This window comes from Anopheles coluzzii, chromosome 3 (genome assembly GCF_943734685.1).
Source record: "Anopheles coluzzii chromosome 3, AcolN3, whole genome shotgun sequence".
In the NCBI taxonomy this organism is placed as follows: Eukaryota; Metazoa; Arthropoda; class Insecta; order Diptera; family Culicidae; genus Anopheles; species Anopheles coluzzii.
The window spans coordinates 18331640-18619997 of record NC_064671.1 but is presented as its reverse complement, the minus strand read 5'-3'; the positions used below and the strand labels follow the sequence as shown (position 1 = coordinate 18619997).

At 43.6% G+C, this 288358-nt stretch overlaps 5 protein-coding genes across 32 annotated transcripts; 3 read left to right on the top strand and 2 right to left on the bottom strand.

Moving 5' to 3' along the window:
- Window positions 1-5084: 5084 nt before the first annotated feature.
- LOC120957385 (uncharacterized) lies at window positions 5085-79945 on the top strand. 2 transcript variants are annotated; one of them, XM_040379576.2, is made up of 6 exons: window positions 5085-5268; window positions 9274-10534; window positions 57096-57258; window positions 70554-70987; window positions 71367-71477; window positions 76762-79945. In XM_040379576.2, exons 4-6 carry the CDS (start codon window positions 70919-70921, stop codon window positions 77890-77892), a joined length of 1311 nt encoding a protein of 436 aa, XP_040235510.2. In that variant the 5' UTR covers window positions 5085-5268; window positions 9274-10534; window positions 57096-57258; window positions 70554-70918; the 3' UTR covers window positions 77893-79945. The 2 variants fall into 2 exon arrangements, with proteins under 2 accessions (XP_040235510.2, XP_040235509.2); XM_040379575.2 differs by having other exon boundaries at window positions 57093-57258.
- Window positions 79946-90772: 10827 nt separating this feature from the next.
- Window positions 90773-98844, top strand: LOC125907579 (uncharacterized). Its single transcript, XM_049610775.1, has 3 exons — window positions 90773-90881; window positions 98037-98630; window positions 98776-98844. The coding sequence occupies exons 1-3, from the start codon at window positions 90816-90818 to the stop codon at window positions 98842-98844; spliced, it is 729 nt and encodes a 242-aa protein (XP_049466732.1). The 5' UTR covers window positions 90773-90815.
- Window positions 98845-104393: 5549 nt separating this feature from the next.
- LOC120958427 (filaggrin) lies at window positions 104394-207151 on the bottom strand. Of its 15 annotated transcripts, none has more exons than XM_040381226.2 (10): window positions 206294-207151; window positions 179753-180059; window positions 179482-179668; window positions 171607-174628; window positions 168197-169876; window positions 117562-118160; window positions 117252-117491; window positions 116964-117160; window positions 113372-113497; window positions 104394-110258 (listed from the first exon to the last, which is right to left on the bottom strand). In XM_040381226.2, exons 2-10 carry the CDS (start codon window positions 180018-180020, stop codon window positions 108937-108939), a joined length of 7641 nt encoding a protein of 2546 aa, XP_040237160.2. In that variant the 5' UTR covers window positions 180021-180059; window positions 206294-207151; the 3' UTR covers window positions 104394-108936. The 15 variants fall into 15 exon arrangements, with proteins under 15 accessions (XP_040237160.2, XP_040237161.2, XP_040237162.2 ...); XM_040381227.2 differs by having other exon boundaries at window positions 104394-110249; XM_040381228.2 differs by having other exon boundaries at window positions 104394-110225.
- Window positions 207152-212957: 5806 nt separating this feature from the next.
- LOC120957005 (FK506-binding protein 2) lies at window positions 212958-234517 on the bottom strand. Of its 2 annotated transcripts, none has more exons than XM_040378904.2 (4): window positions 234391-234517; window positions 231522-231699; window positions 214191-214279; window positions 212958-214112 (listed from the first exon to the last, which is right to left on the bottom strand). In XM_040378904.2, exons 2-4 carry the CDS (start codon window positions 231695-231697, stop codon window positions 213742-213744), a joined length of 636 nt encoding a protein of 211 aa, XP_040234838.1. In that variant the 5' UTR covers window positions 231698-231699; window positions 234391-234517; the 3' UTR covers window positions 212958-213741. The 2 variants fall into 2 exon arrangements, with proteins under 2 accessions (XP_040234838.1, XP_040234841.1); XM_040378907.2 differs by lacking the exon at window positions 234391-234517 and adding an exon at window positions 233535-233667.
- A 3419-nt stretch (window positions 234518-237936) lies between these two features.
- On the top strand, window positions 237937-284442 carry LOC120957847 (protein NDRG3). Of its 12 annotated transcripts, XM_049610341.1 has the most exons (12): window positions 245429-245563; window positions 245732-246066; window positions 259226-259436; window positions 264047-264130; window positions 271054-271247; window positions 271321-271441; window positions 271514-271655; window positions 271745-271924; window positions 272010-272130; window positions 272330-272445; window positions 273774-273858; window positions 279411-284442. In XM_049610341.1, the coding sequence occupies exons 3-12, from the start codon at window positions 259231-259233 to the stop codon at window positions 279821-279823; spliced, it is 1662 nt and encodes a 553-aa protein (XP_049466298.1). In that variant the 5' UTR covers window positions 245429-245563; window positions 245732-246066; window positions 259226-259230; the 3' UTR covers window positions 279824-284442. The 12 variants fall into 12 exon arrangements, with proteins under 12 accessions (XP_040236191.1, XP_049466298.1, XP_049466297.1 ...); XM_049610340.1 differs by having other exon boundaries at window positions 245429-246066; XM_040380250.2 differs by having other exon boundaries at window positions 245429-246066; window positions 264035-264130; window positions 279561-284442.
- The last annotated feature ends 3916 nt before the right edge of the window (window positions 284443-288358 follow it).

The window sequence follows — 288358 nt, the reverse complement described above, 5'->3', positions numbered from 1 at the left end:
GTTCCGGTGCGTAGCATTGTGGTTTGGAACGATGTCGTCATCGGCTGCGCCCGAGGAGGCAAACAAGTGGCTGCCGCTGACAGCGGAAACCAACCCATCAGCGCTCGGAAAACGGAAACGCAGCAAATCCAAGGCAAACCACAACCGAATCAACCCCGGCCGGACCAGCTGCAAGGCTTCACAGAGCGCTGCGGACTTTGCATAGGGAAGCAACAGTCTGGTGTTGCGGCTGCTGTTAGCCTCCAGGGGTTCATCCCTTTTTTGGGTCTGCCACGGACGTCGTTGTTGGCTGGGCATACGGTTCATGCTCGGCTCGTTGATGGAAAAGGCGAACCAGTTTGCTCGTGCGGCTGGGTGATACCTTTGCGGGGAGCGTTAGCCAGCAATCCCTTCGCTTCTAGCGCGCGAGAGCGCACCAAACAGTCGGTAGAGGGCATCCGCAAATGAGAGCTTTTTGGTCGCGTGTGGTTTGCGCTCGGGAGCAGACGACGAACCCTCGCTTCGGCTGCGGCGAGCTCCGACCACTCATCTTGAGGGCTTGAGTGTAGCTTGAATTGCCCGCACTCGCACTCCGGAACGCCTCGGCTGAACAGTGAATCAATCATGCTGCGAGTTGATGGGTTGCTGCGAGAAAACCGAGCCCCAAAAACGGTACCAGCCCCAAAAGACTTTATTAGCTTCATTTTCTCGTGCTCGACCTGGACCGTCCGAAAGCTGGTGGTGCGTAAGAATAGCTAATGGAAAAGTACCAGCAGCACCGACGACCTTAGTAAGCCTGCTAATCCCATCCACACAAACACACACAGCAAAGTGCCCGGGACGTCATTGATTTATGGAGCAATCGGACGAGCTATTTTGAAGGAATGGAAATATTGCAATTTAATTGGCAACGATTCGTTAACCCGTCGAAATGGGCTTTCGTTGTTTTTACGCTGCGAAATGGGAAGGATCGTTTGGTTGCTGCTGATTTATCTGCTCGCTGAAAATCTTGTTTTGCCAACTACCAATTCTCCGCGTGCAGAAGAGCTAAAAAGCACGATAGCCCAGTCCAACCGAGCAGGGTCAGTAATGTTTGCCCCGGAGCGATTCTATTACTGGTGAAATGTTCTGCTCGTTTGGGGGCAAAGCTTCATCACTTCATCAGAACCGTTAAATTCCAAACATACCCGTGCGAATTTAATCGAGCGGCCGAGTTTGACCGCCGCACCGTCGAAAGGCACGTTCGGTCAGGCGTCGGTTTTCGTTGTGAGTGCCACAGCACGCCACTCCGCAGCCTCTGAGTGCCCGGCCCGCCGCAGCAAAGGTGGTGAGGGATTTATCAGGGTTAAGGCTAGCGAGCGAACGAGCAAAACACAAAACACAAGAAGATCACTATCGCCAGCTGATTACAAATGAGCCCAGTCACTCTCCGTTTCCACCACACCAGTTCTGCAGCTTGCATCGCCCTTTACCCGAGCCAATAGCACACCTTCTCCCACCCCGTCGAAGGCAGCAGCACGATTTATGCTTTCGCCTGTGCGGAAAGTGTGCTGTGATGGCTTTTGTTTCTCCTGCCAACGAGAAAGAGGCGAAAAATTAAAAACATATCGAATCGCACGCTAAAAAAGCAACCTGAAAAACCTGCAAACCTCCTTCCGCTCCCCCCACCACCACATTGGAAGACTCAGCGGGAAGTCAGCTGGTCAGACGCAGCACGCTAGATATAGATAGTTGATTAACCTTCACCTTCGTTTTACCCGTACCCGTGGACGGTGTGGCCAGATTGGTGGACCAGCGATGAAATCGATAAATTAGGAGAAATTTTAACCCGATTGAGGTGTTGCTTTGGGGGGGGGGGGGGGGGGGGGGGGGGGCTGGGTTTTTGTTGGCCCCAAAAATCCATCCACACCGGCCGCTGATGTGCAGAAAGTGGAGGAAATTGTGAGATAATTCACTTTTAGTGCATGTTGGGGGAGCATCCATCTGCTTTGATCGATTGGTGAGAGGATTAATATAAAAATGGTTGCCTCTCTTTGAACGCTTCGGTAAAGAATGTTGCTTCGTTTTTTTGTTTTATTTTTGATCTGGCAGATAATTTGCCGCAACAAATGGTCAGCTTGGGCAGAAGGTCAGCACGAGCGTGTTCGGCTCATAAAATTGACCCAGCTCTGTAGGTCCATCATTTCCCGTAGCAAGAGCTTCGTCAAGCATCGCAAGATACGATTGAACGCGTTGAACGCTTGCAGGGCAAGATCGATACGAGATTAATCGAATGGGTTGAAGAGGTTCAAAGGAAGAGATAACAATCGACACAGCAGAAGAGAACGGCAATGGAATGTTGCAACAGAACGCGCTGTGCGCTATTGTTTAATAGTGAGAGCTAGCGCAATATTCCGCCAAACACTCTATCGTTCTCTTATAGCGTTCGCGAATGGGGGAAAAAAAGCGCCAGCCAATGAACTTGGCCTTATGAACTTCGGCTCCGGCAACCAATTGTAGCGGACGCTAAACAAGAACGAACTTTGCATTGTCCGTGCGATGGTTGCTGACGTACCAAACTAGTCGAATGACGAAGATAGGTGCGCCCTGCCCGCGATGCTCCAAAAGCGTCCAGCAAACGAGCAAAAGATTTAGCTTAATTGCATTTGCTCGAAACTTTGCGGCGCTCCTCTGGGGCTCCGAAGCTTTACCATTTCCCAGACCCCAGGCGTCCAAGTTTTGCCGAACGCGTTCCGATCAAAGTCGATCGAGCGCACCGCACCATAACGATCCGCCAGTTGCAAACAGTTATGAAACGAATTACAATAACTGTACGCGCTCGCCTTGAGCCGGGCCCGCTGGCACGAAGCCGTGGCCACGACACGCCGACAATGGACGTGTCCAAGCTTCAATGGTTCGATTGCAAACATAATCAATGAGCAGGGTAATGATTGGTTTAATTTTTCGCCCTGGCCAGCCCGCGACCGCTCGGGTGACGAGCGCCGGGTGACGAGCAGGGCTGTGCCACAACAACATCAACAAGCAGCATCAAACAATACTGTGCCGTTGTATCGGAACCGACCTTTAACCAATGTTTGGGTGGTGCATTTTCTCCACCTCTTCGCTATCGATCGGAAAGTACGAACAAACAAAAAAATGAGACCTTCAGCATCGCCTGAAAAGAAGACAACACATTAGCCAGTGTAATCATAAAATCGCGCCATTCAATTATTCGCTCCGCGTGTAGCGTACGGAGGTGTGTGCGACCCAACCAGGCTCCCGTCGTGCGTACGAGTGCGCGTCATCGAGAGCTGAAAATGCCCGGGTAGGCTCGTTCGGCATATCGACGGTGCGGTCAAGGTTCACACGGTTCGCTGCTGCTGCTGTTGGCGCTGGTGATGGGTGAGGCAGGTGTGGTGCACAGCATAAATGGTGCAGCTACTTCCGAAAGCAACAGATAGGGGCACCCGCGGGCACTCAAAAGAATTCCCGCCGCTTTGCACCCCGCCCAGGAAAAGCTCCGCCGCACTGCAGTAAAAGCTTCGGGCAGCGACACTCGCCACGAGTGTTTGCCATGCTGAGTGCGCGAAGAAAGTTCGCACGAGTGAGTGCAGCGTATTGGTGAGTGCATGTGGGAGAAAGAGAGACTGGATGAAGCGCAACAGGGTTGCATTCGTTTGTTTTGGTTTGAGATAGAAGTTGGCAGTTGGCCAAGTTTTGGTTGACTGGGGTGTTAAGTTTACATTCATAAGCAACATTAGCATTACTATACACAAGCATATTTGATCTTCTGAACCTTTCGACATGTTTGAGAGCTACTATGTCTTATTTTATTCAATTCATGTATAGTACTTGGCTCATCCCGTGGCACAGTCGTCAACTCGAACGACTCAATGACCGTCTCCCCGTAGCAAGGATTGACTATCCGGCTACGTGGTAATGATTTAAGTCTCGAAAGCCTGTATAGGCCGGCATGTCCGCGTAGGACGTTACGCCAAATAGAAGAAGAAGTACTTGAGATGATCTTAATTTGGCTTTGCATCATAAATTGTTTGTTTTTATTACTTTTCCAAACTAACTGGGATGTTTTCTGCAAAAAAAAAGATTTCTTTATTTCCTTTATTTTTAAAATGGTCTTGAATTGCATTAATCATCATTTAAACATAGTAATTTTTTCATTTAATTTACAAGCTAACATACATTTAACGCTTTGCCCTTAAGACTGTTGAGCTCCTGGTTAACTCCTAACTCCTGATTAACTCCTGGTTAGTGAAAGTTGGTTTATTTTTTTTTTTTGTGAAGTCATCTTATTCTAAAGATTCAAATAGTCTTTGAATTTTTTGTTAATTACTACCTTTAAGATACCAGACAGAAATGATATTTTAAATAAAAAGTGTCTAATTTGTGCTCCTTTTGACATTTAAAAGAAAGGGTGAGGTAGAATCAGGATTGCTTTTTCATTCGTTATACCTCATTATTGGCATTATTTTACAATGATTTAGCAAAGATTTTATTACATTCATCTTTTGAAGAAATATGAGCTACTCCCACAGAGAACGAAAATAATTAATATTCACCTGATCTGCATTTTTTGCATCAGTAGGTTGACACGAATGATTTATTTTAAAACATTGAAAATAAAATTACCTATTTACCATCTTGGCACCAACCAATCCACTCTTTGCAACAAATCAAATATTTATAGGGAAAAGATCGTTACAGTCATTGTGAGAAAGAAGACTTCATTATCATTATAATAAATTCTTCTACACTTCATATTTATTTGGGTTTGTGTAATTTTTTAAGTAATAGTTCTGCTGGTATGGCTTTCCTTCGTCACATTTCTTACAGTTTTGATTTATATCCTTTACAGGTGTTTTTTAACTTAACATCAAACCTAATTTAAAGGACCATCACGTTGTTATTTGTATCTTATTTTGAGTTTAGTTATGCTTCTGATGAACAAATCCATTTAAGGAAGTTCCTTACAAAACCGTTGCAACAGTTGGAACTCGCACGGTAGCTCACCCGTGCGCTCAGCTTCCCCTGCGCACTCATCCCAGCGCACGAAGCTTTCCGAGCGGCACCCAGCGAGTGCCCGATCTGCCCCGGGCTTGCAACGGCATGAGCTGCCTCCGGAACCGCGCGCGCACACACAGACAGCTCCGACGCTCATTTCATTTCGATGCGTTCAACGGTTCGCACGTGTACAGGCGCCGCTCCGTTTCCGTGGCGTTAGTTTAGTGGCGTGGTATTTCGACAGTGACGGCGTAGCGCGTTAGCACACAAACAAAAGCAAAATAAAGCAAGGTGAATTTCATGATTTGTGGTATTTTATCAACGTAAAAAGGGTTAATGTGCGCGCGTGTATGTGTGTGTGTAGGGAAAGGTGCGAATGGTTTGGAAAGCAGCTATTGTCGAAGGAACTGATAGGGAATGTGTAAATGTGTGTTGAAAGTGCAATGATTGATATGAAATTGAAGTACACAAGCGTGTGGATAAAACGGTTTACAAGTGAAGAGTGTGTGTTGGTTATTTGTGTTTTTTTGTGTGTGAACAGGAATGGAAGATCGATACATGATCGCTTGACAGTGCTTTAAAATCGGCAGGAAATGTAAATTCGAGCGATTGTGCAAACCGTATCGCAGCAAAAGCGAACCATGAAAATGCCGAAAAAAAAGAGTGATCCGACAACACATTACATAGCAGCAGCAGCAGCAGGTGAAGAACAAAGCCATTGCCAGTCAGTGACACTGCCACCATCACCAGTCGGCCAGATGGGTCACTGGACAATCGAACAACGATCGGGAGCATGAGCTGTGTGTAGTGAAACGACACACGCAAACCACGTTCTCGCCGTATAAAGTGGTATTGCGGCGCGTTCTAGACCCCACTTGAAGTAGTAGAAGCACACACGCACGCACGTACGGGGGCCAAGGGTGCGTGCCGGGATCCGGTGTTCCCGGTTTCGGCTGGCTGTGCCCATTTTTGGGGGGACACAATCCGCGTTTCCGTTCCCCGCCACGGCAAACAATCGTCCAACGGTCGATCGACGTATCGTTTCGTAAAAGGAATTGGTTTTGTTGCGGCAAACGACGATATTGGCGACCACGACTCACACACACACACGACGGCACGGGTTGGTCGGGATGCCTTCACCAAAAACCAAAGCGAATGCCAATCAGACGACGATCTTGGACGACCAGATCGCGCGTGTGTGTGTGTTGAGTCTTGGCTTCTTACATTACACTGGCCGCAGACAGAGTGGTTGGCCTTCTAGGCGATCGATTGCAGCTTTGCGATGCATACAACCCCCACGGGACACGGGATGGGGAGTGGGTTGTTGTAATGCACCTGCACGCGAAAGCTTTGCTGCATTCCGTGTTTGCTCACGATCCACTGCAATCCACTTGTGATTTTGTTTTGTGTTTTTTATTCCTGTTTCTGTGGGTCAAAACAAAGTAAAGGGTGCTTGTTTTTCTAGTGTTTTTCGTTTTGGTTTGCAAGAAAATGGGGCAATTTGAATGATCTCCACTGGTGTCTTAAGCCGGCTCGAGTTAATCTGACAACTTTGGTTCACTTCGGGGGGGTAAGAAGAGGAAGAAAAAAAGAAACAACTCGGTGCTGTGCGATGTCCGGCTTTTGTCGTGTTTATTATTTGTAAACTCGTTGAAAGGCCACCTCAACATGCTGTTGTGACTGAACATTGGTCTTGATCCGTGGACAAGATTGTTTCACTCACCCTGTACACACACACACACACACACACACACACACACGCGAGAGTGATTTTGTGGTATCAGCCCATTTTACCTGTTTCTTGGAAAACCGTCTGTCGTCGTCTGGTTGTGGCAAATCGGCAACACAGAACCCACCGTCCCATTGATGTGGGAGAATAAAAAAGAAAGCGAAAATGCAAGCGCCCAAACACCGACGTAACTGAGCAGGTTTGGCAAAATAATTGAAGGAGCGCAAAACGTGAGCCGTGGTGGGCGAGTTTCGTGTTACCGAGGTCCAATCTTTTTTTTTTGTTTGTTGTTGCTCCAAGAATGTTACGATCTTTTCGAAAGTTTGGTTACAAAGTTGCAATGAAGAAGGTGGCAGCGTCGGCAACAAATGAGGCGGCAACCCCGGTTTGGTGGTTTTGGGGTCTATTTTGTTGGGAAGGAGGCAGTAAACTTGGGTGGTGGAGGTGGTGGTTGCATATTATTCGGGGGACTTTGCGAAATTGAAACAGGCGTAAACCGGGTATTTTTGCTGTAACAGCAGCCTATTGGGACAGAGGGTTGTTTTTTTTTTCTATGGCATAGAAGCTTTTACTTCGAACACATCTAACTGATATGTTTCATGTTTGATGGCAGTAGTTGAATGAATATGGTTGATATGGTCACGTTTCAGTTGTTCTTGGAGGTACAATGGCCTTCTGGTTTGATTTACAGTCATGTAAATAAGGCTTACACGGTGTCTTACTTCTTCAACACCTGTAAGCGTAGCAGTACATACGATGTGAAAGGATGAATTTGTAGAACTCTAATCGAGATGTGTTTTTGGAAGATGTACAAAAAAATAATAATATTAATAATCGGAAGACATTTTATAAAAAATGAAAAAAAAATGAATTAGGCATCAACGAAATTTAATCAAAAAAGTCAAATAGAATGCTAAATTCTTTAAATGATATTGATCAAGAATTTTTGTTATAATAGATTCTACTTATTGAGTTTGTTTCCTTTACTTCTCGCTATTGAATGGTGAATGACCCCAAATTATTCCCTGACAATGTTTTTTAATGATTATCTGATCGAATTTTATAGTTTTTTTTTCTTAACTCTATCTAATTTTACACTTTAACAAGGATTTTTTTTAATTTAAATTGATTGATTATTGCATTGCATAAAAACATTATTTTTTATTACTTTTATTTTGCATACGGGTTTTGTTTTCAATACTAATTCATTTCAATACAGGGTTTTCCAGGAGTTCTCATACGACGACATTTGTACGACATTTTATCGACTCTTTCTTTGTGAAATGGAATGGTGAATGGAACTTAATCTAATAGGAATTATATAATGAGATTAGTATAGCAACCTTTTTGGAAATCCAATCCAATAGGAAATTCCAAGGCGCCTGTTCAAAAAGATAGCCATTGAATCCAAAATCGATCATATGAATTTCACTTCACATACGAAAGAGACGAGGAAATGTCCCATAACCATGAGAGAACCCCTGGAAAACCCTGTAAAACATATTTCGTGTTGTGCTACTGTTTGACTGTGCTACTTTACTTTACTGTGCTACTGTATTAACTTATTTCATTTTTTTTTTTCAAAAACTCCTTCTATTTTATCACGTATTGTTTTGTGAATTATTTTTTTTTTAATATTTCAAACTTTATCTTGGTTGAAGTATAATTCAAGTTGAGTTATTCTTATTGGTTTTCTGATTACACTTCTGCTATTCCTTTACTATCTTTTTAATTGTATTTTAATCCGTCTTCTTTCGTAAAACTATTATTGTTAGGCAAAAACAGGGTTGAAAACACCTTTGTTCGGATTGTTTCGCATGTTATACAAAATTTACAAAAATATATATTTGCATTTGCGTTTTGCACTAATTGCAATGTATATTTGGCCCAATTTATACAGCTTTTTTACTTTGTAAAGCTCCATTTTAAATTGAAACTAACGAAGTGGTTCAATGTTTCATTTTATGTGCCGTTAGATCTTATAAAAAAAAACAAAAATCTATCGTTCTACTCCAAAACTAAAGGGTGTCTGAAACATGCCAAGAAAACTGCTAGTTCCTCTTCTCCCACACACCTTGGGTGTTTTCATTCTTTGTGTACAAACTAACCGCACTAACGGCCCCTCGCTCATAGCAACCGGTCCGTCACCAACAGCAACAACAATCAGGGCAAAAGCAACGTATGAGGAAGTATGAGGGAGGAGGACTCTTACTATATATGATTGCTGCCACCGGAACAGCAGCTCCTCGTGTCCCGTAGTAAATAAAACATGAACAAAACGGACCCGTCAGAGCGCGGACACACACATACACCGTCGCTGCGTTCTAAGCGGCGATGCGTTTCCAGCGCAAAAGTGACGTCTTGCGTAGAGAAATAGAAGTGTGTGCAGCCGTTTTTTTTATTATCATGTGTTCGGTGTAGACAAAAAAAAACGTGCCAATTAATGTACAAAAGTGTTGGTGTGTAAAAAATACGCCGTTAACAGTGAGTGTGATGTTTAAAATTCTATAATAATTTTCCATTTCTAATTCCTACTTCCTCCCCTCTCTCTCTCTTTCACCTTGCAGCGACTTTCGCTCCGTGCGTGCGCGTATTGTTATTATTTGCGTGGCAACCGCAGCAACGGGGGCACCAGCAAAAGAACGCAAAGAAACCACCGCTTGCAAGTCGTTCTAGCGTTACAATAAATGGCTTGCTTGCTCTCTGGGTGTGATTGAACTTGCCATAGTGCGGAAAAAAAGAAGCAACCGCGGGCGATTATAGTTTTCCAGCGATGTAGCTGCAGTGGAAAACATGTGTGAAGCATTGTGAGGAAGCATATTAAATGCGGGTGTGTGTTATCATAGAAGTGAAGAAAAAGTGTTACAAAAAAAACAACAACAACTTGCACCTACTGTTTTCCGGCCAAAGGTGGTGGTGGTGTGTGCGTGTGTGTTTTGTTTTGCGATGTGAATGTGTTTGCATTAATTGCAGTGTGGCAGTGCGTCCGGACATCTTTGTGTCCAGCAGTAAGAGTCAAGCAATGGGTGTGAGTGTGTGTTATTAATTTATATCTTTATATCTTTATTTCCACTTTATTTGGAGAAAGCGCAAAAAGAACGCAACCGCGCGCGTCGCACGCTGTTCTGCTGTCATTTGCTGCGATACGCAACAACGCCAGAACGCGCGCAAGTGTGCGGTGGTCGAGGGCTTTCGAAGTAACCTTCCCCGCCCTTTCAAGACCCCCTTTTTAAAGCCCCCCTTTGTAACTAGCAGCGGCAGCAGCAGCGGCAGTGTGTTCCAATTCCCAGACTCACCTGCAGCATTCGCTGCACCTTGTCCGAAAGGCCGCCCAGATGCTTTCACCTGTGTGCTCTTGCCCGTGTGCGTGTGCTGTGTCGTTTCAGGCTAGTGGTGGTGAAGTGAAACCTCATTTTCAGTTATAAATAAAGCAAAAATTAAATAACTCCACCAAGCGAGAGAGAGAAAGAGGGCAAAGGGTTCCGTCATACAAACAGAGAACCCCGTTATCCTGTTACCCCTTTGCACGTGTTTGTGTGTGTGTGTGTGTTACATCGTCTGTGTTTGTGCTTCTGTTTGGCGGGTATCCTAGTGAGAACACCTTTCGCGCTGTTTCGGTCCTGTTGTGGCAAAAGGGGAGGAAGGTTCGGTTGTTTGTGTTGCCAACAGGGTGGCGCGTTTGAGTGTGTTTGCCGCTGCGTCTGCCGCGTGACCTCGCGTCGTTCAGCTGCTGCTACCGGAATCCTTGCAAAGGCCAGGACACGTGCCCCCATATTTGCGATTGGCTTCCCGGACCTGTGCGCGCCATCGATACATCCTACACCCGAGGTAAGTCTCCGGTAACTCTAACACTCGAATCTGGAAAGGGATGGTTTAGTTACAACATTTGCTCACAGTTGTTTATGTTATGCTCTGTGAAAGAAGTTTTGTCGCTTCTTGAGACTTTGGATTTGCAGCTGCCCACGGGGGGGTTCGTTGTTTGTGGCTCGAAAGCTCATTTCATAATTAATCAAAGTGGCGTGCAGTGTGTGCGCATTTTCCCTGCTGCTAGTCAGCATCTCTGATTAGTAGTGTCTTGCCTGTTTTTTTGTTACTACTTGATCATCTTACACAGCCAGACGCTGTAATTTAAGCCAGCCCGGTAATGTGGCGCGCTACGCACGTGCATTACGCAAGAGGCGCAAAAACTAATGTCGGCACGCACAAGCTGCTAACACTAATCATCAACTAAATCTGCAAAGAAAAAAAAAGTGGGACACTACACACACACACTCACACACACTGTGGGATGTGCCCTGCGGGATGTGTTGCTGCGAAGAAGAATGCTAATCGTAAGCATTTTTTTTTGTGTGGTTAAAGCTCATGCACGCTGTTATGCCATCATTAAGCGTGCGCACTGACTAGGGGGATAGCTTTCGAACGTGTGATCAAACTGTTTGTTTTTTTCTTAGCTGGAAGTCATCTTTTGGGGCCAAATCCATTGGGGTTTTATGAGACTCTGCTGCGTCTGTATCGTTATTGATCGTACCGATCGTACCGCAAAGCGAACTGATTATTTGTGCTGTCTATTGTAACAATCGAATTTAATGATGTGTGTAGTTGTAAATTGTCTGTTAATCGCAGTAGCAGTAAACTATAAATATATATAAAAAGCGCGCTCCAAACATTGCGAAATTGAGTGTGAACTGTTGCGATGTGGGTCAGTGGTGTGTGCGTTTCTTTTCAGTACAGCTGCGTGCGATTGGGTGAGAAGATTGTTGCTGTAAAATTGATAGCAAAAGTTGAAGATGTGTCGCGGGATAACAGGGCAAAATGTGATCATGATCAAGAAGATTTTGTTTTATTCAGCGTGAAATATAGCTCTTGCGAGCAATTAGTTGTTTACAGGGATTGCGTTGAAGCAGTAAGCATCATATGTGGTATCTGTGTGACCTGAAGTATAGTTCATGTCTTGTTGTTAAACCTAATAAGTTGTTTCAACTGATTGAACTTTCAATGAATGGGGCTAAAATTTCAGCCTGTCAGCTGTTTGCATTGTATAGCAGTTTTCGAGCAGCTATCTAATTGAGTATAATATACAGGTGGGCTTATCCCAAGGTGTATGAATTTAGAAGGCTGATTTTTATCGCTTCTGTTTCTGAATGAAGATTTTAAGAGTGTTTTGAGTATTCGTCAAGCCTCCAGAAAGCTCGTTGGAGCAAAAGTTTTCACTCGTTCTGTCAAAAATTGATGTTCAAAATTAGTTATGAAAAAATGCTATGAGACCACCTGGACTACATACACTTTGATTCCAGATTCCACCACCTGATCTTCTTAATGCACCTTGGGATAAATGTAAACAAAACCGTGTTTTCGAGCAGGTACTCGAATCTAATTCTAGCTATTAGGCTAAAATTTTCTAGACTGAAAACCGCAGACTAGTTTTTTGTGTGGTTTTGTATGGATTGTTTACATTATTTCAGCCTCCAACTGTCAAACTCCATACAAAAAACTAACTAGAATCGTGAAGGCCCCCAATAACAATTGATTGAATTTTTTGCTGTAGCCTAAGTATAAAAAAACTGAAAATTTTTTTTAAAAAGGTCAATTGTAATAGATTTGTTAAAGTATTTTGAAATTTGTCCCAAAAATTGAAGATTTTTTTTTATAAAATTTATAGATTGAAAATACATTTTCAATCTATACATTTATAAAATGTTCTTTCAATAGATGGAACTAGTGATGAAAATTACTTTAAAAAGAAAATACCATGAAAAAACCTAACATGGGAAATAGAAAATGTCGAGAAAATTATCACAAAAAAAAAATTGAAAATGCATGGGACTCAAAAAAATTTGATTCAAATGTTACTTATTAAGAATATGTATTAAGCTATAAGAGTAAATGAATAGTTGATTGTTGAAATAAACAAAAATAAATAAAATAAAAATAAAAATTAAAGAAAATCATGTTCTTTCTATTACAATTCATAGCTCAAATTAGGAACTTGTACGGTTTAATAAGCTTGCGTAAATTTTACACGATCAAATTATCACGTATTTTATTTAAAATAAATAAAATAAAGGCATTGCAATTGAAATAATGATTTAAAATATTACGTCCAAATATTACTATAAATAATCAAGATTCCGTAAAAAGTAAAAAAATACTCCAAGAGCTAGTGTACAACGATTGTTCGTCATTGAAAGACCACGCTGCAATAAATGTATAAAAATGACAGCTACGGAAAAGACGCAAAAAACAACGTTCTACTTAACATAACGATGATGGTGGAACATAAAACTGCGTTTTATTCACCTATTTCCTTGTACCAAACGTCCCACAACGCACACACACACACATCCTCGTGCGAATATCCCTTTCGAAATGGATAAAATATGTAAATCGCTTTGAGAGCAGGCACGAAGGAAGAAGGACGTCAGGTGGCGTAGAGGCAGCTGGCTTCCAGCAGCAGCAGCAAAAGCATTACGATGATGCACCCGGTGAAAAATATGACCTTAATATAATTTTCAATTTTCACTTACCGTTTTTTTTTTATACGATCACGTTATGCATCTCTTCGCCGGTTAAGTGGATTTCGCGACTTGCCATTTCGACATAAACTGGGAGCCCCGGGGAGAGGGTTGATCGACGCTATTTTCGACGACGAGACACGAAGCAATGTGTGAGAAAACTATCAAACAGTAATGATTCGATTACCAACGACAGACAGGCAGAGAGGAGGAGGAGGAGAGAGAGAGAGTGGAGGAAAAAAGCAGTCGGTTGTGGCTGTGTCCTCCCCATTTGATATGCACCTTCTCGTTTACTAGTTTGCATGTGAAACCTCTCACTCTGAGTGGCGGGGAAGTTGTTGGTGGGTTTGATGCGTAACGGTGGTGGCACGAATTGAGGAGGCCTCCCCTCTATTTCGTTCCCATTCTCATGTGACACTTGCGAGGTTTTTATGAGTCACCCTTGGTTGCTGGCACCCCACGTGCGTCGTCCCCGAATGGGTCTAGTTGCGGGCCAAGTGAACTGGTCGGTTTTACGGTTAATAAAATTCCAACTTGAGGCTCTTTTTCCCGCCCAGTTTTGTTTTTGTATAGAGCCGACTTCTTGCGCTATTGTACGTTCGCCGATGCATTCTGGGCGGATTTTGGGCATGTTTTTATGTGAATTTCTCCCTGTCCAAGTTTGTACATCGCACATACCTGCAGGCTTTTACCAACTGTAATGTACTACGCGAAGATGTTCCACAGAAGCATGCAACACAACACGTGCGTTCCTTTGACGGGACCGACTTTTGACAAGCTTGTAAGCGCGCGGGGTGGGTAGTCTTTGCCGTTACCTGCAGAGCCTTCATCAAACAATGTGTATCTAATGGGCCCAACCAATAGCCGGTGTCTGTGTGTGAGGGCTTCAAGTCCCTATCAAAAACAGTGCTCGCCGGTCGCAACTGTGTGTGAGTTTGGTGCAGTTTTCGGTACTCCAAAAGTAGGCCAACTTGCTCTGTTGGTTGGTTTTTAATCGAAACCGCTCGGTTTGGAGTCCATCTCTCCGCATCTCGTCTCGGACTTTCGTCTTGAAGACGATGCCCTTCCTTCCCTACCTGCAGATCATTTAGCGGGCAGGCTGCCGTTGATGCGGCCGCAGATGTGCCGTAATGTTGTTTTTCTCTCCAATATTTCCTTCAAGCACGTTCTGTACACGATCAGAGATCGTTGGACCTTCTTTTTTTTTTGGGGAAATGTTTTGGAGGTTTGAGTCTGCTGTTTGAGTATTTATTCTTCGCTATTGAAGAAGCAACAGCTTCTCTATTACAGGTTTGCTAGCAGGAGAAGCATGTTTTTCTTCCTCTTCTGTGTGTAACGGGTGTGCCAGGTTGAACTGTTTCCTCACCAAAAAAAGCCCTAAGTACCGTGGGGAGAAGCCTGTTACTGTTTAGTGGCGTACGGCTGAAGAACTTCTTCGCGAAGTTGGTTGCGGTCTGCGTTGCTCTGGTTGGTAAAAATCTTTCCGCTCGCGTTTCGTTTGGAATCGATTTGGAGTGGAGTTCGGTAGAGAGAAAAAAAACAGAATCAACAACAACAGAAAAACACACTGTGCGTGAGCTGCGATAACGAGCTTTTCCTGAGTTCCTGAGGCTGGGGAGCTTCCTCAATTGAACTCGCGCTGCTGTGTGCTGTGGCTTTGGAATGCTCTTGAAACATTATTATGCCAAATGAAGGAGTGATTCTATCGAGTAAAAGCAAGCAGTTTCCTTTATTCCGTGAAGCTGTTGAGGTGAGAAGCTTGAGAGGGTTTTTTTTAGAAGCTGCCTTGAAGTACCCGCTGTCTATATTCCCAAGCATACGAAGCACCGCGAACCGAGTCACAGGAACCTGTTGATTTACGAACCAAATCCCACCCGAACGCCCAGCGCATTCTTTCCCGCAGTTGGACGGAAATTGGTAGTTTTTGTTGATTCTAGCCTCCTCCCCAAAAGTATCATTAACCGCTCATCATTGACCGAGCGAAGGGGTGTGATGGGAAGTCACACGGTGGTGGTCTACCGGCTCGGAATTGGGATCGGAAGAGCAAAGGGGATTAGTTCTCTTCCACCGTTACCACCCAATTTCACCTTGTGTTTCTCGTTTGCGCGGTGATCTATTGCCTGGCGGTGCCAGAGTCTTTTTGATGCCGTGCTGAACTGATTGATCTGGGGGAATCTTACCGAAACGAGCACGACCACCAAAATGAGGCTTTGTCGGGGGGATTATTTTCGACAAAAGCCGACTTTACCGTGCCAAAAACATAAGTCAACCATTGCGGTTAAGGTTTTTAGGTGTCTTTCTGAGGGAATACGATTCCAGGCGAGCTTCATTACCTCGTTTGCGGCTTTATGATGATCACGGTCACAGACCCACATACACAGACCGCGACAAAGAACCGATGGCGCAGCCAAGAGCTGCTAATTAATTTCTGATGCGGTACGCTGATGCTTGAGTTTCAATGGTGTGGTGTGGTCGTCATGTCAGGGTCATCAACTGCTGGGAGGGTGAGATTTGTGATGGAGTCGAAGTGTCCAATCCAGTTCCAATTGTCGCCGGCCGCTTCTCACGGCAGCTTGTTTAATGGCGGTGGCCGGGAAAGCTCTAATCCATCTTATTCTGAGTGTGTTTGTTCTCTGTAGATTCAGCTCTTTTTTTATGACGACCTACTGGACGGTTTGAGTTGGAGTTGGAAGAACATTGCACGCCGTTGGCGGAATTTCTTCATCCGGCTTCGATCGGATCGGCAGCAAGGGATCGTTGAGAGAGGGGATGTGCCTATTATGATGGCAACCATAAAAGAATAGCATTACCCCGAAATAGAGAGAAATACCATACGGAGCTGCTTCCAGGAAATGGGGATAAATCCAGAGGGTCCGAAACTAATGAGCAAACTAAAAATGAGAACACTCCATCTTGGTGAAGATCATGAAGAATACGCCATTTCCCTTAATGGAAAATGCCCCTCCCCCCTTCTTCAGAACTGAGCAATGCTTTATGATTTTTTTGGGTTCTTTTTTTTTCGTCTGCCAACTTCAACGCTTTTCTCATCCAGGAAATTGGCTCAATTGCCTAAAGGGCTTTCACGAAAAGTACCTCAAAACGTCGGAAATGACCTCCAAAGTAGGAAAGGTACTGTATTTGAATTGAATTTGAAAGAGAACGATTGATGTGGCGAAGAAGCTGAGGTTCTTGGATGGAATGATACGATTTCTTTACTGATGTTTCACCCTCACGCGATGGCACTTGTCCTAACGGAACCGGCTGTGCCTTTAAAACAGCCTCCCCCCTTAGGTAGCTCTTCATCAATTGCGCGAACGGGAATGACGACGATATATGATGAGAAGGGCATGGTACGAGGTGTACTTACCGTGGATGATTGAAGTTGGAAAGTGGAGATTAGTGGAGAATCTCACCTGGAGGAGAAGCACTGCAGGGTCGGCACGGAAGAGATTGAGTTCGGAAGTTAATGATTGCATCGTATTTTCGGTCGTCATCTCCAACTGCCACACTCGGCGAAAGAGCAAAGGATGCAGACGATGATGGTGTATCCCAATACCTTCGCGGTTTGTCTGGGTTGAAAGCTTGCGTTGCGGGAATTCGTTCCCTTTGATGTCGCTTTGGTGCTATGGAGATGAGTAAAAGGTTGGAGAAGTCTGGTGAAGAATCAGAAGCGCACCGACCACACCAATCACACTCCCAGGGGGAGAGAGGGGCAAGTGTGTGCGAGACACACCGGCTCGTTTGTGGTTTCGGCTGCCTTTCTCGATCGAACTTTTGGCAGCGAGTCAACGCTGGCGACATCGCCCCAACCACAACATCCCCGTTACGCGATGTGTTCGATGAACCGTTCGAAATGAGAAGACTTTTCCCAGCGAACCCAAGACGAAGAACGATGCTACTCTATGGAAGGGCGTGTAGAAGATGGGTAGGTAGCTTCTGATCAGTGCTAATGATGTTTGCAACACCCTTAACGTATGCGTGAGTGTGTGTGTTTCACGTCCGGAAGACGAGCTATTCGTCGAGCTTCTTGTGCAACACATGCGATTGGTTTAGCGATTGGATCAGGTTTCCCCACTTTCTCTGCTCGGTTCTGCTCCAATCGAATGCTGATGGATGGTTTAATTAAACTATTTTGGGGATGTGTGTACTACGTTCGCCGCAACATTTGGGTTCTCGCCTGGTTGGGTGAGTCTCGGAGCAGGATGATCGTTATCAGATTAGTTTGTGTGTTGATTTTCGCACAACAGCTGTGGGTGCGAGTGGGTGTGCATGTGTTTTTTTTTTTCGGGGTTCAACATGCTTCTGGGTGTCTTTGTTGGGTGCGAAAAGGTTATTATATGATCGTTCGATTAAGCGTTCGAGTGTGCTTCGCCACAAGCGGAGCGATGATGTACAAGAGCGTGCTCGATGAAAGTGTTGATGTTGAAGGCACACACATGGGGGAAGATTTGTGATATTTATCAAATTGTTTGCCTTTCATTTGAAGTGTTTCGATCAATTGGGTTGAACTTGTTGAGTTATGAAAATGTGGTTCTTTCGTTGCTTTTTAATAGCTCTCTTCACAGTAGGTCAAATAGCAATTCCATCCCACATTGGTTATGCGAGTAGTTCTACTGAACTATGAGCTTCAAGAGTTGTTTTTAGATGCAGAATAATATGCAAATGGATATAAAATAAACACTATTAACATACTTCTTTCACTTTATGGTAAAGTCCACTAAACGATTTAAACTATTTTGAAGTAAAGAGACAAATAAGGAATAATCAATTCAATAAGAATAGTCCTTTTGGATGCAATTGGATGTAATTTGGATGTATTGTGACTTATCATTTATTTATAATCATGCTTATATCATTTATAATCTGTGGAAATACAACTTAATTTTACTTTTGTGTCGACTTTTACATACTTACAGGGTTTCCTACGGTTTATTGGTTGGTTCCTATCAATTTTTGGTGGGTTACCATATTTTTTGGTGCGTTCCCACAATTTTTGGGTCCAAAATTTTTTGTTCCAATTTATTGATATCCAATCGGAAAATACCAATACATTATGGGAACAATCATGGGAAACCTTGTAATATTGGCACAGTGTTATGTGTGAAATCTTGGTAATGATCAATAAGTTTATTCAGTTCCTGAATTAATTTTTAAATCAATTTAAAGTCTTTGGTGACTGTATCCTTTATCTTCTACTTCTATATCAGTTAAAATTTTACATATTCGCTTCAAGGAAGCCTTAAATTGAGACTTTGTGGTCTTATTTATCAAAATAATGAAAACTATTCCTTAATAAATCTTGACAATTTATTCTGTAAGATCCAAATAATCCAATGAAAAGTTCTGAGTAAATAAATTCCCCCAATATGATTAATGCCTCGCTCTAACTCAAATCATGCCATCAGACGAAAGTGGCTTATAAATTGCAGCTTAGACGAGCGCTTATTGAATTTATGACAAAGCACACACACGCACCAATACCAATCACTCCATAAAGAAAGATTCCTCCAAGAAGTTCCGATTGCTTTGGCCCAAAGCACGAAAAAATCAATGACGGCTTAACGTGATATATCGTACAGTCTTCTACTTTACGGCCGTGTTTGTGTGTTTGCGGACGATAAAATGTAACTGCCCACACACACACACTTTCCTGCGTTCCGTTATCATTCCTTGCAAGAGCGCAAAATATTATTGTTTTTTTCTCACTCTTCTATTGCCTCCCCCAAAATGGCATTGTTCTTCCCTATGACGTCTGTGTGTTCTAGTGGTCCGCAAATGAAATGCCCACCGAAGCGTGCAGAGACAGAGAGAGAGCTCGCCTGGGGGGTGTTCTGGATCACACCGTGAACTATAATTCTTCCGACAGCCACCGACAGCTAGGCATCGCACGGATGTAGTCGATTATTTGCTTCCTTAATGCCACTTGATCAGAGACCAATCGCGTGTGTCCGACTGGTTTGGTGGCGGCACCAGGACGACGCTGCGCGATGATGATGCTACCGCCGGGCAATTGTCGAGGAGTAGGAAATCCGATAAAAGCCCATTATCGTGGGCTGCATGTGTGTGTGTGTGTGGTTCCGGCGGTTAACACTGGTGTCCGTGCTCGACTGGTGGTTGCCATTGGTGGTGTTGTTACGGGCAGAAGGACATCATCATGTGTTATTAGCCTCGGGACTAATAAAGCTCCCCCCCACGTTCCAGGAGAGCGGGCTTTCGTTTGCTTAGGATACGGTTTATGAAGCAGATGTGTGTCGCCGCTGCTCCGTCTTCATCTTTCGAGCCGAGCCGAAGAAACGGCACAACTATGGTGTGCGCTTGTGGTGTGTCCCGATGCCGCAATACGGAATTCCGGCCCACGGAGCGACAGGTACTACGTTTCCGGATCGATTCTACGCCCTTGCGGCGGCGGCAAGAGATAAGATCTCCGAAAATGGAAGGACAAATAGATCCTCTCGCTTCTCCATATGTCTCAAATGCCGACCTACATTCCCCGGGAGAAGTGTGGCCCAAAAAGGCCACTCCGTATCCTTGCCGTGTGCTACACATTGTTTATTTAACACTTCAAAACCAGAATGCCGTTGCATATTTTATACGGCCTCATTGTTGTTGTGGTCCTGGGACACGCTCATAGTTTGTGATCCCTTTTTTCCCGCCCTCCTCCGGATCTCCTATGTTCCTATGGCCCAATGGACACATTGTTAGGCGACGAACCCCTTTTCCCGTGGAAAAGGAATGGAGCGGTTAGCTTTTTGGCCAAAAGCCCTCTAAAGCCCGTTTCGTTGAGGCCGTTGTTTGTGTTTGTCTTATCGTTTTCATAAATGAATATGAGATAAGTTTGCCAGGCCTTTCGTGATGCGTCGTCGTATTGCGTTACGCCGGATCGTTCAACAGTCCAACTACAGCACAGTTTGACTTGGTGTACTTGCACAGGGGAAGCGATATGGCGGCAACATGCTTCCTACCGAGGAACGTCATGTGGGAAAGGAAACAAGGGAGAAAAGGTTCCAACAAAAAATGCCAAGGACACACGGGCAATTGTGTGCCCTTCTGACCCACCAAGAAATCATCGCCCAGCGTGTAGTTAGTGTCGGTGTGCGGTGTCCATCCATGTCAGCGCAAGTTGTTGTGTTGCCTATTGCTTCGATCGAGGCAGGAATTGCCCTTTTTTATCACCACCTTCCCGTGGTTCCCGTGGTGCGCAAGCCACGTTTGCAAAAGTATATGAAGAAAATGAGGGGGCAATAAATCTTTCACAACATCCCCACGTTAGGGTACTGCTACGGTCAACGGGAACAAAACCTCGGGCCTGCGTTGCGATGATGATACGACGGATGATGGTTGAGGTTGTCGTGGCGGTCGTTGCTGCTGCTCGCTTTCCAGCGGTCCCTGGGTGCGTTCGTTTTTTGTGTGCCCTGAAATGATGGTGAACCTTTCCTGTGTCTGCTGCGGGCCAGGGAGATGGCTGGGATGTGGATGGGTAATTGTTTTCTGTTGTTATCATTCATTCGATTTATGTACGCGAACACACAGTCAGTCAGTGCACGCCACACGCGCTGAACTCGCGAGTACAGCGGAAGAGAGGTTGCCTTCCACAGGATATGCAGTGGAGGATCTTTTCCCTGCCGTTGCAATGAAGGCGCGATCCGTGAGCCATGGTGAAAATGCGATCCGATTTGTCACTTTAGCAGCAAAGTGTGTGAAGCTTTAATGCGCGTCGTGGATCCACTCCAGTACTACTTTGGCCGGTAGTGACGCAGGAGACGGTGTGTGATGGGGGAGTTGATTGACCGTGTTCTATGGTTATGGGATTTTCATGTGCGCGAAAACGTTTAGCTCGTTAATGAGGTTTTTGTTGCTGTTGTTGGTGCTTTTTTATGTTGCGGTTTAAAAGCAGCTAAACGAAACATGTTACACTTTATATCGGAGGTGGGTGGTGGTAATGGGAAACGAGGCGATGAGGTGTTCTGAAACAATTTGAAATTGAATTGCGTGCAACACCTGTGAATGAAAAAGCTTCGGAATGCTTCTTTCAGAAATGTTTCCTAAGTAAGTTCAAATAGCGTTGTATTTGAGCTTAGTTTCTGGGAAAATGGGAGATATTTGTTTTAAGTAAACTTTTTCAAGCTTTTTATATTCTACACAGGCTTTACTTAGACTTTTTTTTTTTTAAATTCCAGGGTTACTTGATTATTTATTATTTTTTAAACTTATTTTTGAGCTTTTAAAATTTTAGAGCAGAACTCAACATTATTGGACCCTTTCCATTTTGGGTTCCTAGGCTGAAATTTCAGCCTGTCAGCTGTTAGCATTGTAAAGCAGTTTTCGAGCAGCTATCTGAGTGACCATAATATACAGGTTGTATGAATTTTGAAGGCTGGTTTTTATCGCTTCTGCTTCTGAATGAAGATTTTAAGAAGGCGATCACTTTTGTCAAAATGAGCTCTGTTCGCGGCTGCTTAGATGGAAACAACTTTTCCAAGTACAAATGACGGAGGAAGTGTTAGACAAGATTTTATGAAAATAATTGGACAAAAACCCCAGAAAAGTCATTTGATGGGTTTCCAAATCAATACAAATGATGTGAGAATTGGAGAAAATATTCTTCGTTGGAAGTTGGAAAGAAAACCAGGGAAAAAGGGGTTGTAGTAGTTTCGTCTCTGTGTCAATATAATAAGCGAATCATTAAAGAGATGGTGCTAGTGTTTAACGTATTTTAATTTGAAATAAGGAGACAACTTTTAAGCTCATTTTGTTTGAAGTGTCAATTCGGTTTGTCGATGGTTCAAATTTGGTTATAAAAAACATGCTCTGAGACCACCTGGACTACATACACTTTGATTCTAGATTGTATCACCTGATCTGTTTAATACACCTTGGGATAAATGTAAACATCACCTTTTTTGCCATTTATCGAGCAGGTACTCGATTATAATTCTAGCTTTGAGGCTAGAATAATCTATACTGAAAACAGCAGGCTAGTTTTATGTGTGGTTTTGTATGGAGTGTTTACATGATTTCAGCCTCCAACTGTCAAACTCCATACAAAAAGCTGACTAAGGGGCCCTTTCCGATTGAAATTCGTAGGCTGAAATTTCAGCCTGTCAGCTGTTTGCATTGTATAGCAGTTTTCGAGCAGCTATCCAATTGAATATAATATACAGGTGGGCATATCCCAAGGTGTATGAATTTAGAAGGCTGATTTTTATCGCTTCTGCTTCTGAATGCAGATTTTAAGAGTGTTTTGAATATTCGTGAAGCCTCCAGAAAGCTCGTTGGAGCAAAAATTTTCACCCGTTCTGCCAAAAAGTGATGTTCAAAATTGGTTATGAAAAAATGCTATGAGACCACCTGGACTATATACACTTTGATTCCAGATTCCATCACCTGATCTGATGCACCTTGGGATAAATTAAAATACCACCTTGTTTTGCTATTTTTTCGAGTAGGTACTAGAGTTGGGCAAAACGCACAATAAAGTGGAACTGCGTCCGGACGATTCCAACAAATTTCGAACCCAGTTCCGCAGGGCAGGTTCAATCCGACAAGCCGGAACCGCCCGGAATCGTCCGGAATCGTCGGAATCGTCGGAATCGTGCGAAGGCATTGGAACCGTTCGGAATTGTCTGGAATTAACCGGAATCGCCTGGAATCGCTCGGAATCGCTCGGAATCGTCTGGAATCAACCGGAATCGCCTGGAATCGCTCGGAATCGTCCGTAATCACCCGGAATCGCCCGGAATCGCCCGGAATTGCTTGGAATCGACCGGAATCGCCCGGACGCGTTCGGAATCGTCGTAATAAACCGGAATCGTCTGGAATTGTCGGAATAGTAGGAATTCCATTTTATTTCATGTCATATATTCAGTGCATAAATGAAAAATGACCTAATACAAATAGATACAAACAATAACACAAGAAGCTAGCGTGCATGTCAAACGATATTGAGGAGCTCAGTGCGCGACATTCCTGGCTTAAATGTACGACAGGCAACATTGACATATGCGCGGCGGCCGGAACGTGAACTTGAATCGTCTGGAATCGTCAGAACAGTCGGAATCGACCGGAATCGGCTCTACTGTTCACTACTATCGATTGACTACTATTCCGCATGATTCCGGACGATTCCGGTCGTATCCGGTCGATTTCGGATGATTCCGGGCGATTCCGGTCGATTCCGGGGGATTCCAGTCGATTCCGGGCGATTCCAGCCGATTCCGGTCGTTCCGACTGTTCCGACGATTCCGGACGATTATGACGATTCTGGGCGATTCCAGACGATTCGAACGACTCCGCACGATTCCAGACGATTTCAGAAGATTCCGGACGATTCCGGACGATTCCGGACGATCCCGGGCGATTCCGACGATTCCGACGATTCCGGACGATTCCGGCAGATTCTGGAAGATTCCGGACGATTCCAAACGATTCCGGTGGAACTAGCGATTCCTTCTCTCTGGAATCGGAATCGGAATCGTACTTGTCGGAACCGGAGTGGAACCGTGGGTGCGATCCGCAGAACCCATCTCTCCTAGGTACTCGAATCTAATTCTAACTTTGAGGCTAGAAAAATCTAAAATGAAAATTGCAGGCTAGTTTTTTGTGTGGTTTTGTATGGAGTGTTTACATTATTTCAGCCTCCAACTGTCAAACTCCATACAAAAATCTAACTAGAATCGTGAAGGGAAAACAAACCCTATGTTAGAAAAAAGATCCTTTTTCATTTTTTTATGAAATTCATACACTTGTTTTTATAGGTTCTCATAGCTCTTAAACCTTTTATAGCTTTTAACTAAAGAAATGAACTTAATAAACTAAAAATAAATTAAAACAAAGCAATACACAAAGTACGTAAAAAGCTTACACTTCTCTGACGAAAAATGCTTTGAAATTGTTTCAGAAACATTCTTTTATTTTTTATTATTTTTCATTTACTTAGTCATGAGAATACAACGGCAGGCATTGGTTTGCGGATGTACTATAGAAAACAATAAATTAATTATTGGAATTATCTAGAATTTGTCTACTGCATGTTAATCTTGGAACCACATTTTTCTCGTAATTGTTTGTCCTTTTATCCTGGCATCAAGCCCAAAAAAGGCAAGACTGATGGATGATATTTCTCATAAATATATCAAATAACATCCTTGGAAAAGGGTTTGTTTGTCCACAAAATTCAAATAAAGAACGACTAATCGTCTGATCTTGCTCTGATGCGTATTGTGCAGCTCGCGGAAGTAAAGAATGCTCCTGAACGTTCCTTCTCCTTTGGAGGAAGATTAATGTTACAAAAATAACTCCTTTTGTGCCCCAGCCCGAGCACTGCATCCGTCTTCTAGACAAGACAAAGCAAAGTTGTTTGCTGCCTCCTGTGTCCTTTTCGCAGCATTTTTCATAGACGTGATGAAATGGTTCTAATTTGCTTGAAGAAAGAACACCCGCTGTGCGGCCTGTTGTGGTGCGTGGTGTGCGAATCGATTACAATTCCGTTCTGCACCAAACGCACAGTCCATTGAGAATCCTTCCATGGGTAGGATAATTTAAACACCCACCAGCAAACCATTCGGCAAACAATAGCGGACTAAAAAATATGTTGCCACGGCAAACAAGCGCGGTTAAGGCTGTTAAAAAAAAAATAAACAAACAAAGCAGTAAGTAACAAGATTGGTTGGCCAATTTTTCTCACGGATCGTGCTGCTAGATAGTTTTAAGAGACGTTTTGTAGCGCAATAAAAAAAAGAACACTCCCCAACAGAGCAGCCGCCCAACAAAAACGTTTGTCAGCTCGCGCCGCTTTGTTCGGTTCAAGGTTGGATGTTGATTGAGCTATTTTGGGTTGTGGTGTAATAACTGAAGTTATTATGTCTGCACCCGTTCGGACAGGGCCCCACGTTGGGTTCCGTCCCTTCCGTCTTGTTTCGCTCCCTGCCAGGATGTCTGGTCGATTCCGTCAACGTGATCACAGGCCAATCTTGTCTTGGCTCCAACCGCAAGACCACCGACCGCGCGAGAGCCCTGCGGAGGCTGGGAACGCCCAGAACAACCACCGTTCGAGCTTTATTCGCGGTGTCGCGCGCGAAGCTTATCTAATCATCAGCACCACTGCATTATTGGCCATGCCTCTGTCTGTGTGAGAGTGTTTTAGGGTAGACTTCTTGCTGCGCTGTATCAATGTGTATCGGCCCACCAGAATCTTTCGAAAAAAAAGCCGGAACTCCAGGGCAACTTACAGTTTGCCTTCACGACTTTTGAAAGCTTCTGAGAGGCGAAGCTTTTTCGTGTCAAACAATCGCCCACGCATCCTGGCGCGACGCAGACCACGACCACCCAGCTAGTCGTCCCAGTAAGGGATACCATAAATTGACGCATTTTGGAACCTTTGGAGCAGAGAGCGAGCAAACTGCTGTGACCTGTGCCCGTGTGTTGGCGCTTCGTAAAAATGTGCAACTTCGCGCGGGGGACGTTCCTGGGAAGATAATGGAGAAGATTGTGTTAGATGTCTGCGAACAAATTCGTCGCACAAACCTTCTCGGCCACCGTGAAAGTCAACCCTAACATTTCCTTAGAACAACCGGGCCTTAGGCAGGGTGTTGTGCAAACCATAGGCTGGAAATAAATAAATGTGTGTTGTCCTTTTATTTATTGCTCTCCAGCAGCGACCCCGGGGGAGGGGTTGATCTTTGATCGCGCGAACGGGACAGACCCAACAAAAGAATGATAAATATATTGAAACACAGCAAAGCTACTACACCCTCTTGCGGAGATGATGGTGGTCGTTCTGGAACACAGTGGTGGAGAGTTGCCATAAATCACCCGAATCCGGTACAGCCCGGGCAAGAAAAGGAACTCGATGGGGGGAGTACTCGGACGATTAGAACGCGCGCGCGCCTTACTTGCCTTCTAGTGGTTCCGTTCGACTGTTGTTGTGTCCGGTTTTAGGAGTCTTCGTGCTTCCTTCCTGCTACCCGCATCGCACTGTCCAAACAGGTCGTTTCTAGGGTGGAAGAAGGGCAAAGATTTTCCCTTTGCTTTTGGCTGGGGCTTGAAAACACAAAGCCCAACAAAAGCACACAAGCTTTCGGTCGTCGGGGAAAAAAACGGTACCTTGCTGCTCGCCATGGAGACAGCAAGAGCACACAAAACAGCAGAGAAAAAACAGCCCCAGCTAAACGACTCAAAATGATAACGGCCCTACTAGACGTGGGGGGGAGTTCGCCGCTCGACCGTGGAAATTGAGGGAAGTCCCGCATTTTCACCACCTCCGCTGTGTTGTGTCTTGTGCAAAGGTAGTGTGTAGTACACGGTACAAAACGGTACAGCCAGCCAACCGACTTGCCAAACGGAAAATGCGAGCGCGCGTGACCCCCGTCCGTGTCGCTTACAACCAGCGTTTTGTACATTTTATGCAAATTTCCTTCCATACCTTCTTTTATGGAGAGCCGTTGTGGGGTCGCGTTTATGCTTATTTTTTGTCTTGTGGCCTGGTGACTTGGCTGATAGAAAAGTGGGATATTAAGCGGAGGATTAGAACGGGCAATCGAGAGGAGAGCTAGCTTCGCCCGAGTCAACCAAACAGTCTCTGGTTGTTTTTCCGTTGATATTATGTTGCTCGTAAACTGGCCAAGACAACGCAGCATCGTCTCCCCGTGCCCTTGCGAATCTCTTTACGTCTAGTTCATAAAGCTTCAGTTTATTGGGGAGGCACAACGGACCTGGGGGACCATGGCGACGGTGAGTGCCTCTGCCAACAAAACGCATCGAAAAATGGGCAATACCTGTGTGGCGCGATGTGTTATTGCTGTCTCTAACTGGGGAAGGGTGTACACTCATTCCGTTATGTAAAAGCAATGGCAGACCATAAGAGCAGCGGCGGGATAGAACTCCTTCAAGTACCAAGACCAAGGTAAAAGGGCCAAGGTGCCCCATGAACGTACTATGGGGGAGATACGTAATGTGTATTGATTTAGAACAGGTTGTAGCAGCAGCGGCTGCGTTGGCATGTTTGTTTGCCGGGTGGATCGCATTTGCAAATGGTAATGGAGCATAAATTGAATGGCAGCGGCGGCGCTATTGCTTGCCATGAGGTAATGTTCTTTTGTATTCATATTCCCTCGATTGCTCTTGATATTCCATCGTGTTTGAGTAGACGCAAGTGTAGGCAAGAAAGACTGAGAGATAGAGAGAGAGGGAGTGAAAAGTCAGCAGAAAATAGCTTCTCGTTATTGTGCCTTTTGCTTGCTAAGGTGAATTTTATGCGCAGGAAATGAACTTCTTCCGCACGACAGCGACAGTGACGACTAGGAACGACACACGAGGTATGTGTGTGTGATTCGATTTATTGAATTGTCACATTGAAATGACAGAGCATGACGGCCGAGATCGTTCGTTCCGGTTGAGTTCTTCTACGAACGATACAAGCACCGAAGCGCACGGGTTGTTAGATTTATTAGTGTCAATTGTTATGCAATGGGAGCGAAATGGGACAGTAATTGTAAACCTTTCCCGAAAATACAATTCCACATTCCGCTCCAGAGCCGCCCCACAGCCAGTGACCCGCTTTCCGCAATCACGCAAGGTCGTCCGCTAGGGGCGTTCTTCGGGCAAGGCGTTTTGCTTTTATCTCACGGTGTCCATTTCATGCTTCCCACGGGCAGCATTTATTGGCTGGAAGAAGTGGTTGTGAACCTGCGTAAGATAATAATATCTTCCCGAGTGGATCGAATGTCACCTGCTCTGGCTGGTGGGGTGAGGGGTCGGATGACCCAAAGTGGTTGCTCATGGCGCAGCTTTGCAGCGTCGATGTCTGTTTATTTCCCTTGGTGGAGTTTGCGTCACCCGTGATGGACTGCTTCCGCAGACTGTCCTGGGTGCTAGAGACGACTTGAGGAAGTGACAGCCTTTCCAAGGGCTTCCCGTGAGCGCCCAGAGGGGAGAGAGAGGGTAATGGTGCTGCGGAACTGCCCCTAGAGGCGGTGGGGCGGCGTTGGGATTAACATTTCAAACGCGCGACGACCGGTAATGGAGAACAAAATAAAGCCGTATTTTATTGCAGCACGCAGCCGTGGTGTGCTTTCCACACGACGCCAGTGCCTGGAGATATATGTGGGTCACGACGAGCTATGTCTTCATAAATTTTCCTCGCCTGGTCCAGCCGAAAGGGCCACTTTCTACACAGTTGAACATCTCCGACTAACCGACTGACCGAGTGAGTGCGACTCAAAGCAGAGACGGGAAGAGGGCGGTTTAGGTGCACGAAGACTCTCGCTCCAAGGTTCTTCCCAACTGCGGCATCAATGTCTGAAGCGGGGGAAACTTTGGCTGTGAAGACTTTAAAGCTCCCAGGGACACGATGTTCTTCGGCTTTCGTCAATAGTTTTTAGTTGCTGACAACGGGTTGCGGGAAACATCTTAATAAGTGGTGAGGAAGAACGAAGATTTTGGAGCGCATTAAAAGCCTCCCCGGAGTTGGAGAACTGAGAAGGCATCAAGAAGAAGGCGTTAACGACATGTAGTCTCCTGCTCTTGTAAGAAGCGCAACGACGAATTGATACTCTTGCCTAACTCCGAGCGAGCACTTCTTGGGTGTTGGTTACTTAACGTGTTTTTTTTTTTGTAGAAGAGCTTTCGGGCAAGACACCAGACACGGAGAACACACTCAATGTCGTGCACTGGTTGAGGTCGGGGGAAGCTGTGATTGTGTGGCAGCCTACTGAGTTGCCCACACGCTGCCCCAGCTCTCAGCCACACCCAGTGCCCCATGGACAGCGTAAAGGGCGGTGAATGGCAACTGTTATGCCTGCCTTCCCTGCTGCCTGCCTGTGTGCTGTGTGTTGTTTTGCCGAAAAGACGTAAACCCGACGAAACCTCAAAGTAATGCGCTCCCTAGGCTACCTAGGAGTCTATAGGGGCACCCGGTGCCTAAAGGTCCATTCGTTTGTGCTACTGTTTCGTCGCTCTGGCTAGACGATGATGCCAATCAGCAGTGTGTACGCGCGCGCGCCCGCGCCCTCCGTTTGAAGGCAGTTTTGTGTGTGAGTGTGTGTATCTATAGCATCTCAAGCTTCGACGGGACGGAATGCTCCGTTTCGAGTGGAGATGTTGGACAACACACACACTCCAGATGTTGAAGTGGCGATAGTACCGGGCAATGTTGGGGGGTTGTGTTTTGCTGTTGTTGCTTCTCGTGTTCTGACTATTTTTGAACAGTGCTGCGCGGACCAGTGCTACGCGAGCGGAGCCGCCTTGAGAGCTGCTGTGATTGTGCCTGTCACTTGAAGCTAATAGACAGATGTCGCCCGATGGGATGATTGGGGGAAGGCGACGGTGTGTGGTTGTTGGATGCGCTCCATAAAATGTCAACGCAGGCAATTTAATTGAACGTCGCGCGGCCATAAACCTTGAACGGTTCGGATGGATGGTGGCAAAAGAGATGTTGGTGCGAAGATGTTGGAGTTTTACTGCGTTAAAAATTGATAAAACCGTTTTGGATTACCGTTTGACACTAAAAATTGGGGAAAAGTTGAACAATATCTTAAGAATTTCGGGATATTCAGCAGTTTACGTTTTATGGCTGCTTTGTTGATTGAATATTGATTGGTTCAAAGAGCAGTGTTTAATAAACAGCAACAGTTACAAAGCCTAACAGATAAAGATTCCAATGTCCTATATCTCTTTAAGATGCGAGTGCTGCATTTGTGATCTTTCACCCAAGAAATTAAGACATCAAAAATGAACGTTATGCTCTGTTGATTGTTTCTCAAGTTTTTAATATGGAAGTGTAAAAAATGGGACTAACGGAACGTTTTCCTGCCGGCCAACCCAAAGTATCTGCATAATTAGTCCGACTTAAAGCCATCAGTTGATTAGTCTCAAAACCAGCCAACAAAACATAAAGGTCTGGCAGGGCTTGGGCCCACGAATGGGGTGGCAGAGGATCCGAGAATTCACACTCGCACAGCGGAAGCACAGAACAGCATAATCATCATCAAAGACTTCATTTTGATTTAATTACAAAATTGTCCTATATTTTGCCTTGCATTAATCAGGCGAACATGATGCGCGTGGCGATGGGGGAAAGCAGAAGGGGTAAGAGACGGCCGACAGACCAGCCCAGCCAGCATCTGGTGGCGGTGGTGGTCTCCAGTTTGGTGACTGCAAATGTGTGCCTACGGTGTGCGGAACCGGTTTGACATTTAAATATAGGCCGCCGCGTAGTCGGTCGCGTGCACACACACGAAACTCCTCCGTGGGGGCCATCCTTCTTCTTGCAGCAGCAGCAGCAGCAGTCTCGCCAAGAACGAGTTTTCTTTTTGGCTGCGAATTGCTGCACAAACCCTCTTGGTGGATGATGGTGGTGGCCTTTTTTTGTCGTGCACAGGCGCCCACTACTACTGCGCCTCCCGACTGTGTACCCTCCGTGCTTGTTACGGAGTTACGGAGACAAAAATCCCCCTAAAAGGCCAGCAGCACTGGAAGCAGCATACGCCTTATGTGTGTGTGTATGTGTAGGCTTGGGAGGGTGACGTACCCACAGAGGGAGAGGAAAGAGAAGGTATCTCCTGGTCGTCGTACAAAACCGTGTACATTGCGCATTACGCAACAAAGAAAGAGAACAGCGAGTGCGGTAGCCTTTCCCCCCGCAATGGGGCGACTGAGTCGTCGTCTACAAACCTTGTGAGTTCTTTACGGCTGTTACTCTGGGGCAATAAGTTTGATATGAGGGAAGAGAAGGGATAGGGCTAGAAATCGGTTAGGGTCGAAATCGGTAAATGGGCATTGGAAACGAAGGGATATTGGCGACGTCTGGAGACGATATATGGGAGATGGACGCCGCCGCCTCGTGCACACAAAGAAAGACAGCGGGCAAACCAGCACAAACAACAACTCCTCCAGGGACGGTCAGAGAGGGAAGGGAAAGCCATCGGGACATAAGCCGTTGTTTTGCCAATCGAAGATGGTGGAAAGGTTCTCGTGTTACTTAGCCTGGGTCCACTTACAGCGGGTCAAAGCGAGGACCTAACCAAGTCAGTCAGTCAGTCAGTCAGTCTGTCAGTTAGTTAGTCAGTAACACCGGCGCGTGTGTGTGTGTCAGCTTAACAAGTACCGAGACATGTTCGACCGGGTTGTGCATCTCATGAGATTAGCCCAGTACTCATTCGTGCACCGAGCAGAAACTGGATTTCTGTTACGGACTCACATGCAGTCGTCGGAAGATACGTTCGGGGAGTTGGAATTACTGACCATCTGATGTTGAAGGGGGTCCCACAAGAGGAAGACCAATAACTGCGAGGAGAGCTGGCGACACTCTGTTTACCTAGTTTAACCGTGTGTCGTCTGTCCCGTGATCCCGTCTTCATAAAGCAGAGATGATCAGCAACACCTCGTGTGTCAACATTTGTAAAATCTCCTCCCTCTGGCTTCTTGCCTGCCACAACTGTGCCGGGCCTGCAAGGGACGTTGCAGCCAGAAGGCATCCGGTGTGTCGGGTATGTAAACGCAATGCAAAATTCTCACCCATACCCGGCGGGCCGGGTCTGGCGAGTCGGGAGCATCTCCTCTGGGGCAGGCAGGAAGATTTATTATGAAATCGTAAGTCTGTTGTAAACAGGGTCAGCAGAAGGCGAGGTGCTAGCCACAGCCTGCAGGCATCCGAGTGCTTGCTACTACTGCTCTACGATGATGCAGCCGCACGATTGGCCATCTTCCTGTTGGTTGTTGCTGCTGACGGCCCCTTCTTGTAGCCGCTGGGAGCCACTCGAACTGGGTCTCTGGGTGTATCTGGGTCGGGCAGGAAATGGGCAAAACCTCCGATCCTCATCACCCTAAGCTCTCTTTCTCTCCCTTTACTTTGTTGCACGCGCTGAGTTTCGTCCACGATCATCGTGATCGCATGATCATGCTTCTACGATGGCTAGGTGTGTGTGTGTGTGCCTCCGAGCTTGTTATTGTTGTACGGTTTTGCATCTACCAGATCATGATGCCTAGGGTAATGGGTAATGCTGCTGTTGGTTTCTCTCTCTCTCCAGCTCGCTCTTGGGTGAGTAGACCTCTTGGGTGACTGGAGGAGGGCGCTTTTTTATATTAAAATATTTGCCCGATCGATTGACTGATCGATTACACACTGCCTTTCGACGAGATGGTGGTGAGTTTGTGGATCGTGCACGAGAAAGTTCCCTTCGGAAGAGGGATTGGGACGTGCGGGAGCCGCTCTAGCGATTATCTTATTTCTGCGATCTGGCGGAGGGTTTAAGAGTAGTAGGTTTGTTGGTTGAGAGTGATGGTTGGTGGGAGCAATAACACAAAAAAACCACACAGTCTAGCTCAAACATCTCGGGTGAACTACTTTCGAACGACAATGGGAATTGATTAGGGTCTTTGTAAAGCAGCCAGCTAGAGCAGTTCGCAATGGTAAGCTTGGTGAAAGAATAAATAGAATGTGCCTATTCGAGACCTTCTCTGCGCGAGCTGCGTATATGTTTGCGACCACAACGAAGTGAATATCATTCGCTCTTTGATTGAGAAACCCCTTTTCGGCATGGTTCATTTGCGATTGCGTTGCGGTAAAAAGTCACATTTACACTGTATTATCCGTATCATAGCCGCGCTCGAAATCACGATTATCCTACTCACTTCTTTTCCAATTAAAATCGAACCACATTAAAGCACGCAATCGGTGCACCGAGCCCCGGAGGAGAGATGCCGTTTGTTTATCGTAACTGGGCGGACAATTACACTCCATTTGGTCCTGCTCCGGCTGAGCTCTGCCAACGGGATGGTGTGTGATAATGATGAACGCTGCCGGGGCTGCGCGCTTGTCTATATGGCTGGCAGCACACACGATTTTACTTTTGCGGCACGGTGTGTCACGTAATGCCGGCCCGCGGTGTGCTGCTGGCTCTTGGATGATCAATTATGTAGCTCTCTGTAGCCGGGCAGCAGCAGCAGCAGCGGCAGCCATATTGGGCGAGCACACTTCCACGTCCATTGAACGGTCGATTATGTTGCGGGCCCATTGTCAAATAATTACGTTATCGTGCATCGCACATCCTCTGATCGACAGAGGCGCCCCAAACACACAATCGATTGAATGCGCTTTACTTATATGTTGTTGTTGTTTTTTATTGTTTCGTTTTAGGTAAGAGATTTCCTGCCCATTTTATGGAGAGGGGCATCCTAAAGATGCGAGAGAAGCCTCGTTACAAAGTGAGATCACAAGATGGACAGCTAATTTGAGATGCTCTGGCGGGGACAACAACATCCACAACCATGTGCGAGCACCATCTACAAACGGTGTGGTCGGTATGTGCAAGTAAACCGAACTACAAACCCTATCGTATTACCCAAGGCTTCATGCGAATCTACCACCCAGAGAGGGCGTACAACTTCTTTGTTCAAGTACTGTAGCAGTTTGTGTTTCCACAGTTTACCTCCGAGGAGAGGCGTTCCTGGTCAACACTGTAAATCGATGAGGTGATGTTTATGCAACGAAATATGATCCTCTGTAATGAATTGACTCAATACCGCTTCAGTTTCATCGCCCCACGCGGCTAATAGTAGTGCGCTCAGGGGAAAGGAACATCGCCATCGTGTGGTCCGATGGTGTTCTGTGTCGGTACTTTATTGATTTCAGTTCCCACCTGGTACTCGTGGGTGGTACGGGTTGGTGTTATTTTATTGAAAACCTCCCTCATCCTATGCCCTTTCGCTGAACACTGAGACATCCATTTAGCCACGGGATTACAATCATATATGCACAAAACAACAGTAACGGATTGAAAGATGGTGGTGCGGATCGGTCAAAGCGAGAATAAATCGTACATTTGGAACTAAATAGTTCATCTTGATAAAGTTGTACAGACTGGCAGAGAGCAACGATGTAGAGGAGCAAAGAGTGTACGGTTTGAAAAATTAAACCACACGAATACGGTGCTTTTGTACATCGCCGAGGTTTTGATGTTGCTTTTTCTTTGCAATTCCCTTTCGAAATGGATAAAGGTGATGGGGAAAAGGTGTGAAGTGAGTAATTGGTTCGGATGAGCTTTTCAAGCTCCACAATCCAATTCCATCATTGACCATATGTGTTGTAGCATCGTTCGGTATTAAACGGACGAATGAATCGTTCCTGCATACGGAAGAAACACCGTGATGGGAGAGCGGTAACAGACCTCGTCTCGCTCCCGATATCTGATCCAGCAGGGATAGCTTGTTTGGAGTTCACCCTTCATATAGGAGGATGAGGAAGCTTGACTGACAGCGGCCGGCATCAAGCGTCATCGCCAGTAGGATGAACCAGCCTAGTTGTTGCAGGACCTAATATAATTTAATACTTTTGCAACACAGAATGAAACATGAAACAAACGACATGGGGCTAGTTGGGTTAGAGGTAGAAAACGAAACAAAATCTAAACATCAGAAGAAACACCATGCAGCAACGCGACCACTCTGTGTCATCGTCCATCCATAGAGATCTCAAATGTCAATCGTTGAGGGTATCGAGCGGGGACAAAAACACACCATCTCTCGTCCCACCGACAGGTCCGGGTATTTAAAGACCTACCATTTTAAACACGCTGTTCCACACGAACGGTTGGTAACTCTGATAGATTGACAGTTGGCTGATGATGATGATGATGATGGAAGAGGCAGGGACCCGAGAATCCGGAAGGAGCAAAGTTTGCCATCGATTTGCATCTCGTGTCTCGTGGTGTGTCGCGTCGAACCGTCAATCACGGGCGCGCTGTGCAGTGTTGTTGCTGCACAGGCAGACAGGTGGACCACACTTGGAGGAGGAAGCTTTCCAGCGGAAGGAGGCTGGGTTTGGGTGAGATACGGATGAATGCTTCGGGCTGAGGTAAGAAGCGTCGATGAACCGTGTGCCGAACGAAGCCATATAGCTAGCCCGAAAAGGCAAGAAACTTGAGTCGGCGGGAAAATCGACGAACTGTGGAGTCACGGGTAACGACCATCCCTCGTGTATCCGGATGATTGCTTCCGAACAAATGTCTAAAAAGGGCTTCCTCCAGGTGGTCGCGTCAGAGTCCTGCATCGGTGACTGTTTTGGAAAAAAAAGTTGAAAGATTTGAACTTATTCCGAGATACTCCCCAACGTCGTTTTCTAAATCAGAGTTCAGGATTTAGACGGAAATCAATTCTATGATGTATCACAAGTAGACTATCTTGGTGGATGTGACTACCGAAATCCCAAGAAGAAATCAAGAGCGCTAGATAAACACGGTGGTTTACACATTCATTTAACCACGGTTTAATTAAGTTTTATTGCATTGCCTATCTGTCAGCTTGGAATTTCGATGCCACTGGGCTGTCTGGGCGGGATTTACTGTCTCTCAACCAACGGCAACAAACGAACGGACCCGTTGCAGTTCCCGCACACCTACGTGTGTGTGTGTACATCGTTATGATGTGTCTCTGTGGTGAAGCTACCGGCGGGGCGTCCCAAAACGGTACCGCGTGAAGGTGGCAAATTAAAATATCTTCCAACGGGACGTGTGATCGCATTGCCACAGCATTAACGGGCCCCGTGCGCGATCTGATTCCCGCGCGATTTCACCACGCGTCGTCTAGCTCGCACACATACACACAGCACACCGGGAATTAGCTGTGCTGGCTTCTTGCCTGGCTCGATAATAGCATTACGCCATCGTACACTCCGGGCCGGCGGTATTGAACCGGTTGAACCGGGATTGACCGAGCACCCGATAACAACTCCTCCGTTGCGGTGTGTCAATCATCTCGGTGTGACTCGGGGTTGATGTGATTAAAGCGAGCTTTCATCTCTGCCAGCGGTCTAACGGTGGTCTTTGATGGGTTAAACACCAAAGCACCAGACGAAGAGGAAGCACAAGGTTTGATATGACAATCATCCCGCGGACCTCCACCGAAAAGTGTGTAATCTACCGTGACGGATTGGGGGATGGCGTCTAATTAGGAGGAAGGTTTTTTTTTGTTGTTGTTGCTTGGGCTCCGAACGTGGAGGGCTTTGTGGTGAAACCCAACTTGCTGACATGCGGATGATGCGGAAGGTAAAGGTAGGAATTAGAAAGAAGGTATTTTTTGTTCTTTTTTATGCCCCTCGAAATGAGCTTAACGTTGGGGAGAACGGTTGTGTAGGCGCACTGGCAACTTCTGCCAACAACCCCGGACGTGATCTAACTAAGGTAAATAAAGCTCCCAGAATAAGGTCAGGTCAGCAAGATTGCCACCGCCGCCCCCTGCGGTGGGGTTATCTGGCAAGGTTTTCCGATTCGGTTTTGTGGGACAGCCGAAGGGTCGAAACTATGCCCGCGGAACCACGGAGCAAAACGTGCGCCAATCGGATGGATCTACCTCTCCCTCTTTGCACCTCTTCCCGTCCGACTCTCCCTTCGTCAACAATTAATCCATTATTTAACGGTAATTGGGTTTTAGTGCAAAAGTCATACGAAACCCCGTCGAATGGGGTGAGGTGGAGCAGCGAATAGTGGAAAAAGAAAGTTGGCCATCGAGATCTAACCTCGGTGCCTTTTGTTTAGAGGCGTTCCATCGTGTTTGCAAGGCAGACCACCACCACCACCACCAGAGCGGAGCGGCTTATCTTTTAGGGACGTGAAGAATTGTCTTTTGCAGCGCCCCCGTTGCCTGCCCCCGTTGCCTGGTACTGGTTTTGATGGAAAGCAATGGCAACGGCGCTGGCATCCAAGCAGAGTTCTTGAGGTCTTGGGCAAGGACCGTAAAGATATCAGGTCAAGTTATAAGCCCGTTTTGACAGCTAGGTGGAAGAAGAATTGACGAAGAAAACTGACAGTTAGTTTTCCGCTTTTGGCGAACGCTTCAAGTTCTCGAAGGAAAATTTCCATTTTAAATCACGGACTGTGTTCTAATAAACTAAAATATTCACCCAAATTGATCTCTACCAAATATTGACCATGCAAAACGTAAATAATCCATCAATACATATACAAGCGGAAAACCATCTGTCAAAATCGGAGCCCAGGGGGGGGATCGCCAAAAGCGCTATAACTACACCTCATTATACATTCCACCTTGGGTCTTGGGGCTTTTATTGCTCGGGCGTATCTTGTTTTTGTGCGCGCCGTTTTGGGGGAGCTGAACCCTTTGGATGTGTCCTCAATTCGCACGGCTCTGTAGGTGAACAGAGTGGTTTGGAGAAAGGCCCGAAAGGTGGAGAGAGGCGATGCAGGGCGAACCCGTTCGCCGATCGATCGCTCGCGCAGATAAGCCGGCTGACTTATATTAATGGTCTCAAAGACGTGCAAAATCGGGATCGCTGGGAATGGAAATTTGTTTAGTACCGAACCGGGCAGCAGAGTTGATTTATGTCCCAGTCGTCGCCGTACCTGTGTGTTGTGCTTTTGGTGGCTTGCGCCTGGGGAGTAGGGGGGGAGGGGGGTGATCCTCTTGCCCGAAGGGGGAAAAAGTTTATGACGGCCCGTGTGTTGGTTTGACCCGCTTTGGCGGCAACTTGGTGCTTTGATTCTGCCCATCGGACCGGTCTATCGAAATTGTCTGTGTGTGTGTGTGTGAGGGCTCGGGGTGGTGAGATGTTATGATTAGCAACGTCATCTTGTCCGCGTTCATCTCTTTCGCTCGATCTCGACTTTCGGTGGAAGATTCTGCAATCGTTTGCGAGCGAGTTCTTATGGCGATGCGTTCGGAACGGTGTTTGAAGGTTGGGATTTTGACATAAATTTTACTGTCGCCTTCACGTTGGGGATGACAAAAGGAGCTTTTTATCGTCGGATTGCTGGCGCTGCTCGTCGATTAAACCGTAGCAGGCGTGAGACGAAACGAATAGGTAAAGATTATCGATAAAAAGCCCTTCAGCGATCGACGTTATTTGATTAGAGGCAAATTTTCGCTCAAACCAGCAGCGTATATTTATGTGTGAACACGATGGTTTTGGTGGTGAATTTTGTATGCTCTGTGTTGTGTGGTAATTAGCTTACACGGGGTTGGCCGTGAGCGGTGTTTTAACTTTATTACCGAACGTTCAGAGACCACCAACGCTCGTGGAGCAATGCAGAAGAGCGCAAAAAAGGGTAACAAACGCTCACGTGGGTATGACGCGGGTCGCGTTGCTGGTTAAGCACGTCATGCCCATCCCGCTGCTGGTATAAGGATTCCGGTGGCTTTACTGTGCGCCGTTGAGCAGAACATTTTCAACGCGAATCCAATAAGTTCTAGCCTTCCCGTGCGCCCGCCCGCCCTTGTGTATCGCCCCTTTCTGCCGGAGCGTGGGAAACTCTGGCGGCCGTCGTCGTCGATCGTCGGTCGCTGGAGAGCATAAGTTTCGTTTTCCAATTTCCGCTCGTGCAGCGTGGAAAACATACCCGGCCAGGCTACTGCCATCGGTAATGCTGCCGAAGAAGCAAACGTGCGCTGTTCGACACGTTTATCAATTTTGTAGCGTTCTCCGTGGTGCTTGCGCGAAGCTCTAACATCGTTCAGCATTATTGCCGCCACCGCCGAAGACGTTAAAGGATTTAATTAAATTTTTAGCGTTCCAGTGTGCCGCGGCTCACTGCCGAGGAAAGGTGTGCTCCGTCTGGTGTACGATAGCAGCAACAAGGCCAGCACTAACCTGATGGGACCATCCACCCGGTGGGTGCGATTAAGCTGTTAAGAATTTTTCCATTCCACGGAATCGTTTTGCGCGCGCGGGTTTCAGTGTCGTCAGTAAAAAAAAGTACTCTCATTGGAGGTGCATTGGCCCTTTTTTTTGTAGCTGCTGCTCCCGGTTTGTTGCACTGCCACCAAGCGTCCTTACCTAGGTGTTCCCACGGGGCAGACGTTGGTGTAGTTTGATCCATTACTGCCGTCTGCACTGGTTGATTTCCGGCCCGGGGTAGCTAGCAGCTTTTTGTGTTCCGGTTTGCGCGTTAGCGCGGGCAGCCAAGTTCGCCGGAAATGAAAGATAATGCTTGGCACTTTGCAAAATTGTTTCAGTCGAGTTAAGGTGGCGTTTACGGTTTGCCGAAGCGTGTGATGCTTTTTGGTGTGACGGCCAGGAATGTGGTTCATTGTGTTCGTGGAAATGTGTCTTAACTTTTGCTTTGGATTTTAGTTCTAATGATAAATCTGTGCGAAAGATGTGATGAGGTCGGTCGGTAGGTTTTCTTCCACTTTTTTTTATTTCTCCAAGTTCCCTAGTTCCCAAGTTCCAAGTATTTTCTAGAACATCGTTTTGGAATCTTTGAAACAACTTGATGAAATTAGACCTACCATCAGGATATCATAGTGAGACCAAAATTCAAACATATTTCAATTTATAGAGACAATGCTCCTGATGTTCTTAATTTATGTTTAAGTCGTAAAATCACCAAAAAATGTGTAATTTTAGGTAGACTACCGAAAGAAATTTTACGAAATTGCTGGACAATGCATTGAGCCTGATGATATTTTACAAAATGGCAAGAAAACTAGCTAAAACTAGCATCATAACATCATAATTGTGTACCACAAATGACACAAAAAATGGTTATAATTCTTCCCCCCTAATTTTTCATTTTTGTTCATTTTAACTTCAGCACAGCGCGGTTGCATCATGTGTTTTATAATTTGGCTCAAACCTACGTGGATTCAGACATAATAATAGTTAAAGTTATTTTTACATTTTAGGTTATAACACGTTTATTTAAAGATGTTTAATGATAATGAAAGTAACTGTGAGCAGAGTAGAGCCGAACACGGTTCGTTTGGGAGTTGAACTACATTGTGCCTTTGCAGGATCAGGCGAGTGCACCATTACACCATCTGAGCGCTCAGTAGATGTGTTTGTTTGTTTGCTTATATAAACTAATTGATGAGCGATGCCATACAAGTGCTCTGAATTCAGTATTCTTCAACACTTTTGTCGTTTGTGATTTTTACAGTTTTCTCATAGCTTCTATGTTATTGCGTATTTCTAAGCATATTTCTTTACTCTGATTATAAAAAGCCGTATTTGGCGAATTCATAAAATCTCCCTTGCTAGTTAATCGTATCTTTCGAAAGGATTGTGTAGAATTGAGGTACTCTAAAGGTATTTTCATGTTTATAAAATGATTCTATTACTCCATAAAATGCAACCTGCAGAGCTAAGCAAACTATTCAGCAGAAAGATTGCTGAACAGCGAAAGATTATTATTAGGAGATCCTTCAAACCTAGCAATCAATTCAATTGTAGGGTTACCTTTAGATGAAAATATTCATTACTATCATTTCTTGCATGATTTACATGCAATGTTAATGCGATAGAATACTGTTGTCTTACAAATCATCACCCTTGGTTGTGGCTTCAACAAGATTGTCTATCTTAAAGCAGATGCTATGCTACAATCAGATACTAAATCAGTAACACTATCAGTGCAACCAAACGACAGCAGCAGGCAGCAACTGGCTTTCTGGTCGACGCATACTAATTTGTCCTGGGTAACAAAATAATGGCGTCAAGATTGTGGCTCCCTCTCCATACCATCTGTCTTCCGCACTCCCGCACAGGAAACAATCTCCGCGTGACTGGAAAAGCATAAAATGAAACTTCAAACCAAGCGCATCTTAACCTTGGTGGCTGCGCTGCTGCAAAAACTGTCCACTTTGAACGCGTTGGAACAGGGTCATTCCCGTCAACAGAGTGTGCCGCCGGGGGGCTGTAGCGAAAGTTGGTCCCGTCCAAATATTCCAACAAGCCCCCGGGAGGGGCGAATGCCTTCTGGTCTTTCTAGCAGCCGTCGACCGCAAAGATTGTTCGCCCGGCCCGGCCGTGCCCCGGGATGTGCAAGAACGTGTACGGCGGCGTGGGGGTCACCGTCACGTAGCGCAAGGGATCGCGCGAAACCAACCTTCCCATGCCGATCGGATTGAAGCAAAAGGGAAAAGGGTAGCCAGTTTGCGATGGCCCATGTCTCTCCAGCTGTCAAGGGAGAGGTGTCGTTCGGTGTTGGACAGGAGCGGAAAACTAGAGCACTTCGCGCGAGTGGCCCGCCGGTCTGTTTGGTGAATAATTTATACCACAAACTCTTCTTCTTCCTTCCTTCTTCTTCTGCAGCAAAAAAGGCCTCAACTACGTGAAATGAAAGGTACTTGTGTGTGTTTGTGGAAGCTCCTTTCTCTTTGGGTGTACCTTTTTGATGATGCAGAGCTTTTAGGATGGAATTAAGGGGGGGGGGGGGGGTAAGAGTGGGAAGGTTTTCATTACCAGATTTGTATTCAACCTTCTTTCATCGGTCAGAAGGTTGGAGGATGGTGCTGCCTGGGATGAGCCCTTTCCGTTTGCTGGCTCAATCTCTCAAGAGCCTCTTTCCGGGCCGGGTTGAAGTCCAAAATGGATTGGAGCACTCATTACACGATGCGGCTCGCTCTCGGAGGGAAGCAACTGCTTGGGATCAATGCCTGGTGGGATCAATGACAACGGTGGGCTGTGTTTGTCGATGATGGTCCAATATCCCTGCCCTCTGTCCTGCCCTGGTGACATCTCAGTGGGAGTTTTGCAAGCCCGCAACCTTTCTCGAAATCCAAACCTCCGTGTTACTGAGCTTTATTTCACTTTACGTACATCACCACCACCGCTGCAACGACCCGTACGCCACCTACGGGGACTCTCCTTTTCCGGATGGTTTGTCCTGTGCAGCACCGTTCGGTTTATCTTATGTCACACCGATGTCACACCCCCTCCAAGAGTGAGCGAGTGTGGCGCTCGGGGTGTTGTTTATGTCGCTGTCCGACCACATGCCGGCGTTCCCTCGGTCGGTCGATGTGAGCAAATGGATGACAGTTCTCTCTTTGCACTCCTACTTGACCTGTTGCAATTAAGGCATGTTAGTGTCATGGAAGGTTTTCTTCCACTCCTCTGGCCCATGGACCATGCTGTGCTCTGTTGCCTTGGCTTCTGTACTATCTGTTCGATTGTCACCCTTAGTTAGGGAAATAATTACAAAAAAAGAGTAGCGTAAGAGACGGGGGAAAACAGAACGAAAAGGTGCCCAGCACACAACCTTCGGGGCTAACCTTTCCGGGCGAGACGCCGTCGCATGTCCAGATAACGCACACGAGGTGAAACGCTGAACACAATGGTGCGCCTGTCTCCTACGCACAACGGTTGGTTGGCTGGCTGGCGTCTGTAAAGTTTTGCCCCGCTTGTCGCCGCCGGACACGCTATTCCAGTCCAGATTACATTCTGACCCAACAGCTTGACAGCTTGCACTGATTGTGCAGTAGGCGGACCAGGAGAGGATGTATAGATGTACCTCGGGACGGAGGGCGCACCGATATCGGTGCGTGCGTAGGATGGTGGGACAAGCTGAAGCTACAAACCAGACGCTGGAAGCGAAAACATTTGAAAAGAATGTCGAATTTTATTGCACCTTCACGATGGGTTGATAGGACACAAATAAAATTAAGAGAAAAACGCTGCACCCAGGGATAACGCTTTCCGATACTCTCGAACAACTCGTTGTCTGAGTAAGGCAGTGATTAGAGGTAGCGTGGAAATGGTGCTGAAAGTTTGGGCTCGGTAGCTATGTATTATTTTTTTATTTAAAAAACCTGGATTAAAAAACCTGGAAAAGTTTTCATCATTACTTCTTATGACAGTACGAAAAGGGATGGGAAAGAACAATACGACATTGATTCATTTTTCAAAAGAATCGTTCAGTTGTTGGTTGACAGTGAACAATATTTGAAACAGTATCGTGTTTTTTAAATGCATTTTGTTTATCAACAAAAATGGTAATAATCACTCACACTAAATGATATGTTCAACAGGCCTTTTCATGATAAAATTTTGATGACAACTGAAGTGGAATGACGAAAAGTTATGCAAAATGTAACATTCACTTTCAGAAAATACTACAAATATTTGAGGAAGAGAATTATGCTTTCAAATGAAGGCTAACGCCCATTATTTAAATGGGTGATGTGTTGAATAAAACAAAAAAATAACTTAGTATGATTTATCATTTTAGTTATTTTAAATTATCATTTATAACATTTTTTTATTGTGAATTTCATTTTTAGGATATGTTTTTGTGCGTTTGCCTGAAATTAAGTATCAAGAATTAACATTTAATAGCGATGAGTTTGATGAATATTTGATTGGATAACTTATTCTTCATAAAATGAATTGTCTCTATATCCGTAATTTCGGTTTTAAGCTACCTCTATTCGCACCTTAACTCTCTGTGCAGCTGGCTAAATGTGTTGACAGCATCGAACTGCGGTGGAATGTGTGATGCGATGAGTGTAGTATTATTTGTAGCAAAAGGAGAAAAAAACCCCTTCTATTGGTAATAAAAGCAGTCCGAAATTTGGGTCAAATTTAAATAATAAATTGTACGTGTGTTGCTTTCGTATCATGCCCAAACCAAAACAAAAACAAAAAAAGCACACACACATGCTCACACAGAGCCGTCAATAATTTATTTCCGATTCCAATTCGATCGCAAATATTGAGCGAAATAAACGAAATAAAAAAGTTTGCTTTTGCCGGTTCGCTTCCTTCCCTTCGGGTTTCTTCTTCCCCCGTTGGTCATGAATATTTGAGTACGAAATCAACTCAACTCGGCAATGATGTGTGTGTGTGTGTGTGTGTGTGTGTGTGTGTGTGTGTGTGTGTGTGTGTGTGTGTGTGTGTGTGTGTGTGTGTGTGTGTGTGTGTGTGTGTGTGTGTGTGTGTGTGTGTGTGTGTGTGTGTGTGTGTGTGTGTGTGTGTGTGTGTGTGTGTGTGTGTGTGTGTGTGTGTGTGTGTGTGTGTGTTTGGCTACTACCTCTTGTCGATTGAACTGTTATGTTCGGTGGCGGTTGTTCTCAGCGGTAATAAATATTGACAATTGCCACCACCGCCCCATAGATAACATTTATCTTCGTTGAAGCGTTTGAACCGCCTGCTGCTGCTGCTGCTGCCATTCGGCAAATCCCTTCTAACGATCCGCGCCGTAAAGGATTCGACAGGAAAGGGTAGACATCTTAATTCTCTTCAGGGAGAGCGAATCCTACGAAATGCATACTTGTGCTGGTGAGATCGAGTTACGGTAAAGCAGCACCATCGAATTGGTGGGTGAGGAAATGTTTCAAAGTCTTCCTTTGATACTTAAATAAATAAAAAAATAATTTTTTTCTCCATCGGCCGGGCTCTTTCCGTCTGACAGTGTTCAGGGAGATTGGAAGGCCCCGGGGATGATGATATGGGGATTGCGATAGAAATGATTTTCCTCAAAACGTTGTAGAAAAAGGAGAAACGGAAGAAATTGCCAGTTTGAAGGGCTTCAATTTGAGGGGCTTCAATTTTGTTGCTTCTTACGCTGGGGAAGTATTTTAAGGCACCAGGAATCCTTAAAAGCTCCAAAACGTAGACGCATTTCCGGCGAGAGCTGGTCCTAGCCACAGTTTTCGTCGTGATGATTGTGATGAGTAGCGACGAAGGATGAGTACATTACAATACACCCTCTATTTGTAGTGCTTGTTGTTATAGCTTTCTTCTTTTGCTAGATAAAGCACAATGGCACTCATTCTACACCCTTTTTTGGACCTATAGCTCACCACTCATTGACTCATTGTGTCGTAACGCAGGGAGGTAGCGCCCACGTATATGCAAAAGGGGCACTGCTTACTTGAAGGGCAAATGGGGCAGGGAAAACCCCTATAAATAACCGACCCAGACGCAGGCAATGATCGATTTATGGCCGACCTTGGGTCAGAATGGGAAGGTGTACGGAGCAAACAGCAAACCTGTGCAGTGGCCAGTATCCGGGCACTGATTTCGGTTCGCTGAGTTCTCTGTTTTTTTTTTACCACCGTTTTGTGTGTTTTAGCTTCTCCCCAATTCGTAGTGCCAATCACCGTTTGTGCTCTCAACTTCCTGAGGTCAATTGAGGTGAAAATAAAACGAGCTCGAAGGAGTAGGACGTTTATCGACAAGCTGCTGGACCTCCTTATTGCGTTTGGTTTCTCTATTAGCCTATGTAAGCGTGTGGCAAGAAAGCGGCGAGAAAGTCAATTAACATATTTACCTTGAAGAAGCCACAGCTAGGGAGTGGTGAGGTTAGAGGTTCTATTGATTATGATTTAATCAAATTTCCATCAAACTGCTTCAACCTCTGTTACCAGTGAACCAAAAAAGTATTTCCTTTGCAAAAAAAAAAGAATAGACTCTTTCTTCCCAACGAATTCGATTAAACAAAATTGTAACCAAGCACCTTATTTTCCCCTCCGAATTTCTGGCGTGACCTGTAGGATTATGTTGTTCAGTTTTACTTTTCGTTTGCTGTTCAAGCTACTAACGATTGGTCGTAATTGCTCGGCCAAATGCTTGTTTATTGCTTTTCTGTGCATTTTTTTCAGAAGGCAGCTGCTTTCCCAAGGATAAGCCTTCTGTATTCGATTTTAATAGCTTCGTTTAGTACCGGGATTTGGGGTAAAACTTTTTCGCCTGCTTCGTTGTCGATAAAATGGTTCTAAAACAAGGCTTAAAGTGTTATTAACGTTATGTGGCAAGAAATTTAGGACACAGTTTTTGACAAGGATTCATGTTGGTTTAGTAATATTATGTAGCAATAAGCATTTCCTTTTCTTGTTGGATTTTTTGTGCCTTTTTTGCCAACTGTATCGCGGTCAGATTGGGCAAAATTGACCAACGAAACCTGTGAAATTCACTTAGCCTTCATTTCCTGCACCTGATAAAGGTTTTCCGGTTCGGTTTTTTTATGCTCTGTAGGGTTTACCTTGTGTTTCAAATTTAACAGCCCTCTGTCGTTGTGTCGTGCACAGTCCTTTTTCACCTCCATTTAATAGAAGCACCTGGCGATTAATAATACGCACCAAGAACGAACCCCCTTGTAGGAAGCGTTAATTGTTAACCGCAACGGACAGTTGTCTGCCATCCTTTCGATGCTTTACTTCCCTTTTGCAGCTCCCCCTGACTGGCTGCAGCACTTCCTGCTGTGGCAAAGAATAGCGCTACTGTTTCAAAACCGTTGCCCCACTTTCCATACAGCTGGAGAAAGGGGGCAGGCTGCAAGGACATTATCCCTCCGATACCCTTTTTTATGTCAGTGGCACAACAACAACAAAAAAACGGCAGGAAATTAAAGGCTTCTCACTGAAAATGTCATCGGTATTGTTCTTCTACGGTGGGAGCTCGTCGTTTGCCGTTGCGCTCAATGAATGGCTTTTTGTTTCAACGTTTGGTTTCAGGATTTGGGTCACCTGTCGGGTCCCTGTCGTTGTCCGGTGCAAAGGATGTGCAGCGGGGAGGGAAGAGGTTGTAAGATACACACATTGTGTGTTTGTTTTGCTTTACAGAACGTTACCTCCGCATTGTTGCGTCCCTTTTATGGTTTCGAGCGGCGTAACCGAGGCCCGTTCTGTCCGATTTTTGCTTTATTAATGTTTCATTTTTGCGGTATAATGTGTAATTAGAGAATACGTAAGGTGTAAGGTGTGACAGGGGTGTAGGAAATGTAGGAGGAATGATTCATGGTGGGATCATTCTACGGCATTGGGTGGCATTTGTAAGGCAACAGTTAAATGTGGTCCATGCAGTGGACGAGGGAAAGTGAAAGTCGAATTATTAGTTTTATTTTTATTTTTTATTTCAATCAATTAAATCGCCACCTGATGACGGTATTGTACATCATAAGAAAGGTTATGTATTATTTCAATTTGTTTAACAAAATTATATTTAAATCTACATTGCTATCAACTATGTATTTGATATACATTTTATGAAAAAATATGTTGCAGTTTTTATTGTTTTTGTAGCAAGTTTATTGCGGAATAGAATTTTGTTTCAATTAGTATTTTTTGGTTTATTTTTTATGTTTATGTTATATGATTTACTCGATTGATCGATGACGAACTAGACCTTGAAAAGTTATGTGCATCTTTCAAAGGCAACAATATTAATATCTTTTTTTAGGGTTGTTAAACCCTTTGTTTATGTATTAATATAAAATGGAATAAATTAAATCAAACTTGAACGGCACATTAGTAGAAACATACTGTTATGCTTCACAAGCACTTATCATTCTATTTTGTATGCAAATAACTGCAAAAGCATTCCTTTAAGAGATCTCACAGGTATTTATTATATTTAATTATGCACTGGAATGATTATAACGTGCAGTAGACATTTAGTAACGAAGGCGTTACTGTTACCTCTTATCACTGACACATTGTTGCATACCGAATGTTGGGAAAATCGAGCATCGATTTCACACCGGGGTGTGCCCACACACACGCTGTCAATGGTGGAAATGAATGTAGATGTGGAAATATAATTCCTTTTTTTTGGCCTCCGACAACCTACTCGTTCCTTTCTGCGTATTGTTTTTCCTCTTGAGGATAGTTTTAAATACCCCTAACAAAGTCCCACCTAACACAATCCCACTGTTCATGGTAAAAACAATGTAATAAGAATCACGATAGGAAATGTCAATGCGTCGTTCACTTATTTGCTATGGGATTGTTACTTTATTGTCACTTTGGCAACAAACAAAAAAAAAACAGAAGACTGTTGCGTTGGATGGGAAAGCCGACGAGTTGAGAAAGTAATGCCATTTTTTTGGGAAGAGTTTAATTAAATTTGCATAACAAATGCAGGTGCCTGAATCATAACGAGCGGGTGGTACGGAACGAGCCTGGTTGTAAGTTTTTCTCGTTGATGTGCATTATTTTCATAATAATCGCCAGCCCAGAGCGAAAAACAGATGAACATGTCAATTAGTGACACGAGCGCGGGCGACCCACCAGCCTAGGACAGAAACCGAAACGAACCAATCTCGGCAAGCAGCCAATGCTAGAGCATCATATGCTGCTGTACCACAGTGGGGTGTGTGTGTGTGTGTGATAATTAGCTCGCACTGGATCGCACATACCGTTCCTTCCTCCCGGTGAGAGGGCGCACGGCGGGCCAATGTTTGATGTTAATTTTATTAAAAGCTCACAACACAATTAAGTAAAAAATTTCCTTTTCCATTTCCATTATGGTTCCCTTTGCTTTTTGTTGCTGTTGTTGTTTGCTTTGTGTAGACACGTGTGCGACCGGCAAACTGATTCGGTTCGACCATTGTCTGTGTACGCATTTCAACCGTACGTTTCCCCGTCCAAACCCGTGTTGTTGCAATATTTGAATGCGCGGTTGTCCGTGCGAGCGCGTGCGATACAAGACGCTTCCCCGGGAAAAAAAATGAAAAGCCAAAGCTCCCCCCCGTCTCGTGGTAATTGGTGAAAAGGTATGCTTGATTTTCACCTGCCGTTGTGTGCATGAGTTGGCCCGGGCACTGTTTTGCTGAGCCGCCGTCCTACAGCTGACGATGGTCGCCACACGAAGATAAACATTCCCTGACGAATAATGTAACGACGACGACCCCCCCCCCCCGGTTGGTTGTGGTGGTGGAAAGAAAACAGGAAAAAATATGGAAAATGAAAGGAAAAGCTGACCGGCCTACAGCACATTTCTGGACGGTTTTTTAAAAGCATTTTTCCCCGTTGTTTTTTTATGTTTGTTTTTAGCGAAGGATTGTTCTTGCCCACCCGAACCGAATGGTAAATAAATAAACAGGCTGCTGGGGTTTTGGGTTGTGTGCGGGTCTCTGGTTATCGTTGATATTTGTGGTATCGAGTTTTCCACGCTCTCCTCCGACACTGCGATACGATTTTGGGTGGGGAAAAAAAAGCAACTTCGTGGCGGTTGCTGGCGGGGGGGGGGGGGGGGCACAGCTTCACCAATGGATGGGCTGCAAGATGTGATTTATGCACGCGGGGGAGCCCGGATCTTTATTTGCTTTGCTGTTTTACTTTTCCGTAGCTCTCTCTGCCACACGACGGGTGTGTGTTCGGTTTTGCGGCGATTTGCATTTTATGATTGTGACGAGACACGGCAACAAGTGTTGTAAAAACAAAGCGAGGAATGCTTTTTAGGGGGGAAAAAACAAAGCTGTTTTTCCCAAAATTTATTTCCATGAAACAAACAAAAAATATATGAATTTAATTTCCTTGTCAACAAACGGGTGTCCAGCATTAATTTCATCGAAACCGGTTCACATCTTCTCCATTACAACACTTCTCGCCCCGGCCTGTGAAAGCATCAGCTGTCGTAGCGTAAACAGGCGCAATATTTTCCTTCCATTAACAGTTTGTTGTGCGTGGTCGTTGGGCATACCCCCCCCCCCTCCTTCCCTCCTATTGGCAAGAACATCCGCCGGGGCAGAATAAACACCCAATGACCGGAACTTACTTCGAGGCGCGCGTGAAAGCTCAATCAAAACTTCATCCTTCCCCCTTGGTGGCGTTCTTTCGTCGTATGCCTGTAGTAAGTGTGTGTGTGTGTGTGTGTCTAATTAGCTGAAATTAATTGCGTTATAAACTGTATTTACCTTTACTGCTTGGGAAATGTGCGTAACCGGGAGGGAGGAATGTGTCATGAACTCTTCAGCAGAAGCAGAACGCCTCGGAGGTCTAGCAGTACCGGGGAATTTTTAGGTGAATCTCCTTCTACCCGGCACTGGTCTTAAACACACACTCGCGCACATCTCCCGTGCTCTGTTTCTGGGTGGTGTGGAGTGCATTTTCATTAAAAGTTTGCATGTAACTGAGAGTGGGAAAAAGTAACAAAAAATAAGAAAAGAAAGAGTGAAGGAAAAGTTCTTCTCAGCAGTCGTACACGACGGTACGACAAACGACAGGCCATGATGGGTTGAATTGTTTCCCGGTGGAATACGGCACCATCGCACAATTCTTTCTCGAGCACGATGATGCATGATGAAGGAGCTGATGACGGCGATGATTATGATGATGATGGCGATGAGCATGATAATGATAATGGGTATATCTTGCCGCCGCTTGCTGGTAGAAACTTTTATTGTGTGGCTGTGGTGTAGTGGGGTTTGGGGTTTCCTCATCTTCTGCAGGAACTCCGTTCTTGGCCAACAGTTGCTGGATCAATCATGCTGTGTGTGTGTGTGTGTGTGCGGTTGCGTTCTCGGGAGGCTGTAGTAATAAAGTTCCACGTTTTATACGCTTTTCCGATTGCTTTATTGGACTCCGAGGGTGGGCGAAGGTGGTGAACCAGTTATAACTCCAGCGTCCGCAGACCAGTAATGATGAAATTTCATCATGTGCTTTATTTCTCCAAGGGAAAATCGTCGTAACTGGACATTAGATTGAGGTTAGGTTTTTTTTAGATAATGCTATTTATGAGTAAATTTGCTTGATTTGATTCACGTTTTTGGAAAGATTTGGTTTCAAATTGTATTTCGTATATCAGATTAAGCCGAAACGTTAAAAATCTTATTTGATTTTTTAGTATGATTTGCTGTAGGTCAAATTGTTCCTTTATTGTTCTTCTCTGCTTTTCTCGAACGACTTCAATTAAGTAATCGGCAACTTATATTAAAGTACTTGATTACCATTGTTCTAATTTCCAAATAGGTCATCCAAAAAAGGTTCGTAATCACTGCTGTAATAGGAATGACGAACAACGATTTAATGGTTACAGTTTGTTGTACATTTATTGATGAAACTCTTCACCAAATCTTTTTATACATCTTTAACAGGTTGTTATGAACCTCCTGGATTAAAAAATAGGTTTATATGATAATATTTAATAATAAAATTTGTTTGAAAACAGACTTAGCCCAAGTGACATTTGTTCTAAATTTGTAACCATGATCTAAATTTAATCGAATGGTGCTCTAATTACCAAACATTAAAAAATTTTGTGTGATAAACCGTGTTCAACATTTTGTTTGTGCGTGTGTATGACCTTCCTGTATTGGATGATGATGGCGTCTAATCCGATTTAGATTCATTTTCTTAAATATTTGACGAAAAAAGAAGGCACATATCGTGCAGCGTTATTTTGTGATAATTCGTTTTTTTTTTTTGGTACAAAAAGACTAAACGACCAGTTACAAAGATTGCCTAATCCCCCAATCGACCAATCAAAAAACGTTATTTCCCAAAGGATAGAGCAGTAAGTATCGAAAAAGTCACATCACAGTCGATTGTAAAGGGCTTGTTCTAAAAATCCCTTAAGCTGGTGCAGTTTAAGGGAAGTTTAAGGCGTCAGTTTAAGGGAAATAGCACGAAAAACCCGATTTTAGAACTCGAAAATGTCAATTGGGATATTACTTTAGGTATTTTCTTTATTATATCTTCTCGATTAGTTTTCTTAAGCTACTTTTGTTAACACCTGCTGTACACTGTACAAAATTTGTAGAATATTATTTAAAAAAATGTTTTAAACAGTTTCGATATTTATTTCCTTTTCAATTGTTAGTTTTCCTCAACCACCATTGTTATGAATCCAGACCTTATATTTATAATTATTTTTATAAGGTTTCAAAACATATCAGTTATAAATGATTGATTCAAATTTTGAATTATTTTGAAGCCCAACTTTATTCGTCGGAACATTTCAAAGCAATGTATTAAAGAAATTGAAAACAATAATCCATTTCCTACCAGATGGAATTGTTAAGAATTAGTACCTCTCAGATCGGGAAAACCCGTAACTGTATGTTACATTTAAATTGTCTACCCAGTACTTAGTAAAATTAGCAATATGACGTTCTTACCTTGTCGGCATCTTTACTTTTCGCATAAATCATGAAAGGTTTCATTTTTCCTGGTCTAAACTGCAGGTTAAAGTCCGTTCCTTACCTCTGTCCGTAAAGCCTGAAGCCACATAAACTGTGGCGCATTATTAACAACGCCGCACCACAACAGCGACGATGGCGGGCGCTAGCAAGAAGTGATCATATTTTTCGGTAAATCCCTTTAAACAGCTGGAAACCCCCTTACGTTTTTAAAGCGGTCTAATCAATCACCCAAAAGCCGTTCCCCCTCCCCCCCCCTCCTTCCCATTACACCAGTAATTAGCTGGTGCGTAAGTGGCGCAGAGCAGCTATTTTCACGCACAACAACCAACAACCCCCGTAACCACATCATCTTTTTGCCAGCCCATCTCCATCCATTATGCACCTTATTGGCGCGCATTGGAGCTTCACGTTTTATGCTTCAGCATCTTGCCATGGATGCCCACGCCGGTGAAACCATCCAAAATAGATCTCAATAATAATATTTCGAGCAGTTTTTCTCCTAGAAGCCAGTCACGCTAAAAAAACACAACAAAATACGTCTTGAAATAAAGCAAATGTATTTTTGAAGCATGAAAGTATTTCATTAAAAGTACCGGCGTTGGTGGTGCTGCTACCTATTGAAAGCTTTCTTTCACCGGCGCGCAGTCCACCCCACGCACACGCAAAACACATTAGGAGCATAATTTATAATACGATCGCCTCCTAAAATTGCCAATCAGCGTAGAGAAGAAGCACAGTAGCATAAGCTGTCTAGATGCTGTGGCGTGCAGCATAATAACTTTCCATTTTATTTGCCCGCGGGTGGGTTTTTTTTAAAAGGTTCAGATCGACACCAGTTGGGTCTAGTTCGGGCAACCAGTTCATTAGGGGGTCGCGAAAGACGTTTACACCCGTAGAAGAGCTTGATGTGGATGCCATGAGTGGTTTGCTTAAAAAAAAAGCGATCGAACTGGCTCTCATTCTCTCGCTTTGCGGCTCTACCCACGGGAATATGCGAATTGTTCGTTGGAAGATGCTCCTCGGACGATGTCCTCTGCCCGCACCGAAGAAGAAGGTCAGCTGGTGTTTTAATTGGGTGAATAAAATTTAATTTCAGCCATATTTACTTGAGCGCACCATTGCGAATCACCATGGGGTGTGTGGTGTGCGTGCAACCTGAATAAGGTCTTAATTGTCCCGAGACGCGCGTGGCCCCTTCTCGGTGGTCCAACTACAATCCACTTAGATTGGATTAAAAAGGATGAGATTATCGAGACGAATTTTAATGGTTACGGGCGTCACCATCGAGTTGCTGTATAACTTCGCTGTCACGACACCGTCACGAGACACCATCAGAAGCTTGCACAGCGGGAGCATGAAGACTAAAGGCGTCTTGATAAGAGTGCAAAAAAGGCTTCTTCCCCCGTGTGTGGTGGTTATTAAAAAAAAAAAGTTAGAGCAAGGAAAAGCTTTCCCAGCCCACCACCCTGCGTCTGTACTGTGCCTGAAGGGAATGATTCGCCAAATGAAAATAGGGAACGGAATTTATTACGTCGCTCGATGTCATACGGAGAGTGAAATTCCGTGTAAAATGTTGGTAAAATGTGCAGTAGCTGCAGCGAGCGCAGTGCATGTAATTGCTTTCGCCTCGTTCGCCCGCGGTTGTTGGCTGCAGCTAATGAGCTCACTGACACACACATTACGCTCATTCTAAATTAGGTCGATTGAATCGATTTGAATGGGGTTCAGCACCGCTCCTTCGTTGGCGTACCTACTACTATACCTCTACTACTGCCAACGGTTGTCAAGTGGGGGAAATGCTTCTTAATGATCGTTCACCGGTTCGCGCACTCGCGCTGGTACCGCACATAACGTCAGCACAATTTTCCCTCTTTTGTGCACTTTAATTACTGCTGCGCCATACAACAAGGCTCGCCAAGCTTGGTGGTGGTGGTGGTGGTGGCCTCCTTCTTTCCCTCGCAGTAACAACATTGTACAGACACGGAGCGGTGGGGAGTGGTAGCTGAAAATCGGTAAGACAAGAGGGGAGGGTGAAAAAAGTCACTTAAGTCAGTAGAGACTGACGAAAAATTTGCATGTGCGAAGCGAGCGAAAAATCAATCAATTAAAACCCGCTGCCAATACTACCGTCAACTAGCGAAGAGGCGGGCGGTTACAGTTACATCGACGGTGGAGCTCTTCTGGAGTATGCTAAGGGGGTGAGCTCCACTTTACCTTCAATGGTTGGGCCCGTTCGAAAATGCCTACAAAGACAATGGTAGGCACTCTGTCTATCAACCCACAAAAAAAAAACAAGACTTGCACACATCAGCTGCATTGGCGTGGGGAGGAGAGTGGCGCTCGATTTGCAAAGTTTCGCGTTTGCACATTCCTTTCCGCGTGGTGCGCGCTTGCATGCTGAGGGTGGGAAAGGTGCACTCGGGCGGCTCTTTGAGGCGCTCGTATTTGGTTTTGTGCGGTGAAAATGATACACCACCGGCCATTTCCCATCCCCGCTGGTGCATGCTCAGCGAAAAAGGAAGTGAACGAAGCCCTGCTTTTCCGTCAAGGACGTTTCGTGCTTTCGAGGGCGGCGAGCGTCTTTGGTTGAATGTCAACGTGCCAGCACACATACACACTCGGTCCCATTGCATCAAAGTGTGAATGAGGTGCCAAAATGCACTCTAGGAAGATAGGGAAAAGCGATTTTGTTCCGTTTCCCCGCTTATGTGATATGCACTCTGGTGACGTAGAGTGCGCTATGGCTCTGTGACGGAAGTTATAAAAAAAAAAAACTTTTGAAAACCCTCACAATTTTTAACACGATGCCTTTTTCGGTTTGCACATTGCTGCAGGTTTTGTTCACCAGGGAAATCTAACACAAAATTCTCCCTTCGGGTAGTTGTGTTAGTTTGAGGATTGACACACGGCAATGGTATGGCAGCACTGGGAGTCATTTAAGGATAGAAGGGTGATGTGGACATCTTTGAAAATAGAGTCCGTACACATTTGAAATTAATTTTTAAGATTAAAATATATTTTTATTAGCTACTGGACCCTATTATGAATGTTTTGTGCAATGCTGGAAACATTCCAGGAGTTAATGAAGTGATGCCTTAAAATGATGATTGAAGACTAATTAATGTCTTCCACAATTTTGCAGAGAGTATGATAAACATATCATGTTTTAATAATACTACAAGTTTGTTTGAAATTGTTTTGATATTTTTAACAGTGTATCTTCCATTGAATAAAACGCTTTAAATTTAAGTCAAGCAATATTGTTTTAAACAAAAAGAGATTATTGAATTTATCAATTGAAACCGTTGTTAAAAAAGATGAAAAAATGCAAATGAAAATATTAAATATAATCAAACATTTCATCTTTGCGGAATGGAAGGGTAAATGTCATTTCTTTCATTTCATAATCAACTCTTTTCACTTGCTTTTCCGGATTGATCAAAGTGGTTATATATACTGCACGTGGTATACTATCACGACTCTCAAATAATGATGAATTAAATTAGGAACTTGAACAGCAATTTATTTATGATAAATTTATAAGTATTTTATGGACCTTGGATTTTCCAAAAAAAAAAAAATCACTTTACGACGTATTTATGCAGTGAATTGCATAGAAGTACCGAATTATTATTGTTTTTTCACTGTTTACTATTTTATTCTGTTCTACTATTTTAATTTAAAAGTCAAAACAGATTTTTTTTTTCATTCTGGAAGTAAAATGAAAAAAAAAAACGGAAATGAACAGACCATTTTTAAGACTTACCATCTGTAATGTGGTTGACAGTGCCGCAATACGTTACTGTCAATGTCATAAAAAAAATTAACTGAAACAAAATCCATACCAGCGTCACGTACTCAATTGCGATAATCAGAGTAGATACTCAAAACGATTGGTGTGACCAACACATACTTCATGACAATTTAGCGACCATCGCTTGGTCATGACTTTTTTTTATTGTGATCAGTTCTGCAAAATGTCACTGACATAGACATGACAAATTCCGGCTGAAACAAAATCATGTCAGCGTCACGAGCTCAACTGTGATGATCAGTAATTGACCTTAAACAGTTCTTGCGACCATCACATGCTTTGTGACATTTTGTGCGACCAACTATTGGTCAGTCACTTTGTCGCGACAAGAGTTGGGTGCTCATCAAAATGTCACCAAGCATGTGATTGATCCACCAACTGTTTGAGTCTCGTGTCTGATCATCTTAGTGCAAGTGAGCTGATTTGAGCTTCGTTTCAGTCAAGAGTCTATCATGTCACTCTATCATGTCCATATTGCCCCATGGTCCCATAAATTTGCCTTCTTTTGTGGCTTTCTCAATCGTACCAGAAAGAAAATGCACTATTCACCGCAGAACGAATATCCGCAGTCCGTGTAAGAGCTTTCCCTGCATGCCAAGCTTTCTTTTTATCTCGCTCCACTTGCAAGAAAAGTCATCCTCGCAGCAAGGAAGCAGCATACTATATTTGGCTTTATAAAAAGAAAGGATTCCCTGTCACGCCAGTCCCACTGCTGGTGCTCCATGGAAGTAGAAAACGGCAAACAATAAATCACACACCATTAAGAGTGTCTTCCTGACCGGGAGGGGCGCTCGGTCTCTTAGCATCTTTGGCGCAATGTACCTTCAAGTTAAACTCTGCTCCAGCATCGCCGAAGCAACGGCCACGGCATATACAATACAATCGTCCTTCGTTTTCAGATTGTTGCTTTATTGTGGTAAGAGTTTTCCTTTCTACTACGGTCAGATTATTTTAATCCAACACTGGGGAGGTGTAAAAAAAAGAAGTAGGGACATTTTCTTCAGCAAACTTTACCAGAGCTTGATTAAAGGAAAGCCTGGATGCGCGAAACTTCCCAAAGAGCTCGACAGTAACCTTCGGCAAAGAACACGATTAAGGATACTTTTTAGCCTGTCTGTGTGAGTGTGATTGCCATGATCGCTCAGAGTGTTTCAATTTTAATTTCAACATTACCCAAAAGTGTGTTAAATATTTATAACCGTTTTTTGCTCTCACCACCCATCCAAACGAGCTGCTTCCTCCATGCTTTCTTTGTTGCGCTCGGCGGTTGCGTGTGACTTACTCACTTTCCCGTGCGAAAGCCAAGCCAAAGCGCACGAACCGAAAGTGTTCCTCTTTTGTTCTATGCTAAATGCTGTGTAATTTATTCATTTCGGTACCGAGACAGAGCAAGCCCTCCTGCCCTCCCCGTCATTATGATTTTATTTTTTCTGTAACATTTTTTCTCGTTTTCTTTGCTCGTTCCATTCCAGCAGTCGCAAGCAGCTCAAGCAACGGAAGGCGGAAGGAAGCAGACTGATTAAAGTCCTCAGCCAACGGTTTTCTTACCAGCCTCATCTCTGACCGGTTGGCGGGGGGGAAGAAAGTAGTCGGCACACAGGATCCGCCGGCGGGGAAGAAGCCGCGCACCATTATCCAGTAAGTAAAATGTGTCATTTCGTCGGCGTGTGTATGATGCGGTAAGATGGTCCCGCACCCCAGTGGCGGTCACTAGGCGTGTGTGGGGGGCTCGTTTTAAGGGTCTTTAGTCTCGTGGCGGCCATTTTTGCGAGCCGTGTGGTGAGACGTGGCTGTGTCATTGTTACGAGCTTGGAGAGCGACCGAGGCCTGGTGGATGAGGACCGGCTGTACACAGGCGGACACAGGCTGATGACAAGCGGTTGTCAGTGCTTGGTTTCCGGTCCGTTGGTTTCGCTCCATTCCATCCTCCGGCAAGGAAGGGAGAACCACTCCGTGGGCCTTTGTGCGTGTGTACCCGTGGTGATGCGCTTTACTGGACGGCATTCTTTGCGTCCGTCATTCCGTGCAGGTCATGTTCCAGTAGGCTGCGTTCGGATCCGATTAGCGTGTGTCGCTTGGTTTCACGATCGTCTCCAGGTCCAGGTGCGAGTGTTCGTGGTTTGCCGGGTCTTTCCGCGTCTCATGCTTTAGAAGAAAGTGGACAAATAGCCCCGGCCGTGTGGCGGTGTCTTATGGTAGAGGATTTCGTTTCTTTTTCCACCATTCCAAGCCGCCGCGACCAAACACCACAGTTTCACCCCTCTGGTGCTGGATAATTGGTAATGTTTGCATTTTCCGTTAGAACACACTCCGCTGGGGGAGACTCTCGTGCTCGTCTTAAAAGCCTGCATACCAGCGGCAATGTGTCCCCAGGTCGTCTCCTCTGTAACGGCTCTACGGTCGTCTTGCTCGGCCAGCCGTGTGCCTTCGAGCGTCCCGGTCCTGTAGTCCGTGTATGACCGAAAAATTAAAAAAATGTGCGTCGTCCACCACTACCCAAAAAGACACAAGAATGTCTAGGCAGAGCCTTAGGTCAATGTGCGCACCACTAACTGCACACACTGCGGCATTTGGTGCGTTTTCCCGACACTGCCCAGCCCGTGGAGGTTCCGTGAGTTTCGGTGGATGCTGAAAAGTTGATCAAACAACATTAATGCTGCGCGTTAAACATAATGGCGCACACACGGCACAGCGACAGCAACGTCCAGACGACACGCACACCGGAAGATTCACGGTGCCAGCGAGTGGGACCGGTGGAAGACGACGGCCGCTGCTTCCTCGTAAGAAAAACGATGGGCCCGCCCGAGGTCGTATCGAGAATTGTGCGCAGGCAGGCAGAGCGATATGTTTGCCACACGACCCGCCAGGTATGTATGCTGCGTTCATTGGAATGCAAATGTTTGCTCTTGCTGCCGCTGCAGATGGCGGAGGACGGTGCCTGGCCAGGGGTTTGCTGGGAAAGTTAGGAACATTTATCGAAATTCCATCAGACGGTGTGGTAGTAGCGTCTTATTTGGAGGGTTTTTTTTTTCTTTCGTGGAAGGTTGCTTTCGGGCGAAAATTGATTTTTCGAATATCCCATTTTCAGTGAGCAGGAAGGTTTTACATTTCAAGGGAATTGCTATTTCGGGACGGTGTGTTTACGTTACGATGGAAATTTTGCGGGAAATAGCAACGATAGCGATAGCGGGAAATAGCAATGTGTCTGATCTCCAATGAAACGGTGAGCTGTTGACAAATTCACAGTTTGTTCGCATTGAATGCAACGTTAAACTTGGTTTCTGCGTAAATGTCAGCTAAAGAAGTGGTTAGAGGCAGTATTATGACGAAAATATGTGTTTTTTCAGTTAAAACAACCTGATTTAAGCAATCGCTCACTAATTAAAGTTTGTTTTAAATTTTGTCTTCCCTTTTTTATGTGAAAATGTAGATGTAAAATGTATTTTGGTCATCGATAAATGCAATTACCTAACGTATGGAACATACACATTTCTTCCTTTCTTCCTCATTGTGAATTTGAATGAATATAATTGAGCTTTACATAATAAAACCCCATATCTTTACATATTAGTGCTCTTTTCGAAACTCTAGGGTTTTATTGCACACTGGTCGTTTTATTTGTAAACCGATTAACAACATATTACATTACAATTATATTGAAATTAAACGATTCAACATTATCAATGCCAGAGCGCTTTATCCTAAAATGGTCCTTCGAACCGGATTGTCGGGTCACTCTTAATGCCTCAACGTGATATTAATAAACATAAATATAAAAACCTGTCATTGGGGGCCTTTCCGTTTTAAGTAGGTAGGCTGAAATTTCTGCCTGTCAGCTGTTTGCATTGTATAGCAGCAGATCCCACGGTGTATGAATTTAGAAGGCTTATTTTTATCGCTTCTGTTTCTGAAGGAAGATTTTGCTTTGCTTTGAGTGCTTTGAGTATTCGTCAAGCCTCCAGAAAGCTCGTTGGAGCCAGTGGCGTATTTAACGGTAAGCAAAGTAAGCAATTGCGGGGGGCCCCGTCAATGAGGGGTCCCGGAATCTTTAGTCCATTATCCATAACAGTTGATAGAATATGGCACTGTATTAGCAAGGAGGGCCCCGTGGGTGCTGGACGTTGGGGCCCCGCGCTAGAGACAACCAAGCACCCCCCGGCAGCAACAAAATTTAAGTTGAAATGTTACATTTTTCAAGACGGATGCCAAGTAACCCCCGGTAATTATGTACAGAGGGCCTCAACAATTCTTACTGCTTGGGGCCTCCGACACTGTAAACCCGCTACTGGTTGGAGCAAAAGTTTTCACACGTTCTGTCAAAAAGTGATATTCAAATTTGGTTATAGCAAACATGCTATGAGACCACCTGGACTACATACACTTTGATTCTAGATTCCACCACGTGATCTCTTTAATGCACCTTGGGGTAAATGTAAACAACACCGTGTTTTCGAGCAGGTACTCTAATTTTAACTTTGAGGCTATAATAATCTAGACTGAAAATTGCAGGCTAGTTTTATGTGTGGTTTTGTATGGAGCGTTTACATGATTTCAGCCTCCAACTGTCAAACTCCATACAAAAAACTGACTAGAATCGTGAAGGGCCCCAATGGTTGTTTCACACTATCTCTCTTCGAATCTTAAAGGTTTCATTACAATCAGTGCTCTTTACTTGTAAACTAAATCGTATCAAACGATTGATCATTCCCAATGCCACAGCGCTCAAGCGGAAAATAGTCCTTCGAACCGGATTGTCAGGTCAGATGACTCTTCATTTACCTTCAACAATTATAATCCTTCAATAGCGCAAACAACTATCACTGTCTTTTAACGTCTCGTTCTAGCCTATCATTTCATAATGATTCTCACTGCAAACAAACACTGATTACAAAACTGTCCATTTTATTCTATGTGTGAAAAATCCCTTTCGTCCTCTTATGTGCTCGTAATAGCATAAAATTCATCATGCACACACACGCGCACGCATCTTCCCACTGTCCCATGCTACAGACTTGGTGCGCCACTACACGTAGGAAGCGACCTTCCTTGGATTCTATTTATGGTTTGTTGGGTGTCCTTTTTCTACTTTTACCTACGGCCCGTGTAGGTGTACCCGAGCCGTGGAGAGATTGTCTGGTGGAATGTCTTCGTCATCGCTCCAAGAGGAAGCAATCTGCTGCACGTTGTGAATGCGATCTGCCATTTGTTGCGCGGGCGAAAGGTGCTGATTAATCTTGCCTCCTCCCCCTTTATCGCACAGTCCTCGCATTGTGGTGGTTTCACCTTTCATCTGGATGGGAAAACTTTTTCACCGGCCTACAACTCTCCTTCGGTGACCCTTTTTTGTTTGGGTGGAGGAGCTTGTTAAAGCAAGCAACACAATATCTGAAATCGTGCGTGGGAAAACGTGATTTTTGGTTGTGACAGTTGTTATGACGCTGTGCCGAAATAAAATGCTATTAAAGAATTCATACAGATGACATCATTTCTACTGTTGAGATTGTGTTGAAATAGGAAAATATGGTTTATAAAAATAAAGAAATTGACAAAAAAAAAAAAAACCTGAAATGAACTCAAAAGCACGAGATGTGGTTATGACACATGCTACTCTTGCTGAAGCTTTATGTTTGTTTCTGAAATTTCCTTCCACCTAGTAGGGATGGTAATAAGAATGACTTATATAAAAGCTCATCCTTGTTTCATTGTGTAAAACATAATAGCCTTCAACCACGGTCGCCACCATTGTCTGTTAGGGGGAATGAAGCCTGCTGGAGATTGTTTCATTTGCATTCGTTGTTCGGAAGCGCACTCTCCAAAAGCTCTTCTATGTACGGCAAGCGGAGCATAACGCATCCATCGTGCAATTGGGAAGATCCCTCGAGATACTTGCGTACACGGGGCGCGTTCGCCAACACAAAAGCCTTCTGAATAGAGTAATGAAACAGAAACCACGCAGCCCATTGCAAAGCGTAGGAGAGAAAATATTGGAAAAAAACTAGCTCTGTTATACGGCAAAGATTGAATCGTTAAAGATAGAGACATGTTTCAACGTGTAATATACACGATCGGAGCTTTTTTTTTAATTTGTTGAAGGATAATCTACATCATAATCAGTATCCTCTTTATGGCTCAGAGTTGCTAATTGAGAGCGAGGTATAGTATTACAAATGAAGATTGTTTTCTCTATTACAGCCATGTCTCTATGATTAAAGGTTGAATTGCAACGTTTGAAGGAAACTTTGGACTTTAAGTGATATTATTGTATGTGTTCGTTTGGGAAATGCTTCTTAGGTCTAAATTCGTCCTTGGATAATGTACGAGGAGTAGTTCATTTACATTATTTTTTACTTTTTTGCTGGGTATTCGTATGGTTGACAAAATAATTAGGTACAAATATTAAAAATACAAGATTTAACATTCGCAACTGCACATTGGCAACATTTGAATGTGTCGGCATATAAACATTTCAAATTCAAATTTGGATGCTTGCGGTTCTTAGCATTATTTATATAATTTCAGCTGCCGATTGCCACACTCATAAACAAAACTATTATTAAAACTCAAACTTTTCGGAAAAAACAAAAATAAGAAGAATTTGTTGGAGTTGTAACATCCCCCATAAAAGGTTAGCTAAGCTAAACCCATTAGTCAATATAGGAGCTTATTTAGTAATTGATAGATCCAGAAACATGTATTTCAACACTAAAAGTACCAAACATACGCACAGAAATCAAGCAAAGGTCTGCGTAAAGGATATGTTGGGATCATCAAATTCCCAACATAAACAATGCTTTAATTTGGATAAGCTTTTAATCCTTTTGATTCGCTGAGATGGAGTACATTGACTCTCTTGAAAGCAAAAGGTAACCATAAAACATTTTATAGGATGTTCAAACAACCCTCCCAACATCCCGCTGTATAGCTTTGAGATTTTGAGCTCCAAAGTTAAATCCCAGGACAGAAACAGCTTGCATCTGTCCGTATTGACCGGGTCGGCGGGGCGATTCCGCATCGATCGTTACTACCTACCAACTGCAAAACAAAACGAGTAACACACGCACATTGGCTATTGGCCGCATAAAACACACCACGGACACAACAACGCCCGATTAATACAGCCCCGGATATATCTTATCTACGGTGAAAACCATAAATCACCGCCCTTGCTGCTGCTGTGCCGTACGATAAGCAAAACCTGGGAGCTCTTTAGTGTCCGCCGAGGTGTGCGTTGAGATTTGTGTGCCTACACCAACGAACCAGGGCACAGCAAGGGCAGTTTTGCGGGCGTTTTAATACTGTCCTGAGCGCAGGATACAGTCCGAGTGCGGTACGGATCTGGAAACGTCATTCCACAAACCATACAAACAACGCCAACAGATTGTTGCGTGCTCCAGAAGACCCCCTGGACACACCGGACCAAACCGCCTCATCCTCGTGGTTTATTGTCGTGTTGAGGGACGGAGCGTTAGGGGAAATAAATTCGACATTAGTAGTTCGCGCCGCAAATAATATCACGTAACAGCGGCGGGAAGGAAATGGTGAGCAATTATTCTTACCCTCCGGTTAGATTAAGGTTGAAGGTTCGGAGCTTTCTGGCCATGCGCCAGCGAGAAGCTGGCCCTATAATAAAGTGTGGGAGGCACGTGCTTCGAATCATTAACCGATACGGGAATGAAAAATGGGATTTCGGAGCTCGGTGCTTCTGAGTGATCGAAGGCGCCTGTTGCCAAACCTGTTGCGAGAGGACATTCTGCTGGCGATCGTACTCCGGTCGTAATTGATATTTCGTGCCAAATGTCCGCAACGGTGTGTTTTTTTAATCTCTTCAGGGTCTGCCTTCGCATCCATTCTGGACGTTGGTTGAATTTTATCATGCTTTTAATGCCCGCCAGGATCGGCCCGGAAAGAACATCTGTAAACAACGGTCCGGTACACGCTCGTTGCATTTATGATGTGTGGTAGGGGGTAGGTCTCTGGGCATGGTCTCTGGCAATTCTGAGATAACGATTTGGAGTGTTTTACCCCGCTGTTCTCCAGCCGTTGGGTGTAATTGTAACAATTACGTTACGCTTTCCACCACCACCGTGGAGCACACATTGTCATGGGAGACATATCTCTGCCGGGAGGTATATACCGGTAGCAGTACCCGGTGACCATCATCACCCGTGTGTGTTGGCATCATCGTGTGTTATGGCATCGCATCGGGAGCTGTCGCGAGTGGTACAAACTGTTGCAATTCCTCCGAGCACCATATGAAATGTCGTGTCAAATTAGATGATGAAACAGGGCGGCGTCCACGTGTTCGACGAGGCAGCGTCCAGAGAAAGGGTGATGGGAACCTATAGGGAGCTACTCCACACCTGTCGCTTTCGGTGCAAAACCCCTCCGCATTAGCGCATAGCGCGGGAATGCCATTTTCCAATGGTCGGGGGCACTCATTCGCAGGGGGACGGCCCAATATCAGCGCGAGACGGCAAAATCTCATCGCCATCATAAGCAAAAAGCGGGAGGACAGGCGTCACCTGCCGCACGGGAGATAGCAATCCTCCAAAACGAGCATGACAGAAGAGGATGACAGCGAAAGCAAAAATCGCAAACAAATAGCATCGGCTAACCACAGTACGGCTCACGAGTGCGCGACTGACGAGAGTGAAAGAGGCGCAATAATAATGACCCACACACGCTAATGCAATGTATGATTGTAGCTAATTGAGCTCGCGCTCGCATTGCGCAACCCCCGCAGGTGGCGTGGGGTGGGTTGGTCAGTGAAAGCGAGCTTTACCGGCCGCGTTGCTGTCATGTGCAATGCACCCCAGGGGCGGGAGAGGTTTTATTTTGATGCTGCGACCCCCCCGAGTCCGTTTCCTTCGGGGTGTTTTTTTCTGTTGTAGCTTCACTTCTTACATCGTTAAAGTAAGGCGGCAAAAGTAAAGGGGTTTCAGCTTACCCCTCTAGATAGCCCAGTGTGGTGTAGTTATGCGCTCGTACGAGGGAAGCATTATCGATGGCTTTGTGTGCAAATTCCTGGGCTCAAATGTGAGTGCAAAAGGATGAGCCGTTGGGAAATGCGTGCGGTGGATTATATGGGAGCCCATTTCCGTTTTGGTTAATTTTAGGGTTTTTCTGGGGAAATATTTTAAATCGAAAAGAGGCTTTCTTTTGCTGCCGGTGGCATCCGCCGTCCTAAATGATGTGCGTAGTGGTTATATTTATTTCGAAATTACTATGCATTTGCGGGAAAAAATAGTACACATTAAGGCGAGTAGAGTTTGCTGGTGGCTCGAAAATTGTTTCATTAGGTAACATAGCTTTTGTTTGTTTAATTTTACACGTTTAGCTTTGTGGTTTTATGTAATACGAGAGTTTTGGTGATCAAACCAGTAAGGGTTACAAAAAAACAAATAGTTATTTCTACTAAATGTTTTGCTAATAAAGAACGACCCATTCTTATCCATGCATGCAACACTAACAGACATCTGCAAATAAATTATACAGATTTCTACTTAAATATTTCGGCTTCTTAAGACTTAAGTGAGTTATGTTTGATTGTATTTTACATGTTAGTTGATTCTCCTTCTAGCTGTAGGATAAAGTTTTGATCTCAACAAAGCTAGAAAATACTAACAGAGAAGCATTGGGACTTTCAAAACATCACTTTCATGAATGAATGAAAGCAATCATGAACAAAAACTGTTGAAATTTTCAAAACAACTTGAGCTTTCACTGCTATTTTGAGCTTATTTGCCGCTTATTAGTAACCTATAGACCTAATAAATTTGTTTAAACAAGCGAATACTCCTAAAAAAATATACAAACAACTGTTGGTTTACAAGGTGGGTGTTGAATTGAATGGAAATATTATTCCTCATTTCTTTTTTTTTATTAATTTGTCTTGTCTCTCATGTTGTTGCTGGTAGTTTTGTCAAATTATCAGTTTCGTGGGAGAACAAGAGCAGTTTTTAAATTGATGATATATTCAATTGAATTATATAATATGTTGTTGTTGTCGATCTAGTTTAGCGTGTTAAAGTATATAAGTAATATATTTAAGCATTATTTCGTGACACATCCTGTATGAGACAACGTCAATGTCATTGAGGTTTTTAACCCCAACCTCTGTTTTATGTTGAACTACCCAAAAGGAACCTTCCAATGGATTCTTCTTTGGTTAGTTGGTTTCAAATTGAAAACTAAGGTTAGAAAGAGAATTCAAATTCTTTTCATCTATTTGAACGGATTTCTATTACGGATTAAAACATGTGCAAGAACAATGAAATGGGCAGTAGAATAGAATGTGCGATAGTAGCAAGTTACACATGTTTGTCTATCGCTTCAGTAGACAATGGCTCTTCGAAAGAACGAGTTTTCTTGCAGAGAAAACTGATATGTATCTAGAGAAACGTTTGTGGGGTAGTTTGTGTCCTAGAACCAGTATTGTAGCTCAACTTCCTGCATCAGACATATCCTAACTCCTCGATCTCAATACGAGTAGTTTGTGCTAGAAACTGTTATCATAGAATTTTGTACTAGGAATTTTCAACGACCCATTTTGTCATTTGTTCTTCAAATAGTCAATGTATAAAGGATTTCAGAAGGAAATTCTCAGGAGGAAATTTCTCGTCTTTTGACGTTTGGAAGAAGGCGACTTAGCTTCGATGGATTCCCGATATGTTGTAGGCCTTCAAAAAGGTAGAATGCATTGCAATAGAATTCAGATTTCTCGCAAATATCCAATAATGCGAACATGGAGAAGTGAAACCTTACTTCCTGCCTTACGAAGTTCGTTTCAAAGCAAACGAACTTCTTTTGTTTATTTAAACTTTGTTGGAATATCTGAAGCAAATCTTAAGTTAAATTGGAATCATACTACAAATCCAGTTCAAAGTTATTTGGGATATATATGTTGATTATTTTAAATTAATTATTGAAAAAATCCTGATGAAAATCTCTTTTTGTCCATGCTGTTCATGTTCATGGAATCGATGGAAAACAATTAGGAAAATAAAGTTTGCCACAGTTCAAACGTAATCAATCTCAGGTGCAGCCTCACTTCCTTTTATTACTCGCCGCTTCACCGGATATACCTGGCAACTCACTGAAGAAAACTTCTCTTTGCTTCTTCTCCGTCCAGCTGATGTATTTGGCTGTGTGTAACAAAAAGCTAACGAATCAAAAGTACTGCGCTGCCCTTCTGGAGTTAGTGCCGTTGCCAAAGACCGGCACGGTGCACCGACTCCCCCGTAATTGGAGAAGCAAAACAGCAAAGCCCAACAATATACAGAAGTCATAAGTTTACCCGGTCTTCATACTTGGATGCACTTGAAAAACAAAAAAAAAAACTCCAACCCAAAATGTTTACGGTTTGCAAGAGAACGAAGAAAGCAGCACACAGTAATGCCCGAAACTCGTTAAGCTTTTTGCTGCAGACGGAAATGGGGTACAATTTTAATGAATAAATTCCAACCAACCAACCAACCGACCGACCGGCCCGGTATGCGTGTGTTTTCAGCGCCCCGAACTCTCAAAGCTCCGTACTTCCAGAAAGGACAAACATAAAACCACCGACCACCGTCGTCCCGGAGCACAGTCGCAAGGAAAGGGGAAATTTGAATTGTGCTGCTGCAGTTACGAATGAACCATGCGCGATGGCGTTTTGGGGCGGAATTTGAGCGGTGAAGAAAAGGGAATTGGCTTGAATGCTTTTTCAACAAACTTCGAACCGATTGAGGAGCGAATAAATAAATGGAAATGGGTTGAAGTTTTTCCGACTGTTCTTCCGAGCAACAGCAACAGGCGTGGCAGTGGAAATCGAAGGTTGTTTGTTGGGAAAAGAACTCGTTCTAAGATGTGATTTTGAGAGTTGTGAGAGTTTTATTATGTATTGTTGGCAAGACACGCAATGATTGCGGCAGCTGTTTATGGAAAAGCCGAAATCGGGCGACTCAATATTGATCATGGTGCTTTTAAATCTAAGACAACATAATTATGCAATTTAACAGTACGAAAACCACTAGTGATCTCAATTAAAATGATCCTACTAACGGCCCTGTCGAACCAACCATAGACTAACACGTTGTTAATAAGCATTGTAAATGATGTTGTCCTGAAGGTTATGCTTCATGTTTGTTTTCGCAAATCGAATTACCGTCACCGACAGCGCTCTCTCGTCAATCATAATTAATGGTAGTATCTTATGCAGCTGCTGCTGCTGCTGCTGCTGCTGCTACCGTCACCGCAGTCAACGTGTCTTGCAAGGGTCATTAAAATGCAATGACTGTGTGTGTATCAGGCGCACGTCGTTGGAGCAGGCGGCAGGTGAAATCATTATTAGCCTTACCATCGACACCCCTTTTCCCAGCTTCCCACAGAAACAGATCGTGTCGGGTTCCGTTTCGCCGTTTCAATCGATCGATACGCTGTTGCCGGCGGGAGCCGAGCGAGCTTCTTTGAAGATCGTTCAAGGGTTATGCCTTTCTTTAGCGACAAACCTGAGGCAAACACGTCTGCATAGGACAACATAATGTAGTGTAGGTTGAAAAAAAAGAAGCACACAGTAGGGAAATTCAATGGAAATTCCTTGTTGAGCAAAAAGGAACAAGAAGTTAAAGTGTGTAAGCTTTCCGCCCAGAAGAAAGCACCACTGCTAGTGTGCGCAAAGTGTCATCCCACTGAGATGATGTGCACAGCAGCACCAAGGCGAAGCGGCTGATAAATGATTCTGTGTCTTCTGTCTGTCTTTGGCGCGGTGTTTATCGATTTTCGGGTGCGCGCGTGCTCTGGCGTAAAGCGAAAAGTGAAGCCAAAATTTCCACCTAATTGACATGTTTATCTTCAGGGAAATGCGCTCCCGTTCTGGGGCAGGCCAGTGGAAACAATATAGCGCAGCGAGGTCGTCGTAAGCATAAGGACGAGCCTCCGGTGCTCCGTTTTGCTGGAAATAATAGCACGTTAGCCGGAACTGCGTCTCGTGAGTGTGAGATGATGGGGCCCCGCGGGGAAGGAAGCATACATTTGCTGGAAGCTGCCACCACCGCAGGACGTGTGAAGAGCGGATGTCTTCGATGATTGAACCAATCTTTGGTGTGAAGCAAATGGCGATGTTGTCGAGCGGATCTCACGCTCTAGAGCGGCCGTTTGCTGTTCGTTATCAGACTATACAATACATCGGTACGCGTTTGGTGCGGGCCCCAGATGGTGGTGTGTAATCTTATCCAAAGTCACGTCGCGCGGTACATTTGAAGATGAAAACATCTTTTTAGCTCTGTGATGTATTGGGGGTTCCATTGGATTTGAAAAAAAGGCAGAAAACGATTGAGTTGTTCTGTTTGATATGGTTATTCTACAACTTCCTTCTCAGCAGTCCCAAGAATCTCTGTGTTAACCTTCATTTTCCCAAATCGTACCCCTTCCAGAGACCCCAAGTGTATGCAAATATGCGTGTGTGTAAGATGTTCTATTCTGTAGTGATGGGGAAATTTCATTTTTTTTCGGTAAGAAACGCAACTGTTTTCTGTTCAGAAGGAATCTGAACGAACCTAGGCTTCTTTGATTCTACGGGAAAATAAAAATAGTAGATCTTACATAAAAGAAGTATACAAATTGACCCAATATTATTGTTTATATTTCCAAGGCACATATTAAATATTAAGTTTACAAAAACAAACTTAAGAATGTTTCAATGTCCGGATACAGTTCACAAATCAACTGCAATGAACTAATAGCATACCAGGACGGTCCGGTAGTACAGTCATCAACTTGTGCTACTTAATAACATGCTCGTCATAAGTTCAAGCCTCATATGCATCGTCCTGATCTGAGAAGAGATCTGAGTATCCCGGCTGCGTGGTATACTATCAAGTCTCGAAAGCTTGTATAAGCCGGCATGACCACGTTGGTCGTTATACCAAAAAGAAGAAATAATAATATGGAAATTGTCTATCAAATTCCTGCATAAATATGTCTTATAAAGGCATAAGACGTTCAAAGAACAACAGCTACAACCGATACTAGCCTATAAGTAATTTCTGAAGTAATTTCTAGCAAATTATAGAGATCAATTTATCATCCCAGCACTCGTATGCAATTGTTTTTTGAAGTTTAAAGCACTCTGGTTAACATCAACACGTACCAAAAACCTACTTGATATGGCTTTAGGTTTTGAACCTAAGTTCGATTGTTCCATACAAGAAAAGGAACGTACGTAGAAGGTTCTAAAGAAAATCCCATCACTACTCGGCTCAAGCTTCCTTCCAAATGGAGTACCTTTCTGGCTCGATTTGTTTATGGAAAAGCAACCCCTTTCTGGTTGTTGGAAAAGCGTCCAAAAAATATTGACCTCACGCGTATCACGAGAATTCGCTTCCCAGAGGGCACTCGGAAGAAAAGGATACGTGCCTTCTCGTCCATGTCTGCGTGAACGTTTGGCTGATGTTTTTATAAGAAGAGCAGATATTGTACGCCACTCTGCCCATGTCTGGTTGCATTATTTTTTGATAAAGCTTGTGTGATTAATTTTGAATCCAACAAAATTCCAGTACGCATCCCGAGGGTTTAGGCGATGTATGCGCGTATGATAGATTAGGCCCTAACCCGACGGTGGCATTGTTATTATTTATTGAATTCTTTTTCCCTTAACCTGGGCCTTATTTTCGGGTCGAAATTCCAAGAAGCAGGGTAGGGTTTTGGTGCATAATCTTAAATTCACTGCCATAATCCGACGATGTATGGACGCTTGTGCTGAGGGTGAGTCCTTCGAAGGAGTTGAAGCAAGATATAAAAATTAATATATCCGTGTGAAGATGAATCGTTCTCAAATCTAAACAATCAATTATAGGTTCCTCCGAACGCGCTCAATAATGCGCTGAATTTGTCACTCTTTTGCAGCACTAGCAAATTAATCAAATCATATCCCCCTTTCTCTCTTTTTTTTGCAGGTTTATGCGCACACCGGAGTGCTGGCCGCGTACGCAGGGTGCTTTCTTCTGTAATCATTTGTCACTATGCGACACCGGTTGCCGATGCCGGCACACTCGGCGATGATTGATAGTGCGGCGAAAAGTGGGAAAATCATCATGCACAGCAACGACCGCAGTGGATCAGCAACACCCAGTTCGCCGCTCGAACGAACGTAGACCACATCCACAGGTTCTGCATCGAGACGTTAAAAAAAAGAAGCTCGTTCGTGCGTTTATGCAACAGGCTTCTACTTTAGATTAGCAAAGCACGGGTTGATCTCATAGTGCTGGAAGGTTGGAATTATTAATCATCGACACCGGGAACTGCTTCGCCCGCACGCAAGATGCCGGCCACAACGGTAAAGAGTGAGGCAGCGACTGACCAGCACAACAACCACTGTGATAATGAGGAGGTAAGGTCGAAAGGATGCTAAGGTTCACAGCGAAGACCGAAGCCCGTGTTCAAAAAAGCGAAAAAAAAAGATTAAATTTCGGGTCAGCTTTAATCCGTTAAATAATTCGCCCTCCTTAAGAACCCACCTTTTTTCCTACTCCAATCAAACGCGTTAAGCTTGTCTTAAGCGCTATCAGCTCACTTTCTGGCTCCCCGTGTTTGCTTCACTTGCATTAGTCGATAATCCAATTAGCGGTGGAGAGTTCCTTATTTCATTTTCCCTGCCCTTTCATGACCCTTTTGCCTATGATTTTTCCTTTAAAAATAAGATACTTATCTAACCGGGCGCTATCGTGGTGCCGCATTCTTTTCTTTGCCGCGCGCGCTCTGCATTGCAGGAGGAACCGAAAGACATGAAAAATGCGCATCTCATTATCAACGAGCTTCGCAACCGGTGCCGAAATCAGTCCGAGCAAATCATGGCCTGGAAGAAGGCGTTCTCGCTACAGGTACGTTTGTTGCACGCCGCCAAGAAAAGGGATCGGTCATAATATACACGCAAAGCTCAATTTCCGGTACCCGGATGGAATGGAACACAGCCAAGCTCTAGGAACCCAGTCTGCGTTTGAGTATCGAACAGAGATCGAGGGTAGATGATGAGCTTTTTGCTGGGGAAGAAGACAATCTAAAATTTTATGTGTGTTCGTATATGTTTGTGTTCTAGTAAACGGGGTGAATTGGGAAGCTTCTTTATCGGTGCCTTACATCATTACGTCAGGGCTGGGTGCGCTCAATTTAACTCGGCATGGAGCCTGAATTAACCCATCAACGTCATTATCATCACCCGGGGCGCGATCGTTAACGGCACACCCAGGAGCGTGTATATCCTTGCCAGCGTGTGTGGCGCTCAACAACCACTCATACGACTGGAGTAAAGAGAGGAATGAAACAGCTCTATAGGATGGTTTACATGGATACATTCAGTAAATCACACCACCACCTGTGCTGCGGGTGTGAAAACAGCCACACTATACCTAACAAAAGGAAAAGTCAAATTGGGAAGGTGGTTTCTTTCTTTTTTTTGTGGATGTTACTCCGTTGGAAAGCCTCTGTTAAGGGATGAGCTTTTTCCCGCTTGCTTATGTGTACAAAAAAAAATAATTGGGCAAGACTTTTTACAGAGAGTCGTGCGTGTGTGAGAGGAAGATAAATTATTCCCAGTGACTTCCGTGACGCGTTTTTCATCAGCTTGATGGGACAGGAGCGCCCCAGCTAAACTGCTGTTAAAGGTGCTAATGCGATTACACGAAGGTCACGAACGTTTTTTTTTGCTGGTGAGCCGTTACTTACCAGATGGGTTGGATTGGTGGGGTAATCGTGATGTTCCTAAACAGATGCTAAACTTTGTACGTTGGGAAATGTGTCATCTATGAGTGTCTTGAAAGAAACTCATAATCATCATAATCAAAGCACATTGTACAATCATCACAATAGCGAATGTATTTCACATTTATTTTCTTCGTGTGCGTGTACAATGCAATACATCGATTTAAATAAATCAAATTTGTAAATACATAGATAATATATTTTAGGCAAATTCATAAAAAAAGAACTTACTTACTTACTTATCCGGCGCTACAACCGCTTTGCGGTCTTGGCCTGCCTCAGGAGTGTCCGAAACCGCTCACGGTCTCGCGCCTTCGTCTGCCAGTAAAAAAAAAGAACTAGAATTCATAAAATAAAAGAAGCCAAAGGCAAAATTAAAGTGCAATTTACATAAATAATTGGGCAAAAATCCAGTAGTGCGAATGAGGTAGAAGTTCTATGTTGCTTTGCATTAGAAATATAGACATTTTGTCAAGATTGTAATTTTTTTTATTCAGGAGGGACGGCTTTGCCGTATTGCTTAAAATGATGATTATAATTTGTAATCATTTAAAATAAGTTTTGTCAATAGAATGTACAGAAAATGCCTTTAAAATAGTTTAAACATCGTAAATAACAATAAAAATCTTGTAATCGATAAATTTATCTATGTGAGATTTGAATTAGATCTAAACGTTGACTTTTGATCTAAAACAGTTGCATGTTTCCATGTGCAGCGCGCGTTGCATACTTGTAGGCGCTTTACAAAGACTCATTTGGTTTGGTTTCGTTCATTGGACGTTTTATCAATTAAACTTGCGGTACTTGCGTCATTCATTGCACTTGGTCATATTTATCTTTTGTCAATATTTTAAAAAGGCATGCAAGATGTTATCTAGTTTAAAAAAAAACAAATGTTTAGAAATGATTATGGTTTGGCATTGAAAACCTAAAACAACAAAACACGTTTTCGTCTTGAAGCTTTCGTTAACTCCTTCTATTTTTATTTATTTTTGTAAATATTAAGTTCTCGGCGGCATAAATCCATTCCCTTCTAAGTAAACATTTTCCTATGCAAGAACAACAAACTTCATCCACTTAGACTAATCTGTCTCACCTGTGCGTCTAACAGCTGCGAACCAAACAGCCACCAGAGCTTTCTTTGCCAGCTCAAGCGGGAAAAGCGAACCAAATCCAATCAACTTTTTCGTCTACCCTTTTTCACTTCCACTCTCAACCCACGAACCCTACTGACGCAGCGTATTAACTCAGAAACAGGTCGGGGATTTTTGGTGCAGCTTCAGAGCGGAATGTTTCGCATTTTTATTTATTCCATAAAATGTATTTTACATTGCACACTCCACGGCCGTGTTGTCCATTTCTGTGCCTCACAGTAAAAAGAGGTTGCATAAACTAAAAAAATAAATTCCCGGGCTGAGCTGCCATAATATTACTGCTCGAGGAAGCACGTCCGGTTTCCAAGGGTAGGCTTAGCTGTTTGCTGCTACCATTTTTACCGGGAAAAGCTTATTTCTAACAGCAATCCTATTTCAACAGACTCTTTTGGGGGGGCACTATTACTGACCGTATGTTATGCTTCGACACGGGACCCGGCACAGGCCGATCCTGATGCTTTGCAAAGTTTTTAAGTATTTTGATGTGGGGCTTACAAGCCTCCGTCCACCATGTCGAACCGTTCTTTTCCCTTCGTTGCGGTTTTGAATTAGAAGTGCGTGGCAGAAATATTGTGACAGCAACGAATACCGCATGCTGGTGCTTACCGCCCGTGCCTACCGGGGCTTTAAAAGGCCCGCTGCGCGTGCGAGAGCTAAAGGAGGAAGATTAATTGTTCACACTGGATCCACACTCGCACCCAAACACGCGTTGAGATGTGGGAAAATTAAATTCCTTGCCTCGGCTAGACCTGCCAACACCGACTTACTTTTGCCCCGTTTGCGCTCTCGAGTGACAGATTGAAGCGCAACAATCGAGAAAGAGGGAAAATAAAATTACGATAACGCTTGACAACTTGTTCCCTTGGCACGAGCCCGCCTGAGACAATGCACTGCAGGGTGGTACGGGTGGCTGCTTGCTCACTTCGGTAAGCTGACGATGATAAAACTTTGTCGACAGTTCGTTGTCTCTAGCAGCGCAGGCAGCCGATGTGAAGCGAGTGAATTGTACTGTTTTCACGCGAATCACACGAAAGGTTTGGGATCAAGCATGATTAGGCGTCTTTTGTTGGAAAGCTATCCTTTTTAATGCTATACAACTAGCAATGAATTGGACGAAAGGAAATGTATGAAGAGCGTGTTATGTTCAGCACCGCTTCGTTACGTTAAAATTCAACACACCAACGCATTGCATAGATTTAGGGGCACACGCACGCACAGCGTTCAACCGAGCGACGCAAACGTCGTTAATTTGGTTTGCCACTCACGCGAACTCTGAACTTTCGCAATAAATCAATCCACCCCTGCCCAACGGGGAATCGATTTATCTAGGGAAAATGAGTACACTGCTTTAAAGTGAGGGAAATTAGTACTTATTTCCTTTTTTTTGCAAGTAGATGAAGCTACTGAAAGTCAAACGAACTAACACGGCACAGTCACCCTTAAGATCAGCCAGATGAAGCAAAGGAGCATGCTGGGCAGTGTGGGTGTGGAATTGTTGGCTCAAAAGAACCACAAATTAGATTTTGTATGGCCAACGGAAGGGAGCGGGAAAGGTTTAAGCTCCCACGTTGCACGACGCTTTGAATGGGACGCATGGTTCAAAAAGGGCACGTGCTCTCGGGAATACTGATTGGCATCCCGTGAACCCGTTGGACCATCAATCGTGCTAAGGGAGGTGAGGGAGGTTATGGTTTAGTAATCGATTTTGGAAAAGTGTTGTTTTTGATGTATTTTTGTTTTTTTGTTTTTGTTTTTTGGTACGTGATGTTAACGTCGGTACCGTTTGGGTTTCAAACAATCATGCACTAATCGGAGGTAATTTGTCTTTTTTTGTTGATTAAACATTTGTAAATATTTTAATTTCTAGATTGATGGTATAAAACAGTTTTTCTTTCTTTGATTGTTGTTTTTTTAAAGCAAGGCTAAAATAAACAGTCCGCTGGTACATTCACACAAGACTTATGACCGTTGCAAGTTCTAAATTAACTAATTCATAGTAATATTTACTGAAGTAGGTAAACAAAAAACGTGTTGCAGGTTTATCAAGCGAGAGCAATGTATGCAACTGTGAACTTTTGGGATATTTTGATGAAATTTATAATACAAAAATAAATGTATACAAACCACGTAAATAATATCTTAAATAGTGTTACCATTCGTTCACAATTGTCAGGAGATTATGCCTGCTTCAATAAGTAACTCAAATGGAAACAGCAAAAAGAAGCGAAGCATTAAAAACATTACACCCAAAATTAGCAGCAACAACCGATAGAATCCCCCGATGGGTGTGTAAACCCAACCGACGACTAGTGGAATATTCGATTTTGACGGGCAACGGGGCTTTACTGGTTAAAACTTTCCACGTCACAATAGCCAAACTTACCCACAAATAGGATTACATGCATCCTTTTCTGTCTTTTTTTTTTGCTCCCCTCCGTAAAAGAAAACCATTCCAAACTTTAACACATTCTACGAAGAAATGGGTAAAACTGGGCGTCCCGAATCCCCGCAACACAAAGGGGAAAGACTTGAAAAGGAGTAGAGAAAAGCGAAAAATGTTCTTGCACAAAAGTATAGCACGAACAAAACGATGCACCCCTTTTCGCGCAATGCCCCAAAATCGGGTTCGGGTTTCGTGCTGTATACGAAAGTGTTTTACCGTGCAAAAGTTTCCCATCAACCCCTTCGGAGCCTGTCTTGGCGCGGTTGTGGCGTGTAATCTATTTAGTTCACTACCAAATAGTACTTTTTGGTTGGAACGATCGGGGCAAGGGAACAACAGGCCAGGGCGTGAGACAAAAAGGCATCGAAAGTGTAAGAAGGTGTGTTCTCTGGCAGCCATCAAATGCGTCCTTCCCTAGAAGCACAATTCCGCCACAACGACCATCCAAAATGTGGCTCACGTTTGCGGTTGAGCTGAGACTCGTGCAGAAGACAATCATATTGGAGATGTTCTTCCTCGGAAAAAAGGGGTAAAGTGATATGCAACGATAATGTAGTGGTTTGGTCTAAGATGTGCCTTTGGTGCCAACATGCACTATGACGCATGAACAATTGAGCATCGTTAGTTGGTGAGCGAAAACTTCAATTACTTTACAATGTGGCTTTCCATTCCATCCGTTTGTACAGACGCGAGTATGTTCTTTTTCAAATAAATGTTTCATCCTGTCCCATTCCTCTTTTTTGTAAAACAATAAATTAATATAATTTTCTCGTTTTTTCCCCTTGACAACCCTCCCCCCCCCCTCAACAGCAAGAGCAGAACCACCGGCTGCAGAAGGAAAAGACGGAGCAGCTCAACTATCTCACCAGCCAGCTGCTGCTGCTCGAGTCGCGCATCATGCGCAAGCAGAAGCAGGTGTCGAACGTGATCTACCAGCGCGAGCTGACGATCTACCGGCAGCAGCGGATCATCGAAACGCTCTCCAGCCGGCTGATCGATCACGGCATCATGGACGTCGGCATGGACGCACCGATGCACGCGGGCGGCAGCGGCAACAGTAACGACTTTGACTCGCTCAACGATTCCGACTCGGCCGTCGTGCTCGAGGACGTCGATTCGGACTGCAACAGCTCGATCTACTTCGGCGGCGGCGGCGGCAGCAGCATCAGTGGCGGCGGCAGCCTCAAGTCACGCTCCTGCAAGATGACGAACGACGTCACGATCGTGCGGTCCATCTCGGACGCGATCGAGACGAACCTGAAGTACAACAATACCCGCCGGTCGAACTGCTTCCTGCGGCGGCCCGAAATCCTCGAAACCGTGTACAGCGTGGAGGAGGACCCGGAGCCACAGAATGCGGCGGCCGGTGCGAATGGGACGGCGGGAAGCGGCCCCGGCAGTGGGTCCACGACCGGGCCCACCTCACCGAAACCGGATGCGGTCAGCGAGAAGCGGGACAAGTTTAAAAATCGCACCGAAAAATGCATCTCCACCGATCAGCCGGCCGGGGAAGGGAGCGGCGCACGGCAGGAAGGCACACCGGTCATCATTACCAGCAGCAGCAGCTGCGACGTGGAGCCGTCGGACCAGTGCGAAATGACGCCGGTGGCGCAGGGCGGCGGCTGCAAGGTGCAGGGCGCGGTGACGAACTTCAATCGCGTAATGTCCAACCACCGGTCGGTGACGAAACCGAAGGACGTGAAGTACAAGCGCATCAACAAGGCCAAATCGAAGAGTCTGGAGGAGCTGCGCGGGCGGCTAAAGCACTGGGTCGAGCGGGGCACCTGCAACGTGAACCTAACGCTCGACCCCGCCGGCGGGGGGGCCACCGGCGCCGGTCATCTAACGGGGCATCTGTCCGAGCACTGTGGGGCGGTGGGCACGCTGCAGCAGAGTGTGCAGCCGCCCCAGCAACCGAACCTGGCGCAAAGCTACGCGTGACCGGAAGCAAGGGTGCCCGCGCGTGCTCGGGGCAGCATTTAGTGTGGGGTATGTGGGTCGGCGGCAACACTCGCTATCAGCAGCTTATTTATTGCGGTTTGGCTTAGTGTTTAAGTGTGCGGCAGGATGAAGCAGAGTATGGGAAGGAATTGAAATGATCGTGAAGGTGGTGGGGCCCTACCACGGTCACCTCACACACACACACACACTGACTGAGTCAGGTTACCTAAGAGGAGATAAAGAGCTGGAAAGCATTGAAGCATAGTAGATAAGCTTAACGTATAGTGGCGATGTGCAGCCAACACAGCACCGGCGGCTGTGTGAAGCGCAGGCTTACCACACACTCTACTCTCAGAAGGCCAACCGATTGGTTTGGAAGGAATTACAGTGAACAAACAGTATAGGCATAGATATAAAGGCCCAATATCTCTCCCACAGGCACAGAACTTTCGAAAACTTATCGTGTAAGTTAAGCGATATGAATGCACTAGGCGGGAAAGCACTCTTTTGACAGATAAGCAGGAGAGGAGATAGATAAGATGAAGCGTACAATTTGTACAATTAGTAACAGAATCAATTCATTGTCACACTCACACCCATGAATTGTACTACCTATAGTGTAGCCACGTAAGCACTCGGAGGTATCACCGTACGAGATCCGCGGGAGTTGAACTAGAATCGAATTCCTTCAAAGCTACAGGCACAGAGCCCATCTGAGGCATTTAAAGGGTGTCATTGGTGATCTTTACTTCCAAAGTCAAGAAGATTTATTTATATACTTGTACATAGATATATACACCCTGGAGGAGTATTTCTCCCCCACTAGAAAGGGGTCTTTGCTTTGATGAACTCTTTTGCATAAAATACCACTCCACGAACCGTGTAGTAATGCATCGTCGTATTTGGAGGGTTTCGAGAATGTTCCTTTAAAAAGTAAGACAAGAATCGGAAAATAATTCGTTTCTTTAGCGCACGACTGCGAGTGAGTGTTGCTTAAGTGCTTTCGCTGTTGCGAGCACCTATTTAACGATCTGTACTATAATGGTTTCCACTCACCGAGCTTTCAAGTAACCATGGTCACCACATACTACCCTATTGCGGATTATAACTGCATTTTCCGAATCTTTGGTATAGTTGCAACCTGTCACTGGTTTCAAATGTACCTTCTTTCTTTGGGAATGTGCGTCAAAACTTGCACTGTTTAGTATTATAATAGGTATTTCGTTCTGTCACAAAATCGGAACAAACCTCTGATCGAATTTCGTTTTCCGCCTTAAACCATGCTACATCCCCCCTCCTTCTAACGCGTAGTACGTAAGGCCATGTACATACAACCAATCGAATCGTTTACTTACCGGTAAAGATCGATTGCAATGGTTAAAATCAAAGTCCGCGATCCTCAGCAGCGAGGAAAAGATTATGAACAATTAATTGTAAGCATTTCGTGTGCGACGAGCATATTGTAAGGGCCAGATCGAAGAGGTTCTTCTTTCACGCACACGAACACACACACACATACAGGTAGATGTGAATAACAGCTCTACCGTGAGTTTAATTGTTCGAGTGAAGGAGGCACGTTCAATGCGATAGCCAAATTAAAATAAAAGTAAATTAGTAAAAACACAAACCCTTACTCAGAAATAGTGAGTAATACGTACATATGCACTGATGCATTCATGCTAACATTTAATTGCACGATAAGTGAAGGGTTTTTGTCGATGGGGAAGCACATAGAAGTCCGCTAGCTTTTGGAGAGTGGTAGCAGGTTCGATTAGGTAGGAAGAAAAAAGAGGAATGTCTCGTACGACAATTACAAAAGAAACAGAAGAAAAGAAACATCTTTTACGGTAGATACGTCTGAAAAATATGAGTTAAATTTAGGAAATCCACCGATCGAATGCAGCACTGGTGAGGTAAAGTTGTACAAACTCTAATCATGTTCGATGGATTCGCAACACCTATGTAATGTAAGCGTGGAAAATAAATCATTGCTTGAAATATAAAAGTGCGATTCATAGTTTTCAACGCTGAAATCTCTAAATCTGTAATTGTGTTTATGATGGGTGCTTTGTTGTAGGGTTAAATTTGATGACATATTTGTTTCTACTTCTAATTTTACACATTTCCACACAAATCCGAGAGGTTGAGCCTCTGTAGAAATTATGCATAAAATTGCACAAGCCGTCTTTAAACCAGGCGGTAACAGTATACTGTTCAAGGCATTTTTAATTATTTTGAAGTAATACAGTGTTGGAGGTTCGACACCTTTGCTTCGACATGAAGCGCATAATGGATCAATATTTTTTATTTATTTATTCATTTATTTATTTATTTATCTATTTATTTATTTATTTATTCGTTTGAATAATTGTCTGCCTCCATGGGTTTCAGAATATTTAGTTTCTTAAATACTAAATATTCAAGCGAGTGTGAATTAATATACAGTTACCATGTACATAAATTGAGCTTCGGGGTATTTTTATTGTTTAATATTTTTATTCCACTAAGCCTATTATATTACATATATCACACATATCACGTTATAGAAAATGTAAAAATGTAACTTGCATAAATAAAATATATTAAAAGAAATTTATAGTAAAATAAAGCTTAAGTTTTAATATGATCCCTTTTTACGGACGAATCCTCTTCAGGCGTGGGCACGGGCTTTGGTGTATATAATACATCCAAACAAGCCTTCTTCAAATTGAGACAGCCATGCTCAATATTTGTCGCAGAGTTATCTGCCATATTCTACGCGTTGCTTCTAATAAGCGCGAGCCCTCCGGATCAATATTATATATTCACTGGCAGTCTCAGTGCTGTCGAAACTTTGAAATCCGTGGAGGCGATGAAGAGCTCTGATTACTTTGTTAAAAAAAATCTAGAAACACTAAGCTCTTTGTTCAATAAAGCGTTTCGAATATCGCTTGTTTGGCTACCTGCTCATTGCGGAATCCCTGGCAATGAGAGGGCAGATCTCTTGGCCAAACAAGGCGCCTCTGAGGGCGATTCCTTTGAACGATCGATTCAGCCTCACGAATTCCTCCGCTTCCCACAGCAATTATGCATGGCTCGTTGGCAGAGCATGTGGGATGCCGATGATCTCGGGAGATTTCTTTACTCCATCTCTCCTAGGGTGACACAACGTCCATTGTTTCAAAGCCTACAGGCAGATCGTGGATTCATTCGCATGACATCAAGACTCATGTCAAACCACTTTGCGATGAATTCACATCTACAACGCATAGGGATCGTCGATACAAATGTATGTAGCTGTGGTAACGGATTCCACGACATCGACCACGTCATATGGTCATGTGTGGAGTTTGAAACAACAAGACCCGCACTACTATCGACGGTTCCAGCAATAGGGAGAAACCCTGAGGTCCCAATACGTGACATCCTTGGTCAAAGGGACTACGATTACGCGAGAATTCTGCACAAATGTGCTAAAGAGGTTGGCATCTCCTTATAATCACGTACCGAACTTATATGTATAGAGACCCAATAAATGTATAGGTATGATCATGTATGGCTTAGGGTGTATGGGCGTTCCTGTGCATGGGTGGGTGTCTGCATGGGTGTGTGTGTGTGTGTGCATGTGGATTTTCTTTATATCCACATCTACACACGCATAGGCATGTGGACACTTATTAGTGTTCTCGCGTGTACATATTTACCCGGTTATGTATGGTTGCACCTATTAGCGTATTTGTTAGTAGTAACTTTAGTGTCTAGTATACAGTCCACGTTGTATGTTTAATTATGTTTAGTGATCTTCGGGCAGTCTGAACACATAACCAACGGTTGGGGCAGAAGCTCACCACCATGACAAGCTCAGAGTGGTGATTTAGAGCAACCAACCCATCGCTGAGCACTAGACAACCCGGATGCTGGAAACCATCGCTCACCTAACACCTGTAAAATACGGTGTCGATGCCATATACACCGAATCCCTGCTCCCTTGGTTGGGAATACTGGAATACCACATAGACATTATGGAAAGAGAACGGCTGGCATACCGAGCCCGAGCCCGGAATAAGGGGCACAAAGCCGATCAAGGAAATGTGCTCCGGCCAGCCCATAGATATTAAGAAATACAATAGAACCAACAATGTTAGATTTAAGTCTAGTCTATAATGATACGGCCAACCAGGCCGTCCTTACGAGAAAAAAAATGATCCCTTAAAAAAGATTTAGAAAAGTTGGAAAAATATACTTCCATTACACAAGTTCCTCCGCTTAATCCAACATCGGGCCATGGGTCGTGTATTTGTATGAGTGATTACGCATTGGAATACTCGTGATCGACAAAATAACTTGGAGTACAATTCCCTTTAAAAACGATCAATAATCATTTGAATCTAAAAATGACCCAAGCCTGCAAGCTTAAATTTCTGCCTGTCAGTGGAACAGTATTTAATTTAATTTAATTTAATTTCATCATTTGAGTACAAACAAAGATAGATAGATTTTAAAATCTTTTTATTTTCCTTTTTCTGGTTCAAATTGTTATATTTAAGATCATTATTATGTTGGATGTCTTGTCATCCATTATACATTTTCCAGATTCGAGTCGGGATTTTACGCATTCAAAGCCTAGTGTTACCAAATCGAAAAGAGTTTACGGATTCAAATTGTATGTACGATGCTGACAATCATGTAACGCGTTCGAAAAATAGTGTTACGATGTTGAGCTGGCTTGAGAAACCCTGTAAAACGTTGTTCGATCGTCTATAAGTCAAGCAGACGGCAACGCGAGCGATAACTTGACATGGTGGTAAGTCCTCTGAATTGGTCGCATTTTAAAGCAAGTCTTGTAAACTTCCGTTGTATTGCCTCTATTGTGTTGAGCATATTGTGTAGTGCAATTCGGGAACCAAAGTACTGGGCAGTACATCACCCACCAGCACAAAAGACAAGTAAACAACGACATAAGACTTAAGACATAAGTACATTATCGGAATTGTAGAAAGATAAAACCTAGCATCTTGTATGCCTTGTTAACAGTGTTGTCAACGTGTAAATGGACATTTAAACTAGAGTACAGTGTAACACCTACATCACAAACTTCCTGATGACGATCCAACACGCTGCCTAATAACGAATAATTATACTTGATCGTTTTTCAAGTCTATGAAACGATATAATGAAAAAAATTATCTAGATCATTTTTAGACACCAAGTACCAAACACCAAGTATGAGTCTCTTCGTCCATGAGGCCCCTATTGGGTACAGAAGTTCTCGATGACTACTACTGTACACAGACCACTGTACACACTGTTGTATATGCTGGAATTACCATCCACGGGGCCCCTAAATTGACAGGGCTCCCCGCGGCCGCTCAGTCCGAGTACCGTTAAATCCGCCACTGCTCGTGTGACGTCCGTATTACAGTGAAATCTCCCTAAGGCAAATCTTCAAGGGACCGTCAGCTTAGATTAGCGGTTTTCAACCGGGGGGAGGGGGGTGCAAATGATTCGCCAGTCTCGGGGCCCCACGTTCCTAGCATCTAGGATAGTTTCGGAGGCCCTAGGAATTAGTACTCTGTCCAATTTTATACATACTACATACTATGGACTACCGATCTACGGAGCCCCTGAATCTGCGGGGCCCCAGGCGACCGCCTATTTCGTCTACCGTTAGATCCGCCGCTGTGTAGACGGATTATTGTTGTTCTTGTTGATGTTGATGTTGTTGTTGGGGTTGATATAACTCATTTTGATGCCTCTCGCTACCCCTGGCCCTAATTTTGAAGCAATCGTGCGACACACTCGCACTCCACCACCTCATCACATGCCCAAACGCTCGCACCATCGTGGTGTTGCCCAAAATCTTGCTGTGTACATGAGACACACACTCGCACTCCTCCGTTGCGAAGATTGGAGGATTTTCGTTCTGAGCATGAGGCAATTCATCTTGAAGTGACCACATCTTAGAGCGATTTCACGAAAACCCTGGTTTACATTGAAGAGCAGCTTACCATTGTTTATTTGGACTCGAAAACGGTGTATTTATGAAGTAAAAATTCTGAAATATTTAGATTCTGAAGTGTAGCCCGTGGGAATACTTTTAACTGTAATCCCTTATGCGACCCAAATCGAGTTTCTTATCACTGGTATATAACATGTCGTTGTTAATTTCAGCAAAAACATGAGATGGGATAAGGCGGCACTGATATATGCTTCACACGATAAGATTACCTACAAAATTTAAGTTCTTTAAATTTAAGTCGTAAATCTATTACAGACCATTTCAGTTCGCAGCATTCCATTTCAAAAGGTGTGTTGGCTCGTCTGGGTTCAGCCATCGGACAAGCTAGAGGACTAAAACACCATAACAGTTTGTGCAAGCGATCCAGTCCGATTCGTGAAGTGAAGTGTCTGGCGTGCATTGACGATCGTTAATAGTAAATTATTGTTGCTCGATTGCTACTAAAACAGATCAACCCGGCGCAACTCGTGGGAATGGCCTAAGACGTTTTTAAACCACGCAGATTCCCGTTTTATTTGCTAAATTTGTAAGTATTATTGTTTTTTTGTTTGTCATTTTTGCAGTTCAATCATGAGTGTTCCTATGTGTGTGTAATGTGCATACATTTAACTTACAAAGACCAAAAAAAGTCATTTTTTGCCAGGATTTTATTACGAAAAACTATTTGTCAAATCAATTTTGATTCCCATCGGCAAGTTAAGTTACTCAATTTTGGTTTGGCGAATCCCATGATTTAAAATCATCGTCGGGGTGCATGTCGGTACACCCAACAATTACCAATTGGAACGCACAACACTCGGTTTGCAAAAATGCGTTTATTTCAGTCAAAATGCATAACACAAACATCTTTATAATTTTCTTTCCAAGTTCAATTCGTGTCAAGTGATGGTACAGCTGCATAAAATTGGTATCATATGTTATGATATTTTGTACTACATTTAACGTTAAATTGGTACGAAGAGGGATGTTTGTAGCAGGTATTTTGTCATTGCCATTGTTCACTTAAGAAAGATAAGATAACACGTACCGTTTGGCATGGAATATATAAGATAAGATATACAGGGTTTTCGCGGATTTTATAGACATGTTCAGACAACTTGTTGATTCGATCGAGCATATAATTGACTCTTTCAGCGAGATATTGAATTGTTCGGAAGCAGACGTTGACATCCCGCTGGGCAAATTTGCTGCAGCGGGATATTTTGCTAAAAAATATCTGTCAAACACACATTTTTACTCAAAGGAAGTCTAGCAGCTAGTGATGTGCTCTTTGGAGCGCACCCACGACTCCGATCCGTCTCCAACTATTGTAAGTCCAATTCCGACTCCGGCAAAATGGAACCACTAGATCTGCCCGGAGTTGGAGTCGCTCGGAGTCGTCCGGATCCTTCCGGAGTCGTTCGGAGTCGTTCGGAGTTGCCCAGAGTCGTCAGGAGTCGTTCGGAGCCGTTCGGAGTCGTTCGAAGTCGTTCGGAGTCGTTCGGAGTCGATCGGAGTCGGAGTCGTTCGGAGTCGTCCGGAGTCGACTGGAATCGGAGTTGGTCGGAGTCAACAGGAGCCTTTGTGCTTGTGAACAGACATTTCCTTTCGTTGTGTTTTTGTCTTTCACTTTGCGCGTGCACTTCTTATACAGGCTTTTGTTTTGAAGGCCGACCTTGGCCAACTCCAGACGACTCCGGATGACTCCGTCTGTAGCCGATTCCAGATGAATCCAGACGACTCCGGACGACTCCGACTCCGAACGACTCCCAACGACTCCGAACGACTACGAACGACTCCGAACGACTTCGATTCTGAACGACTCCGATTCTAAACGACTCCGAACGACTCCGAACGACTCCGAACGACTCCGAACGATTTGAGAAAAATATATAGATTTCCAATCATTTTACTCGAAACATTGTAAAATATTATAAAACTGCAACGATATTTTGATTCATATTCCGGACAATTTTGAGTTTTAAGGTTTGGACACTTGATTCTGGATATTGTTGTCCTCCTGGACCGATAGAACGATGGTCCTAAATACAACGGAGTTTTGGTGCTGTTTTTTTCTTGTACTCGTATATGAATACAACCAAAGTACTGCTACGCAAATTGACGGTCTTTCCCTTACGACCATCAATGCATTTTTCACAAAAATCTTCAAACATCATTGTTTTCTTATTATTATCACTGTTTAAAAACATTTTTTATGCAATAAATCACAATGCGCTTCGGCTGTTCGGAATTAAAAACAAGATAAAAAATCTTGCTTCGTTTTCGTTTCCGGACAGCATTAAATTCGTGTTTAAATGAAATTTAGAGCACAATATGGTGAAACACTTCTGTTTTCACGTTGATAACTACTTCCAAAATAGCTTCTTATTTATTTCAATGCACGTGGTCGCGATAAATAGGAATTATCCAAGAAATAACACTGACGTGGGCTTGAAGCAAAGCTGCTAAAAATGCCTCTGGTGATTAACTGACCGAAAGAAAATATTTATTTACTGTCGCATCAGGGCCTACTAGGGGTGGAATTCATTTTTAATTTATTCTACTACATCATGGCAAACATCTAAAATGAAAAAGCAGCCTGTCCAGGAACATATTATGAAGATATTCTACAAAATCATGCGAAATGTCCGGAATTTGAAGCTGTCTGTAATTTGAATCATAACGGTAGTTTTTAGATCGTTTCCGAACCTTGCTGTAACGGTTGTATATTGTGCATTTCTTTGTGCACCCTTGTTTTAGGAATTATTTTGTTGAATTGCAGGCAACCGGACTACATATATAACCATAACGTAACATTTTAAGGCGTAATCTAATACGTACGTTGTCAAAAGCCATATGTCTTCGTGAATCGTTCTCCTTGCACCAGAAACAAGTGAAAAAAAGTTTCGCTAATATTTTTGCGTTCACACAGCACGAATCATCGCTAGATCTAGCGGCTTGTTTTTAAGTCGTACGAGATGACGACTGTACCACCGGGAAATGTTTTAAAACATAACTGTAAAAACACCTCTCTTTTTGTGAATAACTAAAAATAATACACACATTCCCATGTATATATTAATTTTCCAGTACACTACACAATTGGATTTGCTTACAATGTATCTTTCAGGGACAATATTTGAAGTTAATTTGACACGAAAGCTACGTTTTAAAATTCACACTCATACTCTTTATAACAAAACCTCAACAAGGACGATAACAAGGCCACATCAATCAAAACTGTCTTAGCACCTCAGAATGATTTAGGTGGCTCAAAAAATGTTAGAATGATATGATATATAACATATATATGATATGTTTTAAATTTCATCAACAATTTCTTTCGTTACAGCTAAACTCATCTGTGAAAGCATCAACTCAATCTCAATTTTATTTGTACAATATCGATTCAGCGTCAATTTGAGCCAGGTACCCAATGCATCATTATGGTCTATAATCCACCTGGTACTAGATATAGTTTGGGTTATTTTATTTCTATTTACACCAAAAACCAAACATGGATGCACAAGCAAAACGTCGAAAATCGTCTCCCAACTATAGCGCTGTTGCAAACAACGACTCGATGCCGACATCGAGCAACACCTCAAGACCATCGAATCATAAAGTAGCTAAAGGAGCGTCTTCTTATCATGGTATGTTTTACCATCTACAACTTGGAATGGTTATACTTCTTCGAGCTTTTATCCTACACTGTGAACGAAAGCTATCGAAATTTGAAATCACGATGGAAAACAAAGATGGTGGCAAGTTCGACGACATAGTGTTGTACTACGAAAATGCAATGATACCCAAAGGTACTGTTTACATTCAAGCTAAACATAAAGATCCAGTAGGAAAGTTGAAGTCAATCACACATCATGATTTACTTAGTGGACCTTATGCAAAGGGTCCCTATTCAATTCCTACCTACTTTGTGTCATACCTTGAACACTATCACCGCCGCAAGGATGAACAGATTTCGAGCACGTCACATACATACATTCTGTGTACCAACGCACCACTGAGTGATGATGTTACGTTCATGTTACCATTAGCACAGCCAACCACTTATGGCGCCTTTTCTTTGTTTGACAGAATCGGTGGAAAACTGTATGTAATTAACAAAGCAAACAATGATGTACAACATGAGCTAAGAAAAGCCAGTTTGGAAGTGTTAGGAAATACACTAGCATATTGTATTAAAAATGGTTTTCAAATCAATGGCGAGAATTGTTTTATTTTCCAACTGTTCAGTGATTTGATTGCATCTTGTGTAGAAAAAGTCAACCCAGGCATATACAAGTTTATTGAACAGCCTCAAATTGCTGCTGGTACAGATTTTATTGCGATAGTTCAGCATTTTCTAGAAAATAAACATGACAAATCAAACGAACAGAATAAAAGCAAAGAAGCAGTAATCATTTTGATTGCAAGCAGTTTTGAGGAAATTTTGTCAAACTCACGAAACAATAAGCCGTATGCAAAAGTTGACCCCATTATCGAAACATTTTTCGACGAGTTTCTGCTAGTATGTGGCACCAAAAATGATAAAAAGCTGCTTGAACAAGCGCTTGAGATAATGCCAGCCTGGGTGAATGATACGAAAGATAAGTTTGAAAATTTTTCCTATATGCTTCTTACGGCTCTGAGAGAAAATCCACGCGAAAAGATAAATCTGGAAAACATTAAAAAAAAGTTTAAAGAACTCAAAGTAAACGATAATTACTGTGAAATTCAAAAAATTACAAATCAATATTTTGACACCAAAAACAATTTGTATTCAACCATCACTTTAGAACCGAGCTCTGTCGAAAATCTTGAATTGTATGACTTTGTTAATGAGTCATCCTATAGAATTTATCGATATCGTAACTCAGCTAACATGAAAATGAGTTCAGTAATCGTGAAACAAACGGTAGAGCTACTTGGCTACAACTGTCTAATTGTAGACTGTTCAGACGGTCAATCGAAAGACAACTTGTGTACTGTCCTTTCTGATGTGATGAAGTTTATTTCTGACGTTGGTCTATCTTCTCGCACTATTATAACTATTCTTGGAAAATTGGAAAACGAACTTATTATCAATATTAGGAATTATTCTAGAGATAATAAAACGAAACTCATCGTTGTTGAGCAAATTGCCGAAGATGATCCGTCCGAAGATTGTTTACTTGTTAGTGATCTTACAAAGGAGTCAAGGGAACAGTTATACGAGCAATATCAACAGTTGTATATTTTTGGAACATCAATTGCTCTCAATAAGATTGTGCGAGAAGAGGATTCGATGAGTTTTTTAAGTAAAGTGTTGGACAGATATGGTCATAAGAAGGATGAAAACATAAATGAAAAGAGTTTTCAAACTATCAGCTCATGGTATATTCCACGTACTCTAGAATCATATGAAAGTGATGGTACCAGTTCAAATACTAATTATCGTTATCAATATGACACTGATAGTGACAGGGATTCTCTTTGGTCGGATTCCTCGTATAACAGTGACAGTGATAGTATCAGCGAAGAGTCTTCGAAAGATGAATTAGTATTTGACAGATCAATCAATCCTTCGAGGGAAAAAATGAAAACGTTAAAGACAATCATTAATTCAAAAAATATATATAACTGCTCTATGGTTTCCATGTTTAGTGATCAATCCAAAGTGCGCATCGTTTTGGATGACGCTGGGTGTGGTAAAACCACCTTTTTCACATGGCTTGCGTTGGAGTTATCTCGTAACGATCCTTCTTTGTGTGTGATTCGAATGACTTCTTTGAACTATGTTGTTGATTTCAATGAATTGCAAACATCTGACTTTATATCTATGGATGATACAACGCTTATCAGGATCCTATTTCGTCTTTTTCAATTAACTCTATTTACAACAACTGCAAACATTCAATCCGTTAAAAACATTAGAAAGCAGTCCGAACAAATGGAAAATCTTCTAACAGTTTCTAAAGGAAATGTGGTGCTCGATGATGGCAAAGCAAACAAATCGCCCTTGGCAATAGAACAAATGCCTCAGTTGAGATTATTTAAGCAAAAGCTCAACGCTAAACAATTTATTATCCTATTTGATGGGTTTGATGAAATTGCGCCTACTTATAAAGAATTTGTGATGGCGTATTTGGGCAAACTTGCATTGTTTGCTGGAATTAAAGAGTTGTATCTTTCCTCTAGACCATACAATTTCATGGATGATTTAAAGAAAACGTTCCAAAACTGCGCCATTTATAGGATGCAACCGTTTTTAAGGGAAGAGAAAATAAAGTTCATGTACAACTATCTCAGTTGTAACTCAACTGTTTGGAAGGAATGCAACGAGATCGACCGTTATCAGCTATTGTACGTGATGTACATACAAGGTTTTAAATGTATGAAAGAACTAATGCATATACCATTATTTCTTGACATGGTATGTTCGATGCTTCTACCAATACTTGAGGAGAGTGTCGATGTATCTCAACGAACCGTGAAACAAACGATTTTAGACCAACAGAATTTTGATAAATTTTATGTAATAACACATTTTGTAGAACAAAAGCTACGGATATTGAATACCGATAAATGTGGCACAACTGACTCAGCGTCACTTATTCCTGTAAATATACAAAATAATTCAGAAACAAACATACGGCGCAAACAAAGATTAGGGCTACTAGCCATTCTTGTCATATTTGATGAAGAGGAGAGGGAAATTATATTATCACAACAAAATAAACTTAATGCATTTTCATACATTCAGGAAATAACTCAGGAATGTGAAAAAGCTGGAATCGTCCTAGGTGTTCGAGATGGTATTCCTCAGTTTTGTCATAGAATATTTGCGGAGTACTTTGCAGCTTGTTGGCTATTCGATCACAAGAATCGATTCAAGAATGTATCCTTATTCCGGTCGATATCATACTGGACGAACAATTTTCTTTTAATAAGAGACTTTTTCGATAGAATGGTTTTACGGGAAAGTCATGGATGTGAACTACACATGGCTATACTCAATCGATCATCACAACAGGTACGTGATATACTTTCCAATAATCCTACTGCCGTCAATCAGAAAGATGCAGTTGGACGTTTACCATTACACTTGGCTGCTGTGGATAAAGGAGTAAATATCATCGACAAGTTGTTGGAAAAGATGTCTATAGATTTAATCAATGTGAAAGATGAACTGGTCGGTTGGAGTGCCTTAGATTATGCTTTTGCGTATCATCATGAGAGATTCATTAACACTCTTTTAGAGCACCAGGCGACAGTTGATGAGAATGCCTTGTTTGAACAAACCATTGCAAACAATTTGACCAGTTTATTGGATCATGCACATTTATGTGGCAAATGTTTAGAGGCACATGAACATACCAAAATGACCGCGGAAAGCTTTCACCGAAGAGTGGTAAGGTATTTGCTTGACGAAAAACGGCTTGACATATTTGCGCCCCTGGAGGATCTGCAGCATTCATCGGTTGTGAAGTCAATCATTAAACGGAAGTCGTATGGAATGTTCGAACAAATGGTGTTACAATCACGAGCGAAGATTCCAGAACACAAATTCATTGAGCTGTTTCAAGAAGCGTGTTATTATCAAGCATTCGATATTGCAACGATTTTAGTGAGTGAGTTTAAAGTTGCTCTTCCGAAAGAAGTTGCGAATGAAACAATCATTGAGATTATTAAATGTGCCATTAAAAGAACAAATATGAAAGCATTTAAAGAACTCTTTCGACATCTATGCTTGGAACAAAATATTCACACAGTGGGAGACATAGAAGACATGCACTGTGATGCTGAAGTTGATTGTGACGTTCCATCCATGAATGTGAATGAGTATCCCTCTTCCTGCTGTATTCAAAACAACGAAAGGTCACTAATGATTGATAGAGATGACCGTCTAGTTGAAGAGAATGTAATCGAAACTCTTCTTACTTGTGCAGTATCGGTAGGAAACATGAAGGTGGTGAAGTACATTGTTCGAAAAACCAACACAATCATCCGGAACGAGCTTATTCGGAACATTATGCTATTGTTACCGAAATATGGTCATGTTTTTCATAAGAAATCAATGTCTGCATTCAAATATCTTCTGAATCAATCATCCGATCTAAACAGTATCGATGATGAAGGGAGAAATCTTCTTCATTGGACCATTGAAAAAGGATGCTTTTTCATGTTGCCCTGCTTGATTGCCAAAGGATTTGATCCGTCAGTTGCAAATTCAGCAAACGGATGGAATGCATTTCATTTCGCTGCCTTCAATAGGAGGTTTACAACGAATGATTGGAAAACTATGGTATTTAAATATTTTATGGAAACATGTAAAATGAAAGTGTTTGATGTTTTGACAAGAATGTTTGATCCAGACGTGTTTGGATGCCTTGCTGTGACTGTTTTTCCTAATCAACACAGACAATATGAAAATATTCTGAACAAACGACAGGTTTGTTTGATGGCAATGTTTGTTTTGTTTGATAAACCCACGAGAGATAACCTTTTATCACTCGTTGAACTACGGGATGGTGAGCAATGCTTACAGGAGATTGCTCAGGCTTCAGAGCTCACGGGAATAATACAAGGAGTGCGAGATAGTGTTCCTCAATTTTGTCATTTAAGTTTTGTGAAGTATTTTGCAGCTTGTTGGCTGTTCGATCACAAGGATCGATTCAAGAAAGTATCCTTTTTCCGGTCGACATCATACTGGAACGACAATTTTCTTTTAATGCGAGACAATTTTCATTTAATGCGAGACAATTTTGATAGAATGATTTTACGGGAAAGTCATGGATGTGAACTACACATGGCTATACTCAATCGATCATCACAACAGGTACGTGATATACTTTCCAATAATCCTACTGCCGTCAATCAGAAAGATGCAGTTGGACGTTTACCATTACACTTGGCTGCTGTGGATAAAGGAATAGATGTCATCGACGAGTTGTTGGAAAAGATGTCTGCAGATTCAATCAATGTGAAAGATGAACTGTTCGGTTGGAGTGCCTTAGATTACGCTTTTGCCTATCATCATGAGAGCTTCATCAACACTCTTTTAGAGCATCAGGCGACAGTTGATGAGAATACTTTGTTTGAACAAACGATTGCAAACAATTTGAGCAGTTTATTGGATCATGTACATTTCTGTGGCGAAAGTTTAGAGGCACATGAACATACCAAAATGACCGCGGAAAGCTTTCACCGAAGAGTGGTAAGGTATTTGCTTGACGAAAACCGACTTGACATATTTGCGCCCCTGGATGATCTGAAGCACTCATCGGTTGTGAAGTCAATCATTAAACGGAATATGTATGGATTGTTCGAACAAATTGTATTTAAATCACGAAAGAGCATTCCAGAAAACAAATTCATTGAGTTGTTTCAGGAAGCACTTAAGTATCGAGCATTCGATATTGCAACGATTTTAGTGAGTGAGTTTAAAGGTACTCTTAGGAAAGAAGTTGCGAATGAAACAATCATTGAGATTATTCAATGTGTCATTAAAAGAACAAATATGGAAGCATTTAAAGAACTCTTTCGTCATCTATGCTTGGAACAAAATATTCACACAGTGGAAGACAAGGAAGAGATGAACCGTGATGCTGAAGTTGATTGTGACGTTCCATCCATGAACGTGAATGAGTATCCCTCTACCTGCTGTATACAAAACAACCAAAGGTCGCTAATGACTGATAGAGATGGCCGTCTCGTTGAACAGAATGTAATCGAAACTCTTCTTACTTGTGCAGTATCGGTAGGAAACATTGAGGTACTCAAATACATTGTTCGAAAAACCAACGCAATCGTCTGTAACGAGCTTATTCGGAACATTATGCGATTGTTACCGAAAAATGATCATATTTGTCATAAGAAATCGATGTTTGCATTCAAATATCTCCTGGATCAATCATCCGATCTGCACAGTATCGACGATGAAGGGGGAAATCTTCTTCATTGGACCATTGAACATGGATGCTTTTTCATGTTGCCCTGCTTGATTGCCAAAGGATTTGATCCGTCAGTGGCAAATTCAGCAAACGGATGGAATGCATTTCATTTCGCTGCCTTCAATAGGAGGTTTACAACGAATGATTGGAAAACTATGGTATTTAAATATTTTATGGAAACATGTAAAATGAAAGTGTTTGATATTTTTACAACAAAGTTTGATCCAGACGTGTTTGGATGCCTCGCTGTGACTGTTTTTCCTAATCAACACAGACAATATGAAAATATTCTGAACAAACGACAGGTCTGTTTGATGGCAATGTTTGTTTTGTTTGATAAACCCACGAGAGATGACATTTTATCGCTCGATGAACTACGGGAAGGTGAGCAATGCTTACAGGCGATTGCTCAGGCTTCAGAGCTCACGGGAATAATACATAAAAACAAGGGAAAAATTCAATTCTGTCATGGAATATTTGCGGAGTACTTTGCAGCTTGTTGGCTATTCGATCACAAGGATCAATTCAAGAAAGCATCTTTTTTCCGATCGACGTCATATTGGAAGGACGATTTTCTTCAAATGCGATACTATTTCGATAGAATGATTTTACGGGAAAGTCATGGATGTGAACTACACATGGCTATACTCAATCGATCATCACAACAGGTACGGGATATACTTTCCAACAATCTTGCTGCTATCAACGAGAAAGATGCAGTTGGACGTCTACCATTACACTTGGCTTCTGTGGATGAAGGGGTAGAGATAATCGACGGGTTGTTGGAAAAGATGCCTGCAGATTCAATCAATGTGAAAGATGAGCTGTTCGGTTGGACTGCCTTAGATTATGCTTATGCTTATCATCATGAGAGCTTCATCAACACTCTTTTAGAGCATCAGGCGACAGTTGATGAGAATACTTTGTTTGAACAAACGATTGCAAACAATTTGAGCAGTTTATTGGATCATGTACATTTCTGTGGCGAAAGTTTAGAGGCACATGAACAAACCAAAATGACCGCGGAAAGCTTTCAACGAAGAGTGGTAAGATATTTGCTTAATGAAAAACGGCTTGACATATTTGCGCCCCTGGATGATCCACAGCACTCATCGGTTGTGAAGCCAATCATTCACCAGAATTTGTATCGATTATTCGAACCAATTGTATTACAATCTCGAGAGAAGATTCCAGAAGACAAATTCACTGAGTTGTTTCAAGAAGCGTGTTATTATCAATCATTCGATATTGCAATGATCATAGTGAGTGAGTTTAAAGTTGCTCTTCCGAAAGAAGTTGCGAATAAAACAATCATTGAGATTATTCAATGTGTCATTAAAAGAACAAATATGGAAGCATTTATAGAACTCTTTCAACATCTATGCTTGAAACAAAATATTCACACAGTGGAAGACATGGAAGGCATGCACTGTGATGCTGAAGATGATTGTGACGTTCCTTCCATTGGTGAAATAGAGTATCCGTCTACCTGCTGTATACAAAACAACGAAAGGCCACTAATGACTGATAGAGATGGCCGTCTCGTTGAACAGAATGTAATCGAAACTCTTCTTACTTGTGCAGTATCGGTAGGAAACATTGAGGTACTCAAATACATTGTTCGAAAAACCAACACAATCGTCTGTAATGAGCTTATTCGGAACGTTATGCGATTGTTACCGAAATATAAGCATGTTTGTCATAAGAAATCGATGTTTGCATTCAAATATCTCCTGGATCAATCATCGGATTTGCTCGGTATCGACGATGAAGGGAGAAATCTTCTTCATTGGACCACTAAACATGGATGCTTTTTCATGTTGCCATGCTTGATTGCTAAAGGATTTGATCCGTCAGTTGCAAATTCAGCAAACGGATGGAATGCATTTCATTATGCTGCCTTCAATAAAAACTTTGCAACGGATGGTTGGAAAACTAGAGCATTGAATTATTTTCAGAAAACTTGTAAAATGAATTTGTTTGATGTTTTGACAAGAATGTTTGATCCAGACGTGTTTGGTTGCCTCGCTGTGACTGTTTCTCCGAATCAACACAGACAATATAAGAATATTCCGAACAAACGACAGGTCTGTTTGATGGCAATGTTTGTTTTGTTTGATAAACCCACGAGAGATGACATTTTATCGCTCGATGAACTACGGGATGGTGAGCAATGCTTACAGGTGATTGCTCAGGCTTCAGAGCTCACGGGAATAGTACATAAAAACAAGGGAAAAATTCAATTCTGTCATGGAATATTTGCGGAGTACTTTGCAGCTTGTTGGCTATTCGATCACAAGGATCAATTCAAGAAAGCATCTTTTTTCCGATCGACGTCATATTGGAAGGACGATTTTCTTCAAATGCGATACTATTTCGATAGAATGATTTTACGGGAAAGTCATGGATGTGAACTACACATGGCTATACTCAATCGATCATCACAACAGGTACGGGATATACTTTCCAACAATCTTGCTGCTATCAACGAGAAAGATGCAGTTGGACGTCTACCATTACACTTGGCTTCTGTGGATGAAGGGGTAGAGATAATCGACGGGTTGTTGGAAAAGATGCCTGCAGATTCAATCAATGTGAAAGATGAGCTGTTCGGTTGGACTGCCTTAGATTATGCTTATGCTTATCATCATGAGAGCTTCATCAACACTCTTTTAGAGCATCAGGCGACAGTTGATGAGAATACTTTGTTTGAACAAACGATTGCAAACAATTTGAGCAGTTTATTGGATCATGTACATTTCTGTGGCGAAAGTTTAGAGGCACATGAACAAACCAAAATGACCGCGGAAAGCTTTCAACGAAGAGTGGTAAGATATTTGCTTAATGAAAAACGGCTTGACATATTTGCGCCCCTGGATGATCCACAGCACTCATCGGTTGTGAAGCCAATCATTCACCAGAATTTGTATCGATTATTCGAACCAATTGTATTACAATCTCGAGAGAAGATTCCAGAAGACAAATTCACTGAGTTGTTTCAAGAAGCGTGTTATTATCAATCATTCGATATTGCAATGATCATAGTGAGTGAGTTTAAAGTTGCTCTTCCGAAAGAAGTTGCGAATAAAACAATCATTGAGATTATTCAATGTGTCATTAAAAGAACAAATATGGAAGCATTTATAGAACTCTTTCAACATCTATGCTTGAAACAAAATATTCACACAGTGGAAGACATGGAAGGCATGCACTGTGATGCTGAAGATGATTGTGACGTTCCTTCCATTGGTGAAATAGAGTATCCGTCTACCTGCTGTATTCAAAACAACGAAAGGTCACTAATGATTGATAGAGATGACCGTCTCGTTGAAGAGAATGTAATCGAAACTCTTCTTTCTTGTGCAGTATCGGAAGGAAACATCAAGGTACTCAAATACATTGTTCGAAAAACCAACGCAATCGTCTGTAACGAGCTTATTCGGAACATTATGCGATTGTTACCGAAAAATGATCATATTTGTCATAAGAAATCGATGTTTGCATTCAAATATCTCCTGGATCAATCATCTGATCTGCACAGTATCGACGCTGAAGGGAGAAATCTTCTTCATTGGACCATTGAAAAAGGATGCTTTTTCATGTTGCCCTGCTTGATTGCCAAAGGATTTGATCCGTCAGTTGCAAATTCAGCAAACGGATGGAATGCATTTCATTTCGCTGCCTTCAATAGGAGGTTTACAACGAATGATTGGAAAACTATGGTATTTAAATATTTTATGGAAACATGTAAAATGAAAGTGTTTGATATTTTTACAACAAAGTTTGATCCAGACGTGTTTGGATGCCTCGCTGTGACTGTTTTTCCTAATCAACACAGACAATATGAAAATATTCTGAACAAACGACAGGTCTGTTTGATGGCAATGTTTGTTTTGTTTGATAAACCCACGAGAGATAACCTTTTATCACTCGTTGAACTACGGGATGGTGAGCAATGCTTACAGGTGATTGCTCAGGCTTCAGAGCTCACGGGAATAATACAAGGAGTGCGAGATAGTGTTCCTCAATTTTGTCATTTAAGTTTTGTGAAGTATTTTGCAGCTTGTTGGCTGTTCAATCACAAGGATCGATTCAAGAAAGTATCCTTTTTCCGGTCGACATCATATTGGATTGACGATTTTCTTAAAATACGAAACTATTTCGAAATAATGGTTTTATGGGAAAGTCATGGATGTGAACTACACATGGCTATACTCAATCGATCATCACAACAGGTACGGGATATACTTTCCAACAATCTTGCTGCTATCAACGAGAAAGATGCTTTTAGACGTTTACCATTACATTTGGCTGCTGTGAATAAAAGAGTAGATGTCATCGACCAGTTGTTGGAAAAGATGTCTGAAGATTCAATCAATGTGAAAGATGAACTGTTCGGTTGGAGTGCCTTAGATTACGCTTTTGCCTATCATCATGAGAGCTTCATCAACACTCTTTTAGAGCATCAGGCGACAGTTGATGAGAATACTTTGTTTGAACAAACACTTTCGAACAATTTGAGTAGTTTATTGGATCATGCACATTTCTGTGGCGAAAGTTTAGAGGCACATGAACATACCAAAATGACCGCGGAAAGCTTTCACCGAAGAGTGGTAGAGTATTTGCTTAATGCGAAACGACTTGATATATTTGCGCCCTTGGATGATCTGAAGCACTCATCGGTTGTGAAGTCAATCATTAAACGGAATATGTATGGATTGTTCGAACAAATTGTATTTAAATCACGAAAGAGCATTCCAGAAAACAAATTCATTGAGTTGTTTCAGGAAGCACTTAAGTATCGAGCATTCGATATTGCAACGATTTTAGTGAGTGAGTTTAAAGGTACTCTTAGGAAAGAAGTTGCGAATGAAACAATCATTGAGATTATTCAATGTGTCATTAAAAGAACAAATATGGAAGCATTTATAGAAGTCTTTCAACATCTATGCTTGAAACAAAATATTCACACAGTGGAAGACATGGAAGGCATGCACTGTGATGCTGAAGTTGATTGTGACGTTCCTTTCATTGGTGAAATAGAGTATCCGTCTACCTGCTGTATTCAAAACAACGAAAGGTCACTAATGATTGATAGAGATGACCGTCTCGTTGAAGAGAATGTAATCGAAACTCTTCTTTCTTGTGCAGTATCGGAAGGAAACATCAAGGTACTCAAATACATTGTTCGAAAAACCAACGCAATCGTCTGTAACGAGCTTATTCGGAACATTATGCGATTGTTACCGAAAAATGATCATATTTGTCATAAGAAATCGATGTTTGCATTCAAATATCTCCTGGATCAATCATCTGATCTGCACAGTATCGACGCTGAAGGGAGAAATCTTCTTCATTGGACCATTGAAAAAGGATGCTTTTTCATGTTGCCCTGCTTGATTGCAAAAGGATTTGATCCGTCAGTTGCAAATTCGGTAAACGGTTGGAATGCATTTCATTACGCTGCCTTCAATAAGAAGTTTAGAATGGATGATTGGAAAACTATGGCATTTCATTATTTTCAGAATACTTGTAAAATGGAAGAGTTTGATGTTTTGACAAGAATGTTTGATCCAGACGTGTTTGGTTGCCTCGCTGTTACTTTATCTTGGAATCAACACGGACAATATAAGAATATTCTGAACAAACGACAGGTCTGTTTGATGGCAATGTTTGCTTTGTTTGATAAACCACCGAGAGATAACCTTTTAACGCCCGAGGAACTACAGGATGGTGAGCAATGCTTTGAAGACATTGTTAAGGCTTCAGAGCTCACGGGAATAATACAAGGAGTGCGTGGTAGTGATCCTCAGTTTTGCCATATAATATTTAAAGAGTACTTTGCAGCTTGTTGGCTATTCGATCACAAGGATAGATTCAAGAAAGTATCCTTTTTCCGATCGACATCATATTTGATTGACGATTTTCTTTTCACGCGAGACTATTTTGATAGAATGGTTTTACGGGAAAGTCATGAATGTGAACTACACATGGCTATACTCGATCAATCTGAACAACATGTACGTGATATATTTTCCAACAATCCTACTGCCGTCAATCAGAAAGATGCGGTTGGACGTTTACCATTACACTTGGCAGCTGCGTATAAGGAAGTAGATATCATCGACGAGTTGTTGGAAAAGATGTCTGAAGATTCAATTAATGTAAAAGATGAACTGTTCGGTTGGAGTGCCTTAGATTACACCTTTGCTACAGAAAATATTACACTTATCAAGAAATTTATTCAATGTAATGCTACAGTAGACAAGAATATTTTAAGACAACAAATAGCTTTTAACAATTTGAAAATGATGTTACATGTAACAAACCTATATGGAAAGTGCTTACTTGAATGTGCGTCCACCGAGCAAATTGGAAAAGAGCTTCTCAAAGAAGTGGTAGAAAAAATGCTGAAAGAAAGACAGTTTGACATCTTCCTTCCTCTAAATGAATTGGACTCGTTTTCCATCATAGAGTATTGTTTAAAAGAACGCATGCTTGTATTATTTAAGCATCTTGCATCACTCAAACAAATTTCGATTGAAAAAGTGAATAAATTGCGGCGCATTGCTATTGAACAAAAAGCGCACGAAATTGTTGAGTTTCTTTCAACATTCGACACAGCTACACATCAAAACTGACAAGAAAAATGTTTTTACGCTGGGTAAATGTACCAGTATTCGGCAGGTTAGTGCAGCAGTTTCACTAAAACAGCGCGTACACTTACAATGTTTATTATTTTTCTTGAAAGTGACATTATTATGGACGATGAACTATCGTATTATGTTGTGCTATTTTTTATTTGCCGTTTCAAATGCATTTTCTAGCGATATTCATAAAAATGCAAACACTGTTTTTGTTCCTATTTTCGGCAGTTTGGTCCTATTTTCGGCAGGCTGTGCTCCTATTTTCGGCAACGCGAATACGGATCGGAAAATGTTTTAATTAATGCCAATAGGTACACAAAAATGTTTAACACAGTTTTACACTTTCTTTTCCCTAAGATTAGTGTTGAAAAGTGCTTAAATTATTAATTTTATGTTGCCCAATTTGGGCATTTTGCTGGCAACTTTTACAGTCACTTTGATTAATCAAAGTCACAGTTACAATCAAAGTAGGCATTGGAGAAATGAGACTGCCTGACGGCTATAGAGTACGGCTCCGACTGGCTTACAAATTATTATTTTTCTCTCAAGTTATTGGATAATTTGCAGTGAAATTGGTGATATTTGATACAAGAAATGTGGCTTTATGTGTCGACATACGCATTGTAGTGTTCTGCTCAAGTTTTAAATGAATATTTAACGAAATCAAAACTGTGTTTTTGTTTCAAGTTTCGGCAGGAGCCCAAAGCATTGATCTGTCAAAAATCAACATTCATCGTGTACCTATTTTCGGCAGCATTTAAAGTGAATAATTGCTTGTTTTTAGTGATTTTATTAATGTTTATTATTTTTCTTGAAAGTGACATTATTATGGACGATGAACTATCGTATTATGTTGTGCTATTTTTTATTTGCCGTTTCAAATGCATTTTCTAGCGATATTCATAAAAATGCAAACACTGTTTTTGTTCCTATTTTCGGCAGTTTGGTCCTATTTTCGGCAGGCTGTGCTCCTATTTTCGGCAACGCGAATACGGATCGGAAAATGTTTTAATTAATGCCAATAGGTACACAAAAATGTTTAACACAGTTTTACACTTTCTTTTCCCTAAGATTAGTGTTGAAAAGTGCTTAAATTATTAATTTTATGTTGCCCAATTTGGGCATTTTGCTGGCAACTTTTACAGTCACTTTGATTAATCAAAGTCACAGTTACAATCAAAGTAGGCATTGGAGAAATGAGACTGCCTGACGGCTATAGAGTACGGCTCCGACTGGCTTACAAATTATTATTTTTCTCTCAAGTTATTGGATAATTTGCAGTGAAATTGGTGATATTTGATACAAGAAATGTGGCTTTATGTGTCGACATACGCATTGTAGTGTTCTGCTCAAGTTTTAAATGAATATTCAACGAAATCAAAACTGTGTTTTTGTTTCAAGTTTCGGCAGGAGCCCAAAGCATTGATCTGTCAAAAATCAACATTCATCGTGTACCTATTTTCGGCAGCATTTAAAGTGAATAATTACTCGTTTTTAGTGATTTTAATATTCCAAGCGGGCTAGTATAAATCTGCAACCATAGAATCTTTCATAAAAACCACATTTTCATTGTTAAGTGCTCTGGTTCTCTTAATAATGAAACCTGCCAAACTATTGGCTGACAGCAAATCTGCCGAAATATGTTGAACTCTGCACATTTTGTTTGATATTTTGAAAAATATGCAAGGAAATTTTGTGAAACTTCGTGTATGAATAACAAATGAGCATATCTTTATGTAAAAAATATGTATTGAGAAAATTTTCAACGTGTTTTTGCGTTATTACACGTTTTTAGTTACCCTTCCGAAAACAGGTACACTGTCGAATACTGGTACAGTTACCCCAGTTGTTTTCGATGCACATCCAATTGAAAAAGAAAGGAAATGAAATATTTAGCCTAACGTATAACGTAAAAGGAATGGATTTGACCGTAAAAACAGTAAAATATTGAGCACAAATTCAGTCAAACTGATCAATACAAAGAGGAAATATATGTTGTCCTATCTGTTTTGTTATGGATTTTTTTTATAATACTTAAACATCCCTACTCTAGATGCTATCTTAACGCGATTATGCTACATCGGAAGGATAAAGCAAGGCGTAGAAATTAATAGTTAAAACAAATTTAACAAAAACATTTCCAACTGAATCATAGTGGTAATTGTGAGATGTTTATCGAAGAGTATATCTATGATGAAAAGTCGATATCTGTTTTTAAATATCTCTTGGGTTATAATGGTAGATATAATGGTGGTATAATATAATGGTATATATGGTGTCCTTCTTGATTGCGAAAAAAATTAAAACAATTGAATGAGTTCATTGGTTTTTTTTACAAACCGTCCCGAAGCCTTCCGAATCATATTTTATTGTAATTTGAAGTTTTTTTTTCCTCTCTCAACTAGTATGTTGGCATGTTCGATTCTACATTGGTGGAATTTTCTATTCTTGTTTATGGCTTGAAATTTCTGGCCTTAAAATAAAGAATAGTTGTAGTTTACAGAGACTGCTCGCTCAACTCATGTTTTACCTTTTAAATTTTTTTGTTATGTTCATTTTTACATAATTTCATAGTAACAGATCAACATTGTTTTCTAGTTAGGCGAGTTGTGTACATTACAGATTTCATCATCTTTACTTTTACATTCGAAAAAGGTATTTAAGAATCCTACGACTAGCATTAGCATGTAATCGTTACACAGGGAGTTATAGAGACCAGACGGTAAGAGAGATCACAAATGGCATTTAAACAACATAGCATAAATACGTACTTTAAGATGAATAAGACTCAAACTCTTAAGCAACTTGATTCAAACGCAAACTATCAACGAATAGAATATTTTACGAAAATTAAACAAATCATTCATTCATTTTTGTACTTTGACGTTTGTGCTATTACCTATGAAATACAATTGAAATTTTTGAGTCTAATATTTTGGTATGCGCTAAATTAGGTGTAGGATAAGTTAAGTTAATAAATTTTATTTAAAAGATTATTACTGTTGCATTTTAATTAATGTTGTAATTTATGAAGAAAGAAATGAAGTAAGCTTGGAATGAGGGATCAAAAATCTTGTAAATAAACTCAAAACAAGATGCTCTGAATACTTTATTTTGGTATTGAACACGTACAAATTCCGTAAGTATAACGACGATGATAGTTTATCCATGCCTATAAATGCCAAAAGCCTATTTAAAATTATGTCTACACAATGTGATGAAAAGGTAATCGAATGGTGGAAGGGCAGAACCTTCTGAAGGACCGAGAGTTCCAAATCCTCACGCACCACCGACTTCAAACTGGCAGACTATTCCATAGAACATCATAATCTATCAAACATCATTCAGCAGACGTACTTTTCTGAAAAGTTGAACTTGCTATCAAAGGTCACCATGAAAGGAATCTCATAGATTGTTGGAATCTCATAGGTTCTTAGACAAGGTGACGCTCTTCTGTCTGCTTTTCAATATCGTCTTGAAAGGTGTCATGCAAAATGCGGGATTAAACAACAACATCCGTGGCACGATATTCTACCGCTTTGTCAAATAACCGACAAGACGAGCAATGAAATGGATTGACGATCAATGCAACGGCTGAACTGCCCAACAGAAATAATCCACAACATAATCTCATAAATGTGATAGCACAACACTCCACAACACAGTTTATGGTGTGTGTGATGGTGGCAAGCATCAGGAACAATTGCAGGTTCTGTTGGTGTCATTTAAGTTTTATAATTATATTCATTTCTTATTTTCTGGCTACAGATCTTCTAAAAATTAGCTGAGATGCAATTAAAGAGCACACATTTCACGCTGTGTCACAGCCTTACAGCTTTGACGACTTAGAAACAGAATATTACAATTAGATTGTTACTTACCACCAAATAATAAACTCTAGTATTTTGAAAATCTCAGAAATACCTTCACAAAGAAACACACAAATTACAGGGCTTTCAACAACAGTATTATATTTTGTCCGTTTGCTTATTCATTAAGTAATAATCATAATAGTAAAATACAATATATCCAAATACATGTACGCGCTATTCCATTGGTTGTTGTTTTTGGGCTCATTGGCTTACTTTCCCTTTTCTGCTTTCTTGTGTTTTGAACGATTATTCGCCTGGAACACTTTAGCTTAAGAGTTTTGTTATTTATTATTATTAGTTCAGCATTCTTGTTTCAATTTCGTTCCAACAAAATAAACATTTAGATAATAGTTTTTCGATCAACTGAGCTGTGTGTGAAATTATTATTTGAATTTAACCCTATCAACAAAATGAAAAAGATAAAACAAACAATAAAAAAAAACATATGCCCCCGTTCGAAATGCTTTTGAGTTGTTACATAACCCTTTCCAACATTCTCTAGTTCAATTGATTTTAACACACTGCATAATGCGCAATTACCTCTGGTAAGTGTTCTCTTTCGTTTACATCTATCATTTATTTAATATTGGCTTGTTAATGGTGATAGAGTGCACAGTTTCACGCACACATTCACACGAAATCAAACCACATTATCTTTTTACATGAAAAAAAGGTGACAAAAGTTAAGGGTCGGCCGCAGATTCAACGAGAAAGCGAAGCGAATGATGGCGGTTGCATTTTGTTTCTGTGTCAAAGAGCATTCATCTTGGCGTTGCTTAGTTTGCTTCGTTTAATACGTGTAAGCATCAGAGTGCTCTTAATCTTAGTTTGGCTTGGACTTGAATGGAACGCTGAAGCAGAAGCGAGATTTGTTGGTTCGTGTTGTTGTTCCTGCTTTATGCTCTTAAGTTTTATGTTAGTGAGATAGTCACACGAGGCTCATTCGCTTGTTTTTTTCTTGTTAAGGGTTTAAAGACACAGGGTTTCTAGTTTTAAAGGGTTTAAATAGATGAGAAAGCTACACAATGGTGCTTTTAGGTCAGGAAGGGGAATAAAGAGTATTCAGTTTTGTTCTGTGAGTTGAATGATTTGTTTCAAAAGCTTGTTTGTAATTTTTTCATCTCTTTTTTGATATTATTGTCCAGCGTGTGTGATTTGATTTGTTATTCCGTTGGTTCGATCTTCAACTTATAATATTTGTTTTGATAGCTTTAATATTTTTAAAATGCTTTCTAGAGGAAAAGATTTTGAACTCTGTTCTTAATACGACTAATGTCAAATGGAATATAGGAGTCCAAAGTTTTTTTTCTTCTTCTGGTAAGGAACAATGCGCTTCTCATGTCATTACTATTAAATTGCCTCGTCTGAATGGTTCCCTCACATCATCATAGAATCCTTTCTTTTCAGTGAAAACGTCCATTTGGGGTGATGTTGCGAAGGCGTACAAGGCGTATTTGGTGTGTCTCCTTGTCGAACCCTATTGACACTACCTTCCTCGCCGACTGACGCTGGCTGCTGCACTGTTCCCATCCATACCATTGCTGCACGTCGAAAGCACGCCGGTCACGTTGTGTTGTTGGTTGCTTGTAGTGTAGTTACCACTTTACCGACTGAGCGACTGAACCGCGAGACGCCATGCCATGACTCGGTGCGGCAGTTGTCCACCCCGTACACCACCACGCAGGTGCAATGAAATTCATTACAACATTATACACAGTAAATACTTGGCTGATTGGAGAGAGTAAGCTTTACGAAGAGGTTTCCCTCTCGAGAGGATATTGGGGACTCTGTATGAAAGAGGAACTTACTTAGGTCGCCGTGCGGGAAGTGTTGTTGGAATAGCAAGTGATCGCGTTTAGGGAAGTGTGTTTATGTTTGTTTTGAATGCGAGAGAATAATGAAGGGTTGTGCAAAACCGGGAACGGTGGGCAGAGAAAACAAAACCAAACCAAACGCATCCTTAAACGACGCTACTCTATACATGCGAGTGTTCCGATGTACGAGCTTGATCGTGCGCCTTACAATGTCGTCAGTAGCGCTTAAATCAATAGACGAGATTAATATCAAACATGAAACATCAAACTAAAGACGTCTTGCAAGAGACTTCAAACAGGAGCCGATTCTTACGCACTGGAGAGAGGTCTAAAGAGAAAAGTGTGCGCAGTGTGAGTAAATGGGAGGATTGTCTGAAATCAATGTATAAATTTAGATTCGTGTCAAATAGGATCGTTCCAGTAATTTTGTAGCATATTGTTTCAGTTTATTATACAATCATCTAGATCTTTGGTGTTTGCTTCTTTAATCCTCTTGAAACAAGGAAGTCAGTTAGAGGCTGATTATCTCGTCTTTGGATGTATTCAAGGTGTGTAGATATCTTTAGTCGTTAGATGTCTCAGAACGACTTATCTTGGATACAGTATTTCCCCGAGTTACACGAATAATGCGTTCCGGAGACGTATCTCAGATTTTCGCGTATATCAAATATATCGTTTGTCAGCCAAAATATTGTTGACAAATGGTTATTTTTTATTGCATGTAGTGCTTTCAAGCCCTAAATTACACATATAATACAAATTTGATACAAATCCTTTCAAAGATTAGGGGTGATTCCGTGGTATAGTCAGCAACTCTAACGACTCAATAACATGCCCGTCGTGGAGTAATAGGCTCAAGCCAACAATGGACCATGGCATGTCGTCGTAGGACGTTACGCTAAATAGAAATGAAGATAGAAGATTAGATTTATTTCTATGGTTTTAGCGATTTCAAACATTCAACAATAGTTAAAATTATATTGCATTTGACCATAGTTGGCGAAAATTGTATTGATTTGACTTATGAACTGTCAAAATTAAAAAATTGCGTAACTCAAATTCACGTAACTTGAATGTCGCGTAACTCGGGGAAAGACTGTATTTCAATATCTAAAGTTAACATTGAAAGAGTTTTTATGAGAAAGAACCTCGAACTTAATACAACGACTCTTGCTGTCCTTTTAATGTATTACGTTTTGCAGGGGCATTTTCAAGCTTCTGTCGTTTTAAACAAGGTTCTGAGGCGTGAACAATGACATAGCTCTTAAGTATCTTGCCTAATTGCCACGCTGTAATGTAGATATCAAGAATAAAAAAGAGTAAAGTGAGACTATGTATTTTAGAGACTTTTAAACCTTGATTTCTTCGTTGCACGTAGATTTCAGAATGTTGGAAAAAAGGACTCCAACGCCTTACGACTATGGATTCTGTGAATAAGCAGATGAGGAGAAGTTTGAGATATTAACAAACAGCAAAGGAAAGTCACTAGTATAACAAAAGCTTATCCAGCAATGCTGAAACGTTAAAACGTGCCAGAGTTTCACGCTCTTTTGGGAGGTTCTTAAACGAAACTGACAGAGATAGCTTAGCTGTCCATGTATTCCAAAAACGAGTCAACTAACATACAGAACCGCTCTCATCTATTGAAGAAGTATAAATGAATTAAAATTGAATATATTGATTACTCCATTGAAAAAAAAATCAATTTTGAATAAATTGGTTCGCTATTGCTCGCTCAAAGAATACCAAAGATGGTGGACAATGCCACTCTGGCTACTCTTTACACTCTTTGCTTCCAACTTCCATTCACCTAATCATACTAGAACACACGTAGATGAACATTTTGGAAATTGATCCCAATACTGATTTGTTTTCACTCTCCACATCTGTCCAATTTACACTATTTTTGTGTACTTTTTACTATTATTTAATCAAATTTCTATTATCCCTTAGCATTTTTTAGTAACTAGGGTAGTAAGTAATGCTCATAAAGGGCTCCAATAGAGACATAACAAACGACAAGAGACAAGTACGATTAGAAAGAAAAAAAAAACAGCAAAGCTAAAACAGACTTGGCAGATTAGATGGCTCACTTAAGCGGAAGAAGAAAATGGGAATTATTGTTTTAGATTTAGTTGGAGTTTTTGTTGGAGTTAAGTACAATTAGTGTACTAAAGTAGTTCTTTGAGGGCAATATTCATTTAAGCTACAGAAGTTCATGTCAATATCCTAATGCTCCTGCTACAGGTATAAAAGTCGTACGTGGTGTGTTATTATTTGGCGTTTAGTAAAGAGAGGAAGATTACCATGTACTAATACTATTCACTTTTGGTATTTTGTTCTACTATCTAAAGGGGCGCATTGGGGATTTATTCTAGCTGTTTGACGCAGCGAGAGCTTACTCATCTAGCATCATTTGCATACTCTACCGTTGTGTAAACAAAGCCCAACAAACATAATACGCACTAACCATAGCATATTGCAATCCTGGAAGTGTTCGTTATAAACCAAACGCCTCCTATTGCTTTCCCACGAACGAGGAGCACTGTAGAGGACTAAACTGGATATTGGACATACTCCTCTCGGACATACTAAGGATATGTATGTGTGTCTGCGTTTCTCTATGTGTACAGAAACGTATACTAGGAGATGTACTAAAAAGTGTACTAAAATTGAATATTCAACCATGCGTGCGCCCTCGGCAGCACTCTTACCTGTATGTGTTAATGGGTAACGAAATAAAAACACTTTACTCACATATTCTTCCCCACCCTGGAGAGAACATTCCCACACCCTCCTGCATTAAAGCTTGCTGGTAAGATCGTCCCCCAGATCCGCCCCGACGTCCACCGTCACGACCCGATCGTCCCCGTTTTCCGACACCGGAAACTGGACCCGCTCCGTGTCGCCGTAGTTCGGCATGACGATGCACACGAACGACCGCCCGGTAGCGGTGTCCCGGGGGTGCAGCGTCACCGGCAGGAAGCGATCGGTGCTGCCCTCCACAAAGGTGGCCAGCCGCTGGTACACCTCCGGGTAGTGTTTGCGCAGATTGACGCCCCGCTGGCGCAGGACCGTCTGCACGTTCTGCGACACCTGCTCCCGGGCCCGCTGCGTCGTCTTGGACAGGATGTTGAACGACAGCACGAGCACATCGCCGACCGTATCGGGGCGCGGGCCCGGCCGCTCCCCAGCCCCCGGTCCGCTCGCGATCTCGCTCACGACCGTGCGGCACAGCTTCAGCTTCGCGCACCGCGACACCAGCTGCCGCTCCCACTTGACCGGGGCCGTCGCGCTGCCGGGCGCCTCCGACACCACGCAGATCGCGACGTAGAGCAGCATCTTCGAGTCGGGCTTGTACTCGGTGCTGAGCTTCAGCAGCTCCGAGTACAGCTCCGGTCCCATCTCGGCCGGCAGCAGGTCCGGCCAGCGCACGTACGACACCTCGCCCAGGCACTGGAAGCCCTGCTTGATGAACGAGTCGGCCCGCTCCGGGCTGCGGAACAGTATTCTAACAACACCTCGCCCCTGCGACAAGTAGCCCCGGCGCGCGAGCACGCTCAGGTGGCGGAGCGTGTCCGCGTCGTCCTTGCACGTGGACAGCACCAGCCGGCACAGGGCGGACACCCGCGAGTGCAGGCAGGCCTTCCGGTGCCGCTCCCAGTGCGCCCGGCGGCACTCGCGCGAGCAGTACAGATGGGAACAGTTGTGGCAGCTCTTGAAGGTTTTGCGGGCCTCGGCGAGGGTGGCGGTGGCGTCGCACCGCGGGTACCGGCACTTGAGGTAGTGCCCGTGGCCGGCCGCCTCCGCCGAGTCGAGCGACACGCGCCGGGCGATCCGTGCGTCCAGTCCGGCCCCGAGCAGATCGCCCTTGGACGCTGGTTGTTGCTGCCCTTGCTGTTGGTGATGGTGGTTGTGCCGGCCGCTCTGGTTGGTACTGCCGCTCGTTGTCGTCGTGGTGGTGGCGGTGCTGCTGATCGCCATCGAGCCACCGCTATCGTTGCGCTTGCGCGTGCCCGCCGCATCACCTTCGCTTCGGCGGCGCGTCTGCATCGGTTCGATCTGCAGCGTGTGGTTACTGCTGTTGGGCGCTGTTGGCGTGAGACAGGCATTAGCTACACTTGCTGCTCCAATGGGGGTGTAGTTGTGGGGTGTAATGGGGTTGTTTTGGTCGGTGACCGTTCCCCCAAATCCGGCCCGCGTCCAACACACGTCCAACAACATTCAAACATCCATTACATAACATCAATGCAATTGATGGTAGAATAGGAGAGGAAAAGGACAGGATAAAGAGGGTTTTTGTTTGGGGTGTGAGTATCCAGCAACAAATCGCAAGCATACAGCACGCACATGAACGGCACAAGGATTGGTAGGAAGGATCAGTTGGGAAGGAACGATGGAAGGTGATTGAATAACGGAGCACATCGGTCGAATAGCGTCGGAAAAAGAGCATGAGAAAGGAGAAAGAAAGCAGAGAGCGTACGTCAAAGCGACATGTCCAGCAAAACAACTTTTTATGTAGGCAAAAAATGTACACATATTAATCGATTTGTTGGAAGGTTTGAAATGTTGATGTAAGATGACAAGTGGCAATACATTGATTTTGAAGCAAAAGTCTCAAAACTTCGATTGAATGTACACCAGTGGCAGTCTGTTCAATGCAAAATTATTCTTAAATTATAAAGCACATGTTATAAGCTTGCAATTATTTATTAAAGAAAATAAAAGACAAATAGAGAAAGAGAAGCAATTGACACAGATTGAGAGATTTATTCATACATGCACATTGCATACTTTTAGGCGCAATCGTTTTGTGTAATCGTATAAAACACTTTTATCACTTCACTGAATATTGTTGATACTCTTTTTCAAATCGCTTGGGCATTATTAAGCTCAAATATATATTACAAAAACCTCAGCAAAACATGAAAATGATGAATTGCGTTACCGCGTTCAGAAAAAGCTTAACAACTGCCCAAAGTACAGGGGGAAAAAACTACTTTCCGCCTGGCAGTATGCAATATTTTTGCATTTTGCAGTGAGCGATAAAAATGAAAAAAATGTTCGTTATTTTAAAACTCTTTTTCGTTGCATTATGCGAGATAGTCTATTAAATGCGCAATCTTTTCACCACAAACAAGCAAATTAGCAATTATTATTGTTGCTTTAATTTCCTTTTGCTTACAATATCTTGCACTTCATGCACACATATCATCTTACATCAGTGGGAGCACTCAAAAGGAAATCTTATTTAAATATTGTGCTAAACAAAAACTTTACCTGAAACTAAGCTAAGCATTCGATTCTACACGTAACTTAATAGAAAAATACAACAATTTCGAGCAAGCAACAAACACGCTACACTACACAACAATCAAACAGCTACAGTAAAAACCAAAATAAGAACAACACAATACAAGAAAATAGTTTTAAAATGGGTCCACAGTTTGAAAGACGTTTTTCGAATCAATTTCAACAAACAAACAAAATAAATAAAAATAAACCTTAAGCAACAAAAATTTCCCAGTAAAAACCAGCTCAAGCCGAGTGATTGTGTCAGCCGATTTTTTTGACGTAAGAGCTTGCTTGTAGTGTGTGTAAATGTAATGGGCAACGAAAAAGACCGAGCGAAAACACTTACAATAAAAAGGCAGCAACACATCGGAACACAAAACCAAAGAACCAAACAAAACGCAAACAAACGCACTAAGTTGGGCCGGGGGCATTGATCGAAAGGATTCAGTTCGACACAGTATATAGACAGGAGGATCGTTCACTTCAGCTTCGGTTCGACAGCCGTACGGTCACAATGAGATCTCACACAACGGTTTTGGACATAGCAAAAAAAAAAAAGGCATTTGAGCGTGTGTATGGATGTGTGTTATTACAGATTTGATGCTGCTGGTACGGCCTTGACGCGGTTGGCGGGCGTTCACACGATACGTACTGTTGATGGTTCAGAAGAGACTCTGAGATTCACAGACAGGCGCTGGCTGGCACGTTTGGTGGTTTCGTGGAACAGGACGGCACGACACTGAACGGCAGTGGCAATGGCCATCGATTCCGCCTAGTGCATGCCGCCATCTCGGTAGCCGCGTGTGCTACGGTCATCTTTTCTTCTGCCAACTGCTGCAGGGTCGGAGTCGTCCAGTTTTGGGAGTGGGGATGAAAACGAAAAGGAAAGAAAGGAGGCATACGAGAACACAACAACGCAACAAACACATGTGTGAATGAAGAAAAAGAAGAAAAAAAGAACGAAAAATTAGGTTAGAGTACGAAACGAATCATCTCTAGACGCTATAACATTCATCTGTCTATCTTGTCGACTAAAGTATCGAGTGTTTTCGGAGAAAACGGTAACCTAACGTTATACTGAACGTATATTGGACTCGAAATTAGTTTAATTAGATGTTTTCTTTTTTAGTTTAAAAGGGGCAGCTCAGTCCGAAAGATCCTTCATGCAGGTTAGAGTACGGTTCATTCCTTTACATTATGCACACAAGCAAGGCAAGCAGGACGTTATATGTTACAAAATTCGAGGTAAGAAAAGAAATAATCAAACCACAATAATCAAACGGCACAAATCGAACTCAAACGTACTTCTGATTGAATTAGCGCTTCGTGGTAGATTAGTGGCAGATGCCTGTTATTCAACATTCAACACAAACACAAAGAAACACAGAAGAAAAACAAACGGTAGAATAGCCTAAAAACCCCCAAAGAAAGAACAACAACCACAAGAACACGTTTGCTCTAGCGACAGGAAAGTAACGCATAACAAAACACAACACTCTAGCGTAATGTAACGTAACGTAACCATTGAAAGAATAACAAGAGACAGGGAGACTGAGCTGAGAGCGACACTGAGAAGCTACAGAGTGCGGTAAAAAGGCTATTAGGAAGCCTGATCCCAATCTAAGCTCAGCAGAGTAACGGAGCAGCCAACAGAAGCCAACAGGAAGAGTAAGAAATAGTACGAAAATAACAAGAAAACACTGATCGAGCGCAACATCTAGGACACACATCTAAAAGTACACACTGGCGGCTTCTTCTAGCACAACACTAAGCGCACTTAGTGACGTGTTCGAGAGAGACAGAGAGAGAAAGAGAGATAACTTGTGTGTTTCACAGTGACTGTGTGCGTGTGTTTGGTGCGTCACAACGGATCATCACCGGCTATTGGTTCCGGACTCGTTTTTGTTTGCTTTGTATTGGAGTAGAACTTACAGGTTCATACCTGAGGACCTGTGTGAATCGGCTGGCAAGCCGAGCAACGAGGCGAGCACATCCTCGAGGGTGGCCGATCCGGGCGACTGATGCTCGGCCGGTAGCGAGAACGTTGGCACCGCCGCTCCGGCTCCCCCTGCACACCCGGCGTTTTGTGTTAGTAGTTGCGTGTGTTAGTACCGGACGGGGGTGGTTTAGCATGACAATCCATTAACACGTGCAGGTGGCAACAATGCATCACCACCATAATCCCATCCCCAGAAAGAAAACGAGGAAAAAAAACACCATCATGATCATCATCACCAACCCAGAAACCAGCGATACACACACACACACATACACGCACGTGGAGCGAAAAAGAGAGAGAGAGAGAAAAAAGAGAAGAAAGAGAGAGAGAGAGAGAAAAGAAAAAAAGACACGTTGGAAAAACATTTTTCTCACAAGCTGAACAATTTACACATTCGTTTTTCTTCGCCTCGCTATCGTTGAAATCTCCAAATGCAAAAGGACTTCCTGCGTATGAATGTATGTCACCCAATACACAGTACGGACTACCTTAAAGGATTGCCGGTAATGGCCGGCTGTCTTGGGAATAAAAGTTGGTTGAAAAACTTAAACTCAACATTTTGGATGAAGCGCATCAATTTTTGCAATGATAGCAAAATAGTCATAAAATTCATTTAAAAAAAAATGAAACTAAGATAAATGGCATGATCGAGGCGCAATGTGGAAACATAATTGCCGACGAAACATTAAAAAAGGTTTGAGGCAATATCCCGAACCGATCGAATAACAGCAGCAAAAACAATTTTGCAAACATACACAAAAACTATCAAAGAAAAGGTATTAAGTAACAATCCAGGTAAAACAAGAATATAAAAAGTTATGAGAAAGTGTAACCATCTTTCTGGAACTGGAACAATCGATAAGGAAGCACCGATTAACAAAATAAATAACAGAAAGTGCTAAAACTATTTACAAACTCAGACATAAGAAGAAAAAAGTGAAACAATGATGACAAAAAGAGTGAACAAATATAGACGAAAACCAAAACAGAAAACAAAACATTCTCTATATGTATCGTGGGGATATATTGCAGCAGAAAAGTGTTGGTATTTTTTTTTATTATTTGTAAACGATAATAATACTTATACAAATTAGGCAAAAGTTAAATAATAATATAATAATAGTAATAGTAATAATTAGATTATGGATACGAGTTATACAATTAAAACTTATACACTAACAAAAAGCTTAGACAGAGGGCTCCGCAAGCGCGAGCGCGAGAGAGAGAGAGATAGATAGAGAGGCCGCAGCCAACCGCAGCTGCTCCCTTTTCTCCCTTTCTCCCTACGCTTCTTCTGTTGGTTTATATGTAAAGGAGCATATATCGTTGCTTTTACTGTCGTCGTTGTATCATCTAGTGCGCTAACGCTAACAAGAAAGTATCCATCCTCTACAGTTACACAGTGTGCCGTGTTTAATCGTGCTCGCAAGATTCGCCAAAGGTTGGGTACTATCGTAAAATCTATTCCTTTCTACTACCAACATTCCATCAATCGAATCGTTTCGTAAGGCATGTGCCGGTTTCAATATTACTGCTTGCCGGGTGGGATTGATCGGGATCGCTATTTACGCAGGTGACATGGTTTCACAAATACAGATAAATGATGAACGTGTGTGTGTTTTTTTTTGCAAAAGATTGAAAGCTCCATTTTATATTAATAAGACCGTTGCTTTGTGTAAACTAAACCGAGTCGCGGGGTAAAATAAAAGTCTAACCAAAATCAAATCAAGCTACTTTTCATTTGCTTCTCGCTTATTGCACAGTACGATCAGCTGTTTTTTTGCAATCCTATCACTTTCTTCCAAATAAACAATCTTCAAACCATTGCCAAAGCACTATCGCGAGTATCGAAACCAAATGTATTCCTTTCTATCCAACATCCACTCTGCACTCTGTCTCTGTACTCCACCTCCTTCTGTCGCTCGCTCCAGTTTTGTGTTCCCTCGTATTATCCAAAACTCGGTTCGGTGTTGCCTAAAACGCCGCAAATCAAAACACTCCTTAATTTAACGCACGTTTTATATAAGAGGAGGTGATCGGTGGCGCTTCGCGTGCCCTGCTTCCCTTGCGTTTTGGGGGTTTGCCGACGATCGTCTGCGACGGTTTTTCGTCTTACGAGCGATCATACGCACGTACAGGTTTTTGTTTTCGTTTTGTATCACACTTTTCTTTTTTTTGAAATTTTTTGGAGTTGAACGCGTTTGCACCACACGTTTGATTTTGACTAACTATTAAAACGATTGTCATGATTGATTGTTCTACTCTTGTTCTGTTTTCCGATCGCTCTTTCGCTCCATCTATCTGTTTCGCTCCTGCATATAGCACAGCAGAACCCGCACACTAGAATTTTGTGAACCATCGAAACATCGACTATTGCTTTCGCAAGCTCTAGCGTTCGTTAGCTCGTGCTGCTCGTTTATCGGATCGAGTAAGGGTGTCGTGTTGTTGCAATGTCCTAACCACTAATTACTAAAATTCGCAAGCTTTTAGTTTCCTTCGCTCTACATTCGATTTCGTTTGTTTCTTTTGTCAGCCAAACGGACAAAATGCATTTCCCGTACTTTCCACTGTCCTTGCACTGCTACTGCACTGTTCGGAAGCTTTTCAATTTTCTCTTTTTTCTGCTTCTTCTAAACAGTCATTGCAATAGCAACGCTGCAAAGCTACGACCTAATACCGTGCTACGTATTGTACTGTGCTGCTGTTCCCTTCAGAATTCCTTCTCTCTGCCATACTGTGTCCCGACAACTGGATCGTTGCAATTTGGAAACGCGAGTAAATGTTAAAATTGCTTACAAAAGAAGGGGAGAAAACTGTACACAAAAAAATTCGAACTGAATTGGAACTCGAACACTAATAAATCGATCGAAATTATACGCGCTCGTGTGTATCCGTTGGAGCCTCAGGTTGCAGAGGACTTTAAAAAACTAAAGCATCAATTTGCGGGTTTTTTTTTCTTATCGTACAGAAAAGGGGGAGCAAATTACAAAAATAAACAGAACATAGAACCAAATATGGTCCTACAGCTCCGGTTGGAAAAGAGTAAACTACAAGTACCAAACAAATCAAATAAGAAAACGCAACATTTACGTTTCTCTCCGGCTACAGAGAGTAGAAGAGAGAGAGAGAGAGCCCTTGTCTCTACAAGATGCACCTTCTTTTTTTTTTGCTACACACTTCTCCCTCAGAGAATAGGGCGCTAGGGAACGGAACGTCACAATAATAATAATTATAATTATAATTGGCAAACAACTACTGGTAGTAAAAGTACAGTGTGTTGGCCGACGATGATAATGCTCGGTAATGAAGTATGGTGACAATTACACAATGATGCACAAACGAAAAGAAATAATTGTGCCGTAAAAAGAAAATCGAACCAACAGCGAAAACCGTGTCAAAACGCAACGTAAACGCAACTCGCTCGCGGCGTGGCGCATACGGTTTTAGGGAAGAGGGAGCAATAATAAAACAAACGAAAACAAGCACAACGTGTGGGGGATTGTGTGGCTGTGTGTCTAGATCAGGGTCGACTCACCGACGCCATTCATCCGGCCAGCATTAAACCGATAATGGTCACCGGCCGTATGCGGTTGCTGCTGCTGCTGTTGATGCTGGTGCTGCTGCTGCTGCTGCTGCTGGTGGCCGGATCCAAGAACGGAACTGTTCTCGATCAGTGGCGTCTGGGGGGAATCGAGGGGCCGGGTACCAACAAACGAACTTTCTAGCCAACATCTAAAAACGCAGGCAAACGGCAGGAAGTTAGTAGTGCAGCTGGGTTTGCATTTGGAAGGGCTTTGACTCCCCCTATCCTTGTTCCCCCTACCTTTGGCTTGGACTAGTCGATCTACTGCGTGAGTGTCGATTTGTTTGGTCATTTACATAATGTACAATCGCTGACGTGACTTCTATGATGGAGGATTGAATTTCCGGCGTGACGACGGACTCGTCCTTCTGCTGCTGCTGCTGCTGCTTGCCCTTCGGCTCATTCGACTGTTGCTGCTGCTGCTGGTGGTCCTTCTGTTTGCTCGAGCCTTGCTGCTGTTGCAGCAGTGAAGATGCCAATCTAAAAGCAAAAACAAAAAAGCAAACGTTAATGCTGGGCTTGCCACTTGGTGCGCACCGGCAGCGCGTACCGTTCCGCGGGCGTGCGCGGTTGCGACAGCTTCTCCTGGCTGCGCCAACCCAGGTACGGCTGGCGGAAGGAGTTCCGGATCGTGCTGCTGCCGTTGCCGTGGTTCGCACCGGTCGCGGCGGACGCGGTCGAGTAGCCGGAGATGACGCTCGCGTTCAGGCCGCCCCGGGTGAACGAGCCGCGCGTCGACACGCTCGGGGACGTCTGGTTCGAGTTCAGGTGGGACGTGGACCATCGGGAGAAGCCGGTCTGACCGTGGTGGCTGTGTGCGGAGGGGCTCAGCATCACTGGACTACGGTCCGACCGGTGCGATCCGAGCGAGCTGAGCGAAGTGGTCTTCGAGCTCAGCCCGGTCCACCGTCCGACGTCGCTGTTGCGCTTGCGCAGTATGCCGCCGCCGCCGGTGCCGGTGCTTGCGCCGGCGGTACCGGCGGCCGTGATCGGTCCGGCCGGCGTCGCGTTGCCCGGACCATCCTTGCCCGAGTATTGCTTGTACCAGTCGGGGATGTTCAGCCGCTGCAGGGAGGCCTGCACGCGCAGCTGATGCTCGCTCAGGTTGGTGCCCGTTTCGTGTGACTTCTGTAGCTCATTTTCCGGCGGCTGTTGGGGAAGGGAGAGAAGACAAACAAAAAAAAAAGAAAGATTAGAAATGTATTTTGAGCTTGCGTGGTCGAGTCGCAAAAGCTTAACATTTGAACGGTTTGAATGACACATTCAATGGAGCTCGAAAGTGATTCTTTCCTGCTTGCATCGCTTCAGTCGCTTCGCGCGCAGTGTCGGCCCGTCTTACACAAATTCCTCCCCCGCTTGGGGCACCATGTTTCAAGCACCGACTAATAGAGCGTGAAAAATCGCTCCATGAACCTCAATTGGACGCTCAAGTGGGTGAAAGATGAGATGTTTTGGGGGCCTGCTGGTGTCTATGATCAGCCAATCAAGTGGATTTGGTCGTCATGTTTAAAGCAGAACCCACATCACACACTCTTCGCCCTTGATTGACAGCTTAAACTGGGCAAAATGGGCGTCACAAATCCAACAGGATTGATCCGAAACGAGCTCACCAGCGCAAAGACTTCAAAGCCAAGCAACGGTTGCGAAGATGATTGAACGTTAAATTAAAACAGAAACACGCGCACCGTTGCTTGGTTTGAAATCTTTTTTTTGCATTTATTGGTAAGATCTTAAGGAGTTACTGTACAATCTGTCTTTGGAATTGAAAAGCCACCAAGTTGTGTTGCTATTTTTTTTAAGACGCACATCATCTACACTACAACTCACTTTCGCCGCCGCACGGCACACTTGAGCCTGCGGGCGGGTGGACCCAGCGCCTTCGCCACCGTCCGCCGCACGGTGCTGGCACACTTGCGCAGAAACGGCAGCACCCGGTCCCGGTCCCAGTACATGCCACAGTCCACCGTGTAGAACGACCGGTCCCTCGCCCGCCCCTTTACCTCAAACACCATCCGCACGACGAACCGGAACTCGTCGGCTGTACCGGGCGCCGGGCGCGGCCGCCCATTCGACTGCCCGTCCGCCACGTCGATCACGAACTCGACCGTTATCTTCAGCATCCGGCCGGTCGCCTCGTCCACCGCAATCACCTCCAGCTCGACGCAGTTTTCGCCCGCCGCACTCGTCGCCAGCGCGTCGATCCGATACCGGCCCGTCCCGATCGCGGCACAGAACGCATCGGCACCGTCGGGCGAGCCAGCGGCCGGCCCGACCATGCGCGTCTCGAGCAGCACCTGGTCGCCCCGGCCAATGTTGGCCTGGATGAGGGCCAGCACCGTGTGGATCAGGCTCAGGTGCGACCGGTTAAAGATCGTGTCCAGCAGGTAGAGCCGGTCCCGGTCGGCCGCACCCATCCGCACGAACTGCTCCGTCTCGATCAGGTTGTGCATCTGCAGCCGGTACGTTTCGTGCCGCAGCCGGTAGTGCAGATCGAGGGCGGACGCCTGGGCCGGCCCTGCCACCATGCCGCCGGCGGGGACGGGGGGCTCGATATTATTCACTGCTGCGCGTGGATGTGCCGCGCCGTCCACTTGCGGTCGTTCTGGCGGCGTCGTGCTGCTCGCTTCCTCCTTGACGGTGGGCGCCGGCTCATCGAACGCATGCTGCCCGAGCACCGACCGGACGTGCCGCTCCTCGATCTTCTCTATCTGCTCGATCGCTTCCCGGACGTGCTCGCTAAAGTTGGGCAGCGCGCCGCCATGCTCCGACCGCTCCCGGCTGCGGTACTGCAGGAACAGCTCGTTGATGTTGCGCACGTAGCATTTGTCGCGGTCGGACGACACCGCCGCACCGGGGGCCGGCCGTTCGTTCAGATTGTGCCGATCGCTCTGCTTCACCGTCGCGTGCTGCACCTTCGGCGCCGCGTTCACTATCTTGACCGTCGTCGGGACCGTTGTCGGCTGCCGGTTCATCACCCGTCGCCCATCAGCAGCGGGCTGCGACTGGTGGCCGCAGCGCGGTCCGCCGGCACTGTCCGGGTCGGCCGGTTTCGTGCCGTGCCGCTTTCCCCCGCCGTTGACCGACTTTTCCGCCGGCCCGATGGGGTTGTGCTGCATCGTAATTGGCACTTTCTTCGCATCCGCTGACCTTACCGATTGGCTGAGGTTGTTGTTTTTGTTGTTGCACGGTGCCGACAAATGGATGCTGCGCTGGTGTTCATTTTCACCTTCGAACATCTGCAGCAGCTGCGCGTTCAGCCGGCCCACCGGTTGCTTCGGCGGCCGCCGACCCGGCTGCTGCTCCACATTCGTGTCCCACTCTCGCAGCACCGCTTTCTTCTTGCTGCGCTCCCGCCGCTTCGCTTCATCTGCTTCACCGTCCAACGCTGGGCAATCATGTTCCACCGCCGGCAGCTCCCGATCCTCTTCCGCGAGCGTGACGTCTTGGTCGAAGTACTGGAAGATGTTGAGGAAACTTTTGCGCGTCACGAGCGGCGCCGGGTCGTCGCGCCCGATGCGCCTGTTGTGCGGTGCGTCCGCCGACAGCAGCGACTCTTCCGAGCTGCTCGGGTAATAGCAGGAGCTGGACGTGGGCGTTCCGCCGTAGCTGCTGATCTGGTCCGGCTGCGCGTACCGTGCCAACGACTCGCACAGGCTGTACCGATCCCGCTCATCCTCCGAGCAGCTGGCCGCCGGCTCGACCGTGTGATCGGGCTGCTGCGCCCGTAACTGCGCGTGGTACGTTTCCTCCAGCGAGTGGACGAACAGGTCGAAATCCTGCGCGCTGAACGAGTTCGTGTCGATGAAGTAGCTTGCGTTCGCGTCGTCCGCCAGCAGCTCGTCGGCCGGCCGGTGGTAGCTGTTCGAAGCCACCCCTATCGATGCCATCGCTTCCGCTTGTCGCACCCACTGCCGCCGCACCGCACTTGCACTTTACAATCGAATATTAAGCTTTTAAATTGCCAAACTAATCACACGCACACAGCACATTTGCTTTCACTCATCATCCTCCGATGGCAGGGTCCAATTATTCCAATTATGTGGCGCTCGTTTCGGTGAAACTCTGCCGGTGCACGCTTGGGAAAGTTCGCTAATTTGAAGATAGCTTTTCAACAATTGGTTAGGTTGCGGCTGCGACCTGTACCGTTTGGCTGGTGTTAGCTTTCTGATGCGACTGTCTGCTTGTTTGGTGCGAGGAAGGCTTTAGAATCGCTTTTGCTACCCCGATGTACGAACGGGCGAATGATGTATTTTCGTCCCCAAAGAATTAGGTTTGCTAAACGGGTAAGTTTTTGCCCGGGTAAGTCCTAAACATAATGGTCAGTTTGAAAGTATTACCTAACGTTTAGGATTTTTCCAAGGGAAAAGTGGAGCCCGAACGAGATTAGGTAAAATTCGGCTACCTGTGTGCCATTTATTCTTCTTAAAGTTTTATTATCTAAGGGTAATAAATGCCGAAATGCACCTAACCAACCAAGAATTTTATGAAATCGCTTGCTCAGCAAATTCAAGGTAATATTTCTTAACAATTAAGTACCGACGGCCTATACCAGAGATATACAAATTCCGGCTTTGCAGCTTGATTTATATGAAGTCTAAACAGTACGATGTGAGCATAAATTTGTGGTACTTTTACAGATTTAAAACTCAAGAAAGTGCTATTAGTTGCAAAATCACAAATTTAAAAGGATATTGAAAGGGGTTTTGGTAAAATCTGGACATTAGAAACAGGCACCAATTACTAAAGAGGAACCTTTATTTTTAAGGGATATAAAAATATTGTACATTGAGCACTTACCAGCTTGACAGAGGTTTCATGAGTTGAAATTAACAAAATGAACTAGTAAACAATTTTTATTTGTTTAATAAATTTGAATAGTTCAAGGACCAACATCTTTAAAATAAATTATTGAGGACTGCTGGCTTCGTTGCATCCTTATAGCCTGATTCAAACTTTTTTTCAAATCTAATAGGTTTTATCATGTTTACCGTTTTTTTTAATTTTAAAATGTGTATTATTCTTTTTTTATGAATCAATTAAAATAAAAAAGTTCAATACATTGAAAAGAAGGAAAATAAAACCTGTAAAGATTGACGTGTTTGCTATCGTGTGAATTAGGCAAGAGGTCTTCAAATTAAGGTCCGCGGAAAAATGCGGCCCTCGAGACCCTAAAAAGTGGCTTGCAAACCCTTTCTACATTTTGTATGAGTGGCTTTTATTTTAAAATTTCGTGAACATTATGGCCAGACCCTTGCTGAATGTCACAAAGCATTGTCTGACTTTATAGGCTCCACACATTAATTTAATAATATTTCATAAATTAATAATATTCAATTTTAACATATTTTTGATTCAGATGGTATGAAGTGGTTTAAAAATGTATGTAAGTGGTATCACAATCGCAAAACATAGTAAATATAATTTACTAATGCTCCAAACTCTGTGAGATAAATGAAAGCTTTTTTTAATCTTTTTAGTTGCTTAAACCAGTGTCCGTAAAAGTTTCCCAATCCTTGGTCTGTAGTCCATAGATGAATGGTATGCCAATAGATGAAAAGAGCAACATTACTGTACGACTTACCGGCCGATGACGTTGTTTCTTTTGTTTGATTTATGTAAAGTTCTCTGCTCCTCCTCAAAAGATGTCTTTTATGTCATGTATGTTTTCCTATTCGTGAGAATAACAACAATGAAAAGCACAAATCTAGGACAAACTTAGTGTCGGTTACAGTCCGCTTTGCCTGCGGATCGATATCTCCTAACCTACAGCACCATCGTCGTACATCGTGACTTACTCGCCCCTATATTAGTTGTGCGTCTAGAAACAAAAACTCCGCTTCCTACTTCCTCACTGACCGAGCGCGCACCGTTTGCTTAGCGAGCAAATGGGAGAACAAAATACTAATGTCCTGGCAGAGTGTAAGTGCACCGCTCATCCCAGCCCACATTAAACTGCCCCCGGAGCTAAAACACCGTTTTCGCTAGAACATTGCTGTGTACGGTCACCGCTAGCGGGAAAGTCAGCGCAGACGTTCGTGCGCCAGCCAAACCCTTAGCAGCCAGACATTCTGTCGCAATGCTCATCCTTCATGGTTGGCGCCAAGCGGGGAAGGAAGCAGTATAAAAATGGAAAAACCAAACCATTTGCTTTGGTAGTACACGCAATGCTGCGTTCGCCTGTCGGATGATCCGTTCGAACGGCTTGCAGCGCATACTCGGCTAAAAAAGGACACTGGACCCTTGTCCTTGCCATTTGTTTCTGTTTCTCTCTCTCTTTCTCTCACACACACACACACACATGGGTATATCCCTGTATGTACTGGAAGCAAATTGTTCACCTTCACCAGTCCTCGAACTCAGAAATAAACGTGTGAAGCGTAACCGTTTTCCGGTCCTGCCCGCATGCCGCCCACGTGGCCCGTTCGGTGTCAGCGAAAATGGTGTTATTTCTTGATTATTGCAATCTCGCATGCACCGTGTCCAATTTGCGTGTGACACCGACACACACGGTTCATGAAGGGTCGCTTTATGGCTTTAAATGTCACCCCAGAAGCCTGTAAGCACCTTCTCAGGCACTTTTAATTGTGAAATGTGAAGCTGATGAGAAACAGCAAAAACACATTCCAACACACATACACGCCAGCTTACATCCAGCCAAGGGTTTTTTGGACGAAAGGATCGTGCAAAGCTGAAAAACGTCACCCTTTTGCACAATACACACACACAAACAAACAAACAAAAAGAGCTTTTATCGCATATCTCGCGGATTGTGTTGTGCGCCATTGTCGATTGCCATTGTGTTGCGCCCGTGACAATGCCTTTCCTCATTACAGGGTTTCCCACGATTTATTGGTTGGTTCCCACGATTTATTGGTGCGTTCCCACGATTTTTTGGTCATTTCCCATAATTTTTTGGTAGCAACCCACGATTTATTGGTCGGTTCCCAAATATTATTGGTCGGTTCCCAAATATTATTGGTCGTTTCCCAAATATTATTGGTCGGTTCCCAAATATAATATAATATAATACCGACCAATAATATTTGGGAAACGACCAATAATATTTGGGAACCGACCAATAATATTTGGGAACCGACCAATAAATCGTGGGTTGCTACCAAAAAATTATGGGAAATGACCAAAAAATCGTGGGAACGCACCAATAAATCGTGGGAACCAACCAATAAATCGTGGGAAACCCTGTAAGTTGTGACACATTTTTCCCACCGTTTTGTTTACACAGCCACAACCGCCTGGTGTTGTTCAAACCGCGCCAGCCAGGCTATCAGCCGGGACATTTCATTTTGTCAAGCGAGCCTTCCCGACCAACACACCGGCCAGAGAACGGAGCTTTGACACTCATTCGTTCGGATTGCGCTGCCATTTGGTTGATCTGCTGCCTGGTTGTTTGTGGTTCGTAGTGATGTTATTGTCGCTGCTTTTTCTCATTATTGCAAGCGACACAAGCCAAAACCGGGCCAACCAAGTGGCGGGCACCATATCCTTGCTGTATGTTTTTGAGCCGCCTTTACCACATCACCAAGCGTGCCTTGCCGTGTGGTTTCCACAGTTTCCCCGGGTAATGGTACATGCTTTTTCCCCCATTTTAATGTACCCCGCTACCGTTTCGTCCGTGGGGTTTTGTTTTATTCTCTCCTTTTTGTCTTCTTTGCTTCTTTCGAAGTAGAATGGGGCAAACCCACGGGAAAAGGTAGCCGGATTCCCTAGAGGGGAAAGGTATTCGCTTACGTCACTGTATCGGATCGCTGCGGGACCGTATCCTGTGGGAGTAGCCTTTCCCGGTGGCTTTCATGGGTACCATTTTGATGGCACGACGGCAACGAAATGGCACCAGTACACAGGTACGTTTGGGTTGATTTGTCACTAAGACATTTTAAAGGTAAAGTTGATAGATTGACTGTCCTAATTCTAATGCTTTGCGTTCCAGAGCAATTTTCGACGAGGTAGGTCCTTGTTTTTATGACATACTTTCACGAAAAGTTCTTCAATCTTTGGTTATTTTCAACAACCACTTTCAACCGCCGGTTCTTTTCTTCGCTCAAAGTAAAGGACTTGTCAAACTGCAACAGCTCCACACTTACCTAAAACGAGAAAAAATGGGTAAGAGAGAGAAAAAAACAAAATATTAGTTTTCTTTGATACAACAGAAAAGCATAGAATAAAAAAAAGATGCAAAACACAACATCAATGAACCTCAGCTCAGTTCGTACGGGAAGGAACATAAATTATTTACATCGCAACGACACACGGATGACGTGTGTGTGTGTGTGCCCCGCATACGGGGCGAAATACCAAGAATTCCATTTCATTACCCGAATAGCGTGCAGCCGGTTTGGGCAAAAACATTAGGAGAACCCCCAGCGGATGGAAAGAACCCGAGCCCGGCGGGTTCGCCCCGGCAAACGATGTTGTAAACACAGCCCGACGCGTCTGGTGTCAGGCTTCCGCAACGTTCGTGTTGGATCCATCAAAGGTTCGGCTTTACACGGTCACCTTCCTAGACGGACCACCCTCACAGCGGTATATACCAGGCATGAAGCAAGATCTTGCAGGGGAAAAGAAAGCAATGTGGCTTTTTAAAATGCACCAAACATTGTTAATTCATGGTAGCATTTAAGCTGGTTGTATTTCCACTCCTTCACTGCGGTGGAGTTGGAGATGATGCGGTTTTTGGAGGTGTTTGTTTGGGTGCAATAGTTACCTCCACAGCTTGTTACAATGTTAACTTCCCAACCCAGCTGGTTTGGATAGTGTCGCAAGTGTCGTCAGTAGCAAAAAACAGACGACACACCCAAACCCCAAAGCGTGACCTGGCCGGCCAGCGGTATGGAAATTGTGTAATGTTTGCACCCCATGCACATCGATGCATCATCGAGCTGTAAGGAAGGGCCCTTTGGCTTTCACTTTGCCCACAGGGAACTCAAGCGGAACCGAAACAAGAAAACACAACCAAACCTTAATGTCCAACGATGAAAAATCACCTTATGAACAAAACAAAAAAAAAAACAAAAACGATGTTTGCTTCAGGTTGTTGCAAAACCAAACAGCACACAGCGGACACATAATCGTGCTGTAGACGTCAATTTTTAGTCTCTCTAGCACCGTGAGGGGCTCCCGTCTTTTTAGGGGTGGGAAGATTTATTAATTACACGCTACATTTCCCGACGTGTGCTTCCAGCGAGACGATGAGCGGACTAGCCGAGAGATACTAAGAGAGGGAGAGAGAGAGAGAGAGAGAGAGAGAGAGAGAGAGAGAGAGATAGATGAAGAAAGAGAGAGGGAGAAATGCTCACGCAAAAATCACGTGTTAGGGAGCAATGTGAAAATGAAGAAGTGACTCCACCAGCTGCTAACTAACATCGATCTTTCGCTTTCCTTCATCTCTTCTGTGAGGAAAGTATGGGTTGGAGGAGAAATGTTTGATTACATAAACAACATGCACGATTTTTCACCCCCAATGTGCGGGACTTTTTTTTTCGAGGAAATACGACGGATCGTGTTGGGAATTGCATCTCACACAAACACAATTGAGCGATTAAATCCAACCTCAAAGCAAAAGGGCTTTTATGTCGTTCCTTATCGAAGCTTCAGAGATATGCAGCAAACGCGTCTTCTCATCTTGACGACCTACTCATTATGCTCAGGTTCTTGAGTAAATGACTTCCAACGAGTTATCTCCATCTCAAACAAGTGTTTTTTTCATTCTGCTGCATCTTAAAGGCTGCATTGCTTCATTTGCAATTACATAACGCGCAAGAAGGCTCAGTAGGGTCGGTACATCCCGGAAATGACAAATGACTCGGGTTCTGTTTGTTTACATCAGCTACGTACACACTGTCGCCACTATCATCTCCGTTGTTCAAACAGAAAGCTCAAAAGCTTTGTAGCAGCAAGAGCAACATCATCTCTCCAATCCCCTCACTCACTCTCTCTCCTATTCTCTACAACCCTTTCTGGTATCCTTTTTTTGCTCGACGCGTTTCTTCGAGGGATAGGCCCTCCTGGCCTCTTCCTGCACAAAACTCATCAATAGCGCGCCCTGAATGCGCCCGTCAAGCAGCTTGTGTGTCCAAACTAAAAATAGCACACACTACCTCTTTAAAGCTCGAACTAATCATCCTTCGCTTCTGCTGCTTCCCGGTCCTGCCACGCACGGCCGGGGTTTTTTGGGGGGTGTGTGTAACGCTGCTCCGGCGCTGCTGCTGGCGTCACGTGTGACAGCTGAGCGTGTGATCGGTTGTCGGTGTCCGTCGGTGTTAGTCGCTATCCTGTTTCGCGTTTCGTATTACACACGCACATCAAAACACTCTCACCCACACACAGACAACATAACACGAGGGTGTGTGTGTGTTTTTTTGGTTATCAGCACAACACTACCGCAGTGGCAGCTGTCAGACCAGCAGCTTCGATGACGTTTCACACGAACGGTAGGCGAAGGACATCGTCTGCGTGCATTTGTGTAAGATGGTAAGGGTTGGAATGGATACTAGGGGACGAGAGCACACACGCTTGCTTCAATAATCACTGCTACTCCCTTCCTTTGCTCTTTTTCCTTCTAATTCTTCCCCCCAAATCGATTGTACTGATGAAGGTTTGAGTTGTTTTTTTTTCCAATCGTGGTGTTAGCTGCACTAATCACGCTCGCTCACTCACAGCCTGCTATACGTTGGCACGCACACACACACAGACACACACACACACAATCACATGATGCTCCTTATTTACACGCTGTGACTTTTTGCCCTTCTTTCGTACAAGGATGCGCCTTCTCACGTGAGCGTTCACGCTTTCGAGCACTTTTCTAGCAGTATGTTAATGCACACGACGCACCCCCTTAATTACCCACAGACACAAACACAGACGCCCACATGCACAAGACAGACTGAAATGTGTAACGAAGATAGTGGAAGAAGAAGAAGAAGAAGAAGAAAAGCAGAAGAAATGGTGCACAAAAGAACAACGGAAAACGGAAACAAGAAGCTTTGGGAGCAGAAACTGTCTAATAAATTGCAAGAGAAGTTATACTACGGGGCAAAAGGGCTCGTACTATAACTCGAAAACGGCTAAACTACAATCAAACGAACGGATTTTAACAATATTTTAGTCAATACACCAACTGCTTTACATGTAAATCTTGAATCTTCATCGCAAACGACAAAAAAGTAACTGCAGAACAGAAAAGGAGAGAGAGAGAGAGTACAGTAGAAAGTAACAAAAAGAAAATTCGCGTTTGAAAAGTCCTTGAAAGATCACTTCTTGTCTTTAGCAACAACAACAACAAAAGTAGCTACACGATGAGGGACGGCAGGCAAAGGGGCCAATTCATCCACCCAGCAAAAGGTCAAACGCTTTGCAATGCTTGATTAACGCAACGTAAGCTCAATCATGATGCACAGTGCACAACAGAGGACGATAGAAAGCGGGCGGAAAACGAATAGTGTAGTATAATAGAAAGGGCGGCAGTGACAGTCAAGGCAGTAATTTTCCTCCTTTGCAGTTAACACTGAAAGCAGCACCACACTTTAATGCTATCTCTTTGGGGGCGCGGATAACGCTTCCTTCCAACCACTTGGGCTGCCTTTTGCTCTCTTGGGCACTCCGCTCCCAGTCGGGATGTCGTAAGGGCTCGTCGTCCTGTGAATATAATCCAAACAGCAACGCCACACAGAACGCACGTCAACTTTTACACATTGCACAATCTCGACAATACTTCCGCAGTGATTGGGAGGCGGTTGCTGCAACTGCTGTATCGATAACTCGCCTAATATGCAGTGTATCGCCCCATTCTATCACTGCTAGGAAACCAACGGCACACAGCACAGTAATAAACGGCAACCCTGGCAGGGTGACGGCCACGGCGAAGAAGCAGCGTCGAACAGGCGGCTATACTATTTTGTGCCCTTTGCCAGCGAGCAAAACGCAACTGGCACCCTTCACGCACGGATCGCGAGGACTCGCGTGACGTTGGAATGACCTCGGGTTGGAAAAATGTGTGCTGTGTATGTGTGTGGGGAAAAGCTCTGGCGATATGGGAGGGAGCTATTGTACGGGGGAAAAACAGCACGCGGAAAAACAAGAAAATTCATTCTCCGAGAGAATGCAATGTGCAAGAGAGAGTCTACTACACACCGGCACACCAGTGGATACAGTGACTGACATTGCTGTAGGTGTAGTTGGTAATATTAGGCTTATTAATTCACTCAGCATGGAGTCCAAGTATGGATGCAAAAAGTTGTACAAACTACCCGCAAACAATTGCTATTTTATTCTTACAACAATTCTCACAATTTTAAGTTACAAGATAAACAAAAACAACAACCATTAATTTGATATTTTAAACTAGCCTGAAGGTGCATTGAAATTAACATTTGAAATTCTACGCTTACGTAGACAATAAGTCAAAGATTAGTCCCTTAAATCAATAGTTTGAATTGTGGCCAGGACTGTCTTCGCATATTAGAAAATCCAGAAATGACTGAGAAATTTAGTCTTCTCTACTAATCTACTCGACTTATTTTATTTTAGGTTTTAAGTATTTTATTTAATTAGTTTATTTTATTTTAACAATAAAATTATGATTGTTTCATATGAAATACTTCAGGTTGTTTTGTTGTTTTTGTTTGAAGTTTTGGTAATTTCTATTTCTAGAATATTAGAAATTACTGAGCACTAAATTAGCATAAAGGACCGCAGCAACCCAGAGCATGGCAAAGAATTGAAGTGATGTTGTATCAATTGAGATTAAAATATCCCAAAAATATGCAAGATATCCAAATTTGGCATTACAAGTTTAGGATAACGTCATCAACTGCTCTGAAATGTAAATTCACTTAAAGGAATTGCTACTACTGTACATACTGAGAGTCTACTCTCGTTTTGCGAAACAGTCTCTCTCTCTCTCTCTCTCTCTCCCTCTCTCTCTCTCTCTCTCTCTCTCTCTCTCTCTCTCTCTCTCTCCCACTCTATCGCTCTTTCAATTCATTTCTGTAGGATGAGATAATAGGAAAGGATATTACCACGTGAGAGTCCATTTGACATTGGAACACTTTGCTCTGGAGGACCTAGTGTCTGAGTGAGTGTATGTGTGTGTGAGTGCAAAATAGGAGAGCATTTGGCAGCTGTCGGTAGTGTGTCAGTGTGCTCCAAATGACAATGCCGATACCGTCGATAGAGCTTTCTTGGGGCGTGCGCATGTGTATGTGCCCCACTGCCATTGTACACAAGACTGGCAGCGGGGGGTGTGTACGTACTTGACACCAACAACAAAGAAGCAGAAGGTCCTTTACGCACGATGACACGTCACAAAAGGGGGCTCGCGCGTACTAACAGCGGGCGCTCGAAAGGACATGCAAACGACGCGAAGCTTTCAAATGGGGAGCTTTTGCAGTGAAAGCTTTCCTATTGGAGGACCAGCAGTAAAGAGTAGGCGAATTTTAGTAGAATATAGAATAGTATAATGCTGAGTGTAGGGTTTCCCGAGGTTCAGAGAGATGATTTCCATAAGTTTAGAAATTAAATCAAAAATAACTTTACAGTTCAACCGATTCCTACAGCAGATGGCACAGACACGATCGACGCATGTGAGTGTCCTGTCAAAATATCCTTTCCATGACATTTTCCGATGACCTAAGGGGCATCTAAGAGACATCTACCCGAACTCACTAAACCTCACCCGAAAAAACGACACACATCTTCATGGTGACATATTTCCTCCGTTTGATGGACGGCTGAGTGCCTTTTTCCCCTTCTTCGGCAGAGGCCGAGAGTGTCCTGCTAACCTAGTTTCGCACTGCGCATGCGACGCGCTGTCATTCCACTTCAGTAAGCGGGGAGCTTTCGTGCTGCTGTTTTGTTTTGCTAACGCCAAAAGCCCACCGTACGGGAAACTTTAGGAAATTCGGAGCTTCGGAAAATCGTATTTTCCCCGCCACATTCTGACATTAACCCGAAGCGGATGGTGTGTCGTAGTTGTAGTAGGCAGTAAAATTGTACGGGCGGCAGTGTTTGCGCATTTCTAGGCATACAGGAAACCAAACGGATGCGGTCTGGTGGCGAGGACGACACTCCCGAATGCGGGACCGTGTGTCGGTGTCTTTGTGCGAGCATCCTGCTTCAAAGCCAATGTCAACGGACGGCGCTCGCGCTACTGTCAGTCGCAGGCGGATGAAGAATGGAATGGGTTGCTCCATGCGCCCATTTAAAGCGAGGGTGGAGTGAATGTTTAAGGTGGAGAAAGACGAGATTTATGCAACTTTCGCAGAACTTTCGCAGCTTTGCGCCGCGGAAGGAGCGATTACGATGGCACGGGAACCACCGGAACGGGAACACTGTAACGATGTATTTCCTTGAGGAGAAATGAAATTAAATAAGATTATTTGCTTAGCAGTGCCGTTTTAACGTTTACCCGATTTGCTGCTTTATATTGCATTCTCTAGCGAGATCAGGTTTGTTCTGTCGAAGGGGGAACCAGGAATGCATCCTTTGCTTATCCGCACTCCAGTTCCGTTGCTCTGCGGTTACTTGACCTGGTACGTGCCCCACTCGAGCAGTAATTGAAGGTAAACAGCAATGCAGGAAATGTTGTGTCAGCAAAACTTCAAACCATCGGTAGGGAAGCTTCGAAAGGCTTTCCACTTCTGAATTTTCTGAACCCTTCGAACTATCACTGTCTCTTTTCATCAGACCAGAGGACATCTGCCCACCATAAATTGCAATGGTTGAATATTAAATGAGTCTCATTAATCGTATCCCGACCGGCGGTAGAGACGCTGATCGATACTCCACTAGGGCCGCTGCCCTACTGGCCGAGCCAATCAGGTGAGATCGGCAAGAACCGGTCTCCCTTTCGGGTTCGATGCATGAATAATTTAATGACCATAAAAATGAGTACCTGGCGAGCAGAAGAGGCTGGATGATGGAGATATCTTTGCCTCGAAAGTGATTTTTTTACCTTCTAAATTGTAAGCCTACATAAAGCCCTGAAACCAAAAACAAAAGGGCTGCAAGTTTTATAACCCTAAGAGAAAGCGCCGCAATGAGCCATTGTCATTGTAGGTGATTATAAATATTTATTGTGAATCATTGATACCGTAACAGGCTGCTGGTTATAAGCGATGTCGTAACGCTATCGCTTTTCTTTCCAAATAGCCTATGGAAAATCGGTTGTAGAAAAAATCTCAAACACAAATCATACGGTTACACGATTTCAAAAGTTCATCATTTCAACAGTCTTTTTCGTTTATCTTTTTGGAGCATAAACGCATAAACAATGGAGTTTTGGAACGACCCTCCGATTACTACACAGCCACACTCTGCACCATAAAACCCCGATTGCAGTATGACCTTGCATTCAGCGAACCCGAAAGAATTACGGCGCGAAGCATAAATAATCCAAAACAGTGGCACTTTTTACGCAAAAAAGCTGAAGGGTGACACGCCCGAGGCACCGTTGTACCGTGTAAACTGCGTTTTCTGAGGAGTGAGTAACTGGTAAGACGATATTTTACGACCTGTATCACTGTCGCTAATTATGCACGGTACGGTGCGGTGTGCCACTGAGTGCACTGTGGTGTAGGGTTTTTTTTCTTCTTTCGTACGCCGGGGAACAGCAGCCCATTGTTCTCATCAGTTAAGCGTATAACGTTGCAAAAGCTTCGCTGGCGGGAAACCTTGCGAGTTTTCATTTCAAGTTGAACGAAAAAAAAGAATGAACGCTTAAACAAACTTTGAATACGGTTTGAAAGAGCAAATTGGTTAAATAAGCATGGCAAGATCAGTGAGCATGGGTAATGAGTTGTTTGTTAGAGAACAATTTAGTGTGTTTGCGATGAAACGCGTTATCAAACAGAGCATAATTATGGTTTTGTGGTGAGCTTTTAAATTGCATTGAAAGGATAAGGTTGTTTCTCCTCAAAATCCGTAACACTCGGGTCGAGTGTAGAATCGGACACGTAGAGACATGATTCACCAATAAGTACATGATTCTGTTTAAGCTTTTCAACATCTGACTATCGTTTTCCTATTCTGTGACATTTCAACTACAAGTAATTCATGCATTAGTTCATGAAACATTATAAATTATGAACCGGTGCCTAGAATAGAGCAGAGCCTAGTTCGAGAATACATCATTAATAATATTGGATTCCTGATGCATCTGAAATTTGATATTTCGTTTAAATAACGGTACAAGGTATCGAGATATATTCATTTGATTATTTTTTTTTTAATTTGGTAATTTTTATAGAGCCTATTGGAATAACGATTCATCTCTTTAATTACTTTTAAAAGGTTAAGTTCGAAAGAGACATAGATGCCCAAAAGACTCTTCGTGACATACAATAAATCGATAGTATACCTAAAATACATTAAAAAATCGGTAGCAAATCGAACCTTCAAGAACCTTCAAAGATTCGTCAAAAACTCGCTCAAAGCGATTGGGTAGATTCGTATTTGTACACAAACCGGATGCTTCGTAAAGATGTAAGGTACGATTCTTTCGCCATCATTCAGATGATGATTCGATGAACATACGACTCGTGGTTCTAATTACCCTCAGTTGAAGATTCATGTTCGATTCTCCTCCCGGCAATGAATGCTAGACTACTCACGACGAATAATATCTTTGAAGTATACACGCTCAGGTAGAAATGAAACCTAACCTACTTTAAAGAAGTGTCATGTCATCGAAATCTCAATCATACCATCTAACAATCTCTCCCTTAAAGTCGTTCGTGTCCTGTCATCGCCTGCTGCATGATTCATGACGCGCGACTCCGCATCATGCACTCGAACTCAAACGCATTTCAACACACTCACACATTTTATTAACATTCAATCCGATCGATATAAATCAACTCCCGGTGTGTCTGGTTCGTACTCGCCCCAAACAGATGCAAATTTTGCAGTACAGTACCGCTTTCATCATGAGTTAGTAAATTACACTTCACCGCTCAGTCTCTTCGGCCCCTTCAAAACCGTTTCCACCGACCCCGTGTCACGTTTTTCAGGAGTAGAGTGTGTATCTTCGGTCTGACTGCATAAAATATCAACCAATTTGAAATGTTATTATTCAATTGGAGCTGAAGCCGTACCGCTCCGACTCCGTACCAGACCGGTGGGGATGAATTTCTGCTTCACTGTGTGCCACACCGATCGTTAGATAGCGGAGGAAGGCGTGTGGGAGTTTCGCAGTTAAACGATTCCGAGCTGCCGAGAGTAGCAATTACTGCCGCCATTTTGAACTGCACCGTCACCCACCCACCGCAACCCAACTGCAAACGAGCGCGGGGACTAGAGGACATCGGCTCATCGGGCCAATCTGCGCGATGGAAATCGTGAGGGAAGCATTTGTTGGCGGCTTTAAATATAGAAATCCATCCATCTCCCATCCATTGGCCGAGCCACACGTATTTCTTCTCCCCACAAATTCGCAACACGGAAGTGCAACTGCGCGCAGGGAGTGCTGTGCAATGTTGGCCGTTGTGTGTATGTGGCCACTTAAAGCTGCAGCAACAACAACAACAACAAAAACCCCATACGCTTGGCACGTTCCCATCAATCCCGAGCAAGTCGTGGACAACAGAGCGATGGATTGTTCTGTATGGGATGGGTGTTTGCGGCCAAAGGAAATACGTGCGAATGCCACACATTCGGATCGATAAACGATGCTCTGCCGGTATCCGTTTATCCTCCCCGGTTCGTTGCGAGTCATTTTCTTTCCCGCTTGTGGAGCACGATATCTACCGTGCACCACACACAACGAACGGCAGGAGCAGGCAAGGTTCTGCAGCCGTTAAATGATGCCGCATTGAGAGTTTGATGGAAAATGGTACCGGGGGAAGGGGGACAACAAGAAAAACTTCCAACAATGCACCACACACACACACACACACCCAGCTCTGCGGTGAGAAAATTGCTGGGAAGAATTCTTGTGCCGACGGTCCTGGCTCCGGGCACCAAAATGAAGCGGGAAGCTGCGCACCGGGGCCAAAACCTCGAATATGTAGCACGCAGCGCAATACTTCTCTTAAGCTTTTTCCCACAGCACAAAGCGAAAGGTGAAAGCGGACGCCTATAAGCCTTCAGCATAGAATGGGAAGTGCTGTTCTGCGGAAAACGTTTGCTCAACTTCAAAACAACACTTTTTCGCCCGGTAGCGTGCGCCCGCGCCCGGTAATCTTAATCTACTTTACGCCTTTTCAAACGGAAAACCTACGCAAGTTGCTGAAGGCGGAATAAGGGCGGTTAAAGAAAGGGAGATAAAGCTGCCTGTGGTGGAGATGGGAGGCGTAAATAGACAGACGAAACAACCTCTGAAAGGGTAAGCAGTGGTGACTCGCAAAGAAAAAAAAAGTAGTACATCTTCTACGAGGTATATCTAACGGAAACCCCAACAGACACAGCAAAGCCTGCCTTTCTTACAGTTCAGTGAAGCTAATCTGTATGCTAATCGTGCTGTTTTTAAATTTTATTGTGTATTACTCATTGTACGAAAGTTTATACTTAGCCTTATAAAACAATATTACATTGGAAAAAGGCTTGAAAGCTTTACACGAAGGTGATTGCGGACGAGAGACGCTGATTTGTCAACCCAACGTACACAACTCCCTTAACTTCAATTCACAATCACGCGATGAGTGTGAATCTAAAGCGCGTCTTGAATCAGTCAGTAAGTGCATCAGAATCAAGATAGCTAGTGTGCGAAAACAGTCAATGGAAAAAGTACTCCCACCAAGCGTACGTAACGACGTGGGCTGTAAATTGGAGTTTGCAAAGCAAGGAGAAAACTTTGGCGGCCTCTTCATTGACGGACGGAATAATGGACAGAAGCGAGGTAATTCAATTTCTATTCCGGGATTTCATTCAATTCGAGGCAATGTAAATTAGGCACTGTTTTGCCAGGCGCAGACCGAGCGCACTGCTGTACCAGAAGCACGCCGAGGAATGCAAATTGTAAATGCACGATGAATATTTATCGCACCAGAAGAAGAGGGTTGGCTGTGGTTTTGGACTTTCGTCGCAAGCTGATTTCGTTCAGATAGGTCAAAACAATAGCATGGATTCCATATTGATTAGAAAACACAATGCAAGTGTAGCTTCGGTGGTACGATTTTGCACATTTGGCGTACAGAAAACGCAGCACACATGTACATTACATTAGAAATAGAGGCGAAAGAGACTCACGAGATCCAAACCCGCTAAAATACAACAACATCAATATGAAAAATACTTTGGAGTGGAAAAAAGAAAGCATCTTATTCTGTTAATGAAGCCTTTCACGATACTAGATACTTTTTTTACATGGAGTTTGACATTTGCCGATTGAAATGACGTCATCAGTCCATGCAAAATAACACCCCAAATATTAAAAGAACTGTAACCTGTTTTTTAAACAGAAAATGATAAACAAACCTATTCTTCAATGCATGATTGTACACAATTGTCGAAATCCATTGTGGTCCGCCAGCTGTCAATTGGGGTATGGAAAATACAACCGAGATGATAAATATAGTTCGACTGACAAGTTGAAATGGCAGCTTTCCGTCTTAAAACATAAAGAGGGCTGTTATTACATTTGTGCCTAATGGATCATAATATAGAGGTTTGTAGTTTGTATGAGCATATGAGAAAAGAGAGAGAGAGAGAGAGAGAGAGAGAGAGAGAGAGAGAGAGAGAGCGCTAAAAGTATCAGAACTTTATAATTAGAAGTAAAATTACCTAATTTATTTACGAATAACAGCCCAGAAATTGGAGATAGATTTTAGAAATAAAAGTGCAGTGATGTCTTAATACAGAGTAAAACATATTTGTGAGTTCATATACCGGAATTGTGACAAAAAAAAATTGACCTCAAATCTTTCATGGTTTCATTGTATTAGAACCGTCACGCGATGCTAAATTGCTAAATATCCTAGCAATTTCAATATTTCAAATGTTTTTGTCCAGAAACATTTTAGGTCCTGTCTGCAATATTTCTCGCAATATTTCAAAACACTGGACTCTCTTTCTGGTATTATCTTGACGGCATAATGGCATACTTCAGCGTTTCGTTTCTGCAACTAGCAACTAGCAACCACAGGCAATATATAACAATTAATTAAAAACACAAAGGCGCGTACCGCATATTTTTCCAACGCTTTTGTTTCTGTGAGAAAAAGGTACGTTTTGGTCGCTCACGGGGCAAAGGCCCGGAAATAGAACCGCACCGCTGGTGACACATTTCGCCGCATTTCACCGGTTGGGATCAAAGTCAACCTGTCAGTCGCCGTCGGAGAGGTTTCCCCCCCCCCCCCCAATGCCTTTAGTTACCCACGGTTTCCCCTATGCGCTCACATTCTCCGGTGGACACTCATTAATTTGTTGGTGTTTCACATGTCAGGTCGCTAGTTTCCGGTTAGTGGTCAGTCGGTCGGCACAATGTTTTGGCGCGACCCAAAGCCACGGTGGCGGTGGTACCGTTGGCAGCCCTGCAAAGCAAATCGGTCACCACGGCGCGACGTGACTAGCCGTGACAGCCCGTAACAAGATCGGGAAGCACAGGCAAAACACCACGAGACGGTTTCGTTATCTTCGCTCCATTGGATAGTGTTTTTGCGGCGGGGTAAGCTCTCGCGGCATACCTTCAGCTCCAAAAATGGCTCCTCACACCGGCATGCGGAAGGAAATGGGTTGGCATACCGGCACGAATAAGAGAGAGAGAGAGAGAGAGGGATGTCGATCGCTGGATTACGCAAACTTTGTTGGATTACGCGGCTGATTAAGGTGCAGTTTATCGAAGTGCACGAACTATCGATACAAGCTGCTTAGGCGTCACGTGCACAGTAGCGTGCATTCCCTTTTAGTAATACCACGGTCACAACACAACACTATCCTGGCTGCAGCTTACAACAGCAAGCGCGAAAACGGTCGCTTCAAGGCGGGAAAGTTTAACGACGTGAGAATGGTAACATGTGTTGCAACAGTATTCTTCTCGCAACCCAGCTCGCAAAGTGTTAAATTTTATTTTTAGCCAAATGTGCCCTTCCTTACTATATCCCGGGCTGTTGGCTGCTGCACAATGTAGTAGCGATGAGAAACATTTCGATTAGCGAAATACATCCTCCTACATCGGTCGATACATCGGTAGCACTGCGAGGCGTCAAGACGTCCCGTGCATCTTTACAACGCTGTGTGTGTGTGTTTAGCGATAGGAACCAGGGGCAGGGCAGAACACTGTGGCAAAAATAGACCCACAGAATTCCAGCTCATGGTTGAATGTGCAAGAAAAGCTACGTAGCCCGAAGGTTTCCCCGCCCTGGTGAGATGGATCAAGGCGAACGGTGGAAAGATGTTGCTATGCTTCGCTGCAACTTCAATAGAAGATGACACACACACACCCGCCGCACACATGGAGGAACCTTTCCAGAAGATGTACTTTTATTAACCATATAAACCTTAAAGAGTTGGGCAACAGCATCAAGCATGATTCAATTTGTTCCACCATTTACGGCACAACACAACTTCCAAACGACGGGATGTCGCTCGCTATCTCACTGAACCTGATCCCACTTTAAAGCCATTTCCCTGAGGGGAAAACGGAGCGATTTCCATGCGTTTGCTTGTTTAAAAAAGAAAAAGAGAGAAGCAGCAAACGTCACCTCCACTGTGCCCTTTAGGATGGTTTACTTTACCAAACCCGGTGCTATCAGATTCATCTCATAAATCACACGGACTAACGAGTCCAAATGCAACAGACTCTACCCGCGAGTGATGCTGCCCCAGACCACGAAAGCAGTAGGGAGAGAACATGATGGAGGAATTTTTCCGAAAAGTTCTACGAATAAATCAAAACAAAATGTGTGTAGGTGGTCGCATACATCGCCCAGTTTCTCCCTCACACGGCGGAAAGAAGACGTGCGAAAAAGGGCAGCAAACATGTACTAACTAGGTTGCTGCTGTTGTTTGTGGATATGTTTGAATTTTCCGCTTCTTTTTCCCTTTTGATGAGGTCGGATGAGGTCGAGCTGGGAAGTGGGTTGGCGGTTTGGTAGCCCGCCCACCCAAGGACACGCTGCTGTTCATTAGTGAACGAGCCCGGAGCTCACACGATGAGCTAATTCGCGCGAAAACGTGAAGCCGATCCTAATCCAGCACACTGAATGGAAATGTGAAGTAAATAGCTACAAATCGTTGCCACTAATGGAATTGCACATCACAAACCGCAGCTTTCCTTCGTATGTGTGTGTGCACAGGAAGAGCACATACGTTGATGTACATTTTGCATGAATTATTAAACTCCAAAGGAAAGGACCTGCCCAGAACCACCTGTGTGTATCGGTGAAAACGGGAAGCAACATGAGCGCGGCAAAAGATAGAACACCTCTACTTGACCTTTGCCATGATCTGTCCGGCCGTCCCGCTCGAAAGCATTATCCACCCTACTTGTTCGCCCTCGTCCGCCCTTGACACTGATTGTTTCGCAAGCTTCAATCCCTCCTCTTCCTCCGTTGCGTAACACCACCGTGGACGGCAAGGAACGAGTTCGCTCAGCACAATCAATCAATCTCGTCAGAACGACAGTACGACGATTGCCAAGTTGCCCACCTTCCCGTGCCGTTCGATTTCGCTAGCCTTGAACCTTTGGTTTTAATGTCGAGCAATGTGGCAAACATGGCAGGAACAACAGCAAGAAACAAGCAAAAAAAAAACATGCCATTCTCAACATTGTCATCGTTAGCTGAAGCTGCTGATGCTGGGCATGGAGGAGATATTGTTTGCTCGCTGCTCGCGACGGGATTAGAGAGTAACCTTTAATGGTATCGCACACTCCCGCCGTTCGTCGACTATCGGTTACGTCTTGCGAGTGACACAATTCTGTGTATGATTGTATCTTTCATTCGTTCGTTCGAGATGGCCGAGGGCGAGGCGCAAATGGCCGGAAGGATGCACTTTACGCTCTGTCATCAGCTGCCACCCACAGTGACACAATCAGATGTCTCCGCTCGCGGAAACCCAATTGCATTCGATGAATGTAATATACAGCGATGTATACGCTTGTCTGTCGCTTATTTAAACAACGGATTGTGCAGTTCAGTTCGTAAGCGGGGTTCAAGAGCTCAAAAGTTCTGGCGATTCTCCAAGTGGAGCAGAAATTAATATTTGCTAGAGTGTGTGAATACTTCTATTTTTATAAAGGATAAACGTATTTTGCTGGTAAAAAAGGGAAATTAAACTATTCAGTCCAAAACTAAACGTACTCATAGGCTTTTGCAAGACGTTAAAAATTGAAATACTGGTATTGGGTTTAGAAGTATCCAAGGAATTTCAGAAGTAATTTATAAAGCCCATATCCATAAAACAACTAAAATAGGCAATGGGACGGTTCACAATTTGTATTGTACTTTTCAAAGGGAAATTTCAGGTTCTTTTGCAGGATTTTGCGCCTCCAATAGTACAAGAGCCATACCACAATTGACTGGAACGTTAGTAGATGTTAGAAAACAGTATACATATAATGTATTCTACAGTACAAGTTATTTGAATATATAATTGATAGAATTTTTGTGAAGAACAAGCGACAATTCAATTTGATTCTGATGTACAAGCATATTCCTTCATGATACTTCAATTCCATCAACATACATCGGTACTACGGAAACTTTCACTATAATTGGTAAAATTAGCCAGGCATATATATTTAGTTGGAGCTGAATGACTCCTCGATATAAAATGAAAGGAGTGACGTTTAGCAAAAAATCACTACTACTAAAGAACGTCCTTATCAACTCATGTACAGTTGGTACGATTTGCTCTGAAGAATATCCTGGAAACTCCCACCAGGCATCGCCACTCAAGCATGTGCACATTCATGGAGCATAACCTTGCCGGCACGTGTCAACACTGCTGGTGGATTAGCATCGTCTTTTGGCCGTGAAGTGGTCAGTAGCGGGAGCAGTTCTACATCGTTAAGATCGCATGAAAAGAGTTGCTTTCTTATTTCGTCCACGCCACAACACAGCCAACAGAAACAGCTTTAGCTTAGCTGTGTGTAGCGGGCACTGTATGGGTTGTGCGGTTACCGAATAAGCACACTCCATCTCTAGGATGAACCATCCGTGCGTTTAAAGAAGGAACCAGCCACATAAAAACCTCATCACAGAGCACAAGCAGGTTGTGAATATGTTTAGAACGCTCATTTTGTCGCCTTCTATTCATTAGAGTACACACAAGTGGAGGAAGAGAAATCTTTGCCTACGCTTAAAACGCTGCTTGGAGTTGAGCCTGTCAACGTCCCGGGCTAATGAGTCGGGCTGCCAGTGCAGGATGAGCTGCGAGCTGGCAACAGGTGTGCACGGATACATGACCGGAGCCGCCGCACCGATGCACGTGTCTGGCATACGCTTGACTTGAAGCCTTTCATCGCGGTACACCACACAAACACGGTGAACAAACACACACACACACACACACAAGCCTTAATTTGCGGCTCAGCAGCGAAAGGATAATCACGAAATTGTCTGGATGCTTGAGAGTGAATACACAATGCGCAGTATAAGGATTGAGGTGTGAGTGAGTATGCCTCCCTGCGTATTGCTACCGTCGATTGAGCAACCGCAAGAACTTCAATCACTTAACGCTTCGGCCCCCTTCTTTGCAACAATCGAGCACCTTGACTTTCTGCACCGTTATGTCATACGCAAGAGGAACAAGGGAAAGACAGAAGACATCGGGGTCGGATGGGGAAGGATTGGGCTTGTTTTTTTTCTTCTACTGTAAACAGCGCATATACAAGTGCTTCGTTCCGCTCCACTAGTGCTCCATCGAACGGGCTTGAAGCGATCAAACTAATTCAATTAACTCGAATAAATTCCCACCCAACACTCGCGCGACCATTACGGCGCAGTACACCGAGTACAGGGTGGTGGGAGAACAAAAAAGTAGAGGAAAATAACGTGCGAAAAACAGACCCCGACAACAATGGGGCATTTTTATTCTCGTAACTCCTCGCTCCGTTTTCCACCATTCGGTTCGGGTGAGCTTTCTCTCCTTCCCCGGCCACAGCAAAACGTGTCGAAAGCTATATGAGTTCCCATAGAAACTAACCAAAGGACACAATGTCCGGCAAACGATGATCGTCTGTTCCTGTGATGAGTGCATCCGGTAGCTCCCAGGAAACGGCTACAAAACATTGAACATTGTTCGCTAGTTTCCTCCTGTTAGTCGTTTCAGGAGTAAAGTGTGAGCAGCGCAGAAACCGGGAGCCATGTCTCATGCGGTGCTCAAACAGCACTACCCACCGACAGCAATTAAATTTGCTTCGGAAGTATCCTTTACCCTACCCCCCACACACTGGGGCATGTGCTTTTGCTTTCGTTCTACCGCACAAAGTGTCGGACGATTCAGTGAGATGCACGTTTCTACATAATAATGATGTGCGAAATGGCGTCACTCGCCCCCATGCAGTGGGTGTGCCTCCCCCAATCCCCAGAGGTTTAATTGGTCGTAACACATTATGGGATGACGGCAGCAATCGAGTGTTATTGTCGAGTGACGTTTGCGCCATAACTGTGTGCGATCAAACCCTCCGCGTGACGTTCGAATCGTGTCGCTCCGAGCTACGATAGACTGAGGTACTTACGAGGTTTTTTTTTTAGTTCTAGTAGTGAGGTTTTTATTGCCGACAACACGTTTGGATGTTGTTACTCACCTAGAATGAAAAAGAAATACGATTAGGATACAGAAAAATGATTATATTGTTTTTACATTGTTACAAAATTCAATGATATTGGGAAGAAATTACAATCTACTAATAGAAATATTTGTAAAAAGTAAAAGATGTAGGAAGCTTCTTCAGTGAGGAATGGTTCTTATTACAAATCGAATCACTAAAGCTTTATGAATCACTGAAAAGTACTATCCATTGAACGTAAAGATGAGGCCGTATACGAGGCACCGCGACAAACACAGGTCATCTCTAACGTAACATACAGGAATGGTTTCTAAAGAGCCCAAAATAACACTCAGAACACAAACCCACAGCTACACGAGCTAAGAACCATCGGTTTTAGAGGTAGGATTATGTGAGCGAAATTATCAGTTTTAACAAGAATTAACAATTCTGGTAAAAGCTTGGAGCGTGGAGCGAAAAATAACTATGAGCGATAGAATTATAGGACCGCTTCGAATTGCCTATGCCAGAGATGTCAAACTAATGGCCCGCGAGGTCTTTTGGTTTGGACCGCGACCGTTTCAGCCGAAATTCATTTATAGATCATTTCTGCTTCTATAGTACAAGTCAGTCAATTCCAGACTCCTGAAATATGAAGGGTACTGATTGAACTTTTGTAACGTAACTATCTTCCCAAAATAAAATCAGAAGATATTCTAACGGACTGATTTTTGTATCAAATAATATCATGTAAAAACTAGGCTGTGGCCCGTGCTACTATTTTCAGTGCCATTTTGGCCCGCGGAGTCAAATGAGTTTGACATCGCTGGCCTATGGGGAAAAGTGCGATGAAGAGCCAAAAGCTAACCAAAATGTTAACAGAAGGATTTTAGTACTAAACAGATATACATATAAAATATTTTGAGATTCACGTATTCTTGATAAAATCATGAATCTCTAAGTTTGAGATTCAGATTCATGTAATCACGTTGAAGATTCCGATTATGTTTGTAAAGATTTCATGAATCTGAAGCAGAGTTGTCCATCTCTAGTTACAATAGTTTCCTAACAAAGAGCTCCTTTTAATAAAATAAAAGATGTAAATACAATAAAATAAGAGAATTCATTGCTTAGAGCAAGACAAAAGACTCACTAGGAAGTCACTAGACTTTAAATTTATTTAAAAAAGAACATTTCGTTCAACAGCTGGGCTCTCGAGCAAAGTGCAGCCGGCGGATCATAGCGGAACAATAATTCATACTGTTTTGGCTTCGTTCGAAACCTCAAAACATTGTGCAGTAAATAAGTAAGCACAAGTGCGAAGAATTTGCACCATAAACATCGACCGTTGAGTCTTACCCCTTTTTCAGCTGTTCTCCTTCCCCTCCCTCCCGGCACAATAAACAAACAAGCAAATGATGAACGCCCTTTTGATCGTCCCATCACTCCCTTTGCCACAGTTTTGCGCACATCACAAAGTGCATCATCAACGGCATGGCACTCAGACCAAGCTGCACCCAAGCGGCAGCAGCGCTCTTACTGCGCGTTACATTAATTTAATCTCGAATGCCCCCGTCGTGAACCTCAAACGGCGGGCGTGCGGGCAACCGAGTGTCCATCCACAGCAGCCACAAAGCAAACCCAAACAACCATACTGTCTATGGGTATGTGTGTACACACGTGTGCGTGAAGGGTCGATGTCGATGCAGTTGTTGCGCTCGTGCATCAGTTGTTTGCTTCGGTGCGATGCGATTATTTGCAATTAGCATGCAAGCGTGCATTTTCCCGTCCGTATCTGGAGCCGAAGATCACCACCAGTACACACCACCACCACCATCAGGTTCTAATCTTTTTTTTGTGTTTTTGCACTGTATTGCGCACAGGCTAATCAAAACATTCCAAACACACCAGCAGCCGAGCCCGTACGTCCCGTTCTCACTCTGTACTTTTCGCCCGAAACCAAAGCGTGGCAAATCTGGCTAGACGACAAAGGGAATTTTCCGGGACAGCTGAGAGGAATCATCTCGGCCGGGAAACGATCGTTACTTTTTCGCTCCCTTCCTGTGCAATACACCGTAGTACACTGCACATACTGCCGGGTGTCTGAAAGCCGGACTGAAACATCCGGAACGCATGATCTCATGCAAGTATTTTTAAAACACCACACCGCAACCGCAGCACTCAACACAACCATCGCACCATTAGCCCGGGACCATTCGTTCGCCTTCTCCGGGAGTGGAAAATGGAAACAGAACACACCAACCACACAGCATTCGCGGGTGTGCGGGGTTGAGGAGAGTAGCATTTGCGTCAAATTCCAGCCCGAACCAACTTTGGAGCGCGAGTTTTTTTAGTTTTGTTATAAATGGGTTTATTTTACAGCAAATGAAAATTCCACGCAAAAAGGTAATTAGTCGACCATTTGCACTGAAGTTTTCCTATCGCTTGGCGTGCACTTTTGTAGTGGAATGTCCGGGAAATATACTACAAAATCAAACGTACCGATCAGCTGCCCAAGAACGCACAACAAAGCAGCAGGTGCGTTACAAATTAAACGCACATTTTACAAATTGCTACCAAGAAGTACGTTTCAATATTCTGTGCAAAAGTTGCTCCAACAAGTTTTGAATGTTTTGCTCATCAATACGATTGATGCTCTCTACAAAGTATCGCGCCTTCGACACGCAATCGAGCGTGATTGGAAAATGAGCAAAAGTTTTCCTTCTGCGAGTTCCGTTTCAGCGCAGCGTTCCTAAGATATGGACCGACAAAGATGACTTTAAAATATGCAAAACATATTCCACCGTACCACTGGGCTACAAAACGACGAATGTTGATGGGGGGAAGAATCGAGCAGATCATGGAGTTTTTTTTTTGTTGCCTCCCGATAGATTGGAAACAATTTCGCGTGTTGTTGAAAATTGGATCCGATTGGGATGATGCCGGGACGTTTTTCTTTATTTCCTTGCTCAGGTTTTTTTTTTGCTCAAGCCTTGTTCCGTCTTTCCATCGATTGGATGTAATTTACAAAACAAAAAAAAAAGCACACGAACCAAATCATCAGCTTTCGCGCTATTGAATCACGGGGGCCATTCCCGTGGAAAGCACGCGGAGAGGAGCACGCCGACTACCCCGTTCCGAGGGAAGCGACCCGGGGAAGGGTTTGCAGCTCAGCCCGAAAGGAAAATTGATTGAGTTCATTGGCAACGTTGTTGTTAATGCTGCTGCCGATGTTACTACTATTGATGATGGATCGATTTTGTGTGACGGAGGCAGACAAAAAAGAAGGCCCACGCCGGTTCACGAAAATGGGGAGAGAAAGTTGAGCCCAATGAATCGAGCGAGGAAAAAAAAGAAGACCTCTTTGAGATATAATTATTTTCGATTTCTATCGTGGTTTCCCCCCCCAAAAGCCCCAAAATCACATTTGTTCATCTTTGGTTGTTTTGCTTCTATTTTTGCTGCTACTGCACACTGAAAGCAATCAATAAGTGGGGCGCAGGGATTAGTTAACAGCGAGATAATTCACTTATCGGCCATCAAAAGATTGGAAGTATACATTCAGACGGCCAAACAGAGAGGTTGGCGTACAGAAGGATGAACAGGGGAAAAGCTACCGATGCCTTCCATTTATCATCTCCAGCCGATATGCATCAGCCGGCCGCCATTGTTGGGGAGTGACGATCAAACAAACGCCACAACACAAACGGGACATCATGTCAATCGACGATTATTACGACGAGTCCATTAAAATTTACTTCCAGGTTCACAGCCCAGCAGAATCGTTGTCTCGGAGCGGACGGACAGTTGGCTAGGCCAGGAATGCCATGGAAGCGTAATTAAATTTCCCCCTTCTCTTCGGTGGCAAATAATCGACCTCGTTTAAGGATCGATTTTCCTGTTTTCCCTCCCTTCGGCTTATGTTCCTGCTGGGACGCTTATTTATAGACCCGGTAGTATGGCTCGACAGAGCCACATGTGCTGTCCATTGGAGGTGTCCAGTGAGCGTTGTAATGGGTTGGACTATCGACTGCAACTTTGCTAGAGAACCAGCTTGCTGGACAACGCGCTAGAGCTCTAGAGCGCTGGAGCTATAACAAGAGCCTATTTCCGAAGCGAATCTACCGCGGAAGTACTGTTCTTTGAACGCGTAAGGTAAGACCACGGAAAGGTCCTCAGCCGTAGGAAGTCATGCCCATATTGGACACGAAGCGCACACGGCCCTCAATTTCCATATTATTCTTATGCGTACGACACACTACGACATCGTAGATTAAGTGATCAATCGCTTCAAACTCGGAACAAATCACAAAACAATGGTTTGTAATGGTGGGAGACATGGTCGGTTCTCCAACTCCAACTCCGGCCCTGGGACGTCTAGGCTATTGGGACACAGGAAATTGTGCCGTGTGTAAACAAACGAATTCAATCAAAACACACCCCTCCTTCTCGCTGGCTTTCCCTGCCATCCTCTCCATCCTCCTCACTTTCTGCTGTTTAATGCATGAATATATATTTCGTACGAAGGAGGCGCACAAGATTAATGATGAATATCAAACGGGCACGAAAGCGCAAGTCCAGCGCTTTCCAGCTCATTGCTTGGATGCCAGCGGAAGACCAGCCAACAGCGCACTAGCTTCTCTGTGTTTGATGTGTTATTTTGTTTTGCTTTTTTTATTGCGACTCTCGACGCTTTCCTTCGGGACACACGTAAGTGTTCCACATTTGCATTGAATATAATATTCACTGCTGCCAAGTGTGTGCGCTCGAATGCACATCCGTGGTGGGTGAATAATATTTCGATTAGGTTTTGCTTCGCAACATATTTGTTTAGAATTGAAAGAGATTCAGACGATACCCCCTCTGCGTAACTACTTTCTAATGTTGAAGGCATCTTTGAAAACGACGATCATGATCATTAAGACGATCGTCATTAGGTAGCTGCAAAACTTCGATCATTAAGCAATGTAACAATGCGACAATCGGGCAGTATCATTTAACCTACGTGAGTTCGTGGGAATCAAAACGATGCCCAGGCCAACAAGCGAAATGGCCATCGAAATGCGTCGAAAATTGCGTCGGCCCCAGAAAACGCAAACCCTCCGGGCCAGTGTTAATTCGACGTTATTTGATACGTGTCAAACAGTTCACATGGCAGGGCTTCCAAGGCACCCAAGTTAAGCATTGTACTTTCGAAGCGCAGTTGGTGGGATCAACCTTCAGAAAAATGGATGGAGCGAATCGGATCTCCCTCCATTACAGGGCTGAATGTCTAGCAGTGTGTGTGTTGCCTAAGACCCGGAAGTAATTGCGCACTGCATGATCATGATGAAAAATTGCTTTTATTCAAAAGTTGTTGCCACGATGTACGCCACGATCTTCGAACAGTAATTACACCAAGAGATAGACTTTCATGGAGCATTGTGTCTTTAAAAACACAACCTCACAGTCAAAGGTTCTTCCCATCTTGTGGAATATGTAATGTAAACAAAAGCCCCCTGCTTTTTTGGATTCATTCCAATGTAACATGACCCTTGTTTCCATGAGCTTGCCGCAGGCCAATGATTCTATGCGCAAACGGGCCTATGTTGTTGTGGTGTTTAAGCGATCCGATCGACGGCAAAAGAAGGGTACACCCGCTCGCTCTGCGCACTACCCTGAGCTCCAGCTTCTTGGTGAAGGATCAAGTATAGGCGAGAAGGAAGAGAATGAGGGTGGGACAGACATTCCGTGAAAGTGATTCTCTGGTGCAAACAAACCCGCTCAGTGTCATCGTAAAAAGTGAATCTTGCTGGTCGTTTGGCTTCGCCTGAGGTTTGAAATACAAATGTTTATAGGAGCAGAAAATAAAAAAAAACGAAGCGCAACGAAACCAAACTCCGTGTCTCTCGTGTGCTCATCACGTGTATCGACAAACACCTAAACACCCATTAAAAACGCTTACGTGCATAACACTGGGTTGGATTGTAAATATATCCATCCGAACAAACCAAAAGACAAGGCACGATATGGTGACACATGAAACCGTCTGTATGTACGTGAGCACATTGGGGGTTGTTTTTTTTTTCTTTTGGAGGTGCCCAATTTTAGATCAAGATCAAGATCTGGAATGATGATATCGTTCGCGACACAATCTAAACCCCCTGCCCACCAAAGCCCATCCAGAGATTGAAATTGGGCTTCCACCATTTTTTGGGGTTTCTGCACGTTACCTCATTATTACTGAGATTTCTTATCAAATCATGTGCTCCACAGCAGGATAAACACGCAAGCCGACGTGATATCAAAACAATTGAAGCCAATTTTACAGCCTCACTGAAACTGAAGAATTCGTTTGGGGCGTGTGCTCGAGCCATAAAAATGTGAACAAACGACGAAAAAACAAGAAAAGAGTTTCGAGATTTCGCTCGTAATCAAATATCTTCCCCATCTTCCACCACAAGTCCACTAAATCCCTCGCCCGGGAAAACCACATTCAAGTTTTCCTTTGCAACACAATCGTAAATATACGGCACCCGAATGTTGCGGATTTTATTCGGTTCAACTGGTTGCGGCAGGGTGATGCTGCCGCTGCGGTAGTTAAAATAAAACTTTCAAGAACGGAAAGATTTCATCCCCACCCCATCGGGTGGAATGCAAATTTGGGGAATGTATTTTCTTTTCCAACAAAGCGCATTTTCTCGCCACGTGAACAACAAACATTAACCGGGTAAGTAACGCCGCACACTGTAAGGGGAACATTAATTTTAGCTATCTTACATTCATTCCGTAGGGGATTTCCAGCTTGATTGACTGCTGTGGAGAGGTTCGGTTGAAGTGGAATGTCTGTGGGAAGCGTTCGGGGAACCTGAAAGCCCCCTCCAGGTGGTAGCAGCTCTAACGTTGGCAGCATAGGACGCGTAAGCATTTCGCAAGATTCCCTGCCAATGCGGGAGGGTGGCGTCGGCTGTACACCTGTACGAATGTGTACACGGTATGACGATGGAAATTCAGCATGGGCAAGAAATAAATTTCACTCTAAAACCCCGGCTGGAGTGTAATTTGAGACGCCGCCGTCCTTCGGAGCATGTTTTTCTGAGCGTGATGGGAGCCAAACACGATGAAGGTCTCGCTTGTAAGAATCCAGCTTAGGCCCTGTTCTTCGTGTCCTTCACGTTAAAATTGAAGAAAAACGAAGGTGGAAAATTCTAAGTGGATTAGATTACGTTCACTCAAGGTAGTTGTTGTGGAGCGGCTGCCGTGTAATTATTTGGACCTGTATTTGAAACATTTGCACTAAGGTTAAGACATAGGATACTGAATATAATTTTAAAGAATTCGAACGTATACTTTTAGGCGCTGTGCTTATCTTGCTGCAAAGAAGACAGTAAAATGCTTAGTTTTGGTGTTGTTTTTCATGGTTTGTTCATTAAGTTTGATTAATATGATACTTCAGCGATGGATTACAAAGATCAAATCCCTGCAGATTAATAAAACTTTAAAGTATTATAAGCAGTCATGAATTTTTAACCAACACAATATATTTGAGTGCCTTCGAGGACTTATCACAAAAAGTGTTGCATATATGAATATCCTTCCGAAAACTTCTTTGGTTATTACTAACTAAATAAGCTAACTGATCATTCTGATCACCTAACAAATTGAATTCTTCCTACATCTTTGGTTAAGTGGTTATTTTTCGCTCTTTTTTCTTCATCAACAATCATTAAATTTTAATGAGTCAGAACCTAGGACATTGAGAGGTTCATTCATTAAAATTTGAAATCCAGACTCATTGATACAGTTTGAAAATTAATTCAGGTCTACGAAACTGAGTCAGAGCTACCTATCTCAAAGCAATTGTATTGATAGCATTAAAAGACAATATAAAAACACATATACATCATATCCACAATACTAAAAAGTAAAATATTGTGTCATTTTTAACCCAAACCAATTAATTATTCATTATTTGACGTAAGAATCAAGGCTCTACATTTATCTCCTTTATTGAAACTGTTCCCATAATATGTATCCATCACATACATTTCAAATTTCCAATCAAACGTTGCAATGTATCGCGCTTGTTCGATCGAAATGTGATACAGCGTTGCATCAATATTGTAAAAAATAGTAATGAGCGGTACAATGCGTAAACAATGTACCGTGCGCGATACTTTGCCCGCGATAGCGTCCACCACACAATAACGCAACAGACAGACACGCACATACACACACGCACACACGTACATGCATTAATTATGCTCAAAGCAATCATGCGACTAATTATCAAGCCCGAAACCGAAACTCGAACCCATCAGCAGCACAGAAAGCTGGCGGTCTGGCGGTGTGTAGAGCAAAGGGTTTTGTTGGAAACATTCATTATCGGAGAAAACGCCCCACTACAGTGCCGGAGCTCGCGAACATGTGTGTGCGTGTGTGTGTGTGTGCGTATGTTGGATAAAAGGGCTGTTCTGGGCTGAACTTTTACACTCTTCACGCAACAGCGACGCGCGCTTGCACAAAGAGCTTGCAAAACGCATCAGCCCCCGGAATCGGTATATACCGGAACCAGCCAACCATTAATTGTCTCCGGTGACACCTGGGTGAGACGCGCCCAATCTCCTCCTCCTCGCATGGAAACGAGGTGTATCTGTGTGTGTGTGTCGTGCTCCCTTACACCCACACAGCGCGAGAGTCAGCGTGCAGAGAGGGTGTAATATGGTTCCGGTGTTTAAATTATAGCATTTTTTTTTTGTAATGGGAAAAATGATACCCACCATGAACCGTGTAACCAGTGACGGGGAGGGAAAACTCATTCCGTACCTTTCCCCTCTTTTGCGGAGTAGCTAAAGTCAAGAGCTCGCCAGACACACTATCATGTCACGGCTGTGGCTCTATGCGGAAAGCACACTGGACGGCCGGAGCATTAGCGGAGCGTTCGGGTGTGCTTCAAAGAGTATATAGCAGGCAAGCACCACTCAGCAGTGAGCCAAAGCCCCATTGACATTGACATTAATGCTACCGAAGCATCGCTGGATAGTGTTTTCCGCTCCCTCATCAGGCTTTTGTGCTCTCGGTTCGGCTAATACAAACACACACACAGACACAGATGCAGAGAGCGCACATACTACTTGAGCTGAAAGGCTAACCTTCACCAACCTTTAAACAAGTCGACCTCGAAGTCATCTTCAGCTGGTATTGGATTGTAACCACACCCTGCTGTGTGTTAACCATTTCATTCATTTAATTGTAAACACCCGCGTACCAAGATGAGCGGTTTTACGCAATCAATCAAGACTCCGCAGCAGCGACAGCGCGTTATCTTGCCAACGGCGTGCACGTGTGCTTAACTAGCGCCGGCCAACGCAAGGGAAGCTGGGCCGTGAACAACACGCGTCGCCGTTGTCATGGCCTTTTCAACAGCCGTTGCACGGAAATATCCTTCACAAATAACCGGTTTGACTGTGCATCTCTATCAGTCACATGGTGTCCGTCGTTGAGATGACTGCATCGTACCAAGCCGGTGGGAAGCTGAGGAAGGCGCCAGCGAAACGCTACCGACCGCTAATCATATTAGCATTCAAACGCGCGAGATTGGTGCACTAATTTGGCGCACAAAACAGACACACCACTCAAAGGCCAATCTCGCTCCGGGTAGCGTCTTGAGCAAGGGGAAAGCTCTCTCGGCCTTGTAAGCGAAACTACCAAATAAAGATCCAAAGGAGCATGGTGGGCTGCCGCCTCTTGACTCGCGCTTATCGATGATGGAAGGTGGGCTGTACGCTATCGCGCCGGTCTCGCCCCGGTTGGACGCCCTCGTGACATCGATTCAATTACGTCAATTACGGTGGTAAACAACGGTGGTGAAAGGAGCGTTTTGATTCGTGTCACTCGTGTCTGATGAGCCTCGCTAGCGCAGCTCTTCATCCCTTCAGCGAGAGTGACTGCCCCCCTCAATGGATGTAGGGCGACAAGAGGAACCGCGATCGCAATGCCGGCGGGTAATGATGGCAATTATTTTTACCCTCTCACACCACCACCAGCGATGAGTGTAATCTGTAGCACGTCGCAGACACGGTTCGATCAAGCGCTGATTTATTTTTGAACTCCGATACGCGATTCACGAGCCGGTCGCGCACACGACCGGAAGCGCGTTACTGTGCGATGACGCCATCCCCTGCTTCCTACAGGCGTCCCAAGGACGGTGCGGACAGATAAAAGAGCGATCGGAGGGTTTTGTTTTTAATAGTACACACACACACACACATAGAGGCATAGTTCCCCTGCAGCGGTACCGGAATTCCAGCACCAGCTCCATATAAATAAACCGTTCGACCGGTCGGGGAGACGGTGCTGCCGAATGGTTTAGCCGTTTGCAGTGCAGGGAAAGAAACGCGCGGCAAACCCGGGGCAGAGCCGCCAGCCGCATGTTAGATGTTCCATCTGGAGGGTAAAACTGATACGACCGCTCGCGCGCGCTGGTAGGGCGGGCTCGCCGATCGTGTTTTGCTCCTTCTTCTGCTTCCCTTATGCTCAGCGCCAACTCCTCAGCCGGCTGCTCTTGCTAACTCGTCCGACTCGTGAGCAGACGCGGGCCCTAAAAATAGACGGCACATTATTGTGCGCCACACAACGCGATTCGGCACGATTCGAAAACGCATTAATTGCACGGTGACAATTGACGTGTGACTAACGCGCCAGACATGCGTAAGCGATCGTCGTCGCATCGGGATCTTCGATCGGCAGCGTGCAAATAGCAGCGCCAACGCTGGGTTGCATGTAGGCGGTGACGTGGTAAGGTGGCGTAGGTTCGTGGATAAGGAAGCGGGTTTCACCCATGGCCATGGTGGCCTCGTTTCACACGATCGCGACAACCTATTCTTATCATGGAGCAGCCAACGAGGAAGTTTGTCGCATGTTAATTTGCATGTTTTGTGAGCGCGAAATCGGAACACCGCGAAGGCGCGATCGTTCTTCGTGTTAGAAGAATCGCAACGAGGCCGTGTTTGAATCCACACACACACACACACACACATACACACGCGGGTGCGCAAGTGGCCTTCTTTGCCATCGAGTGATGCAATTGTTCATTGACTCACCGTCACCTTTGTGAGTTGCTTCGTGTACGGCAACTGTGTTTAATTTTTCCATTCATAGTGACTCACCTAAAACGAGAGGAAAAGGAAGAGAGAAAACATAACATTAGTGCTTGTGCGCGTTAGTGTTGAGGGTTTGAATTCGCATAACCTGGACAATTTCTTACTAATAAACCCTTTTTTTCGTCTTGTAATTTCTAAGCTTTCATCGATCTTGCAACGAAGCCTCATTATAAGAAAGAAAAATAGAAAGCATAACCCCTTAAATTCAGTACACTGCGTCCCAGCTGATCACCTACCTACCCTTTTAAGTGGAGCCTTATCAACGCTTGCCAAATTAAGGCGATCTTTAAATAATTTCCGCGATCCGCGAAAAAAAAACAAATCCACACACTGCCTCCTTCATGTTACTGGTTTATTTTCCCTACTTCCCATCCCTACTAAATTATTTTTGTCATTTTTTGCCGTTCCCCATCATTATCCGCGAAACGATCAAAAGCGCATTTAGAAAAGCGCGTGTGGCTTCTGCTCTGCGCAACGTTCGCGCGTGCGATCATTTGTTTCGAAATAGATTTTAAACTTTCTAATACACATCATCACCCGCATGGGGGGGGGGGGGGGACTGGGGGGCATGTAATGGGGGTCTAAGCCAGCCAGCCAGCCCGCCCGCCGCAATTAGTCTAATCACGAGCGGCAGCAAACATTTGCAGCCTCATCAGTAGCAATGGCGGCAGCGAAGGAAGGGTTGCAATTTCTATGCGGGGTCGTCGCTGCCGACGCGCCCTGGATATGATGCTTCGGGTGGGTTCGGGTCTTTCGAACTCGGACTGCATTCGACGCGCTCGTGATGTGCCACATCTTTGTCCGGGTGGGGAGAAATTATTCCAGCACCAAGATTCCATTTACAAACCCTTTCCCTTGCCTCCTCACTGCAATGGCAATGCTTTCTGGAGGGCCACAGCAAAAAACATAAAAATCCCCTCTTTGAACCAATAATGTCCAGCGGCATCGTGACGTGATGTTGCCGCCGTCGCAGCTGCGGGTTCGCTGCCTAGCCCGCCGGCCGTGGCGTGTTTAATTGACGAATTGAGCTTCCAGCGTAGCTCCAGATGATGGCGGTCGACAAGAAATACTTGGAATCTTCTTCTTTGGAGGACGTCCCGGGTCCGCTCCGAACGGTGAGTTATGTCGAGTGCGGCACAACAGTGCCTCTCATTGTGTGACCCCCAACCGTGACAAAGTGTAAGAGCTGCAAGCTCTTTCTCCGCACAGGAAACGTCGGTTAGCCGTTTGCTTCTAGCTGAATTGAATTGATTAAGGTTACTGCTGGTAGTTGGGCCGCTCGTTTTTTTTTTCAAGCCTTCACTTCAAACGCTCCAATAGAAATTGTAAAGAACTTGTTAAATTCAACCTAGCTCCAGCGTCGTGAAGCGTGCCCTAAAACCAGCTCAAGAAGCTGAACTCAAGAAAACGCAACAGCAAAGACTGTGATGTGGAAATGGGGAGAAAGAGAGCCTACTTCAGCTTCGAAAAAAAAAGAAGACATGCGCGTATACAGGAAGCTATTAAAGAAACCGGTTCCCACGAACCGATACCAGAGGGCCTTTCGCGTTCCAGATAACACAAAACCACGTTTCGAGGTCCCTCACTTTTGCGGCCCGCGAAAAGCTGCGCATTTAAGGGTTTAATTGTAAACTAGCTCGCTTTATCGCGCTCTCGTCCGGAGCTCGATTCGACCTAGTGTAATAAAAATAAGACTTTTTCAAAACCATGTCGAAACCTTATCAACACGCTAGCGGGACTTGTTCTGGAAGGCAAGAGATAGGCGATTGTGACCAAATGTCAAACCCCGTCTGCCTTGACCTATGACATCACGGCAGCACGATGGCTGAGAGCTAACCGATCAAAAGGTGGCAATAAAAACGGTTGCCCAAAAAAGAGCTGATTTGAAAAGTGGACAGCATCACAACAACAACAACAACAACAACAACAACAACAACAACAACAACAACAACAACAAAAACATCAACAACAACACCCTTTTACGGAGACGCGTAGCAGTGCTGTGCGTGAGTCATTTCGAATATATTTTCTAGGCTTATGACTTTTACTGCCACTTTTGCTTGTTTTTGCTTCCTTTACGAATATTCATATCTCCGCGTGCTCGTAAAGTTGCTTTTTGCCACACAACTGCGCAGATAGAGACACTGTCCCATCGATCACAGTACTGCGAGAGCCCGGCGAATTAATGTCCTCCCCTTTCTACTACAGCCACCATCTCCCCTTCTCGCAGCATCCCACAACCCATGGGGGCATCAACTCCACATTCCATGGGGCTCGCGCAATTGCGCCACACAACAACAACGAAATTGGAACGAAGCTCAGCTCCAGTCCAGCAACAACAACAACAAAAAGAGTGTGCATGCATCAACCAGATGCACAACCTCGATAACCTCTCCCCGCCTACCGGCCAGTCAATGGGCCGAGGGCTATATGTGGAGCGCGATTGATAATGCCCCCGCACACACACACACACAAAAACCATACGCGCCCAACATGCGCCAACTCATCTCGCGCGGCACAACACTCCCGCGCTCGGTGATGATGTCACACGCGGCAGCTCGCGAATGAATTCTACATGGAGGCCAACGCGATGCTCTGTTTGTGTGGGGGCAGTAGAACATGGGCACACCGGTTGAACAGATGATGATGATGATGCTGGTGATGATAATGCAATTTAATATTCAACACACTCACAACACTCGCCACCGCCGTTGGAAGGTTCAGAATCGAGCACAGTGCAGAACCGAATGTTGCTACATGTGGCCGTGGGGTTTTGTGTTTGTAAACAACTGGGCTCTGGTCGGGTTGGCTGCCTCCCCATCCTGTTCAAAGCCACAGACTGGCAGGCTCATCCGTCGCGTGGTTTCGTGGTTTGTGCTGGGCATCCGCAACCGCGTTTGTGGGGTTTTATTTTTCCAAAATTTTGTTCCGGAATCTCACCACACACCAACAAAAAACGGAACCACGGCAAGGTTATTGCATGTGGTTCGCCCCCATCATCATGCCTAGCTGGTCAATCACACGTCAGGTTTAACCGAACGGTGTGAATTGCATGACGGTCCAATGCTAGCCAAAGTTTCCGCGAATATAACATTGCCATATTGGATTCAGGCTGAAATGAACGTGCAGCGAAAACCGTTCCAGTACCGGAACCGGATCGATAGTCAATCTCGATGGCCGTTGTTCGATCAAACAGAAACACACACACACACACAAGCACACATACATTTCGTGCTCGGACTGTATAAACGGTGTGCTATAAATTTCGGTTGCACAACCCCAGAAGGGCCATCGAGATCTCTTGCTTTGGCTAATCTCTCCACACTTTCCATCTGGTAAGAGAAGGTAACCTTCAAGATTTTCGCAAAAAAAAGTCCAAGGGTCATCCTGCTCCTGCGGTCCACAAGAAGAAAATGCGAATGGTGTACGGCTGTTATGGTCACAAAGACACTCTGTCAGTGTGTGTGTGTTAATGGTCTTTTTTGGATAGGAAAAAATAAGATGAGAGAAAGCTGTAGGTAACGAACTCCGAGGGCAAAACTTTGGGGCAACCAAACTTTTAATTGAATCCAACACCGGTCGTGCGTGTCTCCCGGGACGGTACAGGACGGGACCTTGGTCTAGGTTTGGCAAGGGGGAAATAATCTAAAAACCAACCCCAAGGTGAGCAGAGTGAACCAGAGATAACCAGTTCAACACCTTGACACGACCAACGGTGAGCGAACAACGTTTACCAAAGGTGGGCAATAAATAAAATATTCAAGGTAGTTTCAATGTACGATCTCTGGTGGAGCTCGTGCAAACTTTAAAGCTGTACATTGAGATCAAGCATATGCTGAGTGTTGCCAGTAACCGAGTAGAATGCATGTATTTGAAAGAATATTCAATTCCAATTCTTGAATTTATTGAAATGTGAAGTTGCCTTGTTTGAGGTCAAAATTGGACATCTTTCCAAAACCTTCTCCAGCGCTACTCTTGCAGTCCTGGAGCATCCAATTATATGACAATTTAAACTTCATATCGCATTAATGTCAAGGGGCATTTAGCTCGCCAACCGCATCACAGTTTTGTGTAGGTTCCGGCCAGGTTCACAAATCAAATTAAAAACCCCGTATGTAATTTTGTCCCAAACGGATACACTGTGACATTTCCAGAAGGCCAGACGACCACGCACATTCCCCACACGGTCTTGCAGATCAAGATTCTTTGCAACAAACTGTTCCGTCCTGGTAATATGATTACAAAACTTGGGCTCACCCAACCGAGACACGGGGGTTGGTGAAAAATCTCATAACCTTCACCGGTGGGCGCTCCCGGTGACGTTACAGACTGTATGCATATCAAACATACAACACACATGTCCTGATGCTGAAGAGTTGGGTTGGAGCGCTCGGTGTGTTTCTTTCTACTGCCTACAACTTTCACCTTTGCACGCCGGCATGGTTGCCGACTGTACCGAATAATAATACAACACAGTGAGCAAATATTTGTGGTGAGATATTTACATCTTGAAATGGTTCACCTGTCGTACGGAGAGCCGAGTGAGGAGATCCCTGCTTATAATTCTCGTTTCTGCACAGAAACCACACAGTCGTAGTTAAACTGTGTCTTAACCCATTGTCTAATCTTCGGCTAGGTCCTCCGGTAAAAGGGTAGAAACAGCGCTACAATGTAGCTTATCATTATTCACAGAATCTGTTTGATCTGTTTTGAGTTCCGGTTGCCGGAACCGGCCGAAAATCTCCATTCAAAAGCGTGCGTTGATTAATTGAATGGCGCCGTATCGCGGACTTGCGCTGCAAAACCTCAGCCAAACTCCAATAGCCAACAATAAAAGGCAACTAATTCGACCTCTTTCGATGTCTTCGTATTGTCCGGACCCGGATGATGATGATGAAAGCGCCAACATTACCATCCGGTTCGCTAGATATTGGATACGACGTCGGTGACGACCACGAGGAGCAGAGCCCTGGATCGTTGTCTTCCGTTTTTGTCTCTCCCATTTCCCACGGTACACACGCACCGCTACATCCGGTTGACATGGTACCAAAGGCAACCGCATGACAAGGTTCTTGCTTGCTTTGCATTCTTTCCGTTCGGCGTCCTTCCATCGGGGCATTCGTCCAACTCGTCCCAAGCGAGCAGATGTTGGGTTCGGTCCCATAACATGGGTCGCCCCGAAAGACTCGCCGTGTGGAAGATGTTCGCCTAGAGTTAGCCGTAGAAAGGTACAGTACGGGCAGCAGCCGTCGTAGCTATCATCTCAGCAGCATCCGCGTGCCGAGAGATGGAAAATTCATCTTCAACTTTCAGCTGGTGTCTGAGAAAGCGAGACATAGAGGGTTTATTCACGTCTCGCTGTATCTCGAAGCATCACACATATGGTACCTCAACAGCAGCAGCAGCAGAAACTTTGATTTCGTTTCGGTAAATGGCCTCTACCAAAGTAAGCTCCAAGTAGACAACATCGCAAGACATCAAATCCTCACACCATCATGGTGCTGCTGCGCACCAAACCCGGAGACTTTGGGACACCAAACGAAACACCACACGTGGCACGACACGTGGAGATTTTTGGATACCACAAAAAAAACGTCACCACCAGACATGATGCCCACAACGAGAAGAAAAAAATATAAGGCCAAAACTTTACATAAGGAAAAAAGGAAATAAATACATATATTCATACAAAATTCACGCACCGCAGCCACACACACACCGCTTTGCCGAGTGCCATCGAGGGCTGGCAGGGCGTGAGAGAAACTGAGGATCTTCTGAGGAGACCCAAAAAAAAATAGCAAAACAAAACTCAGCCTCAGCAAGTCCACGGAAGTATGACACAACAAGAGCCTGCGAAAAAGAAGACGCTCGCGTTCGTTGGAGACGCTCGTTTCGCATGGGTAAGCAAATTTTTATACATTTATCTTACTCCCAAGGGGGTGCTGGCAGTGGGCTGCCGCTTACTTATCAGTACGGGCGGAGTTGGCGTTGGTGTGAAGAAACAAACGAGGAGGACGACGACGAGTCCAGGGGTGCCGTTGCTAGCGAGGCGCGATGCTTAAAATAGCCACTACAACTTAGCGCCATAATGAGAATTAATTTGTTTATGCGCCCGATTGTTTTACCGTCCTCGCAACCGTCCACTTTCCCCCGCTGTAGGAGGAGATCCGCGAGCAATGAAAAATAAGGATCTAACGAATGCAGCTTTTGCTTGTGCGTTTTTCCTTCCCTTTTGTGTCGCTGGTTGGCTGGTTTGTTCGCTTCCCCCCCCCATCTCCGCAGCAAACCAACGGAGAATGCAATTTGTTTTGCTACAGCACACAACTGTCTAGCGCGTAGGTTGGAAATACTGGCGTGTGCCCTTGGCGACCGCATTTTGCACTTGCCCTGCGAAGAGAGCACGAGAGTGGGCCGACCGACCCTGCCTTTGGAATGCAGCGCGATTGAACGCAGCTGTGCCCAGGTGGTGGTGGGCCTGCTCCACATCGCGCGCAATAATAATGGTTCACGTGATATCGGGTTGTATCAAATACGGGCAAAAAGCAAAAAAGGGGTGAAGGTGACACGTGGGAATGTCAAATTACTGTTACCTGATAAATGGAGTCCTATTTTGAACCTTGTCCCTGCACGTAAGCACTCACACCTGCAACGGGTGCGTTCGGTTTTTGAGGTCATGTGTGTAATATTTCAAAAAAAAGGAAATAAGTTGCTCTGTTACAATGTTAGCCAAGCGAATCGAATGGGTTGGCCCTCCTAACTGAAAGTTTCCCACTCCAAAAAGACAAAACATCAATTAATAAAACCGAAACTATTGCCAAACACTGCACACACACCCCCGAACGAGTGAGCTGATTCTGAAGGTTTTTCAAAATAAATAGTTGTGAATAAATGTATCCTTCAACCTCTCCCTCACAGCCCAGCACAGTCCACAGTCGGTATCTTTCTTCTGCATTTTTCACTCAACATAGCATAGAGCTTAAACATCAATTAGTACGATCATCGTTCGCCGTCCATCTCGTTCGCACCGCCTTCGACCAGCGGCCACCACAGTGTGAATGATTTATCAACTCAATTTTCAAAACCACCAACACCGAGTAGAGAGGGTAGGAGTCCGATCTCCTTTCACTCTTAATGAAAATCCAAAAATTCAAGATGGGAATTTGGTTTCGCGGCCGTCCTCCATCCAGCATCGCGTCTCGTAGACGCGTTGTGGGAACAACATCGCGATGAAGGATTATTTCCATTGCAATGATTTATATCGTAGCCACACTTTTTTTCTCTCAGTAAACACTCGGTGAAGGCAAAATGTCTAAATCATTTCGTGTTGGGGTGTTGCGATGACTTAGAGCCAACCTTGGAAAGAATGTTTGATACATTTCTTACATTCTTTTCTATCGGTGGTGAGTTGTTCTGAGACGTTTTGTGGAGGAAAATTCAAGATGATTATAATATCTTCGGTAGGGGATAATCGGAATCTTACATTTTTTGACAAAGTTCTTAGTATCTATCACATATTACATGTATAGAATGAATTCACAAAGCTGTGGAGTATAAGACAAGTGGAATTAGACGATGAAACACCAGGGATTTAATAGCTAGACGCATCAGGTCCTACTATAATGGAATGTATTTGATTCTTCATTGGCTAGTTCTTCTAAAGAATTGGTTAAACTATCAGTGACTTATTGATTACCAATAGCAGGATAATCACTCCTACGTATGGGGAGCACGGTCCGTACAGGGCTTGAACCCATGACGGGTATGTTGTTAAGCCATACAAGTTGAGCCATACACAGTATCGGTATCAAAAACTACTTGGTATCAAAAACTAAAAAATCTGCCTAAATTATAGTTCCTCCAAGAGGATGATACTGATAAACCCCTTTTAATCTAACTCAGGTTTTGACAAGGTCGGAAGTATCTTTGCAAATATCTTTGGAAGTATCTCTTATCGAAGATCTTAAGAAACAAAAAATGTACGACCAAGTAGAGATACACAAATCATGAAAAAAACGAGTCCAAATGAAATACAATGACAATTCCTAACATTTTTCATTGAAAATCCCTAGCAGTGTGTCTCACTTCTTATTAGGATGCAACTAAAACCTGCATACGGTCAGTTATACATGTAGGAACGGATGGTTGAATGGTCCTACATTACGAAGAAGGAGAACCTAATATATCTGGAAATGCCCACTTACAGTCATCAATGTTGAGTAAATCTTCTTTAAACCTCCCGGGCTAAATACAAACAGTGAATTCTTCCAAACAGAATTGGATTGTTCAATTTTGAAACTTGAGAAAATCGGGTGATATCACAAAGTAATCAGAAGTAAGACAATGACATCATTTAAATTCACAATTTCAATATATAAAACCAAACAATGTAAGAGTTTTTTTTTTAAATTACAGTAAAATCAGTTTCAATTCAAGAAATATTCAATATAGTCAATTTTTTAAAAAGACTTTCTCCAATCCATGAATTGGGACATCAACTGAAAAGGCCTTCTTGCCTTTAACCTCCTATTCCCGAAGGCACCGAAAAATTAGATTATTTGCTTACAGCTTATAAAATACGCTCCTGTTTGAGTTTGAGCGCTTGAAGGGAACAAATTTCCGTATTTCACACCGGCCGACAACATTCCGTGTTCCGACATTCACTTTCAATATTTAGAGAGAGAGAGAGAGAGAGAGAGAGGGAGAGAAAAGAGACAAAGAGTAATAGAGAGAACGCAACGGCGTCCGTTTGAATGATTATTAACTTTTTCACCTCACCATCCGAAACCCCTCACGCGCACCGTTTCGGACAGCTCCCCACATCCTGTTTCCGGTGCCCGGATACGCTCTATTACTGTCGCTGTGCTGTGCTTCCCACCGTACCACAAATCATTCTTCGGCGCTCGGGAGGGGCGAACAAAAAAAAAGTGCGCTCCTATGCTTCGTTCTCCGCGATTGGCACGCGATGTAAATTCGATTTGGCACACAGGCGGCAACGACACAACGCATGAACATGCCCCCTGTAGTAAATATTTGTATCGACCGCCTGAGGGCCACCAGGGATCAGGGATCAGGGAAGGGGAGGCACACGCCATTCTCAACCAACATCATCATACACACTGTTGCGCTCCTACTGCCACGTTAGACGCGTACACTTGCGCGAGCTGCCGAAAAGGAAGGAAGTGGCGTGTGTGTATTTTGAATGTATGCCAGAGAGCGCATAAATCCTATGACACTTTGTGGGAGGGAAGGAAACAACATCTCCTGCCTCGAACCGGGGACTTCGGTTTTACAGTTGCAAACTGCGCGGCCCTTTGGGCGTTTTCGTTGAGCATCCGCGGTGAAAAGCATCATCGTCGCACACGGTGAAACGACAAATCCAATCAACTTGAAGACTTGCTACACACACACACTAAAGAGCACCGCAATTCCTGCAGTCACGTGCGCGTGCCATTCTGCTTTAAATATTAATTTCATCGCTCCACATCCTTGCAAACTAGTTGCAATTTTCGTGTTTGGCAAACGGCCCGAAAGCACGCTGAACCTCGCAAACTGATGGCCCTTCGCCCAGCAAACCCAGCCACGCAGATAAAGCCCCGCCGGTGCGCGCGGCAAAAAAAAAGGGCGGAAATAAATTTCATACCTCGAACCGGCCCGGCGTGAAGAGCGTAATTAGATTCCGGTCGCAGCACAACCGAGGCTGGAAAATGGGGAATATTATTTCACCCGTGCGGTGAAGAAAAAGGATTGCTTACTGTGCCGTACCATGGGTGACGAATGGGTGTGTGTGTGTGTGGGTGTGCGATTCTGTCTGTCCATTCCCGGTCAGACTAGACGCTCTGGGGCCCTCTGGACACACAAAAAGGCGCTTTCTGTCGTCGCATTCGGTCCGATGCTATCGATTTTCTCATCCCGCTCCCATGCTCTCTCACGGATCAGCTTTCCGTCTGACCCCGGGGGACCTGTTCGAAGCCGGGATCCAGTTTCGGACGGCCACTGGCAACAGACGAGTGCACACACCAGACGTATGCCCAGTGCATACCCCAAAATGCAGCTGGGCTGCCACTTTTTTGCCAGTGCCGAATAGGGAAAAGCTTCTCTTCGTTCATTTCACGTCGGAAAAACCATTCGGAGGGCGGAAGCGTTCATGCGCCCTTGCAACGTGAAGCTTCCCCTGCTTTTTTCGGGGAATGCAAGGGGAGGGGATGGTTGGGAAAACTTAAACCCCTTCCACACATACACACACACAAACACACACGGAGGAATTTTAAAATCAGCTTTACGGCTTGTGAGCCATTGAGGTGCGCGTACAGTGGAGGCAGTAAAAGCAAAAACACAAAGCGCCACATGAGATAAACGCTTGCTAAAGTGTGTGTGTTCTGTGTGTATTTCTTCAGTCAGCAAAAAAGGGCCACAATCCCGTTACACACCGTCGAAGCACATTAATTCAATTAGTGACGGTCGCTGGTAGTACGGCGTGCGATACGGAAGAAAGAACGGAAGCGGACTAGCTGCTTTAAAAGTGTACTTCTTCCCCCCCCCCAACACAAAAACACACACACTATTATGCCAAAGTTGCTGCTGAACTATGTGTCTGGAAGCGGGCCCTGCTTAGCATATACGGTGGGAAAAGGAGCAGTGGAAAAACAACATACTACGTACCCCCTGTCCGCCTAAATAGGGGAAGGTTCGCGTGTGCGGAACGTAAAGTTCACGCTTCAGGTGACGACGGACGCAGTGTCGGGCTACGGAACCATATCGGGTGGTTTTTTTTTATTACAGGAAAGGGCTGAAGATAAACAGGCCACTGAACTAGCAACATCCTATCCACCTCCCCCCCCGCCGCATGTGTTATTTTGGCTGGTCGCGGTGGTCGAGACTGAAAAGATAAAAGACATTCGGACCACGGTGAACTGGAACTTCGGTGAAAACTTTCTGTCCGTCCCCCGACCTTCTGAGCGGTTCAACAACACCGAAACACGAAGACAGGACTTCATTACGGGGAACAGAAAGGTGAATCAAACAGCTGTCCCATTGGCGCATCGTTGACTTTGAAGAACGTTTAATCGAAAAGTTTTGTTTTACAGTGGTGTACTAAATTAATGAACGATAACTTGTACTGTCTGTTAAATGCCTTCCAATAGCCATGAGCTTTTGGCATCAGTTGTGTTGTCATTGCTTTGGTTGATTGAGTTAATAATGCACTCAATTTAAAATAAGTTTTGATGCATTATTTCGGTTCTTTTCAAGTACAAAAATATGCATAAAACTAAATGAATGAAGTATCAAATGTTTCCAATGTTAGATTAAAGCAAGTCTATCTCCTAATAGGCCTAAGCGGTCCCATGCTACAGTCGTCAACTCAAACGACTCAATAAAATGTCCGTCATAAGTTCAACCCTAGAATTGAATTCAAGTCGTCCCCTCGTTGCAAGGATTTGACTATCCGCTGGCATATTTGCGTAGGACGTTCGGCCAAATAGAATAAGAAGAAGAAGAAGAAGAAGAAGAAGAAGAAGAAGAACTCCTAATGGAACTCTAATTGGCCAAAATTTACTTTTCAACTGTTTATATGCAGCCCGAACAGGCTAGAACTTTAGAACACTAATTTTGCTTACAACAAGTAGTGTTCTAAAGTTAGCTTTTGTAATACACACTTGTTGTTTTAGTTAAGCCCAAGAATCACTAATTACTGTAATTATGTAATGTCAGTACTATATTGGCCAGTATAGACCATCTATGGGTCTATTGAGATGAGGAATAAAGTATGTCCGACACTCAGTGCGTTTATGCATGGTTTTCTGAGATTTTGTTATGCATTAACTAGAGTTTTTTAGCAGGAGCATAGATAATTAGTGTTCTTATTGACGTGTGAAGAAAGGTATAAGTGGTCTACAGATCTGTTCAATAAGCCTCAATAAGCCTCAAAGTCTGAAGATAGGATCGAACCAAGTGTAATAATATTACATTTTTAAAATCCAAATCAATCCTCAGAAAGATTTACTATCGAATGAAATCAAAATTTTCAATCTAGCTTCTAGAACTATAACTGATCATTATATTTTCAAAATAACACCTCGAAGTTGAGAGAATCATCACTCTAGTAGGTCACTGTATTTCACCCTTTTCTGGACTCGTGGACTGTTTCTGTCCGTATGGGTGATTTGGGGTACAAAAACAAGCACGCAGGGTAGTTTAAACCAGGGATAAAACACATTTACCACTCTCGTTAAGCAAAAGGAAGCGACTTGGCAAGTTGTTCCAGGTAAAAGCTCCCATCATACCCCTCCGTCACAACGAGCAGCATAAGCAAACAATGCCCACTGCGGATCAAAGTTGTTCTCGTGTGTTGCTAACAGGGTAGCGCGGCCGCTCGATGCGGAGAGCATATGTTCCCAATCGAAAACATCGATCGGGCTTTACCGAACGTCAACGCATCAAGCAGGGTTCCTTCTTTTCGACCACAAAACTACCCCGCCCCCACCTTGAGAAGCCTCTTAATCTTGCTTACTTTTGCCTACCGACCCAAACAAAAACCTACCCCAAAAATAACAATAAAAAGCTGTCTGGTTTCGATCCGAGTAAAGGCCCCCAGACTAATGGTAGGAGTGGAATCGTTCCACTTGGGCGCTGGCCGCAAGGGCTTCCATCCATCCTCGGACCCATGCCGGACGAGTAGCGGAGGCGCCAGATGTGCTGTTGCCCTTCTCTCAGCGACGTGAAAGCGCCCAACCAAAGCCAACCGAAACATTATCGTTTGTTTTTATTTGTGTCGATTGTAAGGTTCGGGCACCAGAATTTGAGGATTCATCAAGGAAGTGTCTGCCTTCGAACGTTATTTTTTATTAGTGCCTACCAGTAGCAAAAAAAGGGAATGTTGTGAAGGACCATGTTTTCTTTACAGTTGGTCTATAAATTGGTTCGATTATGGTACAAGCTTTGGCAGGGATCTATCTATCCCTTTGTCTATGAAGAGCAAAACTGCTGACTAAACGCTTCAACGTACAAACAGATCAGCATTACTGGGCGTACAAAATCCTTTACCACCATCATTTCGTTTATGAACCTTCAATAAACACTCTTTTTACAGGAAAAAAACGATACAACAAAAATGCGGAACCCAAACTGAAACGAACACAACCAAAACGGGACGCCAAAACAATTGGGACGTTTGTTTCTTCGTTCGTTTGTTTCGTTTTATCACTGGCCCATATACCCACGTGGGGTGGACCCGCTCTTGGAATGACTTCATTCCACTATCTGGCAGTGGTTGTCCGAAGCACAAACTCACATACTTCTGTACCTGCATCACACAATAACCAAACAACCAAACAACAACCTTATCAACCTGCAGAGCAAAGGGAAGCGCAATTTCAGATAGTGCACCGTGTGCATTGTTGACAAACACACACACACATGCACACATGCACAGGAATGCATCCTAAGCAACAACAAAAGCACCTGTAGCAAACCGAGAGAGAGAGGCGAAGAGAGAAGCCACCAAAAATTATCAACCCAAGTGGCCGTTAGTTGGACTTTTTTTCCGCTCTGCCTCGTCCTATTCCTGCTTCTACACAAAAGCACCGAGAGTGGATCATCATTACGGCATTTGGTCGTACGTCCCGAGCCCAACCCAGCAGACCCAACAAAGCATAACAATGGGCGACGAACGACACGTAACGACATCTGCGATGCGAGCGAACAAAAAAAGGGAACCCAGAATAGAAAAGGAATTTTGAGGATGCGCGAGAAAGAGTGTCCTCAGCGGCTCCGAAACCAAACTCGGGATTTCACCGCCACTATCTTGCCTCACATTTCCTGCCCTTTCTATGCTTCTTCTGTCTCCCCTGGGGGTGTACATCCGTTAACGAACTACGAAAACACAGACACACACAAAACGCGTCTTACCGTCCTACATAACTCACACAAAGCGAGGGAGTTGAAATGAACATTCCAATCTGGAGGATTTTGGAAGAAGTAAAAAATCGACCCCCATAACCAATCGTATCATCTGAGGCGAAAGTGATGATTGTGTTTGTTCCTTTTGCGTCCTCCGAGGTTCATTCATTTCTTCTACAAAAAAGGACCTTATTTTATTTTCTCTTCTGGAAACGCCCGTACGTCTTCTTGTAGCCTATGAGAATCCTAAACACTTAAGCTAATAATACTAACGCGAAATATGTACAATATCAATGCATTCGTGTGACCACTGGTGGATCACAGTCCCACGGCCCTAAGGCACACACCACACCCGATCGATGATTTATTATTAACTTCGTCAAACGACTTCGACCCCTTCAAAAAAGCGTATTCCTTCACAAACTCTGATCGTGCCGTGCGCTGACGAAGAAGCACAGAAACCGCTTTAGGCAGAGACTCACCAGAACGTTCCGTTGGTTCTCCTTGTCCAGCAGGAACTCCATGCTCTTGTGGGGACGGCCGGGCCCATCGCCACCGCCCGGCTGTCTGTGATGATGGCTGTGGTGATCCGGTGCGCCATTCGGTTGGGCCGGATCGTTGTGCACCTGCAGCTGATGGCCGTGCACCGCCGACTGGTTCTGGTGGTGGTGGTGATGCGGCTGCTGGTGCTGATGCTGCTGCAGGTGATGGTAGACGCCCCGATAGTGCTGACCACCGCCCAGCTCCATCAGCGAGCGCGTCTTGCCCGAGATGATGGTCTCGTGCGTGTCCAGGTTCGTCTCGATGAGACCGATCTTCTGCTCGCTGCCCATGGTGCTGCCGCGCTGGTGCACCAGCCCCGCACCGCCGCCCGCCCCGTAGTAGTACTCGTCCTCGTACCCGCCGTCGATGCTGACCGTGTCCGGACCGTCCCGGTAGTACGACGCGGAGGAGGCACACCCGTACGAACCGTTCGCCGTCGCGTACTGATGCGGCTGCGATGGGCTCCGGCGCTGGGCTCCGTACGGCACGGCGGACGAGTCGAGCTCGTCCTGTTCGGCTTCCCTCGGCGGTGGCGTCGGCGAGCCGCGCGGCGCATGTGCGTGCTTGGCCGGCGAGGCGCTGGACCGCTTCGCACACACACCGACAACGCGCGGCGGTTGCTTCGGTAGCGGCGGCTTGCTGCTCAACACGTGGTTGCCACCCCGGTGCTGCTCCGGACCGCTGCCCTCCCCGTGCAGGGCGGTGCTGGAGCCCGATCGGTAGTAGCTGCTGCCGCCCGGCCGCGTCACCGCTATCTCGCAATCGTCCGGCTCGTCCTCCGCCCCGGTGAAGCTGTCGTCCACCGTCACGCCGGCCGCACCTAGCTGGCGCTGCAGATAGGTGGGCGGCTCGTCCGCCCTCGGCTGGCTGTTCGGGCGGCGATCCTTCAGCGGGATGAAGATAAAGTCGGCCGACACGTTCTCCTTCCCACTGTTCGAGGCCGATCCGCCGCCCCGGCCATTCTTGGCGCTGATGTGGTTGTTGTTGTTGTTGTTGTTGTTGCTCGGTGCAGTGAAGCTGGACGATTGCTTCAGCATACCACCACCACCACCAGCACCAGCACCACCGACAGCCATCGCTTTCTTCGATTTGTTGCGGAAGGAAAACCGAAAGCCGGACGAGATGCGGGACAGGAAGGTTTTGCCCTTCTTTTCCGCCTTGCCATTTTTGAAGTTCTTTATCAGGCTGCTGTTGTTGTTGTTGTTGTTGACCATGTTAACACTGTACTGGTTGGGCATCGTGGCCGCGGACCCACCCTTGACCCCCACACCGTCACCGACACTGTTCACTAAACGCATCTCACTGGCGATCAGGCTTCGGCTCGCCATTGCACCATTGCCGTTTGCACTGTTGGGCTGGGGGCCGGCGCCATTTCTGCGCTCTTCTTCCACCGCCACTACACCACCACCGGCACCGCCACTCATCGCACTGAACCGGGCCGGCTGGCCGGCACTGGATATATCACTCGGGGTCATTGGAGCAACACCCGCACCACCAACACTACCACCGTTCAGGCGCACCGTCGGTTCTGGCCGATCGTTCACGATCAGCGTCGTTGTTGGATGCTGCACACCACTGACCTCCTCTTCCCGGATCATCGCATACAGTTCACCTTCACTCTGGAACGAAAGCAACAAACAAGGAGAATGAGGCCTACTGTTTGATGCAATTGTTTTATGCGTGTTTTTTTTTAATATTTGATTTGATCTAATATTTGCACACCACACCCCCCGCCGTTTATTTTTGGGTGATTCACGATCGAGACGGCCCTACACAACAACAAAACGCGATCCGCCTTCTCGACTTACCGAGCGTGAAATAAAGCGACGAGTGCGGATCGCAACTGTGTTGTGTTGTCGGACGCGAACGTGTCGGAGCTGTCGGACAGTTGCGCACGAGCGAGAGAGAGAGAGAGAGACGGGCGCGAACGAGAGAATTGAAAAGGGCTGACTATCGCTATCTCTTTCATGCCATCGTCATACTGTACGATCGTTTGTACCTTCTCTCAAAATGCTTCAAATGCTCTCTTGGCTCTTTGGCAAAATTGATCCTCTCTCCTGTATTTTCTCGCTACCACTCTCGTCTGTTCAAATGATCGTTTATGTCGACCAAATTGGCTGAGTATCCACTGCACTGTCGATCATGCAATAGTTGCGCTAGACGAAATTTAAATTTTGGGTGAAAAACTTCTGCCGCTTATAACAGTTTTTTTTTTTAATTTCCTAAAGGAGTTTAAGATATTTTCCGATTTTGTTTTGGCTTGTCACATGATGTATTGATCGATTTGATTCTTTTTTTAATTCATTTCATGCGTATTTCTGTTTGTTTTAAAATAAACTATTCAAACAAATTATGAAAATAATAATAAATCATAGGGCAATTTCAAAAATATGCCTTTAAAGTATTAAATTGTGCAACGAATTTCAAAAAAAAAAGGTTCAAATGATAGCAATGCACATAGCAACACATATTTCAAATCCTGCAATAATAACGTTTGCTTAAACACAGTCTTCGTAGGACATTTGATAACGAGCTTGAAATGTTTTATCTTCGTTAAGCAAGAAATTTGAGCTCAGGGGTTTCTGAACACTATTAAAAGTTGTTTCTAGAGGATTAACCAAGATAACTTTAATAATAAAGGCTAAATTCATACATTAAACTTCGACCAGTTTGATTGCCAAATATTGAATTGGAGCATATATGAGATAATATTGAATAATAAATAAATATTTGACTTACGTTTTTTCAATTACAAGTTAAAGATCAAATTAAAAAAAATCTTTACAACTTTAAAATTCTAGTTATATCAACTGTTACTGTTAAATGGACCATAGAAAATGTTAGGTAAGCTACAATAAGGTAATGTAAAGATGTAAAACTATGCAAAATCAATACCTTATTTTCCGCTGCTCTTAATGCCTCCTTAAGGAGTACAAATAAAGCTAACCCCTTAAAAACACTTCAGATTTTTTCTACATTCTGACACTGAGTTTCAAATACTTTCATTATTGGAATATTAACCTTGTAACGTGTTTGATTTTTGATTTAACAAGTAGGCAAAACTGAACAAATGTAAATTTATCGTTTTGCTCTGTAAATAAACCCCTTTGTGGTAACTCTACATCTCACACATACTTCTGTTTCAGGTAACAAAATTTTTTCCACCCATATCTAAAATCTGTATTAGCTCAGCACAACGCTAAACCCTTAAATAATCTGAGTTGTTACTAAACAAGCCCAAAAAATACACTTTTTACAGGCATTTTCCAACACTACCTGCCGTTCTGGTAAAGCCCAAAAGCCAACATGCTACTACAGGGTACTATTCTAACCCTCGCCCATCACTTACCTTATTCCTAGACTGCAGGGGTGGCGAAGGGTACAGCTGCCCATCACTTTTCGTGTGCTCCCGCTCTGGCACACCATTTCGCTGCAAACCGGCACCCGTTTCCAGCTGATAGTTCACGTGATCCATATCGTCCGCCTCGAAATCATCCTCATCGATATCGATCTCAAAGTCCTGGTTCGAGATGACGCTGCCATTATCGTCCGGCTCCAGATCGGAGCTGCCCGTGCTCTTCCAGATAATCTCCGAAACAATCGGACAGAAGCTAACACCTTTGGACAGGCCACAGCGCGAGCTGGACGCCGTCGCCAAAATGCTTCCCGTCGACCGGCAGGTCGAAACATTGCGCAGCGAGTTGTGATGATCGGGATGGCGAGTCTCTTCCCCAGCCTCCGCACCATTCACCGCCCCGTGGTAGTAGTGCAGGTTCGGTGTGCTGGCCACAAACTCACGCTTCACCGGAACTGGCACGTAGCGGGCGGGTAGCGCAACACCAACACCATCATTAGTATGCAGATCAGCCGCCGACGGGCCGAGGCTGGTGGTGGACGATTCCGTCGGATCGAACGTACAGCGCTCGAGGCTGGCGGCGTAGCAGGTGACCAAATTGGTCGGGTCCTGGTCGAACGTTCGTCGCCTCGCTGCCACGCCGGGGTTCGTCGCCACCGGCCTTGCCGCTGGGACCACGGCCGGACTGCTGCTGCTGCCGGCCTGCTGCGGTGCGTGGTGTGGGTTCGTTTTGATCTGCGTTCGACGCGGCGGAGCTTGCGGAGGTGTTTTGCCGACGCTGGGTGACGCGACGACTGGAGGTGGTCGCGACCCGCCACAGCTGCCCGTGGTGCGCTGCTCGTGCAGGAAGGCCGCGATCGGCTCGTACGCCTCGGCCTGATCGTTGATGATGGACAGATTGCGGTCAAAGTGGGCCGACATCTCCTCCAGCAGCGAGTGGAACACGCTCCGCTCGTCCCGATCCACCGGGAAGATCGCACTTTCCTCATCGTCCGCAAGATCCTGCTCCTCCTCCGCTTCCTCCTCCAACACCGCCGCATCCATTTTCTCCACCGGCTGTCGGTGCTCCATATCGGGCACGGTTAGCAGTGTCGTCGTGCGCTGCGGTACAATCGGCTGGTACGCCGTCGTGGTGCGGCTGGCCCCGCCGAGTCTTGTGCCGCTGCTCGTCCGGAACGTGTTGCGGCTCAGATAGTACTCATGCCCCCGGCGCCCGCCGTACACTGGGCCGTCCTCCTCGTCCTCGTCGCTGTAGTTGAGGGCGGTAAGGTTGGCGTAGCTCGCCCGTATGTTCTGCCTCGGCCGGGCCGGGCTACTGCCAGCGCCGGTTTGGAACGTTACCGTTTTGCCGCCCTTGGCCGGCCGCGGTTGCAGATCGTACAGATTCACGTTCTGGCTGGCGACCGAATCGACGTACCCGTAGCCGCTGGGCGCGTGCCGCCGGCCAAACTCACCGGACGCGCTGTCACCGTCACTGTACGAGCCGTGGCGCGATCGATTCGCTGCTGCCGCACCGCCGTACAGATGCAAACACTCGGGCACGCTGGACACGGTAAAACTGATCGGATCGTACAGGCCGCCAACCGTGCCGGACGCTGCCGAGGTGCCGGTCCGCTCGCTGCCCGATCGCCCTGGTCGCCGCCGGTGCCGTTCCGCCGCCCCGACGAGCAGATCGGGCGCACTGAGGGACAGTGCCGGTCGCCATCGGGTGCTATTTTTACACTCCGAACGCGACGACGACGACGACGACGACGACGCCATCGATGTCACCGTACGTGTGGCCGACTCCACACCACCCTGCTGCTGACGCGATTCGCCCGTCCGTTGTTTACACGAAACGCTGCCACGCTCTATTTTTGTACCATTATTAATATTCGTCCACAGTTGGTGTTGCTGCTGCTGTTCGATTGTTGCCGGTGTTCGTGAGGGGCCGATGATGCAGTTGGCATCCGCGCTGCATCCATCGTCACACTTGGATTCGTACTGCTCCTCCTCCTCCTCCTCCTCATCCACGTCACAGACCGTCGACAGGCGGTTCTCGTGGTACAACGACGTGCCGGCCTGGCCACGTACCTCCATCGCAGTACAGTCCAGGCTGAGCGGTTGCTGCTGTTCGTGTTGCTGCTGCGTCATCGACAGCGCTCCCGCCGGCAACAGTGTTGACGGAAACAGTGCACCACCACCGGCAGTGCCGCACACGAACGTGATGTTCTCGGCCGAACCGAAGTTGGTTAAGCTTTTGGAGCGTGCGCGCAGACCACTGTTCATGCTGCCTCCGCCGTGCTGCAGATGATCACAGTACCCGCTGTCCTCGCTGAGGCTCTCGATCGAGTTCTTGTTGCGGGCGGCAATGCCGCGGCTGCCGTGCTGCAGTCGCTGCCGCTCCGCCGAGCAACGGCCCGAATGGCACCGGACGGTGGCGCTCAGCAGCTCCTCCTCGGTGTCGCCGGCGTCTTCCGGCGTGGTCGCACCACCACCAGCACCGCGCCCAGTCTGTTCCTGCTTCACCACACCCGCCCGGTTCGTGTCCGTGTAGCGGAAGCCACTGCTGCTACTACTACTGCTGCCCGTGCTGGTGCTCGCGTTACTGCTGCTGTCCGGGCCGCTGCCACAGCTGCTGCTCACGCTGGAGGAGGTCGAGTAGAGCTCCGAGTCGCTGATGTTGAGTGCCGTCTGGCCGATACTCTTCTGCATGAGGTTCGACGTCGTTAGCAGATTGCTGCCGACCGCTGCCGACAGCGCCGGCACCCCTGCGCCGATGGCGGGTGGCAACGATTTTCCTCGCCCGGTTGGGTCCACCCCGCCTGCTGCATGGCTGGCCGGGCCGCTCGACTCGGACGTGTACAGCGACGGTGACGAGCCGGATAGGGGATGGTGCTGGTTTGCCGATGTTTCGCTCTGCAGCTGGCGTTCCAGCGATTCGAACTGGATCAGCGACGAGGAGCGGCTTAGCGACGCGTACGACAGACTATCCGAGTCGGTAAATAGATCATGTCCAATCTCGTCGAATCGTAACCTGCGGAGAGAGAGAGAGAGAGGGAGAGAGACAGATACGGAAATTGAAAATTAGCTACCAACGGGGGACTCTGTATTGAACAGCGATAAACGGGAAGGGGGAGATCGAATTGATTATTCCGATCATCTAGAGCTCTATTTTAACGAGATCAGTTCATCACCCTACCCTATCTCTATTGATACGACCACACCGATCGAGCTGCTCCAATTGACTGTCTGCCCCGGCCACTGTCGGCTGGTTGTCCGTGGCCCTATCCAAACCGTACACAAATCCTTCAAATCCCACACTTGCTTGGTGTGCGTGGGCTTTGCACCCTTTTACACCTTTACCACCAGCCAACGCGTTTGTGTGTATGTGTGGCTGTTGTGTTGCTAATAATTAAAATATCGACACCGATTAACCCAAACCCCAAAGCGAGCGATCCAGGCGAGCGTCGTCACACAACAAACCGAACACACTCGTTCGCGGCACCCGCTGCTCGTTTCACGTGCTGGTCTGAACGCGCGTCTTTCGATATCTGAACGTTGGCCGCGAGTAGCGCGCTTGTGTTGTGTTGTCGGTGGCGACTCGCTACACCATTACACTCGCGTACCGATAGGCCCGACAGTGAGACACACTCAGAGACGAACAGCCGGACGACCGGTGTGCGGCGATCAAGCTCAAACTCAGCTCGCGCTCACAGCGTTGGTAGGCAGCGATCACTCGAAACTCACTTTGAAGGAATGTTCGAACCTGGGTGCAAGTACACATTTTGTGAGTCGTTAGTAGCTATTTTTCTTTTTGTTTTAGCGGCCTATTTCAACCACTAATGGGGTATCAATACGCTACAAAACACTAATAGAGTGAATATGGAGAATCTAAACAACGAATAATGTTAATCCGGTTGTGATCCATTTAATAGAGTCATATTCCATTGGAAATTTGCTAATGATAGATTTTTATGCCTCACAAATTAATATAATACGTTCCTTAGTTCAGTAGTCACTACTTTGTTTGATGTTTATTTTGACTTTAACAAACGATTATTTCTAAATGTTGGATAGAAAAAAAGATGTTTACAGGATTTCAAACTTCAGAGGTTAACCATTTCAACAACAATTTGTGTTAGAGTTCGGGAAGATTTCAGCAAAAGCCCTAATTTATACTGGGCTGTATACATATAGTTGTATATTTTGAGTATGCATTAACTTTATTGAAAACACCAGGATTCTTGGGATGTTCAATATGGTTACTAGGGTGGAAGGTCAACGCATTTTTCGCTATACGTAATTTTTGGATATGATGATATGATCGCAAAGTAATCTAGAAGTGATCCTGCAATCAATACAGAAAACAAAATAACAGTAATGAACTCAAATCTAGTATTAGGATTGAACGTATCATACGCATAACTGCTATATGCCACCAAGCAATAAGCCCCTTATTATGAGCCCCTATAAGAGGAAGAATCACAACATGAAAAATCCTTCAATGTAGCGTTCTTATACTAATACAATGGCTATAGGTACAACGGCCCTTTCATGATCAGTTCCGCCCTGTTTCTGAAGCTGGTTTCTCTCCGTTCCCAAACATTTGGAATTTCCCCATCACTAGCTACTTGTAGCCCCGACGACATGCAAATCGTAGTCTCTTTAGCAGCAGCACTCTTTGTCAAACGCCGTCGGGTGCTTCTGGCGTGTTCGTTAATAAACCATCTGTACCAACTATGGAACCCACACTCTACACCCCGAAAGTGGCATTAGCAATCGGTTGTGCGTCTCAAGATTTGTGAGTGTGGAATTTATGCACAAGTAACCAAGTGTCACAGTTGTATGTGTCTTGAGAGCTGTGAGGCCGTTTGATCATTTTTTGCTCTCTATTTAAACATGCTTCATGATCTCTGTACACATTCAACACGTCCAATACTCGACTCGAGCCGAGCTGTTGTTATCATTCCGTAGGCGTACGTGATGATCATTTGGGAGTCGCTGGCGCAAAATTCCTGACTGTATCAGGTCGATCGAGCGGTGATACATGCAAGTACTCTATGGTACTGTTTGTTCGACTCCAAACCCAATCCCCTAACACCCCAGTGTGTGCGAAAGGTTTGCCGCACGATCGTAGGCAACGCACGTAATTGCACGTGATTTGCATGCCCTGCAGTCCGTACAGACTCTGTGGTCGATGTGAAAAAAGCAGCAGATGTGAGCGATGCCGCGGTTAGTTTTCCGATGGAACAACGCCGATTTGTTTTTATTCCAAAATCCAAAAATAACATCGCAAGAATGTGTGCCGCTGACGAGGCAGTCAGTTTCTTTCCGTTTCGCCGCAGCAGTTACTCGCGGGCTGATTGCTGCTAGTTGGGGGAGTGTATTTATACGCATTCCATATAATTGAGGGAAAACGATTAACGGCCAAAGCGGTGCTTCGCTTTACATCGGCTGGGAGGGAGGCTCGCTGGGAATTAGTCAATTAAGAAGGTGACACAGTGGTCAAAGAGAGGGAATTAGATAAGGAAACAACCCCATTACCGACACATTGGACGATGCTGATGTGTGCGCCCCTCCTTTGCCACAACGCAACAAAGCCACTGTTGGCAAATGACCCTTGCTCCAGTGCTTCTGCTGCTTGAAGAGAAAGCGAATGGGCACAACCACCAACGACGACGCCATGTCTGGTGTCTACCGCGGGCCTTACGCTTTATGTTGCCCTCCCTATGGATGGAAACGGGGACATTACTGTCACATTGTCCGCAGTGCAACTTTAATAGCCTGCCAACCGACAGTTGGCATCCTCAGTTGACGGCGTTACGCTCGCGCTCTTTATCAAGCCGCTCGAAACAGTCGTGCGCCAATATGTCTTTACAGTTACAACTCCAGTACGGGAGGTTCATAATCCGTGCTGGTCGCATATTTTGATGCCCCAACCCTTTCAAGGGCGTGCGGAAACGGTTAACGACCTGATTATGGTCTTCCATCTGGGATAGAGCCAATGCGTTACGTTATGCTGCGAGGGAGCGAAGGTTCAACCGGTTCAAGCGATTCAATTTCTAGCACATAGAGGCTGCACAGCACCACGTGGAAAAAAATCGTCGATTTTGAGTGATTTCACGTCACACCACACATACACACAGAAACTCCCTTTAAGTGAAAGACCCTTGAACTTTGTGCGCCTGCTTTATGGTGCACGAAAACGAATTTTCACTCATTTGTCAGTTCCCATCGTTTACGCTCTCGTGCACTGGATGGATGCTAATGCAGCATGGAAAGTGTTTTAAATCGGAAAGTGCAAAAGAGAGAGAGAGAGAGCGAGAGAGAGCGAGAGGACCACAGGAAGCGATTGCCATCATGTCCATTACGTGACGCGGTCGGACAAGAGGCTGTGGTAATGAAAAAGGAATAGACATCCTCAAGAAACAATGAAATGGAGTGAAAATGGTTCAATACACTTTGCTCTTCGGAAAACATTGATGTCGTTGGGTGTTGATGGTGAGGTTACATTCTTTAAAAGGTATATTTAACGTCTAAGAACTATTCTAACCAATTCTTAAATCAATCTGAAACTATTTCAACGTGTAAATTAGGGCGATATGAATTGCTCAGAAGCATGCAGCGTTAATAAATAGGGAAAGTAGTGCATTCCTTTTTATACCTTACTTCAATGCTAAGAAAATCATATCCTTGTTTTGTAAAAAACGGCTCAATATTTCAAAGTTTCTATTTCCTCAAAATTTTGTGATCTACTAAAGCAAACATATCAAAACACACAACAGTTTAGAGGCGAAAGAACTCCGTTGGAGCCAAAGCCTCTCTAAACTATTTCAACAACAACAAACACACAACAGAAAATCGTGGCGCTCTGTGTTGTGTGCTGCGGATTGCATACCACATGGTGTGTTTGTACTGCAAATTGCATACCATCAGGGTGTCCGACAAAAATGCGACTCAAAGTTGGTTTGCTATTTCGACATGTAGATGGCGCTAATGTTGTTTTGAATATGGCGTTATTTTTATTTTGTTGAAAGCGTAACAATTTTTGTTTTGGTTCACGTTTGACTACCAAACCACAGGAATTTGATTATTTTTTCAATTGGATAGTATAGGAATACATAATTTAATGAACAAGACTGTAATCTTCAAAAAAAAGCAATTAATTTTAAAAGAGTGTTCTATTTACATATATTGTAATCACAAGAGATAAAAATTAGAAGCCTACAACTAATGCAATGCAGCCAACCGTCCATGAAAAACATAATGCAAAATAAGATAAATAGAAATGAAATCTATCGAAATAAAGGTACCGTTCATATCACCAATATGAAAGGCTGACAAAATAGAATAGAATTTCATTTTTACACCTCGACGTCACCACTGAATCGTGCAACGCATTTCGTCGTTATTGAAAAAAGCTTTCGGTGTGATAACTCTTCGCACACGATCGACAAATTGTCGTGCAGAGCTTTGCCGTAACAATTCATCATACTTTACGATGTCATTCCATCACAATAGTAAAAAAATTGGATGTAAAACGACAAGTTTCCCCACGACTGTCCCCGTACCTCCGAGGATCATTAAATAAACATTTTGTTCCTCTCGTAACAACTTGTCCGTTTCCCTGTTTGTGGAGGAAAAGATGGTTACTAATCTCGACGCTGTAAAATGTCATTTCCTACAAGCCATTTTTGGGGCTTCTCCGCAAAGTGCGAAGTGAAAAAAGAAAACCCTCCACAAGTTGAAGACCCGTGAAATGATCTCCAAATGTCACCCGTCAGCAACTGCTCGCTGGAAGCTGTCCGGTCTGCTTTATCGCTCCTCGTCAAACAACCCGCCCCCTGGTCGGATTATCCACCGTGTACGAACGTACTCGAGACGTACCTTTGTTCATTGTGTCGCTTCATGAAATATTCATTCGGCTCGAGCCCGTCCGGTTCGCAGATGCGCGGCCGCCGCCCGTACATGGCGGACAGATCGGAAGCGAGGAACTCGTCGCCGAACGATGCCGTCTCCTGCTTCCGACGCTTCGGTGGGCAGATGAAGTCGCGCTCCGACATTGTGTCTTGATCTGCAAACGAAAGCAATGGTATCGTGAGACATGAGGACATGAAGAAGTAAGAAGTGTTGACTTGGCGCGGTGTGCAATGCTTACCGGAAGGCGTTTCGACCCGTATCACCGACTCCGCGTCCGAGCCGCCCGAACTCCAGACCTGATCGTACTGGGACCAGCTGAGCGGTTGCTGCGAACCGCCCTGGTCCTTGTCGCCGCGCCCATCGTCATCGTCGGACGTTTCCTCGACGATCGTCTCCAGCATGCGGCTGCTGGTCGCGTTCAGGGGGTTCGCTTCCGTCGCCTCGCCGTACGCCGGCAGCCACGGGAAGGAAATGTCATCCGATACGTCGAAAATGTTCTCCATCATCCCGACTAGCTAGCTACATCTTCTTCCGCAACGGGCACTCTGCAACACGGGAAAGAAAGAGACGAAAGAATGAGTAACTTGAGCATGAAGGTATTCGGGCTAGTATGTTGATTTTACGAAGCAAGTGGTTACTGTTTGGGAGCTGGGAGATTTCGCCAACTTACATCCGTTATGTCCTTCATCCGGACGTGATGCTCAAGAAGCAACAAGTACCCTTTTGTAACAGCTGCACCCCGATTTGCTGCTTGCCAAATGCTACCAGATCGTGGTATTTCGACTATCTGAAAGCTGACCGAATTCTTCGGCACAAAAGCCTCTCCTCGCCCCAAACAGTTTTGTAAATGCGAAGGTTCGCGATGCTGACGCTCGCTATTCATTTTCACCAGCGCTGAAGAGTGGCGAACGGTTTGTTCCTCAGCTCCGATTGAGGTAAAACTATGAAGATGCCAATCCTAGTGCTGCATAGCACATTTCATAACCTGACGTCGTGGTCTCTGTTGCTTTTCCTATTCATTTGCCATTCTGCTGCGCCTTCCCTTTTGTAAGGCCACTGCCATTTAGAAACTCGCCCAGAGATGCCAACAGAGCTTTGGAACGAACGTACTACCACTCGGATTGAAATAGAGTTCGATGAAACTGGGAAAGGTTCCAGCTAAAGGGAACGATCTTCACGATAATCTTCAGGCACTTGGCGAGCAGGCCACTTTCTGCAGGGGTGGTACGTTTGGCATACCCCGGCACACCGAAACGAACCGATTTCGCCAAACGCTTGTGAAGGTGATGAGATGTAAATAATCCTCTACCCCGTTCGCCCCGGCTTCTCCCCGTCTAGCGCAAAGACGCAAAATCAATCAACACGCCGTGGACCAAACACCGGCAGCGGAGAAGAGGCACCGAACCGAAAGGAAACCGGCTGCACGGATTGGATCGAATTGATGTTTCAGGTTACAGTGCGCTTGGCAGGCGAAACCGAAAACAATGCCCTGCGCCCGGGAAACTTGATCTTGCTAATTAATCTCTCGCTCTCCTGCCCTGAAACGGGGCGGATGTACGAACGAAATAAAGTACGTACTCAATTATGGACTCTTTTCCCTTTTGTTTTGCTGTTGTGGTTGTTGTTGTTGTTTTTGCTGTTTTGCCTGTTGCTCTGCAACCGATCTCGCTTAAATGAAGTGTTATGGGTCGGTTAGCATCAGGTTTAGGAGCGCGAGTTTCCTCCTTTGTGCTGCTGTGGTCGATGTTTCTAGTTTTGCAGATTAAGGAAAGCACGGAAAGCTCGTCTATCCGAGAAGTTCCATAGACTCAGGCGTAATAAGATAAAAATTATTTTCTTATAGTAGAAGTAATGTCTTCTATCCTATTAGCTTTGTTGACTGTTGCAATAAGATTGCAATCCGTTTCCGTTTTTTCACAATTTTTTGTAATAATGAATATGTTGGTACTGCCTCTGCATAGGTTTCTATAGGATGCATATTTATGATTTATTTTTATCTCCAACTGTAATGTTAAATGTTGAACGTGTTTCAACGAAAAAAAAACGGAAACAATATTAAACTTGAACTGTGAAGTTTGTTTTAAGGCTTTGAGGTGTCATATTGTCTTACTTACTCGAAAATAAATCATTGTTTTGATCCTTAAGCGTATGCATCTTATTGTTCTACTTCTTCTCTTTTCGAGGTTGTACCCCGATTTGGTAACTCCACAACTAGTCCATGGTTACGATTTTCTGCTAACCTCTTTGGATTAGGACTAGCTACTAGGGCTCTATGTCCTAAGCCAGCGGTCGGCAAACTTTACAACCGAAAGAGCCAAATTCTACATTAATGTTCGTAGAATTTAACGTGAAGAACCAAATTGTCAAACCAAGAGCAAAATATGTGAATGATTTATGAAATATATGTAAAGCTAAGAGCCACCAACACTTTTCTAAGTAAACATACATTGCTTACATGATAAAAGTGGCAAGATAGAGCAGATCCAAAAACGATTCAGCTGACGTAAAACCATTAGAATGCTTACGGTGGAATTGGAAGAATTTCGTTGCTCTTGGATTTTCAGAAAAATCAAGCCTTATAGAAAATTATAATGGATTATTAGATTCTACTATCGCTTAGTCAACCACTTTATGACAAAGACGCGTTTTGGATAAGAATAATGATATCAAAATCTACCGAGTAGTTAAGTAGTTAATTTAGTTAAGTTCCAATTGTGATTGGAGCACTGTTCATACATTTTTAAAAGGAAAACGTTTGATGAATTGTAACATTAAAGTTTTATTCTTTAAATGAATTAACAATACTGTTCCCATATCCCAAACAAGTTCTGGGAAAGCTTCTGTTGTGTTAGTAGTCTTGTTACATCTAAACAGAAACTAAGACGTTAATCCCCTTGGATCAGTTTTTTATCCATAAAGAACGGCTTTGGTCGCATTGCTTTGTTGACCGTTTTGTTTTTGGTAGATGAGTTTAGATAAGCATAGTTTTTTTAGATAGATAAAGATTTAGATAGATTTAGATAGTCATAGTAGTAGAATTTGGCTAATTGAGTCGAAACGTTTATCAACCCTTAGTGTAGGTATCAAGCCACTGTTAGGCATGATCATCCAAGGCTAATTATTGTGTCCATTAGCATGATAGTTTATCTCATGAACAAAAGGCTCAAGACTTGAACCCTCAACGGACAGGTTGTTAGATGGTGTTACTGAACAACTATACCAAAATTGAATGGATGTTTGGTTTGAAATGTCTTTGAAAGTTAGGGTCTTATTGACTTCAATAATCTCTGACTGTCTTTTGCAGCGTTGAAATAATTTGAATAAAAAGGTTTCAAATATTCAAATTACAAGCGTTTAAAAGATCAAATGCCCGACAAATAAAAATACAATTAATAAAATAAAATACATTAAATAAATAATTATTTTAAGGAAATCATTCCAGATACGTTGACCCTAATATTTTGAAACCAACTTTTTAAAGTAGTTTTGATCGTTACTGAATGAAGCTTCGCTCTTCATCTTTCATCCAAAAGGAACATAACCCAAGCACACAAACGCCTTAGTGATCGACATTACCCTTTGTTCGCGCCGTACGAAGAGTGAATAATAATTTGATTATTATGGTGATGGTGGCAGGTGGGTTACAAACAAGAACCGTACCGGAATGGCAAACGGTACCTTCGAAGCGCGCCTACCCAAAACCAAGAACATGGTAAACAACGGCACTAAACGGTAAACGTTGTAAAGCTAGACATCCAAATACAAAAAAGCACATGTGAAACAACGCATCAATGCTCCCGAGAGGGGGTGTGGAGGGGACAAGCAAACAACGGAGGGCGCCAGTGACAGTCGTACCAATAGAGTTCCCCCAGTGCGCAAGCACGTTGACCGTAAACTTTGCCACCCTGACAATGGAAAAAACGACGCTTTAGGTTCGCGCGTTACGCACACGGCCAACACAAACACATCATGTGTCACCGTAAGGGAGAGAGCCAACTCCCCCTGAGGGAGGGTGATGATGGATGTCGTTGCGACCAATGCGGGCAATGGTCTATGATCACCATGCTTTTTTTTCAGTACGCAGGGGCACGTGCACCATAGCATTACGAACGGAAGTGATCGACCGTTTCGAACGTTCGTGTTTTTTGCCCCCTTCGCTTCTGTGCGTGTGTGTCGCTGGCGCCTGCTCTTAAGCTGCAAGTGACAAACTTTTATCACTTACTTGTCCATAAACCCCCTCTCACATGCCACTCACCTCCTCAGGGCGCAAAAGGCTAGAGGGAGATGTACACGACCAACACCGGCCCTTTCACCGCGCGATCGTTATCGTGCGGGAAAATGTTGTCTCTCGTGCCGCGGGAGCTGCATTATCGTTACATAATGAGATGATTGAACGGACCGTAGTAGCACGAGCGTTACATCTCGCAGCTCCTTTTTTGGTACCGCATGGAGGGATGGCGAGAGCGATTTATTAGAGTGTGGAAAAGTTTGGGGTCAACGAAAGCATTAGCCGGGGGCAGCGCGAGCTGAATGGCTGCGAGTAGTGATTGATTGACAGCGATTGACGGTAAATAGTAATCGTAATGTACTAAAATGCTTCTCTGTTGTTGTGGTGATGTAGTTTTTTGCTGATTTAACGTAATATTGGACGTAATGTGCACACATTGGACTGAATTAGTGAATTAGGCTGTTGATGAGATGACAAACAAGTTATTTTTCTTTCGAAATTATTTATCATTTACTCTAATTGTCTATTTAAAAATCTCGTTTTGTATTCCCTTTAGTGAAATTTCTGATCAATCTGATCGATCAGCTTCTCTAAGCTCTGTAACAAGCGAAACCAAACACGCCTGAGCGATAGACTCAATTAATTAACAGCTAATAAGCCAGTTAAAATGCTTTCGTTTTTTCCTCCTTTCTTTCCTGAATGGAGGAGGGTTGATATACTTTCCATCCTTCCGGCAATAGCAATAGTAAGCGATCGACAATTGCATCTTGGTGCACAGAGAGAGAGAGAGAGCGCTAAAGAGGGAAAGAAGATGCAGTTTTGCTTTCTGCGGGAAAAGGCACAGAAAAAAAGGTCTTAAATCGATCGGGAATAGATTTCAAAAGCACGGAAAATCATTCAGAGCAAGCCGAGGTAGGAAAAGAAAATTCAAATCTCTTTTGCTACACAGATGAAATGTAAGAAATTGAAATGGATTAGAGAAAACCAATCCGACTGTGTCGATTTTAGTTAAAAAAAAAAACACGAATTCCAATCATTTCCGTCATTTTTCGCAACCCGAGCGTCATGTTTCCCGCTTAGACGCTCCGTCATGCCGCCGCTCACCTTTTTCGAGTTGATTTTCCACTCGCTGGAATGTCGGAATGGCCGCAGGAAAAACGTACGATGCTCGGGGAAGATAAATCGCTCCGCACCGAATCGGCTGCACCGTCTTCTCCGTGCACCATTCCGGGCGGGGAGGGTCGTGTTGTAATGAAATATTGGTTTAAAGTTTCGCCTAAGCACTCCCCGTGTGCCATTTCCACCTCCAACAAACACTGGCCGAAAAGCGCGCACAACCTCGGCGGGCAGCGGATATTCATAACCAAGTAGTAGTTATGCAAAAACCAAATTTCGCCAGTGCAAAGAGCTTTTCTTTGGGCACGGGTTTTCCTCGTTTTCACAGGAGAGAGAGGGGGATTGTTGTTTGCGATACCAGCTTACCTTGCCTGCCACACTTCTGGTGCTTTACGTTTTTGGGACGTCGATGTCGATGAACCTCCTGATTCGCTCAATCTTTTGCCCAATTCGTGGATGCAGAAGGAGGAACGAAAACACAAAGCAAACAACCGTCAATGATTTGTTAGCTGCCTGATGCACTGTTGCATCGTGCAGTTGACCTTTCCGTGCTACACAGTGCGCCCATCGAGGATTGTTTTTGGGGGGAATAAGCTGTTGTTGGAGGTTATTAAATTAAAGCGTTTCGGGCGTCGTTTGTTTGCCAGCTCACCGGTTTGCGGCCGGGAATAGAAACTTAATCCTGTTAGATGCAGGAAAAAGTGGCCGCATTGTACGTCAAGTGCAAGAATGCAGAAAGCGTCTTACGCGGTGGGAGAGTGCTTGCGAACTTGAGCGAAGTACACTAGAAGGGTCAAATCGATCTAGGGTAAGGTGTATGGTTTGGTTGGCAAGGTTGCGCTTTCATACATCGATGAGGGAATCAAAAATGTCTTTTTTATCATGTAAGGATTTTGTTGAATTATTATTATATGAAATCATTGAATACTTTTATGTTAAAAGCAAAAATCACTTGAACATTTCATTCGTATTTAATGCGCTTTACAGGGTTTTCCAAGTCACTTTCAAATGTAAACATTGTTATTCACCGCATGCAAGATGTTAATCCACTTCAAACGGACTTTTCATTTCCATCAATATAATTTTTAATTTCTTCAGCATGATTCTCAACATGTCTCAAGCTGAATTGAGTTTGACAGTTCTTTGTAATGTGTTGAAAATCATGTGTAAGAACTGAAATTTTGTTTTGAAGCAAATACACCATTTGACAGCTGTTGAAGAACATCTTGGATGTTTTGAATAGTTATGTGCACATTCGAAAGTGACTTTAAAACCCCTGTAAGGTTAGATACATGAAGTGAATGGTTCATGAAGTGTATAACACTGTTTAAAATTGTAACTGACTTGGAAAACCCTGTAATAGTAACAAATAATAATAATAATAAACTATAAAACAAACAAACAAGTCAAAGTCAGAAGACATATGTGACATATGAAGAGATATTAACTTCTGCAATTTGCAATGTTCTTACTCAAACTTAAGGCATACAAAGTATGACGACTTTGTTTATTATTTTTTAAGGGAAATAAATAAATATTTTTGCTTGTACCCAATTCTTTATTTGATAGGACCTGTTACACATAAAGTGAAAATTTATCCTTTTTTGTGCAGTACAACGTATTGATAAATTTATATTTAACATTTGTGATCGACAATCGACATTGGTTTTGGACAAAAATAATTTAAAATATTATAATTATGTAAAAAGCATATCTTCAAATGCTTGATAAGGTCATTTGTAAGAACGTAAAACAAGGAAATGAAGAATACAGGGGGTTTCAATGCATTTTCGAGTGTTCAAATCATTATTCACAACCTCGAAAATGGTTTACAACAGCTTTCAATTAATGTATTTGCATCACAATAAAATATCAGTTCTTACACATGATTTTCAACACACTGCAAATAACTGTCAGACTAAATCCTGCTCATGTGCATGTGAAAAATCATGTGGAAGAACTTAAACATTATTATGCTGCAGAAACAACATTTGAAAGCTGTTGAAAAACATCTTGGAGGCGGAGAAAAATTGTTGAAGACTATGGAAATTGACTCGGAAAAACATAACTTAAAACTTAAACTGAAAAATTGGCATATTTAATTGTCTGCTCAGATAAATGAAGCTTGTGCTTTTTCTGGTTCCTAAAAATCATTTACAATATGCTTTATTTTGTTAGCCTTTCAATGTAGGAAGCTATGTATAAAATTAAACGAAATTATTTTATATTATTTCACTTGAAATTAATAGCAAAATATTTGATTTATACCATGCACTTTACTCATTTGATTGATCAGTGAAACGATCACAATGACTAATCACAAGTAATGCTGTTTTATTTATTTTGTTTCGAAGGCAATAAATAACGCCACTTTGCTTATGGAAACCGTTCAATCAGAAACACAGCAACAAAAAAAACATCAAATTCCACCAATAAATATGCAAATATTATACAACAAATTTGCATGCAGCACAGAAAATCGAACAAATCCATTTATCCGTCAATCATTGCTTGCTTTTTCACTGAGCGCCCGGCTGCAATAAATTATCCGCAGCAATAGTGCCAAAACAAATTTTATATCAATTCACCATTACACTCATTATAACCCATTACAGCCTCAAACGGTACGGGTGTCTCCTAACAACTCCCATTTCTCTCCTCTCATTTGTTGAGACAGCTCAACGATATTTGCATTCAAGCGCAGTGGGGGTGGGTTGCACGCAAAATTCCACCCGGCAAGCGTGCCTATCATGCGCATTGATTAAAGCAGCGCCTGCACACCGTTGCATAATGAACGATTGCTTTCTCCTGCACCAATCAGCCGTGTCCACGAGCCAGTGCGCCCTGCCCAATGTCGAATCCACACAGCCCACATTACACGCCCCGGATGATTTACTGCAGCCCGCGAAAGAAAATAGAAAAAACGGAGAACTAGACTCGCTACACAATTGGCTTTGATTTCGTGCGCTCGAATACGGCTGCCATATATCTATGCGTTTTCCCGTTTTGTTTTTTGCATGCGGAAACACGTTTATCTCTTGGGGGTTGAAGCGTAGTGGCCGGGCTTTACGACACCGTCCGTCACCGGGCGTCGTAAGCGATCGTTACGATTGTGTGCGGTGCTGTGATAACGAACGGTATGGGCCGCCCTTTCATGCTTCCCTATGGCCAAGCGACACGTAAAAGCTGCTGTCGTGTAGTGTTTTATCTTGTCCATGCAATCTGTAGCCCCAAATCGGCCAAAAACATCGCGACGGTTATGGTGATTTTGTGTGGTTTTTTTTTCTCTTCATTGTGGTATGACTCAATAAAAGCATAAAAACATAAAGCCACGATGCAAAATTGAGCCGTACTTCCGAGAATTGTGCCACAAATGCTGGTTGGTATTTGGCAATTAATTACAAAGCCCACATTAATGGCATAGTTTTAGCGCCGTGCACCGTAGTAGATTGGGAGGTAACGCGAAAATTAGTTTCCCAAAACAAAACCCACTGTTGGCGTGCCGGCATGGAACGGGACTAACGCGACTGTTTGTGTAAGAAAAAAAAAATATCCAAAAGCAAAGAAACAAATACCTTCGACGCTTAAAGGAGGACAGCGTGGAGCTTTTGTTTTTTGTGGGTGTTTTGTTTGTTGCAAAAAAGCCCCAGTGACTATGCATTTGTTTTGTGTCTAGCTGCCTATTTTTTGTTCCGTTTGACAGTCTGCGCGCGGTTTGATGGTTTTTCTTCCCGCGTTTACACCGGGGTAGTACCATCACCGGGGGCACTACTGGCTGAGGTTCCCACACGAAAAGAACCTAACCTTGTACTCCATTTTGGCAAGATGGTGTCAGTTTGTGTGTGTTTTTTTGAGGCTTGTGAAAGTGTAGCATTTAGGGATGCTGGTTGACAAAAAAGCGACCAAACTTCATGCCGAAAAAAACGGAGTAGCAACAATCAACCCTCCTTTAATCAAAGAAAAGATCAGCATTTTCTTATGGCTGCATATGGTTTTTTTTGCTACAACGTAGAGCAATGCAATGCTGTCAATTTGACTGACAAGAGGTTTAATTAAAATTGATTTTCAACCGCATGACGGCGTGTGAAATAAATCGATTCGTATAATACTGTTAATAATGAATGTAGTAATAAATTGATTGAGTGTCGTGTTTCGCGATTATATTTGCAAACCTTTGGAAAACAAAGGCAAACATTGAACGCTAATAAAAGGCTTAAATTTATTTTATTTTTTCCACACAAAAAATAACGTAATAGCAATGAGCGTATCATAAAAAGTGATTTAAAACATTATTCCAATACTTGAATAGCAGCAAACGGTCAATAAGCTCAGCAGCGATAAGCTATATGTTGTGTTTCATAAGAAATATTTATCGGTCCTGTACGAAAATTGTTACAATTGCTTAGTATTGTTTTTTTAATGTTTACATACATTAATATTTTATTGTTTATTAAATTTAGTTACATGTCACACTTAAGTAATATTTTTGGAATAAAAGAAAGATTTCTCTATGAGGCAAACAATTTAGCCTAAAGTATGTTTCATCCTAAACAAAATCATAAACTTCTTCTTATTAAAATAATGTTTTTTTTTCATTTTGTTGAAAAAAAAAACAAAAATATTAAAAGGTTAGGAGAGGGTTCAAATGTTGGGAGCTCTACAAATATGATTGAATTTTAAACCATCACCGAATACATTATTAAACATTCAAATTTTGCTTTTTTTATTTTGAGATTTGAACTCAGGTCGGATGTGCATTATATGTAGGACGTTGACATTGACGCTTCTGAAGCAATTCATATCAGACATGTTAAATATTAATCAGATTGAAAGCTACTCCATTTTAGCCCATTCACAGTATCAGATATTTATTACAGTGATGTTTTCATAACAGGACAAGATTACACAAATAATTACATCCATTAACGACCTACTTAAACAATACATGCATACAAAGGGTACATATCAATAACAATCGCATTTCCATTGTAATACTCAAACCCTTTTTTCTAATTAACATTCCTACATCAAGTGTACTCATGTATTGCATACGAGCAAACAAATCTGCAGCAACACCATTGGCCATTGGCCCTTTTGGTACGTTTGCTTCATCACCACAAACTAACTAACCCTATCAAGAAACAAAACACCCAATACTTCCCCCACCCCGAAATCGATACTCAACCCATAAATTAACGACATATGAAAATGCTTCATTATTTATTGCCTTGCACCGAACGAGCGTGTGCACAGTTTTATGATTTCTTCACGCCAATGCTGTGTTCCTTCCGCTTCGTTCCGCAGCCGAAACGAAAAATTTGCATTTCCACTGTGTGCAAGCGCATTCTTGCTGCAAGAAATAAAACACGGTCCAGTCCAAGCCGCACCAACCGCAAGCCAGACGGCCGCGCTTAAAGGCGGCGCAATCGAACCGATTGCACTCGTGATCGACATGCCATTAGACAGCGCGCGCGCCCGCCTTTAAGACCGCAGACGAAACGCAACACTGGCACAACCGAGTCACACGTTTGTCTAGCGATCCCTCCCTTCAGCCCTGCCCACCCTCCGGTCGATCGATTTTGCTCGCCTTACCTCCCGCCGATGGTAAATGTATCGATGAGAAACAGCAGGCGTTTTTTTCTTCGCGTTTGATTCACATCAAAATTTGTGAATGTGAAATTAAAAACCGATACAAACAGCACACAATTCAATACTCACACTCCACTACCACCTACCCCTGCACACACGCACACACACACCTTCATTCCATTCCGGCGAGCTTTACTTTCACTCGATCTCGATCGCGCGCCGCGATCGGGGAGGGAAACCATTTTTGGACGCTCTTCTCTGGGGCTTCCCCTTGAGGTGGCTGTGTTGATGGTGAACCCTTTTATAAGCAACGCCTCCACAACATTACTCGAATTCACAACATCTCAGCAGCAGCAGCAGAAATTAAAAAACTTCATCGCGAGCCCTTTTCGCCGCACTGCTGTGATCAAAATTTCTTTTCCATGTTTTCTTGTCATGTTTCTGTTTTCATTGCTCGATCTTCATCCAACTGTGTGTGTGTGTTTCGCCAAATGCGTTTTCCGACCGCCGGCGTTTTTCACTCCTCGGTGGGTCCCCAAACAATACAATTGCTCATTGCTCGTTTGCATACACCTATATTTTCACCCTCGCAGCAGTATGGAAAGCGAACACGTCCCTGGCTGTCTCCATAATCAGATGACAGCCGAGCGAACTGCGGAGGTGCGTTGGGTGTCGCACAGTTAAAGTGGCAGAAGTCAAAGGTTGAAGCCTTACCCTGGGTGCACATTCGAGGCACCACTCTGATTAGGTAACAATCGGTCCAAAAGAACTGCCCGACGGGTGTAATAATGGTAGTGATTTCCACCTTTTTGCGCTTTTTGTTTCCCACCACACCGTACCGGATTTGTTCCGGTCGAGTTTAGGTCCATTAAACGCACCCCCATCCCTTGCCATAGGGCCCTAGAGAGGAGGGACGGAGGAGGAGGGCTGAGAAAAATAAACACAAAAAGGCACTCCTTCGCCAGCAAAGACACACACACACACTGTGATTATAGCGGGCCGGTCAAAAAGCAAACAAAAATATAGTCATTATTTTCCGCCACGGCGTGGTGGCAGCTTATGTGGAAAAAAACGAGCATAAGTTTCTTATCAAAGGTTGGTGGCTTGTGGAGACGTTTTGTGTTTTTCCTTCTTTTGTTGATGGTTCAACCTTTGCTTTGCACACTTTAGCGATAACAATCACGGATCGTAAGTTTCAAGGTGGTTCAACTGTTTCGTTCCATTGCACGCTTGCTCCAAAAGCTCGTTGGTAAGCTTTCGAGAAAGATTTAAATGCAATAATCATACGAACCCCGCAGCCGCGAGGTGTCAAGCAAAAATGAGAAATTATATTCACCATCCCATTGCCGGGTGAGTGTTTTGTGCAGCAACATTCCATTCATGTCACGCATTTCTACATTCGTGAGCATTTGTTTGAAAAAAAAAAAAACTGAATCACATTCTCTTCGGTCAACCGCTGGCTTCACGCCCCAACACCGGGCAAATGATGTCATAGCATGCACCCCGAAAAGCCTCTCCCACGGAGCGACACCAACAGCCCGACGGCGGTCGAAGATCTGGCGCGAAAGTTTAGCTGCAATCTTTTGCAGCCAATGGCTCTCGTCGAATCGTTTTGCACATGCACATCACACCCGTCTATGCGGTTGAGGACTGCAAAAAAACGGGCACATTAAAAAGTGCGGCCCTCTTCTTGCATCCTCCTCCCATCTTCCCAGCTCAAACAAGCATTTGGCATGTTTACGGCGAAACACCTCCTACACGGTACGACGCGTCATGTAGTGCGCGGGCAGGCGAGAGATGGGAAATTTCTCACTTTCGCAACTCAGATTGCAACAAGCATATTACTTCCCGCGTGCTTCGTGGCCTTTTCCCACTGTCCGCGCTGTGCTGTGTTGGTCATTTTGCTTTCGATGTTTGGCACCCTTCCAACATAGTTGAGGTGGATGGCGTCGAAAATATGCAAACAGTTGCTGGTGGTGGTTCTCTCACTCTCAAGCTCACGGGGGTGGAACCGGACACGTTTTCATTCCTCAAGATATGGGGAGGGGGAGGGGGGAATTAGCCTACATCACGCCAATCTAAAGCCATTCTGCGGAGATTGTTCTGAGCCACGCAAATCGAGGCATGGCCCTTAGCCTTTCGTCTAACGAATCTTGATCACGAATGAGCATAAGCTTAAAATTGTGAAATAATTTCCATTCTCTCTGTCTATCTCTCTCTCTCTCTCTCTCTCTTTCTCTTCTTCTTCTTCTTCTATCGCTGTTTTATTTGAATTCTAATTTACAGATAGAAATCAATAGTAAAAGCAGCACGCTACAATCGCAACACAATAGAAAAAGGTCGCAATGCAAATCAACCTTTAACTGTCCTCTTAACGTCAACGGGTTTGTCTCCTGGACACGAAAAAAAAACCAAGCTAGCCTTAGCCCCTCATTCCAAATGTGAAACTCACAGCCGCGTATCCATAAGACAGCAACAGCAAAAAAAGCAAGTCTCAATCGCGCTAAATGACTCAATCGATCGTAACTCAATCGCTTTGAAATTGAACCTCCACCAGCCAGCCTAGTCACTAAGACACTGAGACAGCTTTCAAGCGTGTCATTACACCCCACATTTGCCTTCACACACACACACGCGAGCCGGGTTTTCGGAGCTTTTCGTCCCGCTTTTCTTATGCGAGCGATTTGGGCAGCGGTTTAAACCGGATTCGATTCGGCACGGGGGTGAGAGGAAATTGCAACGAAAAACAATCACCCACTTCACCTTCTACAACGAAAAATTCGATTCCATTTCATTTAATCGTACCCCTGCTTGCATCAGACCGGATGCATATTTGTTCGCACAGCAATCGCGCACCAACTGACGAATCTAAGGGTTCGTCGCTTGCAGCGCACGGCAGTTCTTTGCATCATTTCTCGGCAGTTTGTTCTCGCTGAGATGGTAGTGCACTTTGTTGTTTCACTCAACGTCTTGCGACATCCATCCTGTGTGTCCGCGGTGTGCCCTTGTGGCAATCATAAATAATGATTAATTGAACAGCTTTGCAGCAGGGAATGTATAAATAACTGACCGATCGGCACCTGTGTTTGAGTAAGTAGACTGGGAACGGATGAGGGAGTTGAGCGTTTTGTCGCGAAAACAACAAACAGCCGGCAATGAAGGCATACCTTATTACCGATCTTCTGGCGATGAATTGCGCCGTAAAGATGTGCTCTTGAGCAGACGGTCCGCGCGTAGGCGTTGGAAGACTATTTTCTAGAAACAATAGCATCTTAACTAAACTTGTGTTAATTTAATGCGGTTTACAAATGTTCTTAAACACTCAGGGTGCGCTTTTTACGACGAGTTCAATTCATTGACCATGCCATAATCGCAACAGCACCAACAGGCTGTTATATTTCACACTTTGTGACAATATCTCACCGACTGGTTGTTGACAAAAGGCTTAAAAGTGTCATTGCCAAAATAGACTCCATGGTGCGTCATGCTCACACACACACACAACACTACCTAATTGCATTTAGCACCGACAGAAGAAATCACTTCTTCAAGATCATTCCCACAGTCTTGGCTCGAACGTTGTCTTCAATGAGTTCGGTTGACTCTCTTTCTTGCTTTGTCCGTCACTTCATTTAGACTTAATCGCCAGCTAACGGTTAGTGGATGTACAACTGAGCCGGTGTGAGCAGACCGTGTTTTATGTTCCTTCCCGGAATATTCAGCTCCACGCTGGGATTGGCATAACCTAGTTGATGGAGTGATTGCCAGTGACCTTTACTGTTGCCAAATGATCTTCCGTCATTTTTGCAATGCATTCACGTTGTAGACCTCCTGATGACCAAGCCCAGCAGCATGGGAAGGGAGCGTTCTGAGAGCGCATTGAATAGTATCATAAAAATGAATTCAAGAACTTAAAATCAGTCACAAAGAACTATAAAACTAAGAACCTTCCGTAATAATATCGTATGTCAAGAATCAGTTTTTTAACTAGACAATTATTAATAAATGGGATATTATCCATTTAAGACAAAAATTTACACAGCTATAGAGATTTTATCAACAATTATTTCCGTTGAAAGTAGGTAATATCTGTTTTTGAACAACCGTCAATGAAGATTCGATCGTATGAGTCAGCTGGTGAATACGTGCCACGAATGAAGTCCGGTATAGATCAAGGCTTTGAACAAGCACTACACGCTGTCCTCTCCCCATCACGCTAGACCTAATGACGGTGATCAAGCTGTACAACACACCGGCATTAGCAACATATGCCGCCTGAACAATTTCGTAAAAAATGTCCAACAAACTTGTTCTAGCAGCTCGTGGTTAACCGTTGTTCAGGCAACGCCTAGTGCAAGTCTCTTGTCGGAGGTTAGGGCTCTTTGGTACCTCTACGGTACGCATATTGTCGCGTTCGATCGTACCAACGATTGATCGACTTAATGGTAGTGTTTGTGACGATCACGTCATCCGGAGTCGGTGTTGAACGGTATGATTCAAGGTGGATGACGGTATTTTCGCGATAATCTTTGAAAGTGTGAGAGCAAGCAAGGTAGAATGTAGACTCCGCCACGGGAACTTCCGTACGCACCTGTTAGATGAGCAAAACAGCTGCGATCGATTGAATCGTGGCATGATGGAGGTATTTCGAATGAGATAAACTTCCTATTGCTTTCAAGATGCAGTGGCTAGATTTTAAAAGCGAACTGTTAACCTAATTTATCTGCTTTTATGGCCGTTTGGGAATAGATGTAAGATAGAATATCTTAGCAGGGTCATCTTCATTAGCTGTTTTGTGATGAGATCTGATAAATACAGCCATTTTTAAAGAATAAGGAAATCATTACCTTCTTCAGAAAAATTAATGAAACTATTAAATACAAAACAACGTCTCATTATTTTCTTAGAAAAAGTCATATAACTGGAACGAATCTATGCTCGACGCCAGCAAGAAATTACAGTCCACCAACCACACCTAGGAAACTGCGATAAAACGGAACCACTTCGGAACGATCAGGAAAAGAAAAAGAAACAAGCCCAGTGACCTAAGAAGATAAACGACACCCAAACTCCGTCCGGCAGCACTGTTGAGTGCTCGGTATTTTTGCACCACAAATTCACAAGTCCGCTCACGCAAACGCCCCTGGTTGGCCCCATTGCCATGTCGCATTGCCATTCGCAACTCCCGCCGGAGACCGGGATGACCGGGTGTAACAACTTTCGCGTACCGTTCGCTAGCAGGTCCGTTGCTTTTCGAAACTGGACCCCGGGTTCGGGACGCGTGAGTTAGTTTGGCAAGTCACCGAATGAACCAACCGGTCAATTAGGCACCATATTTATGTGGCTCTTCGCATCCAGACTAGCTCAGCTCGCGCTGACTGTGGGGGATTTTTCTTTCCTTCCTCGCACGCAACACTTTGTCCCGCGGGTTTGGTACTCAACGAAGCATTTCCACCGATACGACAACACAAAGCAAAGACACAAACGAACCGGCAAAACTTAATATAGCGTTAGCTTTAATGACAAATAGTTTTAGCACGATGATGTCGAGACCCTGGCGCATAGACCTCGCTGAACTCTACCGGTCCGTTTGGGGGTTTGGAGCAAAGAACTCGTTAGTATCCCGCTTACTTTGACCGGTTTTACGGCGAATGTGGATATCTTTGTGGGGTGGTGGCTCCGAAGGTATTTAAACCGCGGTCGAAAGCGGTACACACCTCGACGTATCACGTTTTGCTATCTCCCGCGTGGCGTCTACATGCTTTCGTTGCTTTGTTTGGAAGTAGGGGAGACATATCCGAACCCAAAAAAAACAAGATCAATGCTTGGTTTGAGTTTATAGGACACTGAAGCACAGTCACAAAAAATGAAGATAAAATGAAATCTCCTATCCCCAGGGTTTTAAGGGAAACCGGAAGATATGGTCTGGAAGACGTACCTTCGGTGTGTGTGTGTTTTTTTTTTTTGGTTTATTACCTCCGCCGAAGAAAGAGACGAATAATCTCGACGGCTTTGAGTTTTGAATTTTTGAAGAGTCATCCACGACACAAAAGGGTAAGCAAGCGTCGTTTCGATGCCGGCGTTGGAATTGATCAAAACTAACGCTTTATGGTCCACCCAGAAAGAAGGTTGATTGATCAGCACTGCTGCTATTGGGAACTAAGGGTGTGATGAGATGTGAAAGCAGAAAGTACAACGTATTGAGATTGATCCCGAAGCTTCCACCTCTTCTGCCACACCCGGGGAGCTTCAACAGTGCGCCCACACCTAAACGGGGCTTCAAATAAGGTCGCGCAGACCCAATCTAACCGCCCTGGCATAGGATCAGCAGCTTCGTAGCGGTCGAATCGCCGAAAAACCTGTTTCACATTCTCAGCTCTGCCATACCATAGCAAACACTGTTGCAGTTTCATTTCTACCAATTCCTACCAAAACCCAGCACAGTGCTGCGGATCGATTGGTGAAAGGAGGCATAAGGAGGTCGTGCCAGCTGCTAAAGGGTAATTCCTCTCGTTACTATTCCGTTTTGTTTTGGTTTTTTTTCTTCTCCCGTTTCCATCTTCCAGCTCTCGCACATCGGAATCAATAACACGGGCTAATTGCGGCCATTAGGGCAGTGCACACATTGCTCGGCTGTGAGTGTACGTCAGAAAGGTGCAGTTGTTACTACGAAAAACTTGCGCGTTGAATCGGGTTTTAAGTGCGAGTTGTTTGAGGTGGAACTAGTGCCGGAGCGCTTTGGCACGCAGCGAGAACAGGACTGGAGCGTTCCAAGGGCAAAGTAGTCCAGATGCATGAAAAAGACAGGTTGAACAGCGTAACAAGGATTGAGGATTTAATTTCTAAAATTGCTCGCCTCTCCCCAGGTGGGTGACATTGGAGTGGAGCTTATTTTGTTCGGCCATTATGTTTTCAATACTGTTCAAGAATAATTGCGAATAGCTTTAGCGTAGGGGAGAGTTGCAAAGGAAGAGTTCTTTGGAGTTTATTGGAAGTTAATTACAGAGCAAAAGAATCGTACAAAAAGGTATACAATATCGAAATAGATCATTTTGAAGAACATTTTAAGATCGTTAAGAATGAAGGTCGTCGTAGGCCTGAAGAAGATTTCTGTTCTCAATAAGCGAACAGAAAACTAGCTTTTACTAATTTATTGAGAATGACGGATTGGAACCAATTTTATTGTATATGGTAATGCTTATTGAATATGATAATGCTCAATATGATCATGCATGTTATGATGGAACTCTTTCACATGCTCTCTCAAAGATCTAAACTTGCTCTGAGTTTTACTTATTTGATGTGCCAGTTCAGATACCGAACTACATATAAAAAGGCACTTCTTCGAAAAATATTAATGCATGGTCGTTAGTGGACTTCAATTCTCCTATTGTATTGCCCGAACCCTTCCTGTAACTTCCAGCGAGCTGCAGATGTCTTTGGATGTATGAGCAATTAGATATAAGATGCATCACACGAAGACTACTATCCAGTCATACAATAATATTGACAATTTAGTTCCTCATATCAAAATCCTAACAGCAATTCCTTGGATTAAGCTTCCACTCCACATCAATTCTGTGTTCAAGTCTGTCAGAGTTACTATTTGTTGATTTGTCTTGTTTTTTACAGCAAATTACAACCTCCAAAAATTAAAGGCACATTACTGGAAAGACATTGGAGGACTCAACTTGGACGGATTTATTTGCATGCTACTGTAAGAAAATGGATTTTCTTAGAGAAAACTTAACTATCCGAAATCGATAGCGGTCCAAATCTCTATCATTAGCACCTTTTTAAATCATTGTTTGCATTTTAAATCCAACTTCATTCATTCAAAGAATACTTTCATTACTCTGTACTTTCCCTTCCCGGTATCCCATTACACCGAGAGTTAATCCGCCCGAAACCAAGCGCCACTGTGTGTGCGTTACACCGACTGCAAATAAGCCCGCCGAGTGTTTGCGGGATTACGTTCCGATTACGTGCAGCACCCTTCAAAGGCTGACCCCAATTCAGATCGTTAATCAAACGAACACGGGAAAACAGTTTTCCATTTCACCCGCAGCGCCCAGCAACGCCTTTCGCGGGGATTAACGATTCCTTTCCAGCGCCACTTACACTTTCCATACGCATTTCCCAAACGAAGACGAAGAAAACTCCCTCCTTTCCTGTTGTGAGGTGATTTCAAGCAAACGAACGATATGCAATTGTTGCATTTTGGCTGATTTGCTGACGATCGTTCGGCAGAAACTTCGAGTCTCATCGATCGAATTGGGCGAAGGGCGCGTGTCTGCTCGGGAGGGCTGTGCTTCATTTCCGCTCCGCAATTGCATAGGCCCGGGCCGCCGGAAACGGCCGTCGAAGAAAACTGGCCTCGAAGCTCCCCCTGTTTACCGTTGGGTTGTTTTCGCGGAACTTTCGATGGGTTTTTTTACCGGAATGGCGGGACTAATCAACAACTGAAACCGAAAACCCATCGGCCACCATTGGAGGGAAAGTTTTTTTGTTCCTTGGTGGTTTGTGCTAAAGCCGCTCTATTATTTGAACTTTAGTGCCTGTGTTAGTCTCCCCTCAAAAGCGCTGCAAATGGATGGTGAAGAGAAGCAACATTTCGTTGCTTTCGTGTGGTGCTATTCGTTTCCTAATTTTCTTTCCCTCTACGCTAACGCCGAGCCCGATATCAAAAAGCCTTCTTCAATCGTCAAGCGAAATTAAATTGCAATCGCAAATACACACGCATACACACATGTGCATACAATGATACAGGTGAAATGATATTGGGTTCCCAATCACACCGCCGACATCTGCCACGGTCACGATGATCGCAGTGCAGAAAAGGAGAAGAAAAAAAAAACAGGAGAAGAAGGAAAGGAAGAGACAACGAAAGACCTACAATTTGCCTTCTCCCAGGGCGCAAAACATAATGTGGTGAAAATGAGATGGGAAGGGATGAACATGAATCGGAAAAAAAATGCCGGGCATAAAAGAAGTATCGCTCTCACACACACAGCGACAACACAGTTCCCAAAACGATGCTCGACCTGCTCGCAGCAACACCTTGGAGCGTCCCTCTGGTAAGATTGCGCGAAACGAACGAAATGAAGGAAAAGCGACGTGCGATGAAAATCGCTCGCAACACAGACCAACACACCGACACACTGTCATTGTGCTAGCTTTCCTTTCCATCACACACACACATACACACACAGCAACATCTTTTTGGCCACACCGTTGGTATATCGCGCAGAAAACGACGAACCCGCGAAATGTGTGCCACCGCGGTATGGATATGAGGTGGAAGATGCCCCTGCAGAAGATCTTCTTTGATCGATCGCAGCACGATCGTTGTTGTAGTAAGTAGAGGCTGGGGAAGGACGATGGAATGCAGTCGTGTGAGAGCTGGGCTGCACTCGCAGAGCCTACGCTATTGTTTAAAGTAGATTAAACCCATCTGATCTGCATTGCCTCGCGCTGGCAAAGGTGAAAAGCTCCCATTGTGACGAATTTGCATAAATCTGTCCGCGACTGTGCCCTCCGGCCACCTGTACCGCCTTGTCACGCTTGGGTAGCGAATGAACTGTTTGTACACTTTTGTCTCAGCACTCAGCCAGCTAGTGCTGCTGCATCTAACCCAGCCACGACAGGTGAATGCAGCATTCAGCGTTCTTCTAGCTTCCATCAGCTCTTATTTTTCACCTGCCACCGGGATGTTTCATGTCAGCTTTGGGTCCCATGTTTTTAAATGTCAACGACCATTTTCACCGTTTTGCATTTGGGGGAGAGATTCAGATTTTTCCGTTTATTATAACAAAAGCGGCACAAATTCCACTGGGATCAACAGTTGTGTGAATAATTTGAAAGCTCTAAAGACCCGTTTAATACAACCGAACGGTGTTTTTTTTCAGTGGCTTAATGAGATGTTGTTAAGTTAATTGTTGAAATTTCTTCAAATCATTTTGAAAGTATCAATCATCATAACAGCGAAAGCGATAGTAATTAAAAGAAATTTAATTCTGCTCTTCCGAGACCAGCGTTTGATTGTGTTAGACAATAAAATTGCTGTGTGGAAATTTACTTCTAAGAGGCTCATTTAATAATATGCCTCTGAGAAGTTCTGAGGTGTATTTAATGTGATAATATTGTAAATGTGAGACCTTACTTTCCTTTTTTAAAAATTAATAAAAAGGTACTACTCAACTCCCTTCACATCTTCATACCTTCGCCGACAATCTCGCAGAGTTCTCAGCATTGCGTTGCGAAGTTGCTTTAATTCTTACCCATCCCCTAGTGTCCCAATGTTGATGTCACCGGGCGATTATCAGCCAAGCATCATTCCCACCCCGGGGAGGGCGATTCAGTCCGATACCGGCAATTACACACCGAAACAATTCTAGCCTTTATTCATGCGCTTCACCCTGAAAAGCGTGCTCTCTCGGGGTGTTTGTGTGGCGGGACGCAGCCCGCGAAATCTATGCAGCGACAATGACGCTAATTAAAAGCCAAGCGTGGTGCGTCGTACTTCGGCGCGGTACCGCCAGATCCATTACCTTCGCCAGCTGCACCGGATACTGTGGAAGTGGTCGGATCACTCGGCAATGGAACCTCCTAGTAACGGATCGTCGTAACGCTCCAGATAGTGTAGCGATCGTGACAAGCAAGCGCGCTTCTACGACTCGCCTTAATCGATTGCACAAATGTGCAGAAAAGAGAGCTTGTCAGCAGCGGCGCACTTAATTGTTGGCATTTTTATTGGATGAGGTTGTTTGTGGCAAGTAGTGGATTATTAAACTCTCATCAGATACATCGGTTGACGTGCAGAATCCATTCGAATGGAATTCTGAGTTGATAGAGGCGTAAAACCCAGATCTTGGTCAAGACTTCGTTAAGAAAGGAAGCAAGATCCATGCTCTCATCTTTGAAGTTTTGTATTATTATGAGCGTCCCTTATCTTACTTTCCGATTTAATCAGTTCAACATAAAATTACATCTTTTGACAGTTCCTAGTTTTGTACTGTCAGCTTCCTATTTCACATCTTCTGATGAAGACATCAGCGTAGGTCGAATATCCCAAAATTCTTCAATTCTTTGTGTGCCTTCTTGTCTAAGTGAGAGTGAAAACAGGCAAAAATGTGTAGTACAGCTTCAACTATCTTTTCTACTTTATAGAACATTTATGATTTATGAAAAGTTAGTAAAAACAAACACATCACCTCAATTTATCTTATTTAATACAGTGACCTGCTTAATTGTTCCACCTGCTATCTTTCGCTACCAAAATATTGAACCAAAGAACCCCAATAAAACGGTTAGCTCTGCGTCTTATCCAACTTGAGTGCTGCCCGCACGTGGTTCCACTCATCTGTCATCGTACTAAAAAATCGGTGAATCGTCTCAAACTATACTCAGACACGTTGTTGCGCAACCCCTTTTAAACCCGCGCCCTCCTAACCGAGTGCGCACGCGAATTAATTCACTTGAACGCCCGCACGCCCGGTTCGCTGGCCAGTGACTTCACTATGAAACCCAATCTCAACGCCAGCGCTCGGTTCGATTTATCATTCCAACACATTACGCTTTTGGTCAAACGCCATTTGTCGCGTAAACTGATAGCGGGGCGACCCACTCCTACACCATGATCACGCCGAGTGTCAGAAATGGCAAAATGAGGGGAGGTGATCGATATTGGGGTTGATGGTTGATGATGTTGTAAGTTTTACAAGCGGTCAATCAAAGAGTGCAGCTTTGGAGCACCCTCTACGACCAAGTCGTCACCCAGATGCACTTGTACCACGGGGGGCGATTCGCTCTGGGAATTCATGTCTCCGTCTGATTGGATAAGTTTGTTGACCAAGTTACCTTATTTTGGAAACAAATCGTTACTTATCAATCAACCTGTTTGGCAAAAACGGAAGAACTGCATTCTTCGACCGTAGCGTGATGAAGAGAGCTGCACGTTCTCGTGCAGAGGAATGCACCACCATATGGGCACAGTGTGGTGGCGATGGGAAGGTACTTGGGTTGCATTTTTCCGGTTTCCTCCCCCCAATTGCAGCACGAAACACAAGCACACTTGCCTTACGGTCATCCGTTTGGCGTTCCTCTGCTTCGCTATGCCTTTTTTACAGCAAATTAGTCCTCAACCCCTCCACTCAACACGGCTTTCCACGGCAGTACGGTACAGCAACCTGTAACAGTGTGTTTGTGCATGCGCGCGGTCGAGCCGTGCACACGTTTGATGAATTAGTGATATTGAAAACAAGAACCAGTTTCTGCAACCACGAGCAGCTGCCGCCGATCGATACACCAGCATTTTTGCCCTACCACGTGAAGGTTAACCTCTGCTGCACAAGAACGTGCATCGACAGGGACGACCCCCTTTCGGCGGCCTAGCAACTCTGGGGCACTCCACAAAAACCGAAGCCAAATGCGAATCGATTTTAAGAATGGACCGGCACACATATGCCGTTGGGCACACCGACCGTAACCGAAACTACGCGGTAATATGATTCGCGGGAGAGTCAATGGATGTTAATTAAACGGTAAATAAGGGTGAATTCCAGGCAGCTCGCACCCAACTCCCCCCGGGCTGGAACAGCCTTTTTCGTGGTGTCTTGACAAGTGACAGAAAAACACAAAGTGTCGTATCGTGTTTCACGCATCGGCTGAGGGAGTTCCCGAGAAGGTAAACTGATCATTTGCATACCATTGGTCGGCGAGGCTCCAAAACAACCTCTCCAGCGTGTGAGTTCAACCGGACATGGAAGGTGTAAATGATAAGTTATGCTAATAACACGCAGGATTACGATGTAAACAATGTCTACGCCAAAAGTCAAACCCGCCGAAACAAAGGATCAGAGATATGTTGACAACTTTTTTGGTTGGAAAATTACAGCTCTAAGCGCGGAAGATGATAGGGTTAATTTGATTCCGGTATCGATAAATGGCGATAAAACTAATGGAAGGTTAATTCTAACTTATTATGAACGACTAACATCATCAAAACCAAGGAGTTATTGCTAAAAGATGCACTTTATTATTCCACCGGTTTTAAAAGTGCTATGTCTGGTCATTTCATGCAGGTTAATGATGGTGAGGATTTGATAATGCTACCACATTATGATAAGCATTTCTATTTGTGATAAGACACATTCCAAAACATGTCACATTATCATTTGACGGTGTGTTGTTTTGGTGTGACAGAAATGCCCAAACTATACTCATGGGAGGAGAAGAATTGGGACGTATGAGAGCATTTCAAGCCTTATGATTCGGTTAGATTCAGAGTTGTCTCTAAAATTAAATATTTATGTGTTTAAGTATTATCTTAAGTATCTGTACTTGATTCGAATAATCATGCCAATTGAAATGGTAAACATACCACCTGCATCGAGAATGGTTTTATGCCTTATTTACATATTTATGCTGTAATTATTGTTAAGGTTTATGACAACATACACAATAGTTTTATGTCAGACACGTAAACTTCTAAATACTGCAAAGCCTTGAAGTAAGACATAGTTCTTCTCTTTAGCACAACAACCGCTGTCGGTAAGAAGTGAAGGCCAGTGTAAAACAATACTAGCTGCTGCAAATGTGATGGCTTAGAGGATCAAGGTTATAAAGCAATTTCTATTTTAAAATAAAGCTATCGATATTAGCTTCATATTTCGAGGGAACGACCAAAATAAGTTGAGTAAATCTAATTATCAATACTCCAATTAGATTGTGAACTTGTTTCTTGGATCTTTCAGTTGGTTGGTTTCAAAATCGCTCATGAACTGTAATTACCAAGCGTCAAGGGAACTATATGATACTTATCAGGTGTTAGTAGCATTGTAGAGGTTTTGTACATCGGGCAACAGTATGTACAGTAATTCTAAAATAACATTAGAATTTTGAAGTTCTCTCATATCTATTGATAGTTTAAGTATTGTTTGGTAATCATAGTGCTAGGGTCTTTAAGTTCTTCAAACCAATTATGAGGATACAACGAGGACAACAATAGGAATATAAGAACTAAATCGTCCAGTGTAAAAACTGGTGGAATGGATACATAAGAAAATGTAGGTCTGCAATGCCCTTTCTGTCATATGTGTCTATTAAAATTTTGATTTAGAGAAGCCGACATGTCTTCGATGAATGTTCATTTCATATTTTCCCTATTATTGCATTTTTATCCTACTTAATGTGCTAGAGTACAACTAACATTTCAGATGATATTCTTGCAATTATAAGTAACATAGAACCCTGCTCTAAGCAACTCTAAAACGACATTGAAGATAAAAAAAGCCCACACATTCACAAATCGGAGCACTGCCGCCGATAAGAGATGGAAAAAGATTAGTGCAACTATCATTAAACATTTCCAGTTACCGAACACACACTCCAGTACTATCTATCCCATCCATCTCGACACGCCACAATCGCACGCGCGTATGTATGCTTATATGTGAGCCAAGATTCATTTATGGTATTCTATGCGCTACCAAAACCCCGTTACTTGCACCACTTTGCCGACTGGCACAAGAATGACGCCCCGAGCCGGTACGAATGCAACAGGTACGTGCGCAACGCGAGTGCAACAGAACGCACAGGTGCTACATATGCATTTAACGAAATTGGTGCACACACACACACACATACCATCCAGCAAAGAAAGCCAGGCATGGGACTGTAATGCACCGTTTTAGTTTTTGCCCCAAATGTAGATCATCATTTGTACCGTGGGTGATCATTCAATGATCATTCTTCGCGCACCACGACTGCAGGCTGAGAAGAGATGTTTGTGGAAAAGCTATCACACCCAGCTCAACCTCGAACCATTGATAAAGAGAAGCTCGAATCTCGACCCTTTTTATTGGAATGAACGAATGGCAAACCCTGTGTTTCTGCCGGCTCTGCAGAGCAGCGGAACAGAGGATCGAATGAAAAGGCTTGAACCTGAACAAGAACTTGCCCGGCGTGTGGAACGAAACCTGCTTCACAGCTAGCGACCCCAGCTATAGATCGTTGCTTTTGCAGCATTGAGATCATTCCACACACTGCACCGTGCGGCCAAACACACCGACAAAAAGGAGCCTCCTTCTGGCTGACTCAAGAAACAGGTTCTGGTCGAAACTGGTCGAAACCATCGGAAAGCATACAAATACACACACATACAGACATTTATGTTAAGGTATGCCAGTGGTGTGTGTGTGTGCTGGTTGTGCCCTTCCTCAAGCAAACGGACACGGCCTAACGAACCTGTATGACGGGCCTGGCAGCGCATTCTTGAAGGGCCTTCGCATGTCCGCTAATGACCGAAACAATTGACCGCTGTTGCTGCTGCTGCTGCTAGTGCCGGTGGTGTTGGTGAGTGAGTGAGTTTGCGGTGTTGCGTGACGAAGCGGAGGCAAAGGCGGGACAAAGTATTAACAGAAAAAATGCTTCAAAGTACAACATAAATATTATGTACCCGAGGGAAGGCAATGGACCCCGAAAGAAGCACCAGGAAAAATGCAGAGCAGCCAGCGCTTTGGCGATGCAGAAGAACAGAAGCAGGAAGGCTCGGGGCTATCTTCGTGGGTCGATCTTTGCGTTTTCCTTCCAAACGCCGATTCAACCCCAGCGAAGGGTTCGTTCCCTTTGGATTTTTTTCTGTGTGTGTGCATGAAGCTCCCCTTAGCAAGACACACCCCCTTGCGAGGAACTGGAGGGTGAACCCCCATGCCAGGTGGAAGAAATCATGTCCTCATGTGAGGTTTGAACGTTTCGTCACAGGTCACCGTCAGGAGGAAGAAGCTTCGGTCGTTGATTTTATGACAGTTTTACGAAGCTTCCCAATTAATACCGGGGCCAACCTACCTGTACAGCGGCAGGAGCGGACGATATATTTTACGACGACGTGTTTCGTGTTTTTTTTTTGTGTGGGGTTGGTGGAGTTACTGGCCTGGAACCGGGAAACTTGCTGCTGCCGTGTCACAGGAACACACTTGGGAGCTAATTCTAAGCAATCGTTATAATCACAAGCTTCTTTTTTCTCACAAGCTTCTAAGACGCAGTTGCGGGCCACTTCACGCGAACGGCACTTTTTGCACGCAAAAACTATTATTGCACTCCGCACTTGGTAAGCTGTAGCAGCTCGTGGGCTTGGAGATTAAAATATATTTTTCTCACTGTACACTGCGCTTTTCAAACCCGAATTGCCGAACGATGTATGTTCGCCGCACCGTTTGCACCGCCCCTCACTGACCGCACGTGGACGAACACTTGAAAAATAATGGCAACCGTGGCAGAGATAAAAATGCACTGTTTGCTTCGATCGGTTTTGGTGCACTGTTTGCCACGCGTTAAGCATGTACGGCCTCTCTCTGCGTTGGCGTATCTTAGCGATCTTGGCGTAATTTCTCGTTTGCCGCAAAGTAACACAACCTCCACTTTGCACCTTTTTTTTTGAAATTTCAGAGCACCACCGAGTTTGGGTTTTTTTTACGTTTTTCACTCAATTTAGCACTGTTACCGACTGCTAATGCTGTTTGTTGCATGCAGATTCACCTTTCGTCACTGGACTGGACGCCGCGCAGTACTACGCTGGCGACCGAAGAAGGGAACAGGAAAAAGAACATACACTCTTGCGTTTCACTTGCGCGATGCATTCGCGGCGGACGCGCGTTCCTCGGTCGGTGGTGGTTCGGCGTAAGGTTCGCACACAAATAGGCACCGGTTTCGATTGGTAAACTTGTTGAGCCAGTCCGCAGCGCTACGCAACGGTGGCCGTTGTCGGTGTATTGGTGCCGGCGCTGCCACGAAACAGCTCACTATGGGCCGTGGCGATTGAAGTTGTTAAAAAGTTGAAAAAAAATTAACAATATATTTAAAAATAACAAAAAAAAGACAACAGCGTCTAATTATTCAGCATATTGTCACGTATTGATAATTGAGAAAAAATAATAAGCAATATAGAAAAATGTGCGGAAAATAATGGATTTCTAAAGTTGCTATCTTTCGTTCTACAGTTCTTTGTTATATTTCCCAGCTATAATCCTCATAAAAATATAAAATATCAAATAATTTTTGTAGATTTCCTCGTATATCATAAATTTCTCTTGCTAGTCTGTATATGATTCAAAATAGAAAGATTTTAAAATTGTTATACTATTTTCATTCTTTTTTCTTTATTAATAAGTTTCAACATATCGAACTTATCATTTCAATATCATAATAATAAATTTATGAGTTCATTTATTATTTTTTACTTCTCATTCATAATTCCTGGCCGGTCTCGTGGTACAGTCGTCAACTCAAACGACTTAACAACATGTCCGTCATGGGTTCAAGTCCCTAATGGACCGAGTTCCCTTATGCAGAACTGATTATCTTGCAATGGTAATAAATGAGTCACTGAAAGGAAAGCCCCATTAGTAGTGGTACAGGCAGGTCTAGACCGACAACGGTTGTTGTGTCAAAGAAGGAGAAGAATTCATTTTGTCTCATTTATAAATGCAATTATGTTATAAACTTTGCTTGGTTTTATCCACTTAGTAATAACGATTAAAGGCTTTAAAATCTTCACTGATCTAATTAAATAAATTAAATCAAATGTTATGTTTAGAAAATGTTAACAAATTATGTACATGTAAACAAGTTTTTTACATATTCTTACATTTGTATTTGCATGCTTTAAACGTTGAAATATATTTTTTGTATTATTTAATATATTTTTTTTAATATATTAAATATTTTTAATTTAAATATTGTCTCATCCTTTTTATTACTAGAAAATTTATATTAAAAATAACAATAATAAAATAATAATAATAATAGAAATGATAATAATAATTTGAAATAATTTTAAACTTTTTTTTCTTAATTTTGACCAAAATTCAAGCTAACGTACCCAAAACCGAAATATGTTTCTATTGGGTCACACCAACACTACTTGGTCGTTACCACGCACACCTGGCTGCTAACAACAAAACATTTCTCTTGAGCATGAAGAACAGCATTACCGTAGCATAAAATTCTCGAAAAGACTGTTTTGGAAGCCTAAATTAGATTGCATTTAAAACAAAACTCAGTATAAGAATGTCTTATAACATTTAAATACTTTCATTATATAATCAAACAAATGTGAAAGTAAAATAGCATGATCACTACCAGAGGCTTCCTACAGATTCTGCACAGACGTTGATTTACTGACGGCGAAATCTGATGGCAAAACCAATTCAGCATACCTGACCATTCCTACGCAAATCTTTGAATGTATCCTCCGCAACCAGAAACATCGGTATGGCCATTTTTCATCCCATCTTTTCGTGTAATGCAATCCCCCTTCAAATCTTAACTACCCACCAAGAATGAATGTTTTCCATCCCACCGATGCTGAGATAGCGATCGCAATGCGAACAATTCGCTCGCAATCCCCTGAGCTCTGGGCTAATTTTGCCGCCTGTCGATGCATATCGAGCAAAACCTTCCGTCATCGGCTTTATCTGCAACATTCCCAGCGCAGGCTGGTTCTGCACAGACCAAGCCCAAGCAGAATGATGATGGATCGTGTTCGGTTGCGTGCTGTAGCAGTTTTAAGACACTCAGACAACCTTCCCTTGGTTCACACCCCTTACAGTACCACAGCCCAGGGCATGCAGATACATCGATAAGAAGAATGGGGTTTTGTGGGTGGAGAGGGAGGACAGTGTAGGGAGGACGTTGTCTATGACGACGTGCCCGATAGTGGTGCCGGTGTAAGATTGCATTTTGCGTCTTTTTTTTTCTACTGTTTTGATGTTTCAGGAAGCGAACCCTTTGTGCGAAACTCATCACATTTCACGATTTCAATCGAACCAACGCTTATCAGGCGCTGGTGTTTTGTGTTTGTTGTTTTACGAAAAAAGAACCGTAGGGGAATTTCAGGGCTTTTATTTTATTTCGATTTATATGATAAAAACAATTGCCACATGTAACATAAAGTTAAGAATGTGATCGATAGCGATGAAGGCGTTAGCGAGGTGCTTGACTATCGACTTGTTAAATTGGCGCTCAGTTTTGATGGCTTATGGCTAGATGAACGCTTCTTCTCTTTCTCAATTTAAGAATTAAATGTTGAGGATCAAATGTCTTAGATATCTTTGAAGTAATAAAACTCATTTGGTGCATTATGTTAAAGGCGCAACGCTTCATACTATTTAATTTATGTATTTCTTTAGGTTATAAGCGTAGTTAAGGGCAACCAAATAACTCAAAAACTACTCTTATTGTGTTCTATTAGCCTATAAAGACCTTTCCACACCGTCCAACCTATTTGTAAACCGTTTACGTGCGTTTGAACCTAATTTGCTCTCCCTTGGGTGCAATAAAAACAAATCATTGAAATAGAAATAGAACACCCTCCATGCCTTCCTTCCTCCCCCCCCCCCCTCTAATCCATCGTTCTTGGCTTATGTAATGCGTTTCATTGCACTTTCTCCTTCATCATGTCGCTGGCCGCGATTATGCGTGCGAGCCGTCTTAATGGGAAGGGTCCCCGCAAGCACTCCGCAAAGCGGACACGGCGGATTGTATTCGGATTGTCTGGCGATCGAAAGAGGTGGCCAGAACGTCGGGGTCGGTCGTACCCAGTGCACCGTGACGGAAACAATCGCAGATGCGTTCGCATTGCGCAGGAGGGTGCAGGAAAATAGTCCACCGACAGGTCATAAATTTGGTCGAAGTCCTCCCCCCAATAGCAGGGACCAATGCATGCCGGGCGGCGAACCGTTCGAAAACGTCGGCAGGCCAAGATCGATGTCGCATAAGTTTTCTCGAATCTATGCTACGCTTTCGGTGTGTGGCGGTGTAGTTTGATAGACGAAATGCTGCTGAACAATCGACACAGAAGCGATGGTTTTTGTTTTATGGCAGGAAAGGTGTCACGCTGGACGTGTGGGTGTTTCGAAATCGAAACACTCCGACCACCACCAAATGGGCTTGGGCCACAAATAGCAGCGAGTGGTTGTTTGAAAGCAAACACAAACCAATTCCCTTCTACTTCCCCAGAGGAGTATGAAAAGTGATCCGAACGCGATTGAAACGCGTACGCGGTAGTTTTGAGGTGAAGAATTTAAGATGCAAGTAATTAAAGTGGCATCTTCGTTTAAAGCGATCTCATTCTTTGTGAAAGGTTCTTTCTTTGGTTCTAACTTCGGTTGCGATTGTGCAACCGCCCGTTTATGCTATGCAAGGCAGAGAAGCTGTCGGTAAACTGTCTATATACAGGCTGATTGCTGTAAAGCGCTTTTCTTTCACCATCCATTGTCCCGTTGGTGTAGAAGCCGAAGCGTCTCGTCTATCCAATGCGCTCCCATCCCACCCTGCTGCTGGGTGGATGTTTTGAAAATAAATGCGGAAAAATACACCGCTTCAGCGTCTCTTGGGGTGGATCTCCATGCGATCCCCGTTACTTGATACCCCCACACCTCACGTGTATGTATGTGTGTGGGTCTGTGTGCTACGAAACAATTATTGCTGCATATTTTCGCAAGCCTTTCGGCGGGTGCTTCGGCACAAGCGGGGCCAGTTCTTGCCACTTACACCATCAACGCTCATATCGCCCACCGCAACAGGTGAAAATTTTGACGGAGCCATTTTCAACGCCTCGCTACCGGTTCCGAGGCTTCCCCGGGAACATGACATGGCGGATTCGCGCTCGTCGATTTTGTTCATTTTAATGAGCATAAATACAACGGCCGAAATGGTTTCAGTTGCCTTTCTTCCTTTTCGGCGTATTTTTTGCATTTCTCTATGCTCTTTGCGGGGTTTTAATTCTTCAGTAAGGTGGTATTGAATAGCGGAACTGAACGATTTAGCACTATTCTTAATAAGTTTAAATGTGTTTCGCAATTCTGGTTTAGTTTGTTTGGCATTTTGTCTAGAGACACGTGCAGAAAGAAAAAGACTATTATTTTCTTTGCTTTCGTTGCTGCATCGTTTAATAGACGAGTATCATGAGCTAGAGATCGATCAAAAATTTTGATTTTATATTTTAATGACTTAATTTAAACAAATCTTAGCAAATAGTTAAATTCTAATGCTTTAGGCAGTAAACATTCAAATGCTGTAACAAATTTGTTTCGAATCGAAATGCTCCGTTTTCTCTCTTGCGATGAATGCGCCATCTGTTGAGAGTTTAGCAGCTACAGTGACCAACACAAGAAACGCAATGCTAATTCAACTGATTTTCATCAAATTTATGTCTTTAATTCAATTTTTGTTATATTTCAATCAAACATTGTATGATTAAATGTTAAGCTGTTAAGTCTTTTCCTCTTTCTTAAATGTTTGTTTTCCTCTTTTTCAATGAATTTAGCATACTATGAGTTCGATATTATTGCTTAATACATGACATACGATGACGGTATAGTCTTAAACACTCTTACAAACTCCATTGAGATACACTCAACTCTCTTTTATTTGAGAGGTGATGAGTCTGTTGAATAAGAAGGGGGTTTTCAAATTACAAAGGTTAAACACAAATAAGAGAGGGACAAAAATGTACTGGAAATGAAGGGACTTTAGAAAATGCTCAAATAAGAGAGGTTTTTCAAATTAGAGAGGTATCAAATAAGAGAGGGTTCACTGTAGTTCAATAGAAAATACTGGAATTGATTTAAACATTTGACTTTACTTAAAATATTTCACGCTGGAAATATTGAATGATGAATATGATGAATTCAATGTCAGATGAATATGAAAACTTATTCGTAACCAGACCTAAACTAAAGACGGCGGCGGAAAAACGAGTATTTTAAGCTGTCTTAATCATTTCTGTTCACAAAAAAAAGCTTTGGTGTTCAATTACTCTGGTGCTAATTATTATGATTTTATTCCTCCTTTATCTTGAAGCTTAAAAATGCGAGACAATTCATTCTTATGATTGTGTAAACAGGTAAATTAATGTCTGTTCAAATACATATTTGTGAAATACTTTATGATAAAAAACTTTTTTAAAATACAATTGGTATTGCACTGCAATACCAATTGTATTTTAACCAAATGAATGCACAGGTAGACAAATTGTCCTGTGTACTACAATAAAAAAACAGCCATAAAACCTCCTGAATGTATGCAATGCGATTTATTAGACAACTGTAAACAATTGTATCCATCACTCCACAAGAGTATAAAAAATAAACAATTCAATGAAAAGAACAAACTAAATCAAACATTTGCGAAAACATTTGCAACTGTTACATTTACACTAGTTAGTCGCCTTAAACATTAACACACTTGGCAACGTTTAACTAACACTCTAGTGCAATATAAAATCATATAAGTAAAATGGCTTGGATATCGGTATCAGACCATCCAGTGTCCTGATCATGCAGATAGAACAGTAATTCTCTTTTATTATTAAATTTCAATATACCGCAGCTGTTCTCCAATACCAATGACCAGTACATATGGTCGATGTTACCAGTTAAAGCACCTCTCTAGCACCTCCAGCATCCTGGAATTTCTTTCGTTTTACCCAATAACCAGTAAAACCCAGCAGTTCCTTTTCGTACAAATAGTTTATTTTCCGTGTTTGTGTGTTATGGTTGTTGTTCTTCTTGCTCCTGTGATATGTATTGTTCGTGTACATTGTAGTCGTTACCATGTGATGATGTGGACACGTTTTCGCAATGCTCAATGGCGTTCTTACAATCATATTCCTCTAAAACTGAAACACGATCGCTCACCCACCCCCAAGTACTATTCCGCGTGATGTGAATGTATTTACACGACCAAAACCGAAAGCAAGAGAAAACGAATGGGAATGATTATGCTGCTTATGCTTGTCGGTATATGCGCTGCATATGTGCACTTCGAACCGTGCAACGGCGATGATGTGCGTTTGTTTCCGTTTGGGAGAAATGTGCTGTTGTTTAGAGTGTGCAACTGCATCTCTCGCTGTCTCTTTTTGAACGTGTAATTTCTTTTAAAATAAAGCTTTCCCACCCGACACAAACGAAACACTACCATTCAACGGAACAAAAAAGGACTAACTACCAAAAATCAACAAACCACTAACAACTGTTCGAAACCGTACGAACAAAGTCCCCAACTCTGCTTCTGCGTTGTGAGTGTCGGTGAGTTGTGTCTCGCGTACTAACTAACGTACGTTAAATAGAACCGTAAGTTGGACGTTGATTTCATCGACGTATTTTGTAAAACGTAAGGTGGAAGATAATTATAATAAAATTACTAAAAAACCGACGGAAACGACGGCTCCCGTCCACGTCCCACGGCCAGGGGACACTATCCCATGGAAGGGCGGGGGGGGGGGGGGCACAGTCTTACAGCTCGTCGTGCTTCGGTCCGGAGAACTCGTCGTGCGAGATGTAGCCGTTCTTGTCCTTGTCCTCGTGCTGGAAGATCTCCTCCACCAGCTTGTCGTGCTCGGCGATCATGTTCTTGATGTCCTCCGACTCCTGGCCCCCGTCGGCAGCGACCATCTGCTTCTTCAGGTACTCGCTCACCTCCTCGCGGCTCAGCTGCATGTCCTTGTTCTCGTCGATCTCCTTGAACACGTTGGTGGTTGGGGGCGAGTCGCCGATGTTGATCAGCTCGACGTCGAACACGAGGGTGGCACCGCCGGGGATGACGTTTCCGGCACCTCGGTCACCGTAGCCGAGCTCTGGCGGGATGGTCAGCATACGCTTCTCGCCTGCAGGGGTTGACCAAAAGGGATGAGTTTGGTTGGAATACGGAGATTAAGACGATGAGGCTGATGATGATGACTTACCGACGCACATGTCTGTCAGTCCCTGGTCCCATCCTTTAATAACCTGGCCGGCTCCGAGCTGGAAGGTGAAAGGCTGGTCACGGTCGAAGCTGTAATAAGGAAAGAGAGACCGGAAATTAATAAGATTGCGTGAGGTCTACTTTTTGTGTGGCACAGGTAAAAATTCTACTTCAATTTGTGAAAGCGATTGAGAAAATTCCACTTCAGATGTTGTAATTTGTGCAATAAAGGCCAATAAACTGGAAAATTAGTTGTTTTGTTTTATGCGCAAAACAGTAGTTGTACTAAAAATTGCATAATTTTAGGCGCAATCAAGAATATCTCGTATCGTGTCAATGCATGATGAACTATTATTTTGTATGAGCTATATATTGTTTATATAATTGATAAATGCAGACTGATCCATCAAAAAATTGGCCCAGTGTTATTAATATTCTACACTTTTGGCCAAAGAAAACATCTAAACAAGAAGACTGAGCTGGCGAAACTCACATTGTAGCGAATAATAAATGAAATAATTACACGTAAGCCCACGAATCAACACGAGCAAGTATCACACTAAATCAACTTCAAACACTGTCCGTTGATAGGAAAATTACATAAAATCTACCATTGTGCCCTTTTTCCCCAAAACATTTGGCTCGAATAATTAAACAATGGAGAAAAGATGGAGAAACCCCAAATCCTTAGCTCTCTTCCTCCGTTTCTCACGCTCGGTCGTTTTCCGCAACGTGGTAAAGCTTGAATGTTATTTTTGTAATTAAAAGCAAATATTAACACATGCCACATCCTTTCTTGGCGATGTTTGCCCAGCCTCCGAAGCGGGAAAGGGTGTAATCGATACGGAATAAGGACACTCTCACACCTTTAACTGACACGTCGGTAGGTGTGTTTTACCCAGGTGGAGCCAAAATAAATCGGAAAGATTCGTTGGTGGAAAATTGAAATAAGAATTCCAAGCCCCGAACGGTCGAACGAACAGCTTGCTGATCCGTCTGAAAAGCGGAAAGCACTTTTTCAAACCACGTTGGTGCAAAATAAAACTCTTGCTCACATTTTACACCAATTGATGTTGTGCTCCCTGTGTGTGAGCGAAAAAACCTGCCACCACCCTGACATGTTGATTGGGATCGAAGGGAACAGGTTCGGCAAAACTGTTAGCATTAATAATTGAGCAGTGGTTCGATTGGTTTTTAGGTTCGGGTTTGGCCGTAGCGAAAACACTTCTTGCATCCCGATACACCCGGAGCGGCGGCCACGGTGATAATAATATCCGTGAGGTTTCGCCCCATTCCTGTAGCCCTTCTGGCGGGTGCAATCTCCCGGCAGTCCATTTATATCGTCTTCTCGTCGTTCGACAGGATGCTTGGCTGTATTTTTTTTTTGCGCACCACTTTCATACACTCAGCAACTATTCGGACGGAAGGGTTACAGCGTCGATCCGGAATCGCTACTGGGAAAGAAATGTTTTCAGCCCCTAGGGGGGGAAAGAAATTCTTCTCGATTTATTTGATGTGAGTTGGTGAGGCCATTTGAAAAACAAATCGACCCACGAGAGGGAGATAGAGAGTAAGAGCAGCATTCCCTCCCGAACTGGACCGGAACTGCACCGTGCCATCAAATCACTTTGCGTGAAAGCGTGTGTACAGTCCTTTTTCGCGCGTCGAGTCACCACTTTGTGAAAGTATTGGAGGAATGGAAACACCGCCCGGGAGAGGCTTTAGCCACCCTTTAACCCCAATACGCACACTTGTAAATAGTGCAGCTCTGCAGCTGGACGGAACGGTTGCGCGTGTTTGATAGCTCGAAGCAAAAACAAATAACTTTCGCAAACGAATTATCCAAGTCTTAAGCCCGGGCCGAGAGGACTTTAAGACCTTTCCGATCCCTACGGGGTCGAGCCATCTCTTGAGCGAGCATCGGAAGTGTTGCGGATGCTACGATTACGGCTGCCACTGCTGGTGGAGAATATCTAAATTTTTTAAACCCCTTCGCACCACTTCCCAGTTTCGCTGACATTGGAGACGATTGGACCGGGGGGTTCGTTGGGCTGCAGGAGTCAGTGCAGACGGGAGCGAGTAGGTTTGAGGTATCTTATGATGGTCCAGCTGGTGTTTCGACGTGGTACGTGGAATTATTCACCGGAATGGTGGTGTAATAAAATCAAATAATCATGACTCCCCGGCAGTTGGTGCACTGCAACACGGAGGAGGGCCCGGGCTCAAAAATGGGGCTTGAAATGGGGCTGGCACAAAACTTTACTTTAATTTGTTTCGCCAGTCGGCGTCAGTAAACAGCTGACTGGAGGAGCCGTCCGGATTGATATTTTTGAAGAAAAAAAAATTGATTTTAAAGCTTTTGTATTCCATCCAGAATCTTTGTTTGGTACTGACACTGTTTGAAATACAATGTAAAGTGAGGTTGGCTAATCGATATAATAGTATTTTTGTTAGCAATAATTATTTATTTGAACGAAATTTTTTTAAAAATTCATATAAATTCATCTAAAATATTTATTTGTAAATCATAACATTAAAGCAAGCTTCTATTACAATAAAAAATAATAAAGTTAAACATATTAATTTGCTTATTTTTTAATTTTTAATTAATGTTAATTACAAATAAATAGCAATAGTACTATTCCATTTAAAATTTAAAAAATGTTTGAAAGCCCTTTTAGAGGATGCAGCTCTTCTGAAAACTTTAAATTATTTTGAAAAAATCTATGAAATGTGTCCGAATTTGAAATTGATACATTAAAAAATAATATAATCTCTATGACTCAAAGCTCTCCATTTGAAACATCATTTGCTTCATTGTGAGAAGCAATATTTAGTGTTTATAAATATTCATTACAGTAAATTGTTAAAAAAGGAAAAGATAGAAAACAAAGCAAACTGTTTCAAATGACCAAAAAACTCAATGTATCTTCGACTTTCACTGTCTGGTATCATGCAGTGAATCATCACGAGCGAACTACAGGAAAGGCGACCCCTATGACGTCGACAATTAGCCACTCACGGGTTTGATCTATATTTGTTCATCCCTTATCAGTGAACGTACCCATCATTAGTATGTTAGAGCCACTCGCTAAACGATATGCAACCCTCTTCCATCCTTTTCCCACTGTAAGGGAAACACCTTTGATGGTGCATTCCGCCTAACCGTGCGTTGACAGAAATTAGTAGTTTGCATTATTTATGAGCACCGAGCATGGCATATAAGGGCACGACTTTTCGCCTCGCTGTTACACTTTTCTCCAACGCGTTGCTGTTTTATTTACCCTGCTTGACACTCTAACGGTACCTGGATGGTGGGGAGCGCGACAAGAACTGGGCCACCAGACGGGTAATAGAGTGTCGTTTTGCGGGCTGTTCTGTTGATGCTAATCGAAGGAAAACGCCAGCTTGCGCTACGATTTCTTCATCTTCCATTGCTTTCCGGGTTAGTCACGCGGTTCATTTGCGAATGGATTCAGTTGTTGTTATTCTTCGGCATTTAAAAAGCTAAAAAGTCCACGCTGATAAGAACGAATGAAACTTGTCATACGTGGTTGGCTAAAATGCGACAAAAATCAAGCATCGTGGCACATTTTTTTTAGCTGAGGGTTGCTGAAGCAACGCAACCGCTGCTCTTCCGGCAAGAAAGAACAGCAAAGGCAATGGCGGAGTGCGACACAACCCGTTATGTTTGCGCGAGAATGTACGACTGTTGGCGCGCTGTTTGCTGATGATGCGTACGTGAATCGCAGAAAAAAGTGCACGACAACCACGACGACGTGACGGGTTGACCGTGGTTACGCAACGGTTCGTGTCATGGAACCGGTTTGAAGGGTTTGGAACGATCGCGAATATATTTGCAGTCCAGCTGCTACGTAATGGTACGGTGCTCATCTTTTGGTCATCCATTTGGATGCATACAATTGTGGTGGTGGTGGTTGATGGAAAGAATTGTGGAAGAAGCATTGCATTGAGTACGAACGATACTGATATTGTTGGGGTACCCTAGCAAATGGTTGAATTATTGAATAAATAGAGAAGAATAGAGGAATCTCCAGAATAGTGGAAGCATGTTGTATCATATTCATGATGTGAAAGTATCATCAGTGTATTTGATAAGGCACAAGACGTACTTTTGAGCTATAATTTACAGTTTTTGTAAGCCTTGTCATCAAAATGGGGTTACAAGAATACATGATGTTCACTGAACGGCCACATCAAGTTAAATATATAGCGAAGTAAGCTATTTTACAGCTGACATTTATTATACGTGAAATATCTGATAGATAGCTGACTTAACCACAACCATCAGATGAGAAACGTAAACAAATGAAAAAGCGCAAGTAAATCATTCCAAGATCTTTAATGTCAAGCCTTTCGTTAATTCTCGGTCAATAGTTCATGTATTCTTCAATTATGTGATTGTTCTGCTTGAAAAGATACTTAATTATTGAATGAACATCAAAAGCAGAAGTTGTATATCTCCCAACCCATTAACGTCACCTGTCATTTTGCTCTGTATTTCACTCTGTGTGAGATTTTTCGCGCATACCAGATAAAGAATGAACTTGTGGCACCTAAGAGCTATTCAAATTTACATTTCACGGTCTTAGCCATTTTTGTTTACAAAGCTTACATACTTGCAAGTTCGTCGTTTCTTTCTCAAAGATTCTTACTGTACTGTTTTTGTTTGAATGTTTTCTTGGCCATTTTGAGATAATATCAAAGTTGTACACGCTTTATTTTCTTATTATAAGAAGCAAATCTCTTTCTTTGCTTTTTTATGCTTTTTGGTAAAAAGTTACCTTTTTCTTATATTTTGTGTCTAATATTTACAAATCAATTTAGTTAACCTTTTTATACAATTTCCTCATACTTTAGAACTTCATTTTTCGATTTTAGAACATTTTTTCAATTCTGTTTCATCTGTTTGTTTTCTCCTTCGGCATTAAAGAAGTGTTTGCTTAAAATACATGATTACCTTACACTTTAAATTAGACCTGCCATATTTGAGGAGTTTTCCCCCGTTCCCTTAAGGATGAAGCTTTCTCCCTCCAAACAAATGTTGCGCTTGGAAAAACATGAAAAATGACATTCATAAACAAATGCTACCAGTCCCTGGGAGCTTACCGCACATACTGCCAGCCAAAGGTTGACAATGTCTACATTATTTCGCTCAAGAAATGTGTCATCGAGCCGAGCTCGACAGCGTGGGTGACAGTGTCTTCCACTCTAGCATCCCGGTACAGCCCGATGTTTCTGCCGGAATGAACCCTGTCTGCTAGTGTACCGAGGCAGGGAAATACCCTGTTGGCCAGGAATCACATGTAAACCAGAGCCACCACAGCCACCAAAAAAACAAGGTACATAGACAAGACAAGCAATAGACTGTATGTCCCGGGCCTCACACAAACCGGAATTAGGAGGATCATTTTTCGACCAAATCCTTCCCGAAGCACGCTCCTTCGGCAAGACGTCGTGGTTCGCTTTGCGGTGTCGGTTGTCACCTTGGATGGGAGCAACAGGATTTATTCGTCGCCGTGGTTTCCTCCAGGAATTGTGCTCCACAATTTTGTGAAAGCGGAGAGGGCTGCAAGTGTTTTCTTGCCGGAATGCCCCAGTGGAATTTGGAGGAGTAGGAGCAGGAAAAATCGTTTCCCTAAGACACACTCCACGCAGGACGGTTCATCGTCGTCGTGTCATGTTGATTGAGGCAATTAAAAATCATCCACCAAATTAGGCGCCTCCTTCCGTCACTCCGTGGCTCCGGATAGCGGGATGACAGACGGCAAATGGTGGCAAATAAATGTCTGGCTGCTCCGGCTCCGGATGTACACAAAGACTAATTGTGGTCATCAGAAATTGTGTGGAGAAATTTCGCACACGTCACCCGGGCCGAGCTAGGCCGTCCGATTCGGGGTGATTTAAGTGTGAAAACGGGGGGAATAAAAAAATAAGAATTATATAAACTTCCTTTGGCGGCGCAGTGCAGTAAAGCTGCGGTGAGTGGGCATTTGATGGCACTTTCGACCCGTGCTGGAATGATCTTGAACCGTCCCAGTTTTGTTGTAATGTGATGGAGAATGTAAAAATAGACAGGTGAAAGTTGTGAATGAACCATATTCGGAAGAGGAGGCTCTTTTTGTGTTTTTTGTTGTTCAGAAGAGGGAATTGAGGGTAAGTCGTTCGCGTAGGTCACAGGTAAATCAAGACATTATGACTCCAAGCACATCCGGGTTGAAATTAAACGAATTGATTCATAACTGTACCGTACGAAAGGTAGCTTCTAGAGTCAATTGTAGCGATTCAAATCACACAACACCTGTTTGACGTAGATTGAAGATGCTTTTCTTCCTGTAACAATATTGTGTCAAAGAGTTCTTTCCCCCGCTCAACCTCTGGAATCAACAAATATTCAAAACTGTCGCCATAAATATATCAATAACCATAACCATAAAATAACGACACGAAAAATCCAACCGATCGAATTTATGTACCCCTTTGCAGGGTGCAAATGCAGCAAAAAGAATCAACAGAGCTTGTACCGGATGTTGCAAATTTGTTCTTAAAGATACGGCAAGGTAGTGAACAGAAAAAAAACACACATCCCGCACCACCGTGGGGCTTTGTTTTACGACGCAATTGACGTTCGTTTTTGCCCATTTCGGTAGACTGTGGGATGACATAAAAACTATGTATGTTGTGTGGTACTCACGGCAGTACTGTTCAGAATACTAGCGCACAGGGTTAAAGGTAAGTACCAAGGAAGAGCACAACAGTACAACGGAGGCTGTTGCTTTAAGTAACCAAGGATCCCAGGTCAGCATTACATTATTTACGTTTATGATTTGGTTGTATATTTTGCAAAAGGATTCTTCCGTCTGGTGGACCTTGTATGAATGAGCACAAAATGGTCAGTATTTTTTACAAGGGCTTGAAGAATGATGTAAATTTTAATACAAAATATCACAGAGACTCGCGGAAATGGTGATGCTGTAGCTTCTGAAGCCATTTCCTCCGATGCTCTCATCAAATTTTTAGTTTTGAATTATATTTTAAGTCTTTAGATTGATGATACTTTAGAGCCTAAAATACACCTTTAACATAATAAACTATCTCAATCATTGCTTCATGTATGATACTACATTCATTGATAATTGAATGAACACTTGTACAACATGTAAACTCAAAGATAAATTTTAAAAGGGCCTTGGATCATCTTAGTTCACATGTAAAACTGATAAATTTTACTATTGGTTGATTAAAGGATACAGTGCTAAATTGTCTAAAGTTACACACGCTGGCCACATTTAGATGTATCAACAAGTAATATAGAAGCTCAACTTGAGTAAGATGTAAAAAAGAGAAATGAATATACAGTTACAGTCATTAAATTTCAAAGAACAATGCTTTTTGTAACACTTTTGGAAAAAATAACCTTTGTAACACAGTTTCTCAATTAAGTTAACCTTTAATTCAGTTTCCTAACCTACTAATTCAGTGCAGCTGTACCATTAAGTAAAGTTTCGTTTAATTAAATTTCCAAAAGCTCCTTCAAAACATAACGAAAAACTTGTTTCCCAACCGATCCGTCGCCTATTCGATCGATCAAATCGCTGTAGCGACTAAAACTTTTATCACCCTCAACAACGTCCACACAATTGTGTGACCAGGAAAGTGAAGGGGAAAGTGTTGCCAAACTTTGTACCCTGTTGACAGCCCTGTTCAAATGACAGGCAAGGGAGCGACTGCTTTGCTTTCTTTGTGCTGTGTTTTATTTGCACTCTCGCGTTTATCTTCGCCAGGATGACAGGGAGCAATACTGCTGCAGCTGTTTTTTTTGCAGCTAGTATGACGCTAGAACACGCGAGCAGATGCCGCGTGAACTTGGGCACCCGTGGACAGTGTGATCTCTGCGTCGACAGTCGATACGTCAGCAGCCGACAAGCATGCAGTATCTGTTTAAAAATTTATCAACCGAATTTGGATGGCGTTGGGTACTTTTCCCCCCTTTTCTTTCCTTATAAAAACACGTTGGACCACAGCTGTAAGATTTGTTTGTTTGAAAACAGGGAACATGTTACAGTACACGTTCCGTGGAATAGTTGTACTGCTCCAAAATGAGAACTGTGAGTGTGTGTGTGTGCTCTTACTTGAATTTTACGATGCCATCGTTCCCGAATTCCAAGACCCAACCAAGGGTTTCATTTCTTTTGCTGTGCTCATTTGAACCCTTTCCTCGAAGGCACAACCATTGCCTTTGGGTTGATACATTATGCATCGAGGCAGGAGTGGCGCAGCACATGAGGCTTTCGCTTGACTACTTCATCAAAATCGTTTAGATTTATCTCACCTACATGTCAGGAATACGCTTACTGACCGCGCAATCGATCAGGGGAAGTTTTAAGTGTTGATTAAAAAAAAAGAGAAGCAAAAACCTTTTTTTTTTAGGAAGAAAAATTGGAAAGTCGGCCGAAACTCTTAAAGAGGCTTCTTTAAAAAAAAGGTGAAGAATTTTAACACTTTGAAACAAGGATCATGTTAAAGAGCTTTGGTTTCACACTGTGCCAGCATTATAGCATGTAAATGTGGTATAAAATTACACCTTCGAGTCCTCGCCGAGAATTCGCGAAGCATTACGGTATGGTAACGCGTCCCCCGGCGGGTGCCTTCGTTCGTTCCAACCAATTGCGAATTGTTGATGGCAATGGAAACAAATACCGACACATTGGGCTAGGAGAATCGCCTCCCTGTACTGCTAAAGCTCCCACATTTATTCGCGCCCAGAATTTGGAGATTTCGCTTCCGTAATCCCTTCGACCGTGTGTGCGCGTTGCAATTGTAGGAGTAAAACCGGTTCGGTTAGGGTTACTTTTTGAGGGGCTGGAGATCCCATGGACTCCCAACTGCTCTTATGAAAATGAGACAAGTGTAGTCATACATATTAGATTTTTTGCATGAATATCTGATTTATCCAATTGTTTTTATCCACAGCCGTTGCGAAATTTCCTCCCCATTCATTGCTCTAGCTCCGCGGTGCGGTTGTTGTGTGCAAAATTGTTACCTCCCCCCTGCAATGTAGACTACGAAGTGCAATGCAAAAAAGATAGGTTTAGGCGATAGAGCAGGATCTCTTGCCACGAACAGAGATAAAATTGCTTGAAACAACAACGCGCACACTTCAGCTACGGTACGGGAGCAAAAGTTTCAACCTCGGGACGAACCGCCCCGAAGTAGTGCTCGAACACGGTCGCATAGCACATGTATGAGCATCCTTGAGTGGCCGATTAAAGGGATTTACCGGAAAAGCGGGCTGGCAAACAGGCAAGCATGCAAACTCAAACGGCTAACGTGTAACGGGCAACGGTACAGCCTACACGGCAGGACCACGGTACAAGGTGGCAAGCACAAAGGTTGTGTGGCAAACGTGCACACGAGAAGCGAGATCAAATGGGAAACAAATTTCCCACTCATAAAACATTTTCCACCTCCAGTGCATGAATCTCGTGGCACGGTGTTTTGAAGCGGTTGAAAATTTTATAATGATGTTATGACGACATCCTCTGGCAGGGCACAGTGTAAGGAGAAGAGAGGCGCCATAAGAACGCTTAATTTATCACTTTTCCTCCGTTAGTGTGGTGGAATCGTTCTGTGGCGTAGCAGGAAGCTCAAATAATAACGCACACATCCCAACCCCATCACGTGAGCGTTTTGGGTGGTATGAGTGGTAAAAATTCATAACAAAATCCCCTTCAACATCCTCATCAAGACGGTTGATGACATATTGCTACCCTTTGACTGAGGAGATTCTTTTCCTATCTCTTGCTCTCGTGGTCTGACCACGCGGCTAGACGAGCGCTGCCCGACCTACACGCAGCGGAGCGTAAAGTGTCTTGTCATAAAAATTGAAACTTTCTACGATGCGAAAGCAGCATTTTTATAGTCGTTCTTTCGGTGTGATAAGATGCAAGACACCACACTGAAGAAGAGGGGGGTGAAGACAGAGGAGATACACAAGGTGGGTGGATACTGCTCCTAGACACGCCACAGGCCAGTCACAATATTTCCGGAAATTAGCTCGATAGAATGTCATTACGGCTCCTGTCAGCGGTGGTGGCTTCTTATGAGCCCTTCGCATGGCACGCTTATCTTGCAGTTGGCGGCAAACGCTAGCCTGCCTTCTTTTGAGATTTATTAACTTTGCTGTGCTTGCCGTGCAGCTCGACCAGAATGACCCGATTATGTTTCAATTTGTCGCTACTTGCAGTTGCAGCTAAAAAGGTAAACGGGGGAAGGCGTAAGATTACGGTCATAAAGCTTGAGGTAGTCCTTGGAGAAGATGGTTTCAAAGACAAGGATGAAACAATATAGCTTTAATTGCGTTTAGAAGAGACAATTGTATCTATGTTTTTGTATACAATAATTTAAGGAGATCTAAAAAGTAATATTATTGATGAGTTCTTGGGTTTGTTAAAAAGTACTCCACTTTGTTTCGTATTTATAAGTTTTAGAAGTCACTTAAATAGTTCAAAAGTATTTGATATCCCTTGTTTAAAGTTTAAAGGTAATGTAATTTTTGGATATTTTTTTGCGTGTAAAGAGCGTCTTAAGTCTTAAGAGAGTTGCTAAGAGTCAAAAAGATTTTTTTAAAATACTAAACAATTACAGTTTTATTTAGCTTTTTAACGTTTCTTTTTTATCTAAATATTCAGTTGTTGAAGTGTTGAATTATCTATAGGCACTGGATTAAATAGTATTCAAATTTTAGTTTTTGGAGGTTTTGTAGGTAAACCGATTGAACTAATAATAGTTTGCTATAAGCAGTATTGAGGAGTTCCATTATCACATAAAATGTATACTACAACACTTTGATTCGTAATTATTCATTCTTCAATTCCACTTTAAAATTGTTATCCATGGCTAAGCATACTTGTTTATGTTCATAAATAAGGTTTACTCGAGATTTAAATTTAAATAAAATCTTTAACCTGAAAATTACACTTAAATTGGAGCATTTCTGGCATAACGCATACTGAGTCCTGATTGATTGAATTCACTTCGGAACTCCCAACGCTGTTTTGCATCTCGCATGTCTACCCTCCCATCAGCAACAATGCGCCCTTGTATGTTATCCAAATTTCTTACCCAAAGCTCCCATACGTGCACATCAATGGAAGCAGTGATTTTCCGGCATTACATCAGCAATCACTCACGTTTCTCGTTACTCTCCCTTTCAGCCCGACAATCAAACTCATTCCCACCGATGGGACTTTGGTGGCAAGCAAACAAAAAAAAACTCTCTTTTTCCCCGAACGATAACGTGTGCAAAAGTCCTTAATTTAGTTCGCTTTTCTTGCCGTTCCCTTTGAAAAGAAGAAAAATCCCAAACAAGTGCTTTAGCTCCATCGATACTAAACGGGGAGCTTCTGCAGCATTGATGGGACGCAAAGGTACAATGTCCTGTTAGTAAACGATCGTGCAACGAGAAGCCTATCCCCGAACAATTCCGGCTTCGTAGCGCAAAAAGAATCTCGGAACAGCGCGATCTGCTTCATAATTGATGAGATTGAAGTTCATCTTTCAGGCCTTCGGTGCGTCTTTTCTCTGCTCCTCAGCTAACGCTGTCTCCTGACCTCTTTTTTCGTCTTTTTTTTTCCTACGCAACGGCGTTGAGGGGTTGTAATATGACAAAACTTGATATCCTGATGCGAGACCATTCGTCCCCGAGGACGATAAAACATATGCGAGTCCCAAGGAAAGAGGCACATGCCATGGCTGTGTAACCTGCACTGAAACCATGCGTCCGACCACACCGGGCAACTGAGCAAAGTGTGCAACGAGCCTTGCTGCAATATTATGTCCCATTTTCCGGGCTCTTTAGCAATGTTGAAGCGCTACCTTTGAGCCGTGCCGGAAGAAGCATCTTCCCCATTCCCAGTGTAGCTTTGGTAGACAAACTTGCTTCCCGCTTTGAGGATGATCATGTTCTTACCAACTGGTTAGTAGTGGTTTTTCGCGATTTCCGTTCACTTTACGTACACGTTTGTGTTTGTATGTGTATTTTTGTTTCCCCATACTTGAGAAGATTTTTTCCTTCGCCGTTTTAACCGCTTTGCCGACCATCGTATCACGTCGGCTCGCTCGGAGGATTGTAGCGAACCAGTCAGCATACTACTGTTCGCGCCAGCAACATGAATAATAAACACGTTACACGGGCGGGTGACATTAAAGTGCTACTAAAATACCGCTTGTGTTACTTTGCACACCGTGTTCGTAAAAAAAGGGGGTGCTAGTGTACACTCACACCCAGCCAGGACATGGTGATCTTGTGCTGTGTGGCGCGATTGACGGTGTGTCTTGTTTTTATGCTTCCGGGTACTAGCGGGTACATTACCGGGCGAACGGTACAAACGACATTCTTTCGTGTTGCTCGCGAATAAGTCGGATTAATTTTCAAATTGACCATTGGGAGTGGGGTGAAACTGTTCTACAGGCTCCACTCTTTCAGTTTGCACACTTGGAGACCTCTCAGGTTTTTACAATAAATCTTACCGAACATAAGCGTGCGGTGGTAAAAGATGGTTGTTTTTAAAAAGAGGAGCTTTTTTTTCTTTTCACTTGGGTGCTACATTAAGCTTAAGGTGCAAATGAGCCGGTTCAGTAAATAAAGATGACCTCTGGTAAGAGGTTCAGAGACTATTTGTGTTGATTGATGCTAGGAGTTAAAAAAGAATAAAGCTAGCTCAGCAAACATGTTTCGGTTGGAATTTAAAGGCTTCAGTTGACATTTTTCACTTGCAAGGAATCCACGTGTTTTCCGAATTTTCTATTCATTGATGTATGTTGATGACTAACCATTGGAATGCAGACAAATAAGGCAAACATGCAGTGGTATGAGAAAAAAGCGTAGTATTCATTTTTTACACTGACACGCATGCATACCACGTGCGGTGTCGTATTTGATGGATAACGCAGTTCTTCCATGCAGAACATGAGCGGTATTAGGTTTGTTTTTTTTTTTTTTTTTTTACTTTAGAAGAGCAAAATTCATGCCGTCAATTGTATATTTGAGTTGTAGTAGGGTTTAGAGCACGAAAACAAAAATTAATTCTGCGCAAAGCAATTCACTTTTCAAAAATTTGAGAAGTAATAAATTACAATCAATCAAAAATTGGGGTGTGCAGTTGGGTAAAAATTGAAAGAAGAACCTTAATAACTTCATTCGAAGCACGTTAGATTGCAGCATTTTTATATGCTTTTAAACATATCCAGCTAGTGTAACAAGCCTAGGAGTACTTAAATAATAAAAATACTAGAGCATAGCTGTAATGTCAACGCTAAATTAAAATTCCCAAGCAGAAAAAAGTTTTTCATTTATTCAGATGTATGTACAATGGACTGCTACTATTGTGTTCTTGAAATACACTCAAAATACAGATAGGGGCAGATAAGTCGCTTGTAACTAAAACAATTAATGGCATACAAATTTATATCCTTAAACCGTAAAATTTGAAAATTATGAATCAATACCAGAGTTTAATTTCCATATTAAAAATACATGAGTCATGTGGTGTTCCTTCCTTCCTACAAGTACTGAACAATTCGATGAACCTCGTAAGTCAAGCTCTGCGCAACTAGGAAATGAACTGTTTGAAAGAATTATGCAATAAAAATATTGCAATTTTTTAACACAACTGCAAAACAAACTTAAGCTACAGGAACTCTTTACAATATGCATATTTTCACGCGCATGATCATCGGTTACATTCACCGCACTGAGGCTCCATCAAACAAGCCTAATACCTTCCAAAGGGTAAACCACTGTCAGCTGTCAGAGGGCCAACGAGCCGTACATTTTTGTTCAAAAAATAACATCATTCACTGTGTGGAGCTACCCCATCGGGTGCTAATGAAGGTGCTCGTATCAGATAATCCACCCAACCATATCGGTGATGTAAAAGCGCGCCCGCCGTTGCTGTTTACACCTTACCAGGAGCATTACATGGAAACGTGTGTGCACAGTGCTTAACAATTAAACAAACCCATTTTTTTCTATTCAATCCCAAAGGAGGCGGAACGATTGTTTCCCCATTCCGGCGCGTCTGGTCGGGGCAAATATCCGCTTAAAGTGCGCAACCAATGCAGTTTCGGTTAGGCGCCAATAACCCGCATGCAACAGAGTTATGCTCATCGTGTTTGTTTTTTTTGTGAGCCTTCGTACTCTCTTCTTTCTTCGGCGCCGCATTGTTAGACGTTTGAACAGTAGTTCCCACGTGTTTCCCACTGGTGGCGGGAAATAAAACCCATGCATTTCACTTCCCTTTTCCATTTCGAAGGGCAGATGCCTTCCTGCATCACGAAGCAAACACAGTGACTTCGTGATTATGGCTTTCTATTTCAAAGCACTCTCCCTGTCTCTCTCTCTTTGTCTACTAACAACCATCGGGGAGCATCGTGCCCACCTTCCGGCACGATTTAATCCACGCGACCTCTGTGGTAGCTGCACCAAAATGCTATACTATAGTATGTCCTAGGCAATAGTAAGAAGGAAGCTAAATAACAAAAAAAAAACTAACCAACTTTCTATCTTCATTTGGTGGAATGTCCGTTTTTTTGCACAAAACGGAAGCTCCACTTGCACAATTTCTACGTTTGTTCAAGTGTAGCGTTTTGCCCCTAAAAAAGTGACAGTTCTCTTGCTTTTGTTTTTGTTCGTTGCGTTAATCACGATGTAAAACACGTCACCAGGTGCGTCTGCTGGCGCCACCATGCCGTGAAGCCTTTTCAAAACGCTTGTCCTGTTAAACACGAAAACGATGTGGAAGTGAAAGTACTCAGTATCAGTACACCGCGTCCGTGGCAGTAACAGTAAAAAAAAAACCCGCACACACACACATTCCCTAATTCTTCAGCGCAAACCGCAGCCGGGCGGTCCAGGCACACATAATCGTCGTTAGACGATTTGTAGGAGATTGCCCTCGGGACCACCGCTCCTCAGGACCGATAGGTGTTTGGGTCGCGCACTTTACGTAATATACGCGCACCGACCGATGGCACTAAAACGCAGTGTGAAACGCAGCGATAAAAATACCTTCACCGTTTTGCTGCACTTCGATGTGCGGGATGCGCGAAGACTCTTCAATTATTCGGCCAGCGATGATAGTTTGAATAATTGAACGGTAGGCTCGGGTGCGTCTTGGTTGGGTTTTGCCAAAGCTTGCTAGTGTCGTTAGGATCGTTTCAAATCGTTATGCATTCAACGTGGATAAGATGTATTATGCATAGCAGGCATTGTAAAAAAAAGGCGCTCCAAACTCACGGTAAGCGATCGGTGATTACTTCTGGCTCGTTAACGATGCGTCGCCACTGCAAAAAGATCTTTTGATGCCTCTTTTCGTGCAAGTGGAAACCAAAATGTTGGCCTTCATCTCAGTAATTAACGCTTGGCACCATGACGCGATTATAAACAAAAAACCGGCTTTTGTGAGTGAAGATGGGCTTAATAACACCAAAGGTACGCCGAAACAGTGTTTCAATATGGCTCGTGTACTTGAAATTGATGGGAACGATTTGATGTGATCACTAAACACGAACCAATCTTCATGGTTTTGTGGTTGCATCTGGCACGTGATGAGCATTAAATGATGAGAAAGTTTGTCCTCGGATGATGAAACACGAAAGAGTGTCGTTTTTAGTGCGAAACAACAGTGTGTTTGAGTGAAGAGCGCCTTACTTACTTGCATCAACCATTACTTTCCCCGTATTCAATGTTTTAATGCATCTTAGAAAGGGGTTTTGTTCGATAAATTGTCACAAACAGTATTGGATTTGGAAGTAAAATCCTTTTCCCTTTCTTTTTAATCGTTCAGTCATCGACAGCTCATCAAGCACGCTTCAGTTCAAGCTCGATTACAAACTGTAACTAATTCGCAGTATTGTGCTAACCTCTTCCCCTCAGAACGACCTGCTGTCATTTGCAGGCTCTACATCAGATCAGTGTTACGGTGTCATCCCCTCTCCGTAACAATACACAATCGCTGTCTCGCTTCGGCTTCAGTTCGTTCTTTCGATGCAGCACAGAATGCAAATAGCACCGGACACGACAGCCACCGTATCGGAAGTGCTTTTCCGTTTGCCACCCGAAAGATGAACCTGTGCCCAAATTGATTCCCCCATCATCCCATACCCCTTGCTTGCCAGTGAGTCTCTGCGGAAAAATCAGTCACTCAAGAAACGGTGGTATTATTCCCACATAAATCTGCAAACCCACGAAGCATCAAAACGCTCCGGCAGCTACACGGTCTTATATGGCCAAAGTCTCGCGGAGGGGTTGTCGTAAATCGTTTTACTGATGGTGCGTACCGGGCGCGGGCGAAAAAATACGCTCCCGCCTTGGCCGATTCCTCAAGGGCTGTTGCTCATTCATAAATGATGAGGCCAAATCGCTCATGTTCGTGACAAAGGGGGAGGTTCTTTGGAGGTGCGTTTCATGCGGTAGGTAAGATAATTGCTTAGAAGATTGAGATTTTTACGAAAAATGCTTTGAATAACATGGCAAAAAAGAATGAAAAATTGTGAGAAAACTATTTATGTATAATTGAACATATAGAATTTTAAATTAAACAACTTATTGACCGTAATGCACGCAGCTAACTTTAATCAAAACAATTAATCTGTACAATTCTCGTCTCGATGTTACCATAAATCAAAAAACATCCTGATAAACATCGCGAATAATACCCCAGCATAAAAGCAGCTTCAGCCGAGCACAATGTTCGGTTGGCCGACTCATCAGCTGCATAAAGATCACCTAACCACCCAGACACGCTGTAGCCGTACGCAATGCGGTTTTCCATTCAGCAACTACGCAGCAACGTCACGTGTGAAAAGCTTTATTGAGAGATTGGTAATTTATGGCAAATTGTAGAATGTATTGCCCCTTGCCTGTCTTTACACACGCGCACACTGCATTCGACCGGTTGGGACGTAAAAGCGATATAAAACCGTTGGTCACGAGGAAAAGTGAGTGACAAAATGCGTCTGCTGTGGCACCTATTGACACCTCTCACCGTTGGCTGACCGTTGGGGACCGAAAAATGGGACCGCCGACGGATTATCAGTTGAATGTTACCGTGTCATCCCCTTCGCGTGTGTGTGTGTGTGTGTTTTGTGCACAGAGAGAGAGAGTAGCATCAATTTTCCCTCAAATGCATCGGCGAACGCTGATAAGCCGCGCTTCAGTACGCCGTGCAACCGTACTGTTAAGGTTCACCATAATTAGACCATTCGGCGGAGGCCGTTTTAACACATTTTCACCACCATCAGCACCTACCTGGAGTCGAATTTGGTTCCGTCGGTCAGCTTGCCGGTGTAGTGCATCGTCAGCATGTCGCCGTTCTTCGACTTGACGGTGCAGCCCTCGGGCACGCTCACCACGTCCACCTTCAGCTTGGACTCGCAGATGGCCACCGCCACCAGGCACGACAGGACGATGAGTTTGGAAAGCATCTCTGTAAGGGGGAAAATAATGGACAATGGTAAAATCAATGGAATCGCGCGATAGGGAGGTAATTTAAAACAGGACAAATCATAATAGAAGTGTGGAGATTATGTTCACAGTTTAAGTTAGTACTGAGACTCTCATTCCAGAGAAGTTTAGGTATAAACTGTATAAACTGTAACTGTACTAATAATAAAATAAATCTGTGATTTTCTGCAACATTTTGTTGACTGTTTACCTATTATATGTTCAAATTATGAAGAAATCTCTTCCAAAACCTTCTTTATCTTTATTCTTATAAGGAACGTTTGTAACCTATTCCTATTATAATCCTATGTTAAAAGCCATACTTGTTGGATATGTATTTAATAGGAATAGTAACCAAACGTTAGAACCGAACAGCTCAGCATTTTACACATTTATAACAGTATCATTTTACAATAAATGATAGTTGCCTAAATGTACCATTCCACAAATAAGGTTGTTTCAAAGTATATTAGGAACAATAAAAAAAAACGAAACAAAATTAGATGAATCTACAGTGTATTTATATGACCAAATTGCTCAAATCTATGCTTTACTAGCTACAATAAATTTGTTATTGTAGCTTATCGGTGAAATTGCATTAATTATGAATGAAAAACGTGATAATTTCCATCAGTAATCTCTCACTTAGCAATATAACTCAAGTCTAAAGTTTCATGTTTGTGTATCAATTAAACTATTAACTTAGTTATTCTTCTTAAACTTTGATGTCATGGTCTTAATTACGTTTCTTTTTTAATAAACTGTTTTTGAAACCGTGAAGCTCTTGGTGCACCTGGTATTTCTATTATTTCGAAACGTTTCGCGCAATCAGACATGATTATTTTCGCCCGCGCGTGCACTCCCTATCGTTATCGTATGTGAGTTGTGACCTTTTCCACTCCTCCGCCTTGTGTGGTGCTGCGTTCCCCACACGATAAGAGCTTACGTAACGATCGCAGCAGCAAGGCAAATTAGAAGCAACAACACAAAAAATCCGCTAGCAAAAGCCAATAATCAAGCGATAAATGCAACGCAAATTTGACCTTGCACTTGCCCCCTCACATACACAGCAGGGGTGAACTGCAACAAACGATCGGTCCGTGATCGTGACCGTGCAGTTGCCAGCGCACAATGTTTCTGTGCTGTGTCCCACTTTGCCCAGGTTCATTCTCATCCTCGCGCCTAAAAAGGGCACATGCATTCCCTTAACCTGGAATGTTGCATTCTACCAGTTGTGTACTAAAACACGAAAACAACTGCGTATTCTCTCCAGCACGATCACCTACTATGCACACCACGATCGTGTTTCTCCTTATTCGTAGACATTAGACGGAGCTCGATAAACGATCGTCACCCTCTTTCCGTTTTATAACGGCATTTGAAAGCTAGCTCTTTGGCTGGCTGTACCAACATTCCTCATGGAAACACCTGGAATACGGTCGCTCCACTCATGTTGGCTGCCGCCGGTTTTCGGCATCTCCCGGGAAGGTATTCGAAACGTTCACTTTTTTTCCACTACCGCCCCAACCGGGCGTTGTTTTTCTCCATTCGACAGAGAATGCCACCCATTTATCCGGTTTGAAGCGCCAAAACCGGATCTATTCCGGCGAGGATCCGGGAATGCGATTTCTCATGAACGATGTTTTTTGCGAACATTACTAACCTGTCGCTCGTTTTTCGTTGCACACTTTTTCTAACTAAACAGACACGGCACAGAAAATGAAAAAAAAAAACAATTGCAATGTCTAAGCGGAGCTTAATAGTGGAGAGCAAAAACTGAGGCCAAGCTTAACAACAAACAACGCCACACGCACGCACCGCAAGAATCCGACCGCGGCAAAGACCCGGTACTCGTGTGGAACAGAGCTGAGGACGCACTGAGCTGTACAAGAAGCGACGAGGTATGGGCGACCGCCGTCGACAGCGAGCAGATTGAAAGTAGTCCAGATTGCTCCCGGGCAGTAAACTTTCTTCGCGACTTATGCGCGCCGTCCTATCTCGGTGTGCGCCCCTGGAGGGGAGTAACAAACTCGCCTGCTTCCCCGGATACGTTCACTGTGCTTGCGGCACAGGGTTGCAGAGGGTGGTTGCAAGGGACCGGTTCATGCCGTACTTGCTTATGTTGCAACCACCACCACCACCACCACCACCACCAACGTCACAAATCGAGCCGTCTCGCTTTAACTCAAGCTAGCTTTTAGCTGCTTCTCATCTCGCCGTTTTGTTCATCTCGCTCGGCTCTATCTCGGTTTCACTCTCCCCCAAACAGGCACACATCTAAACCTTCGCACGCACGCAAAAACATGCTGATAGGGAAAAGTGGCGATGACGTTTGCAGCCGCTAGACAGCCCGGTCCGAGGGCGAATTCTACAACTGCGCCACGTTGGAAGTAAACGTCACGAAAGACGATCATCGTGCGATTTGGAACGGTTCTTGGAACGTGGCACGTGGAGGTTAATTGTTCGACGAAAAATAGTTTGAGAATTTCTGTGATTACAAATTTCGACGTAAGAAGTCGCACACAGACACGCAGAGTCTTGAACCAATCGCTGTTGACAACGTGTCCACGCTGTGTTGCCACAAATACCTTCAACTTTCAAAAACGAATCTAAGGAACAGAAAATCTTAACGAGCACAACACTCTGGTCAGCTTCTACACAGCCGTACACTCACCTTTTTGCTTGCTGTGCGATCTATCACTGTTCTACTACTAACTATTCCGTTCCGTTCCGTTCGAGCTCACACACCGACTGTACGGACGTTCGCACGGGTTAATACTTGTACGCTTCGGAACAAACCGCCACAATACACCAAAACACGCACGGTGAGCCGTCACAATATGATGGTGTGAGCGGAATTCCGATAGCGGATATCTTGACACATGAAAATCAATTGTTTTGGGCTTTTTTTGGGTGGTTTGATAACATTGTTTTGCATTTAAGGGACTGACTTGCGTGATTTTTCGTATTTTTCTTGAGTTTCGGTTATTTCGGTTAAGTCAATCTTTTTAGTATAAATAGAAAAAAATATCTTTAACATAATTTATTCATTTTTACATCATTGGATGTAATGAACTCAGCTCATAGGTGATTAAGAAAATGCTAAATTTTCAAAAATTGCAAAATAAATAAAGATAAAAGTTGAAACGTTCTCCCACTGTGTGCTGCGTGTTGGAATGTACGCATACCACCATTACACAGATTACAACGCGTTTGGGGTGGGTTTGTCGCGATTTGCTCGAATGAACACACTGTGTTACAGTGTGTGTGTGCCGTTTTGAATCAGATGATAATGTAAGGTGAACTTCTATCGAATATGTTTGTACATCTATTTTAGTAGTTCCCACATACAATTGAATAGGATTACGATTTACGTTTTATATTGAATTTTTTTAGTATGAATTCTGTTTGGGATAGAATATTTTACAAAAGAATATGATGAAATATTTTAATATTTGTTTATGTTTATGAAGTACATAGCGTTGAATAAATGTAAATTAATTAAAAAAATATCTTTTAAAAGTTGAAGATATAAAGACTGCCCTAAACCAAAAAAGACAACTAACTTATTAGGAAAAGTACCATTAAAAGACGTCGAATCAACTTGAAAACTGGCAAATAATTTTGTATGGTGTCCAACTGTTGTTCAATGGCCTAGAAGTATGAATAAAACGTCAATTTCATTGGTCCATGTTTATCTAAAATTCAGTAACAAATGTTATTGTGATTAATTGCTGTTCCATACGTCTTTAGAAATTTGTTTGTTATGTTTTGTTTTTAGAAGAAATTTTAGATGTTTTTATCCATAAAACTGATGTACTGCAGTAGAAACACTCCTGCTAAAATTCATTCGATTGAAGCAACAGGTCCGTGTGAATGAATTCATCTCTTAGCTCTGTTTCATATCGATTGTGCTCGCTCTTACAGCTTTGAGCATAACTTTTTCTATGCTTCGCTATGTCGCCATCAAGAAAAAAAGAGATCTCCGAGGCCGCTGTTTCTCTCTACACATCCAACCGTCTTCCTTTTGGTGTATGCACTGCTCTTCAAGCGAGACAAACGTATTGTGTGCATGAAGAGACAGTGAAACATTTTTTTTAATATAGTGACTTCAACGTTGATGTAAAACTGATAAGATAGCTTTAAATTGTTATCAAATGAGTATTTTATATTTTATTTTCTAAGATTATTTTTCGTTTGTATTTGAAACAGTCAAATAACATTAAATCGTTCAAAATTTGTTTGAAAATAAAACGTTCAACTTAAATTTCTTTGAGTATTTACCCCTAAATGTATGCTATTATTTGAATTTAAATTACCATCAGCTAAATGCCAATGAACAATATAAAGAAACAAGATATGAATTGTTACTTGAGCTATCAGCTTTCATTTTTTTCTTTTGGATGCACTTGTCTAGAATAGAATGCTGTTGTGTCTAAGCAACCACTTTATTTCGGCACATTCGAGCATATTTGTTTAGCTTTAAAGATTTTTAAATTTTTCTGGGTGTAGAAATTCATACTTCGATTTTTAATCTGCTCTTTCGAGACTCCATTAATTTGCCTTCTATAGCTCCATGGTAAATTACGCACGTGCATCTTAGGATTGTTTCGTGACGCTACTCCAATCCAACACTTTTCTTTTGATTATCATGCAGCAACATTCGGTAGTTTCGTGAGCAATTAACACCAGCATTCATGTTTACACAATCAATAATCTCTATTCTTCGCACTGTACTGCTGAATCTTTGTCTTACGGCGAAAGATTTCGATCCTAGGTAGAGACTAGAAAATTGATAATCAAAATGATGAATGTTAATTGTCGGTGACCATGAACGTCAATATTAACAAAGCTTAATGTGAATTTAAAAAATGAAGGTCTTGATTAAGATACGACGGGTTGTTTGGATAGTTAAATTTTGATGAAACCACGAAGAATGAAATAGTCACGTTTTATACAAACTATCGACTACCCTTTATTGTTAATTTCATTTCAACATGGATAATATAATGAAGGCGCATGTGGTAAATTAAGTTGGTTCAAGTTTGAAACTTAAACATCGAAACAAACACTATAAAAGATTCTCATTTAAAATTGAATACGTAAATTTGTACAGTTTTTTTTTCTCCGTAACAGAATGTTCGTTAAAAAATATGTGTTTTTTATATCCGATTTGAAATGTTTGCAGTTTTCTTGTTCGGAACAAAACAGAAAAAACGTACTGAAAAAATTAAATATTAAACTGTAGCTTTTCTCAATACATGTATCAATTTAAAAGAGTAATGCGTTGAGTGCTTTTATAAAAGGTAAATGAACAGTATATAAAAAAGTCAATAACCAGTTAAAAATAATGCTCAATCATTAAAAAAGATATTACTAGACATTTTGCTATTCAAATGTAAAGGATATCCAAACAGCATTCACCTAAACTCTTAGAATGCCATGCTTAGTTTATGATTTCTAACAATAGTTTAAGACAATGCAAGGAAAAAACCTCTTAAAATTTAAGTTTAAGCATTACTGTTTAAATCCATTTTCATTTAGAAATACTTGTTTTTTTTTTTGTATTAATCATGATGTTTGAGGCCTCGTGAGGATGAATCCTGAATTTGATTGTTGTTGCGTTTTTTTTGGGTCCGTATGTTTGCTTCTATATAGGTACATATTGGATCAAATTTTAATCCCCAAAATGGTGACGAAATTTTTTTTTGTCAAAAAGTAAATTAGATTAGAATTATTAACATACATATATTTAAAAAAATGTCAGTTGAATGTAACAATCAACATATCAACCAAAAAAAATGATGTTTTGAAGAGTACAACTAAATTTAATATGATAAACAGCAGTCAATCAATTGTAGATTACTGAATATGCTTTGTATAGCTATTAATAGAAATTTAGATCTTGTGAAACTGATTGAATGTAATATCAGCGTGTTCAAACATTTTGCCAAGTTCTATTGAAAATTTATGCCAGTCAGTTGAGCTTGAAAAATTGCCATTTGGTTTAAGATTATAATTTTAAAATATAATATTAAAAAAAAAAAAAACATTTCAAGGATAGAATCCAACAATGAATGCTAGATATAGATGACAAAAAAGGCTATTAAAAACCCTTATCTATTGAAAACACAAACGTCCTACTACTTACACGTACATGTACCACTATCCAGCTAGACCAACAGTGCCGAGGGACCATTGCCAGCGCCGATCTCGCTGGTCCGTTCATTATCGTTTATCGTTCGATGCTGTTCGAAGCAGATCTTGAGCGCGATCGCGAATCGTTCCTCCGTCGTCCCGCGTTTTGTTGAACGTAATATTTTCCACTCGCGTGTGATCGTAGTTTTTTTCTTCATCTTCCTTCATTTAGTGTATCATTTGTTACGTTCGACGTTCGTCTCATCCTTAATCCAAGTGCCCCACACAAACACAAAATCGCCAACAGGCACTCGGTTTGGGGGAATATTTGGTGACGGTATTTCATTTGCTTTGCGGTTATTTTTTCGACATCGACATTTATGACATTCCTCGCCGGCTTGCCGCCTTTCCCGTTCCGCCTCAACCGTTTCCAGCGCGCTGTGGCTGTGGAAAGAAGGAGTTGGCCGTTTCTCTTTTCCGTGTCTTCCTTTCGTCCTGACATAAACCGAGGGGCTTAGCCGTCCCTCGCAACCGCGTGTGAAGTGCGTGCCGGAATGGTGTGTGCTGAAGAGTGATTGGTATTTATGTGTGTTTTTTTTTCTTTCTGCGATCTCGCCAAACTTGGAGGGACTTTTCGGTATCGTGCTGAGGGGTACCCGATTTGCGTGTTTGGTATTTGCCGAGCTAAGCTTGTGTTAGTGGGAGTAGGGAATTTGGGGCTAGCTCTTTTTTGCTGTGTTGTGCGCAGTGCGTTCGATCAACCTTCGTAACAAGAAACAGGTTGTAATTGGAGTGGAAACGTGATTGGCGTGGCAGAGTGAGCGCCGCCCAAACCGAAAGCCATTGTTCAAATAGGTCACTGTCCAACCGGTGTGCTTGCTCGGGTGTAACCGTTTGGGTGATGCTGCGATCGACGGTAACAAACAACGAATAGGCAGCCCGCGTTAGATAGCACAATCGACTCTACGCAACGTGTTGCGATGCAAAACCATCGCTGTGGCGCATCAAAATCGGATCCGAAAACGGAAACGGCTTATTTGGTGGCAAGGCAACACTGCTCCTCGTTCTCCTGCTGCGTTTGCATCGCGATCGGATCATGATGTGTGTGTGTGCGAGCGCGGCTCTGCTCAGATCAGATTAGATGCTCCCGAAAGCGGAGTGCGGAGTGTGGCGGTGCAAGTGCGCTTCATTTGCAAATGCAAAGTCCGGCGGGAGCTTGTTGAATATTCACTTGAGCATCAAATCGCGTCGTTAATGTTCCAGCACGTCCCGATCGAGAGAGAGAGAGAGAGAGAGAAAGAGAGAGTGAAGAGATGTTCAATGTGTTTGACAGAGTGTGACAGTGCTACTGGGACCAGTCCCCATGTTGTCGTTTTGGAAGATCATTGAAATGATGCGGAGAAGCCTTCATAGAAGCATTGTAAGCCTCCCGAAACCCCATTCCAACCATTGCGTGCTCATCTCTACTGATTGTGCTATTATTTGAAGCACAGACAAATAAAAAATCAACACAAACACATAGCATGTGCACCAAAGAGAATCGTAGCATGTTTTTCGTGCTAGCTGATGTGTTTCGGAGCTTTTTTTCCCCTGTATCATACCATCGATTGCATTTGACAAACAGTCCGTCGCCATGCCACTTGAACGGGCCACTCCAGATGAACGGTGGCTCTTCATGACGATCGCCCGTCGAGAGACTTCGGTGAGATGGGGTTCTTTTTGTTGTGGTGTTTCGCTGGCACTGTTCAAGTACAGTGATGAATAATTGAATTTTTTGCTGATTTCGGTAGACCGTTGGGTCGGTTGGTGCAAAGCGGCTGAGAAGATGGGAGTGTCGATGAGGCAGGATGATTAGATTTTATTTAGATTCGCCGTCGAATGACTAGCACACGCGAGATGATATAGAGCGGTCAGCGCAGGGCTGTCAAATGCAATGCAAAAGTTCGTAAAATACTCCAAGATGTGATCATGTTTTCAGGCAGGAAAATGTTTCTAATGGCACATTTGGCTAAAACAAGTCAACTTAAAGATATTTTTTTAATGTCTAAAGCTTGTTTATGTTGCAGTTATTTCTTCCATTTTTGTAGTATGAATTTAGCTCATCTATGAAATTCAAATCGAAGCAATAGAAACATAAATAACAAATTATCGAAACACTAGGCTACGATCTGCTCCTATATGTGCTAAATCATTTGTAAAAAATAGACAAAGTACGATACCATTAAAGGTAAAGGCGGTGAAAACTGGAACTCTACGAAAGGAAAGGCATAGAAAGAGAAATTAAATGCATACTGAAACCAGTATTTGATGTCAGTTTTTAAAAGGCTCATACCACAGCATGCATTTTGACTGTTGCCGAGATATAAATAAAGTAATTTTTAAAGCTCAAATGCACGATAATCAAGTGAAGGTCCTAAAATGGCCAGATTCATTTCATACAGTTTAATTGATACAGTTTTTTTCTATGGAATTTGGCATATGTCTTTGGCTGCTTCAATTGATGCCCTTGTTTGCTTCAAACTTATCTTATTCTAGTGCAATTCTGCCTGAAATGGTGTAGACTTATCTTTTGGTTATCTTTTATCAAGGTTGACGCTTGATTGAGTATTTATATTACGATGCTGAAAACGAGTTCAACAACTGATTCTCATTCCGGAGCTAATTTCATTTTTGGAATCAATCCTGATTCTGTTACCGCACCAAATTGCCAATCCCAGATTGATTCCGAATCCGATTCAAGAGTCGATTTCGGAACCAATTCCGAAGCCGATTCCGAGGCCATTTTCGGAACCAATTCTGGAGCCGATTCCTGAATCGATTAAGGAATTTGATTCCGGGCCTACTACCCCGAATCGATACCATCAAACGAAATCGATTCCGACGAAAATATCATCAGTAATTTTAAGTGATACAATGAATCATACATGAAATGTTTTAACAAGCATTGACAGAAACAAGATTTCCAATTGCTTTCCTAATAAATATATGTTTTTTTATTGTGAATTATTTCAATTATTGCTGCCAATGCGGTTCAATGATTATTGTTGTGATTATTATGCTAAAAAATAATACTTGTTTTTAACGATCCGGAGAACACGCAGCAGTTTTGAATGTTGAATTCAAACAGTTTGAAGCTCTTGTAAAGTTTACTGTTACTATACACCAAAATATATCCTTAACCAAACTAGGTTTGACAGCCCTGTTCTGCTCTCCGGGTGTCAATATCAGCCTGTTTGGAATATATTAAATAATACCGGTAGTGTGAAATGAAATATAATTTCCATTTCAATTGAGAAGTGCAACATTGACGGCAAGGTTCCATACTCTCCATTCGACCAAGCCCATCCACTTGGACGAGGTGAAAAAACAACTCCACTTCTCCGACAACCGGCCAACAATAGTACATTGAAAGCGAAGCGTCGCTACTGATACAGCTGTTGAACATTGAAGCACAGGAATGGTAAAAACAGATCCCACTCGTAAGCGTGTTTGTCATCGGGCGAACAAACGAAATCCTTCATTAGGCCCACCGGGACCGTGATCACCGCGAACACCCCGGAGCCACACCGAAGCAGACAAAATTAGTGCGAAGTGGAATGTTCCTGTTTGGAACTTCAAGTTGCGGCTTATCAGCAATCGAAGTGAAGTGGGAATATTACTCCCACAAATGGTTAGTAGCATTATTCGTTTAGAAGTCAGGCTAGTGAAATGTTCAACGTAGTCATGTGAGTGTGTAAAGGGAGGCGGTAGTTGATGCACCGATGCGCACCATGAAGATGGAGATGATGGAGGAGTGTGGGTTTTTTATGGATTGAGCCTTGAAAACCGGTTGATTTGCCGCTACAAGTCGAAGGGATTCCCAAAACACCTCAACACACCACAGCGATGAACGTAATGTGTCGGATTGTGTTTATAGAACCGAGCGGGCAAAGATTAAGCGCTAGGCAATAAAGGTGTTTTAATCTGTGAGATGTTTGCGCTTGCGGTAATGGACACAGTGGTCGACAGGCACGATCACTACCTGCAACGTAAATGTTCCAAGCAGAGGATCGTTTTCTTTTTTTCGTGCATCTAATAATTGGTTTTGAATTTTCGATTCTCACCACAATCGCGTCTCAAAATTGATTTCAAGTTTGCATGAAAAAATACACTGTCCGTTGTCCATGGCCATCTTTCGCGGGCTTCACGTAGCCACAAACACTCGTTTGAACGCATGTTCGAAGCTCTGGGCCCAAGAGTTGCCCGTCAGTCGGCTAGAGCTAGTTGTCCGAAGACGCGAACAACAACCTTCAGCTATTTCATCCATCCATCTCCATAGGGCGAACGCTTCGCCTAAAAACAGGTTTGTTTCTGCTCGACTGGGGAATCGTCCTCCCGGACGATCGGCCTCCCTCATCCATCATCGATCAGGTGTCCAGACGTGTAGCCTGCATCTGACTATTATGGCATCGGTGAAATCAGCATAACGCTCCAGTTGCAGTCGAAAACATACAAATGCTGAGCGCAATCTCGAGTGATCCTCGCGCTCGCTGTAACGTTGTGTCTTGCTGGTGGCCGGTTGACATATAAAGCCCTCAGAGCCACAGATAGAGCTGCGGTTGCACGTGCAACCTATGATTAGCTTTTATCACTAATGAACGTGCAGAGAAAGGAGGGCTCGCAAGATGAGGTAATGACGCTTTCCCATCTCTGGTCTGGTGGTGTGGTAGGAGTTTCACTGCTTCAAAGTGTTGAGATGCAATCGAGTGTGTTTGTGTGTTTGTGGGTACAAAAATTGATAATATTTTCACAACACAGTCGTGCGGTTGCAATAGTTCTGTGCCCGGTGGCTGTGGAGCGTTCTCGTTCGCACGTGAATGTAGTGCAAAACCGTGTTTCCGAAATGCGACGCCGACGCCGGCCTCAAGTGTTCGTGTTTTTGTGTTTATTTTCGAAGGCAAAGCGCTTCGCGAAGGTTAATGTGAGATTCACTTCATGTGTTCAAGCTTTTTTTCTGCTTTTTTGTTTTGTTTATCAGCAACAGTTGTGTGCAACCGAAGCGGCGTCTGTGACGAAGTGGTAAAAGAGAGCAAAGAGTGCGTTTTAAGGTGAAAAAAGTGCACCAGTGGTACAGATTGCGCCAGACACCATCAAGACCGTCGGCAATCATCCGGTGTGCGCACGTTCAAGGATACAGCGAGTGCGATCGTCTACGAGGAAGCACGGAAAAATGGCTGCAGTGGAAATGAAACACATCGAAACACCGCCGTAAGTGAAAATGAATTTAAACGATTACATTACACTACCTTAAGCTTTACGTATGACACAAAATGAAAGAGCTACGTGTATTGAAAGCGAGTTGGGGTTTAATTTCGGACTGGCAGGGGAGAGCGGGGACTGATTAATAATTAAAATATGCCCAAAAATGATTGGTCACAATGGATCGCAAAATTCATAACAGGTTTGTTTGGACGCATTTTCGGGTCTGCTACAGGTTTGATTATAATCGATTCCGAAGAGCGCTGGGGAGTCTGCCGAGGTATTAAAAATGGAACAGGTTTGTTTTGATGCCTTAACGAACCTTGTCTGGGTACAGTTTTTTTACGAATTTGTTTTAGCGCCAGTATTTTAAGATATAATTTTTAACATTAAAAACGCCAAACGTCTTCGCTTTCGTTGTCAATAGCTGAAGTTACAACATCATTCAATTCTAAACAAAAATTAAACAAAACATTTTATCTTCGATTTTATTTTATAAAACAACTAGCTAAACGTACATGATGAATAAACTAAAAATAACCTAAGTCCTGGTTTAAAATTGTCAATAAAATCGCTATTATTTTCCACAGCACGAGTAGGCAAATCTACGTTTTGCGTAATGCATTGCAAATAGTCTACCTTCAGGCGGAACTGAAACTACCCCTCAGAGAAAAGCTTTCAAGTGAGCTTTTAATGCTTTGAAAGCTTTTATGTGGCTGAATGTTGCTCATGATGCCAAGGCGCTAAAGTTTATCTCCGAGAGGAAATGAATTGAACGCTAATTGTAAATAATATTTAGCAATGTTTTTGTCTTTTAAAAACAATTGTTTAAGGAACTGATGAATTACGCATCCTATTTAATGATACATCGTTGAATGATAGTTCTTTAAGTCAAGTAATTATTTCATCAAATTTTATTAGTAATATTCATTTGTAATCGTTTTTCTACATATTGAATTAAAAAAAAATTGGCTCTGCAAAAGAGTTTACAAATTATTTTAATTGGTGCATATTTTGAATGCATGGGAAAACTATAAAGTGAAATATTCATTGTTCTCATTGTTTTGTTTTGTGATCAATTCGGTATGCATTTCAACTAAGTTGCTTTTATCGATAAAACGAAGAATCGGTCCAATATTTAACAAAAAATGTGTACAAACAGCCATTAATTTTCTTTTTACTATTTTTGTTTATTATCTTATTTACTAGTCTGCTACTAAGCCTGGAACAATTGAAAAAAAAAACAATCAAAATTAAAAAGTTTCTCAAGTTTTATAAATTATTATGTTATTTAGATACAAATTGCAAAATGATGCATATCATGTGAAAAATAATCAAGAAATGAACGTAAACAGAGCATCATCTTTTATTTGTTTATACATTTATTTATTGAACATTTAAAATTTTTAAATCTAGGTTTAGAGTTTTTATAATTGTTTTATTATAAAATTATATTCAATTAAATTGCATTTTGGGTTTCACTTTTTATAATAAAAAATGTGAAGCAAGCTTTTAAATTTTTAATTTTGACTCTTTATACAAAAAACACATATTTGTGAAAACATAAATCACACAAACATTTGAGATATAATTTGCTGAATGTTCTTATTTAAAGTTTTTAACTGAATAAATTAACAAAAAGAATAATTAAGAAATTATGTTTCTCATAAATCCTAACCGTTTTCCCCTATCCGCATTCAATCTGGTTTCAAATTTTCGCCCGAGCACGGTCTTCAGCTGTTTTCTATTTCCATTTGACGATGCTCGTTGGTTTATCGAGAATGGTTAGGTTCTCTAACGCCAAGTCACGTTTTGTTAGCATCCTATGCAATGTACGAATGAACCTGTCTAGCAAATGCCAAACGGATGAACGTTCATTTCACCCCACTGCACAATAAGGGGTGAAACCCGAGCCAGGGGCTGGCACGAGAGCATCTGGGAACCATTTGTAATTTTATGAAAATTGGAGAAACATTTTATAGAAAATTAAAATTCTACCGTCCCTTGATGAAAACAATTTCGTATGAATTTTATTATTTTATTTATTTATGCTAGTCAAAAATTTCCTGAAATATTTGTTTATTGAGATAATTATTGATAATGAGACATAACAATGTACAGTAACACGGGTCGAACAATTTAAAACTTTTACTTACATCAAGGCGTAATGTCTTTGCCTTAAATACGCCCAAACATTTAATGAACAAACAATCTTCACTTGCCTTATTCCGATGTTCATTCACTCTTATTGTTCATTACTTAAAATACCCACCACGTGCCAAACCCTGCCATTCGCCATCGGTCGCGACCATTGCATTTAGCTCGCGTTCGCTCATCGGTACAATTCATTCATCCCCGTCGTTGCGTGAGGTGCTTACGCTGAGGTGCTCCATCTCGTTCAAAGTGATTCCGCAAGTTGACGTGCAGAGCAGAAGGCAGAAATTAAGCAAGAAAAAAAAGTACACACCACGGTGAGAAATTCCATCTCTGGCGTGGGCCTATTTGCTAGGGTTTTCCCCTGTCACGTACCGTGTCAATGGTTCCCCTGGTGCACTGTTAGCCACCGAAGTGAAGCTGTTGAAGTGTTGAGGAAGCAATCGTTAATCGAGCCGTTTTGTCTGTCATTTGCGTGCACACAGTTTCGGTGTAAAGCGGCGGAAGTTGCCAAAGGGCGAAGTGCAGGGCGCAGATAAGGTGCGACAGCTGCGGCGGGTTGTGTAATTTGTGTGTCTTCGGGTGACCCGAAAACGGGGAACAGCCTCCCCACCCCTCACTAGCTGCCGTGTAGCGACTGGTGTCGATTTGTTGTGGTTAGTTTTGCAGTGCGCTGCTGCCCCCAAACGTCATCCGGGACGCAGACGGATCGCTCGTGGTTTGAGATTGAGATTGTTTTGATCGGACATCAGGGCAGCCGATTGGCATTTGGGTGAAGTGAAGGGGCGGAAAGAATCAGCAAGAAAAAACACCCTCCAAGGTATGTAGAGCAAGAATCCAGTTGCATTTTTTCCCACCCCACGTTTCTGTTTTTGTTTAGTTGATTTCCCTCCAATCCTTCTGGGGTGTTTATTTTTGGAACTAATAGGAACATTAGTCCATAGTGAACTAACACTGTGTAACACATTAGCTCCTAGCGTTAGCCGACTTGGTAGATTCAATGCAAACACCTTGCCAAAGGTGTTAGTGTATGTGTATGTGTGTGTTTATAACGTTCTAACTAACTAGACGCACCGTACGGACTACCGGGGCTACCTGTGTCTTCTCTATTAGGGTAGCTAACAAAACCCCCCCGCGAACAGTAGAACCGCGTTATGTAGCGCGTTTCTTACCGTAACCATGCTGGAGTAGGCATTGATTATTGATTTTCCTCACTCATTCATCGGCACCGTAAGGCCACGGAACGTGTTCACGTTTCGTAATTATCACACATCCTCATTTTATTTTAAATCAACTCCAAAAATTCACTGAAAACAACTCAATCTTCTCCCTAACCCTTACATTCCCGTCCATCAATCATCCTCTCTGTGTCCCTTGATGTTGTGTAAGAGTTGTGTCTCGTCTTTCCATGCTTTTTGTGCCTTCGATGTGTCCTGTTTAGTCAGTAGTAGTAGTGGTAGTAGTAGTAGTGGTAGTAGAGTAGAGTGGAGTTTGGTCTGACGGGCAGGTAGACTTGCTGGTGCCAGCGACTGTGTCATAACGACCTCCGCTCCCTTCCTAAAGTCCTGTTTTGATAGTGCATCGACGACGGGAGCGCAGGGTTGCATTTAATCATCGCCTACTACACGAACACACACTTACATCAAAACCAATTACACACACACAGACATACACAACAGTGAGAGATGGAAATTCTGTCGGCGCCATGGCGAGCTATAAAGCATTGCTCCATCCCGTAATGTCTTGCTGCCTTCCGGTATTTAATCTTCCACCCCCGTCCCAAAAACACCGCTAATTTCCTTACCGCGAAGATTCCCCTTTACCCAACGCCCGAACGAATGACAGGTAGCGGCGGGCAGGTTGATTGCATAGGCGCACAGGCGCTACCGTCCGCACAACTGTCAGATGGCAGGCCGTATCCTTGCTGCGAGAGCAAAAATCCTCCCATCACACGCACACACTGGCAACTGCTCTGATGAGAGCGCACAGAAGAGAGCGATTTTCCCTGACCACGGGAGACCGAGGAAAAAAACCCCTTGTGAGCGACCCTGTTTTCCCGAGCAACCTCCCCCCGATTTTCGTGGTTGTGTTTGTCCGCTGTCAGTTTGGTTCGCCCGTCGCTACGGGGTACAAACGTCAGTATCCTTTCGGCCTTTAGTCTTGCAACGAGTACGAACACGGGCGAGAAAGCGGTTACACAACGAAAAAAAAACGCACACACACACGTACACGCTGGTTCCATTGCAGTGGGCTGGAGACTACGAGCAAGAATCCTTCGTCCAGCAGAATCCAGCATTACGTGGTGCGGTGCTGTGTGTCGAGAATTGCGTTGCGGGACAACAGTTCAAGAGGACCCGCTGCTTTTCCTTTTTCGAGGGTGAGCTTTGTGAGTGAGACGCATTGCGTTACGGTGGTTGCTGTGGTTTGCACGTCCAAGTAGCCGTCGCTTCCAACAAGGCAAGAAGGTATCGTGTGTCTCGCAGCAAGGTTCTTTGCCCTCAAGCCCAACCTCAAACCTAAGGTAATTATGAATCCCTTTTTCTGTGTTACTTTTTCGCTATCAGTAAAAAAAGAAAACTGCGTTAAGACGAGCGTTTTGATTGTGTGTAGTAAGCAGGGGCTTTTTCTTCTCCTGAGACAAGTAAACTCTGTGTTTGTGTATGCGTGTGTGTGTGTGTGTCTTTGATCGAACACGCACCGTGGTTAGAAGAGCCCTAGAATCTCGGGACAGGAGAGGGCCCAATAATCGTTCTTCAAGTGCGTCCGGCAGTGCTTCCTGTTTCCGGACGTCATTCCGGGTTGGGGATGTTGTTGTTGTTTTTTTCCTTGCTGCCGTCTAAAGTTCCAACCTGCAAAACTGGTTACATAAGCGTACCCGTCCCAGTTGACTCGATGGGATTCGTCATGGGCAAAAAAGGGGGAGGAAAAATGGGGGAGAGGACGAAAAGTCAGAGAAAAGTTGGCAGTGCAAACGCACACACACACACACTCTTGCCGTGTTACCTTCATTGCAATATACAAACACACGGAAAATGTGCACACACTCACTCACACGCGTACAATGTCTTGCTCATGGCCTACTGCTGTCAGTGGGAAAACCCCCGAAAGAAGCAATTTTCCTCTCACAGTTCGAGAGAAACGCTCTCCAGCGCTAATCCTTTTTTCTTTGTCGAGCGCGAGCGACAGACTTTCCCCGTGAGAGAGAGCATTTGTGAGTGCAAAATGTGAGAGAAAAACAGTTTTCATCGTCACCACCACAAATGCAATTAGCGAACACACTCTACACGTCATAGGAAAAGTGTGTCCTGTGACGTGCTTTTGCATGTGTGTGAAGAAGATTGTTTTCCGGAAGCGATGCAGCTTAGCGGAGTTTCCAACTAGAACAGCTCTTTGTGGAAAATCGCTACACAAGAAACTCGTTCGGGTTTGACAGTCTTGCAGGGGGAGGGGACAGGTCTTTTTTTATGACAGACGGAGTCTCGACACAACAGAACGTCTTCTCGCACCTGTCTGCTAAATGATTTTGTATTGCATGCACCGAAAGGGTAGGCAATTGCTCACCGGAAAAGGGTATCGCTGCTGAGTGCGACGGGGTTTCGTTGTCGGTGTGCTCATTTGAATGTCACCTCCGCAGTTGTTCCGTCGTTCGATCCGTTGGAACCGGTGGATGTCGCCTGATGTGTCCTTTGCTTACATAACATCGCACTATCGGGCCCTGGGTGGGGTGGGAGAGTAATTTGAGAAGTTCCAGGCGGGGGTTCGTGTCCAGCTCACGCTTGGTTGCCCCTTTTGGTTCTATTTGTTTTCTTGTTTCTTGTTTCTGCTGCTCCCTTCTGCTCTCTCTCTCTCTAACATGATCCTCGCAAGCGGGACAGTGCATCGATTGGAGGGTCGGAGACGGGGAGGTCAGTCGGTGACGTAACACGTACGCCTAGCACTCTCCCCCCTGTTTGAAATGGTCTATTGTAGAGTAGAAAGGGTTTTGCAAAACGGGGAGAGGATGGTTTGCACCTGCACGAAGCAGCGCTAATATTTACACTTCAATTTAAACCTGCTGTTATCGGAGCAGCGTAAAGGTATCATCTGGCAAAGTGCCAGAGCGCTACGAGCTATCGTAAGGCACTGTAAAGGGCCCCTGTGAAGTGCCTGCGTTGGTTGGATCAGTTTTCTGTTTTCAAAATTCCTTGAAATCGCTTCCAGCTCGTGCGGAATTTCTTAATGTTTCTTTAAGCGGGCTCCCAATTTTCCAATTTGACAGTCATTCAGAGCTGAATCGGGTTCGAAAAACAAAAACAGGCCCTTGTTCTTGATTGTTTTATCGATCGTTCGGTAGATGACGTTAGACACGAACGGCGCAGACATTCGTGGCATGCAAATAGTTTAAACTTATGATTGCTTGTCATAGAGCTGATGTTTCCTGTTGTTGCCGTGCGTTTGCTGTGCTGTTGGAACCGTTGCATGAAAGTCTTACGGGCGTCTTGTTTGGGAAAAGAAAAGTCGTACGCAGGAAAGCATTGAGAACAATAACCGAGGCACAGTTTCGTAATCAACCACCGAATGCAAAGTTTGATGCATAGTTATGGTGCAGTCATAACTTCAGAATTTTGGGTCTTTTCGATTGGAGATGTCACTGTGCCATTCACAATTTATTTTGAGCTCAGCTTGATGATGTAACAATAATTTGTGGAGCAATATTGAATTGGAGAATTAAATGTTTGTAGTATTCAATGCCTGAAGTCTTCAATCCCTGAAGCCTTGTATGTGAGCTACATTAAAATCAGAACTTCCATTAAAGGTAAATTGTCCTTTACTAACTAGAGCTACTTATAGTGCAATTATCTTGCCATTTGCAGAAGGCAAAAGCCTGAACATTTACTAGATTCACATTTAATTAGTCAAGACAAAAGCGAGCAAAAAGCCTCGCACACTTCATTCCACTCAGACTCAGATTCGATTAGCTCTCGGGCGATTACACAAAGAAATGGATTGAAGCAGATATTTCATGCGTTCTTCCCCAGTCCCGCCCAGTCCAGTGACCGGCAGCCCTTGGCATATGCCCTTGGCCAGGCGTCTCGTTCCGTTTCGGGAGGACTCATTTTTCTACCTTTCCGAGTTTCAACAAGGTAATTGTATGCCGTGTGCTTTGTTATTAATTGACCGGTGGCATTGTGGGTCGTTAATTAGGCATGCAAAAGAAGGGCAAGGCACAGTGGAAGAGGCTCCCTTGTGGGCAGTACCAAGCCTGCCAACCGTCGAAGAAAGTAGCAGTCATCTGTGTGAGTTCCCAAGAAGCAAGCCAAATCGCACCAAACTGTAGCACATTTTTTGGAGCACCCGGGTCTGCGTTATGCGCGGAATGGGGGAAGTGTAAGGTGTTTGGTTCAACTTTTATACTTACGTAAGCACGGCCCGATGAAACGAACCGAAAACACACAGCCCATGCCAAAATGGATGTGCTTTCGGAAGAAATAAAATCCATCAAAAGCGGTGCCACGGTGAGGGCGAGAGGCAGGAAGGTTGGACCCGCACCACACCACGATCGACCTTCACCTTGGCGCGGTGTCGAACGACCCGAAACCACGTGAAAGAAGGTTGTCCGCACGCGTGAAGGTGGACTGTATATTTGTATTTGCTACTGCTGGGTTCGCTCTGCAACCGCCTTCACTCTGCACTCACTGCCAAGAACATGATTCCGGTGGTAACTAAAGGCGTGCAGTTGAAAATGATGGCTGCCTTTGCTGCATGTGACACGCCAGCAACACTCACTTTTGAAGCTTCAACGGTGTCCTTTTCGGCGTCATTAGTATTCATCGCCAAAGATGCGTGTTTGGCATCGGATGGACATTTCCGCTTCGATGCGGTTCGGGTGTTCGTTTTGGGAGGTCGCAGATGTTGCAGAGAGGCTTTTAGGCAAGCTGCTAGAAGACAGCTTTGAGGTTGTGGAACCGGTTTCTTTTTTGGAGTGGGTTTTGGAGCGAAAAACTAAAACAGGATCTACCGGCAAAGTGGGTAATAAATTGACAGGCTTTTCGGTGTCATTGTACGGTAGTGTAGGCATGTGGATGAGGTAGTGCATTCCTGGATTAGGAGTTTGGAAAAACAACATCGAATCAATATGTTGCAAAAAGGATGGGATATTGTCGTCCAATAATTTTGCTGCCAAGGTTAGAAACTCCAAATAGTATTTAAGTATTGATTATTACAATTCCTCACTTTCCCAAGAATGTCTAACGGACTTCTAACCTGAAGGGATTGCACTAGAACTACCGTTTACGTCAACTCTAACAATGAGAAAGAGAAAGGCAACGACAAAGAATAACCGCACAGTATTTTATCTAGCGTTGTACCACGTGACACTTTACTGGCAGCATCGGTCGGTAGTCGGCCACGTTCGCTTGACGCATATTAACGGCCGCCAATGTCTGGCAGCGGTTGCACTTTAGTGCAGTCGTTAGTATCGCCATCGGCTGCTGAAGCATACAAAACCTGCCCACAACCAAATGCAAATAGGTCGCTGCACAACGCTCGTCTGTATGCGTATGGCCAACGCCATACGTGTGTACGTGTGTGTCCCGCACGCTGAAAGGCGCTGTTCGATTAGACGCTCGCTGGAAAACGTTAATGTACATTATTGATCGAGGGCAACAGCGCGCTAACGTACGCTCCGGCCTGTGTGATCGATGCGAGAGTGTTTCGGTGTGCGTGTGAAAATGGTGGGAGCTTTTTTTTATTGAACTTTTCCCACCAACCTTCGGTAAACGATTGGTTTATGAATAAATGAGTGAACTGCTCGATAGTGAACGCAGTTCCATGTTGTGCTCTTTGTGCTGTGTGAAAACCCGCCCAACACACAACTCTTTTTTGTTTCCTTTTACCGAAGCTCTGGAGCAGTTCTTTGTGTTGTGGCAACTTTTATTTCTTCGCTTTATTTCTAGCACGAGTAGAGTAAGATTTTATAACTTTAGCCTCACTTGATCCCTTGTGATGCGGAAAAAATCATCTCACCGAAACTACGCAGATTTTCTCCACCGGCGTCGGGGTCGTTCCGTTGTGTTAAGCGGCTTAAGCGAGCGGCAAAGAAACCTTGTCGCGTGACCACACATTCACGCGCACACAAACCTGGCCACAGACCGATCGATTATTGCAAACGGACGCAATGGCGAGGCGAGGAGGAAGCCTTGGAAATGAATCCCTCTCGCCCTCGCGAGAAGTTAATGTAAAGTTATGGCGAACAATTCACACCCTCGATTCGCCCGCTCCAAAAAAGTTCTTCTCCAACTGCTTCCCACCCGCAAAGAGAATGGGAAAATGTGTGTTTTGTCTTCGGGAAGAGTTTTCCCCCACCCATACTAAATTCCCTGTATCCCCCGCTCGAACAAGAATTTCCCAAAATTATCTCGCTTTTCCAGCAGCTCGGGGAAAACTCTGGCTTCACTCATTTGGCACAGTGGCACAATGGAACAAAAGTTCGGAACCTTTCATTGAATGGAACCTTTACCACTCGTGTGCCACTGTGTATGTGTGTGTTTTTGGTGGTGTCAATGTGATCCAAATGTCGTCGACATTAGGGCAACCACTTTCTCTGCGGATGCTATGGGTACGGGTTGGTTCGGTCCAGAATTCGTGCGAACATTTTGGCACCGATTAATGCGGGCATCACAATTTTGGCCGGATGGGGAACAGATTAAAAATTAAAATCCCGGTCAGGGCCGTTTGTCAAATGCTCCCGGTGCGGTGGTCGGGATCGTATGCTCCGCAGCTCGCCGATTAGATCGTTCTGCCAGTCTGTGATGACTGCTTTTGACATGCTGCGGGGACGCACCCGCAGGACCAATTAGTGATGACGGGCGATGTCATCGCGGATATGTCACCCCGAAAAGGACTGGTCCGAGCGTTTCCATGTGGGTTTTATCTGGACCAAGGGAGGATGTCATTTGCAGCAGAAATTGATGTCGTAGAGTGTGGGGTACAGCTGTAAGGTACTTTAGGAGTTAATATGTCCCTTGGAGTGGACCCGATGATACGTATGCCCTACACTCAATGATGATTGAAGAAGTTTTGGAAAGGTGCCATACTAATTTCGAAGCAAGGACATTGCTTTAATCAACAGAAAATTACCATGCAATGTAGTTTGGTTCTGCATTCCCAATAAAAAACTCTGTAAATTATCTTCATTGCGTTCAACTCCCAATTCTGGAGCATCTGTCCTTGCATGGGAATGAAATTTGATAGCTCTAATCAACTCCGAAGCGTACGGAAAAGGTAGTGTCGTTTGTCACGCGCAAAGTCACGCGCATCCAAAGTTTTGCATCCCTCGAGTGCCTTTACGTTTACCGTGCACACCGGTTGGCGCTATGGTGCTGTATCAATTTTCGCTGCAATCAAGCGCTCGTTGCTGTAAACAGCAGTGCAAACACTCGCAAACACACCTATAACACCATCACCACCACCACCACCAGTCACTTCCAAGCACCCGGTTATCCTTGAGCCTGAACCGAACCGGCCGTAGTTCCGTTGCCTGACTGATCTGATTTCTCCCTGCCCTCGTCATAGCTGCGTCACATCAGAGGCGTTATTACACTCCGCGTGCCATACCATAGCGTTCAGTGTGTATAAACATGACTTTGATGTTGTTCGACGCGTTTTCGACCGATTCGGATAGATACATTTGACACTCCACGCGCGATGGAGATACTACCTCCGTGCCTCACAACTTCTTGGGCAAAAATCAATGCAAAGTCGTGCTGGTCGGGGCAGGTCGTGTCGTCTCACTGCTAACGACTTCTTGTTTTGCGCAATGTGTATTTTTTGTTTTGTTTCTTTGACTTTGGGGCATCTCGGGTACATCTGCAATGGAAGGTTGGTCCGTGATTTGGTCGATATTTATTCATGAAAGTGTGGTGTGCCGCATTAGTTTACCATCAGCGGTTGAAAAATGTCATTTTCACATAACCGACTTGAAAGTCTGGACAGCTCCAGCGTCCAGGCTCCAATAATGTAATACTTTTGCCAACCCACTGCAGCAGTTTGCTGTGCTGAGTACAGTAGAACAACTGGAAGCTTGGAACACAGTGTCGTAAAACCAGCTACGATTGCACGGACGGATTTTTCAACCCACGTCCAGCCAATGGCTTATTAATTCAATCTCTTCCAAGACGCGCTCCGGACTTCCTTAGCCGGACCTGGTGCAGTAGGGCAGCGGTGTCACACGTTGTGCATTCGCTGGAGCGCACAAGGGCCACAACAGCTCTGCCCACGGTCCATTGGAGGTAATGGTGGCAATGTGCACGCTGGCGGCGATGGACTCCATTAGAGCTGGTGCGATGCGATTGGCAGTGCTGCAGGGATTTTGCCGCAGTATAATCCACCGAGATGGAGCTGCGGTCGAGACGCGCATCGTGTGTTTTTACGGGGTCACCGACGGTTGGAATGATTCATAAGTTTTAATGAATAAATTTCTTGCTCAAGCTATAAACGAACGGGGGACAAGTTTGCTGTTCCCCAGCCACAATCCTTGGTTTGGCAACTGTGACACTTCACGGTGTGGTCGTCGGGTTACGTTGGCCTCCGGGAGAAGACCTACTTATTCGCACTGTTTGCAAGACGATGCGAACTCTTCCGCAGCCGCAGATCGAGGTGCGATCACATGAGCCGCAAAGAATGGGCAGTGGTAGCGGGACAGCGTACTTTCGATGGCACTGACTCGGTTTGATCGGTCGTTTTGTGCTCGACAAAATCACAAACATCGCTCGGAAGACTTACAACAACACATCCACACAGGAACAGTGTGGGAAGTTGGTTGCGAAAAGCTCGTTGCGGTGATGGCGTGCATAATCAAGCGGATTAGGAGCGCTTCAGTGAGCGTCAGAATTTTCTTCGAGTTACGCCCCTGCCAGCCACTGCCGGTGTACCGGTTGATCGTTTGGATTTTACTTTACGATGGTTGACTGCCCCATCTATCCTTCTCTCTCCGGCAAACCTGCTCTAGACACCGTGTTAAGTGTGTGTCTCTACTGGCAGTAATAGATGGATTCTTCCTCACCCACATCATGTCAGCAACAGTGATAAAGGACAACCGTTGGGACAGAATTAAGGCAAGAGATATCAAAATTGAATCAGCATAAGATAATCGCACTCCGCCCCTGCTTGGCTGTGTGTGATAAAACGTCCAGCAGCAGTTTTTACTCGGAGATGACGAATCAAGGCGACACATTAAAAAAACAGAACGTGGATTTGTCACGGGGACGCAATTTCACAAGGCAAGACAAGACAAAGGAGATCTCGTTGAAACTCCACTTTGTGAGCGCGTGTATCTGAACGTTCTTGAAACCGTCCCCGCTTGAGTGGCTTTCATGTTTGGTAATAAAATTATCAATCGAATTTCGCGATATGATGCTGAAATTGAATTGATGACGCTCGCTTAGTTAATACAAAAAAAGTTGAGATGGCTTCAATCTCGTCGCAGCACAACCATGCTTAAAGGAAAGAGCTTTGAGAGGACAAGGATGATGGGACAGCAGCAAAAAAAGGAAGATACAACAAATATGGAGTTGACGGAAGCGGATGGATTGAACGATCAATATCGCACGTTTGATTGTGCTAAACGGGCTACCGAGGGAATCAGTGGGCCTATGAGTCAATATACAAATCAGCTTTCATGCAGACGCGAAATGTGTGCTTCAAGTACAGGTGATGGGCACATGATTAGTTTTCTTACTGAAAATATGATATCGATATGATCTTCTTATGATCAATAGATGTGAAGTCTTGAAAGGTTTCATAACAGATATTGATTGAGTATTAAATTACAAAAGAAATATGACTTTTAGTTGTTCCAAAACTTCTTTAGATGTTTTATGGTTTTATGGCATAACTGGATAAACAAGATTATGACATAAGAGTCATTGACGCATTAAAACCAATTCAAAATACATCATTTAACGTTTCTATTTCTGGCGTAGTAAACAACTTCATTTGCGTTGGAATAGCAACTCGATGAAAAAAAGAAAACATAATTTACCTCATTGTGTTTTTATTGTACTGTTTTCCATTTATACCTACATTTTATAAAAATTTGTAATTGAATGATTCAGGTGTCTCTACGAATATAATTCTGGAATTTAGAGTTTAAGATGTAGGTTGAAATGAGATATTGTTTTGGAAATCGTTTTGTAGAGTTATCAGGTTTTACTTTTGCCTATAACGTATATAAATGCTGAGGAAATATTTCAAAGCAATATTCTTGAAAGCACTGTTGCAACAATCGTTAGAGGAATCCATGGCATCATTACGTATCTGTAACATTTAAATCAAAATATATATGTACATCCCCCGCGTTGTGGACAAGATAGCGGTAACGCCACTTGATATCAAGGTATGGGGTCCTATTTATTGTATAGAACATGAAAAAGACTTCAACTGAAGGTGACAATCAAGTCTAATACCACATAAATGCGTGTGTTTTATCGATCTAAAAAAACGTAGGACATTTGTGATAAACATCTCTCTTCACTTTTCTACGCAAAAACGAACTAAAGCCTAGGCCTTTCACTGTTGTCAACCCCTCAGAGACTTAATCTTCGCCTTTGTGCTTTCCTTCCCTAATGAAAGTAAATGAGGATGGGCTAGGCACACACTATCACTTACGATCAGACCTATCGTATGATAAACTTTGCCCGCAGGCCCCGGTCAATTACGGTAAATACACCGTGAGGGGAAGGGGACAGAGAGCGACAGAGAGCACACGAGCTCGGTTTCCTGTGCCTCCGGTGTCCGGGGTCCGGAGCTAGTTCACGCTGGACTGGTCCGCCAAATGCCATAAACACAATTCCCGTTGAATTATTGTTTCTGCGCAATAACAGCCAACCCTGAGCCAGCAGGCCTGCCTGTGTGCGTATGCGAGTGCGTGTATGTGTGTGTGTGTAAGGTTGTGTTACGCTCCAAGTGGAAGTAGTGCTGTATGGTAAATGGTCGCACCAAGCATTGCGTCGTCATCGTCGTCTCAATCGCTCTCTTGGGTCAACACAAAACGGGAAGACGGCAAGGGGGAAAGGAGGTTGAAAAAAATTGACCACAGTTGCGCCGCAGCCCAAAGGGGACAGCGGAGATAATAATGATAGGGAAGTGCCCGCGTGTACCTATCTCGCCAACTGGCGATGAGGCTTTGTCGCGTAATCCCACCCCTTCCACACATAATGCACCAGACATTGCACACGAAATGCTGAAATGCTACCACCACGCCACTACTACAGCGAAGCCCAAACCCTTATCGGGTTCACCGCATTACTTTACGTGAGTGCGTCAACAATCGCGCTGATGCACACCACCGACCGGGCTGCACTTTCCTGCCACATGGGTGGAGATGGGGGAGATGTGGAAATAGTTAGTCCGCTTGGCATTGTTACAGTAGCACTGTGTTTACACTCTGTTTTGCTTGTAGTTACTATCTCGAGTGGGAGCTTCACTTTAAAGCGTTGTAGCTGTATTCTGTATTTTTGTGTTTGTTAGCTGTGTTTTTTGTTGTTGTTCCGCGCTATTCCTACAAAATGTGTTAGCCACACCCCCCGCCTGGTGGTTGAGTAGAACGATGATTCGATAAGGAAAGCCAGCGCTGGCTGGATGCGAAAGTGCTTCCACACTCCGACGGGGTGGATTTAGTAGAGCCGAGAGGTAGAGTGGTAGCGAGAGCGGATGAGTTTGCGTGATTGCTTGCCATTTAGAGAAATGAAAAGGAAATGTCAACACAAATTACGACATTTTGCCTGGCTGGGCTGGCAGTGCCATTCCTTGTCAAAGTTTCTATACGAGCTTTCAATCATACTACAAGGAGAGCCCTAGAGTAGAGCGCACACACACACACACCGACAGAAACGGTTTTCTAATCGTAAAAGACTCTCGTGTCGGAAAACTCGACACTACACAGCTACCTTTGATGTGTGTAGACCGCACCACAAAACCACAGCGGCACGGAGCCCCAAATGGAGCCCACAGGAGGTTACCCACGAGAGCAATCTCGCCGACATGCTGTAAATCTGTACATTAATCAACACCCTGCACAATAACACGCTTCACAACACCACTCATACTCATGCCGATCAAGCTTCACCGTTTATTATGCGTATCTGTATGCTTGCGTTTGTATTATTTAGTTGTTTAGTTGGTTTTTTTGGTGTTCGAAGGTGGCGGTAGTTCAGTCAACACGCTTTCTTCAGGTTCCTTCGTTGTACGTTCGCTTGGTTGAGTCGTACCGGTTGTTTAAGGGGCAAAGTAGTATAAGTTCTTCGTATCACTTGTAAAACTGGTGCTGGTTTATTATACTTTTACAGTTTAGTTTTGCTGTTTATTTCGTTTCTGCAATCATTTCTTAAATACATACTCTTAGTTAGCAATTGGTTGTTTACTTTACTTCAGTTTCGTGTGAAATGATTTCTTATTATATTGTTTTGTTTTCTCGTTTTCTTTTCTCTTTCTCTCTTTTTCTTACATCTTACGTTATTCTTTTTATCTCGGAAACGGTATTCTGTTTGGTGCGGAATGAATTTTGATATCGCTTTCATTGCAACACAACTGAACTACTTTCAACGACTATCAACGTTACTTTTTGTACGACACGTACGTGTGTTTGATACATTTGGTTTTCTATTGTGTTTTATTTGAATTTGATATTGTGTTGTTTGCGGCATAATGGCGATTTAAATAATATTTTGCTTTATGAAATTTGTTTTTTTTGAACTATTTACTAAATTTTGATTGCGTTTTGTTTTTGAATGCTACACGCTCTTCCCTGCCTTTGCCTCTTGCTTTGGGGCCGTCGAATAAAATCATTCTACAAAAATGCAAAAATAACCTCACAAACAAACAAACGAAACAAACTATTTTAACCCAATGTCCACGGGATTCTATAACAAACAAAAACCCAAAAACCACCTGCACCCGTCCCTTTCCTTTGCGCCACCTTGCTGGGGGAAAATTCGCTGCAGACAAGATGCCCCAGTCCGACGGGGGTTACGTTTCGCTTGGCGGCGGTGGCCCCAACTCGATCTACAACTCGACCACCGAGCCGCAGTCCGGCTCGAAATCGGTGATGGAAACGGTGAAGCGCGTCATCGGGACGGCCATCGGGGCGCAGGACAAGCACGCGCTGCTGGAACGCGATGGGACCGGCGCCCAACCGTACATAGTTAGTGCCAGGTAAGCTTTAGATGCGCACTTGTCGCTCACACACCTCACGTCACGTTGCTGACTTTGCTGCTGCTGACGCTGCTACTGCTGCTGCTGCTGCTGCTGCTACTGCTTCTACTGTTTGTCTTTGCTGCTGTCTCGGAAGCTCTGCGTGCGCGTGCGTGCGTGTGTGTGTGTGTTCCATTTTTCCCAACCCAACCTCTGGTAGAAGTTGCTTTTCACCCTGTTCCCATATCCTCGGGCTTCCCTCAATCTGTGGTAGGTTGATCGTCCTTTGTCGTATGTTTGTAAAGCTTTCCTGTTGCATTGTTTCCCTTATTTTTGTTCGAAAAGGCATGGTGTTTCGCTCAGCCTCCCTCCCAGAAACCTCTTTGTTACATACACATACACAAACACTTACTCACTACATTATCCTCCGTACATACACACACCAATACACAACCGACACAACTATGTGTATCCTTTTCGAGAAACCTTTCCACGCGATGCAATTTTCGTCCTCGCTCCAATCATCATCTCGCATGACTGACGGCACGTACTCTAAAGATAGCAATCGTTGTGACAGATTTCCAGTGCTCAGCAGCACTCATCAACAGGATCCATAATCGTACTGGGAGGTACTGGCTGATACCGTGGCCAGGGGTACATATATATTATATTTCTGTCAAGCGTTCAAGAAAGGAAAGGCAGACTGGGAAAGAAGCAGAAGACGAAATTATGAAGAGGTGGTGGATATAGAGGGCTCCAACAAAAAACTGGGTCACCGGTGTACAATTGTACAGTACGGTGCAACTGGTTGCAAGTGCAAGAATGTACTGCCAATCGGTGGCATTGTTGGAAGGGGAAGCTAGCACGTTGCATTGGCTGCAGTTCATACTCGCATAGATTTGTGTCATTTTGTGCTTCGTTTTTTTGTTGCTCTTGTCGCCTTACAGGGTTTCCCACGATTTATTGGTTGGTTCCCATCAATTTTTGGTGGGTTCCCATGTTTGTTTGGTGCGTTCCCACGATTTTTTATTCGTTTCCCAGAATTTTTTTGGTGCAATTGTATTGATATCCAATCGGAAAATACCAATAAATTATGGGAACGAACCATAAATCTATGGGATACGACCAAAAAATCGTGGGAACGCACCAAAAAATCATGGGAACTGGCCAATAAATCGTGGGAAACCCTGTAATAGACTCGATGCTTTGGAGCTGCAAGGCTAAAACCTGGGAGAGCGCGATGGGGTAAATAGGAGAAGAAGAAATTATAGTTTGCAACGTTAGTCAGCATTAAAATAGATTCTTTGTGACCTGTTTTTTAGTTGGCGTTTTATACTGTCTTCAGTTCGCTTGTCCAATTGTTGAACGGTTTTTTTTTCTTTTGGACTTCTTTATCTTTAACAAGTTTACTAGGCATTACATTTTTTTTATTGCATCATTTCTGCTAAAGCTTTCCTGCTTGAATTATTCAGGAAATTGAATAAGATTCCTGATTAATTAAAATGATATATCAGTCTATTTTTCTATTCAAAAGATATTATCTTTCAACAGTTCTTTTTTTCCATTTGTCATACAATAACATTCATTAATTCATGGAAATCAATGATGAAATCTACCCGAAACGATATGTTGAATATTATATAAAACACAACAGCAGTACATGTTCATTCACGGAACTAATTCGCTTTGATACTGTCATTTAAGAAGCTTATGCGGAAGCCATTTTTAATGATCACTGAAAGCCACACTCACCTGTGTGCTTCGTATGACATCCTCCAGCTAATTCTATTTTTAGTCAGGCAAATAATTAAGTTGCTCCAGAGTTTCATGTTTATTATTCATGCGTTGATTGATCCCCAAAGGATCCCCGAACGGCTCTCGTATCATATAGCACACCGTCGTGTGGAAAGGCACAACAATATTTCAGCACCTTCCCCGTGCTGCGTTCGGTTCGCCCAACGCTTCCGTGGAGCAAATTATTCCGATTCCGTGCCATGGAATTAGTTTTCCTCCCTTCCCGGTGGGAAATGGACCATGTCATGACGTGCCTAGCACTACTACGACGATGCAAACACAGCTTCTGGTAGGATTTGGAGGGGGAGAAAACAGAGAGAACAAAATCGATACCCACACAAATCCGGCTGTACGTGAGTTGAACACATGGACAAGAATGAAAGTTGCGTCGAGCCTCCGAGCGAGCCTAATCGAGTAACGGTGTCTGAAAGAAAAATGTTAAAGTTCTGCATGGGTGCGGGTGATTTCGCACAAAATTGTTGCTTTTCCGGTGGGGCACGATTCTCGGTGTCTTTGCGGGCGCGTTGGTCAAAGGAAAAAGTTGGAAACAGAACAGCACTGGGGCGTTTTTCCTGTGGCCGTTTCGGAATCAATTTCCGGACGCTTTTCGGGGGACATGTATTGATTTTGTACTGCTTCAGCTCACCAGTTGTCGTCGGTGACATGACATGACATCTCAACGCGCTGTCAAGAATGGGACGATGAGATGTTGTGTCATTTTGTGAAGACATCAGTTGGTAAACGACCTGATGAGTTCAGATTCAGATTCGTTGTAGAGTTCGTTTTTCATTTCATCGAGGATTGCTTCCATACATTCTCGCTTCTTTGTGGAATGAACTCAGCGTCATGTCACCAGAGAACTCCAGAAAATGTATCAACTTGCTTAGAAGTACGAACAACCCCCGAAGAGTAATAGAGAACGTACCGGTACCATCATAATTGCTCATTGCTGGCGTAGTGTTGTTGATAATTCTTGAAAGCCTGCGACATCGCTCGATAGCCAGATTTGTTATCGAACACCGCAGTCATTATGGTCTCACCCTTCCCTCAACAACTCCTCAACACTGCGCACTGTATCACTTATGCCAGTCCCGGCGGAAGCTTATCTTTATGTGTCAGTGTACGTTCGGGAAGCAGTTCATTTCGGTCGTTTGTGTCCATCGAGTTGTAGAGCACGATGACGATGTTTGACGAGCTCGTGGCGAGGACCGTGTTTGCCATGTGTGGTGCCACTATTCGTTCGTGTGCAATCGCTGCTGCCTTCGCTCATCGTGCCTCGTTGCGAAACCGTGTCGGGCGTAACCAACATCGTGGACAAACCTTCCTTTTGCTTATGCTTTTCACTCCACCAAGTTTTTGCATGTTTCTGCTTTTCCGCCACCAAGCAAATGTGTCACGTGCCCAGGCGATACATTTCATTTTGCCGGCTTTATTTAATCTGCTTAACTGTGAGCTTTTAGCCAAGAATGCTTCGTACACTCCGGCGGGTCTTGGCATGGGGGTTTTGACCAGGCGCCCGCATAACACACTGTCCGCTATCGATGGCAACCACTTGTTAATTGCGCAATTATGGTGCAAGCTTTCTAGAACGCTTTTTGCGCTTTGTTACCAATTATACGACTCGGTACGACTAGCTTGCCAGCAAAAAAAAGCTACGCAAAAGCTTGTGTTTCTTCCAGCGAACGCTCTCTTAAGTGGGTAATGCAATGCAAAGATTCAGATTTCAAAAATCAACAATTTGCCCTCTGCACCTGAACCAGCTGAATTATGCTGGCACGTTATGAATTGCTTTTCGGAAGTAGCGGAGTGTGTTGCCTTGGTGAACATGGTTTATTTCATCTCACTTTTTTTTTGGTTTTCCCGCTTTCTGCACGCTTTTCCATCGCTGGCTCTGTGATTTATTTGGCGTCGCGCGGCTCGGTGTTATCCAATTGTTTCCGCTTGAATAAGAATCTTGTTTGAATCTGTTATGAATTCTTGGTATGTGTTTGGCTGAATTTAAATGTTTCGCGTTTGGCGTGGAGCAATTTGCATCGCACGAGCAGACACGTCTGCTATTGATAGACACGGCTTGGAGCCGTTAGAAATGTCGAGAAAGCAAGCAATCAATCGAGCACTGCATGAATCGTTTCTGCTTCAATTTTTTGTTTGATAAAAATTTAATCAAAATCTTAAGCTGTACATGACTTTTACTGGAAATATTAATATATTTTTGATGCGTTCTAAATGCCTTCTAAATCTCGTACTGCTATCTTTTGAGTAATGCCATCAGGGCGAGCCTCGGGGCACAACATCACAATCACACCATCCATCTCATCAATTCTCCATCCATAACAGTCCCAAAAACCACACAAGCCATCATTAAGTTGCAATCAATAATCAATGCCCAACCGTGCGGGAAGGAAAAATCAATACACAGGCAGCGTTACATCCTGCTGAGCTAATACATTACCATACAACAGTCTACCACAGCAGCAGGAATAGATTAACAGTCCCAAAAACCTCACCTTCCGGAAGCGATTGATTTAAATTTGCATTTAAGTTTGCCCTTCCAAACACACACACATGCACACAAACTCACACATGACAGCCCTTTTCCTCAAACTCCTCTACAAATAACACACCACCCAGAAACCACTTTCTTACTGCTCTTTTTTCTAACTTTCCCTGTTTATTTCCTTCTATTGTTTTTTTTTGTTCGATTCTTGCTGAAACTTCATTTCTTTCCCTGAATTACCCTTTTTTCCGTTCCCTACCATTATTTTTCGTTGTTGTGTGTTTTGTTTCCTACTCGGTATGTTTTTCGGCCTCTGCATGTGATTTAGTACTAATTTCAGAGATCGCGACAAAACCGGCAAATCAGCGAACGCCAGAATGCCATCCGCACCAGCACACACTGCCGAGGAAGCTCGCCTGCTTGGGTAAGATTGTTTATGCATTTTGTTTTATTATTTTGTTATTATGTTTTCCCTCGCGTCTTGTTTTATGATTTTCCGATTGTTGTTGAGTTTTTTTGGCATTTGGTTACAAGTTTGAATAACTAACGCAGCGCATCCTCCTAAATCGTGCCTGTTTGGTCGCGCGCGTCTGAAACAGCAGACTGTGTGCAACTTGTTTTATTCTAATTAAGTTTTATTCTATTCAATATGCACTATTCTTTTTTGTATAAACGTCTCAAACAATTTGTTTCCAACTTACCCATCATACCTTACCACTCTGAAGAAACACTACATTGAAACACTGAAATGTACAAACCTTACAGCTCGATCCATTACTGCTCAGTACACGAACGAATGGCTCCAATCATGCTCTCTCTCTATATATTTCTATTATACTCTTATATGCTCGTACTGTAAAGCGCGTAGTGCTCTCATTTTGTGTCATACTTATCTATATAAATACACGCAAAATTTATATTTTTAGTATGTAAGGATATTTAAAAAATATATATATATTCAAGTGTCATACATAAGATCAGGTAACATGCTGCACAGTAAACCATTAATTAGTTCCAAATGATATATCTTTAATTGTGAATTATTATGGGGTTTTATTGAATTGTTTCAAAGAAAAAGACTGGAGAAAATATGACGAATTATAAGTATTTTGCTTTTAGCAAGTTCCCATGATAATTACATAGACTTCATTTTACAAGAATATTGAATACTTGTAGCAAGCTAGGCTAGTACTTCGATTATTTTTAATCTTAAAATCTGCCAAACATGACTTCTGTAAGTCATGAAGTTAATTAGAATATTGTACCGCGTAAATCCTCTGAATTTTTAATCGTTTATGAACGACTTAGTTGCTTTAATCCAATTCTAAACATCACATTGATGCTCGTGGTGCTTCGATTTAGGATTTTCAACGCTAACCTTACTTGAAATGTTGGCTGTACGTTTTGCCTGTTAATTCAAACTTCACAAAAATCAGTGTCCTAGACAACGACTTTGCAACGCTTTTCAAGAAGCAAGTCACGCCACGTCCTAGCTCTGGTAGTAAACTTCCCAGTAAAACCCTAAAGTGTTGATGAAGATGAATTTGGCCTAGACATTTACTCGAGTAAATATTGTTAAACCCCTTATCCATTTGATTCGCTTTCCCCACCGAAATGAAACTTCCTAAACACAATCACGCCCAGATTGACGCAATCGAAATGGTGCGAAACTGGGAACGACGTCTTCCCTGTGTGTCCTTCCAGGAAGCGGAGGCTTCCGATTCGGCTCTAAAGGCAATTAAAAATTTTCCTCCCTCGTCCACGTCCGGCATCACCGCCACTCCGTTATTATTACATTTCGGTTCCGCTTTTTGCCCATCAACGAAACGATCGACTCCATTAGGACTCGTTTCTAGGGAGGCGTGTGCGTTCGCAAGTAAAATGTGTCGATAATGGACACTGCTCAGGACAGGCAGCTTCGTCCCGTGGGGGGGACTGCAAGTCGGTGGTTCGATGGTGAGGTGAAGGTGTATTCTTCAATTATGCAACAATTTTCATAACAGAGCACGAGCCTGCAACTGTCGTCGCTTTTTGTTACAGCGCAGCAAGTAGAAAAGCTTGGATGGAGAAAGGACACAGGGAAGGATAGAGGGATAGAGGGGGTGAAAAATTGGATCGATGTAGTGGAAAGTGGAACAAAAACGGCTGCCTTTCTTGTGCAAAAGGTGCATCAGTTCTTCGTTTTGCGCGAGCATGGTAAAATGCATTAGCCTGGCAGGGGGGTTTGAGGCGACACGGCCGTATCTTTCTCGGGTTTGCTACATTAGATCCTTATCGAGGGAAGGAAGGCTTCGTTATTATGTTGAACCAGGAAGAAATAGGTGGTTCACTGCGCATATAATGCCTCGGTTGCTGGTAGACCCAGTTCAAAGTTCCATTACGAGGGCGGTACAGTGCAGGCATTCGCTAGAAAATGTAAGAGGTTTTTCTGTGGTTTCACGTGCATGGTTGTGTATTGTTGTGTTGCAATTGAAACTCACTCCAGAAGAACCTACCATTGTGTGAAGTATGTTGTTTTGCTAGGAGCGCAAGTGAATACTGTGGAAAGGCAGCTATGGTTTTTCCAAAGAAATGCTGCGCCAGATGCAATGTAGCGAATGATGTTTATGGAGAACTTTTAGATGTACTCTTGGAGTTGCTACTACTGAAGAAAACCGGGGGATGTCACCTGGAATTTATGATCCCTAATAAGATACTACCAAAGATATATATTTGTTTGCGACCTGCGTGGACTTGCATGTCTTTCGAGCAATCGTTATTTTACGCTGACACTGCTCAATGTATGCTTCTGTTTTATTGCTTTAGAAGCCCTTGGCCGATCAAAACAAGCTTTATTCTTTTGTTTGATCTAACCTTTGTCCGATGTGTCACGCGGACCAAATGGTTGCAAATTTCAAACGTCGTCACCCGCTAACTTCAGTGTGGAGACTTTGGAGACGTTTTTTCCACCTATTTTGCTTATTTAACACATGATTCACAAATTAGCACCCTTCCGGCAAACCTGCGCAGTATCGGACAAAGATGTGTTGTTCGAGAAAGTGGTAGATGTACGCGATGACTACCGCGATGTGTGGGGAAAACACAAAGCATGTACCCTCAAACGTCAACCAGCTTCATTTCAAAACGACAATGTAAGTTGTTACCCAGCGAGAACTCCGCTTCTCCGAAGGTCGTCAAGCTATGATAAGCAATTTCCATCTGCCGAGGAGGCGCCTTTGTCTTTGTACGAAAAAGGAAGCAAGGTTACGTCGGTTACGGCTGGATAACGTTTTTGTACCATATCCACTGGAGTGATGTCGGAGCGCGAGACTCGGTCGGTGCTGTGTTTACCGTTTTACCGTGCGAAATGTGTCTTTGAACAAGTTTCGACGTCGTACCGGGCGTACGTTCGACAAGCGAGAGAATACCGTCTCGAGCGACCGGTATTATCCGGTACGACCAACGGTGCGGATCTTCATGCGGACAAGGTAGCACAGCTCGTTGGTACGAGTAAACAAGCTTTTAGGATTATTACAAAGCAATAGCGAAAGCATCCAGCAACAGCTACACTGAACTGATGGAGTTGGATGAATCATCAATTCTGGGCGCTCTGGACGTTACAACATTGGGCAATGTGCGATCCGAGATCGGATAAGTTTGATGACGTTCTCATTAGGCTTTTGTTGGGAGAACGGTTCTGAGTCAGCGGTACTGGAGTGCTTGGTTGTTGTTCCGAAGGATGGTTAAGAGTAGGTAAATGGTTGTCCTCCTTTGCCAGGAAAACATGCTCTGCAGAGTGATAAATTAAAGGTTGTCGTCTGCAGAGATTGCTTTATTAGTACGGCAATATCTTCAGGGGATTTCAAGAATTTTGTTATAAACGTTTCAAACTGCCTTCTATATATCAAAAGCTCACAGGACCGAAGTTCTTTCAGTTTGGTTATTTGTCTACATCGATTACGCAATGAAGAAGCTTTGCGAATTGTTTGTGGGGAAACTCTTTTTCCATAAAAAATAGCCCATACACCTGTCATCGCTGCTGGGACAATTCAATTGCTGTCTGTTCTATTTTGCTGCCAGCCATCTGTCGGTGGCAGACTCTTCCCATCAGTCCATCGAGCGCAAAGCAAATTCCAAACAAGTTTAATCAGTGACATCAGTCAACTGGCTAAATTTGGAACCCAACCATTCCTGGAAAAGGAAGGAAGCATATGTGATGGCAAAGCTGCTCCAGCCTGCGCCACAAGCAATAATCGAAACGAGCTACGGGGCTACGGGGAAGTTATTTCTTTCCAATTTTCTATTTCCTGCACCGTTGTCAGCACGCGGGCTGGGAACAGCCCGCTTGCACGGGTAAACTCGTAAAACTGTTCGATGAGCTGTGTCGTCTGTGTCAACATTAGGGAGCACCGGGGACGTGGACGTAATCGTCCTTTTATGGGGCGAAACGAATTAATTAATCCATCAAACTCAGATCGCCGGGTTGGATAGGTTTTCGTGAAAAAAAAAGAAAAGAAAACTCATCCGAAGAACATTTACTCTATATTTAAACCAGCATAGTGGAAAAGAATGTGAAAGTAATGATATCATGTAGGCCTGTTTTTGTTGTACTTTGCTGAAATTGCAAGCGCAATGACTTCGAATAGCGCTACCTCAAACCGCAAGTGTTGTGATGATGAAGCTGATTTCTTGACTTTTCTTTCTTCCCTGTGTTGGGGATTCCGAAGACATTGAATTTGACTATTCTCTTTGATGTATGATCGCTTCCCGGCAAATCAAAACCCTTCACATGCGCCTTACGGTGCAATGGGTTCGGGAAATCCCAAGATCCCCTGCCGAGTGGGGTAAAAAGGTCGAAAAAACCGCCTCTTATCAACCACCCGCCAACCTACAAAAAGGTTCAATGATAAATTGTTCCATAGAAACGGCTCCTTTTGGGGATGGCACACAGCACCCAGACACACACAACAGAGCGACTTGTCGTAACAATGACAGACTGCCAAAAGTTCCTCTAATCTATTCTGCCCATTTTCTCGAGCACTGGAGCGTTGGGTGGGAATTTCGGTAGCCATCAGGAAGCAGGCAAAAGCTTTCCGGCAAAAAAACCGGACTGGAGTGATTGTTGTGGGCTTGCCAAAAAAAAAGAAGAAGGGAAAACTGCTTTCAAAGCGTTTAGAAAGGATGCCCCGGGATCGTCAGGGAAATATGTTTCGGGCGACGTCCAAGAGTGCAGGAAATACGGCTTAGGCTTCATTTTCCTCCATTCATTGTGGGTGTGTGAGTGTTTTCTGTGTGTGTGTGCTGTCCTCACCCACTCACATAAAGTGGAAAGGGACACACACTAAAGCGTGCACAGTGTGCGATAGCACCGAAAGTTATCCGACAAGACATTACGCGTGGTGTGGCGCCGCGGGAGCGGCAATGAAAACACGGTGGACGAGAAGGAATTTTGTTTTCCCATGTTCGCTACCATAGTTACCGCCCAAGGGTGGGGTGTGCTTTGGGCTTTCCGTTGGACCGTCGCGCCAGCCTGTCGGCAGTGGCAGTTCGATTATTTCCACCTGAGCCGCACGCGATCCGTTTCTGATGTGTGGTGGACGGAAAAAAAACCGTCTCATCTGTTCGCAATGGAAAATCGAGCCCCTTCTCAGAGCGCCATCCTGCATGGGAACAGGCGAAAGTCGGAAGCTACCTTTGTGAAGGACAGTATCGGGCCATGATTGAATGCATATGTTTGTTTTTCAAGCAAAAAAAAAGGGCAAAGAAACGGTCGTATTAACGATTTTCACTTCTCCGCTTCACTTTTCGACTCGGTGAGCCAGAACCCCAGAGTCGTTAGTCGAGTGTCATTGCGGCTGGAACGGGAAAGGTAGAATGATTTTCACCATATCTACTCAAAACTCAAAATGGCAAAGAGTAGCAAGCAATGGTGCATCTTTGGTTACGTAAAATTTGCGTTCCATATTCACCGTTTTTTGCCAGGCGTGCTGCAATCGAAGCTGGGAAATCAAATTGGAAAATTAAATTACGTACAGCGAGCGGATAGCGTACGCAAGGGCAAATGTAGAGCAATCACAGAACGGCAATCGAACGAATGGAAGCACCAGAGCCCTATAAAATACGAAAAATGAAACGTTTCGTGTCGCGTTATTTGAGAAGGCAAAGAAGGATACGCATGGAGTGTTTTGATTCAACTTTTGGAGCGCACAATTGGTAGCAATATTGGAGCGTGTAAAAGTTTCGCCAAGACAGATCGATTGTCTCGTTGTTGGAGGGTGCAAATGTTTGTTTTCTTGTGCACGACACCGTGCAGGAAGAGGGCGGTGTTATGCAAGATCTGGCAATCTGATTAAACTGTTTTATTTCTTAGTTGAACGAATTTCGGGGAAGTTTTAATGTTTGGAGGATAACGATTAAGTATGTCTGAAAACAGTATCGGGTTTAGGCGGCCCTGATATAACTTGACTTTTCAAAAATTACGAAACGATATCAATGAATTTCTAATGGTGTGATCTTCTCCAAAACTTTGTAAAACATTCATCGAATGAATGACTTTAATGGCAAATCCAAATGTTGAAGTTAGTTTAATACTTAAAGTTTCTTCACGAAGCTTAAAAACTTACAGCAGAAGTTGCATATTGTCTATTCTTTTAGTTGGGTACCAAGAAGTATAATTCTTTTATTAAATATACATTAATTTTTCTCATCGTGGGACGTTAAGCAGGTTGTTGCATACGTTGCAAAGATAAAAAGCTCGATCATCGTGTAGCATTGAATTCAGAACTATAGTAACATACATGTTGTGGCATAGAATTGTTTTCAATATATGAAATTCTTCCAAGCTAGGCTTAAAGTCTCAAGTGCATTAACTTTAAATAGAAAATGATTTTAGATACATAGATATCCCTTCCTTAAATATAGCTTACATCCATTTCATGATGGCTTTGTATTATACATAGCGATGAGTATTTAACTTGTAGATCTATGTTTTCAACTAAATTGTTTTCAAATTTAACTTTGCCTTGTGCTTTCATTAGGCTTAGAAACGATTTTCCTTCTCGTCGAAATCAATAGCTAATAGAACTGTGACAATAGAAGACTCATCTCTCTGCCTGAAATCAAAATAAACCAAGTTTTTTGATAAGAACAATACCCCGAACGGGCAAACTGCCATCGTTAACGTCTTCGAACATTGGTACATCCAGGCGAAGGTCTGTGACTTGATGGCAATGATTTGCGCGGCGATATGACCTTGTTGTCTTGCGTGAAACACATATCTCCCCCGAAAACCAGCACAACCAGTACCGCAGTATGCACCGGTCAATACTGATTCCGTCCGCTTTGATCCTCTTTATTCTGCCCACGCAGAGCGATGCCGGTCGACCCGATGGATGACATTGAGCTGCGCTCGGTTCAGCTACAGTATCCCAACCAGCGGGGCTCTATAGTAGGGGCGTGCGATCTGCGCCGCGTGCCGACGGACAAGGGCGACATCCTGGTGGCGGTGCAGGGCGATACAACGAAGCCGGCGATTGTGACGTACCACGATTTGGGATTGAACTGTGAGTGGGATGAGTGTGCAGAGTGGGCTGGATGTAGCATGTAACTAATCGGTGCGTGTGGGCCCCTTTTTAGATGCATCGAGCTTTGCCGGGTTCTTCAACTTTCCTACGATGCGCTCGCTACTGGATAACTTCTGCGTGTATCACGTGAACGCACCCGGCCAGGAGGACGGAGCCCCAACGTTCCCGGAAGAGTGAGTTTCTAATCCCGCCGTGTGCTGCTAGCCGTGTTGAACTCATTGTGAAACGTGTTTTACCACCCACAGCTATGTCTATCCGACGTTCGACGAGCTGGCCTCGCAGATGCTGTTTGTGATGACACACTTTAACTTGAAGTCCATCATCGGTTTCGGTGTCGGAGCGGGAGCAAACATTCTGGCCCGTTTCGCCCTGGCCAATCCGGATAAGGTTAGTATGAAGCAATGTAGACCCCCCATGGTAGAATATTTCTTAAGTGTTGTCATTTGTAATGATTTGCTCCTTTCGTTTGGCCATAGGTTGGAGCACTCTGCCTTATCAACTGCAGTTCAACAGCGGCCGGCTGGATCGAGTGGGGCTATCAGCTGCTGAATACGCGTAATCTGCGCACCAAGGGCATGACCCAGGGTGTGCTGGACTATCTGATGTGGCATCATTTCGGCCGGAATCCAGAGGAGCGCAATCTGGATTTGGTACAGGTAAGTTGCATAGGCTCTGATAACGGAGGAACTAAATCTTTGAACTATTCTAACGTCCTTTTCGTACTCCAAATCGACTTTGCAGCTGTACAAGAGCAACTTTGAGCGCTCGATAAATCCGGTTAACCTGGCCATGCTGATTGATGCTTACATTAAGCGTACGGATTTGAACATTGCCCGAACACCTTCCGGCTCACCACAAACTTGTAAGTGATGATGCGTCATGTTCGATAAATTGACAGTACGCAACCACCGACACAAAATAAGAGTGATTGCTCGTCCCACGTATTGCAGAATGTCTCGCTACTCGCTTATCGAGACACTGAAAACTGATCAATTCTAATGGGTATATTCGATCTTGCTCTATCTCTCTTTCTCTCTCTCTCTTTCAATTACATTTTCCAGCTGCCCCATCACTGAAGATGCCCGTGTTAAATATTACTGGCGCATTATCGCCCCACATCGATGATACAGTAACGTTCAACGGTAGACTAATCCCGGAGAAGACTAATTGGATGAAGGTAATTTCATTTTAATCGACAGCAGCAGCCATCCCCAACCACATGCCGGTTGGTGGTACGTGTTGGCACGTTATGTGACGACGGGCAGGCCATCCACGACGCCCTTGTTCCCGGAAACTTTTCCCCTCCCGGGCAGGGGCGCCGTTTTTCCTAGGAGGAAGGGTCAGAAGACCCGCCGTGGAGGTGGCGTATTGATGGGTGTGGTTTTAGGTCGATAATGTAACTAATGTGTTGGCGCGTTGCGTTTCGCGTATGGTTTTGTGTGCAAGCGTGCGCGCGCGCGTGTGTGTTTTTATTCTTTCTCCCATTTCTCTATCCTGCCCACCTGCCCCCTCCCTTGTGCAACACACTATCGATCGACGCACACAGCAATAGAGTGATGTAACGGGTTGCTTGACAAAACTGCGCCTGATCGCCCGGTGCACCGATACTGCCATAATTTGAAACAACTTTTACGGCGTCAACCCGGCAAGAGCTGGGACACGCGGTTATGACACTTTTCATTAGTTATTACGAAGGGGCTTTTAATGGAACCTTCGAAAGCACTTCACGAAGGGAGCAGCGCACGCAGGAGATGAGTATCGCGAAACAAAACCAAAAAACGCACGGTGATATAATGAGAAGCGGTGCAGACTTGTAGGACACATTTTAATGTGTGCAGTTGTTAATTATTTTAATGGCTTTGGACAGGACATGACGCAGACGCTTCCTGTTCTTTTAGCGAAAGTTTGCGACCGCGCCGAAATGTGAGAATGAGAATGAACGATGTCGCCAATCATTGTTTCTTCAGAATATTATCATTTCCATTACGTTTATTTACATTTTTGCATAAAATAAGCTATCACAGAAAAAAACACTCAGTTCCAAACTCTTTTAGCTTGTTATATCTCTTATGTCATTGTCATTCAACAATAGTAAAACAGAAAATTCATGATAAACATTGTTCAGTGAAGATATTTCGTCGATCTTCCCTAATGTCATGCTTTGCTACAATTCTTTTGAAAAAGGAGATTTTTAAACGTTGAAGCAATGATTTGTTTATGACTTGAGTTTATATTTAGCTAAGAAGATGCCAATCACAGTTAAATCGTTATTGCAGTTGCTTAGGCCGCTATTAGACTCACATTAAAAGTGCCAAAATGAATCAGATAGAATGTAACGCCTCGTAACGCTTGTTTTTTTGGGCGTGAAATTTCCAACTAATTAAATCAATTAAATGTTGATATAGAGCGTCGTCTGAGAAACAGATGATTCAGAGTACAGCTTCATAATATCTACAATGATCTCAGTGACTAACATGTTTTGTTTCGCTTGCGGCTTTGTTTTAGATTTCCGACTGCGGTTTGGTACTGGAGGAGCAACCGGGCAAACTGGCCGAAGCGTTCCGACTGTTCCTGCAGGGTGAAGGCTACGGTAAGTGCTAAATTTTTGCGACTAAACACAACACCCCCTCCGTACTAGTAAGATGTAAGAGTATGCGCGCATTAGTTACACCCATTAACTGAACTTTGCGAACCTACCGAGAATGCCCGCAGGAGGGGAGCTCTCGCGAATCAATAGAACCAGAAAGGCAGGCTACTTGCTTGCGTATTTGCTAGTTCGGATATGCTAGAAGATGCTAGAAAGTGTATTCTGAGTTCGCGGAGGAATTGGAAAACATATACACAGCCACATACACCCAAGAATACTCTCACGACAATATAGGATCAACCAACACATACACACACATACACGCTAAAAGAAACACAAGCACACTACCGACAATACCCCACCGCCACATTGCACCGCGTACAGATGGCATAAGGGCAGAGAGATAGAGGGAATGAGTCGACACAGGGAAAGAGTAAGGAGCAATGCTTTTGTGCTAACGATAGGGACAAACGGAGACCGCGTGCGCGCAGCTAGGAGAAGCAGCTTTGCTAAGCAAATGAGCAACCGAATATGTATTAGCTAAACACTGCAACACACACACACACCCACATACACGCGCCCACTCGCTCAATAGTACACATCCATATGCGACACTTTCATCGCGGCTGCATCGTTGCCGCACCTAAGCGGTAACGCCAATAGACACTGCCACCACAACACTGTTCCGCTAAGCCTATAGGATAATGAAATAGAGCAAACCACCAACTCATCTTCATCTCGTCGTTGTGCCGCATTTGCTCAAAAAAGAAATCGTAATCGAATTATCAATATAATCATCCGCGCTATGGTCAGAATCAGGTGTAGTAGGTGGTCTTGATCGCGCATCGAGACACCCAGGCTCACACTCATCGATTTCACACACAGCCCAATCATGCGATTCATATAGCATCCTGTCTCATTCACAAGAACAACAAAAAAAAACACATTTTCAACGAACGAAATGGAATCATGATCATTGTCGCTAAATCCAACCCTTCCCAACGATTCGCTACCAATCGTACATTGGAAATGGAAGTAACTTTCTGTACAACAATAGCATTGGTTTCATTATAAATTAATATGATCGCTGTATCTGTTCAATATTTGTACCACCTGTTCGTGCTAGTTGAAACAAAACGATAACAGAAAGGAAATGCAAAAAGTATAACTAATTCAGAAGCATTAAATGTAACACAGATTAAAGAAAACAAGCATCACTTGAAATGAAAACCAGTTAAACTTAATAAGCCTACATACAGCAGTAACTCGAACCATATTAAACTAGATCAATCAAATAGTGCAGCAGCTTGAAATTGGCAGACTTGTAATTGTAAGACTTTCTTAGCTTACTGCGATCGGTACGCTTACGAAGATGGTAGTAGTTACGTTAAGTTTTTGCTCCATTTACAACCCTCAGAATCAGTTGTTTGTCGTTTTGATTGCTTCCATTGCGCGGGAGAAGTACACGAAGTAGTCGTTACGTTGCGTTGCGTTACGTTACGTTACGAAGCTTTAGTTCGGTTTTGTCAACCGACCCAAGCGTACCGGTGTTAGGGGGTTTGCATTAGACTGTTGATTGTTGTTACGATCGTGATCGTGCGACGAACAAAAACGAACGGAAGGACGGAAGCCGTGTAGCTGTGTTAATATGAATTGAAACGATTATAGACTTTATAAATTGAATCATTGCAATAAAGCCGATTGAGGAAAAGTTTGTTTGAGCTTTGAAAATGAAACAATCACGAAAAAAAAACCCAGTTATCAAAACCAGACAAGCTTAGTGTTGATGAATGAAATCACATTGCCTACAGCTTTTCAATGTATTATTTAATGTATTTTTGTTTTATTCTTCTAGATTTTGTTTCTCGTAATTTGATCTTTTAACTGTAAATGTAATGAAGCAAACAACTCAAGGACTAGTTTTGCTCTTTCACTTTATACTGAAGCTTCTTTTCTTTATGTGTTTTTTAAGTTTTCCCTATCATTCATGTCATTCTGACTGTCGTTGATTCTGTGTGAAAGTGTGTTAAAAATTAAAAAAATTATATCGAGTGTTCGCATTGGACATTAATCGGCATGTGTGTACGTGGGATTGGTGTGTATGTGTGTGCGTGTATGCGCGTTTATGGATACGGTCAATAACTAGAAGTAAAATACGTATCGTAAATGCTACAATGTAATATGATTTCGATGCAAAATTCGTGTTTGAGTGAGAATGTTTGTTTTTAGCGATATCAATTTCTTGCTAGTTTATTACAAGTTTATTGCTAGCTATGTTTTAATTTAACTGTTAGAGACAATTAATATTTAGCACTTGTTTAAATAGCTTTCATGCGTTGAATTTTGCTAGTGATTTGTTTGTTTTACTGCCTTTGTCATTTTTAACGAATAATTAATAAGGACAGCATTAGCCATTTTTGTTTGATTCTTGTTTTACATCACATTTTGTTCCATTCATCTCATTCACCTATTCAACGCATCTCTTTATTTTTTTTTATTATTTTGCCATAAGAAACACGCAATTTCTCAACTTTATTTACTCATCATGCCATCTGATTCGTTTACTTTTAGCCGTTGGAGCTTTGCAAAAACTAGGCAAACTGTCTCGCCAGGGCACAGTAGAAAGCTTGTCCCAGTAGAGTAGTAGCGACCTGGCGGGCCTAACGTTGTCTTGTGCCAATCGGTCTTCCATCTCACCTTTGCCCATCCCCCTCCCCCCTCGGAACCCTGCGGTTTACGCTTTTATGCCTTGGAGTGTCGTGACGAACGTGCAGCAGCGCTAGAGTAACATCGATGTCGTCCTTTCCCTTGTGCCCTGCTGTGGAGCTATTGAAAGTGAAACAAGACCATTGAACGTGTGGCCAAGCAAGGAGAAGAAAAACGTTCAGTGGTTTTCATACACAGTGGGTACAGTAGGAGTCTGCTGAGCGCATTCCCTCTTTAAGTAGCAACATAAATAGAAAAGCGAAGGACCAATCAATCGCTTCAGAAGGGGGGCAAGCTGTGCTGCTTTAGCATGTCGCGAGCATTAACCACACATGAAATGGCTCGCCCTAATGTTTTACCAACCCAAAGATTGGCTTAAGATTGCTGATGTGTGTGTCTGTTTGTGAGTGCGTGAAAAAAAGCAATCAAATACTAACGCTAGAACAAAACACGCACTATTTGGCGTTCCTACAAAAAGTAGAACACATTCGAAGCGAACAATATAGAAATTCATTTCACGCACGGTGTGAGTGTGGCGATGAGCAGAACTGAGCCGTTTCATGTGCCATCGTTTCTTGCTGGCATGGTGTTTTAGTATAAAAGATAAGGAAACCATTTTAAGTCACTTTTTCTTTATCATAGATTTGTAGTGTAATTCAACGTCTAAGATAGATAATTGCGAAAGTTTTCCTACACTGCGGTGGAAAACATTCGTTCAATCAGAGGATAGTGCCTCATCCAGAGTCATCGTTTCTTAGCACAATGTCAGTTATTTTGTTTTACAAAACTTTTATCACATTCGTTTTCTTTCAACAAAGCTGAGGAGAAAAAGATACGGGAAAATACACAGCTAGTGCCTTGTTATTAGTTACTTTACCATCTCATAAGTAGCAAGCTTTTTTTCGTTTGATTTTCTGTAGTGAATGCTTCTAATTACCTAAACAAAAAAAGCTATAAATAAAGCTCAACGCTTGAAAGCTTGCTCTTCAAACAACTAGAACCACTCTCGTACGGTGCCTAGTGGCTACTCAATACTAATGATTCGGCGTTTCGGTGACCAATATTAGAAGCTAACCAATACAAAAAACCTCGCTCAAATTGTGGAACATGTGTTTTCTCCTTCCCACAGTTTCGAAGAAACTACCGTCACCCACTAAAGCACAGGCGCCGGCTGGTGTGTAAACAAAAACAAAAAAAACGAGCGTCGTGGCCGTGCTTTTTTGCCATGCTTTCTCACACGCAACGCGAACGGCAAGTACGTTCAAACACAATAAAAAAAAAACAATGTAACTGTAACTCAACGTTATAGTTTAATTTTAAGCTACTGCAACACCTCTTCTTTAAAACACACGGACACTATCCAGCAGCCGAGCTCTTGAGTTACATTTCCTGCATACGTGCACATTTTTACGTTCTCGCATCGCATTTCTACCTTCCACCATTCAATCTGTATTATTGATTTATTCGTTTAAGTTTCGTCTTACTTCCTCAGCTGGAATGTTTTGCCGTAATGTTATGTATATTTTTGTTTATTTCTTTTTGTTTTGATTTATTTTATAGTTTTACGTTTTTCAGTTGTTGCGTTTCAATTTTGTATATTGTATAAAAAGAAGACAAAACAAAACAAAATCAAATATGGAATAAATTATTGAACCAAAACCAAACAAACTGCCGGAACTGCCTCCGTTTTGCTTGCCTTTATTTGGATTAGAGCTGACGCTTTGAAAGAAATACACGCATTCGCTCAGCAGGACATTAAACACAGCCCAGAATCAAAATGCATTGAAGCGAGGGAGGGATTGCCTTGAGAGGTGCACTTAGCGGTTTTATGTTTCATTTTGCTTAGGTGCATCTGTTTTTTGTTTTGGTTATTGATTTCTTGGTATGTGGATCCGTCAACTATAAACTGCAATTCCATTTGAATACATTAGACACCATGATTGCTTCTATTTCATAAATTTAAATAAACGAAGAAAAGCTTTAGAGAGTAAAAAAGACACATCAAAGTGTCTCACAAATAATCACAACTTCGTTACTTTGGGTAAAAAACCGTGCAAATGTTGTCCAAATGTTGATCAAACTGTTGCTATCCTGTACAAGTGTTCTCCATCTCGTTGCGAAACCGTTGAACTGTTCGGAACCATTCGTGTCGTTTCACACCCATTGCCACATTCTCCCATTATCGTATCGTATCATAACAACACAGCAAAAAGCTTTCCCCTATTTTTGAATTATTTTTTTCGTACGTTTCTCTGTACATCAGCTTTGTGTGGTATAATTTAAATGATAAGGAATGTTTTATATTACCCGTAAAACATTGGTTTCGTGTTTTGTAAGATGTTTTTTTTCAATTTGAATGTCTTTTTGGTTGTAAATATATAATAATTTGCGCCTTGTTTTGCAATTATTTCCTTTTTCATACTTTCTAATCGTTCTGCACACAGTTGTGAGGCAAAGCTAGAACAGTCGATTGAATATTTCCGCGAGAAGGTGATCGTTTCTTTTGTTGTAAAGAGCAGGATTTTGCATGCTATGCTCAACTCTACTTGCTAAAGCCGCGTCCAAACAGCTAGCGAGAAAGGTCGAGAGGATACAACAGCAGTTAAATAAAAATGAAAGCTCATCCCTTCTCACTCAGTAAAAAAAAATACAATACAAACATTGAATCGTTGCGCGGAATCATATTAATTGAAATGTAATCAGTGTATATTTTCTACCTAAAAACAGAGAAAATATAAAAACCAACCTATTATAACGACTAGCTCATTTGCGAACCATCATCCCATCAAAGACACGCACCTCGCTTTTATCAGCTACAGCTATTAATCGTACTAATGGTGTTGAGGCAGCACCAACATTTTCACCGCATGCTAAATACCATACTACCACTGCTACTGCTGCTACTGCTGCTGCATCAACTGCAATCAACCGCCACAACAACAACAACCACAACAACGTTAACAACAATGAACCGGTGTCGTGTCATAACCACAATCAAGAGTTCGACAAGCTAAACGGGAACGTGCTGGCGGCGGGCGGCGGCGGCGGTGGTGGCGGCGGCGGCGGTGGCGGTGGTGGCGGTAGCGCAGATCAGCTGCAAACCAGCAACGGCAACGGTGGCATCAGCGGCATCACAGCAACGGCCAACATTTCCAGCACCGGCAGTGCCTGTATCGGCGCCAGCGGCGCCATCTACGAGCGGGCGAAGAACGGTGCGATCCGGATAACCGAGAATCCGCTGCCCGAGAACGTGGCGTGCTAGAAAAGAGACATATCGGGTCGGGTGGACCGACCGGCGATGCGGATCATTGCGAACGTGCGGGAAAGCTGGGTAGCAGGGGAGCGGGCCGATGTTGCCAAGGGACGGGGGGTGGAAGAGGGGGGCGGTGTGGCGGACGGAGAGGCCGAGGAGGATGAGGTGTGGACGAACCGACGGTATCGAATAGAGAAAGTTATGCTGAATGCAATATTTTCTATGCAATTTTAAGTGAGCGTAGGGACGGGCTGGAAATGGCAGACAAGAAAGGAGATTCTAACAAACGAACGAAAAAAAAGAGAAAAACCACAAAACTTATCAAACGCTTCTACGAGCTTCGGCTTTATCCAACGAAACTGAGAGCAAATTTGACAGGGAAGGTAACGTCAAAAAAAAAAAGTTCTAAAATGCATGGAATGTAAACAGCAAAAGCAATAACGATACAATTGGTGATTAATTTCGTTGCCATTTTCTCCAACACGGCTCTTCTTGCGAGAGGATTAAAATGACCAACAAGAATCCAATATCAATTTCTTATTCGTAATACGCTCCAAGAGCTGTTTTGTTATGGGCGCCCTACTTTTTACTTTGTTAGTAGTAGCTGCTAAAGCGAAGCACTGCAAAATCGATTGGAAAAGGCAAAGACAAAAAAAACACAATTCAATCGCTAAAACCAGAAAAGAAGCAAACCAATGGCGCAAAAGAGATGTACATTTTGTAGAAAAAAAAAAAACAAAACAGAAACAGAAGCATAAACTATGTAACTAGGTCTAGAGCAGACAGAACAGCAGGCCAACACCATACTGTGAAACAGGAAAACGCTAAAGAAGATGCGCTAAGCGCGTCAAATAAAAGAAATGAAAAATGAAATAAAAACAGATGTATAGAATGTGGAGAAAAAAAACATGGAAATGATGAAGGAAATGTGAAAGCTTTTGCAAAAAGTAAATCGAAATAAAGTAAAACAAAAAAACGACCGAAACACGCAAACACCCTAAAAAACCAAACCCGATATTCAGGCAAAAATGTATGGCAGTTGCTGTGAGACGTGAGATGCATATCGTTAAAACGGACTAAGCTAAAAGCCGAAGGAGTAATCTTATTAGCATACACTAGATAACCGCCGTCTGCCGCACGCGAGAAGACAGCCACTAATATAGCTTAAGGATAAACGAACTAAATAACTAAAAACAAAGGAGAACAAATATCACAAACACAAAACAAAACACGACCCGTTGTGCAGTGAAACAAGGTCCATGTGCTTACAAGAAAAAAAAAGAAAAAAACGAAACAGCTCGTACAAGGTTTTTCTGTTGCAATACTGAGATCGATTTTGGTTGCAAACAAATATGGCTTAATTGAACGTTTGAACCCGAATCTGTACACGGACCCTTTACACATCCCCCCCCCCCCCTCGATACGTTTATATGATTAACGTACTAAATGTCAACGTCCCTCGATACGTTAGAAAATCCTTTGATTGAACGAGTGCACTACATTCCCCACGTGGCCTGGGAAAGTGCTACAAAACGGTAAAATATAAACTGCCATAGTTTACGTCTTACTCCCTCTCACTTTTTTAATCGCTTTTCACAAAAGACCAAACGAAACGATGAAATACATTTAATAAAAAGAAACACAGCCCACAAGCATACGAGCAAAACGAAACACGCAACGAGACGCCGAGCAACGAGGCTAGATGGGGGCCCGATTGTAGCACTACTCACATGACAGAAGCAAGTGACGGAATAGTAGCGGACCTACGCCAATGTGCTACTTGTTGTGGACACTGCACGTGGACGTGGTTGATTGTTAGTTAGATAGGCATGAAAGCTAATGATGCAATATGATGATATGCATACTATTTGTGGAATTCAAAGCATTAAAATTGATCTTTTTATTTTAATTGATGTTGTATAAATTTCTTACTATATTTAGTATTTTAAGATAAAAGTATGAAATTGATTCCCACTTTTATAATCAATATGTTGTAACATCATCATATTTGTGTTATCTGGCATAGTTTTTAGTGACTTTTTTACCTATTGTGTTGTGCTGTATTTCCGTTATTCGTTAAAAATGGATTAAATGATTTAATTAATTTTAAATTATTTATTAAAATGTCATTGTAACACTTGTTTGTCAACTATCGTATAGTTTACAGTTTCATGCATATAGCTGCCGGCCTGGCCCGGTACGCGGTGCAAAACGAAGAAATCAAAGCAAATTGTTACTCTAGACGAGGAAACCAGACTAGTGAAGCATACTAAGGGCAAATCTTATTCTGTAGTGATGTTGACAGTGACTCTAAACTGCTGTAAGTTATTATTAAAACATATTAAACCGCGCTAGCAAACGCCACCAAACACACACACACACTTGTTGCAAATTTGGATGTGAACAGTGATTTCCATTATGGAGTGTGTCGAGACGCGGGCCGGCCATTGGTGAAAGGATGTTTCAGTTTAATGATAGTTTTTGTTTCAGTTTTCATTTCCAATATACTAAGTACATAGAGATGTACTGTTTTGTATTTTTTAAATTAATGTTTAAGTTGTATAGACCTGTTAAACAATTTAAAATTAATTTAAGTCGATTTGATACAATTTTATTTAAATTTTTTGTTACTTTTCAGTACCTACTTTCGTTTTTATCATCGTTTTCACTCATATGGCCTAGATAAGCGGAAACGTAAAAAAAACAACCGAAACTACGTAGTCATAGAAACACTTACTATCTGTAGATACTTTTCATGTACTAGCTTGCCCACTAACTAGGCTCCTTTTCTTCTCTTCAACACCCCCATCCCGTTAAACAAAAACTGTGTATTGAAAGCTTACAGAAAAGCTTCCGAAACGCAAAACACGAACACAAGTCCGGACTAGAAAAGACAAAAAACCAAAAACATTCCAAAACCGTGCTAGGAAAGGAACAGATAGATCACCTACAAATTAAAGCTAAAAAGTCAGTTACAGCGTACCGTGTAGCTAATGTTACTTTGTGGCAATATGGCCAACGTCCCCCTTTCAACTGTCGATAAAAAAAGGAAGAAGCTGGCGGTTACAAACACTTAAACAAAGGAATGCGATTAATTAGGCATGCACGTTCAAACCATGCTAATAAAAGCTCCTGGCGATGCTTATTCTCGACTTGATTCTACGCGTTTCGTGTCTGTTGACATCGAAATGTCATCATTGGTGTGTTGTTTTTGTTTAGTTTCATTTTAGCAGATGGTTTTAATTTTGCAAAACAAACAGAGAAGAATAAACGTATAAAATACCAAACAAACCAACTGCAGAACAATATTTCGTACAATACCACACTCCGTATTAGCACTATAGCTTTAGCCAGATGCGACTGAGCGCAAGGAACGATCTACTAGAGACATCCGGCTAGAAAGAAAAGCCTTTTGTGATAAGGAGCAGACACGGTTCTCAGCAAAAATCCATCACGGGTGCATAGCAAAAAAACAAACAAAAAAGACACTTTAACGCAGCAAACTGATGCAGAAGCTACTACATGATGCAGTTAAGGCAATGAATTGAGGCGACACAACACAACACTAAATGCAAGCTAAACTGTATAGCTATGCGTGAACATTCACGGAAATACATATGCGGGAAGGGTGGCCGAAACAGCAGAGCGATTCATTTATCACTTGAGTGCCTAATCATTGATTATTGAAATTGGATGAACATGATAGAAGTCTCTAAACGCGATGTCGGCGCGCCGCTGGTGATAGATTTTTTCGAAAAGCCCTTTTACTTGCAATTTTCTTGCAAAGCGCACTGCAACTATGTTCTTCTACCCGTGAGGATGGCGGTTAGGCTGCCGGAAGAGGATTTAGCTTACAGCAAACTTAAACACTTTCCGCGTAGCATTAATAAACATTTGGAGGTTTTGGAATGTGGTGACTCCATCGTTTGCATATTGCCGTTTAGTTTAAACCGACTGTTTCCGTTGTCATGTGTTTGTTTGTGATAAGCTGGAAAATGATAAATAAAATCGAAGATAAAATTAAAATTTTAGATGAAGGAAGAAAGTAAGCAGGCTAGTAGAATGCAGCAACGGGAACCGAGTTTTGGGGGGGCAACTTATATCCATGAGCTAATAGCTACTAATAACTACACTTTCGCTGCTACGCACCGGCTAGCTTACCGAAAGGATCGAATCAAAGCATGCCGGTGGGCGGACCATAAACCTCCGCCTCCGGCAGAAGGCAAATGCTTGCAGCAACTCATCAACCAATACGAACAAACAAACAAAAAACAACCCTTGCGCCATGTTGCCGCCATATAGTAGAACAAAAACAAACTAGTAGAACGGTTAAACACACAGCCACACATTAATGCAACACAGCAGAGGGCAGAGATTGTCAATGGAGTAGCTAAGCATGGCTGCAAACAGAAAGGTAAGCGATAGCTGGAAAGAGCGGATTTACGGATGGAAGCAAAAACGTGTTTAAAATGCCCCGCAAAGAAAAGAAGAAGCAAGCAGTCACAATAATGCAAACCAAAATGAATATACTAATGAGCGAAAACAAAAAACCAACAACAAACAAAACGAAATGAATGAATAAAACTAAACCAAAGTTCTTGTATGGCAAAAGAACTAATAAAAAGTAATGATAGGAGGTGTGTGTTTTCATTTGATAAAATGATGAGACGGAAAAAATCTGCAGCGGTAAGTTTCGTGTGAGTGTTTTATTAACAAAGAACCGGTTTTTTCGTCCTTCAATGTGTTGTTTGATGTTATAATATTCCTTTTCTATTTTGTTCCAAACAAGATTAGATTAGTTTGATTTTATGAGGTGATGTATATTTATCTCGGTCACGATGTGACTGTTGTAAAGTTCTGTTTCAGGGATGAACAATCATCGTGCACAGTCGGATCGTTTCATTGGGTGCGTTTCGGCGTGGCGCGGTCCGTTTCATTAGTCGCAAACTTCTTGGTCGCAAACTTCTTGGTCGCAAACTTCTTGGTCGCAAACTTCTTGGTCGCAAACTTCTTGGTCGCAAATTTCTTGGTCGCAAACTTCTTGATCGCAAACTTCTTGGTCGCAAAAACCTTGGTCCCAAAAGCCTTGGTCGCAAAAGTCTTGGTCACAAAAGTCTTGATCGCAAACTTCTTGGTTGCAAAATTCTTGGTCTTAAAATCCATGGTCACCAATATCTGGATCGCAAAATTATTAGTCGCAAAATTCTTGGTTGCAATCTTCTTGGTCGCAAAATTATTAGTCGCAAACTTCTCTGTCACAAACTTCGTGGTCCTCAAAATCTTGATCGCAAAGTTCTTGTTAATAATTTTTGTTTGGTTGTTTATATTTTTTTGACTCGTATAGATAAAAAAATGGAATTAAAATAAGAAAAAATGAAATCTAAAATAATATAATATTACATGTTGAGAAAAATGTTTGCAAAAATCTTATCTTTACAGAAAATTCGTCGTTCTGTTTTTTTTTTTTTTAATAATTTTTCCTGGCCAGTCTAAAGGCCGGGCTACATTGATCGTACTCTCTGGTGTAATTTTGATTTTCACTAGCGCTCCTGGCGGCGGCTGACCAAAGCATTTTGCCAAACAATTTGGAGCCGCTTCAGAAAATACGTTATTTTTCCATGTTTTTTACTTTAACTGGACTGGAAAAGCTTTGTAATTGATAGATAAATATGTTGTGCAAGTATTTCAGCAGTTTTCGCATCAAAAAACGGTGAAAAAACTAATTACCTTTGAGATCCAACACGACCATTCCCCCGACGACCAAAAAAAGCTTCCACCAGCCGCCGCCAGATGCGCTAGTGAAAATCAAAATTACACTTGGGAGTACGATCAATGTAGCCCGGCCTTAAAGGCCGGGCTACATTGATCGTACTCGCAAGCGTAATTATGATTTTCACTAGCGCATCTGGCGGAGGCTGGTGGAAGCTTTTTTTGGTTGTCGAGGGAATGGTCATGCCGGATCTCAAAATTAAGTAGTTTTTCAAAACATGTGTATCTACGTTTTACAAAACTTTTCTCCTCCGATTTAAGTAAAAAACATGGGAAATTAACGTATTTTCTGGAGCGGCTCCAAATTGTTTGGCAAAATGCTTCGGTCAGCAGCCGCCAGATGCGCTAGTGAAAATCAAAATTACGCTTGCGAGTACGATCAATGTAGCCCGGCCTTAACAGTTATCTTATACAAATTAATCTTCGTTGTTGACGATCACCTTCCCATCACAAATGATTGCTGAGCCCTGCATAACAAGCGCCTGGTACGCAGGTATTGGTGATACCCTCGACCAAGCTGTTTACGCGTCAACGCTTCAAATTTAATGACCGCGAGAGTACGCTCACAGTTCAGCTTAGCTCGAAAGAGAATGGTTCGTCAACAAACCGCTGAGCGAACATGGGGAGAGAATCAGCGAAGCAAAACAAGCCACTGGAATGGAACATAAACGTGAAGCAGCATAAGAGGGCAGCATAAATCGCATCAAATATGGCATGCAACTGCGTGCAAGTTCGGCGCACAAGTTGCTACGGGTTGATGAGGTGGGAAACGAAGCTAAAAAATAGATTTTTTATTTGTCTGATAATTGTTGTGTTCTTTAAAGTTTTTTTTATTTAAGGTCTTGTATATTTTTTAAATAATACTTCGTAAATTACTTTTGTTAGCAAATATATTATAGTAAAAAAAACAAATCCACAGCATCTAACTCTTCTCAACCCTTAAGCCATGCTCAAACAGCGTTATGGACCGTGAAAATTCCACCACGAAAACATGGCGAGAAAATGGCCCATCTCACGAGAGAGTCAGCAAGCTACCGCTCTCTTCCAATGCAAAACAAGAGAGCGAACCTTCCACCAAGCGTGAGCGTTTGGCTTAGCATCCGACCTACCCCCGAGCATAGGCTCAGTTGCAGTTTGAAGTTGAACTCTAGAAGATCGACGGAAGGGCACAGCAGCGCCGGATGTGTGTGTGTATTTTTTATGTTCGCTACAGTGACTCGTGGTGTAACTATTAGTGTTTTCTTCGTCACACTTCAACGGCAAGAAAGTGTGTGAAAAAGAGAGAGAGAGAGGTGAATCAAAAGCTGAAGAAACAGTATACTTTAAGGGAGCAAACGACTCCACAGACCGCAGTGATCACAATTGAACAAGGTGGTAGCAGAAAAAAAATATAAAAAACACACACACACACACAGCCCAACGGCAGCCGAACGAAAATCAGGGGAGAGGGTGGCCAACCCCACAGCGTAAGGCCAACAAATTTATTTTTTTGTTGGTTTCGGCTCGTCTCAACTGGCCACCGCTGCTACCTGGTGGTGTGGTGTGTGTAGTGGGTGAAAGATGCCTTTACACCGTGCGGTGGTGTTCTTGGGCCGCAACGAACCTTCCGGTTGGCGTAGTCCGTGCGTACAGTTTCAGCCCCTGACGATCGTGTTTTGACGCCACCTTTTCACGGGCTGTTGGTTGAGGAAAATAGCGCAGAGCTGGGAACGCATCAGCGTTTGGTAGTGGTTAACGTATTTGAGTGTTTAAAATTGTACGGCGGAAAGCAAAGTGTCGTTTTTGGTGTACGCATAAAAAAAACGGTGAAAATAGTGCATTCGCGTTAGTGAAAAAGATCATCGGGTTTGAATGTGTTTTTTTGAAGTGAATTTTTCCCCAACGATTGTATCCGAATCTTGGTGAACGTGGAATGTTACGATGTTGCGTACTGTTGCGCGCGTGTGAACAAGTGTTTTTGTTGTGCTGCAGTGCTGTGAGGAAGAATAGCAAGTGAAGCGTGTTCGTGTGATTTTATTTTTTTTGTTGCGACTTCAAGGCCAAAATCATCTTTCAAGTTGGTCGAAAAACTTAGCTTTCTGATACGATTCAGTTCGAAGCACGAATAGGAAGCAGCTTCTGCCTGTGATGAGTGAGTTTTGAAGGGAAATAAATCAGTTTAAAAATAAAAGCATTTAAGTCTCCTAAAGGCAACAAAACACAGCTTCAATGGTGAATGTAATGCACTTTGTGAAGTGTCTCTGTGCGAGAAGAAAAACAATTCATCGAAGCCGGAATTAAAACATCGACCATCTTTCCCAAAACCGTTCAACTGACACTTGTTGCTGCAAAGCAGTTTTTGGTTTTGGGGTTTTGGCGCCCATCGAACGCGATTCAGTTTCGAACGCCAATCCGAGAACGACCAACCAGTGTGCTATGGAACGGGGCAACCCACAGTGCTGCCAGATGAGACTAGTGTCACAAGAAGCCGTGAAACAAGTGGCCACCGAGTGAGTTTGTGCGACAGGTCGAACGACAAGCAGGGTAGAATATTCGATATAAGGGAAGCAAGAAAAACCCACCAAACAGCAGCAACAGCAGCAACCTGTTGCACCCAAGTGCGCTCGTGTGAGTGAAAGGGCAAGGGAAAGGAAGAGAAAGAAGAAGAAACGGGGGTACAAGTGAGGTACACACAAGTGATAAAACGCAGTGAAGATGGGTGCGTACGGGGTGAGGCTGGTGACGGCGGCCCTACTGCTGAGCGTGCTGTTTTCGACGGGCAGCTGCTACATGCGA

Bases quoted from the DNA above. Each gene is read 5' to 3' on its own strand.
- LOC120957385 (XM_040379576.2), top strand. From the start codon at position 70,919: ATGCCGGCCACAACGGTAAAGAGTGAGGCAGCGACTGACCAGCACAAC. The intron at 70,988-71,366 runs GTAAGGTCGAAA...TCTGCATTGCAG, and splicing joins ACCACTGTGATAATGAGGAG to GAGGAACCGAAAGACATGAA. The intron at 71,478-76,761 runs GTACGTTTGTTG...CCCCCTCAACAG, and splicing joins AGAAGGCGTTCTCGCTACAG to CAAGAGCAGAACCACCGGCT.
- LOC125907579 (XM_049610775.1), top strand. From the start codon at position 90,816: ATGGTTTTACGGGAAAGTCATGGATGTGAACTACACATGGCTATACTC. The intron at 90,882-98,036 runs GTACGTGATATA...TCATCACAACAG, and splicing joins TCAATCGATCATCACAACAG to GTACGGGATATACTTTCCAA. The intron at 98,631-98,775 runs GTGAGTGAGTTT...ATATTCACACAG, and splicing joins TCGATATTGCAACGATTTTA to TGGAAGACATGGAAGGCATG.
- LOC120958427 (XM_040381226.2), bottom strand. From the start codon at position 180,020: ATGATGGAGAACATTTTCGACGTATCGGATGACATTTCCTTCCCGTGG. The intron at 179,669-179,752 runs GTAAGCATTGCA...TTTCGTTTGCAG, and splicing joins ACGGGTCGAAACGCCTTCCG to ATCAAGACACAATGTCGGAG. The intron at 110,259-113,371 runs GTATGAACCTGT...CCATTGGAGCAG, and splicing joins CGATTCACACAGGTCCTCAG to CAAGTGTAGCTAATGCCTGT.
- LOC120957005 (XM_040378904.2), bottom strand. From the start codon at position 231,697: ATGCTTTCCAAACTCATCGTCCTGTCGTGCCTGGTGGCGGTGGCCATC. The intron at 214,280-231,521 runs GTAGGTGCTGAT...TCCTTATTACAG, and splicing joins GGAACCAAATTCGACTCCAG to CTTCGACCGTGACCAGCCTT. The intron at 214,113-214,190 runs GTAAGTCATCAT...CAACCCCTGCAG, and splicing joins ACTGACAGACATGTGCGTCG to GCGAGAAGCGTATGCTGACC.
- LOC120957847 (XM_049610341.1), top strand. From the start codon at position 259,231: ATGCCCCAGTCCGACGGGGGTTACGTTTCGCTTGGCGGCGGTGGCCCC. The intron at 271,248-271,320 runs GTGAGTGGGATG...GCCCCTTTTTAG, and splicing joins CCACGATTTGGGATTGAACT to ATGCATCGAGCTTTGCCGGG. The intron at 272,131-272,329 runs GTAAGTGATGAT...TACATTTTCCAG, and splicing joins TTCCGGCTCACCACAAACTT to CTGCCCCATCACTGAAGATG.